Genomic DNA, 241,926 nt, shown 5'->3' with positions numbered 1-241,926 from the left:
CGCCGGCCGCCGCCGCCGGGCCCGGCCCCGCGCACCGGGGCAGCGCGGCCCGGCCGGGCCCCCGCCGCCTCCCTCCCCGCAGCCGTCCCCCACAGGCACCGTCGCGTCTCCCCCGTCCCCAGAGCTACCGGCCCCCTCACCCCCTGGGCAGAGGGGCTGTGTCCCCGCCAGCCCGGCCCAGCCTTACCTCGGCCGTGGCGCGGCTCTCCCGCCCCGCACCGCTCATTTTCTCTCCTGTTTTACAACAGAAAATTCCCTGCGCCGGGACAGCCGCGAGGGAGAGGTGAGGGGTAAATCACAGAGCCGCCGTACATGCTCTGCGTGCTGCAGACGAGGAGCTGATTTCCTGGGAGACGTCTTCAGGATGCTGCGGGTCAGACCCCTCCGGAGCGGCCCTGAAGGATATCGCTGTCTGACTGCAGGCAACCCCGGCAATTTCTGGCTGTAGCGTCCAATTCCCACCAATACTTACATTTTAATTATGGATTTTGTTAGGGCGAGCTGAAAACAACCAGCAACCATTGGATCACATAAGAAAACTGAGTCAATCACCTTTTTTTAAAATCAGCATTTTACGGGGTTCAGCGACATACACATTTCCTCAAGCTCAACCAGAAGCTGAAAGAGGCAGACGAGGATTGCTCATCGCACGCCGAGCGGCCCTCCCCGAAAACAGCAAGGACTGTAATAAAACCGCCGGTGCTGGCGGTCTGAGCAGCACGCGCGGAGCCCTGCTTTCTGCACCCTGTTCTGACAACGACTTCCTCTGCGGCCAGGAGCAGATCGCTTCTCTCAGTTACCACCATGCCGACTCATAGTTGGAATCCATTAGTTAATGTTTGCAAAGTCAGTTGAAGATGAAAAAGCATTACATGCTGCTAATAAAACGGTAATGATCCCACTGTTAAACATTAAACGCACAATGATGTGTAAAAAAATTGCATTTATGCCTCTTGCTGCAAGGACAAAGGATTAGCTCCTAAAAGAGGAAGGACGGTCTCAGGTTTGCATCACAGGACTGTGCCTCTGGGGTCTGGCTTCTGTTTATGTCTGCTGCCGGTTATCTGGGTGGCTGCGGGCAAATCAATGGGGCCAGCTTTTTCTGAAGCAGCCAGTGGGGTGACCCACCTGAGAGGAAACAGCAGGTTACTCCATAGCGAGCCCCCCAAATCACCAGATGCTTTTGGAAAATGCCCATCCTGAGCATTTTTGTGCCTTAGTTTCCCCGTCTGACAAACAGGATGAAAATTGGCATGGCCTGCTCAGCCCAGAGCCGGGCCATGCTCAAGTCCAGGATGCAGGGACAACCCCGTGGGCAGCCAGTGCCACCCCCCCGGACCCCACTCACACAGCAACTGCCCCGACCTCTGTGCCCAGAGGAGCATGGTAGCACCAGCAGCTACACTTTTATTCACCTCAACACCATCCAAGCAGTAGTAAAAAAAATCCCTGCCAGATTTTTACCAGCAAGAGACTACTACAGTGGGGAGCAAGCCCTGGCAGCACGGTCATTAAAAGCAGGGAGAGCTGAGCTGCTCACGGGACACATCACCCAGCAGTGTGAGGAATAAAAGCGGGCACGCAGGACTTCTAAGAGATTTTTCTTGGCAATGAGTCTTGCCTTAGATGTAAAACCAGTAGCTGTGCTGCCGGTAGGGCTCCAGGTTGCAGTCTGTAGAGCAACGAATGTCTGATGTTCTGACCTACAGGCAAGAAGGAGGTGAGGAAAACCGGGAAAACCAAGCTTGCCCGTACCTTTGGGCCCGCACAGGGCCGCATTCACATTGATGAGGCACCGGTGTTTCTGGCTGGGCAGAAGGATGGGTGGGGATTTGCACAACAGAAGCTCCAGGCAGTTTTAGATTTGGCACAGGGATCTCAGAGAGGAGAACTCCTCTCCAAAAAGAGCAGCCTTTGACAAGGTATCCCTCATTTCCTTAATTGAACTGCCCTTTCGCAAGGTGCATCCCTGAGCTGCACCATCCTATTGCATCTTCCTCCCGAAATCTGATGCTACCCTGCTCTGATGGTGATCGGTTGTTGACTGCAGAAAAGCTGAATCATGAAACAGAGGTTATAAACAAGGTTATTTTTAACAAAGCAAATGAAGCTGGCATGCAGAAGTCGGAGCAAGGGACTGCCAGCTAGGGCTCGCAGGTTGCAGTCCTGCCCCAATACTCCCCATATCCTGAAGCAAATTACAGTCCCTCTAACCTTTAATTTACCTGCTTATAACAGGGACAAAGCAGCAGACTCCGGTTGCGCTTTCTTTGTACAGCAAAGCTCCTGGTGTGACAGTGCAGCAGTGCTGGGAGCCATGCAATGCCAGGGGCTGGCTTTCGCTATCGCCCAGCACCTTGCAGAGCAATTTCCAGAAATGCAAAACAATCACGCGGTCACATGGTGTTTCAGCAATGGCCACAGACGTCTTGAATGCAGAGAGAGACTGCTCAGTCTGTTTCCCCCCTCCCATATTTCACAGGCTCTTCTGTTTCATTTCCCACATGGAGCCCAGTGATTTGTGCTTCGGTTTACCCCCTGAAAACTCAAAATATACAAGTTTTGTAGCCCGGAGTCTCATGTTACATCCTTCAGGCACCCGACTGCTGTAGGGTGTTTGTTGTAGATACCCAGGGGGAGGGAAGTCTGGTACACCTGCGGCTGACTGTGAGATTTCCCGATGATGCCACTTCTTATCACCCTCTCAAGAACTTACATTCTTCACAGAAAAACATTTCATTTTCACTGGGAAAGATGTATCAGCTCAGGGAAGTGGGGGACTGTGGCTGGGGCTGCGTTCAGCCCTCCACACACTGCCCGAAGAATGTGAACAGCCCCACTACGGGTTTTTGGGAACCTTCTGTACTCCATGCATGCCCTGGATAACAAGCACTTCGGGTGTCTCTCCACCTTTATATAGATAGCTAGTAAGGTCAAGGAACTCTAGCACTTTTGAGAATATTTTGTAAATAAATAAATAAATATGTATATATTTATAGGTATACATTACGTATGTATACATAGACACACATACGTTTATGAAAACTTCAGGTTTGAAACTGTTCTGCCACACTTTATTACGACCCTGCCGCGGCTCCTTGTTTCTGGAGGGACTTACCTTTCCCTCTCAAATTTTCTTCCAGCTAAATATTGATCGCCACATAGAAAAACGAAACCAAGGCATTGGCGGATTGGATCCTGAGTGAGTTCTGTTCCCGTTGTCCACTCCCTGGTGCATTCACCTGGCTCGCCTTCACCTGCCTGCTGTGCAAGCAGATGCTAAGCCCCCTCCGCACGCCGGGGACACACGCCTGCACCTTGGCGCAGGTTGGTGACGCCCATGCCGGGCACCTCCGGCGTGGCTGTGAGAGGTGGAACAGGACCAGCCCTGCAAGCCAGTTCCCTCTTGCAGGTGCCTGCAAGGACATGTGGCTGCATGCCAGTGGATAGAATAACCATCGCCCCGCGCTAGTTATGGGGCAGGGATGCTGCAAGGCGGCTTTAATGAGTGCTTGAGACGCCTCTGTGATCTGTAGATGAAAGGTGATTTACAGCTGCAAATTATTGTTCTTCTTCATGTGAAGTCTATTATTTTCTGGTGTCCCTCATTTTGACTCACGCTGGAGCCCGTATTTGGAGTGGAGCAGGCTGAGAGGCAGGCTCCTCTCTGTGGGTGGCTGTGTAGTTGCTTTACATCCCAGCTTCTTGCATGCCTTGGAAATGTGTGATCTGCTCCGAGCATCCGTTTGAGGCAGCCTGGCAGTGCCCGTTCTTGGGTAACTCGGTCTGGGTTTGCACAAAACTGCAGCACTCCAGCAGGTTGCTTAGCTGGTGGTTGTAGAGAGCCCGTGTTGGAGACTGGACACGCAGCTGGGCTGCGTATCCTGGGGACAAGCAGAGGGTGCACCTTAAATCCTGCTGCAGGGAGAAGAGAAAGGAATATAATGGGCCTCCATGCTTCTGGCTGCCCCAGGGAAGGGGAGGGGAGCAGAGAGGACCAGACAGCACCCACCCAGTCTACAGCTTCTCATTCGTGTCCCCAAACCTCCTGGGCAGCAATTACACAGCAGGAGAGGTTCGTGTCTTTGGCACAAGTCTGGAGAGAAGGGATATCAATGTATTTTTGTGAGGAAGCAGGTAGGTTTGTTGTCCTTCCTATTAAACTCACTGTGCACCACAGCACGCTCATCCCATCAGGCTCTGGACAGTAAGAGTACTTTTGCTCTTTACTACTAAAGAAAATGGTAGAAAATATCACATGGAGCAAGGTGGTTGTAAGATGGAGGAAGAAATACCTCTGCTACCCCACACTGCACAGGGCTGCCAAACATAAGCGTGTAGGAGGGCAGGACTGGTGGCTCCAGGGGGACGTATCTGTCCCACCACAGGAGAAAAGGGCATCTGCAAACACTGTGACCAGGAGCAACTCCGGCACAGAGCATAAGTTCACACTGCTGCACTTGCTGTGCAGCCCTCCAGCTGGGAAGTAAATGGCCGCTCACAGAGGCCAGCACAAGGAAATCAGAGATTTTCTCAATCAGAAGAGATCTTTCAGCCCCTTTAAATCCTGCCTCCTGTCCAGACCAATTTCCCCTTTCTTTCCCAGGGTCCATCTAAACAGCAGCAGGTTTTACACTCCTTTAAGTGATGAGTTTCCCAGGTAGCCTCCAGTCCCACCACAGCCCCTTCTTTACCGCCAGCAGCACCGACTCCACCAAACCTTCCCCAACAGCTGTTTGCCTGAACAGTTAGCTGGTCCAGGGCTGTCATTACCCTCGCCATTGACACAACAGTCACGCTCTAATTTCAACATTGGCTCGCTCCCAGCAAATCCATTTGGGTCCCATTTTGGGAGCGCCGCGAGCCTGTGCCCACAGCACAGCTGCCACCGGCAGCGGCTGCGCAGAAGGGCACCCGCAACGTCACCCGTTCAGCGGCTGGGCTCCCCGAAATGCAGGCTGCTGCTGGCTCCCGCTGGTCCCTAACATCCCCTCGGGGACCAGCCATGGCAACAGCCCTGCCTGCCTTCTGCAGAAGCACTGCCAGCGTGCACGCGACTGCCCACAGCTCTGTAGCAGGAGCAAATCTGTGTGCTGAGCAGGAACGAGGCTGCAGAGCTGTGCCCCGGTGACAATAGATACATGCACAGAAGGAGACTGTATTTCAAAAGCATTTGGGTCTCTAGTGCCAGGACAGAGAGGGATAATTAACTCTGCAGCCATTCTCTAGGCCAGTCTCACCTTCGCACCACTTGCAGACCCAGGGTTTCTCTGCATCCCCTGCGGAGGGACCTGGGGCTTTGGGATGATGCTGCAACCCCTCCCCTGACACTATCTCACGGCACAGGGAATCCTCTGAGGTGCTGGAGAGCTGCAGCCAATTCTTGTTCTTGCTGTTAAAGGCTGCAAGACCAACAGCAGTGCGAGTCAAACACGGTTATGGGAAGCATCTGGGAGGAAATTCATTGCAGCTCCCATCACTGCTGTGAGCCCTAAGGAAGACAGGGAAAGAAAGTGTGTGTAGAAGATTCACCCTTACATCACCATAAAGTCCTGCTCGGTCTCCTTCCCTATCTCCTGGGTTTTAACATGCTCTCTTGTTGCATTTTCTTGCTGCAAAATTTTCTTCAGAAGGTTTTGTCCAGGGCAGAGGGGCTCCAGGTCCACCATTACCCTGCCCAGCACTCATGGGTGATGAAATCCAGCTTTCTGGTGAGAGGGTCCTGCACCGAATTCCTGTATTGCTCTGTGACAATACTGACAGAGAGAAATATTGCAAAACTCTGCAAAACCTAATTCCACTCGAGCAGATGTTGTTTTAAATGGTCACTGCCAAACGTTGCCGGTCTTACGAGTGGTAAGGCCAGTTTTCTGAGCAGCTCAGAAAATGACATTTTACATAAAAGCTCTGCACATCAGGATGAGCTTGACACCTCGTTAAGATACATATTGTTAAAGTATTAGAAATATTTTATTTTTAGCAGCTGCATTTTGGCAATTAACAGTTTTTAACAACCACAAGTGATGTCAAAGTGCCACACCCTGAACCGACATCGCTTCTGGCAGGTGGGGCCAGACTTCTCAGCTTCCTCCTCCTTTTAAACAACTGCTGCAGCAAAGAGACACTAAAAGGTGGAAAAAACACACAATCTTGCATTGTGGTGACATTGACAGATGTGATGGTGCGGGCTGTACATGACGTTGTGATTTTTTATTAATAACTCTGCACTGCAGAGCTCAGGAAGAGAAGAAATGCCGGAGTGCGTAGGGAGGACAGCTTTGTTCTCTGGACTTGCAAGACAAGGAACATAACGGCGAAGGCAGAAACACTGGAGGGGAACGAGGGCTCACAGGAGAGGCAATGGTTTTCTGGGGGCACCAGGCACATGCAGCAGACAGGACCCCCGACATCACATATTTCGACTTTCAAACAGGCCGCCTTGAACCTACCCAGCCCTGGAGGAGCTGCTCTGCAGGGAGGACAGGGGCTGTGAAAGCAGCCGAGCGAGAGTGCCAGCACGTGAGGAACATGCTGTCCCCAGTCACATCGCCACGCTGCCGAGGGGAAGGACACCAGGCTCTGGAGGGAGGGAGGCAGGAGGGGCAGCTGGGGGCGGCTGCTCTGCTCTGCTCCTTGTCGTCTGAAGGACGAGTGAAAGTTTTTGCTCTTTGGATAATTACTACAGACATTTGGGTTTTGCTTTCACATGCCCTCTTTTTTTTTTTTTTTAACTGTCTTTCTTTAATTAACTGTGAACCCCATCATGGCTGTGAAACATGGATCTGCAGAACTGAAGCTCTTATAAATGCAGTGATTTATGAGCCTCTGGAAGTGAACTGGCATTTCTAAAGAACCCCACCCAGGCCTGGCAAATACCAAGGGAGCCAGATGACTCACGGCCCGCTGGCACTCGCTGCTCACCCCCGATGGCCGCAGTCTGCAGCCAGTTTGGGTGCACACAAGGCAGTTGTGGTGACTGAATCCCTGCTCCCGAAGTGACGCTAATTTCCACCTGAGAAGCACCTGCTGTGACCTCCCGGTCCCAGGGGAGGCTCAGATGGGAACAGCAGCAGTGTTGCAAGGCTGGATTGAGCTGTAATCACCAGAGCTATGTGCTGAATGAACCAGCATGTTGACACAGCCTCTGCCTCCAGCAAGGACTAATAACCTGCCTGGAATTCACAAGCACTCAAGTCACCAGAAAGCAGAGGAGAGCCCTGGAGAGCAGCCTACCTGGCAAGCTGTGGCAGAAGCCCCTTTGCTTTGCTATGCCATGAGATCAGATGAGAGGATAGATGAGCTTGAGAAAGCTCTTAAAAAATCCTCTGTTTACTGCAGGAGGATCAGCCGAAGAAGCAATTGCCCTCTAAGCACCTGATACAGAGGACAAGAAATCAGTTCAGCCATTTGCAGGTGTGGTATTGGCTTAAAAAAAAAAAAAAAAAAAAAAAAAAAAAGGTGTTACCATTTTGTTAAAATGGCCCCTGCCTACTCAGCTGTCTGCTCCCTCGCATTAATGCAGTCATATCTGACAACTGCAAAAAAGTCCCTTTCGATTGCTGTGTTCCCATCAAGCCCCACCGAGCTGGTCTTCAGCCTGGCTCGGGGGGCACCTCTGGGCTCCCCAGGGACCGCCGGCCCAGGCAGCCACCCGCAGGCATGCCCTGTCCCCAGGCTGGCTCTGCCACCAGCCCGGCCATGCGCAGCCCCCTTCCCACGCACCCGCAGAGTGGCGCTGGCCGCGGGTGCACCCTGGGGGGGTTTGCCTACCAGAGCATGTGCTGAGTGCCGACGGTGCCCGGATTCCTCGCAGTGAACCAGCTGGGCTGGTTTTTCCCTGCCCTTTTTTTTTTTTTTTTTTTTTTTTTTTCAATAGCTACCCATCCAATATCTGCTGCAATAAAAAAGGCAAATCAGAAAACAATGTGGTCTGTTTGTGTGTTGTAAACTGGGAGAACAGCTGCTACTCCTAGGCTGAACAGGAAACGTTGGTACGAGAGCCATAAAAAGCAGAGTTTCTACTTTCAGTTGCTGCGTCTTCCTGCAAAAAGCAGCTTCTGCCAGCCCTGCTGCCTTTTTTCCTAACTAAACTCACTGTAGTAGTGGGCAACAAAACACAGGAAACAACTCTGGCTGTCAGCACAGAGCTGGGGCTTTGGAGAGCCTGAATTACATCCAAGAAGGAGAAAAATTGTTTCCCAACGGTGCCCAGCATGCAGGGAATCTCTAACAAACACCAGCCCTGGTGTGTCCCTCCAAACCACAGCATTGCCTCTGAACACAACTGGCTCTGTCTGCCCTGGAAACCTCTCCCTGCAGATCAGCACACCGGGAGGCGTTGTGGTTGGTGTGCATATCCATCCCTGTTGGGGTAAGGTCTCCATCCCTGAGTTAAATATACCTCCCTGGCTCTCTGGTGGACATTTTTCCAAATGGGTCTCTGTTCCTTCCTCCAGCATCACCTGTCCAAGCACTTCATCAGAAGCTAAAGGTTGCTCTAAATTTGCTCCTGAGCCCGGCTGGTCAGTCCAGCCTGTATAGTCCCCACCGTATCAGAATACAGAGATGCTTTGTTTAGGTATTAGTCAGCTATTTTTTTTTTCTGATTTACAAAAGGTGTGCAAATGACTGTGGGAGAACAGGAGAGGTGGGGAGGACTGAAATGCCACACATTGCAGCAGGGCCACTGCTCGCACCATCGGGGCTCCAGACATCTGTCCCCACAATGTAGCCCCGTGCTTTCCCAGCTAGGTGAGGCCTGCATGAGCTGCTGTGTCTCCATGCAGCTGGAAACCCTTCCCCACTATTTCACTAATAAAACACTGGGTCTCAGCTTTGCTCTCCCAGACTGTCGCTGGAGCTCTTTATCCCCAGCGTCTTTTTGGGGGGTTGCATTGTCAGACCTGGAGCCCCTCTGAAAATTTACATAGCTGGGGGCACACAGAAAAAAAAAAAAAAAAAAAAGCACGGAGGCAAGTGGAAATAAATAAATGGGAGATGTCTACTCTTTTCTGAAAATAATCATGTTTGACAGGAGAAAACTTTTGTCCTATTTTTTGTTTTATCAGTGGAACAGCACTTGACAAGACCACTGCTCGGCTTTTCTTTTCTTGTCGCGCAGAGGGAAATATTTCTGCCTTAACAGAAGTGATGCTTCCTTACAGACAAAAAAGCAGCCCTTAACAGCGCTGCAGTACAGACAGCTCATCAAAGCTGCAACAAAGATGCCGTTGTACTGTAACACGGCTAAGCAAACAGCCTGCTAACATTATCATTCAGGCCCCACATATGCGGCACTGTAACGACCATTAATAACAGAATGGGCTAAATTCTCATACCTCTACACAGATTTCAGCCTTGCTCTAGTAGCAGCCCCACTCTTTTCCCACAAAGCCATTGGTGAAAGCAGTCATTAGAGAAATAGGGCCCTAGGAGCAGCCATGTGGCATGGCACGGCGCACGAAGGCACCTCCCCAGGGCTCCATCAGTGCACGGAGATTTTATCACCACTTCCTCACATTCGCCCTGCGAGCAGGGAAAGGAAACTGCATTTCTGCCATCATACCTCGGCCTTTACACACAAGCACCGTCCAGCCACGGAAACTCGGGGCCTGGGAGGTGGTTGGACGGCTGAAAATATCAGTCTCAGCATCTTAACATCAGACTCGATCATTTAGTAGGGCTCCGGGTGCCTTCAGATTGTCTTGCAGAGGGTGGCGTGGTATATCAAAGCATTTCCCATGTGCACACAGCATGCTGGTGTGGAGCAGGAGCACAGGTAACACCAAAAAGGAGCAGGGAGCTTGGACACGCTCAAAACGCGACGCTTTGATGCTGAGGAAGGCTTTTTCCCAGCTAAAACTGTGACAACCGACAGCGTAGTCAAATGGCACGCTTCGCTTCCAACAGAAGTGCTCCTGCAGCAGCCCCAAGCAGCCACGCTGGGGCTTTGCTGCTGAAAGACCCCCATTTTTCCAAGGGGCAGCGCGGGAGAGGCCGGGGAGCAGGGCAGCGCAGCATTGGCTTTTCCGTGGCTCCCTCTAGCGTGTGCAGCCCGCGCCGCGGAGAGGCTCTCGCGTGGAACTGAAGGACTGGATGCAATCTGAAACAGATTTAAAACAACAGGCAGGTAACGTGTATTTTCAGAGAAAATGTTTGCTCTGGTAGAAACTCCATCATTTCGCACTGAAAAACAGCTACTGGGTCAGCACGGCTGACTGGCTGCATTTTGCATGCTCACAGAGTCTGATTTCCCATGGTTTTGAACCAAAAATTAAAAGGTCAGAAAGACTCTTCTGTAATAGCAGCTCTGGCCTATTTTTCACCTATCACTTTTTCATTTATTCATATCTTCCTCAGGGACTAATCTACCCATTAGAATAATAAGGTTATTTTCTGAGTCTAATCTAAGAAAATAAATTAAAAAGCCTAAACCTTCCATTAGATCTCAGAGAGACAGCATTTCTCGGTCAAGGAGAGCTGAGACACTCAGGAATATACGTCCAGCAAATAACATTTATTAATTATGCATATTCATACACACAGCCCTGGACGGCAGGCAGCCTCCGAGAAGGGTGCCTGCAAACTAACGTGTTAAGTAAATAGCTCCTTTATTGGTCTAAGTAGTCACGTAGAAAAGGAGCTCCCATTTCCAAGTATCCGTGGAGCAAAATAATAAGAAAGCTATTAAAATCCAGAGAAAGATAGATTGCATTATATTGCGTAAATTAAAGCCTAAATTGCTACGAATGTAAACATTAAGGTTCCTGCTTTCCTCCAGTTCTGAATACCAAGCAGATCTTGGCCAGCACATAGAGTATATCCCTTCAATATTATTTTTTTCCCCCTCTATTTTTTTTAATCTTTGCATTTATTCTAAGGCCAAAGGCATGACTATACTGGAAAGATCACAACCACCAGAGCAAGGAACAGCTCACCCTCTGCGCTCCATGCCAGCAATTGGCTGGAGGACCCCGCGCCCGATGCTCTGCACGTCCCAGCCCAGCCCTCTTCCATGGGGACCAGATGGGGCAGGGGAGATTTCATCCCCCGAGGGCAGTGAGCGAGCTGGGATAGGATGAGCTGTCTGTGTGTCCCTGCTGCTTGGCATGTGAGGGGAGAATCTCAACACCTATATTTAATGTCACGATATCAAACCCACTGGGACGTGATCTGGAAATGCATCCAGAAGCATTTTGTTCTGAAAAAAACACCTTGTTCATCACCCCTCTCAAAGGCAGGACTGCCACGAGCCCTCTGCAGCGAGGACTGCTCCATCCTGCTCCAACCTTCCTCCTCCCACCCAGAGGGAGCCACTCAGCACCGCACTGCGGGTGTCCGAGCTGAGAAAGGGCCACCCCACCGGCGTGATCCATGTCTCCAGCTGCCGCACCCCTGAGCGTTTCGTAGCTGGCTGCCGACTGATGAGCGAGGCCCCTGCTGAGCAAATCAAAACCTCACAGAAATGGGAAAAAAAAAAAAAAGGCTTGCAACCAAATCCTTTTGTTGAGCAAATCTGAGGTACATCCTGCTTAATTAGCAGTCCTGAGAATTAATCAATTAATCAGAGACATTTCCCAGGCTTTGCGCTCTGGAGCAGCATGCAAGCACAGGGGATGGCCAAGCCCCCCTGTGAGGTCTGCGCGGAAGACGAGCGTCCCAGGGAGAGAGATGGAGATGAAAGGCCGCCAGGGCTATCTGCCCTCTGGGAGCAGCTGGCTCTCTAAAATAAAGGTGGCCACACTGAAGGGAGCGTGAAACACACTGCTACTGTGGCAATGGGAGCCGCAGGAGGTGCAGAGCATCTGCCTGCCTAATTTTAAAGAACTGGGTATTCCTTTTTGTGTAATGCTGTGATGGAGATGGAGAAGATTCAAATGCAATCCCCTGCCCTGGCTAGGAACTGCTGGTAGCCAAGCACCTACAGGGATAGTTCAGGGAGAAAACCCTTGCTTTTCTCCCCAGGACAGTGAAAACCATTGCCCAAGGGCTGACTCCCAGGGAGAGACAATAACACAGGGTGATGCAAAAATCTCTCATCTCATTAGAAAACCAGCTTGAATGGAAAAGGCCCAGTGCAAGAACCCACCCCACTTGCTATAAGCAACGTACTGGTGTAACTGGTGGGTGCTTGGGCCCTTTGATCACCCCATTGAGCCCTCCCTGACACCACTGAAGCGAGTCCCAGAGCACAACATGGCACAACGTCATGTGAAATGGCTCACCACGGCATCACACAGCACACAAAGCCCTCCAGAGAGATGGGAAAGGTGCTAACACTGCTCCTTCTCTGTTGCTTGCAGGAATCGGCAGTGCTGGGCATGCAAATAGCAGTGCCAGCGTGTCCTCCACCCACTGCTGCAGGGTGAAAGCTCATTTTAACAGCTGACCCTAATGAAAAGGAGACTCACCTTGCTGCCCCCCTCCCACCTTTCAGGCACCAAGGAAAGGTGCTGCACCCCGCTGCACCCACGTTTGCAGGAACAGAATCACCATCATTCAGCTGGTGCCAGCTGAAAGGTGTTTCTTTACAGGGAACTGCATGAACTGACCCATGCATATTCAGAATGTGCATTAACGCCCAGACCTTTTTTAAGAGCCTGTGACAAACCTTCTGGGTGGATGAGACGATTAGGTTGTCTCTGCTGGCCTCTTGCATGTCGTGGGCTCCTGCTATGGTTCTTCCAGTCGCACTGAGTCCAACAGCTCTGTCTGGCAGAAGCAGCTCTTGCAGAAAGGCAGCCAAGCTTCATTTGGAGACAATAAGAAAGTGAGAAGCCCCCGCTCTCCTCGGGGGCTTGATCCAGTAGTTAATCACCCCCACTTAGAATCTGTGCATGAACCAGTAACGTGAAATTAACGATTTCTTTCATCTTCCTCCTTGGCAGCCTGCTTGAGCTGCTTGTTCTACTGACAGTAATGATTCAATAATCTGAAAAACATTGTACTTCATTTACAGTATTAACAGCTGAGTGTACAGATACAGAAATTTTATTTATCCTTAAGGAAAGGCTGTTCTGCAGTCTGCAGAAGGTGACAGAATGAGTCACCTTTAGATCTTAATTTCAAATGTTGCCTCTGCAGTTTTGGGTTTGCGTTTCAGCTTTGTACAGAAGTGACAGAAAAGCAGCCAGGTCAAACAGGCTCATTGGGGGGGTCAGGACTCAGGGCACGGTTTGCCAGGTTTAGCAAAGAACGAGAAGGCAGTGATGTGGGGCCCCGATCCCCCTTCTTTACAGCTCGGGGGTTGCACAGTACCAAGAGTGTAGCAACATCTCCTCCACCTCTCAGGTGGCTTGGGAAGGAAAACACTGCCCTGAGAGCGTGCTTAGCAAGCGACATTCTGCTCCAGAGCTGAGTGTTTCTGGGGGAAATGTGAGAGTCAGCTGCTTCGTTTCAGATTTTCCTCTCCCCATCCAAAATATGACCCCCTGTTTACAGAAAATCAATGCAGCAAAAGCAGATAATGCTGCCCCTCTGCCCCGCGATGGGGAAAAGGGAGAGATCATCTTTGACAAATGCAGAGGGCCACAAAAAGTGCACTGCCTTAAAGAGCCATCAAAGTAATTTTAAAATCAAAGTGATGCTTGATAAAGAGCCAGCACGACTCCCTCCAGATGGGCAGTGACATCCTGAAAGGCCTTGGGAGGGAGTTAAAATTCTGCAGGCAGCACTTTGCACGCACGGCAGCCGATGCAGCATTCTGTCATCCACACCAAAAAAAAAAAAAAGGAAGAAAAAAAAATGCATTGCAATGGCGTGACCGGGCGGTGCGGGGAAGCGTGCACCACGGTGCGTGAGTCAGCAGCGGCCGCGGGCCCGGCGAGATGCAGGCTCTGCACGGAGCCAGCGCGTGCCTCCAGCACGGCCGCTGCCCTCTGAAGGGCACCGAGGAAGCCAGCCAGCGTTAATTTTAATTTGCGCTCTCTCCGTGACCGAGCTCTAGGGCACGGTGGGAGGGAGCAGCCCTGTTCTTGCTGCTGCAAAAATCTGTGACCGTGTGGGGAACTGCTTTGGCAAACCGTGCTTCTCCTGCCTGGTTTGGCAATGGGAGGCCAGGTGCGTGCCGAATCGGGCCTGGCAGCCGGCTTATTATTTTGGCAGAGCCCAGCGCGGTGTGGCCGCCCCGGGTAGGATCTCAGCACGGCTGTGCCCCAGCTCTCCACGGTTTGTCTCAGCACTGAGCAGCCACATGCGGTGTCCCAGTTTAGACACCCACCGAGGACAGAACAAACACCGTACCTGGACGCAGGGACAGGGACGCCTGGCAGCATGCGGCACCGCCGGGGTCACCTCCGCCTGCGGGGCCTCCACGTGGAAATCCGGAGTGGGGCAAGCAGGGCCTGAGGGAAATGGCTCTGTGATATCCTTGCCGTCATTCTCAGACATTTTTACAGTTATAATACATTTCCCTGTATTTTAAAAATTCAGCGTATGGCTGCTTTTATTCACAATTCATTACTCCCAATAAGCACACGTAATTTTTTTATATGTAAATAAAAAATGCACCCCATTAATTTTGCACAGCATCACATTCAGCTCTACGATTTTTAATTACAGGTGAAATACCAGCCCGTGCAGCCTCCCCATCTCCTCACTCCACTTCCTGGAGAGGACGAACTGTGTTCAGCCCCACTCCGGGCCCCCTCTTCCCTCCACCCCCATCAGCTCCCCAACAAGAAAAGATCCCAGGGCCAACGCCATCAGCCTGAGCTGCAGAGCAGCAGCGTGACAAGTGATTTAAAGCATTGCTGCTTGTTTCTGACCAGACCATAGCTGCGTATATGCCACGAGCCCATCCTGCTCCTCATCTCCAGGGAGGACGGGGGATTTTGCTGAGCAAGTAGTGCCCTGGCACTGCCGCCCGCTGGGCAGATGGGAGCTCTGGCTGCAGCCCTGGCCCCCACAGAGCCCAAGTCCAGCCGCACTCCCTCTCCCTCCCTCCTCCCGTGCAGCTCTCTGTGCGGTGCACCGGGTGGTTTCCATCACGGGGAGGTCACCGTTGCTTGTGAATCCCCCGCGTGAACAATTTTGATATAAAACACCTTTTCTACCGCTGATCTCTCCGACAGAAAATAGATGCTTGTAAAGAGAGATCAGAGAAATTTGTTTGTCGGCTCTCTCTCTTTCATCTGTACGTATTCAGAAACCAAAGGAGCTGCCATTGGAGAGAGGGAGGTGGTGGGGAGACGGAGCCACGTTGGAGGGACCTGCTCACTGCATTCACCAATCCAGGAATTAGCCCACCTTGATCTGGGGGGGAGGATTTGTTTTAAACACAAATATGGAGGACTTATTTTTCTACTGAATCAAAATAAACACATGCCCATAAAACACCTCTAAGGATGACAACAAATGGGGCAATGCCAGCAGCAAATGCACTGCCCAAAAGCAGTCGCAGCACAACTTATCCTCGCAGAGTGACTACATCCACAGCGCTGGGAACAGGGAAAAGGGCAGCTCCTGACATTGGCTTTCAACCAAAAACAGCAGAAATTATTACAAGCGTGGCAGGTCTCAGGAAAACACAAAAATGCCAGCAATGACTGCAAATCTGTGAGTGATCTCTGCAAACAGCTCCAGGGGACATGGCCTTGGTGTGTACTGGCCACAGCTAGTGTCATGCGGGGACAACTGGCACAAGGTGGCTTCATCCACCAGTGCCACAGGCTTCCCAACCTCGACACGGGTCTGGCATTATCCAGCTGTGCCAGCACACTCCCAGGATGGCCAGGGCTCAGCCAGGACATGCATTGCAACACCTTCCCCGCAGAGAGGATTTTGGTTCTTTGTATATTGACAGCTGCAAGGCTCCTGAAAGCAGCACCCTGCAGCCAGGCTTTGCCCTGCTGCTGCCCGGGATGTGACCTGGTGACACGTGCAGGGACAGTGCATGGTCCTGTGTGACAGCAATTGCAAGGGTTGTTGCCTCCTGCTGCAGCAGAAAGGCCGTAGCAATCCCTGCTGCCACGACCAGCATTGGCACAACCCTGCAGCAACAAAAGTCACATTGATTTGTTTTTGTGCAGGAGGACAGCTCTTGAGGAGCTTTGGGCTCCACAGGGCTCCAGACTCATCCCAGGGTTGCTGATTTCATTTTCAAAAATGAAAGGAGTCAAAAGGTGACGTATGAAAGCCGAGTCTGCAAAACAGTTACCAGAGAGACACCGGGTCTGCTCCAAGCATGGGGACAGCTCAGCTCCCCGGTCCGTACCCGGGGTCCTGCTGCTCAGAGGTGCTGGGGTCCCTCCCAGCCGTGGTTCCTCTCCCGGCCATGTAACCGCTTTCTGCACCGTTTTGCTGATGCTGCTGAGGGTGCTGCAGCCATTCAGATAGCTCCGTTCATTAGCAATTAGGCAGGCGTTGTCTGGCATCTAGATTAATCCCACTTTTAATTATTTTGAAACTGTGCGAGATTTCCCAGGCATTAAAGATTACGTCCGCGCTTGCCGATTCCGCAGCAATTATTCTCGTGTAATGATGTCTATTAATACTCTTCCCAGCTCGCCGTGCCCGGAGGGGCAATTCCCGATTTCTCCCGGCGGAGCACCCCCCTCGGGGCCGGCGGGAGCCCCCCGCCCGGCGGCAGCGCAGCAAACCCCGCTGTCCGCGGAGCCGTGGCTGTGTCACAGCGAGGGACCAGCCCCCGGGGAGACGCGGAGCCCGAGCGGCACCGGGAGGAGAGCGCCGGGGCTCCGTGGCTCGGCCCCCGCCAGCCCGCCCGGTACCGCCCGGCCCCGGCTCCGGCTCCTCCCGGCTCCCTCTGGCGGCCGCCGAGCCGCAGCTTCGGCTGGGTGGCTTTTTAGGAGGCTTAAGGTCACGAAAATGGCCATCCTGGGGCAGGCGGAATTCTTTGGCGTGAAAGACGGCTCCTGGGTCAAGCTCGTTCCGGACTTCCTTCAAATTTTAAGGGTGAGGTTTAAAAGAAAAATGTCATTTCAAGGATAATAACAGAAATGTGACGTGAGAACCTCAAAATAGCTGTTCTGAAATCTCACCTTTTGTTTGTCTTAAACACCCCTTGAACTCATCCTTCCTTACTCTAGCTCTCACCACTCTCATACTTCCTTTACAAGAAAATTCACTGTTCCCTGACAAAAGGAACATTGTGCCACCAGACAGCGAATTTCTGCTGTGGGGCTCCTCATCAAGGTCAGCTAGCCGAGAACTCTTCAGCAGAACACAGGCTCAAATGAACACATCCTTCGAGGAGTCATTCACAGCCCTTTGTGCATGAAAGTCCAGTAGAAAATACAGTTTGTGCAGTTTATAGTTTATGCCGAGGTTTATGTCAACAACTTCTTGCAAACATCCTTGCAAGTGAAAACCTTATATGCAGTCATACAAAGGCAAATACACATTCAGAGAGCTGAGAATACCAAGAAGCTGTTTTCATATTCTGAAAATGAACAGAGCCCTCGCTCTAAATGTTTTGATTGCTTTGCATATATATTGTTTCAGCATTTCATTGCTCCCAACACAAACAGTGATATAACCTCACCTGGCTGGCCTAATGCGTCCCTTCAGAGCTGAACTGCATGACAAAGCTTCTGGGTAGAGACCACAGGTAATTTTGCTGATAGATCCTCTTGAAGCTTTGAGCCAAATTTGATTTTGGGCCTAAACTCGTCACTCAAGTCTCTGGGGACAGCAGAACAGTGATATTAGCATTATGGCAACACAGTTGACTCTGAACTCAAGAAACGGATTAAATGAAATTACACTCTTCCCTGATGAGGCTGGTGGAACGGGGAGATTGCTTCAGGAAATCCAGAATTGAATTTCGTAGGTAAGAGTTCAGATGCTTTGCTGTTTGCTCACGAGGGTGCTGTGCACGCTGCTCCTCCTGGCCACGCTGGAGCCGTGGGTAGCGGCGGGCTGGGAGGCCCAGCGTGGCTCGGGAGGGCCGGATCCAGCCACAGGGACAAATGTCCCCTGGTCCCCTTGAGGGCTGCACTCACAGGCTGTGGGTCCCAGCTCGCAGGCTGTTGGGGAACATGTCCCTTAGCGCCTCGGCATAGCAAAGGCATGCAAGGAACCATGGAGCATGTCCTGTCTCTCATTACTGCAATTTTAACATCATGTTGAGCCATTTCTGGATATTAACTCTGGGCAAGCCTTACCTGACACCTGGGACAGCCAGTGGCTCGAAGGGGCACTAAAAGCAGAGGGGACCACACCGCCAAAGGGCCTCCCTCCCCCCAGGGTCTGGCAACAACCAAAGCTTCCCCAGCTCCAAACATTTTGGAGACAGGGACTTTTTTTTTTTTTTTTTTAGTCAAAGATTTAAATCCATCACCTGCTTGGAAAGTATTTTGCAGCAGTCAGGGTCTGCACCTGAAGGTGTGTGTTGGTTTGACAGGTTCACTCAATTACCTGATGTTTCTGGCTGAAATTTGAGAGGGGATGTATCGGTTTTTCTTCTCATCTCCTCGGTGATTTTCATGAGCTGAAACATCAATTGCACTGCATCCATTAGGTCTCATTCATGTCTCTGATCATTTTTGGTATTGTGAAATTTTTATAAGTTACATGAAACAGAAATCCAGTTAGCTCACTTTTACTCAAAGATGACATAGTGCAATCAAATGTATATTACGCTATACTAAAACATATACTTACGTTATACAAATAGGTTGCAAAGTTCATTGACAAAAATCAGCTGAGCGATTCGCTTCCACCAACCCCTGTGTACTAGACACCATCCAGGTAAGTTTCAGTAAATACAAAATATTTGCCCCAAAGACAGCACTTTGCAAGACCGCTGTAGTTATCAGCTTCCCAGTCTGTTGGAGGGCAAACTGAACAATCCAGCGAAACTGCAGATCAACTCTGCTGCAGAAGCCAGGATGGCTTTTAACCTCAGATTCCTTTTAACATTGCAGGTCAGCGTTACCCATCTCCATCTCCCAAGCAGTCCCCCAGTTTCGCGCCAGCTGCCCCTGCTGATGCTGGCAGCACTAGTTCTGCTTCATCCCTGTCTGGTGGAAACTCAGAGACATCTCATTGCTGAGAGAGTCTTAACATGTGTCCAGGCTATACAAAACGTACCAGAGGGCCTGAGTGCTACCTGGTTCATGGATGTAGCTGCTCAGCTTCTAAGTCTGTCCAAACACATCCTCCACCCTCTCCGTCCTGCAGAAGTTTTCCCAACTGACAAAGTACTCCTCTCAGAAGGCAACCCCCAGACCATTTGCTTTTATGCCAGACTTCACCGTTTGGTGCTTTCTTCATTGCAGGGAAGCACCTTTTGTCACCTCCATGCCATTAGCAGCCCCGCTGGCAGCACTTCCAGCGTACAAACATAGAAAGCCATGTCAGTGCATGTGTGCTGGCAGATCCCTCCATATCCCCATCTCAGGCTTCAAAAAGCCTTGCAGAAAAAAACGCCCCACAGGTACTCACAAAAGGAAGGGCACCTCCATCCTTATGGGGAATTGGATTAAGCCAAGGCAAAGGCTTCTACGGACACCTTTGGGCCTACCAGCCCCAGCGTGAGTCCTGCTGACCTGAGGGCACATTTTGTAACCACATAGAAAAGCCTCCATCCAAATCATTAAAAAAGCATATTTTCTAGCTGGTTTTGGTCATTCTGCTCCTCTTCATCTCATCTGCTCTTGCATCTAATTCTGCTTTATTTATTTATTTATTTTTGTGCTTGAAAATATCTCAAAGCAATAACACAGGGTGCACTGGAAGCTGCAAGGCAGCATCTCCTGGCACCAGCTCTGGTGCAAAAATGGTGGGTATCATACAAAATAAAAGAATAATCACATGTATACAAACACACACGCATGTACACACAAGGAACAATCCCTTAATGATGCAGACCATTGACAATAATATTTAAAATCAGCAGAAACCACCACTGAGAAAAGCTCAGAAAAGCAGTTAAAACCTGTGCAGTAACTACTGAACAAGAGAAAGTCCAAAGTGGCTTTGCTCTTGAAGGCTGTAGCTTAAATACACTTCAGAAAAGCCATGATTCTAAATTCCTACATTTGCCTGTCGACAGCTATTTCATCTGAGTCAAAATTACCATTCTGAACTGCACAACTCCCAGCGCATCTTCAGACAAAGAAATAATCACATGAAAATCAGAAGACTGTAGTTAAATTTTATTTATCAGTTCTATTGTTAAATTACACAATCAAAGTCAGTGGATCGGCTTGTAAATCTACACAATAAGACAGCATCTACAGTGGAAATCAGTGGAATTTGATATGATTATGACAAAACGGTATCCTTATATTCGTACATCCCCTATATACAATAAACAGTATACACAAAGAAAATGCAACTAGTCTCTGTAAACCATGCACACCACAGCATAAAAACAAAATGCACCTTCTGCAACAGGCCCTCCGGCTCGCTCAAGGTTAAGTCCTGTTTCCAGCAGTGCCTTTCAGTTTTAAGAGCGCATTATTTTCCCCCATAAAAAAAAAAAAAAAAAAATACAACCGAGACATCATATTGGCAACTGCAGATCTCATTTAAAAAAAAATGCTGTACATGGCATTATTCTCTTTTCTGAGTTGCTAATGCAGGGTATTGGTTTGCAGCCGTGCTTTTCCTTTGCCCCAGGCAGGATTGCTGCCCACCCAGGTCGCAACACAACGCCAGCTGTAACGCAGCCTCCGGCTAACTTAGGCACGGAGCCTTGAGATGTTTTTAAAGCCTCCTTCTGCATTTCATGCCCCCTGCCCTCTTTGTGTATATAGTATTACAGGCAAAAGGAAGTAGTGCAAGTGAGCCTTGTAAGCATCGTGTATATCAGGACAAAGAATGCCGTTTTCAGGTGCCTCCGTCACCCAGCACCGGGCGGGAGAGCCAAGCAGACACACGCGCACCAAACGCGACCGAGCACATGGACAGAGATCACCCAGTGCAAAGCTCAAGAGCGCCGCAGGCTACGTACAAAATTTCTGAACTTGCTGAATTTATAACCAAAGCCTTACAGAGCTTTTTTTTTTTTCCTTTTTTTTTTTTTTTTTTTTTTTTTTGCATAGAGATTATAGGAGCCCCTCGCCTACAGCCCCATCTCCTCTCCCTGTTGGTCTTGGTGAGCCTGGTCCTGCTGGGGCCGATGGGGCAACAGCTCCAGCTCCAGCAGTGCCTGCATCCTGTTTCACCATGCAACTTTCTCATACTGTGTAACTATGGCTATGGTAATACTTGTTTCCATCGTTTTTTAGTCATTGCTAGTCTGTCGTCACTAAGAAGGGCTCAAGAGTGTAAAAAAACAGCCCTATTTTTATATTGTGTAGCAAAGATTTACTGGAAGTAAATCCTAATTCAAGTGTAAATCTACTTCTTCAATTGAGCAATTCTCTTTATAATATTGCTGGGATTAGAGATTTTTATGACTTTTTAAAGATACTACACAAATATCCGCAACACAATTTCATCTAGTTTATATCACCAATTATTAAGGAATAATAAGTTCAGCATTATGTATTCTAATAGGTAAGAAAGACCTAAAATTAGATACTGTCACAAGATTATAATTGGTAAAAGGCTTTATGAAACATGAAGATGTGCTGTGACTTCTCCAGAACGGTTAAAATCATATTGACCTGAAAATTTCTGGAAATAATGTCTTTAACATTGGCATTGAGTTCAGAAATGCATTTTTTTTTTTTTTAATATGAGTTAGACCAAGCTTAAAACTCTAAACAGCAGTAGGTAGAAAAAGTTTAAAATTTTAAATATTTATATAACTAGAGAAATTACTTCTATTCCTTTTAAAAGCCAATATTATACATAAAACTAGTCAATATTCTTTCTAGACCTTTACTGTTCCCTTCATTGTCCATTCATTAACTTGTTAAATATCATAAGCAGTTGGTGCCCTTTGAAAAGACATAATTAAATAAAATTAAGATAAAATCAAAAGGAAAAGGTTTTGCTCATATACTGTATTGTGAGAGTATGTTAAATGCTCATTATTAGGAAATGAGTTTGCTTCCCAGATAGGTTTCAGCAGAGCATCAAAAACATTTTCCAGCATCCCATTTTGTATTCATAACTAATTTAAGGATTTTTTTTTTAAATAAACGTCCAAGCAACCATTTCCGATGAGCTTACTTGGCTCCTGTATTTCATAAATAATCCAACAAACCTAAAAAGGACAATTTAATTACGCACTAGGATTAAGTGTTCCACGTACAGTACATTTACTGCAAAGGCAACTGCAAAGGCAACATTTTAACCTCTTTTTGCTTCAAATATTTAAGAAGCTTAATTTGTCTGGACTACTCTGTCGGCTCCGATTTGGGTGTTGGGTTGGGTTCTGCTTTGCTTTCGGTCTCCAGCGAGTCTCCTGAGAAGCTCCCCCCACTACCGCCGCCACCGCTCCACGTTCCCTATGTAGTCAGTGCTGGAGCTGTTTTCGCCCTGCTCTTTCAGGTGCGCCTGCTTTGCCCTCAGGATCTTGCGCTGCTCCTGGCGTTTCCGCCGTGCTTCCTGGTGCTCCTTCTGCCGCATGTACTGGTACCGCTGCAAAAAAAGGTCTTTTGCATAATCGTACAATTCCATGTCTAAAAAATTGAGGGCCTCGATGCGCTGCTGAGTCTGCTCGTCTATCTCCACGCTGGAGGCCCTTGTGCTATTGTACTGCGTGAACGGCGAGATGAAGTTCATGTTAAAAGTTTTCTCAAAGAGATACTGAGTCTTCCTTTGAAATTCAGTAAGGCCGAAGAAGGCCATGCGTTTCAGGTTCTCCTTGGCACTGTCTAGCAGAACCTTGTTTCTCTGCTCCTCTGGCATGACCGACAGGTTGTAGCATCCCACCAGGCTGAGATCGGACAGCATGCGGACCTGGCGGTTATTGGCGAGGTTGTAGGGGCAATCCATGAACTCCTGGAGGGAGCAGCCCGACCAGTCGTCCCCCGTGTAGCAGCTGGGCAGCTCCTCAGTGGTCGGGGATCGCCCATCGCAGACATGCAGGGACGCTTTCCACGTGGCTCCTCGCTGGACGTGGCGCCATTCGCTCAAGTATCGGGAGACAGGGTCACGCAGGATGGTGATATAGTAGAAATTCCTGCAAAGGGGAGAGAGAGAGGCAGAGCATTTAGTCTCCTGCGTCTTGAGCACACGGCATATTAACAATCAAAATCAATAGAACTTGGAAATGCACTTAAGATGCTTTCAGAAACCCTGCTGCAGAGCGCTCCTCTGTGTGCTCACCTCTCCGAGGTGAAGGATAACTGAACAAAGTCCCTGTGGGGGAACAGAAACGGTGATACCTGCACATGCGTTGCTCTGCTGAGCGGGTTTGCCTCTGCACAGGCTGCAGGGAACCCAAAGCTTCCATCTGTGGTGGGCTGCCCACGTAGTGACATGCTCACGCTGGGCATTAAGAGATGCCCTCCCATGACCCACGCTGTCATTATCAAAACACCTCCTGCGGTGGAAGCCCGAGCCCAAGCAGGCAGCGGTAGCTCTGGCTTTTCCATGGCCACACCACTCACACCCCCCTCCAGAGGAGCAGCGCAGGCCACTCCCCGGTCTTGTGGGAGCTTCATTTGAGAGGAAAGCGTTGTTTTGTGCACAACTGAGCTGGGGTGACAACTTTCTGTTGCCTGCAAAGTGCTGCTTGTATGACTTGCCACGGTGAGCAGCTGTGGGTCTGAGCTGCGCAGGCCCTACAGCAGTGCTCTGCCTGCAAGGAGAACGTTTCCTGTAAGACATTCCCTTTCGCAGGCCAGATAAATGGGGTTTCCCCAGAAGACCCAACCTCCTTGAACTGAAACGAAGATCCCAGAAAAGCCCAGGCAAACAGCATTTTATCCTCCTGCTTTCACCTGGTACAAAGATGAGAGAGGATAGAGAAGTGAATAACAGGAAATTAAACGGTGCATTACTGTGCCTTCTAACAAAAAAATACTCCAAGGGAAGGGGAGGCTTTTGTTTGCAGCAGGGAGGTTGCATGCACGACTGCGACATGACAGCACGTGCCAGGGCAGCACCAGAAGTGCTACGGGCTGGACGTGGGGAATGTCCCTGCCCAGTGCGCAGAGATAGCAGGATGCCCTGCCACACGGTACTGTCAGGGTAAGAGTGATCTGCTTAAGTAAAATGAATTGAAGCAGCTCAATAAGCAAATTGCCCCACCAGGGAAGCTCACTCCTCCAGGATGAGGACACAGAGCAGCGTGTGCCCAGCAGCCCCCAGCCCCAGGCTGGGACTGCCATGTCCTGGGTGCTGCGTGAGGAGGAGACGGGGTATTGCTTTGCTCTCCAGGAGACATCGTGGCTGGCCACCCGCAACCAAGCCTTTGTTCCCCATTGTTCCCTTCAGCAGAAAAGCCACTAGATGTCAATGTTTAACAGAAAATTGTCTCTGGGTGAACTCAAAAGTGAATGGGGGACAGGAAACAGGGAGAGTCACCATTCCCCTTCTCTTTTAGAGCATCCAAGCTAATAAATGATTAAATAAATGGAAAGTACAATAAACTTGCAAAACCAAATACAGCCAAGGAGCCTGATAAAGCATCAGTGGCCGACACAACGGCACCTCATGTCTGGAGAGCCAGGACGCCACGACCAGCACTGCCATGTGTTTGCAGGCTCACCCTGGCGCTGCTGCAGCCACGCTGGGCTCCGAGGGCTTTGAACGCAGAAGCAACCACGTTCTGTGAGCCAAGGCCCCTGCCATGGTCCAGAGGAAGGTAATTTTTCCCAAAGCATCATTGCAAAGTGTGGGCACAAAGAACATCTCCAAGGCAAACCCAAGCCTCTTCTTTAACAGCTGCCAGAACTCCTCGCAGCTGGATCCAGGTTACTACCACGCTGCGCTAAAATAATGACCTGATCCCTCAAGCAATAACAAGTTAGTACCATAGCTGTGGCATGCCTATCTATAACATATAGTAGGAAACCTTGAATGACCAGAGGCTGAAGCAAAGCCCTGCTCACCCCTCTTGTACCAACCAGCCCACTTTCGCACCATCAGCGGTTTGAGGAGGCTGGGAGCAGAGCGGGATGCAAGAGGGATACGGCCAGCAAACCCACATGCTCTAAGGTCATCACAGCAATCGATGGGGAGTTAATGCAAGAAGGAAAACAAACCCCGAGCCAAGATCGATGCAGTGAGCATTTTATCATAGCTCAAATTCTTCAGCCTCTCTCCTTTTGTGCTCTTTGGTCACAGGCAGTGACAAAGTGCCTCTCTTTGCTGCTATTGTAAAAACACAAGAATGAATAAAATGTGTATGTCGGTGGAAGAAACTGTGTTGTAATGGATCCCCATCACCCCAGGTGGCCGATCGCCTCATCCAGGCAAGTGTCTCCATCGGTACCTGTCACAGGAAGCTGAAGGAGACCAGGTGGAGGAGGCTAAACAAAGCCGCTGGCTCGGCTCCGTGGTGAGGATGGACGTGGCCGGGCTCCCCGCAGCACCACACGGACCCTGTACCTCTCCTGCTCTGAAGCACAGTATCCTACGAACAGGCCCAGCACTACACTTCTTTGTTGTGCCATGTCATACTTTGCTTTGTCAGCTGCTGGGCCAATCTCAGCTGTCTTGTGCATTTCTCCCCTTCTTCAGTCTCCCTGTTAAAATTCTACTGGACAAGGCACCATTCCTTTTGGGAACACCAGCTTTTGGGTTAGCCCCAAGCCATACTGATCAAAGTTCGAAATCATGGCAGCTCCAAAAAAAGCAGCCACGCTGCTGTGCGTTGATCTGAACTGAGCTTCAAAAAGTCACAACCGCTTTAATGCGCCATCGAGTAAGAGCTGTGCCAGAGACGGGTTCGGCCATCAGTGCTTAGAACATCCTTCTGCCGCAACTGGGAGGCAGATTCAAAGCTTTGCAATTATTTTTAGCTCTGTACGTAACAGCTTGTTCCCTCTGCTATCTTAACAAGGGGGTGTTGAGCTCCTGCCCATTCCTTGAAGCTTGTGCTTCAGAGCCCGAGACAACATGTTTGCAGGTAGAGCTCAGACTTCCCTGTGAATCATCCCTCCAACTTAAAGAACTGCCCTCTTCCGAAATACAGGTTTCCTAACAAAGTTTAGTTGGATGCCTATGAAGCAGAGAACAAAAGTTGCTCGCAGGCAACTCAGAAAGCAGGTTGACCCTGGGGCCACCAGGAATCTGTGATGGTATGACAGGCACTTGCTCCTGGTAGCTCCCTGCACACAGCTATTTCCTGAGGACCCGAGCAGCCCCACCACGCTGAGTTTGCTCCCTATGCTAGGTCGACTGCTCTGCTCATCACATTGCTGCAAGGTTAAAGTGAGAGCATTCTGGGGAGCAGTGATCTATTTGCACAGGATCCATTTCTGTAGAGGAGCTCAGAAAAGGTCAGAGGTTCTCTTCAGATAAATGCCCAGCTAATGGCTCACACACCCTCCACCAGGGTGAGAAAGCTGAGCCGGGGAGGCTGTGATCCAGCGGGTCCCACACCACACCACTCCTCTGCCTGGGCTCTGATTCAGCTTGATGTGCAGCCCTGGCTTCTGTACCTGCCCTAAAAGAGCAAAAAGCAAACCAGCTCCCAAACCAGCCCTGGTGCTGCCTAGAAATAGGAAATTCTTGGTGCTTTCGTGCTTCTACCATGTGTGGGAAGATTTTTGCTAAAAGTGACCAAGCAGAGCATGCAGCCTGTGCACAAACCTGCTTTCAGCTGTCCAGTTCCTCAGCCCACAGCAGCCCCCTCTCTTTCCTGCACAGCCCTCGGAGAAAATAAGAAGCAAACTGAAACCTCAAAGAGCTCCGGTGATTCTCTCTGAGGGGTTTATTGCGATGGAGCCATCTGCTCTCTTTGAAAGATAATTCTGTGGTCATGTAGTGCATCTGTGCCATGCCATTCCCCACCTTCCCCACCTCTGCCTAGCGCAGGGGCTGAATGAGAATCTTTTTTTATTTATTTTTTCAATCTAATGATTTTTTTAAAAGCATCCTTGTAGCAAGCTTCTAAAAGCAACATTAAAGGAAAAAAAAAAGCAAATTGAAGTCAAATTGAGGAGGTGTGAACCCCCAGGGGATGACAGCACTGAGTAAAGTCAGAGACTTCAAAGCACGCAGGGAGCTCACAGCTCTCTCTCTCCTGCTTTGCCACCCCACCATGAGTGGCCTGGCGAAACTACTGAGAGCCAAGCAACCGGGGGTCTGAATACAGCACCCGTCTAGGGGCTTCACCTATTGCAGCTGCTCCCAGGGAAGGACACCTTAACCCCAATGGAAAGGCTTCAGACCACTCTGGAGTCCAATAGAACACTGATTCCACAAGGACTACAACCCGGGGGGGGGGGGAGTTTGGCTCCACCCATATGAGCCCCTTTAGGTCCTGCTGGTGCCAAGGCAGAGGAGTATCGATCTCCGTCAGAGGCTGTTTAATTGCTCTTTGAGGCAGAGGAAGACTGGAGGTCAGGTGCTGGCAGCTGCCATGCCCTCAGCCTGGAAACCTGAGCCTGGCTTGATGGAGCCGTGAGCTAAGAAGCACGGGATGGAAGCTGAAAGCTAACCACCTCCTCGTTACATCCATTAGTGTACGGATAAGCAGGGGAGGGACCGAGTGACCTTCTCCCATTTCCCCTAAGAGATGAGGCTGTAGCAAGAGGGGCTCCCAAAGGCTACAGAGGGGGAGAAACCGACAGCCCTTGCACAGGGACCACTGTAGCCCTGTCACCCCGCTCAGGCTGTGCCTGGGGAAAAGGTAAAGCAACAAAGCTTTGGTGCACGGCTGAGGAAGCAGAGCTGTGATTAGCAGGGGGAAATACCGGGGCAGGCCCAGTCTCCCAGCAAAACTAAGGGTACCCTTTAAACTTGCTCAAGCACATCAGTTTGCATCTAGGTCAAGCTCATCCAGGTGGCAAGCCTGGCTAAGGCGGTTTGGACGTGCAGATGGGCTTGTGCAATGAATGGGAGGCAGTTTTGCTTTGGTTGAAGACGGGGGAGAAGGGGAGATCTGGGAATGTTTCCTATTCTAGGAGATTTTGTTTCACAGCAGGCCAGCTTACAGACTTTGTGGTATATTAACAGGGCAGTGCGAAACCCCGCTACACCGCAGGTGAGGACAGACCTTTTGAAAGGAAAGTTTCCTTTGAAAGGACAGGGCAGGGGCACAGGGATAGGTGAGATTTGTATCATGTCCAACAGAACAGCAAATAAAATTAAATAAAACCCTGCAGCAGGGATTCTGCATATGAAACTAAGGATTAAGAACTGAGCTACTGAAAAAAGAAAAATAACCACAACTCGGCACCGTGCAATGTGCAATTAACTGGAATTGACTTAATGGCACAAGGACGACCAACGTCCTCACCACCCTCCCCATAAACTGATCGTGCATCAGAATTAAATAATAAATAAATAAAATTTATAGGAGTATTCTTTTCATCTTTAAAAGCTGAGCTGTTGTTTTGTTTTTGTTTTTTTGAGACAGCAACTTTTCCCCTTCTGTAGTTCATCTGATGAGAGGAAGATGGTCCTACACATGGGTCCACATCTTTTCTTTGCTCCACCACCACACCAAAACCCTGCTGCAGCAGGCTCCACGCTCTTCCCTCATCCTGCACCCTGCACAAAAGTTTTGTGCATCGCATAACTTCACAGCGTAGCTATGGAGGGTCAGAAACACCAGCGGTGCAAGTCTCGCAGCACCACAGGTTAGAAATCCTCCACGTTCAACTCCAAAGCTGCCAAAACTGATGTATTTTAACTTTCAGTAGATGGGGCACGAGGCTGGCGTGGCGTGGGTCTCCCTTGCCCATCCATCATCCCTAGCACGTCTCCAGGAGAAGTCAAACTCAATTGTATCAGGCTGGGTGCCCAGAAAGCCTGGCTCCCAGCAGGTGAGGTTAATTCCCATAAAGAGTGGCCCACTGGGAATTTGATCTGCTAATACTGCAGATTGTTCCTCAAAGAGAAATACCCCTGCTGCCTCGTTTGTCAGAGGCAGGCATCTGCTTGGAGATCGCTCAGAGAGAAGCAAAATGTTCATTTAACACCGTGACTCACTCTAATCCTTAACAAGCTGTATCACCTACAGACACAATTGAAGGGATGGGGTGAACATCCTGGTGACAGCCCTTCCTGCTCTGACCAAGCACGCTTGGGAAAACCCCTCAATTCGTAAACCCCCCAGACAAGAGTACCGCTTGCCGGCTGAGAGGTGCCCACGCAGGACAGTTTGCAGAGGCTAGGCCAAAATATTTGGCAAGCTCTCACACACATCGCTGGGAATCAAATGCTTGCATCTACTCCAGATTGGTCCCAGATGCTTCACATCAGTGATTTGGATGACAACAGAAGCAGAAGCTGAAAAGCATCACCCACCCACTTCCCACAGTGCTTCCCTGTGCTCCCAGCCCAGCAGCTGAGGGAAGGGCCCCGCTGCCGACTGGCAGCACGGAGCAGGGCTGCTGTGCTCCCCAGGAGCTTCGGGAGGAAGCATGCATGGAGCAGGATCGTTGGAGCCGGTCTGCTGCCCTCACCTTCTCTCTCCCCTCTCCCCTCCCTGCCCCGAGTGCACTGGGTGCCTGCTCAGGGACCCAGCCCTGTCTTCTCCCCAGCAGCCTCGGTGCAGTGCATGCAGGAGGCCGGGAGCAGGGCTGCTCCTATTGCTTTAGCTACGAAGTGAGACATCTCTTCGTTCCGTCATTTCAAACCCAATGCCCAGATCCACCTCATCCGAAATTCGAAGTACAGCAAAATCTAGCTGTATAAATGATGCCCTATTAACATCCTGAAAGTGCAATGCAAACTTTTTTTTTCCTCCACGAGCAGTCCCTACAGCAGCGGCTAACGCCACCGCCTGTTGCCATACTTGGCAGAGGTGCTGCCAGAACAACAGCATTCCCTTTGACAGCCATTTATAAGGTTAAATATAAAAATTACGGGAAAGGGGAGAAGGAGGAGGAGAAAAAAAAAAAAAAAAAAGCTCTTCTCTGCAGCAGTCTGCAAAAGTACACACACATGGACTTATATTCCTTTACTCTGGTCTCAGTATGGCACAGGAGAATCATAACATGCATTAGCTCAGAACAAGGGCCTGGGAGGAAAGGAGATAAGTATTTCAGTGCTGTGAATTAAAGCCTTTAGCAAATGTAAATTTACATTTCCTCTAAGTAATCATTATGTTTTCACTTCTATCAGCACCCAATGAATCACAGAGATGTTTTGTCTAGAAACACTAATGGTGGGGGTAGGAAGCCAGCAGCCTACCCACAGTAACTGCAGCAGGAGAAAAATGCCAGAGGAACCCATAAAAAGGAGCTGGATTTTGCAAGAGCAGCAATTACACCAGCCCATCATTGCCCATGAAATTATCAAATGGGAAAGATTTGCAAAAAAGCAGCACTTTAGGCACAGAGGAAGGCAGCATTTGAAGATTTTTTTCAGCTCAAGGTATCTGTTCATATATGTGCAGAGCTGGTACCTGGAACACAAGTATATTGGAAATAAGGTTTTAAAGGAGTAAAAGATATGCAGCCTCTCACACACACACGCTCCCAGCTACCCTCACGCACAAACTAATTGTCCACAGCATTGCCTGCGCAGGGGAGAGCTGCCCTGCAGATTTGCCAGAGTGGTATTAATTTCATAATTGCCTGTATTATTAAGATCTCTGCAGGATACCCTTGCACACAACCAATTCAGCAAGAACTGTAGCCTTGTTCACTTTCTTTTTTTTTTTTTTTTTTTTTTTTAGTGGTGGATAAAAAGAGAAGCAAGCTTCCATTTTTAGACTCAGCAAAGAGAGGAGTGACTCAGCGGCTGGATCCATCCCTGAAGTCGCCGCCTCCACCCAGGAGCCTCGCACGGGAAAGGTGGCAGCGCCCAGTCCCAACCCGGCCGATGGGCTGCAGGGAAAGGGGCTGAAGCACCTGTTGGTAACCCCCATCGCCCACCACCACCTACCCCGAGCAGCACAGCTTCCCACCTCATTAACTTCATTACACGATAGAGGCGTCTGGATGGAAGGCGGCGGTGGTGCCGAGGCAGCCCGCTCTCGCTCTGTTCTAGGACCCTGGAGCTGCACGTGGGAGGTGAAACCCAGGGGAAAGAGAGGAGCTGGCAGAGGAGCCCCAGCTAAGAGCACGTCGCGCTTCCCCTCTTGCTAGGTGCTGAGCTGTAGTGATGCTGAATTTGTGGGGTTTGCCCCCTGCGGCATGCAAGGTCTTGGCTTTTTGAAGTGCCTTTCTTGCCAGTCAGTTATTCCTTAAAAAAGAGGTTGCAGAGCACAATCCTGCCCTTAATACACACTAGGAAAAACGCAGGTGTAGGTGATGTCTTTTGAAAATTGTCTGAAATCCACACAGTACCAGGAACACCTTCCCACTCCCCGTGCAAGGAAGCACGCAGAGGCTGGCAGCCCCATCCCGTCCCCAGGAGCTGTGTCACACAGCACCTCCCCGGCGTGGGGCCGGCACCTCCCCGTTCTCTCTTACGGATTCATTAAAAAGCACGGCAGACCTCCCAAAAGGCAGGCTAGGCTACGGCAAAAGAGCTGGTGAATAACCACAGGATGTTGCTATAAATCACATATTTACTACAGTATTTACCCTATCTAAATGCTGTTGCAGGAATTGGCTTCAACTTGTAACTGATATTTCTGTGGCCTGGAAGATAGAGGTTTGCAGAGCCGACACTCCATAAGCAGCGGTTTACAGAGATGGAATAGTGGCAGTTTTTCATTTTCCAGAGTCCGCTCACCCTTCCAAAAATCTTAATGCCTCATTGATTCATAATACAGTACATAAAGATTTCATTTTTCCCTGCCCACAGTGATATATTATGGAGGCAATCTATTTTGCCACTGAAAAGTTTGCTTAGTAGAAAAATTTGGAGTTTTGACATTCAGGAAATTACAGTCATCTGTAAAGCACGATTGATATGCCAAGGCTAACATTTTCATTGCACTTATGGAGCCAGGATAACTATGCTAAGATATTTATCATATTCTAAAAAAATCCAGATTCTTGTTTATAAGAAGTGTATATTTAGTATTAAAGAAAAAGGCTTCATCCTTACATTCACACACATTTTAGACATGCCTTAAACGCGCTAAGCCACATATCCTCTGGCCAGATGAAAACACTTGAAGAATTTAACAGAAACCAATACTTCAGAAAGTTTCTGCTTCGCGGGGACTTTTCAAGCAGCTGGCACGCAGCCGCACACGCTGCCACGAGGAGAGGCACAGAAGCAGCGTGCGGGATGGGGACTGCTGCTCGGAACCCGCCAGCAGCAGCCACACAAGCAGGACACGTGAAAGTAAAGATGAGTGAACCCTGCGCACTTTACCTCTAAGCTCTGCTGTTAATATTGTCTAGGAACAAGATGGTATAGAGGGTCCCAGGCTCAACATGACACATGCATTTGTCTTTTTTGTGAACGTGTGAATGCGTATTTAGAAGCTGTATCTATCCTATTTGCTCAGCACTCACTGCAATTTCCTGATCACTGCTTGAACCACAGTAACATGCCTCCCAGCTGCTTCCTATACAAAAACACGTACTGTTCAATAGCCCTGCCCCAACACTTGAGAAATCTTGGAGCTTTCAAGATCGTACACTTTATCTTCGAGAACGTCATGTATCCCACAATGGGGAATTAACTCCAGAGCGGTGCTTATAAAATCATTTGTTACTATATCAGATCTAAATCAATTCTCCTCAATAATACATAAAAGATCAAGGTTTGGCTCATGTGAGAAAACGTAAGGCTGATGTTCATTCCTGCACAAGCCATTTGCAGATAATCTCCCATATGCCAGTTAACGTAGCTCATGATAGGTTACACAAGGATGCTTTTAAAATCAAAATCGAACGTATATACTGTGTAATAAAAGCACATTAATGCCACTTACATTTTGCTTGTCATAATTATTGGACATCCAGAAATGCACAGAAGAATCTTTCATAGTCTTTCTAAAATTTTGTCAAAGGAAAGCATCTATTGAAAATGTATTTGAAACGTAATTAATGAACTGATACTAATATATTCTCATTCCTATTGCTGAAAGGGGCTGAGGAATGGACAACGTATTTATAGCTGCAGCTTGCTACAATTTTAATTTCAGCTTTCATTGATTTCATTTAGCACCACGAGACTGTATAATGAAGAAATCTGTATCAATTGAAAATACCAAGTGTGCTCCTGCCCCACTAGGGCACTTCAGTAATATCACGTAATGAAAGGGGATTCTCATTTAATTGAATTGGAAATGAAACACGTATTAGCTAAGAAAACTTAATCAGCGCAATAATATTAAAATGGGCCACTCAGACAAACTATTCTGATTAAGTCACTTGCAAACATTTCTGTAATCATCACTGAGACTTGTGGCGTTAATGATTTAAACTCACTTTTCTACTCCAGGGAACAAAACTGTAATTTCATGGTAGACAATTAGAATATTTTAAACCTTCTCCCACACACTACAATAGTGTCTCCTGGCAAAAGCACAGGACCCAATCCTGCAAGGAAATGTCCAGAGCCTCACCATAGAAGAAGCCTGCATGAACGTCAGCGTGTCGTCAGACTCTTTGATTTAAGCCAGGAGACAGCCCAGAAAGCACCTCTTGTGCTCACTTGGTGGTGCGCCCTCCTGAAGTACTCACGGCAGCTCCTTTGCTGACTTCATCTTTAATCTTGACTAGTTGCTGATAGCACACACCAATGCACCGTAAAGCTGTGAGCTTTAAATATCTCCCAGCAGACCAGGATTTTAAAAAATCTCACTCACCCATAGTTCACATAAAAGGATTTAAAATGTTCACGGAATAGCAGAATGCATTTCTAATAAAACTTTGCCGATGTATTTGTTGTGCCAAAGCTCAGCTGGGAGACGTTTTTATTTCAGCTAAGCAATCAAGAATTTCCAGATATCACAAGAGGAGCAGCACATCCTGTTTCCAACGTCTGCTCGTTCCACCGCATCCATTTAGTAAAAGCATGTTTTACTTAGTCTGAATTAGTTACAACAATGCCCTTGGAGAGGCACTTTTGTGGAAAATGACACTTTTGCCTCTTACACAACGCTGACCCATCGCAGGGATATGTCCATCACGTTGTGTCGACAGCAGGACCGTGTACACAGTCCAAGCGTGTGACATGCCTGGGAAGCAGAGACTGAGCTGGCAATACCTAATCAAATGCTTTCCTGGTGGTCAGCGAAAGCATATTCAGTGCAGATATCAGCTACGACACATTGCATTTTTACGGATTTCAGATGCCTCCTACATTGTTCATTAATCTCTAGCATTAAGATGTTCAAAATCCAATTTTAGGACAGCCAGAACCAAATTCTGTTTTCACATCTTTTCAGTGCCATGGAGCAAACTGCAGCCGAATTGGCAGCTGCACTGAGGTCACTGCAAAGCGGAGACAGCAACCTGGGCCCGCCGAGGAGAGGCGCCCAGCTCCCTCCTGCACGAGCTGAAAGGGTGACGACCGGCATTGCTGCGCAAAAACCACTCGAACGCACAGCCCACAGACAACACTGTTTGCTCTGCCTCTCTCACAGTGAGAACACCACAAAGATGGACCAAAACCTGGCCTTTTCCTGAGCATCCTCCTGCTGTGATTCTTAAGCCCTGAGCCTGCTGCGCTCACCATCCTCAGCATCCCAGGCAGAGAGCTAACCAAACAGACGGTGCCCTGAGCCCTTGGCCAGACCAGCTGGAGAAGTCTTGCTTAAGATAGTCGGCATATCCTTAGAAACACCTTAAAAACAAACCGATTGCAACTGAAGCCAAAGCAAACCTACCAGCCAGAACACAAGCAGGAGAGGCACCACCAGCCCAGCCCCAGCACGACCAGCCTAACACAAAATAAACATCTGGTCAAGAAGCATCCCTGAGTGAAAAAGGCTGCAAGTCACCACTTTGGCATCTCTGTCCAGGCTGCTCACATTCCTACTGATGCTAAAGGGAAGCAGACAGATCTAGCTAATGTTCTCCTCTTTGAGGACTTTCTAAACATCAAATGAGCCCAAGCACTGAGTGAGTGCATTGAATCAGCAGATGCTGTACTTCATCCAATAAACCACTAAAATCCAGTGTTATTCAGAGAGGTTCGCAGGTCCTTCCAAAAGAAGCTGCAATTGTTCCCATCCCTCCACCCTACTCCTCAAAATATGAAAAAATGGCAAAACACTCCTCCATAAGCAGCAGGAGATGGTTCAAAATGGCATCATTCTTATCCCTGAGCATCTTCTGAATGATTTTCAGAAGACACAGTTCTACTCCTGCATGGATTATATGCTGGCTAAAGATGTGTGTGACATTTTAATTATCAAGTACAAATGTTACTGCAAGCAAGCAATGAAACAGATGGTGTCCTGAATTTTACAGTACGGCCACATTTTCCAGCTCAAATTTACAGTTCACCAATCAGGGAGCTTCAAGCCCTGACTTCACCGCGCTTCCCCTCACCATCTGAACCACTGCAACCAGAGATGCTGGGAGTGCAGCTCTGGGAACAGGACCACAACACAAGTCAACTTCCCCCAAGTAAGCACATGATCTGTTTCCAACGAGGAACCAAACCAGAGCACAAATCTATACACCTCAAAAACACGGCATGCGTGAAGTGGGAGAGTACCATTGTCTTGGAGAATGAATAAAGAGATGAAAGAACAATTGTCCTGCTCAAGGGAGCAAAGGAGACCTTGCTACTTCCACCTCAGTGAAGGACTTCGTGTGTTTAACTCCGTGCTTCCTTCAGTGAATCCTGCCTGTATCAGCTACCAGCCCCCAGATCTCCTCCTCTTCCCCTCCAGTGTGTTCCCCAGTCCTCTTGAAGGGAAGGGACACGAGTGGACGTGTGTCCCTTCAGGACCTGTCAAGGCAGAGTCCCACAACACCACGGGATCAGAGAGCAGCATGCATTTCTGTCATGCATTTCTTTTCCTCCTTTGTTACCAAAACCTATCTGTTTATATAAATGGAGAAACAGGAGCTGCAGGAGAACGTAAGTACAAGTGTCACGCAACATGGAGAGGGGGAAGGAGGACTTGGGGTCCCCTTCAGCTGACCACAGCTCCCCAGGCATGTTCAGCTGTTTCTGCACGTTATCCGTGATGGATAGCCACAGACTATAGAGGACCCTTGTTGGGCTGGATCTGTCCTGTGGCTTTCCGTAACCTCTTACTGAATACAATGAAGAGGGTGAGTGCTCCTGGGCTTACAGCGCCGTGGCAAACAGCAGGAGCTCATAACCCAGCTCAAGCAATGCAGGAGGAGACAGTGTGTGTCCAGTGACAGTGGGGAGGGAGCTGCAGCAGCTTCCTCAGAGTTCCAGTAAGAAATAGGATGAGTTTTTGGCTATCACTGTCCTCCTTGCAGCCAGGCTATTTCCCCTGTCAGGCTGAGGAACATGCACTGCCCTTGCTGAAGGGGCTCCTGATATAACAGGCTGTGGCAAAACTTCATCTCTGAGAGCTTTCCTAATAGTCTGCTCCATTCGTCTTCACTACTGCAAGCCTAAAACACAAAGGGGAGCCACTGCCTGGGCTTACGGCATCACAGCTGTAATTACCACGAGGAAACATTTTCTGGGAAGGTGTCCCAGAATATAATATGCTGAACATTTCCTCTCGCCACTCACAGCACTGAGTAATAACCCCTTCTCTCAACATCAGCGCTCGGCTGCCTTCCAGCCACCTCTGGGAGGACAGGCACGCGCTCCTCGCAGTGTCTCCAGGGATGGGCACGGGGCAAAGCTGTTCCCACTGGCTGCTCACAGATGCGATAGCACAGCCATCCCTCACCTGACGGCTCACTTCTTAACCAGAGGGTGAACAATACTCTTTCTTCTCTCCCATTTCACCTTGCAGACATTCCCTGTGACATGCAAGTACTTGTGCAAAGACAAGTGGCAAGGTGAGATACTGTACGGCCAAGGCACAGCCCCTTCGGGACGCCAAGCTCTTCCCATTTTGCTTAGCAATGCATTCAGGAACGGAGTTTTGGATGTGTGGGGGCTGACACCAGCTCCGCAGCCAGGCAGTGATGCTTAGTTCACCCTGCTAGCTGGAAAAGCATTGTCCTACGAGGGCTTTGCCTTTTGCACACAGACATGCTTAATCCAACAACGTGCTGGCACCCAGAGCTGCAGGTGGTGAGGTCCGTGGTGCTCTTCCAAGCCCACCTTGGGGACTTCTTCCTTAGAGGGAGGCAAACAGGGAAGCTTGCAGAGCTGGAGGGAGCCATGGGCAGAGTTTGCCTCGGAGCACAGGTGCTCTCGTGAATGCTTCTCCCCTGAGTAGTAGGGAAGCCCACATGGGTCTTTGTTACCAGGGAGAGAAGCCAAAGCGCCGGCTGGCACCACCGACCCCGGGGTGCAGTCTGCTTTGCAGCAGATCGATGCTGTCTTGCTTGAGCTCAGCAGACGGGTGCTCCAGAGGATGAAGAAGTGCATCAAACAGTGCAGGTTCTGCTCAGTCACGCCGGCAGCTGGATTGCTCCGATAAATAAACCTGAAAATCAACTGCTTCTGAGTGACAATGGCCTCTTCCTAGGTGTCCATTCCTAGAGGGGTTAATCTAAACCAATCTAATTTCTTCCTCAAATTGCACAAAATCCAATAAGCGCCAGGCAGCAGTGTCTTTTCCCATTTAGCAGATTAAGAAACTGTGTTCTACTGACTTTATCGGAACAATTCATTCCCACGAAATTACACTGGGTTTTGAACCTGAGGTTGATACACTCCATTATATCCGCAGGCTGAGCCATCCGCTGAGAGGCCAGATTAATGCACTGCCAAATGCCACCTGAGCAAGGTTTTCTGGTGAAGCGTCCAAGCAGGGACGCGGACACGAGCAGCGGGGTGCAAAAGGTCTCCCCCCTGCTCGCGGCAGCTGCGATTTGTGCCAGGGCTCAGCAGCATCTTTAACTACATCTCAGCCCCACTGTCATTAAAACCGCAGCACCTGCATAACTCATTTCAACGTACTGAGACTGGGCTTCTCTTCACATTATTTTAAACAAAATGACACTTTCTCTAGACACTTAAAGGCATCCCAGTCTCATCGCATCAACAGAGGAAGCATATTTTTTCTGTTTATGTGAAAGGTGATATTGGATGCATCATACATTGAAATCATTTGCTGGCTTCCTCTCTCAACATAAATAAGAGGAAAGAAAGTCAGAGAAGATTGATTTTAAAGATGTATACATATGCATGCCCATTCTCTAACCTAGAACATTATTAAATTCTTTCATATATTCATGTGAGAACTGCAAAAGATTGTGAAAGTAGAGATGCTATCATTCATACTTTCCCCAAGTAAGGATTAGGGAGCTTTTCTTCTAATAACAGCTACACATTTGAATAATACACCCCCATCCAAGCTCTACTTAATACCAGCCAACACACGTGGGGCACACAGCTCACATCCCAGTGTTGTGGCACAGACCTGCCTGCAGCCCAGGAGTTGGACCTGGCTGCCCAGAAGAGCAGGAGCAGGATGGAGCGGCTTTGCTGGAGCAGCTTTGCTGGCGCAGGGCAGGCGTGGAGCACATGCTGAACGTCCACCTGCTGTACAAGGTGCTACGGCAGCAGCCCAAAGAGTGCAAGACTGAGCAAGAGATCTCTTATGCTTGTCAAAGCTTTGACCTTTTCACAGCTATTAAATGCTTTTTAACTTGTGCAGCTTCCACAGGTCTGAGCACCCTCTACCAAAAACGCAACCCGTGTGCCCCATCCAACCGCTTCCCAGCCCCAGCAGAGCTGAGCCACAGCCAGGCCCCACCTAAGCTACGCTACCCAAAGGCGTTGCAGAGATCTGCTGGATTGCAAGTGATGCTAAATTCATCTAAACAGCTTTATTTATGAGTGGTGTTACATCCCGCTTCCTGGGCGGACAGATCCGCCACTAGAATTGCCTTTTTCTGCCTGCAGAAACTGTAAGTCTGCATCAACATTACACGGTTATTTTAAAGATGTTATTTAGATAGCTCCATGGTAATGTGTGTGTACACCAACCCCGGCCTTGCACAATTTGCATAGCAGAATTTTTATCACGCTTCTTAAAGATTAATAATTTAAAGCAAGTTGTAACTGTGCTAAGATGTAGTCTTACGTTTTCATCACTGCTTTATATTCTCATAAATATCCAGCATTCCCAAGTATATAGGAACCTGAAATGGTATTCAAGAGGAAAAACTGCAACCGATATATCTTCCACTTATGGAATTGAATATAAGATCATATTCAAAGTGCTGCGTTTACTGTCTGATTTTGAATACATAAAATATATAGCCATTACAAATTCACCTTTCATTGCAAAGCTTTGTTCTTGTAGTGACATAACTTATTGCCAGATTAGAGCCCTAAGTACAGCTAGACCGTTTTTCATCTTCTCCGTTCCCACAAACACGACTCGGAGAGACAGGTCATGCTCTCTATCAAAGTTGTGCTTACCACACAGCAATATTGCAACACGTCCCATTACAGTTATGTCTGCAGAGACTGTGAGCACAGACTTGGCTGCAGGCACCTCCTAATGGAATTACATAATTGGAGGCATGTCATCTAAATCTGAACAAATTGGATTCCCTTGTCATGCACTATTGAATCAAAACGGAAAGAACACTCCACGCTGTTATCTACGGTAAACCAAAGACGGCAAATCCGGCGTCACTAATATTTTGATAATGTGATGTTTATTAAAAACGGGGCGGGAAGAGGAAAAGAGAAAGGGTTCATGTAAGGCATGCCAACATCGTGTCGCATGCAAAAATGAGCTCATCTAAGGTTGGTTTCAGACTGGGAATTACATTAATGGCTTATGACGCCTGAGATGTTAGAAGAAGCAACGACAGAACTACGCAAGGCCAGCTGCCTGTAAGAGCCATGGGAATGGAGATGAGGACTTCAGGCCCTTCCACCACCCGTTTTGGAAAAAGCAACAACTGCCAAGCTGTTTTCTCAGCCCCTGCTCTGCTGCTGTTCCTTCCCATACCAGGCAAGAAGTGGTTTGGTGGCATTAACATTCACATCTCACAACCAAATTCTCCAGCTCCTGTAATTCATAAGCATGCCCTGTTTTAGGTTTACAAGTATATCAACTTTAATTTGGAATTACTGAAGGAATCATAACTAGGGAGCGATAACTGAGCTTACTGAACTGTGCATTCAGGGTAAATTTTCACTGAGTGCTCGGCTCAACCTCCAGCTCTGCACGTATGAAAGAACAGAGGCATTAATTACATTACCAGAATCACTAATCAGCTCACTGCATCTTTACATTTCATCAGCTAACTGCTGGTGCAAAATCAAAGGTTCTTTTCCTTTAATTTGGCTCTCCAATCCTCACCACAATACTTCCATGCACACGCATCATGCATTCATTTAAAAAAAAACAACAACACAACAACGAATTAGGATGCCTTGCAGAATTCACAGTTCTCCCAGTTAATTGCTGGAGGACTTGGGCTCCCCAGCCTGCACTGAGCAACCCGAGGACGGAGACGGGGCACCCGAGGCAGCAGCGTGTGATGAGAAGGGGAAGGCAGCATCCCAACTCAGGCCCAAGGCACACAGGCGTTTGGGTGACCGGCCCGCAGTTTGGAGGTTTCTGACAGCAGGAGGGGTTATCTGCAGTACAACTCAAACACGGCTAGCGCACTGCAGAAATTCAATTTTTAGGATTACGTCAGCACATTGCACTTTAACTACAAAGGTATCGGCTGCTTCTGCCCCCCACCTCCAGCAATGCTGCATTTATGCAGTAGGTGTGCCAACGCCTATTTATATTCGGTGCGAGGGAGAAACGCTGTCAAATCACCAAATTACCTCGAGTTGCAAAAGCACACGGCACACAGCAGGGGGAGAAGTGTTAACTACCTACCTACCCTTTGCCTGCAGATCAACACTGAGAGGAGTCAGCTAAATATTTACTTTGCACTACCAGGGGCTGAAAATCTTCCCAGGAGCTGAAGGGCTCAGCGGCAACACCGTGCAGCCCAGCTCCTGCCAAGCATCCTTCTGGCAACAACGTGGGCAGAAGTCTGCCGAGTCCTGGCCCTACAGTCCATTGCAGAAGTGACCCCCAAAGCTGTAGCCCCCAAATTCTCTAACTGGGTGTAACTGCCAGGTGCTGTAAAGAGCCATTAATCCATACAGATGAAGGAAGCACGAGAAGAACAAGTGCTCCTCCAGGTTCCCCAGCACTGCACCGTTCAGCCACCAGGTTGCTCCAGCCCCGTCAGCGTTGCTGTCTCACCCTGACACCTCGGCTGCTTCGGCACCGAGCTCCTGGGATCACTCACAGCATGCATCAGCACGTCACGGAAAGCAGTAAGAGTCACAGGTCTCCCACAACGGGCAGAGCAGCTGTAGTAGGAGAGCTCATGCTGCCACTGGGACCGTCCCACCGCTGCTGAAAAATGGTCACGTCATCCTGCTTTGACGGCTCACAGTCCAAAATACTGTGCTAGTATTTAGTGACATTTCTAGATCTAAAGAGAGGGAGAGGGGAAAGGAAACATCACCAACCAGCCCGGTATTTTTCTAGAGTTGGCAATAAGTGGCACATCTTAAATCTAAAGATTACTAAATTACATGGATGCTACCCGACCCCTAAGCATCCTCGGGATTAACGCCAAGGAGTTTCAATATTTCCTACAGGAGCGTTTGCTGTGCAGATTTGCCCACCCCAGTACTGGCCTGCAGGAGCTACACCAAAATTCCCTGATCCCACGGCTCTGCACTCCCCTCACCCCTTGGAAGCTGTTGCTAAATAAATTGCCGAGCCTGTTTACCTGCCAGGCTAACAGTATCACAGCGGAGTCAACCGACCACAGCGTAAACGCAGCCAAACCGGATTACTGCCTGCAGCATCCCCAACTCTTTTATCAAGCCATCTTTCGTTAGTCTCCAGCTCCAGCCTCCTCGGCCACAAAGCTGCGACCTTCCTCCCTCTCCATCTCCATGGAGACCAGCTCTCCAGCCCGATGGCACTGCTTTGCTTCCATTGACCAAAGAGATCCCCTGCTGTGACTGTGGCACATGCAAAAGATCTGAAGGACAGCCTAAACTCCACAACACGTCCTCCTTTCTCCATGTCAAGCGCCAGCCTGTCGCAAAGCCTCAGCACATCTGGTTGCACAAACGGCCTCGACCACGTTGCAAAGGCTGAGTCGTGCTGGGGCTGGATGCTGCCGGGCTCATGTCCTTGAGCCACACGACTTACGCCACCAGGCAACGCGTGCTCGACCCCGTCATGGCACGCACAGGCCGCTGCTCTAGTTCACAGGCCAGGGACTGAACCGGGGAACCTCCAGGATGGGGAACAGCAGGTCTGCGTCTGGCACTGGAGCGGGGAACCGGGGCTGTTCCGGGCTTGTGATCTGATCCGGCCGAGGCGGAGCCAGGGCAAACAGGTTATGAAGCTCATTCTTGCACTCAGCCTCCTTTATGTTAGCAATATCAGTTCATAATTAATATATTACAACTAATTAATATCACTAATTAATGAATCAAAGCAAGGGCAGGGAGATAGGAGAACATTATTTTTGATAGCTGTGAAATGCACTAACAGGAGCCGGTTGGGAAATGACTCCTCTCTATGGGGAGTTCTTGCTAGTTTGATTTTCAATCAGAAAAGCTCTAGTGAATATTTAAAGAATGAATTATTATAAGAATAGAATGAAGAAAAGCTATCAAGCACTTTGCATTTCCACTCTAAGAATAATTTAGAATACTGGGGGGGAGGGGGAACATTTCCAAGCAATTATCTGCCAGAAGTGTTTTAAACTGATTTATTTTTTTTTTTGAACAACGGTTTTTAACATTAAGCAGGTCTAACAGACCAGGCCAGCTCATAAGAGCCAGTAAACCTTCCTAAAAAACAGCCCTGCTGGAATTACCTGCCAAGAATGCAGAATTGATCCCAGGAAGTATAAATAGGGCTTTTATACCCCAGCCTTGGAACGGCAAGCCTGAGACCTCCCACTAGTCACAATGTCCATTGGCCTCATCACGGGTCACAGTGGGGCTGCCACCATGTTGCAGACCCTCAGCAAAGAGCCACGAACTGGTCCCGTTCCCCTCTTGTCATCCGTCCTCCCCGGCCATCCACCACCACGGGAGCCCAGGCTCTGTTCAGCGCCATGGTCCATGTGGCAGAGGGATGGGGAATGCTTCAATTAGCGCCCACACCTCATTAAAATCTCTGCTTGGGAAGAGCCGTGCTGGAGTGGGGTCTGCACGCTGGCACTTGGCTAGGGTGGGGAGAGAAACCCTGGGGCATTGCCCCAAGAGTCCTCGCCCTTGGGGAGAGCTGCACCAGCGCTCTCAGGCTGCCCACTCCGTCAGGGCCAGGCTGGGGGAAGCGGCTCACCCCAGCGCTGGGGTGAACACTGGGGATGGGTAGGGCGGTGTTGGGGTTACGCAGTAATAACAGCTGGTTAGGACAATAAATTAGCACCTAATTAACAGGAGCGTTGGCTGCCAAACACCGAGTTAATGGAATAGGGAAAAAAAGATGGCAAAAGGTTGCTGCTATGAAACGGAGATTGCTTTAGAAACTACTTTGTCGGAGACACATCTTGGAAGTTGCGGGTTTAAAAGCAGAAGGAAGAGAAGTGCTTTTGTGGAGGGAGACTTCCCCAGTCGTTGCCCAAGGTCAGGATTTGTTTCCCAGGCAGGCAGCAGCCTGCAGCATCGCTGTGTGATTAAGCACAGACTCCCCATATCAGGCAGAAGGGGCTGTAGCATCTTGGAAGCTGCATGTGAAAGGCTAAGGTAAGCATTTGGGATGCAGAAAATATATTCAGGACAAATATTTATTGGGTCAGTAGTTACTAGTGAGGAACAGAAGCTATAAAGTGCAGATAACAAGGAATAATGCTGCCACAATGGGGAACGGCACTAATGACTTAACAGCTCTTTGCACCTCTCTCTAAAAACCTCCTAAGGGAAATCTCTTATTCAGTGCTGAAGCAGCAGCGGTGTAAATCTGCTCGTCATTACATCTGACCCCCCTGCACTCCCTGCAGCTGCTCAACCTGCTCCCTCACAGCCCCTGTGCTCACCAGACCCATGGCTGGCCGCTGCCTCCGTCACGCCAGGCCCCAGCAGGGAGGGACAGGAGTCCCCCGGGCTCGGGGACCGGCCGGGCAGGGATACAGGGCTGGCACGGGCACAGCAAGGGTGACCTGCACCCTACCCAAAGCCCATCACTTGCCACGGGACCATGCACAGAAGGCAAACGCAGAGTAAGCAATTCTACCAGGCAGGAGAGACCAAAAACGCAATTAAAAAAAAAAAAAAGGGCAGTTTAACTGTCTTTAATTAATATTCCAAACTACACGTAAGCCTTTAACACACAGCAGGATTGCAGTGAAAGATTTATGAGATTGGTTCACCTTTCTCGAGTGCTGCCTTGGGTCATCAGCACAAACTTATCAACCCATGTACCAGCGGAGAGCTAGAGCGAGAAGGGAAGGGTAACATCTGCAGGAATGTGACGTGACCTACTTTTACAGTAATTTGAATGCATATCTGAAAAAAACTAAAATTTTAAGGGAGAATTATAAATCAAGGCATGACAGTAAACAAGTAATTTGTGAAGTTGTACTGTCTACTCAGTACAAACAAGAGATTCATCAAATAATAAAATACTACTTTAGAAGAAAACAAGCACAATTATTTTATAATTACGGCTGCTCTAGTCTTCTGAGGGCAAGAAACCTTCCTACCTCCATAGAATCATAATCAAGACTCATCAAAGTCCTGTAAAAGCAAATCAATATCTGCTCTTGGCAGGACGAGTTAATTAATACTGGAGTGTTCTCCTGAATGCCTCCCTGGCTGTCAGTCTGAACGTGGCAAGTACAGCTCTTTCTGAACGCTCTACACAAAAGCACACAGCACCACTGCAGCTGGGGGTGGCAAAGGTTGCCACGTCCCTGCATGTCCAGACACATGGGTACCCTGGCCCTGCATGGGCTGTGATCCTCTCCGTCAAGGGCACAGGTGTCCAAGCATTCAACATCAGTACAAAGCAATCGACCCCATGCTCATCTGGATCCTTATCTCCACCAAAAGCAAGGCTTGGGGGGAGATGACTCAGGCGGCACTAGGCAGCTGACTTTATGGTTTATCTACCACCACACATGCAGGAAAATCAAAGCCTTGTCCTTTTCACCATTACTGCACTAGCAGAGCCGGTCGCTGGTTACCTCTGGTTATCTAACGTGCTGCCGCATCACACATCAGACACAAAAGCTCATTGTTATCAGATAAATGACTCGCACTCTGCACTCTGCCCCTCGCCGGCAGCGATGGCTCACTGGGTTAATTCTCTGCGAGGGACTTTGGAGATGCCACTTCAAATATTGGCAATCAGAGCACAAGCTTTCATCATTCCAAGGTGGATCCACTGCAGCGCCGTGCCATTTACTGGATGCCTGTTCAATTTTATTTTATTTTTTTTCCTTCTTATGAGACCTTTAAAGCCGAGGTCTTGCCTGCCCTCTGTGATTAGCAAAAAATTTCACAGCCTTCCTGAAAGAGCAGGGGCTCATACAGCAGGAAAATTACAGCCAAGAACATGACAGCAGTTACATGCCCAGAGCAGGAAAGAGTGAGACACACTCAGCAGATTGCTTTGAAGCAAAAGCTCAGTAAAACATTATTAAACTTATTTTTAGCCTCATTTCCTGAAGATATCAGCCTCTCATGAGCACACTGTCCATCTCCCTTCTCCCTCCCCCCACCCCCCGCCAGCCTCCTAATAATTTTTTTAATCATTTGCCTTATCTGAGAATCCCTCGTTAAATTTGGATGGAGGATAAATAAGAGCCCAGAGGAGACACAGGGGAAGCACCCAGCTGGCAGTGGGGAGCCGGCACCACCGGGGAGCAGCCAGCCCGCCCAGCTGCCTCCCAGTTCACCTGCCGGCCCTTCCCCGCCTGCTAGAGGCAGGAGAGGGAGCTGGGAATGCTGCAGCAGAGAGGGAGATGAAACGCAGAAATTCACAGGAAAACAGGGTTTTTCTCATTGCTCTGAAATTAAACACATGTACCCCATGGAGAGCCATCTCCAGCCCTATCTTCCATCCTTCCCCTCATATATTGCATTTCCCACTCCCTACCCGATCTGCTATTCCTGGAAAACTCCGAGGTCTGAATCGGAGCTGTTCAGCAAAACACGACAGACCTGTAGAAGTTACAGCTACCACCGAGATGCCAGCACCCATTGTCACCGGCAGAGCTGCAGGAAAGGGAGCACTGACCCGCACGAGCAGCACGCACTTTCTCAGTCTAAGGCAATTCCTTCTTGCCCCACACTATCTGCCCTTTGGCTGTAAACTTTAATGGAGCTGTGCAGTAATTTCTAGCATACAAAACTGGCAGATGCAGCTACTGCTCAACGGCGTTGCTGAACAACAGCATTTACTATGTCCCAAGAGCACCAGCGATGCTTTACAGAGATCCCACAAGGACTGTGCCCTTGCCAACGGGAGCTGATGCATCACCTCAAATCAGGCATAAAAACGGGACAAAGTTGCAAAAAGGCACATGACTAGGAAAAGCCAGCTCTGCAGAGTAACACTGTTTATTTACTTGCATTGTTGCTTAATAGATTCTTTGGACCAAGCCAGAGGGAATGCAGCTACACTCCACCCTGGAAGCTTCTTCAGTGCTGTACCTTTTCTTTAAAATGTGAATATAAATTTAATTTCTAAGAAACCTCCAGCTATTATTCCAGACTCAGAGCATGCAGAGCCTGTGCAGGAATGGTAAGGGAGCAGCCGAGGCCAGGCACTGGGATTTGTTGTAATTCCCGCTGCCCGCTCCCAGGAAAGGAGATGGAGGTGCTAGCAGTTGGCAGGAGACCCTTTTTCTTTGCACAGTTACCACAGAGTGCCTTACTATGAGGATGGGGAGAGACTTCGGGCAGCAGAGGGCTAAGTGGTAGTAATACCTGCTGCTGGAGCCCGGGTAAGCAGCTGGGCAAACGTGCTGCTGCCCAGCCTGTCGCCAAAGGGTTCTGCCCTCACAGGAAGGCAACGTGCGCTGCTCTCTGCAGCAGCAAACACAGGGCAGGCTCTCCCTTCAGCGCAGCTGGCTGTTCCAGGAGGCTTCACCAACGCACTGCTTAGTGCTAAACCTCCCGGCTGGCGAGCGCCTGCCTGTCCAAGCTGGATATTCAAGGGAAGGCTCCTGGGGAAGCGGCTTTGCTTTTTATCCCACGCCCATCCCTGACTGGCAGGCGAAGCGCGGCAGCCAGCCACCACACGCACACAGCCGCAGCCCCTGTCCTTCGCAGCGGGTTCACAACAGACCCCCTGCTACCTGTGGCTGAGGGATGCCATGGACGTCACCCCGCCATTTAGCATCTGTCAGGGACAGTGCTTTGAGCATTTCTTTGGCAGGTCTGGCTGAGAGGCTCTCATTATTCAAGAGAGAAAGCTAAGTGGCACGGCGACTAGCTTGGGGCAGTCTGGCCACAAGCAGCCGAGCCCCTTGGCGCAGAGCTGGCCGCCCCGGACCAGTCCCTGTCACGTGCTGGTTTCTGTGCTGAATTACCCTCCTGTGCTCCCCCACCCAAAAAGCCTATGATCACACTGGTAGAAACGCTCTGCTGTTTTAATTAAGATGCAAGCGCCTGGTATACCGAGCTGCCTTGTTGTACACAAAGAACAGACTTTGCGTTCTTGCCACTTCAGGCAAAATATTTCTCTTCCCAGCAGTCAAGATGTTCCTCCAAGCACCTCATTTTCCCCCATACCCAGTGCTCCTACCACGCTGCCAAAGGCAGGCTCTGAGAATGGGAAGTGCTGCAGACATTCATCTCCTGCAAGTCTCATCTTTCCTGTGGATTTGGCAATTATTGCAAACAACACAGGACGAGCTCAATAGTAGGTGAGTGAAAAATTGGATCTGACAGTACTAATTGAGCCTGAAGTCCCATTTACTGAAAATGATCTGGCATAATTAAAAATTCACAACTGGAGACCAGTTGTGGTGAACACTATACATTATGGTTTCTCTGAATTACTCCAGGAAACACACACTCTCCAGGCTTTGGACTTGCTGCCAAAACAGCTCGTGCCACAATGATGGAGTCATCTGAGAGCAGCAGCTCCAGATTTCGGGGGTGGGAGGAGACGGCCCCTGGCACCCAGCGCCCACCCCTGTCACAGCAGGATGGTGGCTACGCCTGATTCACACCAAGCACCGGTTTCCAAAGATTCCCTTATTTCTAAGATTTCTCCAGACACAGTTTGTTGCCAGCTCTACCTTGGGGATACTCTCTTCACTACCAGTTAAGGCAACAACAAGACAGCTGCTGTTTTTCTATTTTATTTCAAGCCTGGGTATAAAGCAAAGGGGCAAACTCTCTTGCAAGCACTGAAGGGAGCAGCTTTGCACACAGAAGCGCTCTCATACCTTTGCCATGTGCCATGCCCACTGCTGACAAGCAACATCCCCAGTGCCCCGGCGCAGATGCACACGCACCTTTGCGATTGCTTTCTCCTTATTAACGTAATTGGGATTTAATTCCAGCACATAATTTGCAAGCTTCCCTTAGCTTGTGACAACTTAGAGGGAATGCAATTGGAAACATCTTTGTTTCTGCTTTTAACAAGCCACCAAGATACCTCTGGTAAACAGAATATTTGAATAAACACATGCCAGTCTTCAGCAGGGCAGGATGTGGGAAGCGGTGTGTTAGTTGCGGCGTGTTCGGAGGGAAATAAAAGCCTCAATAAACAAAGCACATTCTGTTCAGCACACAAACATACCAATCACAGCTAAATAACAGGCCTTGGATCATTTATAATAACCCATAACTTTCCATTTATAAGGGTTTTTAAGAACAGCCCTCAACCAGGAGATTTAACTGAGCGGAGCACTGAAGGTACTAATCAAATGCTCCATCGCTACGTCTCACTCGATAGGTAGGATGCTCGCGGGAGAAAAGGAATAATTACTTAATCATTAGCATTTTTAAAAGCCAACATATCCACAGTGGTAATATCATTATATTTTTATCTAGACAAGTACACTGATCCTCCCATTCTATACCTAAGGCTGAAATGGAGATAGTATGCCACTCAGTCCTCCTTCCCAGCAGGGTTTTGTTGTGTGGTCCCTCCCCCCCTAGCTCCCCTTCTCCCTGTCAGTTGCTCAGAACCAGCACGACAACCCAAACTTCCCAATAAATCATACAGGCAGCGACTCATTTAAACCCTTCACTTCAGAGAAACAGCAAGGTGTCATCTTCTCAGCGCGCCACAGCACTCGTTAGCAATGCAACGCTGCTTTTCCAAGGCACGTCACCTGCGCCACACTCCTAAAATAGGCCATCCCAAAATAGGCCCTCAAGGCAGGAGAGGGAACTGAGTTGCACACGCAGGCATTTCCAACAGGTAACACAAAGCCTTCCGCATGCCCAGGCTGGCAAAAAGACAGCGCTCTGGCCCTGGCTAATGCTGCAGGGCATCTGGACCTTCTCCATCCCTGCTGTGATGCTAATTTGAGCATCTAGGTGTGAGACGAGCGTTTATGCACCGATGTGCTCATCTGATGATGGCTGGAGCTTATCTAGGCTGGACCTGGGCAGCTTTCCATGTGCTGTGGTGGCAGAGAGGGGCGCTGAAGGGACTCCGCACTGTCACTGTGCTGGGGGACAGCAGGGCACCCCTGGGGCTGAAGGGGAACAACTGTGAGCCTTGCTGTCAAACAAACGCCCTTTAACATTTCCTCCAGGTTGTTCAGACATCACCATCTAAGGGCACCCTGAGGCACAGAGGCAAGTCAAGGTGAAGGGAGTGGGGCTCACACCCTCCAGGAGTCAGGGAAGGGATTTAGGAAGTAGCAAACTGTTAAAAACACTGATCTTACAGGACTTCCACCCATTCCCTGGGCTCTGCAAAGTCAGATGAGCCAGAAGCAGTTTTGCCTTCCAAGTTTGCAAGAGCTTGACCTTAGCCCATCCTGAAACCACCTATGAGCAAGGCACGTGGAAGTCCAGAAGACTCAAAACACAGAAATCTGGGGAAAAACAAAAAAGATACACCCAGCACACAGTGCTCTCCCTCTGTGCCTTGAGACTATAGCTTTTCATTACAATTGCTGCTGTCCTGCCATTTTTCTGGCACAACGTTCAGGACACTGGAAGAGCCTTTTGCATGGTTTCTGCCATTATCACGAGACTGCTATCTGTAAACTTGTGCAGTTTCTTGCCTATATTTCTTCCCCTGGACAAACACCCCCTCCCTCCCTCACATTTTATACAGAAAGCATTCGTAGCAAGCCTGCTTTCATGCTGTCTCTACAGATTGTAACTATAAAGCGATCTCTAACCCTATTCACAAACAGTAGCACTGTGAATGCTTATATATTTTCCTAATTTGATTTTAAAAAAAGAGGGAGTCACAAAGTAGAAAAATGAGAAAATCTCCTCCTGACCTAGGTTACTACTGCCCTTAGCCAAGCTTTCACATTGTCCTTTAAGGTGTCAGCAGATGCTGACAGCAGAACACTCTCCCAGGATCATGCCCAGCCCGTTCTCACAAATTGCTGGCAAGGATGCTTCTGAGTTTGCCCAGGAAGCATCTTGCCTCAAAGAAATCCATATTTATAGGCTCCAGATATATTTTTCAGTTTGAGTTTATTTATTACAACCAAGGCCAATAAAACAAGAAAATTTAGGTCTACATGCACATTGGGTTCAATGAAGAAAGCAAGATTTGCATAACTTTGAACCATAATCTCCCACGGTAACAACTAATCTGCCAGTGATTATCTTTCTATGTGCTTATCACTGTCTGTATCGACAGGGAGATGAAAGAGGACAGCACTGCATTAGCAGAGGGAAAGCCATGCCAGAGTTCAAATAATCTGAAGCAAAGGCAGGTACCCAGGTGTTTGTTTTCAGTTAGGCTAGAAGTTGTGCTATCTCATAAATACCTGGCCTTTCCCAAGCTACTGGATCCCAGCGTGTTTTACAGCCTTGGAAGAATCTCCAGGGTGTCGGTTCAGCTGCCAAGTGATCAACTTTCTACCTATTAAACATCTGAAACGAGCTCAAATCTGGCGAGCTGCCACTTCACAAGCCCACAGAATAACAAGCTCATTGTAAGTCCTTTTAGCATGGATTAATTGGTGAACAGAGCCGGCAATGTGAAGAGGGCAAAAAAACAACCAAGCAGCTCCCCCTCAGAAAAGGCACAAAGCTCATCAAATTTCATTTGCTCCGGATACAAGACGAGTAAAGACTTCCGTACTACACAAGCGAGCACAATCTGTCGGTGAGTCTGGCATCAGATTTGCATCACCCTGCTTCTCTGCTGCTATTTTAACATTTCCTGCCATTCCAGTGGTTGTTTGGGAGGGGAAATAAATTTAAAAGCATCTGGAAACACTGCAGCTATCATCGAGGTAATTAAATGAAAGGAAAACAGCCCAAAGTGCATCCGTGAAGACAGGAAACCAGAAACCCCAAGTTTTGCTCCCAGGGGTGCTGGCCAAGCCATTGGGCTCTGAGTTCTCCATCTCACTCACACAGTGAAAAAGTGTTAGTGCCTTAATGCACCACAGAGATGCAGGGAAGACTGTTATTTAGGTATTTGCATAGGGTTCTGGCTGTCAGTAGCCTGTTAAGAATACCACCTGTGCCAAGTCAAACCCAGGAGCGAACAGCTTTTCTGCAAATCACTGAATCCACCCTCCTTTTTCCTTTTTGCCTCAGATTATGAAATTGAGTGGACAAATCCTCTCAATGCCACCCACCAGGATCAGGTTGCCCAGGGCCCATTCCCATCCAACCTGGCTTTGAACACCTCTGGGGATGGGGCATCCACAGCTTCTCTGGGCAGCCTGTGCCACTGCCTCGTCACTCTGAGTGAAGAAATAAACTGTGTACAGACACGTTGTAGATAATAGCTCAGCTGCTCTCAGCAAAGCTCAAACTTAAATCACATATAAGATGATTCTTAAACAAAGACCTTCAATTTGCACGCCTTCAGAACAGCAACGATACTAAGGGCATTCAAACCTCAATATAACAACATACACCATGCATGGCTTTGCCCCAGAGATTTCTTTTAACGTCACCCAAAACCTAGCAGCCTCCATAAGCGTGCCTTCTGCCCACCTCCCTCGCTGCATTTTCCTTCAGAGCACACCAGACAGACTTCCTCCAGCAAGAGCCACGGGCACCAGTCACCACTGCTGAGGTGCCTGAGCCTTTCTGCATGCCATCCACAAAGCTTTCTTCACAAGGGGACCAGTGACGGTCCTGGGCTCACAAACCAACCCACAGGTGCAACTGATTTCACTACAACACGTCCCTTATTTGCCTGTAATGGCACGAGAAGGACCATCATTCATTTTTGGTTAAACCCGCAATAAAACCTGAATGTCTCTTATTTACACCCAGCCTGACTTGAATGCACACGCTACACCCTCGCCCTCTCCCCACACCCTCTAAGATGCACTTGCTATTTTTTGGGCTGGATTTGGTCCTGTGAGGAGACCACATCTGTTCAGACAGGCAGATCAGTGCTGCACCAGCCTGAGGCAGGGGGTCGGATCCCCCAGAGCAGGACCCACACTTCTCAGATGGGCAAAAGCCCCCGGTGAGCAAGTATGAGCGCCGTACGACACGTGTGATCCCAGAGAGCATCGGAGAGGAGAAAAGCATGATGAGGAACAGGATGAACGTTCTGACATCCTGAGATGCATTTTTCCTGACAGTTCACTGGGCAAAGGACAGTCAAAGGATTGTGTTGTCTAATGAATCAATACTTTTTGGAGAGAATTTCATTAGCTGTGACACCTCTTCCCGATACAGGGGTAACTGGAAGTCATTCAAGTCACCAGACCCCATGATAGTATCTGCATACTGATGGAGTGCTAATTGTATTTGGAACATTAAAAGGTCATAAATCAACCTGGCTTCCCCCTGGGAACACAATAACTTGATTCATACACGAAGGACTTTTCAAATTTAAAGTCATGATCAAACAGGGAACTACATTTATTAACACTTCTTCCACTGTGCTTCAGCCCCTCAGTCAAGCAGCTGAATTGTCCAAACGGGCTTAAAACTACAGTTAATCAATACCGAATGTGTTATTAAGCAGCATGCGGCCAAAAAACTGCCTGCTGTTTTGTGTCAGCCCATTCTTTTCCTGGAGAACAAATGATATGGTCAGTCCCTTTATTCCACATAGATGCCTGTGAAAACAGCACTAAACCTCAGCTGATTTCACACCTCTGCCTGTCTTACAGTTTCCATCCTGGTAACGCCTGAAAGCTGCAGCAGAGGTTGGCCTTGCTGTAAACCTGATAGGCCAAAGCAGCTTGTGCAGCTTCTACACCTTGCTGAGGGAACAGAAGGAACTTCTGCTCTTCAGAGTTTTTAAGACTTTTCTCAGCATGCCAAGGATGGTGAAGGGAGAGGAGAGCCTGCCTTGGAAAGGGGGATAGGACAGCAACAAACTCAGGTCTCCAGTGAGGCAGGTGAAGTTTTTAAAACAAAGAACAACCTGGGCATAAGGCAGCCTTTTAGCTTGCAAATGTCCTTACCCATGTGCTTTGCAAAGACCCTCCTGCTGAAAAGCCAGTCCTGATAATTGGCTTCTGCACAGCACCAGCTCTGCAGCTGCCTCCCTCCGCGGTAGGGTGTCTGCACCGTCAGCAAGCAGCACTTACCCAGGAATATTTGTAACAGCGATCAGAAAAAGATATACAAGCCTATTGCGCTCTGCATGCTCGGCTGCCCGATTAGGGCTGAATCAGCTGTCATACACTGTCTGTATCACAGATGAGTGCCCTTCCTCATCTCTTACAGCAATCTCTTTTTCACTATGCTGAGCAGCAAATACCGCCCTAAATACAGCCCCATAAAGGTCCCCTGGTCCTCTTCTTGGCTCACAGATCCAAAGGAAAATTCCCACACTCTAACGACAGCTCGTGCAATTCACCCTCCTGCAGGCAGCAGGAGCAAATTAACTCTTCTGGGGTTACAGGGAACACGGCTTTGCAAGCACAGCATGTCCAAGCCGGTTCGACCATTGTCCTGCTTCAGCACAGAGCATGGGAGCAGCCCTGGAGGCCAGGACTGCTCCAAACAGTCCTGCAGAGCCGGAGCTTCCAGGACCTTCTGCCCTGGACCTCAGGGCAGGATCCTTCCCTCCCATCCTACCACTATCACTGCTAGCAGCTCAGGTGTCATCATTTTGAGTTATTCCTGGAAGATGAGGGGGAAGGAGAAACAAATTAGCCTTTAGAAATGTCCTCTCATCCCTGCTTTTCCACACGGGAAAACTAGTCCACACAGGCTTTAAATTCTAAGCAACTTCTAGACATCTAACAGGTTGTGGAGATGAGTTCCCTCCTGCTGACCTGAGAATGCCTCAGGAGGGATCACGTTTTACAACTGCTGCAGAGCGAACCTGCACGCAGACACCTGTGAAAACCAGCAGGCACGGAAGCGAAGATATCCCTGTTCCTTCAGCTCAGCCTCATTCTGCAGGCAAGGGGAGGGCAAAGCAATCGATGCAGTCTCTGCTGGCACTGCCAGCAAGCCAAGAAGAGGAGCTGCGACTGGAAAGGCAAATGCCCAGAGCTGCTGAGCCTAGCGAGTCCCTGAGCCTTTGAAAGCTCTTCCTTTGCACACCTGGAGCATCATTTTCAAAGAAGAAATGTTGCAGCCATGACACAAGCAACAGAGTGTATAGAAAACCAACACTTCTGCCCTCCTCCAGAGAGGCCCCTGGTTGTCCACCACGGACCTCATCCCCTGGGGCAGGTGGCAGTGCACGGGGCACGCCGTGGGGCACGGCACAGCCCACGAGCTGGTTTTACTTCCCCATGCCCTCAGATACACGTTCCAATCACAATGACAATTATAGGAGGGGTTCTGATAAATAGTTTCTGTCAACTGTTTTATTGCAAATTCTGGGCAATTTCTCTTTCCTCTCTTTGCATGATTAATTAAATAAAACTCACACAATTGAAATGGCAGCGTAACAAACATTTTTTTTATAAACGGCTGCTTCTTGATGTCAGTCTATGCCATGACAAACCCCCTACAAGGATATTGTTTGGGTAGTCCCAGGCTATCCGTCCACATTTTAAACAGCCAGGGTAGTCAGTGGAGCATGAAATTATTATTTTAACGATTTCTAAATGTGCAGGTGTTAATTTGAAAAGCACGATCAGACAGAGGGTGGAGAAGCTGCAGGTGCATTTACTCCGATTGCTCATTTCCAGCTTCCCACTGTTTTGGGAACTTCATCCTGCTGCAAAGGGCAGGAAGGAGCAGCCAGGATCTCTGGGCTGGAATACTGCTCCAAGCGTCCTGCACATGCTCTGGGTGCCTTTGCTGCTGCATGTCAGCTAAAGCCAGGTGGGCTTGCATGAGCACTGCTTCCTGCCAGGACAAATTATCACACTGCTATTATCACACAGCACTAAAGAAATTGCTTTCAGCGTGGTCACTCCAATGCTACGTATTGCATTTACTACTTGAAACACTGCCCACTTATTCCACTGCCTTATTCCTCCCTTTACCCCCAAGTTCTATAAGATCAAAGCATCATCTGACATCGATAAGCCACAGGACTCTAAGCTCACATGATGCCTTCAGCATCTGTAGACTGATAACGTTAAAAAATAAATGGTCGGGTTTTTTTGGGCAATCCATGGAGAGCCCTGCTGAGATGAGACAGTGGCTTATGAGGCTCATTACGATCATACTGCAGCAGTGACCTTCAGCATGCAGCAAAGGAAAGCAGGATTTAGTGTTCATGTCAACAGCATAATGAAACAACTCAGGGGAAGGCCAGAGTCAGCCACAACTTTCATCCTGCTAAAGAACTTGCAAAGCCGTGGCAGCAAGAGGGAGTTTGCAGACAAAAATAAGAGGAAGCCTTCAGCCTTTTCATCCCAGGCTCCCGCATTAAAGAAGAAGTCATAAATAAGGCAACAAAACATTTTGCTGGATAAAAAGCCACGAGAGGAAGCAATTCACAGCTTTTCATCTGGAGCTTTCCAGCCCCCTGTGGTGGGACACACGTGCCGGCCAGCCTGGGCTGGCCTCTGGAGCTCAGTGGGAATCTGAGCGCAGCCAGTGTCCAGGCTCTGCACGCCCGGTGAGCTGCCACAAATAGACACCCCAAGACACAGCCCCTGCAGCTGCCCCACAGTCGCTCTCCCAAGACACCAGCAGTTCATCTTGTTTCTTCTCCGCTTTCTTCCATCCAACGCTGTACACGGCACACAGCTGTCTAAAAACGCAGCGAGCCTTTTAGCTCCCTCTCATTAAACCGAATAGATCATCGGTCCCCAGAAACGCGACGGCGAGCCATCCGCAGCCGTGCTCCCCTCCAGACGAGGGACAGATCACAGCTCCAGTCGTGTTCCAAGCTCAGCAAACCTCAGCTCCCACGCCCTGACGACTTCTCATCTCGCTGCAGAGTAAACACTGGGTGACAAGCCAAGAGGTATCTGACAGCCCTTCCCAGCCCTCCTGTGCCACGTGTATGCAACTAGCTGTGCAGCACTGCCTGAAGTGTCAGACAATGTGTTTTCCATGTGATTTAGCCAGCTTGCAATTATAGATTTGATTGACTTGCTATAAATCCCAAAAGACGACCAGAACCACACAGTCACCCTCTTAGGCTTTGAATTAGTACCCAAATTAATCAATCCTAACAGCAATTTCACTAATTCGATGAATTACAATCAACACTGCATTGTTGATTTACCCTGGCTTTGATACTTATTTGATAAGCACACTGCTTTGTTGTTATTTTAACACTGTAAACAGCACTGGGTGAGCGGGAACGCCTTTCTCAGAAATGTGCTAAAACATTTTGCAGAGACAGCAATGCAATTTCTGTTGATAATATACACAATCTGTGAGGGAGCAGAGGAATGACTGCTCAAGAGAGAGGGATGTGGGGTCACCTCTCCTTATGTACCCCAAATACGGACACTTGGAAGCACCCCTCAAGCAGACCTGGACCAGAGTTTTGGGTGTTGGGAGTGATGTTCCCATCATCCTACAGCTTCTCTGGACAGGACAGGACACAGTAGGACAATACGGAGCAGAACGAGGACAGTCAAGGAACAGTCTGCTGAGAAATTATGGTACTTTCTTCATTTACTTACTCAGGGAGGTCCACTAATGACCAGATCATTCAGAGAAAGAGAAAAGCACAACAAGAAGAGATAGAAGATGACACCTTTTGCTCTTCTGCCAGTTTATGAATGAAAATAAGATGCAAGAAGATAGAAATTGCTAGTTCATCTTGAAGGATAGGATGACCAGGTATCACTTTCCCAGTCAATCCTGAACATAAAAGAGGCACATTTCAAAAAAATGCTAGTTTTCCTATATAGCCTCCACCTTTGAAATACTTTATTATCAATAAGTCAATTAACACCAAATTCTAAAAAAGTGACTTTCTAGCACGGCAATTTCAAACCAGATGTGACTTAAGACAGATTGGAAATAAAAAATAAAAACTAACAATTAGCTGTAAAGGCAACATCGGGGGCCCAGGTTAGCAAAAGGCACCAAAAAGACCAAACCTCCCATTGGGGAGATAACCAGCACGTATAACAACAAAAAAAAAGATGAAACATTGATTATTTAAACCCTAGGTCCTGCTTGGCAATGCAAGTCACAACTGCTATCAGGAATTTAACAACCATGTTCAATTTAAGAGCAGTTCATTGAGGTGGATGATTAATGCTTGTTTACTTGGGGGATGGCTGCACTGGGGAAATCAAGCTGCAGCCCATCCCTCTGCTGCAGCTCTGAGGGAAGCGCTCCATGTGCTGGGGAGCAGGAGGTCCCTTTGCACATCAAGACCTGATCCCTGCAACAGATTTAGTGGTCAGGAATGATCTTTCACCATCTGCCAAAGCAACAGCGGCAAGGCTACAACAGAACAATGACCTAAACAGCGCTTTTTAATTATACGGATGACACAGTTCAAGTTCTTAAGTAGTTTTAAACACTTGCCTTGGCTGTCTCCCCTTTTGTGTAATGAAAATCTGCCACTGAAATGGCAAATCATTTACTGGGGGAGGCTGGGGGGGCTGCAGTGTTTAAGCAGCTGGTGACAGCTATGTAGTCAACAGGCTTCACAGAGAACAGAGAGATGTACAAAAGATGCCTAGTAGGCAAAGAAATATCTTCATTATCTCATCTATGGTCCTTTATATATTACAAGAAACATTGGATTGTTAACATCTCTATCTCTACATATGTGGACATAAAAACCTACCAGTGTTGTTTCATAAATCTGCATGCCCACATGCTTGCCTTTGCTGGTTTTGCCTGGTGAACTTTTCTGGGAAGAGAGAAGTCATCCATGCCAGGAAAGGCTCAGGAGAAACAGCTTTCAAAACCAGGAAAGCTGATGGAGAGGCTCCAGTTCTTCCTCTACACAAAAATTTTGTTGCACCTCATGTGTTAAGGAGCCCAAGCAACTGCTGGGTAGGTTTGAACGTAGGTGTCTGGAGCCTGCAGTTCCAACAAGCTGGATCATGGGGCCTGATCCTGCATTTCACCAATCACAAAGACACATGGGCACCCTGCAGCTCCTCACAAGCAAACACTGGTTTGATCCTTGTGTCCCCAAACACCACCCTCATCTTTGCAGGAGGATGTTTTTTTCTGTGGCAGACACGACAATCCAGTTTATGCTCCCTTTTGGTTTGATTAACGTGCTTTAATGCAATCCAATTAACAAAGTATTATGGTTTCCAACACTACAGCTTTTACATCCTTTTCTAACCAGGAAAAACCTATGAAACATGATATAACCATTACAAAGACGCAGATAGCTTGCACTCAAAATGCTCTCTAGCACCTGATCCAGAACCAGATGGGGTCAGTGGAAAGACATTTGCTGACTCCAATGGGTCACGGATCAGGCACTAGAGAGTGAAATCTGTAACTGCCCTTCCTCTGGGAAGTCACTGCACATTACTGCTCAATGAATTGTGGAGGGGAAAAAAAAAAATCACAGATAAGAACTGCAGTATTTACATGTGTAAATAAACAACGCTTGCTACAGTGCTGTCTCAGCTATAAAAACCTTTCCTGGGAATTGGAGGTGGGGAGCAGGGACTGCAAATGACTTTGTGAGAATTACAATATGATGGATTAGCTGAGCACGAATCGGCCAAAGCTGTACAGAAACATTAGACACAGTACTTGAAAGCTAGCACAAAGTCTTTCCTGGATTAAGTCCTTCCACTGTTCTTCCTTTCAAAGTAAGTAAAAACAAGGTAAGATGAATTCCTTGTCAAGCCTGTGAAGAACAGACTCCAGCACAGAAATAAACACAAATTGAATTTACTTTGGTGGCTTTAAATAGGTCACATGCAGCCCAAACTAATGCTGTATTGACCCAGTCTTACTTTAGACTACATAACAAAGCAGCAAACAGCATTGCAGGCGCTGCGAATTCATTTCACTTAGTATTGTCTGGGCAGCAAAGTTAGTCTGTTACAGGCTGTATTCAACAGACACCTATCTATCTATCAGCAGGAGGCAGGACGAATACTAAACGTTGGCCGCTTAGCGCTATCTGACAGACGAATGCCTGCCCTACTCACCGCAGCCCGCTTGGAAGAGCGCACACCCAGCCAGCGGCCGCAGGACAGCCACACAATCTTGTGTTCTGACACAGTCCTTAAGACTTGACTAGCAGGCAGAAGTGAAAAGGCAGCGTCCTGCCTTGTAGAAAGCCCCTGCTGCGTTACTCAGTTCGCATTCTGAAGCCACATGAAGCTGCCAGACTCAAGTAGTGCAGCCACCAAGAGAAAACCACATCCAGGCAGCCCCAGGTTTCACAGTGCAGGATAAAAGCCTCCTGCACTGCATTTCCTGCAGACACCGGACAGGTTGTCAAGCTTTCGGACATCTCTGCAAACCTCAGTGGGAACCAACAGCAGCTGCAAGAGCTTTGCTGGGAACCCTTCCTCTCCTTCATGCCCTGGGAAGCTGTGGGATTCAGATCTTGATGTTTCATTTATTGATTTTTATACAAGGCAAAGAACATGCACAGAAAGATCTGTGAAAACAGAGCATTAAGTGGTGTCGAGATGGCATTGTAAGGAAGTTTTGAACAGCCTCTCATCCTCCCTGCCCTTGTACCAAAGGTGACATTACACAGATCACACAAAGAATCTCAGATATTTTTTTTTTCCTCCACTCATACAGCACCATAAAATATTCATCACGTTCCACATCTCCTTTAATGCAACCATGATCTGTTAATGTAAGTACCACAAAAACATCAGAGCTGTCCTTTGATACCCGACGCAAAGTGGACATGCACCTTCTCTGCTCTTCAACCGGACCAGGGTGTTAGCCTTTCCTCTCCGCAGTTAACAGCCACAAAATGGAATGGAAACCACAGTGAAAACCATAATGAACCAAGTTACCCCTAGACCCATAACGTGCCCACGTTCTTGTGCATTTCAGATTGACAGTTAAAATTACTTTCTGCCAGCTGTAATTCCATCAGCCAGTCCCTCGGACCGTGGGTCACCCCACTCATTAATGCAATTTTGGGTACCATCAAAGAGTCGCTCCCACGACTTATTCACAACTCCAGTTGCTTTCAGTGGGAGCTGCAAGATACATCAAAGGGCAAAATAAATCAAGCCTGCTTGTGCAAATAAGGGAGAAGTAAGACCAAGGATTTGTGTTACTAAGAAGTTTCCATCAGAATGCTTTTGAATGAAAATTGTGTTTTTGACAAAACTATTTATCACAAAGGGTTCCTTTTCCTCAGGGAACTTCAGAGTATCGGTAAGGTAAACATTTGAGACAAAACAATCAGAAAGCTTCCAGCCAAGAGGAGCAGTTATGCTGCACCATCTCACCAGGCAGCCCTAGAGCTGCCTTTTCCCTGCATTTTCCCCTTTCTGGACAAATCTACCCAGTTTAAGCTACATCTCTCACAACCCACAGTAGCAGATGAGCAACTGGGGACCCCAAGCACACTACGGGACAGCTGTTCTGGACCTGAACGCTGTCCGAACACAAAGGTGCAGTACCAACCATGCCCCTGATGCAATGCAACGAGAATGCCAAGCCTCTCTGCAATTCTGTTATTTTCTCCTTGATAAAACGTAGATTTCCAGCAGGAAAACCACAATCATTTCTTACCTGCCCTAGTTATTGCTATCCTGAGATGGTAGAGGTGCTTATTACTCCACTTTGCTGAGCTGAAAACTCCCAGCTGAGAACAGGGAACACTCCAATAAGCAACTTCCATTTTGTTCTTATTCAATCTGCAACCCCCGCCACCCCTCCAGAAAGGGCGTTTGTTTGGGGACCCAACCTTGCAGGAGAAAATGGCTCCTTGACAGGATAGAAAAAAAGAAAAAGGATTAAAACATTCAGCCTTGTGAAAGAGCCCTGGGAATGCCTTCCCATTTCCCTCCAATCACTTCTGCCCAACCCCTTCCCCTCCTTGCGAAAGCACGTTACTTGTATTACCCATTCCAAGCAGTTTTGTTGCAGCTCCAGTGACTTCTAAGTTCCCACTGAACAGAGGAACACTTGATTATGGCCCCGTAATACCTGTTTCAACCCACGTGCTGAGAGCAAGGTCTGGTTTCAAAGGAAATGTGGTGCGAAGGTGCCAGAAAAGCACCTCACAGCCACACAGAAAACCTGCCTGGTGAATTAACTAAATGCCTTGCTGAGCTGGTTGCTGATCAGCATTGCAAATCAGTGCTGCCTTGCACAGCCTTGGCTCCAGGAATGGATGGCAGCCCCACTTGCACAGCTTTACACTTCATGCCTCTAAGCAAGCATTATTTATAGTCTCACACTCAACCTGCAATAAATGAGAATCAGATTAAAAACACGTTAATAGTTCATATTTATTAGCAGCGCATGGAAGATACTCATAAAAATAAGTAAATTATGTTGGTGCAAGCCTGCACATTCACTTCCTCAAATGAGATTTTGGGCTGATTGCATATTAAATCATTTGGCTCTTAGATTACACAGTATCATCTTGTTCCAAGCAAGTTGTCTAACAGATTCTGCTCTGCCCTTTTAACGAGCACACATTAGGGCCCCCATTTAGGAGCACCCTCAACCGTGCACCTAAGGTGCCGTGATTTACATGGCGTGCATTTCAGAGCTTTCCTTAACAGCAACACTACTTTTGGTCTACAGCCTGGTGCAGGAAAGGGCCTTTTGAGGATCTGTTTCAGGATTGCCACCAAAGACTTCGAAGAACCTTCTCACCCAAGCACTGCTCAATAGCTATACGTCACGCACACCTTCCTCTACCTCTTCACTGCAGGAGCTTGACCGCAGGCTTTGGGGTCCTAACTGCTAAGAAGCAAAGCCAGCTAGGCTGCACACAATGCTCTGAAAGAGAAGTCAAGTCAGCAGACATTCAGAACTTGGAAAATTCCCAGCACTGGCTAAGGAAAGGCTTGCACAGACCCCAGTGTCTTACTGACAAGCAACATCGGCAAACTCAGGCTGTGTCCCCACAAAATAAGAGTCACCTGAGAATGACATTTAAACAGCTTTCAGGATAACTGCAACCTAACAAGCACAATCCCTCTGACTGCTCAGAGAGGTGCCTTCCCCGGATCCCATCATTCCCAAGCCACACAAGCTTAAATACAGAACTCATTTTGTACAGCACCAGTCTACTCCTTCCCACGGGTGAATTTTCCAAAAGCAGGACCACATATGCAAAGTTTCTCCCAGGGTACATTTAATCTCCCGAAACTTGTGAGCAGATGAACATGCAAAGCCAGAAGGCGAAGGCAGGTCCCACCTCTCGGAAGGAACACCGCGGCAACGGGCAGCGACCCAAGGCACTACCTGTTCCCTCGGCTGAGCCTTCACTTCATGTGACAACAAGAGATACAACAATCCATTGTTTGGGAGCTGAAATGTAGCCCTGAGTACATACATTTACATACATTTCACAGCTTAGACAGAAGCTTGGGAAAAGACAAGACTATCACAAACGATACACTGCAAACACAACAAATATAATCTGGTTACAACCAACTGCAGACCTTATGATACTGCTGGCTGTGGGGAAGGAGAAAGAGAGGCACTCTGAGAATTAATGTTCTTCCAGCCTACAGAGAAACAAATGAGTTTCTGGTGCTGAACAATTAGTACTCCTGTTAATTATGCGTGTGGGTTAGAAATAACACCAAGCTTTTGGGACTGCTTCCATTTCGATTGTTTTCTTTCTGCACTGGATAACAAAAATATATTCAGACAGCTAAATAAATCCTTCATAACACTGATGGGACTTCTTGTTCACAGCAAGCAGTTATGCAAATTGCTAATTATGAGGCAGAGATAATCATAATCTAGCACATTTATGCAACCGCATGTACAAGAGGGAAAGCTAAAGCAATAGTTGCCTTCTTGTCCTCGCTGCATTTTTTTGAAGCCATGCTGATGGGCTGGCTCACTGCAAGGCATCACAGCCCGATGCAGTGGGTACTGCTGCAGCCCAGGAGCAGCCATGTGCTGGCATGCAAAAGGGTCACAAGATATCAGAAGCTTTAGCATAAAGATCACAGTCACAGGAACACAAAGGTCTACCTTGGGTATGGAGCCCTAGGAAACAAACATGACTGCGTGTCAAAGCGTCCCCACAGTTTTCAAATTGTCCTTGGAGAAGATGCAGATGCACTCCAGTTGCATGCAGGTGCTCAACCAGGCTCTCAGGACATGACATGGCCACCAGTTCAAGTCCCACCTGCCCCAAAACCTCCCTGAAATCCCAACCATGAGCTTTTGGGACAACCGTGCAAGAGATGGTAGGCAGTCCCAGAGGGTCCATTTTCTGGGATTAACTCCCTTGGGTGAAGGGATAAAAGGCTCAGAGGTTCCCCAGAACACAATTCTCCTAACACTGATGAAGCAGACAAACACAACCTGTGCTGCAATGCTTATCCCAAACTTCATTTAACAGAAAGTTTCAGTTTCCGAGATCTGTTGCTTCAGACTGAGGAAAGGAGACTGGTGAAAACAAGAGGCAAAAGACAAAAAAAAAAAAGAAAACAAAATGAAAAACACCACAAAACCATGACACTGCAACACAAACACAAAACTTCCCAATCTAGAGCAGTTTCTATCCACTTGCTCTAAGCCAGCAGACACTTGCCTTGCTCCTTCTGTCCTGTTTCCCAGACCAGTTATTCCAGCTCAGAAAAAAACATTGTGTTATCATTTTCACTTCAGGCTCCAAATTCAGAATCTTCCACCACTTACTGCAAAGAAATAGAAACGCGTACACAACCTGCTGCACCACTGCGAAAGTGCATGGGTTGATAGCCTCAAAAAAAAACCTGCAAGGCAACAGCCCAGAGGATGGTCAGCTCCTGCCCCAATCAGCTATTGCTTTGGCAAAGGCAAGGGAGATGCAGTGAGAACAACCCTGTGACTTCATGTAACCAAAACTCAGAGAGAAGCTCCTGATGGGCTCTGAACTGGAAATGATGGATGTGGCTTACTTGTGCTGTAATTAAATCTCCTTCCACAAAATAAGAACAGCAATCTGTGTCCTGATGAAAAACCTGCTGCATCACGGAAACAGAAAAGAACGATCAGGTGGACCTGGGAGGAATTGCCAAGGAATTCTCTGGCCTGTCAGTGATATATTAAGTGCAGAGAAAGAAAGAAAGAAAAAAAAAGCAACTTCCCAAGGCTGGCTCTCTCTGCTAGATGAGCAACTAGTGCCATGAGATGGGGTCTGGGGTGCTCAGCAGCAACCTGCCCACACCCACGCACCTGGGTGACAGAAGCTGTGGGACGCACGGGCAGCTGGGCGCTGCATCCAGCACCTCAAAATGTCCCCTCCTACAGTTACCCATGCAGCAGTTGGGTAGATCAATACTTTTCTGTCCTTTCCTGATCAAAACGCACTTCAGGGCTTTGGCTAGCCCTCAGGAAGTAAAAAAAAATAAAAATAAAAATAAAATCTTGGCTAACCATCTTGGACCAGATCCTCGATACTGGTGGCAGGGTACGAGGACCGGCCTCCCCTCCCAGGCAGCTCTCCCTGTGACACAGAGAGCTGGCAGCTTCGGCGCATCTTCACTACTTGGGGCAATACTCGAAGCACCTAGCCAAATAATGTATTTCGCAGCAAGTTATACATTAATTTCTTAGATGCCATGTGGATGCAGCTAATCCACTAAGTTGGGACTTAAGCCTCGAGTAGATAGGCCATGCAGGACAACTTGGAGGTCTCCAGGCAGAAGGCAACCAGGTAAGGAGAAATTTGTGCAGGGCTGTGTTCCCGTGAATACTGTGCCAGCAAGCCTGGCATTGCACATCATCTGGTGGTGCTCACAAACACTCCCTCGTGCCTGCACGCACCAGACCCAGTGCATCAGAGCCAGCCTTGGCTCGTTGCCTCCTGTCACCCATCTGAGGTCATCCTGGTGCCCAACTGACCATCTTGGTACCCAGGGGACGATCTCACAGACTTGCTGAGGGCACATGGCAACAGCAGGTAAGAGCTGCACCTAAGCACAGACCCTGGCTAACAACAGCATCTTTGCAAAAGTGAATGCTGTGTAAGAGAGCAACTAAAGAATGGTATCCAAAGGCAACCCAGGATCAAGCCTTCAAAAACTGAGAAAAGCCCCAAGAATCCTAAAACTCTAGAAAATCATCCATGCTCAGTTATTTGTATTTGACTTCTGCTCTTAGAGCACTTAAGGGTCTTGTCTTCAAGCTGTCCTCAGGAGCTACAGGATTAGAAACCTAGTTTGTTCCTGGCAGAAGAATGATGCAAGTAAGACCTTAATTCCTAGAGAGGAACCATCAAAAAATACCCGCAACAATTTCAAGACATGATGAAATCCCAAGTGCTAGAAATGTTTGGCAGGTTCCTGAATGCATTATGCTGTGTTTCTTTCTTTAACATGGCATGCTAAATTGAATTGTAGTCTGTCCGGTAAGCATTTTACAGCATTGATATCTAATCCTTAGTGACAAAATGGAGTACACAACAGGCTGATCAGTTGCAATTGCTGGCAATTTCCTCCCAGAATTGTAACGTAAAACCTAGGCTAGACAAAATATACAGATCCAAGTAGTTTTAATAAAAATGGGCTTACCTGGGAGTAGGAATTTCCATAAGAAGAGTTGAGATTAAAAAATGCAAAATGCCAAATATCCAGCAATTTCAAGCATTTCCGATCATCGCAGGTGAAACGCATTAGGAGAGAAACAAAAAGATACAGATTAGCATAACAACTACACTGTCTGCAGCACATATTTTTATCACTCTTAATTGCAGTCCTAATTCCACTAAGAATCGAGAGTTCTCATTTCTTTTACAGGACTTGTTTACACTTAAGATCGGTTTATATACTTTTCAGAAGGCTGGGCTCCATCTTGCAGTTCTTACTCAGACAGAGCTCCCACAACAGCCACAGAAAGGCAGACAAGACAAGGCGAGCTTTGCCTAAAGGCCTGGGTACTCCAGCCAAGAAAAAATTTCCCCCCAAAATATCCAGTAAGGGGGCAGCTGTAATTTATGCCCTGTGGCAAGCAGAACTTCCAATTCAGAGTTTGCTCTGCTTCTAATAAGATTGCTATCTGCAGCTGGAAGGTACATTTCAAATTCATTTTTTTTCCTTGTGGAAATCAAAACAAAGCCATAAGAACCTCATTTCAGCACCAGTCTGTTTGCTGCCCATATAACTTTATGCGATCAAGCCTCACATAACTGTAATAAAAAGAACTCTGTAAACCATAGCTTTATAATACTAGAGCACACATTTAAACAGCCGAGGAGTTCCTCCAACCAGACGGAGCGCACTGCTTCCCATTACTCCCAGAGACAGCAAGCCTGGGATGGCTTTCACAGCTCCTCAGTGACCAGCACTTGTCCTCAGCGGCCGGATGGAACTGGCAGGGCAGTTCCTCTAACTGACCTGCCTCACAACGGGAGCAGTTCCCACCGAGCAGCGAGAGCCACCCGCCTCTGCAGTGCTGCACTGCGAAGGAGCGGGCTGGGGGCTGTTTTCTCTGGTACACAGAAGTTCTACTGGGAATTTGTTGGGATTTTGTTCGGTTTTGGGGTCCCCCCACCAAAAAAAAAAAAAAAAAGATAGAAAAGAAAAATTAAGGAGAAAATATGAACTGACATTTCAAGAGATAAAATATAGGACAAACAGGTAGCTCCTTAGAGTTGCTAACTCTACATCGTACTACGTGCCAGACAGCCTCAGCTCCTGGAATCATGTGAAATCAGAATCTGAACTGCCATTAAAAAAATAACAATTTCTACTCCCTAATAACTAGAAAAGGCTTGAAAACCTAAACACTTGCTTGATCCCTAAACACTTGCTATAAGCAACTAAAGAAAACCCAAGTTTGGCTGTGATCCTGCAAAGCACTTAAGCACATGCTTCGCTTTGTGAAATCAATGGGACTTTGTAAGCTACTAGAGGATTCCAAGCACGAGAGATTTGCGGGATCAAATAAGAAAAAAAAATAATGATGGCCTTAAACCTTAACTTAATGGTACTTCAGATACTCTGATGCCTGGCTCATGTTTTTTATTTTAAATGCTGAGGACTGAGCTTAATATGTTTGCATAAAAACAAATATTTACTGGACAACCTTTAAAAGGTGACAGGTCTTTGTAGACATTCGGAAGGTGACAGGATCTTAACAGATAAAAGAAATCCTACAGGATTGTTACTATACTTCACCCCAAACCATTACAGCCTTAGTTATGACCTTGAAAAAAAATATCAAAATAACAGAAGCTCTCTACATTTTGAACTTCTAGAAAAAAGCAATATGAAGATTTCAGTCAAATGTCTACCAGGCACTGAATGGCCCAGTAAGTCTTCAATCAAGGTGTGCATTCTTACCAGCTAACAGGAAGGAGCAACTATTAAGATCTCTGAATTAACTTAAACAGCTTCCCCCCCACCAAATCCTACATTCATCACAGTTGACATGCTTCTGATGGGAATTCACTATTTCACCACCTCCCCAAGGGTCATATCAAGCAGATACTGACAACAGAAAATTCAATGACACAACACTTTCTTCTTCCATTACTCCTTGCTTTTAATGAGTCTGAACTAGTCAGTCAGGGCCAATTGTCTGATGACAGCCAACTGCTTTTAAAGTCACCGTGATCACGGGAGGACAGCAAAGGGGAAAATTAACACTTCTCCCACCCAAAATGCCCATCACACCGTAATGCACTCTTCTTCCAAAGAGCTCAGAGACAAATGGAAGCTGATTCAGTTTAAGGGAAAAAAAAAAATATAATAATAATAATAATTGCACAGAAGCAAAGGAGAGAGGAAAAACAAGCAAGCAAAAAATGCTATATTGTAAAGGGAGCTAAAGTACTTTTGAGCTGGTAATGAGGTAGACTAAACCTCTGCTATGCCCTTTTTGTAAACCTGGCTATTTGCAGTCAAAAGCAGGATCGAGAAGACAGTTAAAAGCCATTAACAAACTACATTTTGAATTATTGCTTTATCATAAGCTATTAAACCATGAACATGCATTCTACTAATGCTCGTTTCTCATGTTTCCCCCCAAATGTTATTTTTACTGCTGGATTGCAATGATAAACACCAGCGACTCCGATATTCCTTCCACTTACTTTGAGAACGAAGATGCATTCCCCCAGCAATGTATTTACCAAGGCACCAATCACATTTTTTAAAATAAGTGGATTTGATGATGAGAACTGCTGAACAAATCTTCAGCAAATGGTGTTTATTGCCTATGCGAATGTTAACCATGCCACGCCAGCTGATGTACAGGTCCTTAAAGCACTTGCTCCCTGTATTTATAGGTATAGCTCTCTGGCTCTGGACTGTGAATTAGCAGCTGAGCGAAGCCCTGCCATTTCCGTGCTATGCCTGCACCTCCCGCGCTGTCGCAGCTCGGGGCCAGCACAATTTGCACTGCAGACTTGCATACGCTCATCCAAGTGTGCTTTTGCTGTAAAATTCATTCCTGCCTGAAGCTTTGCAAAGATTACAAAGTCTTATGCACTGAAGTTGGTTTTCCTAACGTGCTTCCAGGCTACTTCAGAAAAGGACCTTTCTAAGCAGAAGAGTTTAGATGATTTCTTTTCTGATGGCAAGTTAAGCAGTCAGTGCATGATTTGTCCAAGTGTGGCATGCTCGTGTCCCAGCACATAGCCTTTCCCCAAGAACCAGAAACTACCTTGCATTTTCTTCAGGCCATCTGACTCACCTTTGAAGTTGGCCCTGCAAAGAGTTGGAAAGCAATGATCAGAGACCCCTTCCAACCTAACCCAGCCCAACTCCATGCTGACCCAGATCCACCAGCAGGCAGCCCATGCCAGCATACAGAACCCACAGCCTGGGAAGGCAGATGTGTAATCCAGTGCCTAGGAGCAGGACTGCATCATCCACAAGTCCTACCCAAAAGGCAGGCAGCCTTAAAAGTGCTCTGGTATTGCAGGAAGCACGCCGTTCCCATTTTGGAGGCAGACAGTTTATTTTACCCAACAAGGAAACAGCTGAAATGGCTCTGAGCTCCTGCTGCCACTTTTGCTGCGGGCATTGGACAGAGCTTCCACCTTCCTCATTTCCTTTGAAAAATCAGTTTCTGCAGAAGCATAAACTTCGCACGCTGCAAGGTAGGAGGAAAAAATATTAAAAGAAAATCTATTAAAAATTTTAAAGAGTTATTCACTGAATACTGTTGTCTAAATTATTTTTAAAAAGCCTGAATCCTTTTCAAACTGACCGTTTTTCTCTGACGTGAGCCTGTGCTTGCAGCAATCAAAAAAAATGAAGAAATCTCACACACAGTAAATATAAAACAAGTCAAGGACAAAGCTACAAATCTCGTCTTTGATGTGGATTTTGCAAGAATCCAGGAGATTTTTTTTTCAGTCAAGCTGATTAATGCTATTTTAATGTACAATATCTTGTGTTCAATAACCCTGGCCTTCCCTCTGAAAGGAGGAAAGCGTTTCACAGTTCAGTTTTTTAAAATCAGTTTTGCAAAGGGCTACCACTAGATTGCATCCATAATTTTTTATGCTGACACTTCAGACAGCAGATGGCAAACTGCCAAGACTGAATTCAATGGCTTGCCTGAAATTGTAATGTTTTTGGGCAGGAGGACACAAAATGTGGCCACAAAAAGAAGAAATGCATAAAAAGCAAAGAAACTCCATTTAGCCAGGGCTGCTAATGAGAGTTACCCAAGTACATACTCATACTTATTCCAGCAGTTTCCATCCCCTTTAAAGTCCTCCAACAGGACCAAAAAAAAATAAAAAATAACAGGAAGCCCTTCATTCCTCCCTCGGTCATTGCTGATCCCAGCCTGAAATTATTTGCACTAATAAAAGCAGGATGGAAAGAATATTAAACACCTGGTGGCCAGCATTCACGGCACATCTCCTGTGCCATTTCTCTGCAGCAGGAGCTGAACGTGGAGGAGGTGAGACCTGTCCCAGGAGAACTGCTGCAGAACGTGGCATGGGGCGGGCGGCTTTCAGGGGAGCACTGCTTTTGCACCCCAAGAAGAGTTTGCAGGTGGTCACAGTGAATTCAAGCACTGCAGCATCCAGCTGCAGGGATGCTCTCTGGCAAAGAGGAAGGAAGAGGCTCCAGGTGAAAAAAAATGGGTTGGATGGGGAAGGGGGGGGGGGGGGGGAAGGAGAAGCCGCCTCAGTCAGCTGTAGGTTTTGCAACTCATCCATTTCCCTGTTGCTTCAGGAAAACCTTTCCTTCCCACAAGGTGCTCACAGGGTAGGTCTCAGCCCCTGGGAAGCCCCAAGTGTTTGGGTTTAAAGCACTAAGCCTGCAGGGACCATCCCTTTCAGCCACGTTCCCAGCAGGCGATGCTGGCTGCAGGCAGCCCAACCTGCTTTGCTCCACCAGCAAAAACCCTGTCTTTTGGGGAGGATGGAGAAAGAGAAACTCCTCAGCAGCTTTCTTTGCTTCTGCTTCATTGGAAGTGGCTCACAACACATCAGAAATGAAAATCAAGCTCAAAGCAGATAAGCTGAAGCTTCAAATCAATCTGAAAATTTTTGGCTTTATCTAACACATCTTTGCTTTTGCAAAGAGCAAAACAAAAAGCGAGGGTTTTATTAGGATAAATTCCTTCCATAGGAAGGGCTTCAATTTTAATTATACCATTTTAAGGTTACAAATTGTTTTCTGGCCCTTATTCATAATTAAATATAGATGTTCTCTGAGCTTAATGTCAGTTTAAATTCAAGGCCAGAGAAAGTAATTTGTTTGCATGTTCAATGAACAAACCCTTTCTTGCAGGTTTCAAAGAACTATGCTCATGCATCATGTATAAAGGTTGCCTTTCTCCAAGCTAAAAGGTCAAGCAAAGCAGACCTGAAATTGCACTTGGTCCTCTGAGGAGGAAGTGAGAGCCACTGAAAAACATAAATTAAATCTTCCTACTTAAAACACAGCAGTTGCAAGTTTTCCAGGCCAGCTACCTCCCCACTTGCTACCATGATCTCAAATACCCCTACCCTGGCACGTGTCAACGCAGGCTGCAGCCAACAGCAGGATAACAGAGCTCACGTGGTAGAGGCACATCTACCGGGGCGACTGTGCAAGGCCTTGGAATTACACTCCCCAGGGTCATTTAAAAATCGATGATGATGGTAATCCACAGTACAGCAGAGATTGTCAGACCAGATATAAAAATGCCTGTAAAATAAAAATCCATGCTTCTCAACCTCTTCGCACCATAAATATTTGCTAAATTACAGCGGATTGAAATCTGGAGCAGGGAAGTTGTGACAAACAGATGAGGACAACTCTCAGCAGGGATTAGGGGCTTCCCACCGAGCTCTGCTTAGGGCAGACAGCATCAGGACTTCTTAAATATATATTTTTAAAGTTGCTCCTGCTAGACCTGATGGAGTTACAGTCAAGACAGTTTGCCTCAAAACTTCAGAGGGAACCCTCTTGCTCCCTAGGGAACCTCCCTTCTGCCATCATCCACCGTCAGCCTTTCAAGTGGCAGGCTGGGCCCTCCCTCTCATCATGCCAAAAGGCACAAGAAATGCTTCCCCCATGAGAAACACTGAGTTACCAGCCCCAGGTTTCACACATCCATTGTGCACACATCCTCTTCTAAAAGTGTTGTTCAATCCCCTGAAAAGAGCACTGGAAGGACACCAAAATCGTTTGCTTCTCAGTAATTGCTACTGCTTTTGCTTAACTTACAAAGTAAAGGGATTTTACCCTTTTTAGTTCATTACATTCATTCATTTATTTTTTTATTCAGTTCGGCAGCATTTGAAAGCCTGGCTCATTTCTTGATTTATTTTGCATCACTCTTCAAAACAGGTTGTACCTATCAAATCCTCCACTGAGACAACAGAGGTACCTTGTCTGCACTGATAGGTTTCCTGCACCTGTGTTACACTGCTCTCACTAGAAACAGCAGGGAAGGCACTGGGGTGAAAGCACACCTTCCCAGCCGCTGCAGTTTTGAGGCTTCCACAGGACCGATACAAAAAGCAGCAAAACTTTGTTGTTCCGTTAGAAATGAAGAGCACCGTACATTCACCTAGAGAAGCAGATGGGCTGTGCAAGCAGGCAGTTTTATTCCTATGTCACTGTCCCTCAAGATCAGCCCTCTTTGCTACCAACCCCTAACAAGCCTGGTCTGAAAAACAGCCTGAGTTGCAGCAAACCCCGACTTGCCTTTCACTCGCAGGGCTGCGATGCTCCTGCCATTACCTGCTGCACCCAGGCAGCTTCCTACACACGCCAGCCTGACAATGAGCATGCTATTTTTGCCCTTTACATAACATGGGATTCATAACTCTTTCTCCCTGTGCTCACAAGTTCACCCTTCCTTGCTACCCAGAAGATTTTGTGCCACCTCTGAGCATCTGCTGAATCACACTCTGCAAACACCACCCGCCCCAGCTCCCTCCTCGTGCTGCCCTGTTTGCAGGAAGGTGCCAGTGCACCGATCACACAACGCTCGTCCCCTTTGTGGTAATTTGAAGACAAGCTTGAAGCCTGCTGCAGGATGCCGGCATCCCACAGCACTGTACTAGGGGTGATAGGATGGCGTGGTGCCCCACAGCCTCCCTGCTCCTTGAGCTGAGCAGGAGGGGAGCTCCTTGAGCTCCTCTGCGTGCTCAGGGCGAGAGGGGACACTTGCCCTGTGCAAAAACACTTGGTTTCTCCTCAACCTATTCACCTTTATTTATTTTAAGTATTTCCCAATTGGTTGCACAATAAATTATTTGCCATGTCATTAATTATGCATTATTGACTTAATAGATGGCAATTTATGTTGACGATGGCAATATCCCTGTACTGAAGGTGCTAGGTGCTGACTAGTCACCACGAGAGATGCTGTCATCTAGTCCAAACAAACACTTCACACACATTAAACACTTCGGTAGGTCAGATGCTAACTTGAGGACTTCACAAACAGCAAGTGCCTAAAACATCCCAGCAAAACTCCTCGTCACTGAGACATTTCATAACCCCTTTCCTTATAAAAGCAAAAGGGTTTGCCACTACTGGATCATCTGGGGTTAAAAAGCAGAGGATGGAGGAAGGGAAGTGACAGTTGTACAGGAAGCACCACATTTTGCTATCAATAGTTAATCTACTGTGTCACATTTCTTAGAGAACTAAATGAAATGCAGCAAGTGCTGTGTAAAATTGGAGCTGGGGAGCAAAATGATTTTGTAGAGCAAATAACTATCTCATACTGGCTGTTTTATGCCCTATTGAACAACCAGCAGTTTATGAAAACAAAGTTTCATAAATACTGAAGCAGGCTCCTCAGCGGAGGTTTCCATCCCGTGCAGCCACAACTCCACAGGTTCACAGTGCCAGACTCCCTCAGCCCAAGGCCCTTCATCTTCAGAAGGACTGCAGTGAAACAAAACCTGTGTGAAGCACAAGCTTGCCCACGCCGTTGCCACTGCCCTGCAGCACAGCAGCGCTAACGAGATCAGAAGAGCAACCTCATCACAACAGGAACACCAGGAGAACTTCCCACCTCCATGACAGGACACACTAAGGCCTTAAAACCCAAGCAGGAACGGCGTGACGACTGCACAACCTGACGGTGCTGCTAACACGTGGCTCTGTACATTATCAAGCACTGGTTTCCACACTCGACTCTCACGCTGTTACCCAGAGCTCCGAATGCTGACCCCTTCCTCGTACAAGACGATGTTACCTGTGGCCTCAGCATGGGGGACTTGACAGAGACACGGAGAGGTAGCACATTCGGCTCCGATAGAAACCTGCCACCTCCACGACTCACCTCAGCTATGGCAGCAGAGCCAGTCTGCCTTTACTTACAGACTGAGCACTTTTTGCCAGATGCTATCAAAATTAGGCATTTTGTTTTTAACACCTCAAGCAGAGCCAATTTCTTTTTTGAAGTGAAATCATGGTGAATCTGAATTAACGTCTACTAAAGTAGTCGGAACAAATGCTTAATTAAGCACTCCAACATTTCCTCCGTTCCCCTCTCACTCCTCCCCTCCGAAAACAAGCAGCAGCACCAGCACAGCACACAGACACCAGCTTTGTTACAAAACAACTTTCCATGTGGATTTCCCAATGATAAGCATAGCTTAAGAAAAACAAACAGTTACTGTGAACCACTTTGGAAATGCTTCAGATAACCTATTGCCAAGCCAGGGACTGAAGAATTATTCACTCTGAAAGCCATTTCACTGGAGGAAAACCACAACCTAAACATCAGTGGGTCTGAGTAGTGCTAACTAGTAAAGCATCAAGGGCCCTAAAAGCAACCCAATAAAATGCAGCTTTTATGAAGCTTCCTTGCAAGAAGTCTTCATCAGTTACGGGCCCTGCGAGAAGCGGCAGATGGCCAACGGGAAGGGCCAGGTTTTTGCCATCATGTGCTAACGCCAGCTATATATTAGACTTCTCTGGACCACACTGCAAAATCCCAGCCCGCTGCTCTGCAGGATGTAAGGCTGACATTAAGCATACTGTCATTTTCAAGTCTCTCCTTGTCTAATAGAGCAAAGGAATGAACCTCCTTGCATTTCTCTCCATCAGCATTATCAGAAAATCCCTGAGCCACCTGCTGCAGCCCAGCCTCAGCACAGGGCTGGCTGTTTGGGTCCCATCCCCACACCCGAGGATGCAACAAGCCCTGGCACAGCTTGTTCTGCTGTGAAGCACCAGAAACACCCGGACAAGAGACAGGCTACACTCCGGGCCTGCAAAAAAGGCTTCAATACCTGTCCAAGGCTTTTGCAAGCCACCTGCACTGGCGATCAGCACTGCTCTATTTCAGAGCGTGCCCTGCGAGGGTCTCTGCAAACGGCCTTTGCACTGCAGCGATAGGCAGCAAGCCCAGCACAGCCTCGTGTGCCAAAATCCAGCCCATCTCCCAGAAGGCACGGCCAGCCAAACAACCCACATCCCCCAGAGCAAACCTTCACAAGAAAGGGACTTTTACTTAGTCCTTGGTTAAGAGCAGGGCTCCTGACGGCAGGCAGAAGCCCTGTGCACTCCCCAAGGAAGGGGTCAGCCTGGCCAGGCTTCGCCCCCAGCTCTGCTGGGCCCTAGGAGATCCTGGGAGCCCGTGCTGCCTGCGGGATGCACATTGCTTGCATGTCTGGTGTGGAAGAGGGTGAGTGAAGGAGAAGGTTGCTGTCAGCAGCTGGGTCTCCTGGGCTGACCCTTTGATAGCTTTTTGTTTTGTTTTGCTTAAATGATGTGATAAAAATCAGCAGTGAATTATGCGGCATCACTTGATAAGCCCAGCCCCAACTGTTCTTGAGAATCCCATTTTAAAGTTAAATTGGAGTTTGATCCTTTATCTCAAAGCTTTAATAAGCTAAGCCAGCCATCTGCTACATAGGCACCACTCTCCTTGCCACAATTCACCTTCCAAGGGGCCGGGATGCTCTGTCCCTCCCCTTCCCAAGCATAGGGGAGACCCAGGAAGCTCTCGTGACCACAATCCTGCCCTCCCGCACAAGCGCAGCACCAGCAAAACACGTCCCAGGGCCTCTCAGTCTCGCCCTTCCCTGTGCTGCAGGCAGGTAAATCAGCAGCTGTTTTTGTCACACTTAGCAGGTAAGCAGCAGCCTTGCTGACGGCTCAACCTCACTGGCACCACGAAAAGGGGAAAAACACCCCTCAGCAGCGCTGTTGTAGAGCACCTCCGCAAGCTGCTCAGCAGAGAAGAGTAACAGTTTTCCTCGGCCTTCACTCAGCTTCACTGGCTTTTCCAAGACATCTTTGCTGCGCTGAAGTCAGCAAACCTTGCATCTGATTCTTAGCTTAGCACAGTTCAGGTTACTGGCCCTGGCTGTCTCCTCCTGACCCACTGCTGCTCTCCCAACCTGGGAGGGAGATGGCTGCCTAATTGATCCCAGGGCAACTGGCCATCCTCTCCTGTGTGGCATCATCAGCAAGAAAACAGCTGTAGCTATTAACAGGACAAGGATTTTGATGGATGAACTGTCATGACATTGCTTGCTGTAACATTTCATACTGCAACCCGCTCGTTTCTAGCCAAATGATGGAAGACCAAATCAGCAAAAGGTTTTTTTGTTTTGTTTGTCCATCTGTTTTCATGACTACAGGCAGCAATTTAAAAATCTCCAGCCATGAATACTTGAACAGATAGGCCGAACTGATGCTTTTCTAAAGTGTTAAGCACAGTTCAGGTTCCCAGAACTCTGGGGCCTACACTGGGAGCACTTTTTGGACATGATACCAAACATCCAGTGATTCAGGCAGGGTAGCTGGGCCAGGAGGTAAGGTGAGCAATGCCAACACGACAACAGAGCTACCTCCTGGTGCCCTCAGCGGGGCGCAGCAGTGGGACAGGGTGCACAGGATAAGCACAGGATCGGTGTGACTGCAAGACTCAGCAATGCAGCTCAGGGGACACTGAGCTCAAATGTCATATTCTGAAAGCTGAGCGGACCACCGCTGCAGGATCGCTTTCCATTTGAGAGTCTGGAAAAAAGGACACCACATAGCACGAACCCCAACGTGCGCATTCGTGTGCAGAATGGGAACACTTGACCCTCCCTCGCCACAGAGCGACAGACTTAATGGAGCCACTACAGAGGGGAAAAACAGCAATCCATACCTCTAACAAAAGCCTTTCTGAAACACTAAAAGGCTGCGTGCTGCGAGCCGTGCCAGCCCGCTCGGCTGCAGGTCCTGACTTCCTGTGCCTTGCTGGTGACGCAATCAAAATGGACAATTTAATTAATTAAATTAAAATGCATTAAGCAATCCAGCAGGAAGGCAGGGCTGTCTATTTCGGTTCTTCTGAAGTACCAATTATTACAGCAGGGGGAAAGAAAACAGCCATCATCATAGCCCCAGTGGCATTAAAAATAAAATCCAGGGGAAAAACAAGCGAGAGCAGCAGTGAGGCGCGGTGCGCAGCAGCAGCCTGGCATGAGCCTGGACAAAGAATGGCCCCTGCAGAGAAAGCAGCGTGGGGACCGGAGCAAGGCGAGCCAGGTTGCTCTGGGACAGCACCGATGCAGTGGTGAGAGGAGCCTTACACATACCCGAGGACCAAAAACAAGTCAATTTCTCCTCAATTTGAAGCCAACAGATTGCTTTGACATAACTGGGAATACAACCTGGCCTGGGGAAGGGATCAGTCTCCTCGCTAAGAACATCCATTTCTATGCCAAAAGCATTTTTAGGGAGGAAAATGTCCTTGGAAATGCCAATGTATGAGATCCCCCGCATCCCAGTTGGAGTGCTTGAGCACCACCAGAGCCAACCCTTCTGTCTGGCCTGGTGACAGAAGTGAAAATAAAACACATCCTCGTCAACTGATGCTGCACGTAGGAGGAGATTCACTGTCCCCAAAGTAAACAGACTTCAAATTAAAGCCAATGCCTTGCACTAACTCTTTTTTCCTTTATCTAAGCAGGCTTAGGTGCAGGTGCTGGGACAGACCAGCAGCCAGCCCAGAGATGGATGAAACCCAACAGAAACCTGGAAGATTGTCTCTGAAGGAGAAATCCCTTCCTGAGCACATTGTGCAATTCAGTGGAGCTCACTGACCTGCTCACAACAACCTTATATCCAAATAAGCAACCCCCAAAGGAGGCTGGATTGGAAGCTGGCCCCTAGCTTAGGCCACAGCATGTTGTGCAACTGGGCCACGTGCCACACGTTGCCTCTTTCCCTTGCCCAAACCTCCCTTTCCCAAGGCAGAGGGCTGACCAAAGGCCACCTCAGTGGCACGTGCCCACGCAGGGTTTGAGCCAGTCGTCAGAGCCTGGCTGCAGTGGGCAGATCCAAGGAAGGCCCGACGCTGCAGTGAGGTTTGGCTATAGCCATCTTCAAATGAGACCTGGAAGAATCACCAGGGTATAGCAGAAAAGATCTCCCAGCAAAAGTGTCTTCCAGTGGCATGCCTTCTGCAGCAGTCCTCCACAGTCAATGCAATCCTTCGCTCTCCTTCCAGACCTCTCACGTTTCTTCCCCTGTGCTCTGAAAGGGCTCAGCAGGGCCATGTTCAGGCAGAAGACTGCACTGCTTTTATTAAACTAACGCACAGCATCCATTATTAGAACATTTATCTTCTGGTACAAGGTGTCTCATACGTATCTCCTCAAGAGCCACAGGCAAGAGATGCGGTCACAGGGACAGAACATCTTGCTGATATTTTACTTTTGCAAATAAAACAAGAGAAGGGACTGCAGATGCAGGATGCCAAGCAGGTAACTGAAAGGACTGATATGGATCTGCAGCTATGAGTTCCTGCAGACGCAGGAGAGAGGTTAAGACAGAAAAATGTTTCCATAAAACAACAGTTTATAATAGCCACCTACACTGGTTCTGCCCCATCCCCCATCTTTTTGCAAGAATAAATGGTTTCTCCATTATTTTCCTATTCCCAATCCTGCACAGAGCAAGTACCACCACCAAGATCAAAAAGTTATTGCAACAGATCTCAGAAATGATTCTTCCCCCATGTCCTGCAGACTTCTGAAGGAACCTGCAGAGCCATTATCAGTGCCGGCTCCCATCAATGAGCCTTTCATGTGCTAAAGCCTTGTATTGACACTCGCTTATTTATAGCAACTGCACTGCACCATTCATTTAAACACATCAGCATTTGTGAATAAAAGATAAAGTGGACTTTGAAGCATCAGACTCAGAACACACCAGCCAAAAACGGGATACAAAGCTCTCTAAATGTAAAGCTGTAACGAGTTATTGGCCCCCAGCTCCCCGTGACCTGACCTATATCTGCAGAGGACGGATCTCCGTTCTCCAAGCTTCCCTGTACAGCAGCGAAGGGCTGCAAGGACTCCAGTATTTCTTGGCTTCAGCTAGTTCACCTTTAAATGACAACTGCTCTTAATTATTTCTTTCGATTTAGTGTATTCCAGGTGTAAAACACCTGCCACAGAACTCCTCCAGCATCATGTTCAGTGTTGCCTGTCAACCTTTCCCTTATAATAATAATAGTTTTTTTTTAATTATCACCTTTCACAGAGGCTTACTAGCAGGAAAAAAATATATATATTCACTCAATGGGGAAAACAACTCTACTCCAGAGAGCAAACCAACCAAAGAGAGAAGGAAGAGTTCTTTTCAGTTGCGGCAATCATAGATAAGTTACAAGAGTGCAAGAATAAACCAAAAACACTGAGAAAATCCAGAGACAATCTGAAAGTAAGATTTAGAGACCCCAGCCTGAAGTGCCTATACTTTTCGTTGCAGTTCATGCATTGGTGAGGTCCATTTTTAACAAAGCAGGAAAAAGTGATGGAACTCTACAGCTGGATGTCTGAGTGGCAGAAGGGCAAGACTGATGCCAAAGAAACCAGGACGCAGAGGCTGAACAACACTCAGATGAGAGCATCCAAGAGCATGGCCTTTCCAAGACCCCTCTGCAAACATGAGAACCTGCTCAGTGCTGAAATAGCCCAAGTTGGGGCTGGTCTCGTGCCAGCTTGGAGCAGCTGAACTGGGGTTAATTTGGATTTAAGCGAGTGTAAAGGAAAAGAAAATCAAGCCTCCAGGGAATCAGCACTGACGTTCATATGACTATATGAAACACCTCACAACATTTTATATTCCTACAGCTTCAGCTTCGGGCATCTGAGTTTTCACTTAAAAAACATTTAGGTCTTAGTCATTCTGGAAGTGAATAATAAGAAAATAGCCAAAACTTCATGTGACCCAAATGCAACCACAAAGTTCACAACCCAAGAAAAAAGGTCCAGAAGTTGTTGATGTCTCAGTCCTGGGATTTTAATGTTTCAGTCAAACATAGTTCATGGGCAGAAGCTGCTACGTGAGCTTGAGTCATGGTTGCTGCATCATGGAGCATCACACACATCGTTAATCGTGCAAACTGTGATGCAACTTGAGCTTAAATGCTTGCCAAACGCAAATCTCTTTGAGAAGTGTCCAAAAACTTAATTAAGAGGCTGAATATCAATTTGGCCAAGCCCATTAACAGATGATCATCAGGCACCTCTGACATGCCCCTGAAGTCCCAGCACGGGATAGATCTCAACTCTGAACAGGAGGAAAACTCCCAAGCAGCCGTCTACATTGTGGCAAACACTCCAGATTCAGATGTGCACAAGGGAGTATACTTTATTTTGGTCGTATTTTCCTGGTCAACTTCAGGGTCATAACCAAAGGGTGGAGAAGCATACTGTATAGCAAAGAAACTCCTTTTTTTAAAAAAAATATTTTTTTTCTTGTTATTTTGCTTCTGAAAAAATAAATCAGAAGAGCAATCGGGGGAAAAATAGAGGCAATGTGCATGATACACGGGAGACATCTCTCATCTCCAGGGCACACAGACCCCAGCCTCACACGCTGTCTGGCTCTATCTCCAAATCTGGGACAGTATCACTGATGCACCATACAAGGAGCAGTTGATTAGGATAAATCTTTACACATAAATCAGCATAATGGCAATGTTTATAGCCACTGCTCAGCACCGCCAGCTGCTGCCTGAATAACGTCAAGGGCCAGCATGGGTCAGGGAAGTGCTTCCTTCCACTGTCTCCTCTAACCCCTTTAAAATCTTCGTATTCTTCTCTGTCACTGGCACCTTCATATAGGTGGATACCTGACGCATTTTTACGAACAACACATTCCTTCAATTAGTTAATTAGGAGGAAAGTATTGTATTTTTTTGTTTATTTTGTTTTTTCCTGCAGCACCAAAATATGTTTTATTTCCTGCAGCATCACAAAATGCTATGCTTTACAAAGAAGGACGTATTTGAAGCAGCTCATTACCTAGAGCACCATTTTCAGCACAGATACCACTGGTAGACACTGGCTCTCACTGGAGAGGGCTTTCCACAGGAGCAGAGTAGGTCTGAGTTAAGCTGCTTTGCTCTGAGCTGAGCAGCACTCTGGCAGCTAGCGCGAGGGGCAGCAACATTGAGAGCTGCTCGGATGGTCTCACCTTGCACACAGGAATACGATTTGTATCACCTTTACGATTTGTGTCACCTTTAAATATTTTCTGAAAGCAAATTAACAGTCTGCCTGCCACAAACTCGTTTGCTCAACAGCAAGCGCACTATTCTGTGCTAATGTACAACTCTGGGTCTAAAGGAGTACCACAATCCTGCGGCCAAGCACAGCAGGCAACCACTGCTGAAATCAATATTGCTTATCAATGAAGGGGAAAATACATCCAAGCCCTTGAAGACATCTAAGCCTATTGTAATGAAGCTTCCTTCTCTAATCTAGCTTGTGCACACAACACAAACAGTCAGGCTTCTGTTTGCAACTCCTGCATTTTAAATAATTCACAAAGAAATCAAGAGAGCTTATCGCAGCGCACTGGGAATCGCAGCAGACACGGTTTCGCTGCAGCGTTCCTCCCTGGGATGCCTGTTGCTCTTGGTTCTTAGGTCCCGCTTAGCTGCCCCACACAGATCGCAGCCTCTGGGGCTGACAGCTCACCTGCAGGCTCAGCAGTCCTGCAGCACAGTGCCTCCTCAGCAACCCAGGACATGCTGGAAGGTCCCCACGTGCGGGTACATGTGCAGCAATGGGAGGGAAAGTGAACCCCCCCCCCCCCCCCCCGTTAGACACAGCCTAACTCCACAGCGGAAACACATCTTCAGTGCAACATTTTCCCTTGTTCTCTTGCGCTTTAGCATTTCCACTCAACCATGTCCAGCCAAGCTGTTGTTATTGGCCACAGCACGGCTGCCCTGAGGGCTGAATTAGTGCTTCTTCTACAGCCAGCTCGCTCTTGCCTGAAGGGCTGCCAGAGAGGGGGTGGGAGAAGGCTCCTTCCAGCAGCCACCCTCCTGGCGTGGACGCACAATACTCGTATAACTCACTTTGAAGTTCCCAGCCTCCGGGTAGGAAGAAGTAACCAACATACAGTTGCTCTTGCTCTGTAAACACCCAGTCAACAGACAGTGTTTCTCAGCACTGGCATCTTCCCTGCTAGGTTTGCACACATCAGAATTGCTTTGCCCTCCTCAGGGAGAGGCTTCTGGGGAGGCGAGGAGGCCACAACCCCTTCCCTGGTTAGGTGCCTGCAGAGCCAGTGGCCCAGCGTGTCACAGGGGGCTGCCTGAAGCTCCAGGAGGCCTGGCCCACATCTGCTGCAGCTTCTTCTTTGCACCTTTACTTTTTGCTTTCCCATCACATGCACTCGCTGCCAACAGCTATTTTTATTCCCCTTCCAGTTTTACTTTAAAAGTAAAATAAAATAAAATAAAATGAAAAAGTGGGCTTGCCTTCCTGGTAAAAATTGGGAAGTCTGAGAAGTAACTTAGCATAAAGGATCCATTATTTTCAAATGATGAAGAACCAAGTGAAGCTGTTCCCATCAGAGCATTTCACCTGGCTTAGGAGCAAATCTGGTTCCTTCTTCTCCAGAACCCCCTGAGGATGTCCATCCTTTAGACCCCACCGGCTGGGACAGGCCAGTGTCACAGGCACGCAGCGCCAGCCCCATGGCCTCTCCTCCCAAGCCCCCGCTGGAGGGACAGCAAACCTCCGGAGCAAGCAGCTCACACTCTGCAGCCCATTTGCATTAGTCTCGTATGCTTTCCCCTCTCCTGAGAGCCGCAACACTTCTCGGCCCCAGCCTTTTAATCTGCCGTTCGCATTTAAGCGTTCTGCTAATTAAACAATCTATTATAAAGTTGCTGCTGCAATGCCTTCCCCTCGTGTCCCCCTTGCCGAAGCAGGGCAGCACTACTAAGTGACGCGAGCAGCCTGGCAGCGCTGACAGCTTTGGGAATACGATGGCGTTGGTCCCTGACAGAGCCAGACCCCCACAGCTCGGGGATTATGCTACGCTTCAACTTGTCCATCAAAACCCAGAAAGTGATCTCACCCAGTAGAAGAAAAATCAATAGCTTTCTCTTCCAGCACCCGGGGATGCATTTCATCTCTTCTCCCAAGGGCTTAATCAAGGGGCACGATCAAAGACAATGCATCAGGGATGGTTCTGCAGCAGCTATGGATATCTGGCACATCACAGTGGGCTTTATCCATGGGCCACTTCTCTGGGTCAAAATTCACTCCTGGTAAGAGGCTGAGGTTTGACCATCAGAGCATTGGTAGTACCAGCACAGGTAAAGCCATGTGGGGCGCTGCCAGAAGGACAACAGAGCTGAGCTGCAGGCAGCACCAGCACCAACTTTGGTTCTCACTGAGCTGCACCCAGCAGCATTCCTCTCCTGGCAGGACAAGCCTTGCACAAACATAGCCACAGGCCTGTCATGTCTGCAAGACCAAGTGCCAGGAGTGCTGCAGCACCCAGGAGCACAGAGAGGGGAGGCTGGAGATGCAGAGTACTTCTTGGCAGGAAGAAAGCACTCGTAACCTATCACTGAACACCCTGCCGAGGCTAATTGCTGCATTAGACATCTGAACAAACAACACTAATCACCACATTAAACAACTACAATTAATGCTGTGCTGACAAGCTAAGTGCCACGCTGCACACAACGCCTCCATCCCCAGTGCCCCGCGCAACAACCCCTGCTGCAGGTCAGCCGCGGGGTCCGGGCCAGCATGGGGGTCGCTTCCCCTCTTACTGTCCGTCAGCCACAGCACTTCTGGCCCGCTGCTGGTCCTGATGCCGCCTGCAGGGCTAGATCCTGCTCGGCACCGTGCAGGGCTGGAGGCAGCCCACCACAGCTCCCTAACTCCGCCGGGAGCGGCGCAGCACAGCCGAGCCTCCCACTGACGGGGAGACGCCAGGGAGAGCTGGGCTGGCTTCAGAGCCTGGGGCTTGGCAAGGAATTTCATTTCATTTATTAAAAACAACAACAACGAAAAGCCACAGCATTTTTACAGTGAGGCCTGATTAAAAGCATAAATAAAACATTTTATGTCACATTGGATTTTCACACAAGGAATCAATAGAGTTTTGATTTAGTAATAATGAAGCGGAGAGCCCTGTTTATTACCTGTCAGGAGGGCAACAAAGAAGCACCGAAGGGTCTCACTCACTCTCAGCTCTTTTAAGCGGCCATTTCACACCGGTGGTATGCCTGCTACACCCTCACATAGCTGGGAGAACACCCCAAACCAGGCAAGCAGACATGTAACAAACTTTTATCTCCTTTAACATTCATGCCCTAGCTGGTTGGAGGTCCCTAGCCCTTTTATGTCATGGTTTCCACATGCACAGAAGGGAACAAAGATGCTCCACACGCAGGACCTGCAGCCAGGGTGCCTGAATCCCACAGCTACAGCCTGGGCACGCTGCCCTCTCCTGCACCTCCCCATCACCTGCAGAACCCCTGTCTGGGGCTGGCACCGTGCTGCCAGCTAGAAGGGGCCAGGGACACGCGTCAGCCAGGCCAGGGACATGTTAACTTTTCCCCCCTTTTTTCAGTCTCCCCACAAAATGTCCAAGTTATCCAATGAACCCAATGGAGAGACGAGGCAATAGCTTTCCAGGAACAGTTTATGGGGAGCCCAGGGTGCTGTAAGACCAGAGGACAAGGCGTCACTGGCCTCCGTGTCTCTGAGCATCCACATTCACCGTCATGCTGCTACTGCTGGATCGAGGCAGGAACACAGGAAAAGTGAAAGAAATCCATGATGTGACCGCGGAGCAGGGCTGTGCAGAGAGGGGCCCAGGAGCTGGCCAGGGCGGCCGCCTGAGCAGCGCACAGGGCCTGCGGCCACCACCACGGGAGGCCTCACTGCTAATTACACACTAACACAGCTCTGCTGGGTCTGCCCTGCTGCTCCGGCAGACGTCACCGGGTGAGGGCCTGGCACAGGGGAGCATGCACAGAGGCAGGCACCACTGCATTAGTGAGGAACAAGTCCGAGCTCCATGCATCCATCTCTCAGGTTTTGTTTTCAGTTCCCACAGGATTCTCGTCACTGGGAAGGGAAAACGTGGAAATACTCATTGCTGATTTGTTTATCTGCATGTTTCCAAGTGAGGCTGACGAGGGTCGAACCTGAAGATGCAGGAATGACACCGAGACCCTGCTTGGGGCTGTTCCCACATCAGCCAAGGAAGAGGTGCCCAAAAGAGAAGAAAACACCCCAGAACTCTCCACAACTTCCAGAGTGATTTGCACATCAAGTCTGCTCACGTAGTCAGCATCAGGTACACGGGACTTCCAGTTAATTAGTTTCTAATGTTATTAATTACCTGTCTTGCAAGCATTCTACATCAGACGTACAACGTTTAATTTCATACATAAGAACCCAGAGCACTCAACTTCCAATATTAATCGGGAGGACTTTTTTTAATGCCTGTCTCATTTTCACGGCACAATACTGGTACTTACATAAGAAAAGCTCTGCTACACCCTATCATCTGGCACTCCGTTATCATCAAGAAGCACAAGAACCACATGCTGTTGCTTAATTAAGTCCCTGTAGCACAGGGGTATGTGGGGAGGTTGTTTTGTTTTTCGTTAAGAGAGAGACCCCGGGGGGTTCGGCTCACTGCAGCACCGCTCCTGCAGTGCCCCTCCACAGGGCACAGACCTCAGCACTCAACAGGCAGCTTCATCACCACCACCATCCCTTATTTTTCTTGGATGTTTGGAGTCAGGGTTGTACTCCCTGCCTACCCTGATCAGGCTGCTCCACGGTTTATTTTGGGAGTCAGGATATTGCACATGGAGTGCAGTTCACAAAATGCTTTCATTCCCTTTTGTCAAGGGTCTGCATGCTGCTTCCTTCATCGATCGCTCACCCAGAGCCTGAAGGGAAGCAAGAAACATAGCAAGGGTGTGGGGAAAACAACACCTTTCAGCACACTTTGTAGGTAAAACAAAAGGGCGCATATGGACACGGAAAATGTCCAGATTTATTTGCACAGGCGATAATGCCCACAGCCTGAGTAGCAGACAGGATTGAACCTGAAGATGCAGGAATGACACCAAGACAGACTGCGCTGGGCTGGTCAGCAGCCCGTGCTGATGCTGAAGACAGAGGAGCTGTGCTCCTTGCCCAGAGCAGTCCTGTGGACACCTTGGGGGCTCAGCACCAACACTGCAGAGCACAAGCATGCAGCACTTCCCTGTGCTGGATGCTAACTTCAGGCCAGCTGGGTTTCCTCATCACTAACTTCAATGGAAAATCCCCGTGATACTCCAAGCCAAGGGCTCTCAGCTGTTTACAACAGCTCTACAACCGGGAGAAGTATGATAGAGTATTTAGCACAACTCTGATTACAAGGTGCTGTAGAAACTATGTTTCTATGGCAACACCATATTACAAAGCTATTTGGATGCTCATTAGGGTTTTTTAATTCTTCTAAATCTGCTTGGTCCATAATTCTCATTTTTCCCAAGATCATCTATGTGATCTGGGCTACCTGTCCAGCAGACCCTTGCTTTGCAAGACAGCTCCACTTGCCTGCCCCATCAGGGAGGGAACCTTCCCTCCAGGTGTGGCAGGGGCTGCGGTCCAAGATTTTGCTCTTTATCTCAGCTAAGGCAGTCGTGAAAATAATGGCATTCTGCAATACTCTGAGAAATTCCAGCCGTGGCACATAGAACAATTTAGCCTTAAAATAGATGGAGAACAAAAGGCTAAGATCATTAACAAAAATAAAAATAAAAAGACAGTAGAAAGGTTCACAAGCATAAAATCAAGAGAACAGAAGAAAAATGCTTGCCAAATCACTACCACCACCTTGCCAGAAGACAGAGCACTCCCATCTGCTAGAGCAGGGGTCCCACGAAGCAACAGGGCAAACACAGCACTGCTTATGGAAGGTAAGCCTTAGTTTCAAGAAAAAAATGCATACGCTGTTACCAAAGTCCTGCCCCTTACACCACATCACCCCAGAGACAGAGCTGCCTGAAGAGGGGCTCCTCATGGCCCCCAGATCCCCCAGAAGTCCCACCACATACACAATGCCTTTCAGAAGCATAGGAGCTACTGAAAGTTACAAAATTAAACCCAACACAGGTTTTAAGAGACAAAGAAGTCTTTGCAAAGGCACCCTAGGTAGCCAACAGCTTTGGATTTTAATGCAAGCAAACGCAAATTAGTTAATTTGCACAATTCAATACAAATAGGAACTGGGCACCCAAAGGTTTTTGTTTGAGCTGCAACATGAGCGCATGAAGTCGGCTGAATGTATGGTTTTAAGTAATGCTTTTTAATGCCTTCCGCACTTAAAAATTGGTGTTCCAAGCCCTGGACCAGCTTGCCTGAGCCTGCAGGGCATCTTCCTTCTGCCATCAGCAGTGAGTGCAGACAAAGCGCCTACGCCAGCCTCCCTCCCTCCCTCCACTCGAGGGGTATGCCAACTGGGAGCACACTGAACCGGAACAGACGCATCCTTCCCCAGCACAGCTGGGAAAGGGGCTGCACAGCACTGAGTTCACCAGAAGAGCAACTAAGAATGAACTTGCTGCTCTCTGAGCCTCAAAGTCCCTTCTCCAGTTCCTCTTCTCTCACCTCTCCCTTGCAAAAAGGCCTGACAAGCAGCACCCTGGGGGTACTTTCACAGGCATCCCGCTCCATCCTCAGCAGCCTTGGGTGATGGCAGCAATGAGGTTAGCTGGGAGCAGCTGCAGCCCTGAAACAGCAACACTGCTTCTGCTCACGCAGGCAAACCTCAACGGACTTGAGAAGGCAAAAGGTACTGGATGCAAGCACTTCCTGACAGGTTTGGAGAGAGGAAATGTGAAAGCAAATCTGACATGTCGGTGAGCCTGAGAGATCATCACCTGCCGCTCGTATACCTGATTCGGAATGGTCCTGGGAGCCCTTCTGTTTTTGGATTACAGAAGAAAACAAAACACAGGTAGCAGAGAGGGGAAGGAGTTTTTGGAACGGGACCTGGGACTTCACCATCTTGTATCACCTTCCTGTCTTGGGGCTGTCACTGAAAATCCATGCTGCAATCTAACACCCACCTTATTTCACAGTCAGAAGTAATGCTGGGCACACGTGGGTGTAAAGAGTCAAGTCCGCAGAGGCAGGAAGGGCTGGAAGTGTGAGTGGTGGGGTTGGCAGGGCATGGCCAGAGTGCTCCTTGCCATGAGACAGCCACACTGCAGCAGAGCTCTGAGCAGCCTTCACCCGTGGGAGCAGTGTGGAGCACAGGGCGGAGGAGAAGCCAGCCCTGTTCCCAAGAAGCTTTCTCGCTCCCACATCAGGACCCTGGGAACAGCCTCACAGATGAGTTTTGGAGCACACCGGAGATGCTGAGCGCCAGGCCTCTGCAGGGCCAAGCTCCTCCAGAACAGCTTGCATTGACGTGCAGCCGTATCAACAAGAGAAAACACAATCTGACTGCTCAAAAACAACAAATATTAACAGGGAAATCAAATCTGCAGGTTTTTTTTTTATTATTTTTCCAGTCTCCATACACAAGGATACCAGATACCCGCTTTTAAAATGGCAAGCCAAAAAATAAAAAAACTTTTCCCCTTGCAACATATAATGCAACTATGGAACACAATGCCGCAGGGCACAGGGGAGGAGGTCTGCCATCTGTGGGCATCATCAAGATCCCTGAACCTGCCACAAAATCCAGTATTCTTAGGAACAAAGAACAGTTTTAGACCTTGTGTATAACTTACCCTCCTTGGTTTAGGTTATGGTCTACCTGCGCTTTTCCCCTGAAAAGCCTGGAGCTGAAAGACTGTGGGTCTGATCCCATTTAGCAATTTTTCTGTTTTCTGCTGGGTGAGCATGGGGACTGTCCCCTTTACACCTTGGAAACATGTTATAAAACCACAGAAAGATTCAGATTAAACTGTACAGTACTTTAGAAAAAAACACGATGTTATGCCAGAAGCCCCACGGACCAGAATTAAGAGCACTTTGCTGGTTTATCTAGGATATAAAAGACTTCATCCACAGTGCTTTCTGGTTGCAGTAAGACCCATGGCCATATCAGCAGCACCATCTGCGACTCCATCTGAGCTTATAAGCTAGGCAATGCTGGGCATGGTACTTTCGGCTAGAGAAGCTATTCTCCGCTTCCCCTGGTGTGCGGTGCCAATGACAACAAATTGTGCCTGTATATTCCGTCCCAGAAATGGCTCCACTGCCATAGCAGAGGTTACTTAAAGTTAAATCTAATGTTACATACACTTAAATATGCACGCACTTAAAAATAAAAATCAATATAGCACTTTAAGCCCAAGTATTACTGAATCTAGAGGTCCATTACCTGCTCAAAGTATTGGTTTAAGAACAGCTATAAAAATGACCTCTGCAGACAAACTGTCCATTGCTAATAATCCTGCCAAAACCAGAAAAAATTACAGCATACCATAGTTTGATTTCCATAGTTAGAGGAATCACCGTGTGATGGGAGAGCTCACTAGATACCAGAGAAACGTGTCACCACAGGAAAACATTTCTGCAGGAACGGAGAATGATGGAAAGATGTTTGCTTATTTTTAGCCTCTAGAGGTCACAGCCTCACAGTTAAACCCCTGAAGTCAGACAGGCAGTCTCTAGCTTTGCTCCAATGCATCATTTATAAGACATTGCAATCTTTTAAACAACCCAATTTAAAGTCTCAATTTTGGGGACATCAAAAGAAACTTTGTTTGGCCTTTACAGCTCTGTATCACCCACTGAGCTGAGCGCAGGAAGGGCCCGCTGTAATGCTTCAGCTTCAGCGAGTTGCATGGGTCCTATTCGCGACCCGCGGTGCTGAGGCGACAGAAGTGGGTAGAACTGCCGAAGCATGAAATTGGTTTAAAATGATGAAGTGAAGATCTGTTTTCCTTTGAGATCAAATCACATCTGAGAACACCGACAGCAGTCTATTTAGTTCCCCTGAAACCCGATCCACACCATTGTTTTTCCATCCTCCTATTCCCTGTTCGGAAGCCACCATGGACCTACGATACTATTACCTGCGAAGTTTTTCACTTGACCAAATGTCACCAGGAAGTTTGGCAATAGGTTCTTGAAATGGCAAGGAAGAAACACCTCCACTCCGAGCTCCTCTAGATGGCAAGAGATGAAGCACAGTGACCTACGCTGCGTCGCTTTGGCGATGTAACACAGGGCCACCCAACAGCAGCAGGACTGGGTAGAGCAACGTTTCTGGCAGTGCTGACCCACAACTAAAGACAACCTAATCCAACCACATCCGACAGCTTGTTCTGCCCAAGCCCAGAAACTGCTTGGAGACATCTTAACACAGAATTTGAACGCAGCGGAAAATAGCCAAAAGCTGCCTGTGCTCCTGGGGAGGGAGGAGGATGCTCAGGAGATGAGGGATGCTGGCCTCCGCTGGTGCTGGTACTTCATTCAGACTCTCGGGTACCAGGCCCATGGTGCCATCCCAGGTAGACTTTGAACACATAGCATAAGAACGTACTCCAAGGCCTTAAAAGGGCCTTCCTCCAGAGACAAACAAGCCCTCTCTTTCACACTGCTCCTTGTTTATAAATAGTTCAAACTCATTAATTACTAAAGAGCAGGTGATGCTTGGTGCAGTTCAATTACAGCTGCAGCATTTAGTGTATTACCACTCTTTAGCATGCCTCAGCCATGTATTATCTTGTAACTGGATAAAAGGCATTCCCGTGGGGACTAAAACCTCAACTTCCAAGCAGGCAAACTGTTTTTTGTGTAAAACATAGGTTTTAACATGAAAGCAGTGTTGCAGGTCTGCTTTCTGGACACAGAAAAAGCAGAAGCCCAACCCAGACGTAAGCCAAATGCACAAAACGAGGTCCCCATTTTGCAAATAACGCTGGTTGGGCAGCCAACCACAACCCCCTAGCATTCCCTTCTGCCTCAGCAGCTCTCTGCACTAACCAAAAGCCACTGATACAGAAGCCAGCCTTCAAATAGCATGTTAAATGACCACTCTAAGCACTAGCACGCACGTCCTGCTACATTCCAACTTCTCTGGGACCTCAAACAAACTTTGGAAACTCAGGTCATAAAAAAAAAACAAACAGCAGCAGCTGCATAAATTTATTTCTGCAGGCCTAGCTGGATATAAATGATCTTCATTTAAAGGGTACCTTTCCTGAAATCCTTCTGCCTGTCCTCATTCCTACAGCAGATAGAGCTCATTTGGGCAAGACAGTCCTGACAAACCCAGACAACCCCAGTTCTTGTGAGCAACAGCCAAAAAAACACCCTGAAGGAATAAAATAATATAAAAAAAAATCAGCCTCCTCCTTCCCGCCTCCTCCAAACATTACGTTTTATTGTTTGGCTGTTAAAAAACGAACACCAAGCACACAAGCATCTGCCAAGCACTTCTGTTTCACTTGTTAATGCACCACTGGCGAGGAGTGGTGTGCTCCCCTCTTCGGCAGAGAGCAGTGCGGGGTCCCCAGGCTGCCAGACACCATGTCCTCACTGACACCAGGGCTGCATGCTTGGCTCTCACAGGAGGCATGACCACAAACACCCACAGACACACATCGTTAATAAATCCTGGCCTAGCACCAGCAATTCTCCTCCTGTAACAAACTTCACCTGGAGCAAGAAGAGGTATCAGTTGCAATTAGCTGAAAACCATGTCCTTGCCACAATGAGACCACAGGCGAAAAAGGAAAAAAATAAAAAATAAAAAATCACAGCTTAACTCTGCCTATGTCACCCCACAGGAACCACGGAGGCCATGGCTTGAACTGGGGAAACTTAATGCCGGAGGACAGATTCTGGATCCTTTAATGCTGCTTAAGCAGGTAAAAGCCAAGTGGCATCATTTATAACAATACACCTGCACTTCAGGCTGCTTTAATGACAGGTGGATAAATTCAGGCACAACTGACAGGTTCATCTCCAGTTGACAGCCTAGATTTCCAGGATTTAGCTCAGCGTACCTAAATGCAGTCAGAGGAGTGTTTCCTACTGAAATTGATTGCAGTTCAATATATGATTTGATTAGGTGCTCACTGCAACTGCTCCAGAAGTCCATGCATCTTCCCACGTTAGAAGGGGAACCTGCTCCTCCTGGCTCTCAGTCTGGGGTCACGTCTTCTGCTGCTCGTTTTCATTACTCCAAGGCTTTCAGAAGGGGCTGGAGGAATAGGTATCACCAGTACCAATTCCCTCTTCTTTTCCAGCTTCCAGTCAATTTTTCAACCTCAAACAGAAATCCAAGCTAGAAAATATTCCCTCTGTACCTGTTAGCTAAACTGACAAAGGTAATTAAAGCAATTGGCTTCCCTGTACAAAAGGAACAGAGCATACCCTGCCTCCACCATCTCCATAACCATGGAGATGCAAAACATTTCCATCATATTAGTATGGAGATACTAAGCAGGGCTGGGTCTGTATCTACCTAGAAGAAATGCTGTTGGTACCCAACTACCAATTCAAAATACAACCTTTAACAACTATCATTTGCACCTGATGGTCCAGCCACTTTCTCATCCAGCTTACAGCCCACCCACCCAGTCCATATCTCCCCAGTTTCACTGCATGGACACCACAGAAAACTACAGTCCTGCAGTTATCAGGGTGGTTAAAATCCCCACCAAGAGCCCACATTGCAACCAGAAGTCTTCCTTGTACTGGAATAGGCTTTGTCATCCTCCTCCTCTTCATCCTCTGCCTACTGAGACATGCTCCTTGCTGGCCCAGATTCTGATCCTGCCCCATCAGCTCTCAGCAAGCATTTATGCTGGCATTTATGCTTCTAGAAACCATAGTGGAAACCAAAAATAACAGATGCATCTGCACATGACATTCACATTTATATGGTTTGAGTTGGTCTATAAATACATATACATCTATTTTCTCCCTGAATCGGTGTTTAACTGAAAAGTAGTACCCCGTATCTCAATGCCATGAAAAGGGTACAACAAAGTTGTGCACTGTTGGTTTACATCATTTTGAAGGATTACCTTCAGCTCAAGCCTGGCAATTTCAAACTGAGCTGGGCCACGGTGGTGTTCTGGGGGAAGGCTGTTTGTGTGTTTTGGTTGTTGGTTTTTCTAAAATATACATACACACGTACACGTTAAAACCCCTATTAATATCCACAAACAGAAATTAATAATACCTATTATAGGTTTTCTTTTAAAGAAAATAAATTATATACCCGACTGAAATAACCTTTAAAAACATGAATCATCTGTCTGCTGTCATTTTAAGCCAGATTGATGTTATTTTTAAACGTGCAGGTGAATCAGTGTTCATACATTTACTTAAGAAAGTGGGATCTGGAAGAACTGCATCAGGACAGACTTCTGGGAAGATTGTAACTGCAGATTCATCAAATTGTGCCTCAAAACCAAAACATCGTTCTGCTAAAAATTCCTCAGTTGTACTCTTCTGTTCACTTGGAAAGACGATGCTATTGTTAGGAAAATGCACTAATTAGAATTCCTGAGCTAGTTTCAGGCTGAGTTTCTCTTCAAAAACTGCCTCTAGCAAACGCTGAATCCATTGCTTTTGTTTAACTAGAACAAGGCTTATCATTTTTCCCCTTCGGTATATTTTACGGCTCAGATTTTAGTAAGAATTCCAGTTTAGAAACGGAAGAGTTCTTGCCAAGAATACATTCCTGTAACATTGCAATTTGATGGTATATTTTACTATTTTTCCCCACTTGGAAGTTTATTTGCAAGTGATTAACCATGCTGTATACGCGCACAATGCAAGTTATCAGTTTTCACCTACTCTTTGTCTGCAAGGGCTTAGCTACTATGAGCCAACCTGCATATTTAATGTATTTTAAACCAGTTGTATTTGCTGCATTACTGCTGCGGAGTTTTGGATGACATCCAAGCGTACTAAGTTTAGCTCCAAAATTGGCTCTTTTAAAACAATTCCCTTGTTAAAGAGCTGACTGCAGAGCCTCCGGCCTCTGCTTGGCACCACAAGCACTCCGGCCCCAGCAGCGCTTGTGGCTGCCTGGAGGGGAGCTGGAGAGGTTTGGGGATACTGCAGCAGCACAGAGGGACCAGCCGTGGCCCCACAGCATGCCTGCTGCCTGCATTCCAGCCAATTCGGAGGAGAAAAGCCCCGCTCCCTGCTCCCAGCCCTGCTGTTCTGATGAAGCAGCCAGCTCGGCAGTCTCAGCCACACTGACACAGTGATTTACTGTTGGGCAAAATCAAGTGAACCCAAATCCTCCTCCCTCACAGCTGGAAAGACGTTTTAGTCACGTAACGAACGATAAAGGTGAAGAAGAGCTCTCTGAAAATACTCTCTTGTCCCTCCCCACGCACCGGTACAGGTACTGGAACAAGCGTGCACGGCATACTGGCATCTGCCAGTTCAAGTGAACAACATCCAAGGAGCCCATCTGGGCTGGGATGCTGGACGCCATCCCTCCAGAGCATCCCCGGGGCTCAATGCAAACAAAGAAAAAGCAGGTCAGCAGGCAGCCACCTGACAGCTCCAGTGGACCCTCGTTTTCTGGAAAGCTGTAAGCCAGTCCTATCAAAAGGGCAAGTGTGACCAAACCTGACACTTCCCTTTGGTAGGCCTCTTTGATAGACCTCCATACATCACAGAGATGCTTCAGGAAACATGCCCACGCCATACAGACACCCTAGGACGCTCCCTAAGATTTAACTGGATTCAGAGGAACCAATAACGTATAAGACAGTATGCAACTGCATTAACAAAAATACAGATTTTTCTGTATGAACTATACAGTAAATATTACCTTTATTCAATACATCTTTTAAAGCTTCTGATTTAAATCAGCGATGTTTGAAATATGCCCCTTCTACCCTTCTTCAAATGCAACTCTGGCAAAAATGGTAGAGCTTGACTGACAAAGGATTATGCTTAGGGTCTTCTGCAAAGATCCTAGCACCTTGGTACCACCCCAAAGCTGCAACATGACGCCAGATTAGATGGCCTCCAGGCCTTAGGACATGAGATTCAGTTCTTTGCACTCAGCACGGCACACCACACCGTTGCTTCCCTGGCTTCTGTATAAAAGCAGGTTTCTGTTGCTGACTGACTAAAACCAGCTTTTTCAAACACATTTATAACTCCATTTAACTTTTATACAGATCATCTTCTACAAGAAAAACTGAACATTATACTAATCCCAATTAGATTTGAGACCCAGAAGAGTCTATCTATCTCTTTATAATTATTATGAGAATGTATTCAATTTGCTACTTTCATCTAACAGCAATTACAACTGTTTACCAGTTCTAAAGCACATCCTTTAGGAAACCATGAGTCATATTTCATGCTAATCACTGTTTATTTGGTATTCTCTTCTGAAAATAAAGGGATCAGATCACAGACCCTTAAACAGAAATGATAAGAAAGAGAAAAATCAAATGAAGTGGTGCATTAGAAAGAGATAAAAATTAAGATCTTCCACACACTGAATAGTTTTACAAAGCACCCATTGTAAAAATCTATCCCTAGGACAAACGCTGACTGTAAATAAGAATGTTCAAGGCAGTTCTTTGAAGCCACTTAGAAAAAATTAGCAGCTGAGCATTACTACAAAAACCTCCCTTCAAGGAGATTTAAGCTAAGTTTTACAAGAGGAAAGACTTTAGCAAAAAGAGATGAGATACCCACTAGCAGACCACTATGGAGCCTCCTGTATCTTTCTTGGGCTACAAGAACAGGCCTGCCTGCTTCTGCGTGGCACCCAAGTGGCAAAGTCTGGGGGCAATGACTACTCAAACGCAGAACAGAAATCCCCTCCTGCTTCCCGTGCCTTGGGCACGGCAGGCTGATGCCACTGCTACTCATCCAGCATTTATCCTGTTCTCCTTGCAGCCCCTCCGTTAGCAGAGTTTCTGACAGCATGCTAAATGCCGTAAACATACACAGCACTTCACCCTCCCTCCTAAAGAGTTTGCAGTTTAAATTAGCAGGCATGAAAATATCACAGAACCGAAGTCTAAAATAAACATATGTTATCACCAACGAGTGACATGGAGAGAGAGCCCCTAGAGGCTCGAAGTCTCAAGGAACAGTATGGTAGTCATCTCTAGCCCCCTACAGTTCATATCTGCAAATGAGAAAACGGGTGGTTTATCTTACTTTCTTGCCGTGCTGTTTCCCTGAGCAGCAGGGTATGGCAGCCCCTGAAACACAGGTCCATGCAGCACCCTGCACACGTAGCACAGGACAGAGTCGAGCTGTGCCTATGTCCATCGGCCGATCTAAAACTAACAGGAAAGCAAATTCCAGCTTAATCCAATTATTTGTGCTGAATTAAAAACTCTCACTAATCCTTTATCAATGCCTGGTTATTTTACCGAGGAGAGAAGCCTGGGGCTTCTGCGACCGATGAGAAGCTGCGGGAGGTAAGGTGAGCAGGTGAGGAGGAAGGTGAGCCCTATCAGCCCACCGCACAGACCCAGAAGCCTGCAAACCCGTGAGAAACATCAGGCTTGATCCCAGCCCTGGTGTCCAAGCCAGGCGCAGGGCTGGCCACACCTCGGAGCCAGTATCTGAACAGACATGTGGAACTGGGAGCCTGTGGGGCGGCGCGGCTTCCCACCCGCAGCAGGGGGAGGCAGATGGCACACAGGAATCAACGCAGAGCCTGCATCGTGAGCGAGACAATGGTACCTCAGCGCACCGCAGGCAGCAATAAAAGTTCTGGCCTTGTACCTCCTACAGGAGCAGGGAAGACTGCTCCCACGAGAGCTCACAACAGACCCGAGGCAAGCGGCTCCAGCAGGAAACGTGTGTCCAGACTGGAATCCGAGGCTGCATCCTCACAGTCACAGCAGGCCACTCGCCCCGCTCTTCCCTTAGGCCACTGTCACCAACTCCTGGCCAGCCGGCACACCCAGCCTGTGGCGGCCTGGTAAAGAAGCACTCCGGCAGCCGCAGCACACTTGCTGTCTGAGCACAGACGTGTAGTTTCCGTGCTGCCATCTCGACAGGCTTCACAAGACTCCCATTCACACCAGCACACCCCCCTGCAACAGCCACCACCCACATCTTTCCAAAGCACAAAAATAAACTCATTCATTAGAACATTTAGCAGCGTGTTCCCCACAGAGGAGGAAGACGCGTGGAGACTTCTGAAAGCAGCATTATTCAATGCTCAAGTTGCTATTTACTTGTTAAATGATGAAAAAGAGGAGACATCATGTACAACAACCCTCTTGAGCAAAGCATGAGTTTAGTCTGAATGCTCACAACTGCAGGGTAAAGCCAAGAGGTACGTCTCAAGCACCGCCATGCAGAAAGCCTTCCTGTTCTCCAGCACCCAGCAACTTTCCAAGACACCGTCAGGAGATTCTTGCTTGGTAGCAGCAGTCCATAAGCACTTCCCTCACCTACTGACACCACTGAACAACCAAGCCCAGCAAGACGACGCAAACCACCAGAGCGACCCAAGGGCACTCTTGCTGGAATAAAGCAAAGATCAAACTTTGCTAAAACTGAACCCTTCTGAAAGGGAAAAAAAAAAAAAAAAAAAAGTGTGTGCACGCTCTTCTGGTTTAGGAGACATCACCAAGAACATGACCTTTCATGCTGTGGGCCAGAACAGGGGTGGATTCAGTGTCAAAAGGTTTATCTGTGGTGGAAGGAAGCAGCTACAACAGAAAGCCACCTCATGGGGATTTTTAACCATGAAAAAGTTTCAAAAAATAAACCAGCGGGTGCTGCTGATGACTATGAGCCCTATAAAACATGCAGAGATTTTGTTCTGATCACCATAGGTGTGTTAAGAATTAAGAAATAGTCTTATAGTTATTAAAAAACAACTGCCAAAAAACAGCCTGCAGTAAAAGCAGTTCATTAAACAGTTTTTAATCAAGCCAGGGAGACAAAAAAAATACTTATTTCCTAGTTGTAAATAAAGGGAGGTTGTGAAAAGTCATGGGGTAAAACCTGAAAGTTAAAATTAGATTTAAAAAAAAAAAAAACAAAAAAAAAAACAAGGAAAAACATTACAAGAAGTCTCTGCATTCATCCCTCTCTGAAAATATGTTTTAGCAGACTTCTGAAGTCAAAGCATTGGCTCCAACAGCTCATCTCTCCCTTCCATATATCTCAGGGCAGAAATCAAATATTTGGGACATTCATAATTCAAGCTCCTTAAAATTCAAAATTAAATCAAGTTTTCTTAATAAGCTACACACCATGCACTTCTTCTAAAGGGCGCTTTTTTTTTTTGAAAGGTTTAATAAACCCTAAATAAATAAATAAAACATTGCACATCAAGAAGTCATAAAGTTCAAATAAGATAACCTTGAATTTAGTTTCCTGCACATGGTAATGAAGCTCCAGAGTATTGGAAATTCCTGCTGCTGTGGAGAAAAATAAATTGGGCAGACGCAGTGAGTGCTATCCCTTAGTACAAATGAACATAAACAAGATGCAAGAATGCAAAGCCAGCATGTGCGGCCAGCTATAATTTTCTGTGATTAGAGACTAAAACGAAATGTAAAACAACCTCCCAGAGTGTCAAATTAGCGAAAAAAGTCATGAACAACATAAAAAGAGGATTCTTTAAAGTCTTACAACTCCCTGTAAAAATGATGAAAATCAAAAGCAGATTCATCTGGGTATTCAAGTGAGTCTTCTGCTTAGCTTCCCCTTGCACCCAGGCCCGCAGCCAAACAGTGTTCGCTCCCGTGCGAGGAGGCTGGGTGCTCAGCGGGGGCTGCAGGCAGACGGGTGCCCCCAGCAGCCCCCCTGCCCACCCTCGGCCACGGCTGACCCCGAGCCAGCCCTGGGCAGCAGCCAAAACCAAGCCTTGTTACACAGCCAAAGGCTTTCAAGACAGGAAGTGCTGCGAGATGAGCACTCATCCAAGAGGAAAAAAAAAGCTACAAAATATTATGATATTAAATCCCCAGAATTAAGTTTCTTTGTCCAAGCTCAGATGTTCTAACAGGCGTTATTGCTGCGCTCTGGCTAAGGTCACCAGGAGCCACACCATACTTGTAACACAGCATCTGGCCAGCACATGTAAACTGCATGTTTTCTGTCGAGGACGTGCCATGTCCAAGGACATAAGGACTTGATGAATTCAGAAAAGGAGCCTGGCTCTCCTATGGGAAGTCCAAAAGTAATTGTCCTCTAAAATACAGCCATCAAGAAATCCTCAGGCTGTGTACAGAGTTGTACTGATGTGCACATACTACACATGCAAAACACACAAACACAGGGTAAGAGGAGAGATGTCAGACACTGGCTTTACATCTGTACCATGACATAATGAAAAGTCACCTAGAAGACAATTCTACCTCACTTGAAGAGCAGCCTGACTTGAAGGAAGAGCGTTCCTCCACTGGGATGAATAATTTCTACCCTATCCTTTAAGAACCATTGGGACACCGGCCTGGAAACATCTCCACATCCTGAGCTCTGTCCCAGGCAGCGGCATTGTTTCATCCCCATTCCTAAGACTAGGCAAGCCCTGTCCTGGAAATAATCAGGATTTGTTCTCCCGAAGAGGCTGCAGATAACTTCTGTTTCTAATGAACATTTCAATCTCCTCAATTTCCAGACAAAATGTATTTCTGGCCAGCTCATTGCCACAGAAATACATTGCCCATAAGCATTCAACTTCAGGTTTGGAGCTTTACTAGTGCATGAAGATGCATCTGCTTCCCCGCAGATAAACAACTCTGCTGAGGAGGCTCCAGACAACACATTAATCCTTCTAAAGTCAGTCATAATTTAAGGTCATTAAACAAGCTTAAATTTAAAAAACTCCAAGCAGAAAGCTGGGGGATGGGGGGTGGTCCTATGAACTGTCACATCTATCAGCACATCTGTGCACAGGACTGCTTCCCAGTCTGGTTCTTCACTACTCCAGCACCAAGAGAAAGAAGCCATCCGGCTCTGGAGTCGGAGTCAAGGGGAGATGGTACAAAGAGACGTGCTCTCCCTCTTCCCTTCCATCCCGCTCACCCGTTTTTGTAGGGAGACCAGTAGGGTACCCACACAGTAGGACCTTACACTGCTGATTCCCAATGCTTCAGCAAACTATTTACCCGTAAGACACTGGGCAGGAGTCTAAACGCAAGCTACAAGCACAAAGCTGAAAGCTCTCTGTCACAGTAACCAAAGCTACTTTTTCCATTTAATGCAGAGAGAGGAAGGGTTAGACTACAGCTGGACAGCAGATGGCTGGGGCAATGGGTCCCACTGCTGAGGAGAGGCATCCCTCTGCCTCAGCTCAGACGGCTCAAGACTCAAGAGCTCAAAGGGAAGCAGCACAGAGCACACGACTCCGTCAACAAGGGAAGCTAGGAAGAAGGAAACAGTATAATACCAGGGGACAAATCCAGCTTTCTACAGAAAAAAAAAAAAAGAAAAAAGAAAAAGAAAACAACAAAAAAGGATTTTGATACTTTGTCTCATTTCAAAAAGAGGTTCCATGACCAGCAATGCACATACCCATTTCCGTATCTGCACCTGTCCTTACAGCGGTGTCCTCCCATGCCTATCCCCCTAATGACACCAAAGAGCTACAGACTTTTCCACGCTCCCATCTACAACCAGCCCCAGTGACAGCATAGCTACATTTATAGTCCATAGTACACATCAAGAATGTACTCAAGTGAACGTGAAGCAGCTCCTTATTTGCACTGGCTGACCTGGTATCAGAGTGGAGATCTAAGAGCACAGGGAGCTTGAAAAAGAATGTCTGAAGCCTCCTAGGACCCCATCCCTCTTCATTCCTTTCGTCTTTAGTTCTGGCTGCCAAGGGTCTTGACAGGTGACTTTTGCAGGTTTATCACCTTTGGAGGGCAACAGCACACAGCATAAAGATGAATCTAGAACTGAGATGACTCCTTACCCCGGGAGCAAAGCCTGGCATTACAGGCAGAAACAACCTCCAGTAGAAAATCAGAGAAGACAGGGCTGTAGCATCTCATGAGGACGTTTGACTTGCCGACCTGTTGATGCTTAAGCCTAGGGCAATTCTTAGCCTTTCCTACCCAAGAGTACCTCTGAATTCCTAACACTTTCACTTTCAGCCAACAGTCTCTCCTTATTTCTTAACCTCTCACCCAGCAGCAATATCAGTAATTATAGATTTTTTGTAAGACATTTAGCTCCAGTACACGCAAGGGGGAATCAAAGTGGGATGGTATGAAAGTCTGGTTCTGTCATCAAACCCAGTTCAGGCCACAGCAGGACTCTGAACTTCCTGCAGACACAAGGCTTTGATCTGAGATTTTCTAGAAAAGGATTACTGAAACCCCAAACACAAAGCACTGCACTGTGCTCTCAAGTCTGGCATGAGCATACTCACTGAATTCTTTGGGATGGCATTGCAGGGACATACCAAGCTTTGAGGAGACCTCAGCACGACTGCAGAGCATCATGAACACCGCGAGTACACGGTCACCTGTTGGCATCCCTGGGTTTGCCTATGGAGCCCTGTGTCACTGAAGTCACAGCTTGCTTGTACTGACACAGGATTCAGAAGAACAGGACTGGTGTCAGCAGTGACACAGTAAGGCCTCTTTAAGACATGAGCACTGTGATGCCTCCTTAGGACAAAGATCTTTCTAGCTTCGTGTCCTAAGGTGAATCACTCCAGTCTTTGAACTCGCACAAACTTTGTGTACCCACAGTGACGAGAAGTCATCACAAACCACCTCCTACAGGCTGTTTGAAGTCAATGTCTGCTGGCCCTTGCGATGTGAGAAACAGCAAGCAGTCATCTCCCGTTCAGTCCTCACAGCCACATGTGGTTTTACAGGTTTTGATCACAGTCTTGCCCCCCATCATTTGTTTTCCAGGCAGCATGAGCTCTCCTCTGTGCGCACACCTAGCGCTCACCCTGCCGCTGGCAGCACAGCCCTCGCACATCTCACTGACGGGGCGAGCACCCTGCCCTGCCGCTGTCCTGGGAGGGATGGGAGACCAGGGTGTCAAGGGAAGCCTCGTTAACTCAATGAGGGTTAACAGATGCAAAAAATATATATATATATATATTTGAGCAAATCTATTTTTGAACAAATCTATTCATCTTTTTTATATTTTAGCTGTACAACAGAAGCTCACAGACAAGGCTTTACGAGATGCTCAGCAACATTATCTGGGAAGGGTGGAAGCAGCACATTTGTTATCCTGTCCTTTGGTTTATTTACCGCAAACTTCCTCTCCCCTCAGACATGAAATCCACAGATCATAATCTGAAAAAAAGGAGGAAGTTAGGTCTGAGTTGGAGACACAAAAGCCCACCAGGATGTGGGCAGATAATGGATGGTCTGACTCTTTGTCAGGAGAGAAAGTATTTTGCACACTGATGCTCCGGCATCAAACCTCAGTCTATATAAAAGCAAGAAAGGCAGGACAGACTAACATCAGACTCTCTGATAATGCCAGGCAGCAAAGCTGTACTCAGAAAAGTTGCTCACTCACAGTTCAGTTTTTTCATAAATTGGAAAGGCTAGTTTTTGCTCTGATAGGAGGTCATGAGTAAATACAGTTGTGGGAACAAACGTTTTAAATAGGATATTCCATTAATGACTTGATCTTTCCCATTCCCATTTTCCATCTGTACGGGAACAACATCCCAAAGCCAGAGGAAGCAAGGGGCAGCCCGCCAAGGTACTTCTTCCAAGAAGTACCCTGCGATGGTGTTCACACAGTGCCTGCCAGAGTAAAAAGTCAGATTCCAATTGAGCTCTCAGCACATTAGTCTTTAACAAACTTAGTTTGGTACTATAAATAGCCCTAATTTACAATGGTTGTTTTTTTAAAATCTTGAAAGACTTTCACCAGACTTTCACTTTATTTTTTTCCAGCAATTTGAATGTCTTCAAAGTTGCTTATTCTTTCTATCCTCCTCACAACAGAAAGTTTTCCTCAGCCCCAGGAAATCCCTCTACATAGAATGGCAAGAATAAAGGAAAATGCTTCATGTGCAAAAAGGCAGAACTCTACACAAGCGATTTTATCTTTTCTTAATCAAGAAGAATTTAAGTATTAACAAACTACAAATGTTTGAGAACTAATTTCATACACTTCTCTTTCTCCCAAATTAGGCTCCATTAATCTTTGAAAAAGAAAAAATAGCATTTTGCATTGTAAATTACTTCCACTGCTGTGCCTTGAAGCCTCAATGAGCTACACTCAAATCTCCAAGCCAGCCAGACTGCAGAAACATCCTTAACACAAAAATCTGTACTTTGCTGTGAGCCTGACCGTACCGTTCTTCTTTCAAGCCCAAGTTACATCCCTAGTAATTTGGTAGGACTCCTCAAATGACATTTTCAGCATAAAAAAAAAATCCAGCAGCTTATTCCTAGTGGAAGGGCAACAAAGAAAAAAAAGGAAAAGATGTGCGTGCACCAACTTTCTGAATTAATTGGGGCCCGATGCCACATGGAGCTATCGTGGCAAATGCAACACGCGAGAGGAGCTGCGTGCGTGACCAATTAGCACTTCCCCTTGTCCCCCAACCAGGGAAATGTTACCGTGCTTCCCTGCCAGCAAGGGAGGCAGGCAGCGAGCGCGTTGCGGAGCCATCCACACCACACGCTCCACTGATGGGCTGCTTAATTAAGCATAACACCCAGCAGCGGCAGGAATTTCATGGAGGTATTTTGACAGGCAAAAGAGATAGGAACCCAGAGTACTGCCCTATTTCGGGTTTAATTTCACTGCAGCCTATATGAAACGTGTCCCTAGTGTCACTAGTTGTTTTCTAAAAGCAGATATAAGGAAACTCTACATGGAGCACTTGTAGTAGATGAAAATAGATCTAAACTCAGATACAATCCCCTCCCAAGACAACTAGATGAAAACGGGCATCAGTCTCTTCTTTTGCAAGTAATGCCTCTGGATTTACGAGGTGAGGTGCTTAAAGCAGGCCAAAACTGAGGATTTAGAGCATTTAAGGAAGAAAATACATTCTTGCATCTTATATGAAAGCCTTGCATATTCAGCAAAATGCCCATTTCGTTTACCACAAAACACCCTACGATCAGCTGATTTAGCACAGTGGATATGAAATGCACATCCCAGGAACAATTCCAGTTCAGAAACTATTTTCTTCAATGTTAAAGATGCACCTTTACCACAGACACCTCTAACAGCAGCACTGTACAATGGCAATGAAAATCAGTGTTGACATCTGTACTGTAAGTTTAAAAGAAAATGCAATTTACAACTAATGTACTTCCAGATGAAAGAAATCTAGTTATCTTTTATGAAAGCAATTATTTAAGCTATCAGAAATAAAGCAAAGCAACAACATGTTTGACAAGTGACATGCCCCCAAACCTGACAAAACAGAAAGCAGATAATACCTTTTCCACCAGCCTACGTTAAACAGGAGCAAGAGGAAGGGAGGGAGAAAAGCACCCATCTATTTAGGTATAAATTAAATTGACAATGTTCAATATCATCTGCATTAGGAGTACGACACTTCCACTGACAAACAGTTCAAGCTACTGAACAGTCCTTCCCACTGTCTCGGAGCTCAGAGAGGAGAGTTAACACTGGGACTGCAACAAGGAGATGTGGTGTTCCCTATCCTGTAGCTTAGCAACTGTTTTTATTCCTTAAGGCTTGCCTGAGAAAGAGGAGAGAAATAAACAGCATGGAGGAAGCAAATGTCATGTCTGGTTTCTTTTGGACTGGATGACAAGAGGGGCTGATGGCACGCGGTCGCTGCAGCCAGGGAGGGCCGGGTGCGCGGTCGTCCCCCCATCCCACCCAGCTCCAGCTGCTCCGCCACCTCCCGTCCTTGGAGGCAGAGAGAATTCTCGCCACGTCTCGAGCACAGCCAAAGTAGAGTGAATGCATTATTTATCACCAGAAGCCTGGAGGAAAAAAGAAAAAAGAAAAAAAAGGAAAAAAAAAAAAAAAAAGAAGCTCAGAGACTCCTTCCTCCCTGTAGGTCTCTGATTCTTTGGCCACATCAAAATTCTTCCTGCTTAATCTCTGCTGCCTGCTTGAGAGCAGAAGAAAAGCCTTCCTCACAAAAGGGAGAGCTTGCCCAAGCCCAGCAAGGCTTTGCTTCCTCGGAGCAGAGGAAAGCAAGCTTACAGCCAGCACAGCAGCCTGTGACCACCCCGTGTCACTTCCAAAGATATACATATTATTACCAGAATACTTCACCTGAACAGCTTTAATAAAATACGAGGGGATATTAACTAAGCTGTAAAAATCTATAAAAAATCTGCTTTACAAGAGATATTTACCTATGAATCAGCAGTTGGGTTAATTCATTATTCAGTAGGCTTATATTTACAGTGTATTACAGCTTTGTAAATTATTTATATGTGCTTGTCTCTGTCTGTGCATGATTTTCCCTTAAGAGAAGGGAAATGTTTATAATCTCCCACACAGGGAGGTTGTTTCAGTCAGAGGTAGGATATTAAAGCATCTAACTCTGGTTTTCTTCTTATCTAGATCCTGTTTCATGTTTGTGTACAGAAACAAGCACACGAAGCTCTGCCCCGACGCAGGGATCCCAGGGAAATCCACCCCAGCATCTGCGGGCCTTCAACTTGAAGAACATTGCTTTTTGCATGATTTAGGTGATCATCAGCTTAGACAACAGCTACCCTGGGGCCACTGCCAGTCACAGTTCCAGGAGAAAAAGAAAGTCTACATTTTGCTTAATGTGGGTTATGAAAACCCACCATCAAACCAGATTCCTAATGGGAAGCTTTTTATCTGCTAAAAGTTAAATCAGGTTATAAAATCTGCTGTCTGATCAGCAAGCACATCCACTTCATTTAGCAGATCCCAAGAAAACCATCAGAGGGACCTGGTATTGGGTCTTCAGGTGGAGACCCCAAGTAGTGTGAAGCTACCAAACCACGAGCTCAGCAGCACCTCCACCCAGGTCCAGCCAACATGAGCCACGGACACAGAAAAGTTAGATGATGTCTTAGACCCAAACAGCGTCAACAGGAATTCACTGGACTTTTATATGGATCCTAAAATCTGTCAGCCACCCTGTTCTCAATGGTGACAACTACAGATGAGTACTTCACAGTACTCACATAAGCGCAATAAATAAGGGCTGGCACCCACGTCGCTTGACAAGTGACTCAGGTAGCTGATCTGATCCAAGCCTTCCTTTGCTTAAGTAAATCAGCAAATAATGTTAAACATGTTTTTTTAATGCATCAATCCCACTTAAGACTTTTCATCAATAAAAAACAAAACTCAGACCATGCTTCTGTACTAAACTTCAACCCTATGCAAATGCAACTTGGTGCAAGTCCAAGATAAGCAGTTTGTAGTAAACATGAGCCACGGCATTCGCCGTGCCTAACATAAAAACACGTGCAGATGGACATGTGCTAAGCCACATCACTAGCTCAGAGCGTGCCTGCCTGTTTAGCAAGGAGTAACAACAAGTTCAGAGCAGGAATACTAGCAACTGTAAACAGCACGTGTTAATACTCCTATCCACTGACAAAAGCAAATCACTTAAAAAAATTACCTTTAAAATTTTAAGAACATTGATTCAAAACATCTCATTTGTTGATTTGAGCGATGACAACAGACCTCAAAAATGGAGTAAAAATGGGCAGAAAAGAGGACAGATAAGCTTTAGTGAAGCCAGAGGCACCGGAAAGGTGCCAGTGCCACGGAGGTAGGAAGCATCCAGGGAAGAGGAGTTAAAAGGACTGACGGGATGGAGCTGAGACTCAAAAAGGGCAGACCACTACTGAGATCGTAAGGGGCAACCCTAGTGTTGGTAATCGAAGATCAAATTTGTTTAACCAAGGTGTAGTAGGACTGGACTTGACAGCTCTGCATAGCTGGGGGTACCCTTTCAGATTTGGGGACGGTGTGTGGTGGTGTGCTGGGAGCAGCAGTACTGCCCTGCCAAGTGCTGAACTGGCTTTGCAAGGTCGCATAACCCCTGCCCACAAAGTGCCCACATAAGGAGGGAAAATTAAGTCATGAAAGAAAATGACTGAAGTTGTGTTTAACTCGATTAAATATTAAGAACATTTCTATGTAAAGCCAGCATTAAATCACTCTAATCGCATTACCAATTTTTTTAATACTACTGGCAACGTCAGGCTTAATTTATGTCAATCCATGCCAACAAAGAACTCCAGTCTTTTATACCCACAAAAAATACAAAATTTCTGACCTCGAAGAAGTCTGCCACACAGTTATTGTTTCTTTTTCACAATCTACTGATCATGAAAAGTTAATGAAATTGCTTATAGGTAGGATGAAAAAAAAAATCATTTCTCCTTTTTGAATAAAGTTAATGCATTTTCCTGCTCTATCAGAAACCATGGTGGACCAGAAATATCCAATCCTTCACTCTTATGATCAGAGCTCCTATCTTTAGGTCTTAAAGAACATTAGCTTGTTTTCTTGTAATATTTTCCTTACTAAATGCTCAGAATGGGGTATTTATATATTAATTCTTGTTTATTTATTTTTACACATTTTGATGATGGTACAGTTTCTCGATTCATAATTGACTTTCCTAGATAATGATTCTTAATAACAGAAGCTTATTTTCTCCTGAGCTGACAGAAAAGTGAATTTATTTGAAATACTTGCGCTGAACTGGACTAAGAACAAAGGGTTGACCCTGCCGTGCTGCTGACCTGCCTTCAGAGCACAGAAGGCACCACTCCAGCTCCAGGCTTCTCCAAAGAGCTTCCTTCTCTCAGACTTGGAAGACTCTCTAGAACTAGATAAAGCGGGGACCTTATGTGGCTCTTCCTGCTTAACGAAGGAACAATGCACCCTACTAATCCTTACATTTTCAGTACCATGGTAAGAACTGGCAATCAGTCCAAACTTTGCACATTCTGAACTTCCTTGTTAGAAAAGCAGTCCTAACGCAAAGGGCACTGCGTGTGTGTGTGTGTGTGTGTGTTCGATATGCTTTAGATAATTAGAATTCAGTAGAGCTTGCAAGTGCTATTTTGGTGCACAGTAATTGAATCCCAGTTTTTTTCCAAAGAGAGCCTGATACAAAGTCACAAATAAAACAACAGTAATTAATACATCAAGAATGATACAGATCCTAACACAGCAAATCCATACAACTTACTAAAAATGTAGGCATGGACACTGGAGTTCTTTCCCTGGCTAAGGAGGAACACCAAATCCAATACAACACAGCCACTCTCAGCATACTTTATGGCTACAAGCCCGTGAGAGTCACTTTAATAAACAGAAATAGAAAAAACAAGACTCAAGTCAATTATGTAAATGAAGATAGTTTACATCAGCAAGTACCAATGTCTAAAGCTGGTGGTTTAAATCAATCATGTCTTAACACGTTTAAGAGGTCTGATGCAAGCGTGCCCATCACTAGCCCATCCCTGCTGTGCTTTCCTCCCCTTATTGTTTGCAAGGGAAAGGGGTGAAACCCTGACTCTGGAAAAATCAGCGGGATTTTTGTGCACCTGGGCTTTGCCCATTGCTGGGGGAGCACTTGGGAACATCAAGGACAGTAATTGAGCCCTCGTGGCCAGGAGAGGGCTTAGCTGAACACGCCACATGGTCAGCACCTTGTGCTGGTAAAGGGAACCAGAGCCTCACCAAAACCATGACCACAGTAGATAAGGGGAAGGTGCCCACAGCTCCCCAAGGGCACGAACGCAATGACTTCTCCAAATGCAAAACAAGCCACAGGGGACTGAGCACAGACCTCCTGCCAAGCAAGGCAGAAGCACCATGAAGTGCCCAAAAGGAAGCAGGCTCCCCTCAAACACTGCTGTGCGACTGCTCACGATCTGTGAATTCAAGGCCCAAAGATGGGCACCCCAGTAGAAGGCCTTTGAGGCCACTGCTTTGGCACTAGTAAAAGGCAGGCACTGAACTCATGTTTTCTTCCTCTCTGCCCTCCTTCCCCCTACCCACCCCCAGGTGTAACACCCTTGTCCCTGTCGCTCCTTTACTGGGACCAGTTTGGGCATTTCAGCCCTGGGTCGACTTTGGTTCATCCCTGGTAAAAGGAATCGTTCAAATGTTCTCGGAGAAAACCTGGCTTCCCAGCTGTGTGTATCAAAGGCGTATCTGCAGTGCAGAAGACTGTAAGCAAACGGAGAACGATGCCAACTCTTCCCCCTACAATCTGGTGCCTATTAATTTAAAATTATTTGAAAACTCCAATGAAATATTGAATTAAAATGTAATTGCAGGGGTTGGGAGAGGTTGTGGCACTAAAGCTCTTATGAAGCTGCTTCATCTGCATGACATTTTGGCAGCATTTACTGCCAGCTATGCAATTTAAGCATGGAAGCTCATAGACAAAAAGATTCCAAACCTGCACATTTTGGAGCATCACTCCAGGCTCTAATACAGCCATGCAGAGCACCATGCTGAGCCAGGACACCTCAACAGACCAGTCTTAAGCCTCCCATCAGCCTAAGACACTTCACATAAAAGGAAGAAGCATTCTGATACCACCGAAAAGCAGCATAAAGCCAGAAAAAACTGCTCTTGATTCATTTCTCTCTCTTCCCCAACAGCATGCCATCTAAGATTCAAAGCATGCGATGTTCTTGCCCACCCCTGTGGGCACATTTTGGCAAGTGCTTCCTTCAGAGGCATGGCATGCTGTAGTCATGCTCTCTCGTTCAGCTCGGTTATTTTTACCCCGTACGGACTCCCCAGCCCAGTTTACCACAGAGGCAGCTTCAGCTGATGGAAAGAAACGCTATGTAAGCCATGGTCTGAAGCAGCGTGGGCAGACACTGAGTTAGATTCATGTTCTTCTGCTCCTATTTCATATTCATCACGATCCAGCAGCAGCCACCAACACTCTCCATCAGCACGCATAGTATCCCCCTTGCACAACTCCCCCCCAAAGTCCCGGGGCAAGCACAATGGCAGCAACAGCCGCACCCTGCACCATGCATCCCCCTCTGCACCACCCTAGCAGAGTGCTAGCCTGTCCCCAAAACATCCCTCATCCTGCTGGTGGGTGCAGCCCTGCCTCACGGGTCGGTATCGTGGCATTAAAGAGGGGTGCTCTGCCTCCTGAACCTGGGTTAGAAACAGAATAGCAGAAATCTCAAATAGGGGTCCCTCCTCCTCAGCTTGCCGTGTCCGCAGCCCCAGGCTGAGAATGCTGCACGTTTCTTTGACCTCCCGCCATCCATCTGGCTGTTTCAACACCAACAATAGCTCATGCTCGAGCACGAGAGTTTTCGCACACCCACCATCGGCTGTGCATATAAATAGAGATTTGCCTGCTCAACAGACACTGAATCCTACAGCAGCCCAACGAAACTCAATATCCTCCTACCACACCACCAGCCTCTCCCTCGGATACCCATATAAAGATGCCTTTGCAGCACTAACCCCTTCAGGAGCAAAAAAATAAAAAAAATCCTACAACTCCAGCAGAGCAGGAGCAAGTTCGTAAATCAGCAAATCCCACGCACCAGCCTCACGTTTTAGCCAGGACGTTCTGCCCACAGCTCCCTCCCAGCATCTCGGCTGCTAAACTGGGACGCAGGGAACCAGCCAGACTCCTGTGCCACTTACCCAACATCTCGAAATAACCCTCACCACTAACCAGCACCTCCTGCCAGGCAGCAGGGTGCTGCCGTGACATGTGGTCACATCAAGGAGACGATGAGTTGCTGGCAGTTGTCTGCTCCCAAACCCATCCCTGTGCACAGGGGCACGTTGTGCAGACGCTGTTGCTCCACCACATGAGATGGGTTGGCCACAACATGTCTTCCCAGCATGGTTGCCAGAAACACTGTGTCTTTTACTTCATTCAGCTTCAGGGAATGCAAAGACATTTATGCTGCAGGGACATGGCAAACACACCCCTAGTCTAGCTAAATATATTAAGTCTTGTCTCTTTTCAGGAAAAATCAGACCCAGAATCCAAATTAATCAAAGTCCACCAAGCCCCTAAACAACAAGCGCTCCCCCTCTCAGTCCCCAGCTCTCCGCCAGCCCAGGAAGGATGTGGCAGTCTCAGCTGGGATGGATTTTTATTTATAGGTGCAGATTAGCATAGAGGACTCACTGTACAATAAGTCCCCGTGAGACAGAGCCCGAGCCGACACCAGCCACAGACAGTTATTGATTACTAGTCAGAATGAAGAACGGTATGTTTTGAAACTGAACAATTTTATTACGGTCTTTGCTACCAAGACACAGTGGCTCCTGAAGACAGGCTTCAGTAAGCAAATCGCCAGGCTATCTGTCAAAGGCAATGCCAACATATTATCCGATGGGGTTATTCAAGTGACCTTTAAGCAACTGTACGGACCTCTGATATTTGTGCAGGTCAAAGACTGTCTTCATACATTCTGAAGACATATAGTAGATATACAGCATTGTGTCAAAAGATGATTTTTTTTCTTTCTCTAACTAAAGTCTTTTAGATCATTAGCCATCAAGAACATTGGAAACTTCTAGCCATGAAGTACCGAGACCCCAGGAACCTCATGTAAATCGTACTTTCTACAGCCCCAAAGTCACCCAGCTTCACAGCGAGTACCTTCCAGAGCTCCAAATCCTCTCAGGTTCCAGAGAGGATTATTTCACCAGGCTGGGCACTAATACCAGTTTCATCAGACGCTATAGTATCATCTTGCAACGTTAAAAACTTCATTGCCGACATGACATGGGAAGAAATACAATGAAGCGACTGCCACACATCAGCACTGCTGCTAGTACCTAACTACAGGTTTAATAACATGCTCCTGTGCGGCATTAGCATGACAATAGCTCAGCTCCAGCTCTTCATTCTCCTGTCTAGAGCACTTACTTAATGACTTTCTTGTCTGCTTGGCTCGGTCCATATCCACCTTTTCTAACAGATCTCCGCATAACACAAAGTAGTGGTTTTCTGCTAACTTGTCAGCCTTCCAAGCAGCAGTTATACCCAGGTAAGCAATAAAGCAGTGAGTCTGCTCACCAAGAACTCTTCCCACCTGTTAACTGATTCTTAGAGCAACATGACGAATATCAAACAACGAACTTGCGCACCAACATTCAGCTAAACAGCTGCAGCTTGCCTTTCCCATGAAAAAGCCAACAAAAAAGCAGTTTACGCCTTTCTGGATCTGCAGGCAAATAACAGAGTACTCCAAATACACAGCTCTCTACATAATACACCCACTCTTGTTGTCGAAATACTTCAGCAGAATCGCATTCATTGAAAGTTTTGCAAGTCAGGCCTAATCCCAAGCAGTTGTCCCATGCAGGTGAGGGAAATGCACACATATGCAAAGGTCAAGATCTGTGTCACAGCCGAGACTGAAGCAAGCACAGCCTCACTCATGGGATAAACAACATTCCGGTAGCATTTCCTATAGCAGAGACACAGGTGAGCAGCCTTCAGCCTCTCAAGGAACAGAAAAGGAAAGGTTCAAAGAAATTTGTGCAACTAACCGTTTTTGCAAAAGCACACAAATAACCACCTAATAATCTGGCAATTCAGTATTGATAAGAAACCATCACTGCAATTAGAGCTCATAGCTCTGCAGGGCTCTGAATGAATTCTGCATAAATGATGTAGAAGGATGCACAGCTCTCGTTTAACCAGCACATTCGCTTTTTCAGTTCGTTTTTCACTTGTGAACCTTAGACAAACTAATTTGATAATTCAATTTTTCTTGTTTATTTCACCCTAACATTGATTTTTTTTGCTTTCACACATGACTGAACATGTTAAAAAAAAAACAAAAAACATCAGCAATAAGAAATATACTACTGCTTTGTTTCAGCAGTTCCCAACTGGTATATTCTCCTCCTCCAAGTACCTGCCATATTCAGAAAAGCAGATGGCATCACTCAAACAAAATTGAAATGGATGAGTGTGTGCTAACTTTTTTATGCCTTATGACGACCATCTTTATGATTTTGATTTGAAAGTGCAAAAACCACACCAGGATCCAAGGCACTATAAAGTGTGTCATGGGAAATGGATTAACAAATGTCCTTCCACTCCTACAGTAAATACAGATCCCACTGAGGTTTCACAGGCCTACAGTGTTAATATTAATGGCACTGAGGTTGGCCACTGCTTGGGAAAAGAGAATTTTCTTTTGCAACAAGAGCCATGCACATTTATATATATGATTATGCACACACCACAGGGAAAAGCATGCAACAAAAACGCACACCAGTCTGCATCACAAAATCCTAGAGCCAAGGTGCCTTGGAAAAATTCACAGGCACTTGGGGGTGAGGCAGTGTTGAATGCATACAGAAGAAAAATATTTAGCTAGAACTGTTTTGTTGTGGTTTTCTTTTGCTTTTATACCAACACAGCAGTCAACATTGCACACAACAAATGGACAGACTGTGGCACTTCACAATATAAAAAAAAAAAAAAAAAAGAAGCAAACATGGGGTATCAAGAGATGAATTTCTCCAGTTCAGATGAGAAATTCATCCCTTTCTGAAGTCTCCTCATCTCTAATAAAAATGTCACCAAAAGCATATTTGCATGGTTGGGTATGCCCAGTCCTCAGACTGCAAGTGTCCGTCCCACACCAGCAGCCACCATAAGGGGTGCTCATGGCCCCAAGGTCTTGCTCCCAGCCTGTCTACAACTCACCTAACAGGCAATTACTGTTTTTCCAGTAACTTTGCAAAGTCATTGCAAAGACATCTGAGAATGCAGCTTGCTCACAGATGTTACTATATGTGGAGAGCAGCCGAACTGATCTTTTGTATTGAAGTATTTTTCCTTCTTCTAACAGCTCTGGTGCCTTTCTGGCAAAGTGTATCCTTGTCAGTCCATGGCTAACCTTGTCAAGGGGAAGAAAAGGCTAGGAAGTGACAGGTTTGACAACCTGTCGGATGCCTGGTGCTCTGCTCTCCTCCTCATCTGATCACTATCAAACATTAAACCACTGTTCTTCCACACAGGAGTGCAACTTGATGCTTGCAAGCGTCAGCCAAGAAAGATAGTGAGGCTGGTTAGCTGCCAATATCCTTGCTTTGTCCCTTCCTTGCATGTTCTAGACTCCCCTTTTATCAGCTGATATTTGAATATGTTACACGGGGAATGGTCCCTTTGGAGTCCCAGACAGGTCACCAAAATTACGATTGGTTTTCAGGAAAATGAGAACTAGAGATGGGTGGAGGAGCTGTAAAGATCTGAAAGGAGATACAAGGGTGACAACTGCCTGATTTCCAGGCTGCAGAACCGAACTTGCAAACTGATCTCCAAACTCAGAGAAATCCCAGATGGACCAAGATCTTCTCATCCCCTCAGAAAAGCAGCAAGCAGTCCCTTTCCATGCCACTTGTACTAAAAAACTCAGCGTACTGCACATCATTCACTCAGTCTTTACACACCCACTGGATGAGATCATCTAAACATAAGGACTCTTTCTGTGTGTTCAGGAGGGGATGGAATATTTTAATTCATCTCTTCCCTCCACACACAAAACCTCTGCCTTTCCAGAGCAGCTTTCTCTCAGGATTCATGAGCTAAAGCAGCAGCACTGGCTGTAAAACCCTGCTCTTTATGCTCTTGAATTCCACTGACACTGCAAGTCAATGGCTGAATAGTCAGGAGGAAAAAGCATCTTGCAATCAGGAGCTGAGCTGCGACTAAGTGAAGCTGGAGCGGTAGTGGATGTTTGAAGAGGCCATTTAGCCAACAGATGCCAAGGCAGACTACAAGTAGCAATTACATTGTTCTTTCACAGTGTTCATATTAAACTTACGGCAAGATGTCTTGCTGTCTTCCCAGTTCCCAGTGGGCTTAAGTCAAAACTTGCATTTGTTTAACATCAATTTGTTTTGTGAAGACCTTCTCAGTGGCGGAAGATGCCTGCTGCAAAGCCCAGCTGCTTCAACTTGGCATCTAACAAGCAAGTTGGCTCAAGCAAAAGGCATCCTGGGGGGCTTCTTCAAGTCTGAGGAGATGTGAACTCCTCAAAACATTTTCTGTTAAAGTGCAATAACAGATGCAAAGCGGAGAGGTGAACAACATACACACACAAACACAAAGTCCTCAACGCACCACACGAGCAAAATGAAGCCTGACTCGACTTCTACAGTGCTTTGAAAGCATGGTCTTACCCAACCCACTTTAAAAGATCTGTCATCCTTTAGATGAGACCAACTCATCTAAACTCAAAACACCAGACAAGCTGCCAAGAACGTGTAAAACCTTCCTCCTCAGGTTTTCATAGCTTGTTTGCCTGAGAGCTTCTCTGTTTTGTTTTATTTATTTATTTATTTTTGTTCAGTCCAGGGGGGGGAAGTAGGTTTCCAAGCCCATTCACCGCCAAGTGCAGTTTTACCACTTCAGGTCCTTCAGCCCAGGAGGTCGTCGCCACAGAGGGAGGGGAGAAGCCCCCCAGCAGCCCAGCTGTGCCTTCCCTGTGCTCCCCGACTGCTCACCTCTGCTTCCCACAGCCAACGCTGGATGCAGATGCGTGGACCCCACACCACAACACCTGCCCACCCACCAGCCATGCCTCGCTATTCCGAATAGACAAAAACAAGCTGGTGCTAAGCTTGAAATTCGGCTAAAGATCTGGGGGAGAAAATAAAACAGTGAGAATATCCTCTTTAAAAAGCCAGATTTTACATCTCACATTGCTTGTGGACTTCCAGGCGCACTCCCTTGCAACAGACACAGCTCAATGCTCACTTTGCTTTAAAGATCCTCCCTCTCTTTTCACACTCCAAGAAAAGGTTTCCTTTTAAACAAATAAAAACTAGGCTTTTTAAGACTGATTTCCCTTTTCAAAGCAGTAAGGAAATAGATTCCTTTTAGCATGCTTCATGCTTGAAAAGGTTACAGTGGCCTTTCAAAATACCACATGCTGTACATTCTGTATAGCATTAATGACTTGGAGGATGCACTGATACTTCCTAGTACATCTTAACCTTTTAAAATTGGGCCTTCATTGTCTTACCTTAATAAGCAGTTTGTTCACCTTATGTCATTTGTGTCTCACAAAGGCCACCCTGGCTGAAAATATACATTAGATGTAAAACCACTTGTCTTGCGTTCGTAGTTCAGCACATGTAACAGCAAAGCGACTGCATCAAGTAAGACTTGTTTGTCCTCTCCTTCCATTATTTCTCTCTGCTGTGGCTAAAGCTTCAGTTTCCAGGTGAGCAGGTCCCTGGCTCTTCACTGCATTCCTTCAAACCACAGGGCAAGAGGGCACTGACAAAGGTGCAAGATTTTATTCACTGCACAGCAGTTCAGTGGCCAGTGCAAGTACACTGGCTCTCTGGGAGAAGGGGAGGGTAGAAATCAATGAGAAATCAACAGTGATTAATGCTGTTTGACAATCTTCTACATTAATCATGCTTCCATGCTCTTGAGAATGTGAAGTGGAAAAATCTATAGTCATAAAAGTATAATTGGGAACACTCTTCCTACTTGCACTAATATAAGGGAGGGAAAATCTTAAAAAAAATAAAATGTTTAATTATTTAATGTCTAATTTAAGTGATACACACAATAGCACCTGCTTATTTAAAGAAAACCTGAAGAGCAGAGAACCAAGTAATCTCCCTGCCTGCTACAAGCAAGTCCTGCTCGTTTTGACAACGATCTCTTCGTCTGATCCTTCCACTCCACCATTAACAACCTGATAAAAAATTCATAAACGCACACACCTAGCACAAGTTAAAATACAGCCACAACAAGGATTCAATCACTCTTTCTGGAAAACAAGCTATGAGATGCCATGGAAAGCAATGATGTCTTCATTAGCTTTTACAGTAAACATCCCTCTTGGAAAGCAGTCTTTATGATCCACCAAAGGCAATAAAGATGTCTTTGCAAATTGATGAAACAAATACTTCAGAGGCATAGTTTTCTCCATAGCTGGTGAGAAACAGAGAATAACACCATTCATTAAAGTCATATAGAAGAAAAAAAAAATCTTTATTGTTACTCTGACAACTTCACACCTGTACAAAATTAGGGTCATGCACTAAAATGCCTTTCAGCATATTAGCAAAGAACGAGGAAAGCTGCTGCCCACAGAACTAACATCAGAGATGCTGAGGCATCCGGCAGGGATCAGCCCAGCTAGCACAGTATGAGCTGGATACCCCCACTGCAGCTGTGCTCTCAAGTTTCACATGTAACAGTGAGGACCATTCTCTGTGACAGCTTTTCACCATTAATTTTAAGAAGTTCCTGGGCTATACAACAAGTAAGAGGAAAGGAAAACAGAAGGAAAACAAGAAGCATCTGATATACAGCAGAGCTGATCTGAAATTCTTCTTGCACTAATAAGACATGATGCTGACCAACCACATTATACAGAAAAGCCATTTTTCAGCAAGGACTGAGTTACCAGAAGCTAAAGAAATTTAATTTCCAGGCCTAAACCTGCAGTCTTAAAATTGAGTTTTATCCAAGGCAAGAGACCTCTGCTAGCATCGAAATACAAAATGTCTCTAAAGGAAAAGTACAGAGGCATAAGGAGCACAAGAAGGATACTTCTTATGTGAAAAACACTGCTTCTGACAACAACCACCACCAGTGGAAGCAACTGGAAACCAGCAGCACAGGTACAACTAGGGACAGACATGCAAAACAAAATTCAAATTCCTTCCTTTCTCCAACGACTGCTGTTAGAAATGCACTCACATAGCATTTTGGTGCAGATGGACTGAGCCCCAGGGCCTGACAACCCTGGCAGCAGCACTGCCTACTGCAAAGCCAGCACACAGCAGCCCTGCTCTGACAGCATTTGTTGAGCAGTGAGCCCAAGCAAAAGGACTAGCTGAAGAAGTTGTCACTGTTTCTATCACAGCTTTGCTGCCAATGCAAGTATGCTGCACCCTAAACCGTAACATTTCTCATAAAATCAACTCCTGTGAGTATAAGCTTCATAGAGAGGAACGGTTCACCTTAGCAGCTCTCTCGCTGAGATCCAGAAGGCTCATATGCTCTCACATACCCTTCCTCTACACACTCTACAAGCACTGGATGAGCCAATCCAGTTTTACAAGATTTATTGCTTAATTAATAACTTTGATGTTGGCAATTAAGGTGTGTTTGAAAGAAGATAATGAATATTTTTTCACATGAAAGCACCACCTTTTTAGTCTAGCAAACCTCTATGCAAACTATAATTGATAGTTTGGTTTAACGTGGAATATTCCTGCAGCAATTATGGGTTTTATTGCTCTGTGTTACTGCACTTTGCACAGAAAAATATTTTTGTTATCATGAATTCCTTTGCTAGCAGCCTGCTTAGGCTGGGAGCAAGAATGAGCATCAGCTTCTCCAGCATCAGAAATCTTGTCTTATTCCTTTCAGTACAGCAGTAGAGGAGCTCTCATTCGAGACCACTTGTGCCTGGATCACTACAAACCTGTGAAGAACCTGGGACACCTGCAAGGGCAGCACACAACTCCCTGCTGTGAGGCATTGCGAGTAGACATACCTGTAGCTTACATATGGAAGACAAACAGGAGGACATAAATTGTCACCCCCATTTCTAGGGGGAAGAGGAGGAAACTGAGGCAGGGAGCATGTACACGATCTGCCAGGAGTCACGAGAGCTTCGCTGAGGAGCTGAGGTTCAAATCCTCCCAAAAGTGCTTTCAAACCACCCTTTGCCCCCGGAACCCTCAAGGAGAAAGTTCAGCACATGGGTGCTGACATCCTGAACACGGAGCCGGAACAAGGAGAACAAAAAGGCATCAGGCAAGAGACAGTCAACTGAGGAGGTGGCCAGAGCAGAAGCATGGGATACCAGGGCTGGCAGTGCTTGCTCCTGAGCTGCCCATCAGCTGGAGGCCACCTGGAGGGAAGACTGCTGCCCCAGGATGTCCCTGCACTTCCTGGCATTGTGAAGGTGAGCACAGGCAGTGCCCACTGGGATGCAGCTCAGCCCGTCTCGACACTATGCCACAGGCAAAACAAGATTTCAGCTCCAGGGTATCAACGGCTGTTCTTCGGCCTGGAAACACTAACTGAAGCAGGCAACTCTGCTCACTGCCAGCAGTCCCTGCTTGAGGGACTAGCCTGAAAGGAGTCTTGCAGTCCGGAGTTCCTCACCCTACTCCCTAGGCCAGCTTCCAAGGGACAGTCCTACAATGGCAGGCCACACGTTCCCACTGAGTCACTGGACGGGGATGCTGGGATCCACTCACAGCAACACGGCCACTCAGCAACACCGCTTCCACGGCCCCTAGCAAATCCCTCTGTGTCCTCTGCCAAGATCAAACCACTGCTAACTGGAAAACGTCTTGCCCAGATCCAGTAAAAGCTATACATCTGCTCCCCAGAGAGGAAGACACGTATTTAATCTAAAGAAAAGACACAAGACAGTTCAGAGAGTCTCAAGCCTTAGAGGTGGCACCAAACGTTCTTCCAGAGCTCATTCTGTGCCACCTGCAAGCCCAATTCTTGATCTGAAGCTCTTAAATGCGCCCCATGTGTGCCCACGTGTTTTACATTCACCACCTCGCAGGCTTAGAAAGAGGATTTACTGAGTGAGAGCTGCAGCCTGCACTCTAATCCAGAAAGCAAAACCACAGGAACCAGAGTTTGTCAGCATAAGATTTACACCAAATTACTTCACCACCAGAGATGGCTCCCTAGGGAAGAAGAGCTCTGCGCTCCAGCCGTGCTTTGCCACCCAGCCCAGCCCAGGACCGAATGCTGGCAGGGACCGTCCCCAGCCACTCAGCCCAACGCTGATCGATCCCCCCGTTGCTTGCCCAACCCAAGTCACGTGAAAGCGTGTGAACACAAGGCTCACAAAGCTGCTGAACAATTCAGATAGACTTACTCTAAAATAAGTCTTGGAGGAAATGCCAGATTTCACTTTATTAGCACTTAAATGAATTTAATGCTATCTATAGTTGCAGCTCTAACTATAGCTACAGCTGAAGAAGCCAGCAGAGTTGTATTTTAAGACGTTCCTTAACTAGAAACAATTTGCATCAAGCTGTGTAAGGTGCTGCTTCTTACCACGAACGGAAAGGTAATTTGTGCTCGTCCCCTCCTCGTACCGTTTAATTTCCTAGGAGGTTAGCAGGCTCACCTGGCCATTAATATAACAATATTACTAGGCTCACAGAATTGCTGTAGACCACGATCATTAGAGCAGCTGTGGCAGAAGTACAAGTTTCTATGGTTCTGTCCCAAGCCTCTGCTGTTGCTCTGCACACCTAGAAAAGGTGTGTACACTTCATTTCATAGTGTACCTGAGCAAATAATAAGCCAGAGCAAACCATACCATGCCTATAACCCAAAATTTTGTAACCTGCCCTGAAGACAGATTACATTACGGAGGAGCAATGGTCCACACGTGCACATCTTGGGAAGGATGTCTTTTTCCCCCAAATGCTCCTTTCCACATTACACTTGCTGCAGCAGCCCAACCACAAATTTTCCACAGTGAATTGGGCCCTAATTACTGAACAGTTTGCGAACAACTGCCCTTAAAATGTTAACAGCTGAAATGATGATAACAATAATTCTGTTTGCAGTTATAATGGCCTCTCATTAGAGCCGCTTAATTAAATATTTTCCAAAACTACCCCAGAAAAAAAAAAAAAAAAATCTGCTCTCTCAACTGTAAAAGCAGAATCCAAAGCAGCCGCAAGGAAATGGTGGCTTTTTCCAGTTGAAATATTTCCTATAGCCAACCACGAGGAGTGACCTCACACATGTCCCTAACACAGCAGAATTTGCCATCATTAATCCGTTCATTCAATAGGAAAAGATGTTGCAGGTCTTGGTGAGCACATTTGCCTGTGAGCACTGTGCCATAAATTAGAAATGCTTAAATCTTTTATACTTATTTAGCCTTTGTGCTATCTCTCCACCCTGTTCACCCAGTGCCTTTGCTGGATGAAGAAATAATTTAACATTCAAAAAGAACAAACGTGATGCCTTCAACATAAGCATGGCAGGACAAAGTTGTCTCTTATAATAATGCTTCCAGCAGACGTGATGCCATGGCATGGCACGCACTGTCCCACCTCCCCGCACCTTTGCCTAGGCACATCCAGTCCTCTTAGCCACACAACAACAACAAAGAGTTTCTCGTGCTCCCGATCCAGCAGCTATCTTCCACGCCATGCAAATGAGACTAAACAGATATCATGTAAATACATTACCATTTGTTACCTAATTAAGATTTAATGGCAAGCCCTGATCGGTTTACTGCAACAAACAGCTGTTTACAAACAACTGCAGAGAGCTGGTCTAGGAGAACACACACAAACTCAGTCTTACCATTCATTGCCAAAATATCTGGAGTCCCATTGGTGAAAATCAGACAATTCTTGTCATTAAAAACATATGAAAAAAGACACTAGCATGCCTTACAGCTTACATGGGGTTGTCGACTTCAATAAAGCATACAAGAGAATAGATTTGGATTATTTTTCGTAATTATCTCCAAGCATCTGCTGCTGTAGACAGACTATGGGATGGACAGGTCTTTGGTCTGACCTGGCAGATGTAAAGACATTACATGGATTTGACATTGCTGTATCAATGCACTTGGCAATCACTGGGGCCACAACTGAACAGCTGTGCCTCCCAGCCCACAGCATCCCTGGGACGTGCTCCCAGCACACGGCAAAAGGGCAGGCACTTCACCTCAGCGCTCCTCTAGCAAAAACTGTGTGCAAGCAGTTGGCAGATTAAAAGAACACACACACACACACCTTTTTCTTCCCCTCAGACCCCCCTTTTTTGGAGGGGGGGTGTGGGGAGGGCTGAGATTCATGCCAGCAAGCTGGGGAGATGACTTAGCGGAAGGATGCAGCAGGAGCCTGTGGAGAACAAGTACTGCTTGGGCTCCCAGGAGAGGGTTGTACAGTTTGGGGGGGGCAGGGTAAAGAAATATGCATTACCTCACTCATTTGTAGGATGAAAACCTTAGATATTTTTATTCTAAACCCTACTCTCAAGTCTTTAGAATATAAGGTGGCAAACAAGTGAAAACTGCGTGACATGGCACCAGTAGCAGTATATCTTCAGTGGCCTCAGTTCATGGATTAATTTGTACTGCTCTTACTTTTTGGGGTGAACCCAGCCTCAAGTGAGTCAGAGTACTCCTGACACATAAGGTAGGCATCTGTCTTCATCACTGCACTTTCCAGAACCATGATGTCTTTCTGGGCAATCAGTGATGTTCCTAGTTCTTCCAGGCGCCTTTGCTTCCCTTCCTGCCTTTGCAAAGATGTTAAAATCCATTTTTATGAATGAATGTTTTCCAAAGTGCTACAGATACCAGCAGGGTTAAAACATCCATTGAATCTTCAGATAGGCACTTGGAGGCAATATGCAAAATGCACTATAATCCCTGAAGGAGATTATACCTTTGCAGTGTGACTCAAAACATCATTTTCCAACTTGATTATGCATCACGAAAAGGTAGGTACATCACGAAAAGGTCCATCCTGTTCTACTAATCTGAGAAAAAAAATGGGCTTGCTTGGACAGATCTGAATTCAGTTTTATTTCTCCTCCAGATAAAACTTCAAAATATTTAGGGCCTTTCTGCCACCTACATAGGAAGAAGAAATGATCAACTGTGACTTTTCAAAACCCATAGTTGTATTAACTTGAATTCAGACTTCAAATTAAAACTATTTTAATACTCAAAAATTGTCAAAGCCCCAACAAATTGCCTCTAAAGCAGAAAAATAGCTGGTTGGTTATTTAAATGGAAGGACATACAGGTTGGCCAAAACTGGTCAAAAATCAAAAAAGCTTTGATTTTACCTTGTTAAGATCTACATTAAAAGCCTTTGCTAAAAGCAGTAATAACTTCCTGTAATACATACAAGAAACACAAATACACAGCCAAGAGCCAGAAAGCCCAAATCAAAGATGCTAAGAACAAAAAAGGAAGTATCTAGAAAAGGAAGAGGGGAGAAGAGAGAAAGCTGTGGGAAAAGATTCTGCAGGTAACCCAGCAGGCAGACCAGAAGCCCATGCACACCGCACTCAGGGTGCTGTAAACACACACCGCGATGTCCACAGAAATGGGAAGGGGCCCTAGGAACCTGCATTAGTTAGCTGTCAGCACCTCCCACCGAGTTTGGGAAACAAGCACACACACACGAGCACCAACCAGATCCAAACAGCACTTCTCTTCCCGCGAACTTTGTCAGGCAAACATCTGTCAGAATGTCTCAGTTGTTTAATCACATAAAATGCTGGGTTTTTTTTGGTTTGTTTTTTGTTGTTGTTGTTGTTGTTGTTTTTGGCACCTTATATTGAAATAGTCTATTGCAAGATGTCTCTATCACGCTCTATCAGTGTAATGCAAAAGAAAAGCTGTTTATAAATAAAGAAGGCACATTTTGAGCCTATTAGATTTTCATGTGCTTGCTAGCAGCCAAACATACATAACAACAGAGTAATTGCAAATAAAGCACGAACATATGCATGGTCCAGGGAAAGAACCCCGAGCAGTTCTGCACTGCACTTTAATTTCCTCAAACATTATCTTTCTAATGAACTGGGAGAGTGATGAATGATCACCTTCCTCTGCTCGGCCGTATTACAACCATTTCAACTGCTGTCTGCTGTTTACTGTTCCTGGCCACCTGAATGTTAATTTTCTTTTCAAAACAGCACTTACTTAATATTGATCTTAACACCAGCAAAAAAAGATTCAGCAAAAGGGGGAAATGCATCCTCCCCCCCAAAATTACGACAGCATACAGCAGCTCTTCACCTGCAATTAAAGAGTTGTTCTGTGGTTATTTTGTTTGTTTTTGTTTTGTTTTATAAAAGACTATATACTGAAGATCCTGCCAAGTACCATTTCATGGGTATGTTACAGGTAAACTAACAGGAAAGCAGTGAAACTCCACCACTCCTACAATTCCTAGGCAGAGTCTGAGATGGGAAACCACAGAAAAGCTCCATCTCAATAGCAATGGTAAAAGAAACATCAGAAACACCCAACATTAAGTGATTTCACTAATACAAACAAGTTCTAGAAGCCACCTCGTCTTTAAAATGAACAAAGCTTAATCAGAGCTTGAAAGCAGGACAGCAGGAGGAAGAGCTGTATTAATTTGGGGAAGTTCATTTGGTACCTGCATCCTCAATGGGGAAGATTTTTATTTTTTTTTATTCCTTTAGGCCCCACAGCATGTTAATTCTGTGCACTGAAAAGCAGCACAGTGCAGATGAGCCCATGCATGTACTGTCCCCAGCTCCCCTCTCTCCTGCAGCCCCCAGGCTCGATGCCCCCACAGCACACACAGGCTCTTCTCTCCTGGGCTCAGATGCACTTGTCTCTCCAGCTGTCTGTCTCCCCATCCTCCCTTCATCTTTACACTCATCGAACATGCTTTTAACAAACCACTTGAGATCCTCGCAGGCAGGCTGTATCGAGGGTTTGCTGATTCTTTCTGCATACCATTTAAAGAACAACCTTTCCTACCCAGCCACATGCAGCAGCTCCCTCCCAGGGACCGCTCATCTCACACCTCAATTACAGCAAATTCCTTTCTCCAACCCTGCCAAAAGCATCTTTCGCTGCTGATATCCATTCAGAAAACTGAGGAGAAAGGTGTTTCTCCTAGCCACCAACCCCATGCCTCCATCCACATATTTCTCCATTCCTGCTTCTCTACCAAACCAGCAACTTGGCTGCAGGTTCAGGGCCCTTCCCACCCTGACCACCACCTCCCAGTCCTGCAAGGAAGATCTGACTCCCACCTCCGAGCAGCCCATGCCATCCATAAGCCAAGCAAAGCAACCAGCCTCTGGGCTTTCTCCCATGGCAAGCCCCTCAGCAAAGCTGAAGCGAAACATCAGGAAAGCAGCTGCCCTCCTCAGACGGAAACAAATAAATAAATAAAATGCTTTGCGGTGTCTGTAAGATCCTTCAGTTCCTTCAGGTCTCTGCCCAGAGAGGCAACCAGACATGGTTCTCCTGGGCTCTCCTGTGCTGACTGCAGTCTCTTTGGAACTGGGACTGTCCTGCACCTTAGAGCACAACAGGGTGGCACGTACTTCCAAACACCAGAACAAGAACAGATGGATCCCAGGACTGCACTAACTTTAACAGTATATATATTTAAAAAAAAAAAAAAGGCAGCAAAAACCACTTCAGAGAATGCAGAAGGTAGAGGGACCCTGCCATACAAATTGTAGAGATGAGCACTACTTTTGCACATCACACTTCTTTTTTTAAAACACAAAGCTGGACTGATATGCATTTTCCGCAGCAGAGCGTTGCTGGAAAAGGTTGGAGGACACCTTGTGCTGCCCAAGAACAACCCAAACCAAAGTTTTGCTGTTTCTTTAGGCCTCCAGAAGTACATTTGAGTAACTCATAGCCATCGAGCCTTTTTCATCCATGGATCCTAGAGTAATTTGCAAACTTAAAACCCTGCATTTGTATGTGCAATACCTGCACATATTACTAGACATGAACCCACCTAAGTCAATGACACTACAAGAGGGCTTGTAAGCGCTCCTTCTCTCCAAGTACTTCCCTCCTAAAGCCAACCTATTTCTTCCTCTCTCCCAAGTCCACCTGCCACATCCATGCACTGCTAGAAATCTGGGAGCCCCTGCCCTGGTAGCTTACTTAGGATGCGACCAGCCAATCCCATTCAATAGCTGTGATTAAACACAACAAGTTGTAGACTGAACAGTAGTGTCTGAATCAGCCCACAGTCTGTTTAATCAGTCTGCATAATTACAGCAGAAAGGTTCATTTATTATTCCCTTTTCAGATTCAAGTTTTCCACTTTTGTAGTTTTTTTTTTTTCTTTAAACACTTAAAATATTAGTATAACTGGGTTAACATCCATGAAGAATAGGCAGTTAGTTTTATGGATGAGATTAGCTAACAAGCTTGAACAGGTTTTATGTTTGACTTTCAGCTGATCTGGACTTGTTCAGTCATTTACCTGGTCTCTGCTGCAAGATGTTCATTAACTCACTGTTCACCGTATTTTTTCTTAAAGTCATACTTAAAGCATCCCCTTAATTATTTGTGGTCTGGCAGAAGCTGTAATACTAACCTATTAACGTTAATGAGAGAAATATAGCACGTACAATAATTATATCTGCCACTTCGTGCACAATGAAATGAAAGTGAGCAGGTTAACTTAAGCCTGAAAGACTGTTTTAACTCTAAATTTGAAAATAGAATTTGATGGTGCATGATTAAACCTCAAATTCTGTAATTGGGTAGGTATTATTGGAGCAAGATGTTAACTTTTTAACAGTACGAAGTTTTATGAAATCTTCCCTGAAAAGAAGAAAAAAATCCAAGCTTAAAAAAAGCTTCCACTGTAAAACACTGTTTTGCTCTCCTTCTACAAATCTTTGATTTACTTTTGACTCAATAACTCACTAAAATTAACAAGATGAAATTATGTTTTGACAAGTTCCAGTGCTGATGAACAGATTTTCAAATCACGAATCCAGCTTCACCTCACTTCTCCACCGCAGCTGACAGTTGAGAAGTGAATCATTCATTCCTTCTGGCCTTTGTGTATTTTATCAAATGCTAGCAGGAACAACTAACTTCAGTTCCCTCAAGTAATTTCATAAAGCGCCAAGCTTACCAATTTTTCACAGTTCAATAAAATTTAGATCCATAGAAAAGAAAACATCCATCTAGCCAAGCTCAACCATTCTGGCCATATGTTGCCATCAGAGGAACCTAACCAAAACTGAGCAAAAGAGATAACTGTAGGCAATCCTGTCACTCAGAACACATACAAAATATACCACTGGTAAGCTTTCCACCACTCCTTGGCAGCACACAAGGTTGTCTTCTGCACGCGGTTTGGGTTACACCTCACTGAACAGATGGGTACGACGGTTACACTTCACTGAGGATAAATAAAGAAGATTATTTGTCCCTAGAGCCGAAGAGCTGAACTCACAGCGTCTTCTACACAGAGGACAGGCACACGCAAGCAGCATGTGTCCAAAACTGAGTTGAATACATATAGAGGAGCTTCACAGCTTTGCACAGCTTCTGAAAGAGGCCGAAGAACCAGAAGAGCAGCAAGAGCAGCCCCAGAAGCTGAAGACTTGCGACACTGAGGGGAGAAAGTCAAGGATCATTCCTAGGTTGAACACCAGTTATTAAAAGCGAAGCAAGGAAACTGCTCCCCCATTTGATTCTCTCTTATGTTGAGAGAAACAGGACCCAAATGCCCCCCATTTTTTTCAGAAGGACACACACATATCTTGCTTCACTGTCAATCTTTTCTCCTCAACCAAAGGACGCTGGATTTTGTGTAAGTGGCCAAATAGGAAGCCGCCCCACTTGGACAGAAGTCAGATGCACAAGCTTCTGGTTTCTCCCAGTCTATCAGAGCTGCTGGGATGCAGGTAAGGTCCTTCAGCATAACAAACTACCACAGAAAGCACAACACCAAATTTTCATCATAGCCACGGACAGAGGCAAATCCTAAGTAACTCTACCAAGGTCCATAGGCCTGTAGTAAACAGAGAACGTGATCCCTGTGGCAATATACTCAATCCATAAAACCTCAGGTTTTGTGTACAGATGGGATGTTTTTAAAGTGTTTAAACGCAGCACCTGGGGTAGCATCCTAAGCTCTGCTGCAGTCAGCAATAACAGCAGTCTCTACCGGCTCCTCGCCCCCAAAGGACATCACTCAAGGTCAGGCCGTGTGCTAGCTTGAAGGACACCTCCTCCTCGTCCTCCTCCCTGAGAGCACAGAAACTGAGCTTCTCCTCCCCTTGCAGCTCTCCCAGGAGCAGCACCTACTGGAGACAGCGGAGTCACAGAAGCTGCATCTAAATGCAGCTGCAAATGTTTTATGAATTCTGAAGATTCAAACAACACAGCTGTGTGATCTGAAATATGACTCAGTGGAGTTGGTGTCTTACTGCAGGCAATCACATTTATTATAATAAATAACTATAAATAAATAATGAGGTTGCTTAACCGGCACACGGGTAACCTGTCTAGACAATCATGGAGGTGACGTACTCTGTGCTGGAATGTCCTCCAGATTTCAACAATAAGTCCTGATTAAAATTAGCATTTTTTGTTGTTATTGTCATGTTTAAAAAGAAAAAAAAAAAGCTGGGCAACAATTGCTCGTGTAAAAATACTAGCACCTGCTTCTCAGCAGGTGCCTAGCAAGTTTAGCTAGCAACACCACACTCCCCAGTGTGCCTTCACCACAGCAGACCCTTCAGAATATCAGGAAAACATTATAGCATGCAGATTTTCTCACCATATACTGCCACTTGGAATACATTCTTATATCTGTAGCAGCAAACAATACTGCTGCATCAACAGGCTGGCCTACCTGTGGCTCAACAGCAGCCCACAACCATCACCCAGGTCTTTTGGTGGTGCTCTGCTGTGGGGAGAATGCTCCTGCTCCTGCCCTGTCATTGCACTGCCTGCCTAATGGAGAAAAGCAATGGCCAAATAGCTAGAACATGTGACCTTAATTAATTAGCAGACCTAGTGGAAAATGCCAGCTCTGCATTGTCACTGCCTGCTTTCAAGGACCCTCTGCCTGTGTCAGCAGCACAGAGACACTGGCTCTATTAGCATTGCTCTGGGGTAAGGACAGGAGATGCAAGACTACCTTTAGCAACCTACTATGAGAGACAGACAGTCTGATATAAAAGAGCAAGCACCTGTGAATCAGTTCATGGAGGATTTCTTCCCTCTCCAACAGCTCTAACAGGCTCTAGGAGAAAGCCATGGAGAACAAATCTAAAGTCAACCAGAAAGGGCCATGTAGTGAGCAGATGGCCACCTGCCACCTCACCACTCAGCAATATCATTCGCTTCAGCTGCATCCTGAAATGTTTCCTCACTTCTTCCTCTCTCCCTCTAGCCACTTTCCTTCATCCATTGCTGTGTTCCCTTAGGTTACAGGACCCACTTAGCATGTAGTGGGGAACAGCTGGGAAAGCAAACAAAAAGAAATCAAGCCAGTACCTTCCACAATTACTCTGAAATCCTACTGGCAGCTGCAACAAGCAATGCTCTTCCAGTAGTAACACAGGAGAAAAACACATTTCTTCTCTAAAAACGTCCTTGACTTCGAGCAGGCCTGCAGTCACAATCAATTTCAATAACAAATTTTATCAATACTGGGCACCAGCCTTCAGGAAAAGAGCTCCCTTTCTCCCCTAAGCCCATGCATCTTCCTTTGGATGAAAAAAAAAACAGTACTCAGAACTTTTAGAAGCAAACACTGCAAACAGCAACTCCGCTAATGTTTGCAGAATAGCCACTGGGAGCTCGATCAAGGCTGAGATGAAGAATTAACTTCCAGGACAGATGCATGTTCACACGGGTACTGTTTCAGCAGTCAGGTCCTAATGTTTGATGAAGATCTTGTGCATCACAGATGAAAAATTGCAATCATGGCTACTCAGGGGGATTTTCATCATTATTTCCACAGGTCGTATCAGGGAATGAAATACCTTGTAGTTCCACAACTAAATTTATGTGGGTTTTGTGTGCACGTTTTTTTTTTTTTTTTAAAGTACTGTTATTGCTACCACCTCTAAACCGTTAAGATGTGCAGATGCTGTCAAGAATGTTTTGATTACCAGTATAAATAGCAAAATAAGTCCCAAATGGGCAAATAGGCTAGGTTCATCTCCCCCCACCTCCCCAGGGGAAATGACCTTACAAAACTTCATACCATCCCAGACCACAGCCAGTCTTGCAATTTAGACCAGAACTCTCTCTCAAATTCCCCAGTGTTTTCTGTTTTTGGTATGTTGTCTTTTTGTTTTGTTTCATTCTGATAAAGTTTCTTCAACATCCACTGCACGTTGGACTTATAATGCTAATCAAACTTCTCTGGGTAGAGACAGAGTTTATAAATTAATCCTAGTAAAATAAATACACCAGCCAATCTTGGTATAAACATTCCTGCTTCTGATTAAGTTGAATTCCAGGACTGTGTGGCATGCATTTCAAAAGGGTGAAGGAAAGATGCATGCATACAGTGCAGCACATTTCCAGCAATGTGACCTTAAAGTGACAATGCCTGAGCAGGTGTCAGGACGAGACGGAGTTATTATGCAGAAGTGCAACTTGCTTTGCTTTCCTTCATGTCTTACCCATGCAGGGAGCTCTCAGGGCTGGGGCAGTGCCTGCGCTCACCTGCTGCTTGCAAGGCTCCTGCTTTTGGCTGTGGGACAACCTGAGGATGCAGCCCCATGCTGAGGGTCCCCGACTGTGCCCTCCCAGGTTCCTCAGAAACTCAGAGATATTTATAAGTGCCCACAATACAAGTTGTACTTTCCTGTTGTACGTTCACTACAGGCACCTATAAGGAGCAATCAATAGTAGTCTGTGCCATACCCTAAGAACCCTAAAATACTAAGTGCAGGAACCATCACAGACATTACAGCATTTATACAGGCTGGACTCCTATATCAACTGCTATTTATAAACTGTAACTCAGCAGAGCTTTAGTGTTCATCTATTAACAAAAACAGGTTTTAAACAGGACCCAGGACAAGATCTTGGCAAGAGCATGAGCAACAATTCTGTCCAGTTTCATGAGTTTCCCAGTATAACCAGTACAAAGAAAACTTCAACATCACTAGGGAAGCTGTATGTAACCTTTCGTGTGTGGGGAGTAAAGGCAGGAAGTGCATCCCTATCCACTGCAGAGAAGGAATTTCTAACCTTGAAATCAATCTTGCTTATATCCACGTTACCGCAGTGCTAGTGCCAGGTTAACTTGCCATGCAAAGCCCAGGGGCACAGAAGAGGGCACCAGCCCCCATCCAGCCAAGGCAATCCCTTCTCAACCACTTTCCTCGTGAAATAAAAGCCTCAATGGCCCAAATCTCTGCTTCCAAACCCACAGTGAAATCCCCTCTCTTCCACCATGGACATGATACAATTGCCTGTTAAAAAGTGAAAGCAGAATGCAATGCAATACTACAAAGCAATTAAACCAGAAAAATGTCATGAGAGCAGAATGAACACAGTCTACTGGAAGAAAATAAATAAATAAATAAATAAATAAAATTGGTCCTTTAAAAGCAACAATAAAAGAAGTACCAGATTTGATTTTAAGAAAATGTTAGCAATGATACATATGTTCATCAGTTGCATTGCCAAAAGGAATTAGTTTAACAGAAAAGTTTTAAAAACACATTTAGAAAGCATTTATGTACTACCACTCCACTGCTGCATTTCCTAATGCTTCGCAGATCACAGAACGGTCTCCCATCACCGAAATGAAACCTGGAAAATTGCTAATGATAACATTTAAAGCAAGACATGGGAATCCAGTTCTAAAAATGAAGAATGTGAAAAGCTGTGTGCTTGTTTAACTGACCCAAGCCAGGTACTGTTTGGAGGCTTGCTGTCCCAGCACAGCACTCTGCAGAGCCAGCACAAAGCAGGAATTACTAATTATGAGTGTTTAAGGAGGATGCAGCAACACTTCTTCCTAAAGCTGGAGCACTCTGTAATGTATCACTCTGGCTTTTAACCTCTCATCCCATCACACTGCTCTCATGAGTTGTGTGGTCCCAGCATTAACTGCATGGAAAAGAGCTGACGTTGCAAAAACTCAGCTCTTATCGTTAAAGCTCGCTGGATCCTGCTCTTCAAGATGAAGCCGGCGTGGGGCACAAATGACCTGCTTCCCTGGGAGGCCGCCTCTCCAGGGAGCTGGACTTCTCGCTCCCACCCTGCAGGACGAGCACCTTTGTCTCTGGGAGGCATGAGCTGTCCATGAAAGCATCACGTATGTGACGGGGAGAGTAAATTTCTGCTGTGCTGCCACCGGAGAACAGTGCCAGAGGCCAGCCAGGATGAAACCCTACAGTTCCCCAGAGCACAGAGAACAGGCAGCCTGTTGCTTCCCCTCCTGCCCCTACCCCTGCCAGCACCAGGTTCACAAACATCAGCAAAGCAAACAGACAGGTGAAGACCTGCTCTGCTCAGGCTGGAGGCAATGAGGCTTTTCAGATCAGTGCCAGATCCACAGCAGAGCTGCAGGATTCGTTTCCAGCGTGGGCAAGTCATAGCATCCCCTTAGACCTCGTCAGTGTACTTAGACATCTCCAGGAGCAAGCTAAGGATGCGCTGCTGAATGCACAAACTCCTTCCCCAGGTAGTTCAGATTCCTGGCAACCTTGTTGCCATGCTACAGCTCCCAGAAAACTTAAATTTCAACTCAAAAGCAAGGGCCTATAATGTTACCTCCTTCTAAGAACTTACCTTGTGCTCACAAATGAAAAGAGCTATCAAAGTAACTTTCTAAACCAAAGAAAATAAAAGAGTTGGACAATGTCTGTTACACAGTTTTGTTTTTCAACTCTTCAGATTTCTAGGCAGCTGTCAGAAGAAGGGGGATCTGATCTCAATTAGCTAAGAAATCCCAGATGTTTTACAAAGCTTTACCAGTAAATTCAGCTATTGATCAGGGCACTGACCCTTTCAAGTCTGTGCAAACCCAGAACTTCAATACCTCCTCCAGATATCAAGGAGGAATTCCAGACCAAGGCCAAGCCTTAACAATCCCAACTGAAGTTCTTTGTAAAGCACATTAAATCATTGCCATTAAAATATTTACGGCAAAACACGTTCAAGTATCCCGCAGGCATCTCTAGCACCCATTGCTGCAGAAGCACATGTGCCCTGAAAATGAAGCTGACTGATGAGCTCTGGGATGCCTAACTGGGTGAGCTTGTCCGTTAATCCAACTTTTGTGTGGGGACTCTAAGACACACAAGTTTGATGGGATTCATTTGCTCATCCCCTAATCTCAGGTTTAGGTATTTCATTTTGACAGCCTTTCACCCTGGGTTTAAATCACGCGATGCCATAAAAGTCTGCAGATCAACTCACTTTTAACTCGCAGACTGAGAGCAAGGGAACACACTCCCCTGCAGGTCACAAAGCCTGGGCTCCAGCAAGGAGCAGGTCACTCCATTCAGAGGAAATTTCCACGCCAGGACAAGGACAGAGAAGACTCAGCTCAAGCTTCCGCACATTTCTGCTCACAGTTCTTGTTGGTCCAACACAGGCCTAGGAAGCCAACTGCAACAAGCAGGCAGCAATCTGGGGGGAAACGTGGCATTTTGAAAGCTAAACTGAGGCAACAACTTCCACTTGCAGGCTGTGGTTAAAGCAGGTACGTATAGTTATGGTGAATGAAAATGTCTGATGTTACTTCTCTTACACAAAAGTTGCTCCTTACTCTGCTTCATTTTTTTTAAGCCAAATATAGGTCTTCCCGATTGCAGACCATCACCTAGAAATCTTCTGGATTTTAATTAAGCAGAAAGAAAAAGCTAAACCGGAAAAACTGCCTGCTGGTTTGTTTTTGACAGGATCATTTCTCCAGCATCCCCCTGTCCCCTCCAAATTGCTCTTGTATCGTGCTGTACAAAATGCTGAGCAGCAAAAGGTCTTTATCTCCGCTGGGACGCTGCAGGAGCATCTCGCAGGAAGGATGACCAGCTTTCACAGTACGTGGCTTTGAAGGTTGGTGTTACATTTGACACTGTAGCTCCCAAGCAATTGTGACTAACCACTAAATCACCATGTGTAATAGATTCCTCTGAACATTTATAGCTAACAGTTCCATTATGCTCTAATCTGGAAAACATCTAAACGACTCTCCACAAAAATTAGAGGGGAACATAAACGTCTTGATAAAAATAAGATTCCAGAGGTACTCCACTTAACCACAGTGACTCCTGTAATATAATGTCTAGTGCAATAACAGCCATTTAGTCATTTGCTATTTGATTTTCCAACTCGTGCTTCAAGGCATCAATCCAGAGACCATCAAGTCCACATGAAAGGTGAAACGATCAAGAACAAACCTCTAGGACAGTGCTGGGAACCATGCAGGGGAGTGACTGGTAGTCTCTTGATGCTGCTTGGCTCACTCGCTATCTGACTGCTGTGGATGAACGCTGCCTGTCACCAAATGGGAAACAGGAAGATGCCACTGGATTTTTATCCCTGCCCTTCCTCTTAGCCAAATGCCCTTGCCCCTTGTTATGACACTGCACTCACTGTACAGAGTTTGTTGCCTTTTCTGGCAACAGAAGGGAGGGATGTCCCTCCCAGCACGGCCAGGCACTGAGGGGAAGCCCTAAGCTCTGAGAAATGCAGAAAGCCTCAACCCCAGGTACCATCAGTCGCAGCAAGCCCACGGCTCCGATCGCCCTCGTACATTCGGCAGGACACTGGAAGAGGTGCGGGCAGATCGGGGCAGATGCACACCACAAGTGCTGCAGCACGGCCAGACCTGCACCCATCTGGAGATCCACCTACCCTCAGCCATGCTCCCAGGATGGGAAAGAGTAATCCCCCAGCACCCAGAGCTCTTGTTCAGCTTCGTCCTCCTCCTAACTCTGTGATTTCCCAGCTCTAAAGTTTTAGGGGAATGTAGCCATGGAGGGAGAGGCACGGCCCGTGGAAGGTTTGGAGAAGGTGCCGTGCCATCTGTGAGCAATCCTGGCTATCCTTTCTTGTCAAGAGAACAATGCCACTTTGGCAGGGACAGAAGAAGGGCTTTATGCAACCAGAACCCACAGACAATTCCATCAGTTAAGCACATAAGAAGCAAAGGAGGGAAGTGTTACTGATTCATTCAGTTTTCCAGGAAAAGCCTGAACTGTGGTTAAGTGGAGGACAAGCTGAAATTTTCCATTAGGGAAAAAAACTTTGTTTACAGAGAGAAGGGGAAAAATCCCTCAGGTTAGCATTCAAGTACAGCAGCAACAAAATTTACCACAAAGTCTCTATGAGGCAGATACTCACCCTGCTCCCAGCCCAAAAAGCAGTGGAGCTTGCAAACAGGCTGCACTTGTTTAACAGAAAATCTGTGCTGAAAATAAACACCAGTAAGAGAATCCCAACCTTCAAAAAAATAAAACAATAAATTAGAAAAAATGTAAAGGAATAGACAGCCTTTTAACATTCATTCCAGCAATTTTTCCTTCCATCTCCCTGCCTGTGGGGCATGCGGTGGGAAGGATGTGCTGAACAGGGGATGTGGCTGCTGTAGGTGACCCAAGGGCTCAGTGGCTGCTTGCAGCCTGGAATGATCTCTGCTTACTCTGGGCCAGGGGCACAGGCATCAGTCTAGGTTGAGCACTTGAAACCACCACCACACCTTGCTGAGCTGTGTTGTGCACTCCTACACCGCAGCCAAGGATCAAAGCCAAGAGATGCAATAAGTGGCTGCAGCACAGCCCAGCCCTGGTACCTGCATCAAGCAAAGGCTTTTGCTTTTGTTCTTAACGGAAAGGAATGTTTCATCTCAGCTACTCAAAGATGAAAAACAACTCGTAAAGTGAAAGGATGTTGTCCATGTGAGCTACACAGCCTTTGTTCTGTTCCCCCTTCTACAAACACCACAAACTCACTCCCACCAGCTAGCGCACAGCACCGTTCAGGACCACTTGCTCTAGCACAGGTCATGCCCTTGGACCGCGACAGCATCTACAACCCTACCAGGATCTGCTTCCAAAAGAAAGTGCATCTCTCAAGTCCCGCAACACAGACCAAAGCAAACTCCCACAAACACCAAAAGGCAATGACTTCCAGCAGCCCGGAACTGCAATTGCCGCCTTTATATCACATCCCAGATGCCCACTTTCCTTTTCCACAGTAAATTAAGTCAGTCCCCTGCCAAAACTGAAACAATTAGCTGCATTGTAAAAGATGTGGTCCTAGTTAGGCAAGCCAGCTGCAAGTGCTCATGTGAGCAATGACTTCTACCTGCCCTGTGTTTGGAGGGACACCACTTACTTGGTGCCTAATGCCACAAAGCTTGCTAGGAACAAGGAACAACCAAAAAAAGCACCTGATGAAATACAAAGTCTGTTTTTAACAACCTGCCGCACAAGGTGTCATGCACAAAGATACAAATGGACCACCCCATGCACTGGTGAAAGCCCGGAGACATGTTGGCCCAAAGCCTGGGCTCCTAGCACCAGGGAACGTCTCTGCTCTGCTCGCTATCCAGTGTGCCCTCTCTGTCCCTACAGACATGCCTCAGCAAGGCCTGCAGTGAGATGAGGTGCCCACCCCATAGCTGCCCTCGACAAGAACACAGGATCTAAGTAATCTGAACCTATAGGGGTAAAACTTTCAGGAAAGCAGCTTTGTAATGTTTGCTGCTCGCGGAGCTCCTTCTTCCAGACTGCTTTAGTTTCTTTTGATGATCAGATTTCAGCTGGAGTATCAATCATCACAAGATGTCAGATCCCAGGTTTAATCAACCTGACTTCCATTATAAGCAATGAGTACAAGTACTGGAATTCTAACATGTATCAAAAGACATATAAACATCCTTAAAAAGATCTTTTAATCACAGGAGTAAAGAGATCTGAATTTCACTTATCTCGATGTAACTTTATATAGGACCTTAAATATTTTTACTGTAAGGGAAAAAGTGAAGGATGATACTGTACTTCACACCCATAACTCTTTCCTGAATACACAGGTTTATTGCAGGAATCAATTCACCCTAAGGAAACCATGACTTCAGGTGACAGATGGGAAGAGCAGAAGCAAAACTGTCCTGCTATTCCCAGGAAAATGACATGACACGACAGAAAAAGCAAATATAAACCTTCAGACCAGAAACAAGAGAACCTGAGATTCCTTAAAAAAGAACACAGTGGCAGTGTCCAAAGTGCAGTTAATGTGCAGCATTTAATGCAGAAACTGTTGGCAGCCTGAAACCTTGATGCCCAGACTGCAGCCCTGCCTGGGGCAGCAGCGGCAGGAAGGGCCGAGCAGGCGGCAGGCGCTGCCTTCAAATCCTCCAGAACCGCTGCTGAGCCGCTGTGGCCGAGGCACAGAATCTGCTTATATATTTTACAAATAACCGGATCGTTCCATAATCCAGGCTCTGAGAAATTTTTATCTCTCCATGAGCTCAGCTATTCTCAATTCCTTTCTATCTTTTTACCTCTGCGCTGCCTGATACACCGCCTGATTTTATAGAAGGGATTGGCTGGCACGAGGTCTGGATTCAGCTCAGATGGAGCTGGCCTTTTGGATCTGCTCTCCCACATGCTGGTGGAAAATTACAGAATGGATGAATCATAGAAGTCGAAAGTCATCTAAAACTCACATCCTCCTGAAAATCCCAATCAAGCCCACCCAGGAAAGGCATCTGTTACAGCAGCCTCTGCCTGCAGAGGTTTGGATGTTACGCAGAGCCTGGAACAGCTGCTGCTGCTTCTGGATTTCCAGGTCCCCAGCCCAAACCTGACATGCTGGTCAGGACAGACATCATCACATGGATGCATCAGCTTACCCAAGCCACTCTCTACATCTTTGAGCCTTGTAATAGGGAGCCTCAGTCTTCACTTGTCTCAACAAGTCTCCAGACCCTACACACACTGCTCCTCTTGGTAAGCATGCAGCTGAAGTTATAGGAAAAGGAGAATTACAGCAGGGAAAGCTAGCGTCTCAAAGGAGAACCAGAACAAAGACATCCACAACACAGGGAAATCCTAACTCTGCAGAGCAGGAAACTTCAGCGCCCCATGGCAGCAAGAGGTGCTCGTGCCATTATACTGACCCCTATTCTGCAGAGCCTTTAGCAATACATTTAAGCTAAGTACATGCTTAAGCAATATATTTAAGCACTTTTGTTCACACCACAGTGTTCAGGCTTGACAATATATGGTTTGTAGGCATCTTAAACCTGCTGATGCGCAACCTCCTTCCAAGATCCTTCTCCAGAAATATCAGCACTATTCTCGGTTATGTGCATGAGTTAAACATCCCAATAAACAAATAAATAAAAAAGATTAAGGGTGAATTTTCCCAAAAGCTGTACTGTACCAAACCTCAGGTCCAACAAACATGGTAAGCCAAGCTCACAGACAAGGGCAGTTATTCACACACTTTTGTCCTTGCAAGTTACAATCCAAACAGAAGAGCGCTCAAGCATTTGCTGCACAACATTTTCTGATGACTGTACTTCCAGAAAAACTGCTATTCCTTCTTGCACGTGGTAGCATGCTGAATTTCTTGGAAACCACTGGGCAGTAAGACAGCCTGCAGAACTATTCCCCAGTTTAAATTCATCCCTAGTCATAGCCCTGTTCTTCAGCTGTCCTACGTCACTGCTAACAAGCTGCAGCCTCCAAAATCCAGCGGTATTACTAGCTGAATCTCAGCACCACCCCATAAATCTCAAGCAGGAAGGAAGTTGCCTCTATCCATAAAATTCTGAGAGTGATCATATTCCAGCCCACAGCGCTGCTGACATCCAAAATGCAACTAGCAGAATGGAAAGCAAGCCAACTTCTCAGGAGAAGCAGCTGCAGGTGCAGCTACTCTTTTCATTTGTTCTCTCTGCCTTCCCTCTCCTCTAGAAATGAGGATAGGGAAAAAAGGCATTTATAACTACACTCTGCAAAATGCGTGTTATACTCAGGAATATGGACTCACCTAGGGTCTGTCATCTGTTCCAGAAGGAGGACTGGTTTAAATGGCTCTATAGGATATATTTGCAAATGACCACTGTTCAAGAGATGAGAAAATGAGATACCTGGCTGCGGCCGTAACAGCAACACATTGTGAGCAGACAATACAAGCTTAAAGCAGCGCACCAATGCTGCAGTCCTGATGGCTTTGGTCAGGACATCTGGTGTTACATACCCAGTGTCTCCTATTTAGGAACAGGTCCCTGGCTCTTCTCACCATGCTCTTCTACGAGCCAGAGCACCGGCCTCAGACACACCTTTAGGACATGCTTAGGGCCATGCTTCAGGGCAAGTCTACTGGGCTTCTGATTTTTCCAAGTTGTTCTTTCCAAAGAGCAAAGTCTGAAACTGCTTCATCCATGAACATGGATGAAAAATTACGGAAGATGCAAGAGTTCTGGTGTGACCACATGCCAGCAGCTATGTGGTCAGCAAGCTTAGCTGTGCAGTCTTGGCTTCTTCCATCCCACTCACTTGTTTATCCTCCACTTTTCTCCCAAGCAGACCAGAGCCAAGTAGACAGACCCCAGCAGTACCTTCCTCCAAGAAGCCAAACAACTGCCCTTTAAGCCAGTTTTATTTGAAATCCAAACTATACTCCACATTTTATCCACCTAAAGTTATTTGAAGTCACCAAAATTCAAAAAACTACTGAAGTTTCAGCTAAAGATGTGTGACTAGGAAAACAGAAAACGTAATGGGTAGGCCCTGCAAACAAATACTTCTTGTTGTACCGGCAACTGACTTGCAGCATACTAGAACTGACAGAGTTAAAGCCTAATTTATGCCATTTATGTTTTTGCAAGTCACTCAGCTACCATCAGGCAGACGCATCCTGTTGCGTCTGACATTTCCTTGAGCACTTTTGTCTTACTTCTCTGTGCTACCACTACGCTGATTAGATCCAACACCCCCACAGAAAAACAAACAGCTCTGTGAAGCGCAGAAGCCACGCAGCCATCTTCCTCCCTACCCGTGGCTGGCGACACCGGCTGAAGGAGGAACGATGCCTGCTGCCTTTTGGGGCGCTGCACAGATGCCTCCACCCACAGCCAGCCCCACTGCAGTCCTCAGCAGCAGCCCCGCAGCATCTTCCATGTCAGAATGAGGTAGCTGCTTGCCGAAGGAAGTTAGAGACGTATTACCTGGTAATTTTTGCTCAAGTGGGACACAAGCACATTCCCAATAACTTTCTCTGAACCCAGAAGAAATAAAAAACCAGCCCCAGATTAGCTGAGGATTGATCCAGGGAGTAGCTTTCCCACGGGTTAACAGAGCGCGTGAGGAAGCAAACAGAAGGCAATGTTTTAAGCACTTCCACCTAAGTCTTAGTTCCTTAAGCAGAGGAGTTTTAAGGTATCACACAGATTAGATTAACCTCACCTAGACCTGCTTAAGGATTCTCTTCCCTCAGTTAACCTGAAAAAGGAACTCTCAGAAGCAACTTCTCTGCATTTAACCAGAGAAACTTTGCTTTCCTTAGCAGAGGGTTAAAACAGCTGCTTTACTCTGAAGACAAGGAAGCTTGGAGAAAATAGTCCCAAAGAGTGCTTTACTGACTTGATTTGGGCATTTGCTGAAGGATCCCACTGTTCAAATTGCAGTTTCAAAGCGCAGATTCCCACTGCTAGGAGCAGCAGTGTTTTAATTTATCCAGCACAAAATGGAATAAAGGAAGAATTGATCTTCCAGCTACTTGGACCTCTAAGAACATCAAAACTTCACAGCCCTTTTGATTATGGAAAATTAGGAGCATTTGCTACAAGGATCTCATGAAAGGCATTGCTATCTTCATGCTTTTATGGAAATGCGCAAAATCGTTTAATGCTGCAAGATTATCTCTCTCATAGCTGCATATGCTTAGCTACATGACATCAAAGTTTGGCTCCTCCGCAGTTGCACAAACAGCTGAGAACCAAGAAGCAATGTGATGAGTCTCACGCCTAATGGATCTTACGACTTATAGGTCCTCTAAATACTAATGATTTATTTAGTCTTAACAAAAAATAATGGAAATTTCACTCAAAGCTGTACACAAGCAGTATCTTAAATGGATTCTGTCTTTAAAAGCATGAATGGCTGAGGAAGTAGGCTGGAGTCAGGGAATAAGACAAAGCTAATCCTAATCATCACTCATTCAAAAACATCATCTTGTTACGCGCTCATATACACCACCCACCCCAAGACATGCAAGTGTATGGAAACAGCAAGAGAGTTAAGTGTTTACCAACAGACTTTTTATTTTGAAACAAACAAAAAACATACACTGGATGTTAAACACAGGTCCTACCCAGTGCAAATATATTGAAAAAAAATATATACTTTTACTGTTACATCTGCATTGTGAGCTTAAATGCAAAAATACATATATACTGCTTTGGCTTCTTAGTCTCACATTAGCAAATGCAATTATCTTTCATTAATTTTACAGAGTGTTCACAGTAGAAATTAAATCATTTCTTCACGGCTGTTTAAGAAAAACTTTACTGTGTTAATTATTCATAAATACAAAAGTCTGCTACTTATTACTCATCTCAACCATGATTCATTTCAATAATGCCTGAATAATTCGGCGCTACCCTATTAATCCCAGAACACACTGTACAATGGCCAGCATCAGCAAATCAATCACGAACAGCAAACCACGCTCGCTCGCAGGTCGAGGAGGAGGAGGAAGAGGGCAGGAGTGGCAAGGACTGGCTGGTGACCCTCCTCCTTCCACTCCAAAGCCCACCCGTCCCAGCGCCATCCCGCACCTCTGTCCTCGCCACCTTCTCAGACGCAGCCAGGGAGCGAAGAAGGGAGGGAGCAGGCAGCAGCCCCGCGATGAGAAGCGGGAGGAAATTAATCCTCTCCAGTACGTAGGAGCGTGCACGGGCAGTTCCAAAAAAGGCTGAGCCGGGAGGGCTCCTCAGCCCCAGCGGTCCCCGCAGCGCAGACAAAGCGGCCGCCATTTCTGCGGCTAAGCGTGGAAATGAGGAGCTGCCCAGAGGTCTGCATCCAGGCCCCGGGCTGCTCAGGGAGGACAGAGCCAGCCCAAGGCTGTCGCCGCACAGATCCGATGCTGCAGGGAGGGGGAAGGGGACAGAAGAGTGACGACAGCAAGAAAATGCACTCAGACCTGGTGGAGTCACAGCTTTTTGTACCACTTCCACGGCTATTTAAAACAAAACCAAAAGAAAAAGAACAACAAACCCACAGACCTGGCCACACATACACACACACACACAAAACTGCACCAAATTACTGCTAGTTTTTTTCCCCTATAAGAAGGTTAGAAAATCATCAGTGCCCTGGAAACACCGCTCTCATCACCACACTCGATCAGCGCTAGCAGGGGGCACACGCAGCCGGCCACCCCAGTGCTGGGACAGCACTGCTGAATACCCACGCGATCTCAGAAAGAGCCTTTCCTGCAGTCAGTATTCAGCTACACATTATTATTTTGCTTTCTAGCAAGTTATGCAAGCTAATTTGGGCTGATACTGTACAGAAACGCTACCTTTATTATTATGGTTGTGGAGAAAGTAAATTAATGCAAAGGATTGCACACAGAGGCCTAATCCATTTGAGGTAAATCAATGCATTGCACATTTAAATTGCTCTGCTTTCCTTCAGAAAAGTACATTGAAGTGATTCATTAGGCACTGAACTGTTCACAAGAAACAGACCAATTCTCTTAGGCATGCCAGTGCATCTCTGCTAGTTAAATTTAAAAAGCAATCAAGTCTACTAATAAGTCCTTTTTGCCGACACTTACATCAGTAGAGAACATGATTCCTGACAATTCAGATTAAATAAATGAGGGACAAATTAATTTCAGTTAATATACCTTGGAACCAATGTTCAACTTGTTAAACTTAAAAATCTCTCTTTTAATAAAAATAAATAACCTATTGGTGATGCTCGACTTCAAAGTGCCTTTGATAACCTTTATTAAAGGTTATCAAGTTATGAAGAGGAATCACATGGCACAACCTGTGTCTATTTTAATACAGTTGAAGCACGTATTTATCGTTTCCTTTTAATATTTATAAATTCCCAGAAAAATTAGCAGAAAGGCACCTTTTCAATGGGAAGTGATCATGTGTCTTAGTACAACAGCACCGCGCCATGGTGTTCACACTCCCACTCTGCTCTTTAGGGAGGACTGACCTGGATAACAAACGGAACAAACAATGCAGGGAAGAGCATCTCTGCCTCGCCTCTTGCTCTGCTGCAATCACTGGCATTTATTTGTGCATTAAATAACATTGACTCTCCACCCGCACACACGTTTTCCAAAGTTAAAATAAAAGACAGTAGGAAACGTACTTGCAAATAACAAAGTCAATTTGCACTTTAATAAAGATCTGCAGCAGAAATGAAGAGACCTAATAGGAAAAATGATATTTTTAGTCCTTTTAAGATGGTCTTTAAGAAGTCCAACACTATCTGAGCAAAACCAGCAGTATCAATTTAGAGAGCTAGGTCCTACCATCCGAACTTTTAAAATGTGAGTTTAAGTTCAGAGTCAGGACCTTCGAGACGGCCCTGAAACGGGATCAGGCTAAGGAATGACTTACTTATGGAAGCAATCTCCTGCCCTTCCCTCCCGGCCCCTTGTCGGCCAGGCTGCTGATCCCAACACCACGAAACCAGACCCAGCTTGTCTCTGCCCAGGTGACAGAAGGGAAACCAGCGCGTTAGCAGGTCACCAGGCGGTGCCCACAGTGCCATCAGCAGCTCATCTCGTGGCTCCAAACCAAACCAAGCCAGGTCATTCAGGATCCCCGCTGCTAAACCAAGCGGCATGGCATCACCCAGGCCTCACAGCACTGCCGTGACGGCGTGGTTATTTCTGTGGTGTTACAGCTGCTGCAGAGGTTTCCTGGGAGTCTCACCCAGGAGCATTTCAAGGGCAGGCGTGCTCCCCTGCACGCTGTTTTCTGCAGGACCCTCACACCTCGCTTCCAGCCCTTCTTTTCTTTATTTCCAGCCTTTCAACCGCCAATTCTGCGGATAAGCGATAACCACCAAATCGTCTAATTCACAATTAACCAGACGGAGGAGTGCCACCGGGCAGGAGGAAAGCTCAGCTGGCCCCACAAGAAAAGCAGCGGTAAGAAGCCAGCCCTGGCACACACCAAGCACCAGCAAGCAGGGGTTTTACTGCTCTCTGGCTGGAAGGCGCATCCTTGGAAAGAGTTTCTGCTCCATCAGCACCCAGAGGTTTTAAATTGTCTACCTCCTGCCAAAGTTGGAAGGAAGCTGGTCGTTATCATCGGCCCCATGTCTCAGAGCACCTTGGGACTTTACTAAACCCCTTGTAGAATGAGGAGATATCACGCCAATTTGCAAAGCTTAACTATTTCCCAAATCCCACTTGGGTTAGCACCAGCGCAGGTGAGCTCGTGGAGCTCACCGTGGAGCCCAATCCCTCGTGCAGCTGGCCAGCAGCCGCTGTTGAACAAGCCTCTCCCTGAGTTGCAAAACCCCCAAAACAATTACTGCTACATGACTTCCCCGCTCCGGGCAGAAGCAGCCTGCTGGGAAAACCCAAGCACAGGGCCCACGCTGCTCCAGGAAGACCTGAGATGCCACCAGCACTGCCACTGCTGATGGTAACGCGTGCTGCTGCCAAGCCACCTTCTTCCAGGGGCCCTGCCAGCGGGCCGGCTTGCGAGGAGCCACACACATGGCAAAGGACCACAGATGTGCAAATGCAAATCCCATCACATTCCCAAGAACACAGGGATTAATCTGCTCAGCCAAAGGAGCCAAACACAGTAAATGCTTCCAGTGTGCTGGAAAATGTTTTAATACATCTTTTCCTTAGATTTTCCTAAGATATAATTTGGAAGAGTTTAGCTTCCCAAAAACCAGTAACTCACATCCCTGCTCCTGGTCCAACAGGCTTTAGGTTCTTCCAGTCGCAGACTTCCTGGCTCCAGGCTTCTGCAAGCTTGCTCTCCTCCCAACAGAATCTCTTTCCTTCGGCACCAGCCAGGAGGGACACTGAGTTAGCCTGACCTTCGCCCACAGCCACAGCTCTCACCCGATGAGGGTATGAAGCCACGACACCACTTAGGAGTGCAGATACCAGTATTAGCTCCTATGTCTCATTACATTTGCCAGCCTAACCCCAAGCCCTTTTGTTTCTTACAACAGTGCCATTGGATTTATTGCTATAGACAAGTTTGGTAGATACCTCCCATAATAATTAGCCAGAGCTGAGTGAAATCTGTTGTGTGATGCTCTCACGCACAGTTACTTTGGATGCTGCTTCAGTTTGGCGTGCCAAAAGCTTTGAGGCTTCCACAATCAATCAAGTGACCCAAGTCAGTCACTCCTGACTAGCAAAAGGCACATTTCTCCTTTCTCACCACTGATGCCAAGCGGCTGAGACAACCCACTCCTTTCTGCCACCACCATCAGCCCACTCCACCAACCTCCCAAGCAGCAAATCCAGAGAGCCCAAAGCATCAGCCCCGCCTGTACCTTCCCCCTTCCTTCTCCCAAGATTTCCGGAGGCTGCAGTGCTGCTGCTCCGTTCCCATCCCCATCAGCTGAAGGCAAAGCCAGCTGCAGGGAGAGGCAGCCAGGGCGACGAGGAAGAGGTGAACAGCCTTCAGCACTGATGGAACAGGTGACAAGCAGGAAGGAGGCTGACAGAATATGCACCCTGATGGGATAGGGGAAGGAAAAAAAATCCCTCTCCCCACACACACAGACTTATGTTCCTCTATGGCAAGGAAGGCCTGAAGGAAAAAAAAGGGGAGCTCTGTTTATCTACTTACTTCATATTAAGCAGCGCAGGCACCACTGAAAAGAAAAGCAAATTTAGGGAATCTACGTGCTTAGAGACAGGGAAGTACCACTGTGTTAAATCCAAAATAAAAAAATATCCCAAACAGCCATCCTGAGAACTTCTGCCCCAGAGCAGCAACATGCCCTTCAACCCTGCAGTTCCTAAAGAAAACACAAGCAGACTACTGATGAGATTAAGAGCAGAGGCTGAAGAAGGAACGCTCCAGGCAACTAGATTCCTCACAGGCACAGCCCCAAGGCTGATCCCATCACATCATATCACAGTGATGCTGGGTACCTGGTGCTGAGCCTCAGAGATCCCGGACTGGGCATCTTCTAGACTTCCTAAACAAAGGCTCAACTTTTAAACAAATGCAGAGGCTCCTAGGGAATGGTCCAGCTAATCACCAATCTAGCCAGCCTCGAAACGAGTAGACTCCCCATGCTCCTCAACACAAACCTCCACGCAAAGTAATCACACAGATGCAAGCTAAGAAGTTTGCTGGAACAACCACCTCTCACTTGGCTATTCCCAAACAAGGCGAGGCAGCCCTGTTTGGGAATAACTACAGACTGCATTATAAGGCTACCAAGTCATTCAAACCACCCTTAGAGCAGGTACCAATTTTTTAAATCACCTTGACTGTAAACACAGGAAGCTGTGGTCCTCTGCTCCTGACTGAACCCTGTTCCTGTGGTCCTCTGCTCCTGACTGAACCCTGACAGTGGACCCCAGCCAGGCCTTGCACCCCTCCTTCCTCCTCTTCCTTCACTCAGGATTCAAGCAGAGAGGGATTTTTTTCCCTTCTCTCCCTGACAGCACCGTTCAGGCTTCCCCCGACGACCACAGCACAGGAACAGCCAGGCTGGCCCTGCTCAGAGCCCCGGCCAGCCAGCACGGCTCCTCTGCCCAGACACCCTCATCCCACACCTACCACTACTCTGAAAGAAGTCATTATCTGCCCAGAACGCGCTGAGATGACTGCCTGTTATTGGCACTAGGAATAGGTGCTACTTAACTAGTTGTCAACTGAATGTTGCTAAATCGAGAATGCAAAATAAAATTAAGCACGAGACGTTACAATGTGTAGGAAGACTTGAAGGGACTATTGTTCGTTTCAGAACGTCTCCTGCTGTATTTTTAAACATTTAGAAGTTGCAGTCCAAATAATCGCTTGTCAAGGCATTATTTGGGAGAACAACTGTAGCTACTAAGCAACCTGTGTAATTAGGTTATTAAAAATGCAACATGATTTCAAAGCAGGCTTTTATAGAGAAGACCTTTACCTAACACAAAACCATCACAGCTTCATTTTCATCCTTTTCAGCTTCCATCCCAAGTCACGAAGCCTCATGACCTCTCTAAGTCGGTTGTGAGGACACACACGGCATTGCCGGACGAGGAACCGTCGCTGCGAGCTCTTGGGCAGGTACATGCAACAGTTCTGTTTTGACTCAGAAAAAAGCATGTTTGGTAATCCAAAAGGGGGAGGGGGAAAATCAGTCAAATACAAAAGCCACAGACAAAAACTCAGCTCTCCAAGCCTGGCATTTCCTTCTGTCTAAGGTGGCTGGCCCAGACAAGGACTCTCCCGTTTTTCTGGAGAGCAGGGCTAACCCTGAGCACAGAGGGGACCCTGTGCCTCCGGGGAGCGAAAGGAATCCGTGCCCCACAGCTACAACTCTGCAGACCAGGCCCATCTCTAGGGGGAGAGAAAGAAAGATCACTCGAAGATGTTTAGCAAAAGAGACGTCACGTTACGCATTTCCATTTCTGCTGGCAAACAATGCATTTACAAGACAGGTAAAATAAACGACACAGCCTGGGAAACTGGGAAGATAATGTGCCCAGAGGGCAAAGAATTAGTTCCTGATGTTTGCAAATGGAGTGCCGCAAAAACGAGACAATTAAATTTTAAAGCAGTAGGGAAAACAAAAGAGCAAGAATCACAATAGCTAAGCCTCATGAAGAGCTTCATCTAGGCTACAGGAAGATAATGACGCTAACCATTTTTCTACTAGATGGCAGTGTGGTGTCACGCTATATAAAAGGAATTCTGTAAAGAAATCACACTCTATTTCAACTGAATCTGTGCTTAGACTTGCCTTCAGACAGCATGATATATAACAGTACCCTCATTGTAAGGGGACCTGCCATTAATCTCGTGGCACAAGAGGAGTGATACCCTAGTTTCTAATTTCCCAGCAAAGCAATGTGAAAAGACACCGAAACCCCGAGCTGCTCTGCTGCACGGTGCAGCTGCACGCACAGCCGTGGACAAGCTCCGAGGCGTGTTACAGCCGAAGGTGTGCTGTCACCACACCGCTCCCAGAGCACGGGAAGGAGGTCCTCTGCTCGGAGAGCCAGCTGGCTAGGCTCTGGGAACGCAGGGGCAGCCTTTAGGCAACCAGACAGCTATGGCCAGGTTAGGTCAGCAACTTCTACGGGAAGCGCAGGGATGAAGACAAGCAGTGCCACTACAATCCAAAAAGGCAAGCCCAAAATAAACGAGGTTAGGGCTGGAGGACAATGGCAACATTTGCGGGTAATGTACAGTCCTAAGAATACCCTTTAATTCACAAGGCTGACATTTGCACAACCTAAACTTCAGCCCTAACAGCTCCCAGCTCCCAGCTCCTCCTAACACCAGCATGTCTCTGTGCACCATGCTCAGCACACTGAGGCTGAAAAGCACCCCATGGCCCCTGGCTGCTGCCCGAGGCGTGCAGAGGGGCTGCTCAAGGGACCCCGGGAGCCCCGGGGCAGCCGGGCCGGGGCCGGACAGCGCCGTGCGAGGGGCTCGCAGCTTCGGCCGGCCGCCTGCAGCCCGCAGAGACCTTCAGGACGGCGGCAGCCCGCGGGATATCCCCTATCACCGGCCGGCTCGCAGCACGGCGGGGCGGCAGGCTTTGTTCCGCGGCCCCGGGGGTGCGGGCTCGGCTCACCTGGAGGGCCGGAGCCGCACCTCCTTCTTGCTGTCCACCACGGAGGGCACGCAGTTGGTGAGCTCGGTCCAGTCGGCGTGCAGCCCGCAGCTCCAGCCGGTGGAGAAGCGGGAGAAGAGCCAGGTCTCCCGCTTACCGGGCCGGTGGCAGGTGCACTTCTTCTGCCCGGCGCGGCACTCGCAGGGCTGCTCCAGCTGGATGTTGCGGACCAGGTGGCGGCCGAAGGTGGTGCCGCCGGTCTTCTGGATGTGCAGGAAGACGATCAGGTCGTCCCCCTTGATGTTGAAGTCCACCCTCCGCAGCAGGTCGCCGGCGGAGAAATTGAAGCGAGGCACGAAGCGAGCCGGCGTCTCGTCCTCCGCCCGGTACGGGTCGGCGGCGGCGGCGGGGCTGAGGGCGCGGAGCCGCAGGAGCTGGCACTCGGTGCCGGGGCAGACGTACTGCAGCACGATCACCGCGAACAGGAAGAGCATCACCAGCGCCAGCAGCACCTTGTGCGACCGGTCCTCCATCGTCGCCGGACCCGCCGCACATCGCCGCCGCTCCGCTCACAGCCGCCGCCGCCGCGGGGGGCAGCCCCGGCCGCGCTCCGCCGCCATCGCCCCTCCGCCGCCACCACCGGCCCTTCCCGGCAGCCCCCGCGCCGCCTCCGATTCCCCCCCCCCCCCTCCGCTCCCGGCACGGCTCCGCCCCGGGCTCGGCTCCGCCCCGGGCCCGGGCACGCGCGGCCGCCGCCGCACCGGGGTCTGGCAGCGGCGCCTGGCAGCGGGGTCTGGCAGCGGGGTCTGGCAGCGCGGTGCCCCGGCGGGCGAGGAGCGGCCCCAGCACCGCTGCCCCGGGCCCCGCCGCCCTGCCCCGCGGCCCGCCCGCCGGTTCGGGTGCCGGGGCACCGGTTGCTCGATGCCCCGGGTGGCTGCGGGCGATGCGGTGGCACCTGCGCGTTCTGAAAATAAACCCGAGGACCCCGCGGGCTTGTGGCTGGTTAACAGCCCGTGTATGTTCATGTGCAGCCGATGCCCAGCGCTCCTGCACCCGCCGGGTCGCCGCTCAGGCCTGGCGGCCCGGTTTGCACCCCGACGCCTTGTGCCCAGCTCTCCTGTTGCTTCTCCCTCTGCCCGTCCTGCCAGCCAAGAGCTGAGCTTTCTAATACACGCAGCAGCCAGCACAGCAAATAATCTGATACCACTCTCCCAGACTTTCATCCATCATAAAAATAAAAATAATAATAATAATAAAAGAAATGGCCTGCCTCCTTTCCCCTCCTCTCAAAGGGCTCCTGCAGTCCACTTTAAGTAATTTCACTGGCTACGTGTGGCGTTCGGAGGGGATGTCTTTATGGTTTTTATCCTTGAGCAACCTATCCCGTCTTTCCTATTTTTTTTCCAGTTGTCTCAACTCTTTTTGAAAACATTTACACTCACAATAATAGGCAATTTTATCACAAAGATTCTAGGCATGAGAACTACTGAGTTAATTTGCTTCTGTTTATATCTGTCTCTCCAAAATGAATGGATTGCACCATTTAATGAAAATGCTGTGTTCTGAAATTCGAGCTTTAAAATTATAAAGATGTTTCTGTGCTTTATATCCATCAGTCTCTCCCAGTCATTTATTTAAAAAAAATACATTTGCCTCCAGCTTTATTTATTTTACACTACAAAATAACAAAGATGTGTGCTGGGTTAAAACTGCTCCTGAATGCTAATACATGAGAATTAAAAGGAGGGAATAATGATGGCCTAATGCCTACACTAAATTAATATATACTATAAAAGATATGATGCATACTGGGTTGGTGTTCCCAGCAGAGCCATTATTCCGGAATGGGCTAAACAAACAATGATCATCCTTTCACTGATGAGTGATGGTCTCCAGTCTGCTGCCTCCTCACCCACGGTTTGCAAATGATGCTCCCTAGCTTTGATCCAAAGACACAAAACATTAGCTTACGCCCTACAGAAGTGAAATTCACCCCGGATGAGATAAAAGTCTGCGGTCCCCCGTGGGTAATGCACTCCCTGGTCAGGCAGGGGCATGCTTCTGCTGGTACAAAGCAAGGAGCTGCTTTAAAAAATGAGCTAAAGGGACAAAGATGATATGAAAGCAGGGTTGAGCCAAGCTGGAGCAGGATCTCATCTTGAGCTGACCCCTGTTTACCTGCGGAAACTTTCTGAAAGGCAGTGGCTTGTATGTAGAGGCACCAGGTATTTGCCCAGATAGATGAGCACAAAGCCTTGTGCCTCAAGCCCTAGACTGATGTTTGCAGCTTTTGGAAGCTCTTGTTAGCTTTTCATGTGGGACAGATTATCACATTCCTGTCGCTTTTTTAAAGACCTTCACAGCATCTGAATTTCACTTCCACTTTTGTTTGACAAATGGTGACTGCTTAGCCCTAGCAAAGAGAAAAGACCCATCAGCTCTGCGGTAAGCAGGCTGCCAGCATGCAAACCAGAGCTTTATTAGGCATTAACACCTCTAGGTCATAGGAAGGAGCATGGTTTCCAGTCCCCCAGCATCAGCCTCACTGCAGCAGCCCGGGCAGGGCCTGCAGGCAGCTGTGAGCCCAGCGGGCAGAGGGGCAGGACTGCGCTGGGGACACCCCGACTGCTGGGGAACCCGCAGCTGCCTCCCGTGTTATGAAAATAGCAAATGTATTCCAGCCACAAACCCACCCGTCACCAGCCCAATGGCTACTGCTTTCTCTCGTGGAATGGTCTCTCTCAGCTGGAGCAGCTGATGGCTAAATGGGTTTGTGGTGAGCACGTTCAAAACCTCTCTTTCCAAAGTGGGTCCTCAAAGCGACAGAGCACATGCTCCAGCCTTGTCGTCCACTAACCCAGAAGGAGCTGTCCCCGTCCTGCTTCCACAAGATTTGTAGAAACAGGTAGATTTTCTTGTCTGTCGAGGCTGGGTGAAATTGGATACCAGGGTCAAAGGATGTCAGTGGGGTCAGCTAGGCAGCCTGAACACACCACCCTGTTTCCTGAGGAAACAAGGTTTAGAAAGAGTAGAAAAGCACAGAGCAATGAGATCTTCTGCAGGCAGGGCACTGGCATCACATGGGAGGAGAAGCAGAGCTGAGAGCAAGGAAATGCCCAGGAAAGAACCAAAGAAATGCAATCATGGGAGCTGGATAGAAGCTTCACCAGTGCCTCACAGAATAAGGCCCTTATCTAGAAAAAAGCTATGCAAATGAGTAAAGGCAAGGAGCAGCAGGGTGATGAGTAAAACTAATTAGAAAATGAGGCTTGATTATTCATGGACTTGACATATCAGAGAGCAGCTAATCAAAGGAATAATACAAGTTTGCATATTCTTTGTAACGTGGGCATCAAAGCCCTCAAAGCCTCTCTTCTTGTCACTATGGCATCACCACTGCTCATTCCTAAAACCAAGCACACGCGATGAGAGCGTAACATCTCACTCTGGATCACGCATGCATCTAGGAGAGCTTGGAGTGTCCAAAAGCATGTCTTTTTTTTTTTTTTTTTTCCAGCTATTGAACTCATCTAGCAGTTACCTCTCCCTATAGATCTTACCTTCACAAATACAAACATTGCTCTAAGCTCTTTGGATATACCGGAAACTGGACAGCCTTTAAAGGCTGGAGCCAAAGGCCTAGAAACAAGAGACCTAAGTGAAATTGGAAGATAATCCTTTACAGTTTCATTTTGCTGCTGATTATTAAATAAACTTTGTAGAAATCACACTCGGGACAATGGGCTTGGTAGGAGGTATGTACATAGTATTTGCTGCGTGCATGAAGCTTTTAGAGGTATCTCTTTCTCAACACATGGCCTCAGAAACCATCCTTCCAGGCTGCTCATTTCCATGAACCATCAATTGGAGCCGGCCAAAAGGCAGGCTACCTTTCAAGTTCTGAGGTATAAGCAGATTTTCCATTTTACACACAGGACTTAGTCCTGTGAAAGATTTCGTAGGAGGACCTGATGAGGGGCTGGACATGTACCAAGCTTCCGGGCAGCAGTCAGACACTGAATGAATGATACCATCTCATCACCACTGATTCTTATCCCAGCATGAAATTGGCTGAGAAACTGCTGAAACATCTAGTTCCCTTTTGACGAGGACAGCCTGGGACAACTCCAGGGAACGGGATCCAGGGGGATGAAAGGATTCTTTCAAGTATGCCTCTGAATCAGTGGGAAAAGTGAGAAGTTGGGATGGCTGCACTACCACTCCTGCCACTGTTTGCTTGTCTGAATAATTACAGTGATGGCTATATTAATTCCATCTGGCATCAGAGCCAAAGAGCAACCAGGCATTGAAAGAGATTACTGGTGGAGGTGTGTGAAGCACCCTCTTCAGAGGTGCTTATGAGCAGATTAGCAGGCATTAGAAAGGGTGTGAGCCAGCAAAGCACAGGGCTGCAGACCATATGGCCCATGCAACATTTTGTGCCCTCTCCCAGGAACATACTGGGGCTGCTTTGCAATAGCAGCTTTGCGAAACACTCCTCCTTTCAAATATTCCCCCCCATCCCCCACCCTTCATTCATTCTCAGCATGGACTCGTGTGCCGGCACAGGGCTGTGAAGGGATGGACTGAAAATTGTGCACACAAACCGTGAGGTCCCCACCATCTAGTGGGTAATACAAACCTGGTGGCTCTGACCTACTTCAGATCAAAACCTGCAGCATTTGCCCAGTAAGGTATCTAAGAGTCTAACTCAGATAACGTAGAGTGGTCTTCAGCAGCAGTTTCACACTGGAGAGAAAAGCTATAAAGCACTCACAATATTTGTTGCATCTTTCTAAAACCAAGAGGGAAATCATTTTGTGTGGCTCTGAAAGGAGCAGTGGGGAAAGGGACAATATTACCGAATGTTATTTCAATAGACACTCCTGTGTGGAGTAAATACAGTGGGATTTAGTCCAAAGGCATTCAAGAAATCTGAACAGTGTATGAAATCTGTCCCTCACAGTGAAAAATATACCAATTAATTACATTGGCTTTGAAAACGATTTAGTTAAAGCAGTACCACCCTTTTGCCTGGACACTCTTCAATCTAAGAGTAGTTAATATCGATTTTACTTAATTTGGAGTCATTTTGTGTACAGATTGCACCTAGGATGCAGGATAAATATTTGCTTCTTGAAACTGATGCTGAATTCAGGCACCACAGTCTTGGGGGATTAACCTGCCTGAGAGGGGATCACATGCAGAAGCAAAAAATCACAGGAAGGTCTCAAATTTCCACAGATGGGTTCTTGCAGTTACCTAATTTGCAAAATGAATGAAAAAAATAAATGAAGACAAAGTAAAAAGAGTCCCAAGCATATTTAAAAAAAAAAAAAAAAAAAAAAAAAAAAAAAAAGAAGCTTCAGGGCCAGCTTCCTACATGGAGCCTCCCAAGCAGCAGCACAGGAGCACTGAAGGATCTTCAGGGAGTGATCTCATAGTCCAGTGAAACAAAGAAATGCTCATTTCACAGTGTGGGTTTGCAAAAGCAGATTTACCAGGGATAGCAAATAAATAATTCACAATTTATGAAGATGTGAAGATAATTTTTCCTTCTTTTATTTCAAGGCTAGTCCTGCAAGTTGCAAGAGTGCGTACAGCAAACATTCCCCTCCAAATAGAAATGAAAAATGAGGGACAAGGCAAGACTTCCACTTTCCAGATATGTAAAAGTATTCCTAAAAGAAAAAAAAGAAAAAAAAAAAAAAGGTAAAGAAGGGAAAAGAAGAAAAAGGTCACCTTTCTCTCTGTCTTCCTCCTCTGCCATCACAAATCCACAAGGAAACAGAATATTCATGCCATATTACACTGAAACTTCTGGAATAAAATAAAAATCAGTATTTAAAATCTGGATGTTACCACACACATTTCAGCAAACAAACCTTGGCTGAGTTGTATGTAAATACAGAATATTGAGCACAACACTGTCTTGTTGCTTCCTGAGAATGTTTAGGGTTTTCAGTATTACAACACTTTGCAATAACTAAAAGGAAAAAAACAAATAAAAAAAAAACAGGAAGCTTGAATTTCTTCCTCCTGATCCCAAATTCTAGCCAGTTGGGTCAGATGGTCCCAGGGCCATGTTTTACCAGGGCTGGTCTGCTGGCTACACCCTGTGGTTGCATTATCATAGACACAGAACACTCTTTGAATCCCGACTTTGTGGGAGACAAGCTTGCTGCCAGTCCTGCATGTGCAGTAGCTGCCACTTCTCCAGATTAAAATAGTAGCAGCTATTTTAATCTGCTGTTGGAATACAGCTGAAGAAATTCCTTGCAATGACTTTCTTCTCTTCCTAGCTGACTGAGCAGCATGGCAGGGAGGGCACGTGCAGTTAGCAACCCCTGGTCAGGTCCAACCTCGCCCTGGACAAGAGAGTTGTATTTTGAGGAGCTGCTAGAGATGGTACCCACTCTGTGCTGCAGTCACCCCTCTGGCTGGTGAGCAGTGCAGACTGCCCCTTCTCTGTCCGAGCCTCCTGCTCAGCAGTTTGAGGTAGGTTTGGGATGCTGCAGGGCCCCAGGAGGGGTGGCTGGGGACCAGCAGCAGCCCCACCACAGCCCTAGCTTCCCCTCTTCCCCCTGGTGCCAACTGGAGCAATTTGTCCTCCAGGCTGGGGAGTTGCACAATCGAGCATTTGCCTTCTGTTTTGTAAAATCTCACCAAAGAATGCTTAAATAAGAGGAGCTAACAGATGACCTCTTCCTTGTCTTGGACCTTTGTTAACTGCTAATTGATCTAATCGGGAAATAAGTGGACAGAGGAGAGAGGGTTAATGCTTTTGTTCCTGCTCAGCCGAGGGTGGCAGGGTCTGCTGATGTTGCGTATGCACCATGCTGTACCGATGCTGCATTACAGTACATTACAGCAACATGAATTACCTGTGCAAGGAAATGGTGAAGACAGCAATTATTTTATTGCATAGGACTGATTCCATTCCTTCTCCTGCCTATCTTCCCCTGTTAAGGATAAGTGACATGTAACAGTATGATGCTGTGCTCTAAGGAGTGTACAACAGCACCTCTCAGCATCAAAATTCAGCACATCTCCTACAAGGAAATGCATCCTCCAGCTTCACAGAACTTTTATGAACCTGACTAGGTCCCAGACTATATTTTTATATAGCAGTGGTAAATCCTTGTAGTTGTTTGTGTCTGAAAATACTTGGGAACAAATTGAAACACTTCTGTATACTCTTCCAGACTACCTGATTGATGACTGTTCATACTCTTAGCAGACTGATCTTGGACAGCTTCAGACTTGGGGTCTCAGTCCCTATCTAGCAAAAATCTCTTGGCTGGAGAGACTTGCCACTGACTGTTGGACCAGCTCCACATGCTTATGTGAGCTGAGGAGTTCCAGGAGCTCCCTCAAACTCTGAATTTTCAAAAACTGAGGATATGACCCCAGATAAATTAATCTGCCAAAGAGCTGGGACTGCCAATTGGAGGCTGTGACACTAAACAGAACACTGTAACAAACAGAAGAAAAATAAGTTATTGAAAATGTTTTCTTTCATGCAAAGAATCAAACTTTAAATGATCCCATCTGTCACTTTCATCTGCACCCTGTTCCATTGGCTGGATTTTGCTCATTAAGATAAATTTCAAGCCAGCGGATCATTTTTACCTTCAGGGCTTTGTTGAAATGTAGTGTTTGGGACTTCCTCCCCTCCTCCATTTTTGACAGACATGACAGAGGAATAAGTGTATTTCTTTTATGCTGCTTTGCAGTTGCATGGAATAGCTTTGACCTTCCAAAAGCAAAAACACCACATTCAAATTCCTCCTCCTTTCCCCCATGGGATGAGGAGCTGGCCAAGCCCCTCCAATAAAAGTTTCCCATTCGACCTTTCATCATAAAACCCTCTTTTCTTTATTACTCCCTCTCCTCAAAGCTTCCCCAGCAAGCCTCCAGCCCTTTAAAAACTTGCGCTGGAGAGCTTCTATGTTGTGCAAATGGTTCAAATGCCTTTGTTTCTTCCCTGAAAAGACATAAAAGAGATTTGTTGGATTCCTTACCTCATAACCAAACACAACTATATACCGTGCACTTTGCATGTTACAGCTCCCCATGCTTTCCGCCCGAATGACTTATTTTACTGTAAGTGTAATTAAGCATTGGAATGGTTTCATGAGGGATGGAATAAATCATCTGCCACTTAAAGTCTTTAAATCAAGACTGGGTGTTTTCGGTGGGGTCCTGCTCCATGTCTGGAGCACACAGAGGCTCTCGCAGTGCATTTTCCTAACTGTATTTAATCACACGGTCATGGTCAGCCTGGGTATTGAGGAATTAGGGGATGGGCGGGATGGCCTTTGTCATGCAGGATGTAGGATTAGTTTAACTTAATGGTCTGTTTTGGCCTTTAAATCTATGAATAGAAAAGAGGAAAAAGAAAAACAAAACAAAACAAAAGAACAAAAGTCTCTATTATAGCCAGCATGTTTCTCCCTTCCGAACGCAGAGCCAGAGGGACTGCAGGCCGCTGGGGTTACAAATAAGTGCTGGAGAAAACCAAGCCACCCCCGTGCCCAGGCGTCTGCACCCAACCCCCTAAAGCCCAGGCAGCCTCATGCAGCCATACCCAGCAGCCCAAACCTGCTGGGATTTGCTGAGGTCTTACAGAAAACAAGAGGCATGAGGCGTGCACAAAGCTCAACTGACTTTCACTTCTTTCCCCTCCCCCTTGATATCATTTATGTGTTTCAGAACTGTAAGCTTAATGCTTTTTCTATTCCTAAATTAAGCTAATTAAAATTTTAATCTGGTAGACATTATCTTATAGCATAATTAGAAGAGAGCTTATAGTGCAGTAGTTTGGTTGGTACCAATCCTTTTTACTTCAAATTGTGTTTCATTAATTGAACGGAGCTTAGATAGGTGCTTGTAAGGCAATAAGCTAACTATCTGTTTTTAACAAAATACTTCATTTTCCCAAGCAACTGTACCTGCTCTGATGCCACGTGCTTTACACCAGAACAGTTTTCCCTCAGCAAAGCACAGGTGATTACACCCATTACAACCTGGGCACTCTGGGGACTGCGGGCACCCCTCGTATGCACCACTGCAGACTGCCTCTGTAGCAAACACTAGCGATCCTCTTTGGTAAATGACAAACACAAACTCTGCCCACTGACTGGATGATGGTATCTTCTTAACCATGTGTTATTGTATAATTAATTACTCCCAGAGCTTTATTAAGTCCCAAAGAATCTTTCTATAGACTAGACTGGTATTACTCTGCCATACATTTTAAAGAGATTACTGTTAATTAATTAAACTCGTCTGCATACCTAAAACTCAGCTAAACCCTCTATTGTGCCATCTGCTGTTATTTCAGACATGTAGGACTTTCAAACTCCCATAGAAATATAAACAGATTAATGATCTCTACTCAGATATAAAACAATTTAAAAAATAAAATGCCTTCCTACACTTGCAGCAGTGCCCTGCATGGAGAGGGTGTTGGGAGCTGCCCAGGGCATGTGGAGAGCCCTTCCCATGGGCTGTCATCCCACTGGGAGAGAATTTCCCTCTGGGGCTATCGAGCTGGTGCTTTCCAAAGACACTAAATTCCCTGAAAGTGTAAATAAAACATTCAACCACAATTTATCTACTCCTGGGACTAAGGCACCCAAAACGGTTAGCATAAATCACTTGGAACATTTATGATCTACTGACAGATTTCCCTCCTAAAATTGGAGCCCGACACACGTAAATCTTCACAAAAGCTCCTCAAGAGTGGAGCCACGCAGCAGCAGAGACGCCACGGAGGGCTGGGCTGACATCCTTCCCAAAGCCCACACTGTGCACGTGGGGCACAAGCAATGCTTCTTGAAAGCAGAGTGCCACCCCCAGCCTTTTCACCCTGCATGGTGTCACCATCCCTGGACACAGCCACCAAATCTGCACAGGAACCTGCACAGTGTCTGAGACCAACAGGGCCAACAGATGATCTACGGGCTCTTGTGGCTCCCGGAACAGAAACAGTGAATAGCAATGCTAGTAATGAGCCTGGCCTTCCAGTTGGCCAAGACACACTAGCTGGAGAACTTCTTGTCAGCTTCTTGTCAGTAAAAAATTTACAGGAAAAAAAAAAAAAAAAAGCTATTTGTCAAAAACAGTTCCACAGTTCTTATCCTTTGGATAAGAATTGCCATTCTACCCCCCTCCCCGCAATGAAAACAAACTAATTCAACCATAAGAAATCTTGGTTTTCTACAAAAGCATACATGAAAACTTACAAGAGTATTTGGAAGTGCTATTTGTTCATTTCTCAGGTAGCAGCTGCTTCTGAAAATATGAATATTTTTAGCAGAAGGTTGCAATGAATGTTTAAAAAAAGAAAAAGAGCAGTTTCCACCCAGCTCCCCTTCAGGAGCTTGTTTGGGAAGAACAGTACAACACTAGCTGGTTCACACCCTGCACATTTCCAGCAGGGTCTCCTGTGCAGCAGCCACCTGTGCAGGGATGCCCAGCTGCATTTGAGATTGCAGGGACACGCTCACACCACGGAAGCAAGCTGTAAGGCACAGCATGCCCAGGGAAAGCTTGCAGCATTGTTGGAAGCTGGGCAAGACCCAAGGAGCTCCCATCTCACTAAGCTGAGCTTGGGTGCTCACCTGCTCATTCAGATCTTGTTTGGAAATAGGCACAATGTTGCTCCACAGCTCCAAACAGATAGTGCTGAAGCAGGATCACTTTTCTAACCAATAACTCATTTCCAGAGTAGTCAGTAACTGCACAAGGTGAGTCCCAGCAGCCTCCCTGTTTGATTTGCACACTGGTTTTGTTCAGGACGTGGTCCCTGCACTGCCACCTCTCCAACACTGGCATTTTCCAGGCTGGCAGCCAAAGGGATGCTTAGGCAGATATTCATGCAGACAGAAAGCTAAATCTGGTTTGCATTACACTTGCTCCAAGAGAGGCTGGATGGAGAGCAGTGGCTTGCATGTAGGCAAGGGGACTGAGCCAATACATCTTCCAGACACTGAGAGTTTGTTTGCACTTTCTGGCAAATGCCATTTGTTTGCAATGAGTGTACCACCATGCTTGTGGAAGGGAATGGTCTTGGCTGACACCAAACCCACCACCTTCCTGCCAGCATTGCCTCTATAGGTGGGCCTCTCAGTAAGGTGCTGACAGATCTGTCTGTATATTCTTGACAGTCAGTACACAACATGCATCTGTTATGAAGCAAAAGGTTCACACCCCATTGTATCACCCTTCTTGAATACCCTTTCAGGGGCACTGAAGCATGGGATCACAGCACTGTTGTTGAGGAGGGAACTCCAGAGCCTCTAATCCACCCCTCCACACCCCGAGCAGGGCTACAGCCAGCACTAAGTGAGCTCGGCCACAGCTTTTTCTTGCCAGGGTGTGAAAACCTCCCAAGACGCAGATGCCACCACCTCAGCAGATAACCAAGGACGCACCCCTATCAAAGGGAAAAAAGCCTTTCCTAACACCCAGACTGAGCCTCCGGAGCTGCTGTTGCCCCTTATAACATCATTTACCATTACCAAGAAGAGTCCAGCTCCATTTTTTCTGCATCTTCCCTGTAGGCAGCTGTAGGCTGCTACTAACTCACCCCTTCACCAGTCTAACCGAGCCCAGCCCATCAGCCAGACCCTTGCAGGTCAGGCATTTCAGCCCCTGAACATGTCCACAGCCTTCCTCTCCAGTTTCTCCAGTTAAACTGGGATCAGACAGATATGACAGTACAGGTCTAGATCTTGCCCTGTGCTTCGCAACACAAAAACCACTCCCTTACAGGCAGCCAAGCAAGAACTATCCAAGGCCACCACCAAGGGTGGCACAGGGACCTCCCACATCTTCTCTGACAGCAGCACTGAGGCATCCAAGTGAGGCAGGCATAAAATAGAGACCACTCAGTTATGATTTTCCCATTCACTGAGCTGTCTGAAAGCTGCAGCTTGGGTAGACATTAAAGCAGCTACAGTGTCCGGGGCCCAGCAGATGCTCGCTGTGTGGTGGCATCCCACCACATCCTAAAGCATTTGCAGCCTCCAGCCTGAGTGAAGTCCTCCCTACTCATTTAACCGCTTAGTTTACACAGCAAAACAGCTCTGCCAAATGTCTTCGCATCACACCAAACAAGCTTGCCTCAGATTTCAGTGTGATTTGTAATCAGTGCATCAGCCATCAGAAGTGGGTTATTAAAATATCTGTCATGATGAACAATGCAAAATAAATGCAGATAAATTGTATTACTCTGGGTCATTTAGCTTTAAGTGCAACAGTCTCTGTATTTTTTTTTTTTTTTTGCCACTTAAGCGATATGCAGCATGAAACAGCACAAATAAATACAGATGTAGAGAACATTAGATACACTTTGTGAGAGCAAATTATGCACGTTCACATTTCATTCTAGTTAGATCAAAATTAGATGGTTTTCCTCCATTATCTCAGTGGATACACTAAAAGCCAGTGATTTATGAAAGAAACCGGTGTGAATGCCATTATAATTGATTAACCTAAGAGACTGGTGACCTACTTATAGGTATACAAATATGATTATAATTGTGCAGTAAGTAATTGAATGTTCTGCAGGACTTCTTTATAATGTGACTGTAATGCATAAAAACAAGAGGGAGACAAAGGGCTTCAACCCTGTGCAGTGAGCTGCGATCCTCGGAGACGTGCTGAGAGCTTTCTGCTCCTGTCGAGGTGGATAGATGTCGAGGCCTTGCAGAATCAACCCCCTTCCGAACAGCAGTGTTTTCCCATCAATAGACTATCACTCGGACAAGAGTCTCCAGCACACTTCACAGCTGGGATAGCTTTTGACACATTAGGCAGATCTCATCATCTGGGAGATGCTGTGCACAGGCTCCTCCCCATTCACCGGTGCTGGAGCACTTCATCAAGCATTTCCTTTGGGTCAAGAAAGGGGGAGAGACAGCTCCAGAAACCACACAGCTACTAAATGAAGCTGTGGGTCTGTATTTCTATACCATCCCTTTGCAATGAAAGTCAGCACTGCTGCAGAGGGTTTGGGAATCTGCCAAATTTCGGGTCCCTACCAGCTGTGACTGAGAGCCCACCACAGCTGCTGCGTCTACTAACGGGTACGAGCATCCGTGCTGACTGTTTTACAGTCACAGGCAGAGCACAGAAAAGCACAAGAGCACCTCTCTGCCCCCCATGGTTTGCAATCCACAAACAAGACAAGGGGCAACAGATGGGGACAGTCCCCATATGCCGGCAGCTCATGGGCTGAAGCCCAAAGACCTCACCTAAACCGTGCTTATGGTCTCCCAGTGCCTCAGCAACACACATACCACTAGACCATGTACCAGTATCACCCATTGCACTGCTGCTAAAGCTCTCACAGCAATGCGTGTCACACATTTTCCTGCATCTTCTACTGCCAGTCGCTTCCTCTGACTTAGTTTCTCTGAACTCTTCTGCATGGAGGCAGCCGAGCTAACCTCTGACAATGACACACACACACTAGCTCTCTGCAGAGCAAATTTCCTGATTCCTAATTTGAGTGACTAAATATACTGAAGCCCAGTGATGAATTATTTAAAATCTATGCAATTTTTGATGCTACACACAGAATTAGACTCGAACACACCCCTGCAATCCTGAGTCTCTCTGCCTAAAGCTCCACCATGGAAAAGCATCCATTTAAGCCCCCTGGGATAAATGATCTGTTACAGTTCCCTGGACTAGAAACCCTGGAGATGATGTGGAAGCCAGGACTTGGTAGGATGGGATTGAGTTAATTAGCACTGTGTCTGATGAGAGCCATAACAGCATAATGAAACAAACGAATATAAGCAGTCTAAAATGACTCCAGTGGATTGATGGGTGCTTGCTGCTGTCTGTGGTATGGGTCAGGACCATGACAGTGCATGCAGGGCAATGCTTCGCTCACTCTGAAGGAGACAGGTGGGGAAGAGGGTGCTAGTAGGGTCACGGGGGGCCTGCAAGACCTTTGTGTGACAAGCTGGGGACAGACAGGTGAGAAGCATTGCTAGCAGCCCCTTGCCACCAGGGCATACCCTGCTCAGCATCAGCCCTGCTTGTGGAAAGTCAGAGCCACCAAGCCCTAAGTCACTGTGTAGGGGCCAGGTCAGGTCCAGCATGCAGCTCCTGCAAAAGCAACAGCCAGGGATGCACTGTAGCACCAGGAACACCTGGCTCCCCACGGATAACCACTGCATTGGCTGAAGGTGCCCCACTGCTGCCGAGGAGCCCTGGTAGGGTTCACAGGACCCCCAGCTCCCATGCATCCTGCCCCAGCCTCTTGTTGAGCTAACACTGGCTATGGTCATGCCCTGCCCTGCAGAAGAGTGGTACCTTGACTCCACTGCAAAGCACAGATTTAAGACGTGTCCCAGAGAAGAGCATGTACCCCACCTCCTGAGGAGTTACCTGTAAATTGTGCACACGAGAGACTGGATGAAGATGGCTGCGCTTGAATTCTGCATCCATCCTTTCAGATGTCAACAGCCGCTGTGGGGTGACTGACAGGTTCTGCTTTTTCTGGGTGTTTTGCATTCCTTTCCATATTCAGGTGTCTGGAAGATGAATACATCGACCACAGCAATGCTGTGCTTGGGAGAGGTGCCGGCTTCTCAAGAGTAAATAGTTCAGGAGATTTTTGTCGTCAGCATGAAAATACTGACACTGCCCGTATGGATAGCTCTGTTATCGTGCCTCAGGCAGGTAAAGAAAGCATAAGGAAACAGGGAAAGCCACAAGTCAAACCTGTGCTTTACAGCAATCAGGCTCATCTTTTTAATTTTCAACCTTCTCAAAGCCTAACTTTGACCCAAATGAATTAGTAAAGGACAAATAGAGCCGCCAAGTTGCAGTATTTTGAAGCAGAGAGATGTCTCCTAGCTTAACCAACTACTTCAGCAACCAAATGTAACATGCATTAAAGTGACAAAGGATTACAATGCAGAAGAGCATGCCCTATTTTTAGCCCATATACAGGCCTATATCTATGTCCGCCACAGGGAACTGGAGTTGTGTGCAGCTGATGTATCTAGTCCTGAGCACAGCCTATCTACCAAAAACTAGAGAGAACTGCTGGGGACAGATAGTGACTATCAGCTGAGCTGGTAAAATGATACCTGCAATTTTGCTTAAAGAAGAGAAGTAGCTATAAAAAAAGAACACCCTGGCTCTCTATCCTCCCTGTTTCAGACCTCTGCTCCTTCCAACTGCAGCTCTGCAAATGTAAGTGTAGTGACCAGCCTGCTAATATGGACTGTGGGGCCAAATGAGTCTCTACAGGGAGCACCTGTGCCCCTCTCATTTCCTCCACAGACAGCAGCTGCTCCTCCTTCCTCAGTGCTGCTTTGAGCAACAGTCCTGCAGTGAAATAATTCCAGCTTCAAGTCTGTTGCAGAAATTAAAAATGACTTGCTTTTAGTTGGATGCAAGGCTTACTAATTACCCAGCAGTATTCGGGTGGCAAGTTTGCCACATGAATAATTGCATGTCCACAAAAGTGTTCCACTGGTAGGATTATTAGCAGGAAAACAGGAATTCGGTTGGAAAGCATTAATAAACCCTGAAGACAACAGCAATTATGGTGATTGATCCACTATCCAAGTGTACACAACTCCTGCAGGATGGAGGAGCAGAGGATGTTGCACAGGAAGCGTGTTCTGAGAGCTGGGAAGGAAGGCAGGGTCGTTGTAGAGGTCAGGGATAAAAATTGGAACTGTCACATTCAAAGTTTTTTTTTTTTTTTTTTTTTTAAATGCTTCTTTTCCAAAGTGGACTCAAAATTAGATCATTTTACTAGTTTGCAGCATTTGCTACTTAGGCTGTTTTTTTGCTTTCCTATATTTAACATGGGCAATGGAAGCAGACAAGCTTTGTGTGCATCACAGGGCAATTGCTGTGTCTGGTTTCCCAGGACCAGCAGAAGCTGCAATGCAGAGACTGCAGATGCCCCAAGGAATAGCTTCAGATATGCCCAGTGCACTGCTGCTTCTGTCCCAGGAGAGTGCTAACATCACCAAATTGCTTCAAGGGCTGAAGGAAGAAATGCCAAGAATTTCTGCCCCAGAGATAGCAGTGAGAAGCAGCCCTGCAGCCCCCAAGGTGAGTGCAGCAGGAGGTGCTCCAGGCATGCAGCAGCAGTTCCCCTGCGGCCTGTGGAGAGGCCGTGGTGGAGCAGGCTGTCCCCCTGCAGCCTGTGGGTCCCATATGGAGCAGATCTCCATGCTGCAGCCCATGGGTACCACAGCAGAACAGATCTCCACACCGCAGCCCCTCCTTTGAGGAGCAGGATAAGGGAGCGCTTGTGGTGGAGTTTAGCCACCCATCAGGGTGAAAGCACCACATCACGTCCCACTCCCAGATCTTGGGTTTCCTCCAGTACCACACAACGTGGAGGTCTCTCTCTGCTGCAGGTGGGGGGGCTCATGGTGCTCATCTGCCCATGCTGATGCCTCTGCCACACTCCTCCACCCAGGCCCACCACTGTGGCTGGGTGCAGCCTGTGAAACGCCCCAAACCAATCTCATCACGGCATTACAGTTCATGCCAAGCTACACTATAGGGCATTGAGCTCATTGCAGTATTTTTCCTTCTGAAAGGAAACAAAAACAAACTCTCACCAGTTTATTATTTCAGCTAATTATATGAACCAACAGTATTTCATCTAAACCATTTTAGGAAAATAATTGGAGAACGTTCGCAAAACCCAAGCAACCATTTTTCTCCTGCCAGCATGGCAGATGCAAACATAAAGAGTAACATGTCCATACATCTCCAATCTCAACTTCTTATGAAACAAAATAAAAGCAATCTGGTTGTGAACTGATCCAAAGCAAATACAATATTTCAGAACACTCCACATTTAGTTGGTAGGGTTGATTTATATAATGCAATCTAAGGACCAGTGTGCAAATATGAGGGGAAGACTATTTCCCCTTCACACTTTCTTACCTCACAGACATTGTTTTTGTTCTGCATGCAAGTGAGGAGCCCTTGGCCTGCACAGCAGAATCCTTTAAAGGATGAACACGTGACAGGTTTGTATGGTACTCCCAAAAAGGGTTGTTTTACGAGCCAGAGGCTCTCTTTGCCATATATAACACTTCGACATTTATTGTGGGATCCATGAGATAATCACACAGGGGTCTTCAAAATGAGTGTTGCTGAAAGCAATCCCTGCCTGACTTCAATTAGCAGGTGCTATCTCTAGTCCCATTTTGCAGGTGGAGAGAGAAGGAAAGAAAGGGCAGCATCTTCCTCAGCGCAGCTCGACGTGCAGGCTGAACCACGGGCCGCCACTGAGCCCAGGACACTGAGACCCCATGCAGTGGCCTTGACTTCATCACCCACTCTCTTCTGTGCAAAGAGCTCATTTGTGTCTGAGGTTTCTGCCTCCCCTGTTTCGAGGAAGTGTTGCTCCAGCCATCGTTCCTGTCCCGTTACTAGCTTTCATGGTTAGTTTCCAAGATTTAGTGGCTTTTCAGCAGGCAGAACTCCTTGGGTTCATGGCACTGCAGTCCTACTTAAAGATAATTGCCAAAGTAAATCAGAAACAAGGGGGAACCTAATAAAAACTGGAAATCATATGCTTTAAAAGTGAAAAAAAAACCGGGGGGGGGGGATACTAAAAGGATAATTGCATTTTTCAGTAAGGAGGCCATTGAAGGATTTCCAAAAACAGTTCAGTCCCAGTCCTCAATTTGCTCTGTTAAACCTTGATCCATCATTTTGGAATGAGTCTAAGCATCCATTCCTTGGGGACCCGCAAGCTTTCTGAATGAACTCCTCCAGCCCTCCATCACGGACTGCAGGCAGGAGGGATGCCAACACCTGCTCCGGACGGAGGCTGCTGCCGCTGCTGCCTGGGGCAGGAGCCACTCCTGGCCCTTTCCCAGCTTAACCCCACTCACACCCCCTTCCCTGGGAGAACCAAAGCTTCATGTTGCTCTGAGGCCACGCACGGCCACGTTGCTGCATTATATCCAGCCTCTCTCAATGTCTGGGCTGCAGCAACCTCACAGCACCAATGGCAAGTGCGAGACATCACCAAGCTGGGTTTGCTCTAACTTACGCCTCCCAGGAGTGAGGGAGGTCAACAAGAATAAACATAAATGTAATGTTTTCTTTGCTGCTTTCACCTTGTTCCCAACAGTTACATCTGGCTGTGTCTGCACACAAAGGTTGTGGGGAGTGCACTCGGGGGGGCTGTGTCCCAGGGTACCTGCATTTCATGAGTAAGTCAAAACAGCCACGACGTGAATTAATGGCAGATCTTATGGCAATGCCAATAAACAGAGACACTAATTAATACCCGCTCATAATTCAATTCATTTAGGACTCAGATTGCTAACCAAAGCTCTTCTTCCCCCGCATCCGGCTGTTGCAGACCTTTGAGCAGGGCTGGATGTTTTCTGGCTGCTCCCTGGGCAGCGAGCTGCAATGTGAGCTGATTTACTGTCGCTCTGCCGGCGGCTGGGCTGGGATTCACGCAACGTTCAAGGCCTTTTCTGCAATGAAATACGCCCGACGTGGAGGTCAAGCAAACTGCGCTGTGTTGCATTCATAAGCATTCTTCAATTAGCGCTGAAGACTGTCTGTGGTCTCACAATTCAAATATTGAAAGTCTGAGGGTTGTTCGAGGTCGAGCATGGCTTCAGCTAGGGCCTAGCCCTCCATTTATTTTTTAAACACTGACTTGTCTGCCATCTTTATTTACCATAATTAATACTCCCGTAATGCGGACTCTCCCTGGACCTGTTCTGGGCTTTGCTGTACTCCTTGCTCTTGTGCTGAGTAGTGTTTGCCCACCAAAACACAGACGTGTCTTGATGACTTGGATTTGCAAAGGCCCTTTTTTTTTTTTTTTTTTTTTTTTTCTTATAGAATTCATATTATCAGCGCAGAAATTCCCCTTCTTGTTCATGGCAAAGTGGCCCACTCCACTCCAAATGAAAATGTGGATGATTCCATAATTACGCACTGGTCTGTGTTGAATAAGCCTGCTCAAATGCTGTTTTAGTTCTGTGTGGCCAGACGTTATCAGATTTATTCTATCTAGAGAAAGTCGCATCACAAATAAATAATTTCAGTGGTACATGGGAGTGCTTTAAAAGCAAATTATTTGGCGAGCATTCCCTTTTCTTCTCCCCCTTATTCAGCCATTTTATAAGGCCATTAACAAATGCAGCGTGAGCTAAAAGAGTAGATCTAGGAAAGAATAGACAACCTTACCGCTCTTCCACTTCATGAAGTTTTATTTTGAGTCCCTTCCTCCTCGTGCCCTCTAGAGACCTCATGTGCTGCAACGTCTTGCGAGTCACTGCTGCCGGCCCAGGCGGGCGGACAGACAATGAGGTCCCCACAAGACGGGCCTTTCCTGGTGCCTGCTCCTTGCTGTAAGCACAGTGCTGCCAGCCTCCTTGTGCACCACTTACACCTCACTTCCTCACACACACCTGTCAATGCCCCAGTGCTCTCCCGTGGTGAGGCCAGCCAACACTAGATCTGTCCAGCACTAGGACCATGCCACACTCTCAGGCAGATCAGCAAAGACGCATTTCCTTCCCCATTGACACCACTTGTGCAGACCACAGGCACTGGTTCTCCCTGCAAGGCTGCTTTTTTCAATGCCCGCGGTCCCTTCCTGATGCAAGTATGACAAATGCCAGAACTCTTCAGCTATTTTCTTCTAGGAGAATTAAAGTTTTAATGATTAACCTTTATAAATTATAACAGCAATGCTCTAAATAATAAATAGGTTCTGGCCAGGTCTAGCCCTCTGAGCTATTATTCTCCAGCATGATATGCTGAGCCCCCATCTGCATTTATTTTCCATACTGTATTCAAGTCCTCTTATGTCATTGAGATAAGCAGTCAGGAGATATGTGTTTTCCAAAATGATGTCCTCATTCATCATTTCTTCCTCGCTGCTCAGCCTGATTACATTTAATTCAAGAAGAAAGAAGCCTCGCCTGGGCCCACTGAGCATATAAGGTTAAAAAAGCAATGCAAATGAAGCAATGGCTTCCTGGAGAAATGGCTACAGAAAACAAAATAACAGCATCCCTTATCAGCACCGGGGCTGTGTACTCTCTTCCTCATTTCAGAGAAAACTCAGAGCACAAATGACCCATTCATCAAGATCGGCAGGTACAATTCTGCTTTAAACACGTATGCACAGCAGCAACCACCCTCTCGATTAATAGGGAAAGAGCTTTGAGCTTTAATTTCATCTGATATTAATGCAAAGCTTAATTACAAATACAGATAGGGGAGTAAAAGCTTACTGCAGCCTGAAACCTTTCCAGAGACAGTTGGCTTAGGGAGAAATATCTTTTGTTTCTACAAGTTCTTTGTCGCACTATTTGGCCGCTCCAGGATACATCAAGGAAAAATAATGCCAAAACATGCCTAGGCACAATGTGGCACTGAGCAGTGGATTTTTACAGTTTGAGGAAGGATTCCTGGTCACATTTCACACACACACACCTTTGCTGGGAATGCCCAGGCTGCAGCCTCTGGCACAGCCACCACTTGTCCCCACGCTGCTCAATGGCAAAGACAATACTGCTGGGAAGCGTGCATGGCACAGAGAGGGACTCAGCTCAGCATGGGGCATCCAAGTATGATGCCGATGGAAATAGGTGTGGTGGATGCTGGCGGGTGTACAGCTCTGTGGGGCAGCAGCAATGGCCCCCTCAGGTCCTCTCAATGATCTGGGCTGACTTTTGCAGAGCCAGGCTGGCACCCACATGGTTACAGAAGGAATTTCCCACTAGGCATGGCAGCTAGCATATTTTCTCTCATCAGACTTCAAAGAAATGCCAAAGGAGCCAGGGAAATGAAACACATACTGAGCCAGCCAAATGGGCAAATAAACACAGGCAAAAAAGCTAGAGCCTCTGATCAAATGAACTCAGACCAAAACTCTGGATTTAAAATGGGATTTAAAAGGGTCTTAAAGAGCTGGGCAGCTTCCCAGAATGTCCAGAGGGCAGCAAATCTGCAGTTCCAAGAAGGTCAGACAGCAAGCCCAGGACCCTGTGTCCCTGGCATGTCCACGACCTGGGATTGAGCTCATGGACACATTAAAAGTGCATTTTCTTCAGTAAGAAGAAAGAAGTTTTCTGTGTTTCACAGAAAACACCTATTTTAGGATAAAGGCCACAGGGGTTATTAATAGAACAACTGCATAACTCAGCCAGCATTAAATGCAAATGATCAGAGACAGTTTTTAGCACTGGGACCATTTTTCCGCATGTGCATCTGAAATAGCTCTCCAAGATGTCCTGAGTTTCCTAAAGCTCCCCGAAGACTGTGACATAGCCAGCAAACAGGGTGTCCGCTGCATTACCCATTTTCCTAATGTTTTGCTCACAGTGCCCCATGAATGCTTTTGAAACACAGCCTCAAAGAGACTGAGAAGACTAGTTTCCATTGAAGAAGCTTTGAAGAATAATTCATCCCAATTTGTTTCCTCTCCTTCAGCATGGTTCAAGCTCACGCTGTTATTTGTAGGCTTAGAGTTTTGCCCAAAAGCTATGGCAATGGAATTCTGTCCATCACCTTCAGTGGATGTTGGGTCCTGACCCATAATTTGCATTTAAAAGTACACCTCTCTGTTCTCCTGGGACATCTCCTAAAGGTTTCTGTGACCAGACAGGCAATGGATAGATACAGGTCCAAGAGAAAAACATGCAAATGACTGGGAAAAATTCATGCTTCTGCACCTGGAGCAGATGGGCATCTTATTTAGGTTGATTGCATGTCTGTAAAAGCTCAAAACACAACAAAAATAAATGTGTGATAATAGGAAGACACCTATTATTCAATCCCACATAATACAAGTAGTCACAAGCTGAATGGAAACCAAGCAGAAGATTTTTATATTGGAGACATATCTGGGAGCAAGAAACCACCGTGAGATGCCACCGCATCATCCAAGGGATCTTTTCAAACAAGCAGCAGAGTTTCTGGGGACATATGCCATGCACACGTGGGGGTCTTCTGCTGTGGAGACACGAGGCTCTTCTAGGGACCCAAAAAAGAAAATGGAGCTGGGAGAGAAGCAACCCATGACCTGTCACAGCTGGAACCTGCCTGGGTGAATCAACACTGGATTCAACCTGCCCTCTCAGAGGCACCAGTGATACGTACACCTAGGGGAGCAGGGCAGCTGACCACGCTGCCCTGTACAACAAGCTCAGACAGCAAGGGAGGGAGGTCATGTTATCTGTCTGAAGCTACAAAAGCAGACAAAATGTAATTATAATCACCCAAGCTGGAGTTCTGCCAGGACATCAGGGCTAATGGTCTTGCTCTTGCAAAAGTGCCATGGGATTTTTCAAATGATCACAAGTGGCCAGGACCTCAGTTTCACATCTCATTTGGAAGATAATGAAGAGGTCTCCCATTTATTTTTTGGTCCTAAGGGAGGTAAGGACAAATTGACTATGTCAAAGGGTGTGAGGATTTAGAAATGCAGATTCTTTCGCTGGAGAGGTGACTGGTAGCTCTGACAGCCAGGAGGGATGGCAGAGGGAAAACAAGGAGCAAGGAGGAAGCACATGTGATTTCCTATGACTCCTGCTAGTGCCTCCACTTTTTCTGAACGTGCCATGACTCCAGTGACATTGCTGAAAGGAAGGTGAATCTTTTTTCATATGAGTTATTCCTGCTGTAAAATATATTTGGAGGGAATGAGTTTTATAAAGCTATCTCTGAGATAATTGGCAAGGATACTCTACTCTCCCGTGAAGGTTATGAGTGGGTTACAAGAGGGTCTTCACTTTAAACTTGGAGCAATGAGAAATTAATAGATCTTACAGTGTCAGTCCCAAGGCAGAGGATCATGATAAACTGGAAACAGGCAAAGAGGCCCTCTAAGTTACAGAGGGGGGGGGGAAGAGAGACATATCAGACCCCTGGGAGCTACACAAATTCAAACGGACACCTCTGCTGAACACAAACGTAGTGATTGCCAATAAAAGGTCAGTGTGATTGGAGAGGCAACAGATATTGCCTTACCCTCTGAGGAGAAGCAAGCGCAGCATCTCTAGAGGCTCTGCGTGTTGCTGGGCTGGAGTAGGGAGCTCTGCTCCGTCAGCAGCATTGGCAAGCGCTGTCTTTTAAAATGAAAGCTGCTGTGCACATGGAGGATGATTTCATTCTTTCCAGAGATAATTATTTTCATATCTAAATCCTTTGCAAGGCATACATTGCATACATTGCCTTTTTTTTTTTTTTTTTTTTTTTCTTCCTGCCAGGAGCATAAGAAAAAGTGATCACACACTGTAAAACTGTAGAGAAGGGTTTGGACAAGAGGAAGAATTGGCAAGGGCTGTTCTGGAAGGTCATTACGTGGATATTGGCTGTTGTATAGATGGAGCTGCCTAAGCAGAGAAAGAACTGGCTGCATTATCGATGAGAGCGAGTAGTTAAATGAAAGCAGTTTGGGTTGCAAAGCATAGACTGCCATTGAGATCAATATTGGAATCAGTTTAATTAATTTGTATGATCAATAACCTGGAAAGAGGAAGGCACAGACCAGCAATGCAATTTGTTCACAATACAAAACAATCATGGCAGAGCTGTCAACATGCAGGGCGATGCCTCCGGCTCAGACCAGGAGAAGCGACGTGCATGCAAAGAGCACGCGAAACGTCAGTAGGGACAGACAGCAAAGACAGGATTCATCTCAGTGATCTCACGCAGCAAAACAGGGACTAAAAAGGAGCAAAGCTTAGCCCTCAAGTGCAGCACTCGACCACAAGAGCAAGAGAGACATGTCACACGGGTGTGCCACGAGGGCCTAGGCCAGGAGTAGGGAGGGTACATTGGCGTCAGCAGGGAACTGGACAAATCCAGCAGGGCTGGGGGCTTTGGTTTCTTTGTATGGGGAAGAGCATAAATTACACGCTGAAGGTGCAGAGAGCTCATGAATGTACAGACATCTTCACAGAGCAGAAACCAAGCAGAGGGCTTTAGCTGCCCCAGGACCAGCACAGCAGCAAGCAGACCCCGTAAGGCAGCAGGTCTCTGACAAGGGAAGGAGCTGTCAGAGGGGAGGCGAGCAGAACCGGGCTTCATGCTCCTCCTTCAGCTCCAAGGGCATCCTGCATTTCAGCCTGCAGGTGAGTGGGGACACGATACAAGCTGAAAGCACTGACTGTGTATTGGCTGTGACTGCACTACTCTGTACAGGAGCTGTAGGAGAGCTCTTTCAGAGAAGGGCTGATGCTGGTTAAATCAATTTCAGAGAAGAGTTTGGGCAAGATTCTGATTTTTTTTTTTTTTCCCTTTTCTTGCTTACATTGAGGCAAAGCATGGCTACCCCTGAGCCCTGGGGAGCCACGTACACCTCCCTGCTGCCAGCACCTGCACATGGGTGATGCTGTCAGGGTGCCAGCTGAGCCTGTGGTGATGGAGAAGGGGCCCTCACAAACGCTGTCCCTGTTGATGCCAGAACCAGCAGCGATGGGGAATGTGCCTCGGCTGTGAGCAGGGAACACCGGTGCCACTCCTATATCTGGAGCAAAGAAAGGGGGAGAGTATATGGGAAGGTGAGGACATAAATATCAGTCCTTGGGGAGAGAAGCTGATAATTCCCTTGTGTCTTCTGATCTGCAAACTCTGTCAGAGGCTTTTGATTCTCTCAGAGCAGAGAAAGGAAGAGACAGATGCTGAGATAATTACTATCCTGGCAAAGAACTTTTTCTTGTATCCAGAAGGAGAGTTACGGCCTCACAGCTGTCTTCAGGATAGAGTGAAAGCATTTTTTTCCATGGTACATTGCAATGGCAATTAATTCTCTCCATGAGCTTAAACTAACCTTTATTTTAAAGAGGAAGATAACTAGTTGTATGAAGCATCTTCTAACCTGACATTTACCAAGGACAATGGGATAATAATTTGAAAAGCAATTAAAGGTACTTTTTGTTGGTGGTGGTATTTTATTTTTTAATTTTTTAAAGTTTCCCAGTGCCTCTTTAAGATTCTGTAGACACTATGGACCCCTTGCTCTGGATGACTCAGTGTGTTCTTCCATAGCACATTTACAAATGCTCAGGGCTTCTCAGAGCCCAGTGCTTGGGGCCAAACCTTGGCGCAGGTTCTCTAAAAGAGGAAATTCTTCTTCCTGGAGGTCTGATCATAGGATTGGACCATTCTCCCTCATACAAGCCATATGAAACTGGTTTGGTTCTTCTCTACTACACAGAATGAGTTTGGTGAGCTTCAGCCCTCAGCAGAAAATGCTGAAATGTTTTAAATTCTGAGAGCTGTCCCCTTGACCTCAGTGCACTCTTCCAGTTTTTATAAAGACTTTTTTCACCTAGGCAAACATTGTTAAAGTGCTTTGAAGAGGAAAAACGCCATATAAGTGCTCAACACCACTCTATTATACTAAATAATCCCTTTATCTTAATGGAAACAATATTTGGACTGTTTTAAATAATGCATTCTACTTTTTTAATCAACAAAACCTTTATAATAATGCATGTGTAATTACTGCCAAGAACACGACAATATCTCATTCTAAATTACAATAGAGGAGGCAGCAATGAGCCAAAAGGCGCAGTTCATGGAAAAACTAACAACTTGGTCTAGCTGGTACTTTTCTTACAGAGCATTTAGTCAGGAGTTAGCATAAAGTGTGGCTAGCTCCAAGACGAAAGAAGACATGCCTGCAAGGGCACTGAGGTGGAACCTGCACGGAGCAGTTAAGATGCTGCAAGGCAGCTCTCCCTGGAACCACCCTATTGGAAAGGACCTTACCCAGGGACATCGCTCTTTTTCTCTATTCCTGCTAGTAGAAATGAGCTTGTGCCAGAAAGAAACCTGATGCAGGGGACATAGAGGAGGTATGCCTCACCTGCAGGCATTTATCGGGTTTGCAGCTGGGTGATGAAGGCCCTGGAAATGCTCAGGTTGCAGCCCTCTGCACTTGCACACTTGCAGTGTGCAGCCAGAAGAAGGTGCAGGGGGAAGCACACCTGAGGGATCAACAGCTGGCATCAGGCAGAGCTGCTCTGGACTGGGAGGGCTCAGCACACCTGTGGCAGTGCAACAAGTGCCAATGTGACACTGCTAATTCCAGGGGTGACGTGATGTGGCCTTTCACCAAGGGTTGAACCACAGCTAGTTACAGCAGAGGAGAGCCCAGCTCATACCTGTCTTTGCCTGAGCTGCCTTTGGTCAGAAGCAAGTGTACTGGTTGCTGGGGGCTCCAGGCGGCAGGGAATGGCTCTCCTCCCGTCACTCCAGAGATGTATGGTGGTGAGCACAATTAGCTACTACTTCTGTGTGAAACTCCTTTCCTCTCTTGACTCACACTGCCTGCTTTGTCCAGCAGCCCCCTTGAACGAAACATTGCTATGAAGGTGGAAATGCAACATTTTACTTACATTGCAAGTGAGCACAGGGTGTGCTAGCAGGGAGAGAACCAGTACCACTTTAGTGAGGCTTGAGCACAGCAACGTACCAAAGGAAGACATCAAGGCAAATTCAATCAAATATTTCAGAAAAGTCATTTGCTGCTTTTAGCAGCCCCACATACCAGATGCACTTGGTTCAAATCCTCCTCTCATTAAAATGAATTTCCTAAAAAATTTGCCATAGTGAAAAGCAGGCAGATAAAGTTAAGAGCCACAACCTCAGCTGGTGCCAGTCAGCCTCCATCCAGGGAGTGGGATGAGGAATGGAAGGGAACTGGACAGGCTACCAAGCAGCAACCACTAGCTCTGAAAGCACTGTTTATTTTAAAGTTTTCCTACCTTCATGTCTTTGACGTGTAGCATATGCAGCAGCAAGATAAAATACCTCCAGTCCCATCTAATTGTTTTGTAGGATGATCTGTCAAAGCATAATTAGATCATTCCATGCATTGTTGTTGTGGGGATGCTTTGTGATCCTTGAATGTCAAGCTGTCAAGGAGATAACCCAACCTTTGAAATAACAGTATGTTAAATCCAGGGGTTATTTATTATTGGCAATGCTGCTTACACAGCTTTAGTGCAGAAGCACTGTGAGGGAATGGCAAACTAAAAATCCAAGACACAATAATGACAGTAAAAATGAACAAAACAAACATGCAGCAAATGGGATCTGATTTAAAAAAAAAAAAAAAAAAGTCACTGAAGAAGTCACCAGAAGAGCTTCAGAAGTCCTCATGGAGCACTGTACCTTACCCTGACCCGTCTGCTTTAATATTTGATCTCCTGTGCTGGCTTCAGCTGCTCCAGCATGATATCTTGGGGCCTCAGATCTCTAAAAAACTATGCTGCTAGATTCTAGATGAACACAGAAAGTCAGGATAAGATTGTTTACCAGAGGGAACTAGGTTACAATATTATTTTAGGCAGAGAGACCTATGGGAAAATGACGTGCTTTATATAAATAACTCTTGCAAAAGTGTAATGGGGGCCTGGGACAAGTTGATAAGAGAAAACAAATTGCATACAAACAGATGTTTTAACAGACAATACCCAGCCACCAAACCAGCTAGTGAAGCAACCAAAGAGGTTTCAAACACTGCAAGACACAAAGTAGGGTGGGCAAACGTGCACTTACAGGAGCGCGTGGCAAGCACTGCTGCTGGCTGCAGCACCCCCTGCACAGACAAGCAGCTTGTGCCCCCCTGCCTGCCTCCACAGCCCCGCTCTGTCCTGTGTGGGTGCACAGCACCCCACCTTTGTTGCAGATGTTAGGAGTAGGTCTGGGAGGGCAATTTATTTGCCTTGATGTCTTCCTTTGGTACGTTGCTGTGCTCAAGCCTCACTAAAGTGGTACTGGTTCTCTCTAAATACATGCCTTGAAGAAGATCAATTTGGTTGTATAGATCTCCAGTGCTGGAGAACCTGCAGCTACTGGAGCAGGTCTTTGCCCTGGCTGTGAATTGTTTTGCAATACAGTTTCCATCTGAATTTAGCTTAGAGATGGAAGAGCTTGGCTGCACCACCCAGCTGCCTTTCCCTCAACATATTCGCCACTCAAAGTACTACTTAACCTCCACTTTGACAAATGAAAAGAGGCAACTCTCACAAACTGCGAGGCAGTTTCTCAACACTTGGATCATTCTTGTGTCTCTCCTCCGACATTTTGCAATTTTTCTCCATGCTTTCAGAAACGTGGACACCAGAAACAAGCACAGTAACCAGCAGCTGTGCACCAGTGCCAAAGCCGGAGATAATACAACTCCCTACTCCTACTGCCTACTATACTTAGCCATACGCCCGGGAAACTTACTGGTCTTTCAGCTGCAACCACAAGTGGGAAGTCACATGCATTTAGCTTTCCACCATTCCCTTACTGAGCTACTGCTTCCTGAGCCTCCTCCTCCTCAGCCTGACCTACATTCTTTCTTTCTAAATGCTTGACCTTGCATTTGCATGTCTTGAAATGCATATTAGTCTGCTTGCACTTGGCTTAGCTAGCTGCCCAGGTTGCACATCAGTGAACATTTCCTTGTGCACAATATTTCCAATCTTGAAATCACTTGGAAAGTTTATCAGTACTTTCAAAATATTTTCTTCCATTCTCTAGATAAAAATGTAACAAAAAGCATACAGACAAGAACTGATTCTTAGGAGCAACAACAAAAAGATTTCATTCTGAACACAGGTTGGCCACTGTTTAAACTATTTAGTGATTAAATATCATTTTTGATCAATAGCAAGAATTTACAAAATCATAAATGCTTACAGACATCTACATATATTAGGTCAATACTATTAAGCAAGAGTATTGACCGTAGGTGTAATCTAATGACAAAACATCATGTTAATGTGACAAGGTCTAGTTCTTGTAGCCTTGCATTCACTGACATCAATTATCTCACTTTCCTTAAGCACTTTATTCACTAAAACCTGCCTTTTTATTACTTGGCCCAGCATCAGCACCCAGCCCCTGTCCCTCACTTTCCCTGACGTCTTTTCTCCAGGATCTCTGAACTGTCCGTGCTTTCTCATATCAAACATTTCTATCTGGTCTAATGAATCAGGACAGTCTTTGAACAAGTTGATTGAACTTGGTTGCAAAACACAGTTCATTTTAGGTTTTCTTGGGTGTGTCAGAGGGGGACATAGCTTCCACACATCCCAGCTATTTGGCCCATGCTCACTCTGCAGTATTGAGGAGTGCCATACTGGAACCTGGTACTGTGAAAGCTTCTCTGGTTTGGAACCACACAGTCACACCACAACAACCTCTGGTGGCCTTTCCTTTACTGCAAAATTCATCACAGACAGTTGTGTAATGCTTTCATGAAACTTGTCTTTGTAGAGAGCCTGCAGCACCTTGCCTGTTTCTCACAGAACACCCTTTACCCAATTCCTAGCAGAAAATTCCTTTAACACTTTATCAGTGATGGTTATTTGCTAGGAAATTGGCTCAACGTAACTGGATGAATGTCACATATAGGATTGTTTAATGATTCTGCTAATGGACAGCAAATTTATGACAAAGTTGTGTTTCCCCTCCTACCACATGATTCCCCAGAAGTTATCCAAACCAAGGAGGAGAGGTTATTGTCATACCTTCCCAAACCTTCCCTTTTTTTATGAAAGAAAGTCTAATTTATAGAAGGGAAATTAAATAGCCTTTGCTGTGGTGAATTCTCTAATGCTTAGAGCTTCTACTTCAAAAGATGTCAAGTGAAAGGTGTGTCCTCCATCATGCACAAGAAATTTGGCTTAATGCAAGACCCAGCAGAAGAACCCACTCCCTCCATGATTTCTAAGTCAGATCAAACTGCCAGAGCAGTCCCATCAAATGCAAAACCCAGGCTTTGCTCAGCCTTACCCACCATCTGAACATGGTTTCCAGATAGTTCACATCAAGTCTCACTATCCTTACATCTTTTATTCACTACATTCCTTTGCAACTTCTCTTTTCACAATGTAGGTGGTTTTGTTTACCTTTTTATGACAGCAGCAGTGGGAAAAAAAAAAAAAGAAAAAGAAAAAAAGAAAAAAAAAACATACAAACAAACAAAAACCTGTGGGACCCATGTTCACCGGGCAGGCATAGCTGCCTGGAACATCTTCCTGCCCCACATCTGCGCTGGGTTCGTTGTACCTACAGAAGGAGCACCAGCGTCTTCCAACTGCAACCTTTCCAGCAAGACCATTGACACACATTGTGTTATCTGTCACACCAGCCCTTGGGCAATCCTATGTGGAAAGAAAGGGGCAAGCAACTTCCTCAGACCCTCACGGAGATGAAAAGCACAAGAGCACAAGCCTGGCATCAAGGAGAGAAGGCTTCTGAGATGATCTGCAGCTGGTGTTTCTCTTGCCTTTTGCACACGCTGCAAAAAGGTGACGACTGTGCCAGGTTTTTCAGCCAGGAGGTTATTGATATTTATAGCAGTGATATAGCAGATCATTTGGACACGGAAAAGAGACAGGAAATCAATTATCATCAACACGTCTCCATATTGCTAACTTACTCATACAAATCCAAATAACCTTCCCTCTCCACACTCTGTGGTGCTCAGGACAGGCACAGGACCTGACCATTCTTCAAAGAGCCTCTGAAAACAGGAGGAAACGCAAACAGGAACTTCTAGAAGCAAAAGCAATTGCTTTGTTTTGCATGCAATAAGGACTGCAATGGACTGCAATAAGCACTAAATGGAACTAGCAAAGCGCTAGCAGAATAACAACAGAGCAAAAGACATTAACACCGAGCTGTAAAAGAGGCATTACTGACTCACGTGGCAAGTACAGCTTTTTTGCCATCCTTTCTCTGCTCTGCCAGGGATGCATGCAGCTGGCAGAATGCAGCACCCTGCCTGGCTCTCCCAAGCCCACTACAAAGAGACATTCTGTAACCTCATGCTCTGGCCCAGGGAAGGCCAAAATTCCTGTCAGCAGAACCACAAGTAAAGTTCTTGTATGATCAAGGGGAGAAGGGGTACAACAGGAAGAAAGGGGTAGGATGTCTGCTGCACAGGCATGGGAGATGCTGAAGTTCCCTAGATGCCCACTGCCATCGCACTGCACATCACTGCATCCACGCAGTAGCATGGCAGTACTTGGTGCCCAGATACCACAACAGAATTTTTGTTAGAAAATATCCCAATCTGAGGGAGTAGGAGGGCGAGATATACTGGCCGCCTTCTTGCAGATAAATCTGAGCTTTCTAGAAGATGTAGCACTCTGCAGCTAAGCTCAGGGAGCTGCAAAAAGCAAACCACCAAGGAGCTGTGCAATAAGATACGAAACCAAATCCTTCTGAATATCATCTAAGGGTGAGAGCATTCCCACTGGAACTACACACAGATGAAGGAACTGGTCTATATGGGACGGAGAAAAACAGTGCAGCCCAGGGCAAGCAAACATGTCCGTGTCATAACACCTGCAGACATCACTGGGAGGGGCCAGCACCCAAGCCTCCTGCTGGGCGCTGCAGCACCCAGAGCTGGAAGGAGGATGGACAGCCCGAGCATCACATGGCCAAAGGCTGTCACCTCCATGGGGGACACAGCACGTATTGAGAGTAACCCACACCGATGGCAATGTGGGTGTTACCTTGCAGCCCAGACTTTTTGCATTAGTGAGTCCATTCCTGCTTCCCAAATACTCTTTCCTGTGTGTACACAATCCCTCTCATTAGGAGAGGTAGCTCACAGCCCTCACAGGAAAGCCCGTGTTTGCACATCCAGACTAAATCTCACTTTGTTTGGGATCCAAGGAGAAGCTCAGCAGAAGCCTGTCTCTCGGCAAGGCTCTGGCACGTGTTGCTGTGCTCTGGGCTTCCCCCGGGGAGAGATGCATCCCACAGAGCCTGAGTCACACCGGAGACTTGTTCATGTCTGCCAGCTCTTGCCCTCCGAAGCTAAAACAAGAGCACACACATACCCCGAGACATCACTAGAGGTGCAGAGCCAAGCCCTTTGGTAGGAGCTAGTACAGAAGGGCAGAGTCACAGCAGAATATAGCTGGGAAGTGATATAGCTGTGCAGCGATAGGCAGCTGCTGGGTACACAGGGGCACTGGTGGCTCTGCCCAAGGAGCTCAGGGAGGGATGGGATATCCCCTTCATGCAAACTTCTTCATTGCTCCTGGTGTCCCCCACCAAGCACTGGAGTCCGCACCCACCACCCTCCCTCTCCCTTCCCTGTGGGCATTGTGCACCTGGCATGGGCTGTCCTCCAAAGTCCTTTAAAAATGCAGATCACTGTGTCTCAAGCTGGCTATCCCCAAACAAATAACAATAAAAAAAAAAGTTAAAAAGATCTTCCTGTAAGCATCTGAAGAACACTGTGGTCCATGACGAAGATACTCCTCCTCCAGCTACCTTCCTACACCAAATCCCTTCAGGGCTGTGCAGCCTTGGTTCAAACCAAGCATCTCATCATCCCGAGCATTCAGTGATTCACCAGCCTAAGCGCACACTAGGCAATTCTGCATATGTCTGCTGTTCCTGTCAATCTGTCGCCCTGTGTACAGACAGAGAGAGAGAGCAGAGATCTCTGACAGTGGACAGATTAATAATACATTTATTTTCTCCATGCATCATGAGGAAGAGGAAGAGCCATAATTCAAAAGCCTCCCTGAGAGTTTTGCAAGTTTTTCAGAATAGGAGATGAGCAGGAAGGGAGCTTTTGTGCTTCAGCTCTTTAAAGCTGGTGCCACTCTGTATTTTAACGTAACATTTATAGGTGCACAAAGAACTGTGAGCACCACAAATACAAAGTGTGGTTATTGAACCAGTTGATACAACCAGGACATAATTTTCTCAAGCTCTCAGGATCAAGAGACAGCAGCTCTACGTAGTTCTTTGTGGCACTGATGGCTCTTCAATATGTTTTAAGGAAAAGCTTTTGGGGCACCCATAAAGACTTCAAAGTGGAGTTCTCCATGGGGAAAGCAGCATGGTGCTGCAGAGTGGGGCTGGTCCAAGGCACCAGGAAAGGTTCCCCTCTGCTGCTCACTCTCACTGAATACTTTTTTTTTTTTTTTTTTCCAGAGCCCCTAGAAAGTTGGTTATGAGCGTGACCTCCCTGCGGATACAGATTTTGTTCATGAAATGGCTGTGGTTATATAAGCAACATATCAAACTCCTCCAAACTGCCCAGCTGTACAGGCCCAGATGCGCTGGTGCTGTGCTGAGCACTGCTCTCAGGGCACCCCTGGGCTCTCAGCCACCCAGAGCCAAAACAGGCGGCTCTGCTGGGGCCCATTTAAAAGCTGGTGCCCTCAAGTCAGACAGGCAATTGGAGCAACATCTGCTTGACAAGTGAAACATTTAAGAACAAATGCACTTTAAGAAGAAATGCAAAGCCTAAATAGTTGGGGCAGAAATCTGACCTGGCTGGTGGTCCTGCAGGGCTGGGATGCAGCAGTTCCAGCCCCGCTGCCCGTGCCCTCCTCTGCCTCCCCTGCTGGCCAGGAGCTCTGTCCCCACGTGCTCTTTTCTGCTCATCCTCGTGAAGTTTCCCCAATGCCTTGATGAAAAGGATGATACAGAGAGAGCACACACTGCATTTCTTGTCCACTTAAACATTTGCATTCCAGTTTAGGGAAGGAAATTGTTATTTAAAAAGCCAAGGCTATTTCTCACAGTCTCTATTATTTTTTTCCCTCCTAGCTCATTTGCACATTCACCTACTTTCAAACAAAGGGAAGCAGAAGATGAGATTTTCTGATATCAGCGTTGCTTTACATATCTGACGGGTAGGTACAAAACAGGGCGATAATGAAGGCATGTTGGCGTGTATTAATCAGAAATGCACACAGAAAGGCACAGGCTGAGACTAGTAATTTATATGTCTTGCTTTCTTCACAGTTTTTTTTTTTTTTTTTTTTTTTTTTGAAACCTTAAGAAGAGGAAAACACAGAGAAATCTGAATAAAAATTACCATCAGATGTCTGCATTTCAGAGAGCAGATCTGAGCAGGTCTCCCCGAGCTTGCCAGCCCTGCGAGGTCATGGTATCCTTAGGGCTGCGCAAACTAGAGCAAAAACAGCAAACTAGAGCAAAAACCAAAAATAAGATATGCAGACCAGGATGTGCTGGGAAAAGCTAAGCTTCTGGCTTGGCCAAGAGACCCGTAAGCTAACCTGGCCAAGAAACCGTCTTTCAAATGCACAGTTTGCCTGAGAGTTTGAGGGTAAGGAACAGTATACAGAAGACCCTTTTCTTAACGGCCAGCTACTGTTCTGAGACCACAGACCCTGTCAGTACAAGCATACTAATCACTTTTGTTTTTTAAAACTCCTGATAAAAATGACAGCACAGGGAAATACTATTTTACCCATAGGTAGTGCAACCCATACCAATAACCCGCCAAAGACAGCCAGCATGCACCAATAACCTACCAAAGAAAAGCAGTAAATGTGACCTTGCGGGACAGTCTGAGTCCCTACAACATCACGCAGACACTAGGTGTCATAAGGATGAGGAAAAAACAACTTCAAAGGAACTAAATTCAGCTGAGAGCGTAAGTCACATATTTCAATATGCCTGCATTATTGGTAACTCTTATGATCATGACATAGCATTATGCAGCCTCATATATACCTATGCTAGATACTGTTAGGCCATCATTTGAGCCAGTAGAGCTGCTGTTCCACAGGCATTTCAATTATAAAACTCCTTTGCAGAGATTAATAACATAGCTCATGCTTTAAGCCAAGAAGCAATTTTTTCCCCCTTCAAAATTTCATTAAAGTCTGCTGATAGAGCAAAAAGCACAGTGACTTTTTCTTTTGTACTTTCAGATGCTACTTCCATACTCTCACTATAGAGAAATTATGCTCCAGGCAATTAGTTCTTAGCTGGGACTAGTTGTTCCTGACCTCTAACGGTTCAAAGGAAAACCCAGTTCCTGCGCAACTCAGATACCACTGCAAGAAGCCTGTACAACAGCAGTGATTCCCCTGCTATAACAATAGCTATAACCTACATAGCAGAACTTACACTAGAACAGAAGTATCAGTCTCAATATGTTGACCATGTCTTACGCTGGATACAGCCAATTCCCAGTGTTATAACAGATTTAGACTTAACTCTGCAAATGACAACACACATATTATAGACCTGGGCTGCACTGTGGAGCTTGATGGGTCTAAGATACTACCCCTGAGCACATTGGACCGCTGCATTCCCTACCTGTTTTCCATCATACTAATGGCTACAGACTATGAGCAAAACACATTGCTACACCACTTCACATCAGTCCATGATTCCTAACGAGTGTCATTGTGATTTACTACCCACAGTGTGTTCAAGACAGTGGAAAGAAAACATCATTTGTGAGAAAGATCCTTCTAGCAAGTCACTGAGCAGTGACTGAAGCTGTGTCTAGGAATCACCTCCCAACTTCTGTCCCCACTGCCCCTTCTTCCCAAAGCCTCCTCCTACGTGGGCCCTGCTGGGATAGGGAGAGCTCCATGCAGCATGACCTTTGTACTGAAAATGGGCAGCAGCAAGTAGGTTGTTAGCAGCCCAGTCCCATCTAACACATTCCCAGCACCAGTTTAAGTCTTCACACTAAACAGTTTTTTGTCTTACAAGATGCCCTTTACAAAAGCCACCAACCTCATGGAGCCATCACCAGCATTATTTCTGATCTCCATTGTCCTGCACTAAAGGGCTGCTGTCGCTTAAAGACATACCTATGCCTTTTCTACACTCAGTTAATCTGGAGGTTTTGGAATATTCTCCCAATTTTCTTTATTTTTTTCCCCAGATCTCTGCCTTCCCTCTGAGGTTTTTTCCCTGGGTTTCAGTGAGCCAAACAGCTAGATTGCAGAAACAATCATCTTTAGCTGAAGTGAAATTGAATCATAACATTACAGGATTCCTATCCATAAACATTCAATTCTCAATTTCAGCCTGTTTTGTCTTGCTTTGCCTTAATGGTCAATAGAAAGATTCTCTAAGACCTTGACAGGATAAGAGAAAACTTGTTAACATAATAACATCATCTCAGGGAATTCATTGCAAAGCTGCTGAGGGCTTTCAGCTCCTTACAAGCTGCCTCAGCGGCTTGCTCCTGAGTGGTGCTGGCAAAGATCTCATCTCCTTCTCCCAGTAGAATTTTGTAGGACGGGTCCAGAGCCATCTGTAAATTGGAGAGTCACATTATTAAGTGTAAAGATGGCTGAATGCACACAAAAATACACCTGCTTCTGTTACTAACAAAAATGTGCACAACACAGCACAGAGTCAGAGAGATAAAATGCCCCATCTTTTATAATACACATCAGGGCTGGGGACATCTGTGTGCCTCACATATATAGTGTGATCTTTTAGACAACACCTCATGCTGACATATCTTGAATTAGCGTTCCAGAAAGCAGCAAAATTATGATTCTTTCTTTTTTTCCCTCTCATTTCCCATCTCCAGGGTGAGAACTCTGCAAGAAGTGAAATATTTTGCTTCAGGAAGATTAGGAGTGAAAGAAGCCTTTGTGCCAGGAGGGGAGAGCTGAGGTTTGTGAAGTTCTTTGGATGCCAGGAAGCTCCTGCCCTTACTTTGGAGACATTCTCCAGAAAGCCAGGCTGCCAGGACAGACAGCCATTAGGGCAACTGCACCAGGAACTGTGCAGTGGCTGCCAGTGCTCCCCAGTGTGCAGGTCCCAAGGTTCTCTCTGGTGAAGATGTAAATTCCAGGAAAGGGAAATTAAACCTGGCTTTGCCTGGACTGCTGGCAATAAACCATAGACCTCCAGAAAGTGGTCTGAACCACAGCTTAAACATCTTTTCATCCACTGCCCTTGCTACTGATATCTGCATTATCTTTTAAACTATACAGCCACAAGCAAAGGATGCTAGAGGTGAAGGCTATGGATTTTTGTTTGTTTGTTTGTTTTTATAAGAAACTTACAGTGGGGAACAAGCAGACCTGTTATCTTTTAACAGTCCAGCATGGCTCAGCATTGTGTGAGGCTGATGGGGTACAGCCAGCTGGGAAGTTCCACTCGCAGCTGGACCAGCTCCGCAGCCCACATAACACAATCCAGCCCAGCAAAGGCAAAAACACAGCTGTCCCCATGTTATTAAATCACAACCTGAATATACTTTCACAAGTACAGTAGCTAGTTGTTTGGCTAATTAAACCATTAAATTATGCTGGAAAATAAACATTTGGAAGTTCCAAGAAAGACAAAGCCATGAATACTAAGAACTCCCCAACTTAGCGTGATTGATTATACAAACAAACCCTATGTATTGAAGAAGTGTTACAAAAAAACATCGCTTTCATCAAGTTTTAAGTGAACAGTTGGGGGGGGTGGGATTAATTAATTACACCCTGAAACATTTTACTGATTGAATCCATGACCCCAGCTCTTGTAAGGTCATCTAATGATAGATTAGTGCTGCACAGAGTATCACAAATGGCATTTGCGCTGGGAAGCTCATTGTATGAAACGTCAGGTCATGTAAATCATAGGAAACAAATACAAACATCCATCAGAAAAATGCAGAAAGTCATTACAGGCAGCAGAGAGGAGTTGAATTATTATGCAAAATTTATTTTGACTATTAAAATACAAAGAGGTGACACAAAATTGTCCTTTAAACAAACATAAACTACAGCAGTCTGACAGGAGGTTTTGTTTATAAATGTTTCATTTTTTCAGTGTACCGTGGCTGTAAACAGTACCTGAAAAAACAAAGGAGGAAAAAAAAAAAAAAAAACAACACACCATCAACAAAACAATGTTTCGATATTTGGGTCTCCAGATCTTTTATTTTACTCAAGATAGAGCCAGTCTTCCTACATCTGAATAATCAATGCAGGATAGGAAGGAATAGAGTGTAATTACTACACGTGAGTCATTTGTTACTGATCCTGTCTGCTCAGAGAGAGCAAAGGCAAGCACTGCTTCTACAGAAGCAATTATTTTTTTTTTAGGGAGATGCACTAAACAGTTTGACAGAAATATGTGGATGCTCAAGAACAGAAAACCACGAAGCAAGAGACACTAAAACACAAAGGTTACTACCACCCTCCGAATGTCCACACAGGAATCCACTCACTGGTTCTCAGTATCATGAATGAATCCAAACAGTGGAACAACTTCTTCTGGAGTTCATTTCCTTGCTCAATAAAATAACCCCTCAGGTGTTCTTCCTATTTCTTTTTCATTTGCTCAAAGAAGCCAGGCTCATGCCTGTTAACAGAACAGATTAATGTATTTTTGGTTTGTCAACCAGCGAAGCAAGTTCTTTAAGTCCCATGTACAAGAAGAGCTAGACTTTCTAGCCATAATTAATACTGATAATTTTGAAGCACTATAATTTACAACCAAAGTATAATTCCCCCATATTGAATTCAAATAAAAGTATTGTTTTTTTTTTTTATTTTATTTTTAACATCTCACACAACATTTACAAGATAACCTTTTTAGAGCAATATCATAAAGTAGACTTAGATGGTCAGGAAAGAGTTTGGGGAGCCTTTGCTCTGAATTGCTTGGCTGATTTCACAAAAGATAAAATCAGGGATGGTAGGTCAAGTTTTCAGGTGGAACACAGATGCTTTGGTACTGAAACACCTCGAGGGTAGGTCTAAATCCCCCAGACTGCCCTGGAAAATCACAGCATACCTTCCTGAGTGATGCAGGTTCCTTCCAACAGTCACAGGATGATGTCTAATGAGTCACATCTCCTCTTAGTCTTGTTCCATCTTTCACTATTGTAAATCACTCTAATCTCATTTTACGAACACCGCACAAGAAGGCAAGCACTGAAAATTACAAATAATAGGTCAAACTGTGATTTGTGAATAGGGAATGCAATATCCCTTCCATTACCTGGAAGTTGTTTGTATGATCGAAAGGAGGAACTGGACCTTACAATGAAACAGAATAAAATAGATTTATTGGATCTTTTACCATCTGAAAAAATGTTTACAGTGTTACTAATGTAAGACTGATTGATATCAATTGTACATTTCTTCTACTGCTGCTCCGTGGTGGGATAAATTAGTATGCTCTGAACTTTCCTTGGGTAACAAGCCGTAAGTGCCCGACCACTGCCAGTCTCAGTACATTCAGTACTGCCAATATAAATTGCCTAGTCCCTTTGCAACCAGATAAATGGAGTACAATTCCAGTAAAATAAACACAATTCCAGCACTGAAATAAATTGCATCTGCTGGTGATCCCTTTTCTATCAAAGCACAGAAGGGGGTTGTGACAAGAAGCTAAAACGTTGTTGGAGGTGCAGTGAGCAGTTGAGTTTACCCAAAGACAGAAAATAAAAATACTGTGAGATCCAGTTCCTCCTGGCCATGTTTTTGGAAAGCAATGAGAGTACAGCATTTGAAGGAATCTGGTCAGTACCTGGGAAAGCCCCTGGCCTGGCGAGCAGTGAGCCCGGCAAACCTGCACTGACAGGTATAAGCACTGGGATGCTCCTGTGGAAATGCAAAAACAGTGCAATAGGAATAGGAAGGTTGGGGTGGGGTAGTGGGAGTTCACAAAAAAAAAGTTTAAAAAGTCAATGCAATCAGCTGCTGTGCCATTTTGTATCAGGAAAGGTTCCTGACAATATTAGAAAAAGTGACCTTGAACAACCATGTACTTGGCAGGCATGGCTGAGTGGGGCAAAATGTTCCCAAGCTGAGAACAGAGGCAGGTTTGCAGAGGTCTGGTTACAGCCCCTGGGTGTTGTGACTGCCAGAGCTCCACCTGAACCACCCGGTGCAGGGGCACCCCAGGGAGAGCTTGTACCCCAGGGCAGTATGTAGGGGTAAACCTCTACAGAGGCTCTTGGGAAAGGGTGCATGGTGTGATCCTTATTTCCTGCTACAGCCCTTCCTGGGAAGCTGCCACAGCCCTGGCTCACCCCAGTGCCCCAGACACTGCAGGTGCTGGCACAGACATCCCCACACACCTGCAATGCTCAGCTTAATAGACGGCACCACACCATGGGGGGCTATATATGTCGTGGTGCTACATCGTGGCTTGGCTTAATATATAATCCAAGAGGAGCTCACCTGGTGACATCTTTATCTTGAAAGCAGCAACAATCGGGGTGTGCTATTTTCAGCTTCACATGCTTGTTTTGAGCATCTCCCCTGCTGTTTCTTGAGTCGAAGCCCCAGATGACTTCATCCCAGAGGATAAACCAGCAATACTGGAGGTGAACACACAGAAAAGTGTCTGGAGTGGAGAAGGAGTTTGCTGGTCTGCCCCAACCTCTCCCAACACCAACTCTGCACCCCATTCAGCAACTCTCACCCCTTTGTCCCTGTTTGAAATGGGGACAATGCCAGGCACACGCTTGCTACCAGAGCACCCAGCCCCACCACTGCTCTTCCAGCTTCGGACAACACTACAATAAACTATTGCCATATTATTTTAAATGGGAGAGGCTTATTAGAGTCTCCTGTAAATCAGGCCTGAAATTGCCACTGTGGTTTCACGATAAGCCTGAGTCCTGCTGAACAGCTCATGCAGCTTCTGTTTGAAATTCCTATTTTAAAACCACTTTTGTGGCTCCCCCATGAAAGCAGTTCAATTTGCAGCCTTACAGCATGGCACGGTGTGGCCCGCCAAGCTGGGAGAGGCTCTTTCTCTTTAATGACAGCCATCTGCAGGTTCGTATAACTTAGCAATGTTCCCAGCTATGATTTATGGAGGGTGCTTAGCTTTACGGTATAATCTTTACTATTTTACAGGGTTCCCTTTTTCTCAGTTAAATGTTGTTTTCTGAATAATTCCAAGCTGCCAGTAGGTTTACAGAGAAGAAAACCAGAATGAATCTCTCCTTGCTTTTATTTACTTCTATTTGAGTACTGTGTTTCTGCATCCATTTTGGAGATTTACAATGGTATTAAGTTTGCTTCCCTCGTCCTCATTTTATAGATTTCTGCTGCAATCATTTTGAAAGCCAGAAAGCTGACAGGAAAATTAGGAAATTAGATAGCATGTTCCTATTCCCTCCAGTGCCCTGATGAAGAAGTGAGGAAGAAAAAGAAAATGAAAGTGTAATAAATAACAATATATACCCTGGAGTCCCCTTGCTGGTGCACCTCCTCTGGGCATCCCCACTGCATCCCAGCCTGCCAGCACTGCTCTGACCCCAGGAATGGCGGGCAGCTGAGCCCCACAGTGGCTTCAGGAGGCTCCGGTGGTGGCTGTTGAGGCAGCAGTGATCTGAGTGCCAGGTTCACAGGCTAATTGTTTATCTAATTTTAATTAATAATGGTGGCCTGTGGTGCAGCAGCTCCCTGCGCTGAAGTTATCTCAGCCGAGTTTTCAAGATTATTGAAAATAATCACCCCAGAAAGAGAGAAGTGATGGCAGTAACCACAGGATTTAGGGGTGATGATAGGGAGTGATTCCTGTGTGACTTACCATGCATGACTCGGAACACCAGCTCCATCACTGGCTCTACATCAACACCCTGAGAGCACAGAGGAGCCTCGTAGATATTATGTGCTGGATTCATCCTGCATCACTCCAAGCATCAGGGGGATTGCAGAAACTGCTGGAGGAAACATTTTTTCTTTCACTTGAGCTTTACTTTTTGTCTGAGGTGGCCACGGTGGCAAAGTGATGCCCTGTAGAGACCCTCCCGCAGCTCATCATGCACAGGGAATTGCACTAATTTGCTCCTGCACCACCACTTGCTAGGAAAACAACCTTCAAATCAGCCCTCCAAATCATCCACATGACTGCATGGACCCGACTTTAAAACCTTTCAAATCAAAATAGGCATGCTGTGAATTGCAAAGTGTTGCTTATCTAGTGACGAGCAAGGGCTGGTTATCTCACAGGAACTGGTACCACCTGCAGCCAGTGACAACCTCATCCATAGCATGAGCAATATTCATCTAGTTGTAAGTTTCTGTTCTGTTTTAGGTGCTAGTTGTTGCAGGCAAAACAAAAATACTAGAAATCATCCCAGCAGGTCACAAAGCTATCTATTTTTTCTGATTACATTACATTGGATTACAAAGATGAGTTTTTAACATAGTTTGGTGCTGTTTCCAGTGCTGTGTCAACTACAGAAGTGGTTTGCTTGCTCATTTTACCCCCAGTACTGTTGATTTTCCACCTGCCTTTAAAATCTGACTCATCCATGTTGCACGATACATTGGCCTTGCTTCAGGTTAAGAATAGGTTTTTCATTTAAACAGAGAGAACATCCAATCCAACCTTTCTGCTCTTTATAGAAACATCTGCAAAATGAAGCAACAGAACACATCAAAACACTGAAATTGCCCATCGAGTGAAATTCTGAAATTGCATTCTGCCATTGTCATTTAGCCCAATAAGTTAGAGAAAGATTCAAATATAGTTTTTATTTTGTCTTCTCAGACTTAATCTTTATACAATATAAAATATAACTTTATATTAATGGTTGATATGATATGCAAACAAAAATGTACCTACTTCTTACTGCACTTAATTTTTACATTTTTTTTATATCTTCAAATGCAGGTTTAAAAAATCATTTAAATTATAATATAAATTATACTCATTGGGTGACTTGTATACTCATGGGGTGACTTGTACTTTGATTTGACACTTGATGTTGTGATAGGTAATGGAGCATTTTCTAGTGCTGCAAGTATATTGGATATAAAATATAAAAGGTTAAAATGAAGGGAAAATGTAATACAAATAGACTAACAACAAACTAAAGAAAAATCAAACATGCTGCTGGCTGCAGCATGGTAGCCCAGCTGTCCCAGCGAGACAGCCAGCTGGGCAGCAGGCAAGGAGGCTGGGCAGATGTCTGGCTTCTGCTGAGGGCTTTGATGGCATTGATGTGCACACAGAGCGTCTTGATATCATCGAATCAGCATTTTCCAACAGAAAGGGGCTCAGAAGACCATTCTGCTGGAAAATTGTTGACCTGCTCTATTGGCGGCTGATCATTCAGAAATACAGCTGAACATTGTGCTTTAAAATAAATAAATCAAGCAACAAAGACTATTCTTCCCAAATTAGGAGTTTGGTGCTCTTCCTCTTACATTACAAGCAATACTTGTCCCTATCCACCTTCACATCACTCATAATGATGCAGACCTCTACCCTTTTCCCCTTCAATCTTGTCCTTTGCAGGCAAGAGCCCTAAACATTGTAAGCTTTCCTTCCACAGAGGCCAGTCCTTGCATCTAACAATCTCTCTTACCTTCTCCATACCTTCTGTTGTTCTCCTACAGTATTTCTGCAAGGGGCAATCAGACCTGCAGGCAGGATTTGAGGTGTGGGGATTTAGACACAGCATAACAATGCTTCTTGTTCTCAGAGCCTTCCTTCACCCTCCCTGTGGCTGTGAGAATGGAGCCAGCACTTGGAGCAGCTACAAAGGTGCCAGAACATCTTCCTGCTACGGGTAAGTGCTAATTTAAAGCCCATCGTTCTGTATATGTAGGTAGACCTGTTTTAACAGGGGCATTAATTTGCACTTATCAGTGCTGAATTTCACCTGCCAGTTTATATCTCACAGCCACTTATTTCTGTAAATCATTCTGCAAACCGCTGCTGTAGGTCTGGCTACCCTGCACAGATCTGTGTCACCTGCAAACTTTGCCACCTCACCACTCACCCCTTTTTCTGGTTCCTTTCTTTTTTGGGCAGTGTCCAGCCCAGATACATGCAAGATTTCTACTGAAATTTATATGCATTGTAAAAACAGGCCTAGGACTTGATTCCTAGTCCTTGTTTCATACCTTTTACCACTTCAGGAGAAGATCAATTTGCGAGAGCCTAGTCCTGTTAAGTCCACTTGGCAATTCTCTATTTTTGAAGCTCTTTGGACACATAAAATAGGTCTCTAGTTCTAATATACATCATCCACTGACATCCTGCTGGCCTGCTTTCTGGTGCATTTACATGATTTTGGTAAGCATGAAATGAGCAATAGCTGTTTGCAGATAGCATTGAGGTAATATGTATGTATTTTAATTTAATGTTTCTTCCAATTTCTTCTTACCCTCTTTCCTCATTTTTCCATATCATTTCATTCTTTTAAAGTGAAATACAGCTTTTCCAGGATGTTTTTCCATAAGGATGCTGAATTTGATAAAAATAGTCACTACTAGGGAGTAGCTCGTTTCTGGTTACATCTTCAGTGAGGTCCTCAGGTATAAATCAAGAGTAGCTTCTCCTCACCTGGGCTTTCTAATTGTTTCAAATAGAAAAGGTATCTTAAGGTATTTTCAAACCTGGCCTGTGTCTCGTGATCCTTCATGCCGTGGACAACTCTTTATGGGGAATACTGCAGCCCCCCATCATTACCAAAGGAGGTGCTACCTTCTTTGCACAGTTTCTGAAGGTTTATAGGGTTTTAGAGATACTCAGAACAGCCTACGCCTAACAGAGCTGGGAAGGAGACTTCAAAGCTACGTTGTGGTTGTCTCAGCTTCAGCAAACCAACACCTGCAGCACGCTGGGGAGGGCGGGCAGCACAGTCCCGTGGGCAAGCATGCAACATTCATCTCCCATCTGGTGAAGCGGGGCCGCTCTGTATTGACCGGGTTAGAATTAGAATTGATTTTCATAGAACGATGTTGTTGATCCTCTTGGATCGCGTTACTTCCTTCTCTGGTTTCTTGTTTACTTTTCAACAAAGCTGGAGCTTTCTCCACCACACATGCAGCTGTGTCCAGAGCTCCTGCTAAGGGTGGGAGAGATGGGGAAGGGGCTGCTGGCGCTGGGAAGCAGGTGATGAAATACTGTACAAATCCTTTCTAGTAAATCATATTTAATACTTTTATGCTATTACAAGCTCCATTGAAAACAGTGCAAAAACTCTTTGTAAATCTGTCCCCTAGGTGCCTTATGTCTGTATTTATTCTGTCTTTTGAAATTCATTCATTTACCCAGTTCAGTTTTAGCTTCTGGGTGTTAGTTTTTATCCAACATGATTTAATTTTATACTCAGGATTGGGTTTAAAGCTTGCACCATGAACTAAATAAGTTCATTAAATGCTCTAAGTTTCTCTGGTTACAAGTATAAATTCATCAGCATGGAAATAATGACATCTTAAACCTATTAAATTTAAAATATCTTTATGCTCAACCCCAGAGCTCAGATATGCCAACCAATGATAATCAAATGCCACCCGACCACTCAGAAATTCCAGGGAAGAGAAAATGAGCTGGCTTGAGTATGCCTGCGAGGCAAATCAGACTGTCAAAATCCTATCATTCTTGGGAGAAATTTACATAGCTCATATTAAACACACCAGAGAGACTGGGAACCCAGAGTAATTAAATGCTGGGAGGAGGCATGATGCTGGACGTGACACAGCCAGGAGGCCTGGCCCCAGGGGTGGCAATGTGGGAGGGATGCCCAGGGGGACCTGGGTGGCACAGGGAAAGGGGAAGCACTGGGTTGTGTACCCACAAACTCCTTTCTCTGTAGCAGGTACCTCTGGTTGCCCACTGCACAGGATGGGGTGAAGCCAGGGTGCTGCGGATTAGGAGCAGCCACCAGTTTGCACCAGCATTCTTGGCTGTAATACATTAAAACATTAGTAGCTGCCTTGCACTGAATCCCTGGTCCCCAGTCCCAGAGCACAACTGCACTGCAGTTTTCTTTTTTGTTTGTTTGCTTGTTTGTTTTGTCTCTTTTTTTTTCAAAAGGTAATTGCTTTTGTTTAACATTGGTTTACAGCAGATAGACCCTGTCACTGTACAAAACGTAAGGGACCTTAATCCTCCTCTTATTGACATGACATACCGTAATGGCTTCTTTGGTTACCTATCAAGTTACTGTGTACTTAGAAAGCTTTAATCTGTAGATTATTTACTCAATAGACTGTAACGGCTTCGCATAATAGCCCATAACGGCTTCCAGCAGTTATGGTCTATTGTGTCACAGGGAGTTTGTGTTGATTTTTTCCCCCTAAATCTAACACAAAGCATCTAAGGTAATGTATGGTATTGTGCTGGCCTAATAAGAAGTGCCTACACTCTCATTTTGTTCAATTCTTTTGCTTTTAAAAAGTCAATATCAAAAATAGCATTTGTGTTCTGAAAAGAGCAAGAAAAATAGAAAGCCCCTGCCTGGAGGCTGGGAAGGCACCCTCTCCTCCACCGACCAGAGAACAGAATTGCAGTCATCACCTCCATCCCTGATCTTGTCTTGTGCCATCTCCTTCAGCACAGGCAATCATCTGGGCTGGTCTCCCTTCCCTCTCCAGCTGTGGACTTTCACAATACCTCTAAGAATTTTATAACTCTTGAAGCTTCTGTCTCATGGCCAAAAGTGGACAGAAAACTCAGAGACAGTGGAGGCTGAACATAAGTTACATCCCCTTGTGCTCAGAAATTACATTAATGACGTGCAAGCTAACCTATTTCCACAACTTTCCTATTTACTTGTTAGTGCAAACAGTGACAACAAGGGCAATAATGCCCCATAAGAAGTTGTAATAAAAAGGGAAAAACGTATATTCAAGACTCCATTATCCAGGCTTGACATGAGTCTGGGTGCTGCACATCTAGAAGATGTCACGTAAATGCTGACTGCCTTGTACACAGACTAAAAGGCTTAATTTCAATGTACTGTCATTATGACAATTACAGTAGCATTAGATCATCAGACTACTGGCCATTCTCTGCACAAATAGGAAAAGGAAAGGAAAATATATGGATGAAATTACTTAAAGCCATTTTTAATTCTCATTGTCTGTAAGATGTTCAGAATTTGAAGGACATTTCCCACCAGGTGAAAACAACTTTAATTTTGAGCCTAACTGCTCCAAATTGATTTGATTTCATTTAAAGCCTAGCTAATTAATTAAAACCACTTGACAATGCCCCTTTAATGTTTAACCAAAGAGCACACTGTATTCCAGCTGAGCTGCTAAATGTTTATGTCTTATTAGCAGGGATCCCAAAGCTTAGAGAAAAGGATTTCCATGCAAGTTCTCACCCTATCTTTTAATTACACCTAAACAACTCATCTCATTATAGTTCTACTATGAGCTTTGCTCATGAGAACACCCTGCAACATGCATTTACCAGGTACAAACAATGTACACACACTTATGCTCACACATCTCTCTGTTTTTAAGTGGAAATTCCCCAGCTGAAGACCTCAGAAAGTCACTCTGCTCCTTTTTTGGCACAGTGAACAACAGCACTTGTTTCTACATTAATTGCAAATATGAAATAAATGCATCATTAAGACTTGCGTTAAAACCAAGTTAGTATCAAGCAATATGTAGATTTGCTCCCGGTAATCAATAAACTCAGGGAAATTGCAAGTAGTGGGGGCCGTGGGCGGTGTGGGGAAGGGTGCGAATGGCTTTCCCTGCAGGATCTTTCACTGTATGCTTCTCCCCATTTCCCCCCAGAAGAGATGTGCACACACTGGAGAGCTGCACGGGCTGGGTGCTTCGGGTACCCTGCTGAGCTCACCCCTTCCAGCCACCCTCCCTGAGCTCAGGTCTCCATCCCCACTCCGGCACTCTCCCTATCCCACTCCAGCATCACCCTGTGCTCGTACTCCCCTGCAGCTCCTGCCCAGGGATTTCAAAAGGAAGAGCCAGGCCCTCCAAGCCAAATTTTTGTGTCTCCCCAGCTGCAGGGGTGAGGTGCCAGTGCTGGTCTGTTAGACAGGGGTGAGATGGACTTTCAGCAGCTTTGGTGGTGTTTTTCCACAGTGACGGACTGATTCCTCCCCGCCTGCAGGTGGTTAGTCACACAGAGCAGAAACACCTCCAAATGCAGTCTTCAGGTGCCATCGGATTGGGACTCCCTTCTTACCTCAGCCTGGGGGCTGAGATGATAATTTGCTTGCACTTGAGCAGTTTTTGGAAATATAAACAACCTCTTGCCACATGCTGGCCTTTTTCTGTTTACTGGGTTTGATTTCACTTCTGAAGAAAGCCCATTGAGACAACAGAGGGATTCTGCAAGAAAGTATCGGCTGAACGAGTGAAATCATTAATGCCAGCTCAGGAGTCCTAATTGCCCCAAATGAGTTACAAGCTAAAATAGCCTGGCCCAGTTATTAGCAGCCAGCACACCCTTAAGAGCTGGGCATTGCAGCACAGAGAGGAGGCTGCATGTGAGGCACCATTCTCAGCCCTTTCCCTCTCTCCCGTTGCTTTTCTAAACAACTCCGTTAGGATTTATACTGTCAATATGGGATTATTCCCTATACTTCTACTTCTTGTTCAAATGTATAGAAATTAATTTTCTGGTCATAATTTCAGTACCTCTGGGACATTAGCAGGATGGAAGTAAAAATAGAACATCATTACAGTGTCAGGTAATGCGGATGAGTGTGACTAATAACCTGAGTGTCATTGATTTAATAATCTAATAATGTCTCTGCACACTCAGCGCTCAGACTCACCGATTGCAGATCAAGATTTAAACCCAGCTGCAGCTGCAGATTAGAATCAGCACCTCAGCTTTAGGGATCAGGACCGATGATAAGCAACCCATGGCCGGTATCCAAAAATGAAGGCAAGGGAAGGAGCCGGATGGCATCTGCAGCTCGTGCCGCAAGGGAGGCAGGTTTTCCATTCCCCTGGGTGACAGCACCAGCAGGTCACAGCTCCCCAGCAGAGACATTTTCCTGTCTCAAAGAGACATGGTCAACAAGGAAAGGTCTGGTAGCTTTCAAACAGCCACTGGCCAACAATAACCTGGTCTACGGTGATCTAAAATGCAAAGGAAAAGTGCATTAAGGTTAATTACGACACCAACTGGGAAAGGTCTGATCCATAGGCTCGAAATAGAGGGAAGGGGTTTGTATCTGTACACAAACCTTCTAACTTAGGATAGCCTGGACTATTCATTTGGAGAAACTGTACCATGACAGCCCTCAAGCTCTATACAAGGGAGGATTTCCTGGACCTTAGAGCATCCCTGCCATTCAGCCAGGCACATCCCGTGCCATCCTTCCACACCCTGCAGGGTGTACCAGGGGCAAGGTACATCTACGCAGGCCGTGTGGCTGCAGGCAGCCCGGGGGATGAGGCTTTGCCCTTCCAGCACAGACCCACATGTTGGGGAGCACAGCCCCTGCCGAGCACCAGCATTGGGTCTGGCGCCCCTGGGCAGATGGTAAGAGTGTCTCTTCCCCATCATTCCCAAGGAGGAGATGACAAATGGCTGTCACCCGCACTGTCCCCCCCTTGCCACAGTGCATGAAACTGTGCAGAGGTGCCAGCTAATGAGACATGACATCAGGTTTATTATAATTTGGTTTGAACAGGGACTATTGATCTTCTCAAACTGAGTGTGAAAATCCCATTCCCTGGCTAAGAATCTCCAGGCTTAGTGTGTTTGGGCTCTTTGTTTTTATTTTTTTTTTTATTTTTTTTTTTATTAGTGTAGCAAAATCTGACTCTACCTGGGACTGCTCTGGCACCATGGAGAGCAAAAGTGATTTAGGCAAAACCTTTGAACACAGTACCTTCAAGCCCCACCCAAGTGATTCTTTTTTTTTTTTTTTTTTTTTTTTTCCTCAGACCACATCAGTCTTCTCCAACACCACTTCATCTCAAATACATTTATTTGTTTCCAGTTAACTTCACTGAGATAACAGGAAAACTCCCCAGAGAGTTGCCATAGAAACACCCGATGGAGACCAGGCGAGATTATGGCAGTGGGGCCCAAAAATACTGTTAAGATTAAGAGAGATTTAGCCACAACTTTCCAAGTATCTTTCTACTGGAAGAGGAACAAAAACAAGACTTAAAATGGAAAATGTCCTGCATGGTTAGAGATGGAGCAGCAGCTGACAGCTCCTCTCTCTGGGGATACTCAGCACCACAAGGCAGCAGAAAAGCTGGTGCTGCCTCACTAGGGGTCAAGCAGGTCCAGTGCATACTTTGCAAAAGCACTTGGGAAGTTCCTGTTTTGTCTCTTCCAGGTGCCTCATTGCAGGCAAACCCTGCAGCAGCAGTACTTTGCCCCCACTCTGGGAAGCCCTGTTCCACAACTAGGGTCCATTTCTAATTCAGAAATTAATATCTGTGGTAATTAGCTCTTCAGTTGTGCAGCAAATGACTCTTACACAGAGTCCATATCGCTGGGATTTTCCCAGATGTCAGCCTTTGGAAAGGCTCTCTGACAGCTTTCCAGCCTTGGAAAAGCTCTGCTGAATCTCAATAGTACGTGCGACTCCCATCTGCAAAAGTGTTAAAAATGTACCCAGATATTTTTCTGTGCCTGGTGACATTAATAACCCTTTAAGCAAAGTAGTGTCCTTCTGCATAACGGACTGAGAAGGATGGGATTAAATCCAAGAAAGAAATATAACAAGAAGTCAAGGAGCTGCCTACCATTAGCAGCGATTTGAATGTTAGGCAGTCTTGTTTCAGGCAATTTATCAGTGCTTTTGTCCAAGCTGTTCACTCAACAAAACACTATTATGAAAATAGATGTCATTAGAAGCACTTTTTAATATAGAAAATACTCTTTTTTATTTTTGCTATTCAAAAGTACACTTAATCCCATTTTTCTATTAAACTCTGTTAATTTTCTTAGAGTTCAAACAGAAGGCCCTGACTGTAAGAAGTTAGGGTCATGGTTTTCCTTATAAGGAAAATTTGGGGCACAGTTCCTTTGCTTCCTGCTATTTGATGCTCATACACACAAATACTGAGAACCATTAGAAATTAAATATCCTTAACTGCAAAATAGAAGGGAGTTCATCAACAATATTGATATTTTTTTTTCATGCACGGGTAGCTCCTTTGGCAATTAGCTGTGGAACTGCTGTTTCTTTTCTGTGAACCAAATTTTAGTTGCAGTGTTTTCTGTATTCTAATAATAAGCTTTTGTTCACATTATTTTTTCTCATGCAAATTGTCAGCCTGGATTTGCAGGCATATTTCTCCCATAGCCAATGAGGTGGTTAATTAAAATATACTCAATGAGTCAAAGGTGGAGCGGATGAGGGAGCCTAAATAAAACAGGATCTTCATCAGGCAATGGAAGCAGACATGCTTGGGAGCTCAGGGACAGACAGCCCTAGGAAACAGATAAAAACATGCAAAAACAGAGAACTCCCAAACCAATGAAAAAAAAAAAAAAAAAAAAAAATTGGTTAGGACCAAATACCTAAAGGACTTTGTCTGGGGGGGAGGAAAATAATAATAATAATAAAAGAAATGGATAATAATTTTAAAGGAAAAGAAACAGCAATTTTATAGGAAAAGCATATACTATAGGCAAGTGTGTGCCTCTCACTAATTGTAAGCTGGGAGGTTGGCAGGGCTAGGTGGAATCTGTGTGCATGAGTGTGTGTGAACATTTATCTTAATTGCATTCACGTGGTTGTGGGGTGATTTGATTTGATCTTGAGATAACTAATGTCTGATTTTTATGTTTGTTTCTGACAGGTGTGAAGGATGCACAGAGCAGGGAACGTATTGAATGTATGTACAAAGTTGTGGAAAAGGTTCATGTGCCATAAGGTTCGATGCCATAACTGTCAAGTATTAAATCTCAAAAGGAAACAAGCAAATTCTGCTTCTAACTAATTTTCATGTAAACTTTTAGTGTTAGTAGATGATACTCATTTCTTGGTTTATGAGCACCAGGGAGGCATGTCATAAAAGGGAGAATAATATGATTAAAATTAATGCAAAATACCACAGGAAGCATAACTTTCAAGTTTCTTTTGTCCAATACTGGGACTTCTAGAACCAGCCAGAATAACAATCTCAGAGCATATTGCTTTCCACTGTAACGACACACAGAAATTAATGTTCCTGGACTTTTCAAGAAAACCAGACTTTTCTTGAACAACAGAACTGTAATTGATCACTAACTGGCTTCAGCATCAGAACAAACACTTAGCTGAATCACTCAGCTGCTCCAGGGTCATTTCTTGGTGTGCTAACATCTTATGCAATAAACACAACAAATGAAATATGGAATTACTCTAATAACAAAATCATTCCTAATTGTTAATCCCTGGCATAGCAAGTTTCAGGAAAGAAATCACACTTCAAATAGCTTCCTGCAAAGTTACCCTCAGACAGCCTTCTGCAGTGAGCCCTGACTGCCACGAAGGAGCAGGAGCCCAGCATTGCCAGGGAAGCTCATTTCCTCCTATGTAACACTTGCTCACTGAGGTCACTTGGGTTGCCACAGACTACTCTTCCAGTTCATCACATCTCATAATTTCAGAGTTTTATTATTTCATATTAAATTTATTAGTTTTTTTTTTTTTTCAAAACTCTATTTAGATTCTATTCCCTCATAGAATATTTATCCTTAAGTTCCACGCTGATCCTGTCTAAAACAGTATCTTTTCAAATTTTCAACTCTACATTGGCCAAACCATATAGATTCTTATGGAAAGCATAGCTGCAAAAATCCTTAAGCTACTGTAATTAACCTATTTACACCTTAATTTTCATATAAGATGCTAAGGAGCTTGAAAAATTAATAAGATAGTCTGTGCTGTTTCCAGCTTTGTGTTGGAGTTCAGACCGTGCCACCTCTCCTATGCACAACTCCTGCCATATACTGTTTAATCATTTTGAAGATGAGTCGATTGCATTTGTGACCCATGAGGGCTCGTCAAGCAGCTCATCACATTTGCAAACCCCTGTAGCTTATATAGACTCCCCAGACATTCTCTTCCATATTCTGAAAAGAACTACTGCTGTTTGTGCCTCCCATCAGAGACGCTATTTAATTTCCAACTGGATTTAAATTAACACATTTTATTAATCAGACAACATTGGAGTCTGAACAAGAAATCTGAGCCATGGCAGAGCCTCCTCTCAAATTCATAGCATGGCCTGTGTGAAACTCCCCTGGCTTTGCTCATGACCAGGAGCAGATCTTTCTCCTGTCAGAGACATGCTTAGAGGCTAATGAAGACAAAGCCCAACAGGAGCACATGCAAAAGGACAAAAAAAATCTTTTATATACTAGCTATAAAAATGCAGCTTACACAGTGCATTGTTCTAGGCACCAATGAAGTCAAATTACCAGTAGAGTTAATCTTGATGTAAAGCATCTTGAAGTTAACAATATAAAAAGACAAATTAGCCATGTATTTGAGTTAGACAGGATATAGAAGCCTGGCTCTGTAGGGCAGTATATAATTCTCCCATTCTCACTGAAATGTAAAAAGCTCATTTGGGCTCATTCAGAAATTTCTGACAAAACTTCCTCTCTCCTTCCTGCTCTCCTTATTCCTCACATAAGGGAAAAAAAAAAAAAAAAAAAAAAGTGGAAGGTTGGAACTTTTTACAGCAATGTGTGAGACCTGGGTGACTTCCAGCACGGAGGGAACTGGCTCTGCAGGCTGCAATGCTGCCAGAACAACCCAGGGAAGGAGCACAGGATATCTGCTCTGGACCCAGTCAAATTCCTGAGCTCAACACCTATGGCTTCCTCTCTCCTTTTAAAAATACATCTCCTTATGGTTTTGGTTGGTTGGTTGGTTTGCTGTTATCCATTTGACTGTGTTCCTCATATGAACACTGATTATCACGCCCTTTAGTTTTTAGATTTTAGATTTAAGAGGCTGCAGGCTCAGCACTGGAAATTCAGCATCACAATATTGTTCGTAAGGAAACATCAACACTCCAGGTAAGAAATAACCCTTAGAAATGCACAGCCTTTGATAAAGCTTTTCCTTGGCAGACCGCAGGCAGGACCCCTGCCAGCCTTGCAGCTGCACTCCAGCGCTCTTAGGCCTAGGGCATAAACGTGGCCCAGCATGTCTGAGCTGGAGGGCTCAGCACAAGTCTGTTCTCCCCATCCCAAAGAAACTGATATCCCAAGAGCTGAGACATCTTGTGGGAAGTGATATCACCTTTTAATTTACCAAAGCAGCTGGTCCTTCAGCATGTGATGACTTGCTTCCTCAGGGATCTGCCAGACTCAGGATCCACAGATGCAGTGCTGGCTCAGAAGCCACCACGCTGGCTGATGAACTTTTGCCCATCACGGCTTTCACGTGGTGAAGTGACAAGGGTTGCACACACCTCTATTCCCACTGCCAGCACCACTTATTGCTGGCTTTGGAAACAAAGTGAAAATCCATGGTTAATGCACTTTGCCAGGAGATCACTCCTCCACACCTTCTGAATTACAATAATATCAAATTGTAAAGTGTTTGGGTTTTGCATGCACCTAGATTTCCAAATGCCCATCAACCCTAACCCCAGGCACAAGACCTCATGTCTGACTGATTTTAGCTGTAGTCTGATTGAAGTGTTTTGGAGGGTCATCAGAATCCCAAGATGTTTATCCTCATAAGCTTTCTGGATTTAACAGTGACAGCTTCTACTGGGCAAATTAGGCAAGTCAATTTTAAAGCCAAGGCAAGACATATATGGTATGATTAATTCAAATTTACACACCCACAAGCTTCTGAAGCTTATCATCTGTCAGGTGGGGATGCCTGCAGAAATGTCCAAATAGAAGTAATTAGCAAGAACCTTAAGACTAAACATTTCAGAGGATAATAGAAATAAGCCATTCAAAAGCAGTCTGGATTGTAGAAAAACAAATTTTATCTTGCTACAGAACTTTGTTATTAACAGTGGCCAACAAAGCAAAACACATCCTGTAAATCTGATTCTTTAACGTTACATATAACTGTTCAGTATTCAGCCTCTATGGAGAATTACTGGAGTGTATCCCATGCTACATATGGTCTATGATAGGAAACGATACCTCTGAAACACCGAATAGCACAATGCCATTCAGGAAATTGGAGAATATTGTGCTTTGCAGTTACAGCCTTAAAATGTCACCTGCTGATTTTTTTTTGTTGTTGTTGTTTATGAAAGCAAAGCATCCACTACAGATATTTAATGTAATCAGGTGATAGGAGGGAAAATATCAAGGCCAAAAAAAGCTTATCCTGAGACAACAAAGTTATTATTTGGGTGCAGAAGAAATCCATTTTGATGTATTCTAACACGTGGTCTCATAACTTTAGCTTTCTATTTCACGCATTGGACAAGGCTGTTAGAAATGGAGGCCAGGAAGTAATTTCGGACCATTAGGTTGTGGGTGGCTCATAGGCCATCTCTGGAGCACAGTCAAGCTTTTCCAAGCTGTCAAATGTTAAATAGTTAATTGTACAAAGAGGAACAATAGCCAGAGAGATGTTGCTAAGCGCAAAGGGCGGCACTGCTGGTGTACTGACAGCCTAAATACCGTGCACGCTGCCCTGATGCAAACAGGGACCAAACTGGGGTAGGTTTTGCCAGCAGTGCAGAGGCACAGCACCAAGTCACTGTTAGGAGAATATTGCTTTGGCTCTGATGTTTGTGTGAGAAATTCACCTCCAATACAACAAGAATGTCCACATTTGCTTCTATCCAAAAAAAAAGCTTTCCTTGGTGACAAAGTCCTACCTCCAGACCATGGAGGCACAAAACAGAAATGGATCTGGACGCTGAGCTCCCAGAGGACGCAGGGCTCCACAGCCCCCAGCAGCTTGCAAGAAACACCAAAACTTTGCCAGCAGAAAAAGCACAGCAGCCTCACAACACCATTACCGGTACCCTTACCTTTAGTTCTCCAAAAGAAAGAGAGGCTATCTGAGCAGAGATTCACATGAGAAGAAATATGCTGGGGGGGACGGGGAGGAGAGGGAGAGAAGGGCTGGACATGCAGTTCCACCCTGTGCCAATCCCTGCAGCCACTGCTTCTCCATCCCATCCCCGGGGCAGGAGCCAGTGGGTCACAAAAAGCCCCGTAATCCTTTCTTTGCCAACAACCCAGACAGCAGAGGAGGCAGGTCTCCCTGTGCCAGCTGCACCCATGCTGCGTTAGATGACTCTGCAAGCACAGAAACCCACCCGGCACCCCAGGAGCGAGCAGGTGGAAACTTGTGGCAGAGGAAGCAGGCTCAGCCAAGAGGGGCAAATTTTTTCCTGGCTCTTCTCAGATGTAAACGGCGCTTCCCTAAGCGATTCTGAATGACACCACCCTCCTCCACCCAGTGCTCCCAGTTGCCTACTTACATTAGCATTTGCCAGCTGTCAAGTTCTTGCTCAGTTCCAGTGAAATCTCCTGGATTTTCTCTGCTTTCAGTGATTACATTGAACTGCTGGGATCAGCTCCTGCTGACACTGAAATTGTCAAATCACCTTCTGCTTTTTTATTTACTTATTTATTTATTTATTTTTTCTCCCCTCTTCCTTACTAACCTGAACAATGCAAACCCCAGCACATGTTCTTCAGCAGGATGCACAATGACAGCCACCCTCCTGGAGACTCTGTCCTCAAGGTGAGCAGAGGCTCTTTGTAACAGAAACAACTCTCAGAGACACCGAGAGCACACATCACTACATCACTTAACAATGAGATCATACAAACTTAATGTCTTTCAGTGCTGCCTAAAACAGAGATGAAAACAAGTCACCTCCTGTCTCATGTGAATAGCCAGGTTGGCTCAGAGCAGAAGTCCCCCTAACCCAGTGTCCTGTCCCTGGCACCAAGGAGTTGTGGATGTCCACAGAAGAGGTTAAGAACAGGACAAACACACAATGATAATTGCCTGGGGGTGCTCTGACAGTCTCCAGTGAGCTGGGCTTAGCGACTTTCTGAGCTGGAGGCAGTCTCTGGGTGTGTAATAGCCCTTGCTGTATCATTCTTCCATGAACTCACCTAATTGTTTTTTTGCACCATTAAAGCTTTTGGCAACCACAGTCTCCTGTGGCAATGAGTGCCACAGCTGAACAGCAGGTTGTGATAGGAAACAGTGTTGTTTGCACTGACAAAGTCCCAAGGGACATCTAGGTTTGTTTTTTCACCCTGAATGACACACTTGGTGTTCACACACCCATGTTCAAAGCCCCCACAGCCAGCCAAGGCACCACCTGCCTGCTAGCCTTCAAGCCTCCAGGCTACAAAGCAAGCCCAGCCCTGGGGTCTCACCTGTGTCTTCCAGCTCCAGGGCCGCTTTCTAATTGGCAGAAATAATCATTAGAGGCAGAATGAGACCTGGACCCTAGGGTGACCAGCAAATATAAAGGACTAAAAATCTCAACACAGTCAAAGTTTTACTTTCTCACAGACCCCACAGCTCAGCAGCTGCATTTGGAGAAGCCTTTAAACATCTGGTTTACCTGAACATCTTAGATCCACTCTGGGCTGTAGACCAGAAAATTTTGCCAAAAGGCAGGCATGGAGATGCAAGATGTATGCAAGCATGTAAAGATCCCTCCGTTCCACCCCCTTTTTTAATCATTTTTTCCTAAAGCCCAATTTAGCAATCACAGTAGGGACTTAGTGTTTTTATGCAAATTCTTAAATTTACAGAAGCGCTGAGCTGAGCTGGGATTTGAAGTGAAGGCTTACTTGCTATTCCTCCTGCCATTTAAACACCATGCAGGGGTACACTGGTAGAGGCAGCCAGAAATAGCTTTGAGACTTCAAAAGTGTCAGAATTGAATTCTGAGAAACTAGGGATGAGAGAGAACCAGCACAGTAGAGCCCGGGTCTGAGCACTCACACAGAGCTTCCAAAAACATGGTTTAGATAACAAAGTCGTCACTGGTGAGTGCCATAATCCCTGTGCTTTGCTATAACTAGTATTTTCTGCCAGGCCGTATAAACTAATATTTTCTGATGAGAAATTGTTTTGCTCAAAGTTTTTGACTGGCTCTCTGAATCACGCAGCACCCTGCTGTGGGTTCACGGCTTTGCCAGATAACACATTTCTGCCCTGTGACACCGAGCGGCTTTGCCTCCATCCTAGTACAGGCCAGGCTACGAGAGTTAATTTACTGTAAGTTGCTGATAGTGTCACTGACAGTTTATCATTCCTGGGCTGGTATGTCTTTAGCCTGATTTAAACTGGTAGCAGCTTGGATCTCATTTTTAATTACTGTTTGAGTATAGCTGTCTGGTTATTAGTATAGGCAAAGTATTGGCACACCAATCAGGTCATAAACCATCAGCCGGATTGCATAGAGGAACAGCTAAAATGCCATGTATGCTACTGTCACAATAATCATTCCTAATAATGATGCACTCCATGACATGTAATTTTTAACAAGTTGTGTTTAAAAAACAGATTGCTTTTCTGATATACCCTGCCAACAAGGTATTTAACAGAGCTGCGCTGGCTCTAATGTCCCCCTTTTGCATCCTTTCAGAGACAAGAATAGATACATCACCATCATGACGTTAGCAAACTTGGAGACTGCAGACACTTCATGAAATAAATTGGGAATGGCAGGCTAAGTACTTGAACTGACGATGCAGGAACCACTGGGCCTGTCTTCATCTGACACACTATTGCTGGGAGAATCAACAATGAACCCTGCTGCCTTCAGCATTAATGACTGCAGCTTTGCAGGCTGGGAGTACAGCTGCAACGTCACCTCCACAAGACCCAGGTGAGTCAAAATTAAGAAGTGACAGCCATGCCTTGGTAGGTGACTTGCTGCTATCCTGCTACTCAACCTGCCATGTGCTTCACTTGCTACTTTAAATGTGTTTTTTGTTTTGTTCTGTTTTTTTTTTTTGTTTGTTTGTTTGTTTTCCTCTCTAAATGCCTCAAACACACTGCGGCATCAACTTGTCAGAGTGCTTTCTTGAACAAAATGACCTGCCAGCCATAAAGCTCTTGACCTGATCCTAGACTTGATAAAAGTATGGTGAAAAACCAACCAAACAACCAACAAAATAAAATAAAATAAAAAAATAAAAATAAAAATAAAAAATCTTACATTAAGGATCAAAAATAAAATAAGTAGAAAGAATGACTTAATTTATATGATGAACTGAATAGGTAATCAGTCTATCGATGTATTTCTAATGATTCAGGAAAAGAATGACATTTCCAGATATTGTATGAAAGTTGTGAAATGGAGCGAATCTGAAGGAAGCACAACCCCCACATCCGGCAGACAAAGAGCGTCCAGCACATAGTCCTGCATGAGTGGCTGCCCCCAGTTCTGACCCACTAGCATGGTGTACTGTTGCCATACCTACCTTTTCTGCAGGCTCTGAATTTAACCCAGAAGCACCAGCTCTCCTCTGGAGATCCACAGAGGATGGTGTCTCATGGCTGTGTAGGAGGCACCTCAGGAGGTACAGACCCACTGGACAAACTATCTCCTGTGAAAATGATAGAGAAAACAACTGAGTACTATACATGTATTCCAACAGTAAGAAGGTGGAAAATGACCAATGGATTTCACAAGAAAATCACATCAAACCAATCTGGCTTCCTCCTTTGACAGGATAATTAGTGTGGAGGCAAAGGGGAGCAGTGGATATGATGTATCTTGGCTCAGGAAGGCTACTGACACCATCCCATATAACTTTCACATAAGCAAAGTGAGGAAATGGGAACTAAATGAAAATTCACTGCAAATCTACACTTTCAAAGCGTCTATCTGCAGCTCTCCATCACACATAGCCTTGTCCTACAAAACTGTAAGCACATGGCTGCTAGGGGGTACATCATGCTGGACAACAGGATCATGGTTCAAGATGACCTCTCCAAATGGGAGATACAGCCCAACATCACCATGGTGGAAATTCATTGAGGTTATTTGTGGAATACAACACCACAACAGGTAGTCTGAGACTCTCTAAAGCTGTTCCATTTCCTTTTGGAGGAACAGGCAGCCCCATTCATTGTGAAACTTTCTGCTGAGTCTGCATTGAGAGCTTCACCTTGCACTTAAGACTGAGACCATTTCCAGTAACATCTGGGTTTCATTTGTTCTTCATTTTCAGGCAGGTGACAGTGTGCCTCATTTCTGATCTGTGCTGGTGGTTTCTGAGGGACCTGGGTGCTTGCCTTCCTCCCTGAGCTTGGGCCAAAAGCTTTTAAGTGACTTCTGCAAGTAAGACCAACTCCTAAAAAAATATGTTCTTTCCCAAATCTTAACCATACCTTTATATTTTTCCATTTTCGGGGATGTATTTTTACTCTTTAGCGTGATCTTGCCTTTAAAATACCAGAAACAACATTTGAGGTATAGATAAATAATTTAAAGAAAAGAAAATGGATGCTCTATCAGAGTACCCAGCTGTTCAGCCATCCAGTGAGGCATGCTAGACTGGGATAGTCAAGGGCTGCATGTAAACCTGATTGCCCATTAAAGAGACACACATTTCACAATGATGCAATCAAGGCTCTCTGGAGAATTAAGCATTGTGCCCACGTGTAATATGTCAGTTATTTGCCAGCAGGGGAAACAATGCAAGAAGTGAATGAGTTTTACTCTGTTCAGTGACATTACTAATGACTCATGCAGGATTATGGGTAACAAACCTTTGAAATGAGAGGTTGAGTTGTACACTACATTATACATCTGAATTTCATGGTATATTAGTGACAGTGATTGGTAATACAATATGATGGGAAATTGCTAACATCAGAGAGAAGTTAATATGATGCGCTGCAATTTCTCAAGGAGTTCCATACTTTTTCTAGCACCACCCATAATCTGCTCATTACTGCTTGGCAAAGAGCAATCCCTCTCGTGGAGTGAGGGGCACCAGTGCTCTGACAGCTGGTCATAAATTTGAATAGAAGATATGCAATCTGAAACATTCATGTTTCCATGGATCGTTACCCAATTGTATCTCCTCTAAGAAGCAGGTGATTTTTTAACATCCTGTGATGCTTTGTTTCTGCCGATATTTTCTCTCTCCAGATGAATCTGATGCCAGCTCATGTCTTATAGCTTTTCTTACCATTCTCATTCTATTAAAATGGCTGATACAGTCTATACACACGTTAACTAAACACCAGTTAATGGAGTGTAACTAAGAAGAATGAATATATTTACAAAAAGAGTATTTCTAGGCCATTAAAATAAGTGTAAAACGTCTCAAATAATGCATTAAATTTACAAATGTAACCACAAATTTATATTTATAGACTCTGGCAAACCCCACGACCACATGTGCCCCCTCAGTTATTCCTGTTTCAGTCTAAGAAAATTTTTAAATTCTTTACTTGATATAACCTGGAATGTTTTGTGAGTGATTTACAAGGCCAGTAAATATCCACCTGGCCTTCTCCATTTCTAGATTTAGTGTTTTCTGAGGGAAGAGCCCATGAATAGGGGAGTGCCCTAGAGTGATCACCCTGAAGGCCAAACCCAACATACCTGTATAGAAGATGCACCAAGAGCATCACCCTCACAAAAGATTCATTGGGAATGGTGAGTCATTCCCAGGACAAAGTAGGAACAGCAGTCTCTGTGTCTTGTCCATACTCACCCCAAACCCACTGTTGCTTACTTTCATTTCTTCACTTGTGTCTACATTGGTGGAGGTGACCATTTGAAATTTTTCTAGCTATTTCAAGGTTATCTCTGTGTCCAGCCATGAGTGTATGGAAACACTCCAGGTTTAACAGTGGGAACAGCTCGTTTTTATGGGTCATTCATCACTGACACCTAGCACTGACCTGCTGACCTGTAGCAAAAATAATCTCTGCTGTTACGTTGCCCTGGGGAGCTGAAGGGATCAACAAAGGGTCATTAATAAGCTTCAATACCATGAAGCGTCTCAGTGCTTGAAAGCATCAGACCTGCCTAGGAGCACGGGGTTGATCCAGTAAGATCATAAAATCATAGAACGGTTTGGGTTGGAAGGGACCTTAAAGAACATCAAATTCCAACTCCCCTGCCATAGTCAAGGAAACCTGTCACCAGACCAGGTTGCACAAAGCTCCATGCAGCCTGGATTTGAACACTTCCAGGAATGGGGCATCCACAGCTTCGCTGGGCAAGATCTTGAAGGCAATGACTCTGAGGCCGAAGCGAAGTCACCCTTTCATAATCGCCCACTCCTCTGTGTATCTGCTTCTCTTCTTCCACTGGTCTGTTCTGTGCATCGACACCTCAATCAACCAAGCACCCCCCAGAGCTGTCCACGTAGAACATCCCACACAAAGGAGTCCTCATACATCCTGGAGACTCCTGGTGTTATCTTGAGATAGGTAGAAAACAGAATTACACATTCTGCCACTGACACAGCTCAGCTCCCATAACAAAGCAATGGATTTAAAGACTATTATTTGATTTAATCCTGCTCTTGCTGGAGAAGATTTTGGATGGATGCCCAAAACACTTTGTTGGCAAGTCCATTGAAAGCCATAGCTGTGATCCCATCAGCAGGTAGGGACAGGAACTGGATGGTAATTATGACGAGTGAATGGAAGACAATATCTCCCTCCAACATTAAATTCAAGCCCTGACCTTTTCCAACATAATGACTAACTCAACCTTTACATAATAATGTGTGTGATATTTGGAGAGTATAACATATGTGTCATTTTAATTAATTGAACAGAAATAGATTTAAAGAAGTAAAATGAATTAACCAATCAGCAATCACCTTTCTATCTATTTGATGTCAGAATAATTAGTTTATTCTCCTAATCTCTTGACTCCTCTAGAAATCATAACCTCACTGACCTCTATGAGAATAGGAGCTCATTTGAATAGTGTCATAATTGTGCTCTGGGTGCATTATCATCTAGTTTCATTTTTATTAAGGTAATCTTATCCCTTCTTATTATGTCTCTCTCTGAACGGCTGACCCAAACCCTGGGAAAGACTTCAGTTCTTTGCTCAGTAACATCAGTATACTCTGGATCAAGACCATGGCCAGCTCAGAATCCTTCCCCCAAAAAGGCAGGTCTTGTTGGATGGTGGATCAGCAATATCTTTACTGTCATTCTGTCTGTCTATTCAGACATGTGTCCTGACATTGGCAGTTGCAGACTGTTGCCAACTAGCAAATGCTTAAACAAGACCACAATTTGTTCCAGAATGATAAAATGACCCTACCAAGTGAATTACACTGTGAAAAATAAATGTAAAATACTGTGTAGATGCACAAATGATTATTTCATTATCTGGCCAATGTATGAGCGACAGATACAAATTGTTCCAATCATAGTGTGATGAAAGAGTAATGAACAATGGGTTCTTGAATGAGCACAGGAAGAAAATAATGAATTGCAGTTTAAATGAAATCAGGAGTCAATGGACTGGATCACAGACTGTCCTTCAGACACAGGAATTCTGCATTAGTTAAACATTGTCATTTGGAGAAACGTCCTTTAAGAGGAAGAAATCTAAATGGGTTGGGAAAAGAGACAAATAAGATAACCCTGGCCACTGACTTGCCTTTACAGCCTGGATTGGAGCATTTCTATTCCCGCTGCTTTGCTAATTCAGAAAGTGATCTACTGCAAATTAGAATCTTGCCCTCTGCAAAGTTAATAGACCCAATAGTACTAATGTCTTTTCCCTATTTTAACCTTACTGAACCTCTGGTACTTGATTCATTTTTAGGTGACATCTGGTGAGATCCGTTGCTCATCACATAACTTCCACACAGAATGAGAACCAAGAAACCAAAAACTTCTGGGGAAGAAAGGGTTAGTGGTGCTGAAATTACACGTGACAAAGGATCCTTTTTTTTATGTTTGTTGGAAATCTTTCTGCAATAACCAATTTTCTCTTCTTCAGTTTTGTTTCATACCAATAAACTAAGAATTAGGATTTTTAACATTATTTTCACAGATACATGTCACATTTCATGTATCACATCTATCCATCACATTGCACAACATCTTGTTAGATCTACACGGAAGCTGCATTTCACTTGCAAGTGTGGGACATTTGACCATTTTAGCTCACTGTACAGAATTTCTTTACTCTCTAATAAGACATCTTCCTCTGGAAATAGCCCGCAGAAACAAGCTGGTTTCACAGACAGGGCTGAAGGAGCGACATAAACCAGCTCTGTCAGTTTGCCTACTGATGCTCCACTCCTGCCACATCCAGAGCCCACGCTGCTCCCCAGCACCTGCCCTCCTGTTCCTCACACAAAAGCAAGCACAGGAACAAGAGAGACAGTGCTCCAAGTCTCACACGGCTCTGTAAAGGACACAGCACTCAGGGCTGGGCATCCCCAAGTGAAAGGTCATCTTTTGTTGCCTGCTGCTCAATAACCTCAAGGTATTTGAAAACAAGAAAGTCCCAAATCAAACAGCCCTGAGGCCTGTCAGAAGCCAGACAGCAATGGCAAGAAAAATAAAAAATAAAATAAAAAATATAAATAAATAACATAGGAGAAAACAGGTATTTTAGTACCTTGCACACAGAAAAAAAGTACTTGTTTGGAGGATAAACTGCAGGAGAAGGGTGGCATCTCTGTTGTGTAAGTGACTGAAAGGCCACCTGCTTCTGCCTGATTCAATGGCATCCTCTGCAAATAGTCTCTCCCCTGAAAGGTCCAGGTAAACTTCATGTGCCTTCTTTGTACATATGTGATAACATTGTTCAAGCACTATATACATCCCTATTGTAGGCAAACTGTCCGTGCAGAATCAGGCAAAAGCCAACCACACCACTTAAAGCATTTTGAGACCTTCAGTTAAAACAGACCCTACCTTACAAGTGCCTCGTTCTTCAGCTTAACAGATCTGCATTTCATCAGCCCCTGATGTTAAGCACATGAACCCCTCCATGGACTTTCCTGCAACTCCATAAGTATCTCCAGGGATGATGAAACACCACTGGCAGTATATAGACCTATAGGGCATTATTAATGCATAGAGAGCAGGGGTAAAACAACTTCCTGGGGCAATGCCAAAAACCCAAGAAAAAGCTTTCCTCATAGACAAAAGGAGACATAATTCTCTGGCTTGCTGATGGATCTCCTAGTTTATTTTGGGTCTCAGATCATCTGTGGCATAGCATGATGTGATCCTTTGTGGTCTCCTCCAAACTTATGTGGTGCCAGATGTTCACTCAGTCAAGTGAAATGGAAGTTCAAACACTGTGAAGAGCCACTCATCCACCACCTTGGATTTGAAATCCAACTGAAAATATTCTCTGGGGCATACTGTGGAGAGCTCTGCTCCTGTCCAACTGTCAGATCACTTGCAGAGCAAAAATATATGGCACTCTTCCCCAGTGGTTGGATAGGCCTAGGAAAAACACTGGCACATGGGAGGACAGGAGGGTGCTCCCCACGGCTGTAGCCAAAGCTCCAGTCCTTTCTGTCCTGATTGATCATGAACAACAGCACTGTGGTCTCAAAGAGGTGTTGGCTTTGAAAGGCATCAGTCAGCAGGAGCACTTCTCCAGAATGAATAGTTGAGCAACAGTGACAGCACTGGGTTTTAGAAGGTGAAAAAAATGCATTAGGTTATGTTGGGTAGTTAGTGCAGAGATATGATCTGGCATGTGCTCAAGGACAACCAGGATTGTCCGGGAACTTGGCATTACAGTTCAAAGCCCTGAGATGAGGCAAGGCTCCAGCTCCCTTGCTTGCAGCTTGCACGCTGCTGCCTGCAGCGGTGCCTGCAGGGAGCCCTGTGCTGCAGTGCAGAGGAGCCAGCTCTGCCTTGCTGTCATTCCCACACAGCAGTGACCCTGCCCTGCAGAGCATGACAGCCCTGAGGTGCTGCAGAGGCTCTCTGCAAAGAGAACAAAGCGCAGATGACAGAGAAGATGCACCCTGTGCTGAGCACTCCAACTTGGGTTGCAGAGCCCTGCCTGCCCCAGGAACTGTGTCACCCGCAGATGACAGCACACTTTGGTCAGCACCAACAAAAACAGCAGCAAATGCTTAACATGGGCTAGCTGCTAGCACCCACGTTACTCACAGTCCTGACTCATATCAAGGCCTGTGCTCTCTTTGCTTCAACACTTTTGTTATCCCACTACTCAGACTACACTGGCACCATCACCTGTGTGGCAGAACTGCAAGCTGCACAGGTGCTGTGTGAGAAGGAAGGCCCTGCCCCGCTGTGCCCAGCTGCATCCATCACACCTCCCTGACTCACGGTTCAGCCATCACCACAGTTCTGTCAGGACAGTCACAGCCAACTGGACAGACAGACAAGTCCTGGAGCTGAGCAGTGCCATCCTGCTGTAGTGCTGGACTCTGCTGGCTGCACAAACTCACAGAGGCACAGACAACATCACGTATTGGCTCAGCTCTGGCCAGCAGCAGGGACATGGGACAGCTTCTAGATTCTTCTCACAGAAGCCACCCCTATGGCCCTGTTACCAAAACCTTGCCGTGCAAACCCAGTACACCCACTGAGCCCAGAGCTCATCTCTTTTGCTGTTCACACCTGGAAGCTGAGAGAAAACTCCACTCCATCTCTGCCACCAGCCCACCTGGCTGGCCATGTCCCCTGCATACAGCACCTGCCAGCCTGAGAAACACCTCAACAAGCAGGAGCTGCCTGCCAAAGGGTTGGCCAGAGCTCCTCAACCCTGTTGTTTGCAGATTTTGGAAATAACCACAAATGCCTCCTTGCTTTCCTTGCAGAAAGCTGAGGCCAGGCTATGCAGGAGGGAGGGGGTAAACACCAGGAGACAGCCTCTTCATTAAGCAGTCCACAGCAGGAAAATACCTGGAAAACAGTGCACTGTGCATCACCCAGAAGAAAGCCAGAAAAGCTGGCATGGGGAGCGGTAAGCATTTACGATGGGAGAGGTGGGGGTTTTGCAGGCTGCATGTTATGAATGCTCCCGGGTACGTTACTCACCTTCCATGCGAGCATGCGTCAATGCAGGGCTTTCTGTGGGTGTGCATTTGTTTGGTTGGATTTACTCTGTCCTTGTTTCTGTGTGCATAGCTGCACAAGTAATGAATGCGCCTATTAAAATCCAGCCTGAACATTTGTCTCTGTAGCTGGTAGAGAAGATTCCTCACTCCAGCGATATGCTGCATTTCTTTTTATTTGTTCTGAATGCTCCACACACTTGGTTCAGTGTTTTTAGACTCCAAGACAGGTGCACTGTATTGATTTCTAATGTAACTCATAATTACATATATCTGGTAACGGTCTCACTGCAAACGCATGAAGCAGACTTGAAGACAGATTTTGCTGCTTTAGACCGTGGCTTCCCACGTCCTTTATGTGGTTACAGAGCACAAGGACTCATTCTGGATTAATATTCAATAAATAGGAGCTTAAGTTACCCAAATGTACATCGAAGGATAAATGCGTTGTCAGCAAATGAGCACAGTTTCACCAAAATCATTACTGGTTACACAGCAATTGCCTGGTTTTCAGTGTTACAGTTGATTGCTTATGTCAGTCAGACTTGGTTGGTTACACAAAACATGCATGAGATTTTGAAGGCTCATCATAAAATAGTAAATAATAATAAAAGTTCGTTGCTCACAGCACTCAGTGAGGAGCCCAGCGTTGCCTTTATCACCTGCAGAGCTGTTAATGCAGAAGTTGGAGAAGTTCAGAATGGGCGTTCAGCACTGGGCATGTCTTGACTCCCGGACCTTTGGTTTTCTTTCCTTATTGTTACATTAACACTTGTGTTATGGAATATTTATGATGCACACCACATGCTTAATGGATTTCCTCCTTTATTTGCAGTGAGGCTGCATTAATACAATACTCACAGTATTAAATCTGAAATCCATCAAGGATTCATGGGCTTAATATCACCATCATTTTTAATGAGAAAGGAAATCTGTAAATCAAATGAGCAAAAGCAAAAGCAAAGGCTGAGTGGGAGCAGCAAAAGCAGTTCAACAGCATCCCTCGTATTAAAAGCACCTGGAAGTGAACTCTGATAATTGAGTCAGTTCTAAAGCTGTGAATTACAATGCAACTCTCTGCCCCAAATCATGGCCATAGTTCCCAGAACAGGTGTCAGCACACTATCACACATTCCTCTCCCTATTTGCCCGTACTGCAACATACAGGTACATGAGCACGGTGATAGGTAAGAAATATTAGAGCTGGCCTTGGGACTCCAGTGGTATCACCAACCACTCCTATATATATTTTTTCATGGGAGGAAGAAAACAGCTGAAAAACAGGCATGTATTGTGGTATATTTAAGATCTCATTTGCTGGATATAAGCTACTTGGCCTTGTGCTGTTGGCACAATTAGATACAGATGAATACTCACCTTTTGTCAACCTTGCCATCTCTTAGTGCAACAGCAAACTTCCTCCTAGCACATGTACCACTAAGTGGTCATGTCACTGGGGGCAATGTGGACCATCTGCAATGAGGGAATATTTTGCCCAATGTGACTGATCAGCTATTGTTGCTGACTGATGTGATTTCCTAGAATTTTCTGATATGTTTTTCATAATAGCATGAAAATGTTGATAGGGAAGGATGACTTATCTTCTACATTCACACACACACACAAGTTAACCCTGACTACTAACAGAAGCAACAGATCTCACTCCTAGTGAGACCACTATAACACCATATAAATCAGTCCAATTGCTTGAAGTAACAGTACAACATTGAGTGCCATTTAGCCACAAGAGGTGCACAGAAAATAAATATGAAAGTGCAAAGACAAGCTGATGCTTTGCAGGTACAAAAACAAAGTCTCAGTGTATGATACTTTCATGAAAGGGCTCTAGAAGCCTTTAAGGCTGGACCTTCTTGGATACACATTAGTGCTCTCTCTCCCTCTGAGGACAGCAGGGCAATCACACATTTAAAGTTAGATGTCTTTTCCTCTGTTGGTAAAAGACGCCCTTAATATCACCAGCTTCAAAGGAAGATCTTGCAATGTTTCTATTCATCATCGTGCAAAGGGCAGAAGTTACAGATTTAAGAGTGGAAGGTAATTTCCCCTTCTGCACTCAGTAACAAGGAATAGTGCCATAGGCTTTCAAACAGCCAATCCATTTTGTTACTTCACTGACAAGGTTAAAACAGTCAGAAATATATGGTGAACATATTGGAATGGAGCCTTTTTTTTTTTTTTTTTTTTTTTTTTTGCTCATATGTATCTAATTTCCACCGAGAAGTTGGGTAAGGAAAAAAAGTAATTGATAATGTGAGTTCACAACCAGCATAAGAGTCACCAGATAGGAAGCAGAAGGCAAGAGCTAATTTACTATTTGCAGAATATTTGATTTCCAATGAAATGAACGCATTCAATGAAACAAAGCAAACCTGACGGTGCAGGAACCGAGCTGGGGGATGGCACATCACTCCCTGGGTGCATTCAGGAGAGAAACAGGGACTGTGGAGATGTCACAGGCTGGAGAGAAAATCCCCTAAAACAGTCCTACTTGCTTCTGTAAAACCCTGGGTGCACACCTGGTCAGAAATAGGATGCAGACATCTCCAGGAGCACATCCCAGACAAGACTTGCACTGGAGCATCTCATCAGACCATCAGACCATCTCTCTGCCCCACCATGGTTTTGTCAGGGTACTTCTTAGGTGCCTGCAAGCAACCTCTGCTGAGCTAACCCTGTTTGAAGCTCACCCCTGTTCTGCAGCACGACACTGAAGGCAACGGTACCCAGCCTCTGACTGAACGCAGACAGGAGGCTGAGATAAACTACAAAGAAAAAACAGTGTCTAAATCAGCACATGAAAAGAAGCAATCAGAAACAAGCAGATTAGTCTGCATTACAGTGTTTCTACTCAAAAATGGGTAAGGCTGCTGCAAATTCAGACGCATTGCAATAAAAAAGCCCTTAGGAAAGCAGAGGGGCTCAAAAGCATCTCCTGGAATAGGTTCTGCAGCTCCATAAAGAGCTTGTTGAGCAGCTTGCACATCTGGGCCCATTGTGCCCAACTGTTTTCACTGCATTACTTAATCTTTCAAAAAATGTAACATTTTGAGGCAAGGTAAATTATTTTTTTCTCTCCCTCCAGAGATTAAAAAATGGTGTCAGTGGAAACATGATCTCAAAGCTGAAAACACAGTCACTTGGTGCAACTTTTTTCCAAAACTAAAAGCACATTGTAAGAAATAGCAACCTGGGTAGAGTTTTAACCGCCTGTCCCCTTTTTGGCTGCTTGTAATAATTAGTTCATACAGGGAGTGTGCCCTTGCAAAGCGCTAGCCCCACATGTAATAAGCAAAATAAGCCATGGCGCAGAGAAGGTAAGGAAGGTGTGATGGAGCATAATGCATGAATATTGATCCTGCAAACTGTGTTTAAACTCCACCAGTCAGCCCAGAGCAGGCGGTTACCCCTTGCTCTGAGCATACCACATGTGTACTGACATCCAGAGGTGCTGAAATATCCAAGGGAGTGAGCTCAGTCCCTGCAGAGGCAAAAAGAGGGAAATGCAGCTTCAGAAAGGCTTTAGACAAGAACAGATCCTGAGGCAGAGTGGAGAGGGCTGGTGCTACCACTTCCCCATGCAAAGTGGTTCTGGGGAGGGAAGAATCACATCAGATAGGGACATACTGCTGAATGAGCCATTAAATTCCCCCCGGGGGACGGGGCGGGGGGGGGGGGGGGGGGGGCAGAGTGGCAAGACCACAACCCACCCCACACCATCCATTTGGGCTAGCTGCTCTGGCTCACCATAGCCCAGGCAGTGGTGCTGTATCCCACATAGCTTCCATCCACGCTGCTGGTAGCTCTGCTGTAGAATCTCCAGTGTGCTGTGCTGAGACACACGGCTGGGATGCTGGGCACTGCCTCCTCGGCTCCAAGACTGGTGTTGCATCTGGAGGCATAAGTTACGTGTGGGTCAGAAAACAACATGTAGAAGCAGCAATTGCAGCATTGGCTGATCTTGGTTGAAATCCAGCAGGTTCACACCATCAGACTTTCCTGGCAACTGAAGACAGACCTCCCCCCTGGCATTTTTAGATGACTTTGTGATACTTATCTTCCCTTTGTACTATTGCCTTACACTTGAAAAAATGTTATCTCGGGAGTCCTTTGAACATTAAAATTTATGCCATTCACGCTACTTTCTGCAAATATCTTAAAATATTCCAAATGTAAGGACCTTGGCACAGTGCCTGGGATCCTGTCTTTTCGGATAAAAGTTTCAGATAACCGACACTTCCAATTACCATTTCTCCCTGAAGAGGTCATCTCCGATTTGGCTCCATAGCAGAGCAGGGAAGGTACTGGGGCTCCCTGAATTTCACAAAAGGTTAAAAAAAAACCTGCACAGTTGCTAATTAAAGCCAACGCACACTGTGTCTGACCTACTTCTGCCTTGCGTTCAGGAGGTTTTTACCTGAGTATCTTCAAACCACTTAAAAATTAAAATGGTTAATAATGCATCAGAGCCAAATGTTACCCAGGGGCTTGCTACATGGGGAATCTCAGTTTTGCATGTGGATGGCATATTTCTTACGTACTGTGGGAAGGGAAAACTACAAGTCTAACTTCTTGCCTTTATTCAACAGTGCACATGCTTAAGTCAATTGATTGATGCCCCAAACCTATTTAGGCTGATTTTTAAAAAGTGATAAACAACACACCAGGCAAATCAGGGGGCAGGAGTAGGCCAAGCTGTTCATCCAGTTCCCAGCACACCCATATGCACACTCCATGATTACCAAGAAAACCATTTGTGCATTTCCACAGATCCCTGTTATTGCCAACTCCTCCTTAGGTTTAATTTCCAGGGGTAAAGAGTAGGTCATCTCCGAGCTCAGCAACCAGGGCTTAGAAATTTTGTTTATGCTGCTGTGCCTTGTGCTGACATTAGATGAAATATTTATTCAGGAAAGTTTTATTTTACTATAATTTTTACTTGACTGCCACTTAGTGGCAATTTAAAGTAATAGCTCGGGGAGGTTTGCTGGCAAGCCCTACAAATCCATCTAGTATTTCAGTGACTCTTCCCCAACCTGTGTGGCAGGTTGCTCTTTCAAGGATTTGGTTTTCCCTCCACACATTTTCCATGGGTTATGAACAAGGTTACAGAATCCTATTTTCTGAAAAAAAAAAAAAAAAAAAAAAAAAAAAGCAGTAAAACTATCAAGGCCATTACAAAGGCAACCTCCATCTCTGCGGTGCTCTTCTTTCTTAAAACGGCTGCTATTTTCCACCAGCATACACCTGGAAAGGACTTTCAGAGGTCAGGATCAGAAGTATTAAAGGTCCACCAGCCCACTGGTAAGGCACCACCACATGGCAGGTGGGTTGTTGCTGCCTCACCCCACAAGAAGGGTCTGTCCCCTGAAGGGAAAAAAAAAAATAATACACATTTCTGGCCAAAAAAAGCAGACTTCTGGTAACCCATGTGCACCATTTCTGACATCCCAACACAACATCTCATGGGAATTCATAGCACAAGGGGAGGACACCTCCCAGCTCCCACCTGCCTACAGTGTTGGGTCTACATTTCTGAAGCAAAGTAAATTTTTCTGCTGAAACATCAATATTTTCTATGAAAACAGTGAAAATAAATCACGTCATTGTGATTTTAGAGGGGGTAATTACAGCAACAGGAATTATCACAACAGAGTGGAATTAAAAAAGTGAAATTTTCAAGAGAGGGAGCTTACACACTCCCAGCAGAAGTTCTGTGCTCAGAGTCTGGTATCGTATCCACGTGAAGCAACAGCTTTTATTTCCATAAGTTTAACTTCTATCTCCATAATTGCACTGGTGATGTCAAAAAAGATTTTATTTTTTGGCATTCTACATGCAGGTGGGAGAGAAGGTGCTGAAATTACTGCTTGATGGAGCCTTCGTATTGCAAAGGCTCTGAGTTTTTTTTTCTTTCCTTTTTTTTTTTTTTTTTTTAAAAAAAAAGCATTGATTAATTTATTGGCATGAAATAGAGGTAATTCCTTGTAACCAAACCCTGAACTCAAACTGCCATTCACATTGTATTTAAAAAACAAGAACAAAAAAGCTAATATTCAAACCTTAGAGAAGCCCTCAATTTCACCTCCTGCTCTTATCTCAGCTCTTGCAGAGGTGCAGCCTTGCAAAGTCATCTGAAGGGCTCTCTGGCACCTCTTCTTGTCCCCATCCCTCACACACACTGCAGCACACCCAGCACTGCATGAGGTGGCTTTTGCTGGGGGGGGGGTGGCAATGCATCGCTTATAAGGGATACCCTAACTCCATTTCTTTGCTGTTCCCAAACTCGCTTGGAGAAATCACACGAGGCTGCTGTGTTTTGCCCTGCATGGCTTAAAATGCCACCCTGGGGAGCAGAGAAGTGCCCCAGGCCATGCGCACAGGTGCTCAGGACCTCCAGGTCCATTTCTCGACCTGCATGGGGACCCCTCACCTTGCCTGTGGAGACCACAGCAGCACCCCGAGACAGCAAATTCAGAAATAGGTCAAAAGAAGCCATTTCTTGCACCATGGATTTCTTTGTTATGAATTTTAATGGTACTGCAGATTAGTTCAGCTGCTGAGAGTGGTTTGCATCCCATTTGAACATCTCTACCTGCTCCAGCATTAAGATGAAATGTTTACTTTTCATATGGCTGCACTTTAAGCTGTGCTGCGGGAATCCAGCTTTTCAGAGCTTGAGCCTGACTAGGAATTTAGATCCCTTTTCATCCGCTTTATCAATTGTTTCCTCGTGGAAACATTTTGCCAACGCTGAGGATGATTAAAGGCTGAGGGGCACGTGCCAGGAGGCAGCCCCTGTGTTCTGCCATGGGGATGTCCCCCAATAAACACGACAGGACCTCAAGCAGGGTGACTTTGTGCTGCTGCCATTTCTGTCTAGTGGCAAATGGCACTGCAGGCACAGGGAGAGCCTCGCATTTACCCACAGCAGCAACAGAGGCCGGGTCAGCTCTGCTGCTGCCACCATCATGGTTGGAAGCTGATGTCCCTCCTCAGGAGGCAATGTTTTACTCAGTGCACCTCAGAAAGCTCTCATCTCATCTGGCACTCCTCTGTGGTCAGCCCATAACCATGCCACCAAACCCAGTCCAGTGCCAGGTCTGGAGCTGCTTGCAGCATGAGGAAGCTGGAAATGGAGCTGGACACCAGGCTGGGCATTGCATCCCTGAATTAGCACAGAGCAATGCCTAGCAGAGTGATCTGCTGAAGAAGAATGCCAAAAAATAAAAATCTTCACAGTTTCCATGACTCTGACTTTGCTTGCCTAATTTCCATTGCAATTTAATCCCTTAGAGCCATAAGAAGCATTCAGATGGAGATGCCTTGGCTGGTGCAGATGCACACCCAGCTCTACCTGAGGGTAACTTGAAGGGTTTTAGCTGACAATTACAGGCAGTTTCTCAGGTCTAGAAAGAGCCATCCATATCAGGCAGCTGCAGGAGCAGGTAACATTTAGTTTGCTTCTTGATAGGAAAGAGATGATGGTAATAACATGGAATTAAGATATATAAATCTACACAATAGAAATAAATCACACAAGTGGGATAAAACACAATAAAGCTGTCTGTGGTAGAGATAAAACTCAATAAATTTGTTTAAGGCACAACTGGTTATTGGGGGCTCTCTTGATATGAAGATACTTCAAAGCAGCACTTTGGGCTTTTTGCTTGCCCATACACAGAGAGAGACAGAGGCAATGGAAGCTTCTAGGAACACATTTGCAATGCATGTTTCATGCTCCCAATGTAAAGTTCAAGTCACTTTGTAGGTGGGAGAGATTCCCCTCACCAGCATCCCAGAGCAATGGGCTCGGCAGGATAGCATTTTTTCCCTTTGAGCTAATATTTTAGGGGAAATGGGAAAACTGCATTTTTTTAAAAAGGACAGAGTTAAAATTCTAGCCTTGCCTTGCCCAGGGCAAGTAATTTTTTTTGACAGGTGAATAAAATATCATTAGCTTCTCCACTGCCATCAGTCATCAAAGTGAAGGCTGGGCGAGTAACCTCTCCAGACAGTCCCAGGGGACTGCATTAGCCCCCAGTTTCTAAAGAAGCAGAGAGGGGCCGAGCTGGGAGGCTCCCATTTTATCTCAATGCATGGGAGGCAGACAGCTAAAACCTCTCCACAACTCTGACTTTTTCCCCCTGAGTGTTAAAAGCTGACAACAGCATAGAAATGTAGATTTCACGTTGTCACTCCAGCCTTGACCAGCTATTTGTGCCCAGGTAGCCCGAGAGCTCACAAGCGGCGCTGTATATTGTATCGCGGCATTTCTGAGACTGGCGGCATAAGTTAAGGAGAGAGAATGACAAATCTGAAGCTTTTGTCCAAAGGTCACACACTTGATGCTTCTTTCGCATTTGTGTGAGTTAATTTACTTTAAAAAAATCTTCACAACAAAGAAAAATGAACAGAAATCTGTCCCTGAGACTGCCGTGGCCATGAACTTCCAAAGCTATTGTGTTTTCTATAGAAGAATAGGAGACACTGCCATCGAAAATGCCATTGATATTGTAACAGATCATTGCCTAAATAGACCATAACAGCCCTCATTTCAATGGTTACTGAGAAACGCTTTAACCCCTTCACTTCTGAGCGCCTGCACAATCTCTGCGTGACACATCAAAGGAGACATACCAGATAGTATGAATTTCACACCCTTTTTCTGCCTCTGTCAGCATTTCTGAGCTTCCCTGTCCCTTTCCTTTTCTACACTGAATCAGAGCTATCTGCAAGTGCAAATCCTTTTAAGCACAGGCAGAAAACCTGGGGTTACGGCATTGTTTCCCCCCCCCCCCCCCCCAAGCAGCATTCCCTGAACCACCCAAGAGAAGGCAAAAAATTCCAGCATCACCTCTTGCTCGGCAGCAGTTAAAATGCCAAGACTTTACTGCAAGTATATATTTATCTATAGATAGATGTACACACACTCACACCCCTTATATATGCACACATACCTGGTTTTAGTTATCAGTGGACCAAACCCCAAACCCTTCCAACTCCAAAAAGTTTTTTAACGAAAATTTTAAAAAGAAGGAGAAAAAAAAAAAAAAAAAAGTGGCTCTTATCTTCCAGTCCCAAGGAGGCTGTTGCAGCAGACCCCCATTAAGCTCCTCTTTGAAGTTAGTCATTTACCTTGCTCTTGAAACTTTGGCACGTCCCACCGCTGCTGCACCTTGCCTTCATCAGGACCTCCTGGAACATTGAGCTAAACTTCTTTTAAAATGTGCCACACTTCCTTGTCACCTTGATTTACAGAACCTGGGGAGGAAAGGATGAAGGCAGGTTTCTTCCCATAATGTTGCACTTTAATTGAATCTCAATCCTTTAATTCTTAACTAATTGAGCCTGAAGCCACATTTACCATTATTTAGTGTGGGATAGGTGCCAGGCTAACCAGAGTTGACTGCGCAGGGCATCCTGCCTTTCCTGCACCAAGATCCAAACACACACCTCCCTGGATTTGTGCCATGCTTTCATTTCTTCTCATGCTTACACATGTTACCCATGCATGTGTATGAATAAATATAAATAAAGCATGAAAAAAACACACTAGTTTCCCTTCTTATTTGGATGTTCATCTCAAGTTTCTCTAGGCTGATTTTTTTTCTAAATATCACCCTGCAATACAATAATTTACTGTTTTGTGAGTTTTAAAAGCTCCTTGCTGTAGTCTTGCAGTCTCTTCTCCAGAGGGATACAAGCAAGAAACACACAAGAAGTACCCCAACTTTCCATGGGGCTCAGGGCCTGGTGTTTTCTCCATGCCGAGAGCCCACTCAGCAATTTGCTACCTGAAAGCAGCATGGGGCCACCAGCCACACAGGCACAGGGACCTTTCAGGAGGTTTCTAACTGTTACCAGTCAGTTTTGAATTAAGAAATAATTGCAGAAAGTAAATACACTTTTTGGTGAATCCCACAGACAATGGGTGTCCTGGGGAGGACACCTCTGGGGCTGAGGGTTTGTTAATCCTAATGGACTTGCACGGCTCAGACCCAGCCCTTCTTGAGTGCTCTTCAGCTCCTTCAGGCACCCCAGGGAGAAACCCATCCTGTGTGGAGCCTCCTGTGGGACACACAGGGCACACACACATCCTCCAAAGGAGCTGCTATGGGACTGAAGTGCTTTGCAACCATACACAGATGGACCAGCAGCAGCTCTGGGGGGTGCCACAGTGGCAGTGAGGATGCTCTTGGTGCTGGCATGGACAATGCAGCACCCATGTTTCAGCCTACCTCTCTGCTAATAACTGTGCAACCTGTGCCTTGACAAGACACCAACCAGAACATTATTCCTTCATCTACCAGCTCTGGGGAGGAGAGGGTGACTATTATTTTTCATTTCAATCCCATTACCTATGAGTCTTAATTACTTCCACATCCCCAGAAGATTCAGCAATAAATAACCACAAAAGCAACCCCCGTCTGCAAACTAAAAGGCAACTGATTCACACAGCTGCCACAAAATGACTCTGATAACCCCGTCCTGTTTCATGTAGACCTTTGGGAGAGTCCAGTACAATGAGAAATAAAGCTACACTTTGCAGGGCTTCAGTGGCAATTTCCTCCCCATATGTTTCTCAAGACACTCTCTTAATTTAGTTTGCCTATAATGAATTCTGTCATTATTCCAAACATCCATTCTCATGACCTAGTCTTATAGCATATCACCACCAAGTATCTTTTTTTGGCTATACAATCTCCCTGGGGAGCTGAAAATTGTCTCCGTCTGCAGCACAACTATGCTGGGGAGCAGCCTGGAAAACAGATCCGAGATTATTCCTTTCTGTGTCAGTCATTTAAGCTTCTTTGTGCTAAAGTTGACATTTGTCTCAATGCTGTCACAATAGGCCCCGCTGGCTGGGTTTCATTCAGTGCTTTGAGCTGGGGGAGAACTTGCCTCTTGTTTTACTTTCAGGCCATTATTGTGCCAAAGCGTGAAGGGAGGGAGCTGAATAACCACAAACAGGTGAGGCGGGGAGAGGCTTTCTGTCTCTGCTCTCAGCTTGCGAGAGCTGAGCTCTTTGGATGCTTTTCAAAGCCAGGAGAAGCCAAAGGCAATAATCCCCACCATGGGAGCAGGCAGGAAGGAAGGGTATCTGGTGTTGGCCAGAGATGTCCCAGTGCAGGGGAAGCGCATTCCCGCGCAGTGAAATCGCGCTGCACCAGGGCAGCCTCAGTGAGGCCAGAAACATAGGATTTGAAAACCATCCAAGCTCCACACCCACCTTGACTGGAGCTGCAGACAAGCAGGGCAGTGAGGGATGCTTTTTTTTTTTTTTTTTCTTTTTTTTTCTTTTCAAGTCTAATTCATAAGAAACAGCTGTTTTGAGTGAGGGGTCTTTGCATTAGCCACTGCTGCGTTCCTCTACTTCTGTCTCTGCCTGTCTCCATTAGCAATGTGGAGGTGTCAGAAAAGGGCTTTTCAGTAAATCAGAACCATTTATCTTCCCCATACCTTCATTTAATCAGCCTTGTAAAAGAGCGCTTTTTGCCTGACCTTCGCACAGCTCCAAGGGCTGGTTGGCAGTGGATGAGTGCCAGCAGGAAGCACAGGGAGCAACCTCCATGGGACACAGCACTCCTGGACTCCAGTCACACTGTCCAGTGCTCCGCAAGGAAGCACACAATAATAATCTACAAAGCAGGGTTCTACCCCAGCTTGCACATGGCAAAGCATCTCCCCCGCCCCCTTTGGAGAAGCATGATTATCCACCTGTAGTGCCACTCCAGTAAGTTCTGCACTCCTGCCCTGGATGGTGTTCTGGCTGCATCCCAGCCCACGCTCACTCACTTCAGGCTCCACATCTTTAAGAAGAATAGGATGTTACGCCATGCACTTTTTAAAGTGAGACAAGGAACAGCAAGCTGTTGGGTAGCATCAGGCTTGAGCCTCGGCAATTGTGTGAGCTAGACAGTGATATTACATGCATATCTCTCATATGACTTCAGACATCTCACACCAAAAACTCCTGTACCAAGGGATTAGGGAAGAGGCTGGGAGTGTTAAAACTCTCTACTGGAAACTTGTTTTGAAATGTTTACAGCCAACTTGTCCTTCACTTTGTGAGCCCAAGGGCTGGATGTGCATGGGGCATCCTGCCCAGCAGCAAACACCACTGCCCCACTGCTGCCCACAAGCTTACCCAACAGCACAGCAAAGACAAAGACAACCAGCAGGAACGTGGTTCCCCAGGCTGAGCCTGTGCCACATCAAGAACAAGCATCTGTACGCATCTCAGTTTCCCACGGTGCAAGTCCTGGTTTAATTCCCAGTTGAACAGGAATGCAGAATGCCCCAGTTGGGCAATTCACCTCCCCAAAAAAACTTCGTGCAATGGAAACAAGCTCTATCCCCTCATAATATGCAAGAGTCACATTCACTCATCAGCAGTATTGAAGGGGATATCCCTGACTATGCTTGAAGGCATACAGTCACCCACCCCAGCCCAAAATCTAAGGCTTGCATGAAGCAGAATGAATATCCAGGACTTCAGTGAAAAGATGGATAACATTTTCAAGAAGAGAAGGAAAGCAGCAGAGGACATTCACATCATGGTGATGCAATACAGCTTCTCTGTATGAACAATACAGGAAAATAACACTCCTAGGTTTGGTTCAAGCAGGTAACACAAACAGCCCAGGGCCAAAGCTGGCCCTTTCAGGTCTTCAGAGGTAACCCAGAGTTTTCTTTTGGCATTACACTGAGTTACACCACAGACTCAAGCTCTTAGATGTCCTTATTCAGCTTTTTCTCAGCCCCTCCTGTCACATCTTTGTGGAATTTGAACAAGGAGAGTCTCTCACAGGGTGTTTCTGCGACACCCCAACACCGGCAGCCGCTGCACAGTGCAGGCACCATCACACCCACAAGCCCAGAAGAACACAAGCCCTCCCAGCTGGAAAATGCACGTCATGACCACAATAGGGTTGGAAAGGTTTGTGGTAGAAAACAATTTCTCTTCTCAAAGCCTAGTTTGGACTGACGTATGAAAGAAAACGTTTCCCAGCCAACATTAGCTGGCAGAGCTGGTTCGTAATCAGCCAGGACAGATGGGAACACACAATGCCTTGAACCCAATCAAGAAAACATCCCAGGAATGCCTGTTAATGCGAACCTCTAGTGGGGTAAAACGGTCATTCAAATCAGAGCAGGATGATTGATTCCAACCTAAGAGAAAAGCACAAATCAAACTGATTCCTATCCAGGGGACAGAAAGGTTTGATCTGAAGCAAGCCTTGACAGCACATGAATTCAAATATTTTCAGTTTCCAAGATAAACTAATACAATGGAAATCTGGATGCACAGGCATTGAGAAAAGCTGGATAGAGAAAGTCCCATTTGTATATTTTGTAAAACCCAGTGAAGGGTTACACACCAACTCCCGCGGGCCTATAGGCATTACTTTCCTCCTAGGTAGTGGCAAACCTGGTTCAACAGTAAATGGCGTTTACCACCTCAATGTAGCACTGCGGAAGCAAGCAAGCACTGGCCCTTTGGAAGGGCTCAGGTTTGTGAGTACAGCCACCTCCCCTTCTTAAAATTTCCCTCCATGCAGAATTATAATCTTACGTGTCAGTATGCATTTTGGTTTATAAAACAGGCATGCAACACATTTAGAAGAAAAATTGCACCTGTCAAATGTCCTACCCCATGAAATAAACCTGTGTAATTTCACTTTTCACCTAGTAAATACCCTATCGTTTTCCAGAACAGCCCCTTCCCGTATTCAAAACCATTTCCATTAATATTAGAAGTTAGGAGGGTTTGGGAGAAAAGGAAGGAATTGATTAAAAGCAGATGGTATTCATTATCTTGCTAATCACAATCCTGCAGGGTTTTTACAAAGGAAAAAAAAAAAAAGAGAGAGAGAGAGAGAGAACGAAAAAGCAACATCAAGAAAAGGTCATACTAGGACTTTTCAAATAAAACATTAGAAAAATAACACTTCCAAGGATTTACTCCACTCTCATGAGAAAATCAGCTTGTTTCATATCAAAGCTCAGCCATGCTGGGAAAATGCCTTTGTGATACAGACATCATTCTCACATTTTGTGCTGGGACTGCAAACCTTTGCAGAACATCTGAGAAAAAAAATGTGGCAAGGAAGATTACCGTCTGCACGTCCCACTGCCTCTGAGAGCACTGGTGTACCTCCGAGTGTCTTGTTTCCTAAAGGGAAGTCACAAATAAGCAAGCAAAACAAACAAAACCAAATAGAAATAAAACAAACATGCAGCTTATTGGCCAGAAACAGCGTAGTGGGAAAACACAGGGATTGATTATGTTCAAATTGAATGGATGGAGTTCAGTCAAAACAATTTTCTTGGGAGGATTTTTGCTGTTGGTATCTGATCCTGCTCCCATTAATGTCAATGAAAATACCGTTAGTAACCATCCATAGCACTGGGACAGGGAGAGATGCTAGTAACAAAGGCACTGGCACTTTTTCACATTATGAAGTCACCAGAATCAAAAGGGTCGTGTTCAGCTTTGCTTCAAGACAGCAAAACAGGATGCCACTCACAAGGAGGAGGTTTGCAAAAGAAAATCCCAGTGGTGTTTTGCAACTGCAGGAGCACAAGCATTTGCTTGTTCATGACCATACTCTCCTCTGCCTTTTCAAAATGCACCACTCCTTCACAAAAACTACCCAGAAACCTGTAGGTGCTCCAGCACATCTCCAATCAGCTAGCACATTAGGACTGGTGTCCCAAAGGTGGTCAGTAGGCTCAGGGTCAGGGCCACAGAGGCAGAACTGTCTGAAGACAGGATGCAAAAACTGGTTAGGACACGCTCAGCCTCTTGGGCTTTTAGGCACTAGAAAACCACCAGCAGTTGTCACTGACAAGAGACTTTATTCTTCTCCTGTGATTTCTTTTTTTTTTTTTTTTTTTTTTTTTTTAATAGGAAGCTGTTTTATGACATGCAGCCAAAATGTTCCACAAGTAGACATGGTGCTACGTAAGCCAAAGAAACTATGCACTGGTGAGATTTTGTGGTCTTCAGGCTGAGATTCCTAAGCAGCTATTTATATGATAATTTATTTTTTAAACCACAATGACTCAAGACTGCCTTGAATGGCAGCAGATTCATTGTTAACAGTCTTTCTGTGCCATCTCACAAGATATTAAATAGCTGAGAGGACAACCAACACCACTGCTGCTCCCCATCTGGGTACTTTTAGTATATCTGTGCTGGTATTTAGACTTGACCTAAGCTTTTCCATCAACTGTCTCCAAATTCTTCTGCTGTCATTTTCTTATTTCCAGGTCAGTCCTTTTGCTAGGCAAGGGTCTCGTCTGCAATGAATTCCATTTTCAAGATGGTGTGAAAACGTGTGAAATGGAAAGGGAGAGAAAGATAGATTTAGGTTTTGTTTGCAGGCACAAGTACAAGAAAAATAAGCAGACCTGTGAACAGTTATAAGCAGAAAACCTAGTTTTCTGCAGCTTTTGCCTATGGGTTTTCTGAAGACAACTAACCACCATTGAGACTCAACTATGATTTTCTCCCCAAAGGGACCAACTTGAGTCCCCCTCAACCACCCTGATATTTATTTTCATGAAACCTAGAAAGGTTAATCTCTTTGGCATATCAACCCACCAGGAGTGGAATCAGGCAGTTGGATCAAAACCTATTCAGGGGGGGGAAACACAGCCAGACAGGATGACTGTAATTCTCACCTAAACACTATTTCTTGTGAAACCAAATGAAAACCCTAAGGCCCCTTGGGTATGTGAGGGGGCAGCACGTTGTACCTTGATGGGATTATGTCTAGTCTCTGCATCCCAGTTACATAAGGACATTCACATGCATCCATTTAACTACACAAAAGCAGAACCAAAAAGTCACCAGCATTCACCAGACCTGCTGCAGCATCTCCTCAAGGAGCTCAGTGATATTAAGAGTAGTCATCTCCAACAGCCCCATTCAAAGTTCTCCTCTTCCCCAGCTCAGAGTGTTGAAGCCTGAGCGTATGCACGCTCAGGCATTGCAGGTTGCATTCCTCAGACCATTTTTTTTTTTTGCCTCTTGTCGTGTCTGGAAGGCCAAGTCCCTGTGGTATTTGTGAAAAGAATGCCGGAAAGCATATATTTCTGGTTAGTTAGCACTTACTAAGTAAAAAAAGATCCCAGATAAAAGTAAGGGATACTATATGAATGCTGACACTGCAGAAAGCTAAGTGCTAGCCCAGAGCCCTGTGGGGCACTCAGTTCTCCTGTTCAATGGAAAAACCCCACCCTGCATGCCGAGAACAAAGTAGGGTACGCAGTCACGGTGGGCTTGGTGGTGACCGCCCAGCAGTGAGCTCAGCCCGACACCCAGCCAAGAGAAACCACCACACTCAGGAGAAGCAAAGCCCTCCAGGAAACGAGATTCTCCTCCATCAGTTTTTGTTTTAATAATTTTGTTTTACTTTCATTCAATTTCCTCGACCTGCAAGCAATTCTGCTGGGTCAATCTTCTCTTTCCACAAAGCTGACACCCAACAGCTCCCTCTTCTCTTTCTGTCTTTCTCCATCTACAGGCATAGATGGAGATATCATTAAAGAAGAAAAAAACAACACCATAATAAACAAACCAACCACACATTTTAAATTTTAAGTTCATAGTCAGCATCATGCATAGCTATTTTGGAAAAGTGCAAGGAAATAGCCTGTTCTTCATACCTCTTCTGCAAGTAAATAGCACCAGACCCCACGTCCATTACTCCTTAGCTGAACACCACAAGCTGCCAGTCACACAACATGCCATGATCCTATTCTGGAGCCAAAGCCTGAGTCACCTGGTAGAACCAGAAGAAAGGGAAAACATCCCAGTAATGCCCCTTGTCCAGCCAGGGCTTTGTGCTGGGGGTGTGCACTCAAGCTCAGCAGGTCCCTGGTGGCCCAGCTGCAAACCTTTCCAGTGGAGCAAGAGCATTATTCTTCTTCTCTCACCCAAGTGACCTGGCCAGACCCAGACTAGATCTTTAAACAATAATCCTTTGGGTTAGGACCATATGCGGCAAGACTTCAGCCAAAAAGGCCAGCTTTTCAAAGGAAAGTCTGCTTGTCAGGATAGGTGTGGGGAGACATGGAGGGAAGAGGGATATTTATCCATCACCCATAGCTGGGCCATCGAAATTTAGCCAGAGGGGGCTTCCTCAGCTGGAAAGACATCACCAGTCAAAACAAAAGCAATACAGACAAATGCTAAACACATGCCTTGCAATATTTTTTTTTCCTTATAAATATTGTCACTTGGGGATCATGAGGGAGGTTTGCTGTCTGACTTCCTAGGGGGATTCAGCCCTGGGAATCCATCAGTACTCCTCCTGCATGCACAGCACAACATAACCACTTTTTCCATGCCCGGGGAACATCACCAAGCCGTCAGCACACAGAGCAAAGGAGCAGCCATGGGAACTTCCAGCAGCTCCCTGGTCTCAGGAGAGCAGCTTTGCAGGAAAGGTTTCCAGCTGAGCAGAAGAGATTTTCCCCAAGACAAAATGCCTTTCCTATTTCCCCACCACTCTCCTGAGTTGATGGAAAATTGTTTGCAAAACTAGAAGTATCCCCCATGGAAAAGTCTGAAAGAATTCAAAGAATGAAACAGCTGCATTCTTTAAGAGTCACTGGAGTGGAGTTTGATGGAAGGTAAGATCTTCTCCATAGCGTTTTTTAATGCCTTTAAGAATTCAGTGGCAGAGATCTAATTTTCTGTTAAGTTCCACAAGGAGGTTACGAACAAAATCCATCGAGATAAAACCTGCTGTTCAACCATACGCTTGGGTTTTTTTCATTCTTTCTTCCTAGATAATCAAACCTTCACCTAGATACTAAGCAGCAGAGGTTTAGCTGTAATTTTAAGATAGAGCTCACACTGAAAGACAGATCATGTCTTGAGCATATTCTGAAACATACTTTTAGGTATTAATTCTGTTATGAAAGCTCAAACATCAGCTACCAACTATAGACAGAGATGGCTCTGCAGTTACAGAGATAATCATGCTGGTACATGTGAAAACCAAGCGCACCTTCTCCAGCACACTGCACAGGGAACCTCTGGCTAAAATACTGCTGCATCAGGGGGGCTGGGGCCAGGCCGTGCTGACTTGCAAGCTGAACTCACAGGTTTGCAGGTCACTGGGATAATTCTGGAGTTATTGTCTCATTTTTGGAGATTGTCTTCGGAAACTGATGTTTTGTTATCAGACATTTTTTACCCCAATTTATTTTAGTTCCAGATCCTCCTCCATCCAGAAACCCTAGATATAGGCTGCTCTAGAAGAAAGGGTGGGAGGATGTTGTTTAGCAGTGAACGGACACCATCCCCTCCTCCAAAATCAGTTCCACAACAGCGACAATAAATGTTTGTTATAAACTGAGAACATTCCAGTTTTGCACCCTTTCAGAATAACAGGAATCCAGTACATAGCTAAATAAATAAATAAATAAATAAACAAGTCTAACCCACTGCACTAATATTCCTGAACTGTGGTGCAATGAAGCATAAATTTAGGATCCTATAAGTTTCCAAGTCTTGAATTTCTTTTAACTTCTAATAACTACTTGTGCCTGCAAATATGGCCCGTGTTACTCATCTGTGGACTAAGCACCAACCTAAGGTAGTCACAGCTAGGGGAAAGGGCTCAGCTTGAGCAGCTGCAGTCATCCCTGGTTGGCCACCACAGGCAGCGCAGCAATTACGTTGCATTTCACCAACAGCACATCCCACAGAGCCAAAGGAATTGATGCTTGGGTTAAATGAGAAGGCTCTGGGTGTACCTCTATGAAGAGTTCCTCTAACTTCCTAAGTCACCACAAGGTCATCCAGCTGTAGAGGCAACTCATTGAAAGACTTTGAGATTTCAACTGCAGCAATGAGAAATTAGACAAGCCTGGCAGAGCGAGGGCCAGCTAAACACTCAGTCAATTTAAGACATAAATATGAGCATCATATTTATTTACCTAGCAGATGAACACCGCTCAGTGTGACCAGTGCAACGATAATATTTGGACACTGGTACACTATGTTCATGCATACAAATAACTGGCCCCTTTAATAAAACTGAAGAATTCTGACGTTATTTTACCATCCTTCTACAACCACTTTTGCCTACTGTAGTCTCTAGAATTATGTCCACACATATGCTTCCTAATTCATCCCATTAAGAAGGACATTAGAGATGATGATGCTTTATTTTCATTGCTTTAGAGATACATGCTGCACTGCTTGAGGCCTGTTTTTTTGGACAGGGAATATAATTGGTTTGAGATCTCATGAATCTAATGAGATATCTTTTCTGAGCATGCAGTAAAAATATGTATTTCCTGTCCACATCACAGTCCTAGATACAGATGTTCTGGTTCTCTGAACATGCCACATTACCCAGGTCTAAAGGAACACCTAGGATTTAACTGCATTTTTGGTGTGCTTTGAAATCCCATTTGAACAAGCACAGTGAAGTGGGGAGGGGGAAAAGTGAATTTTTATGCTTTATGATGGCAGAGGTTTTGGTTCCTAAGACAACTGGCATGCTCACTTCAATTAGAGAAAAAGAGTCAAAAATAACAACATAGCTCAACATCAAAATATGAACAACAAATTTTGGGAAGGTTTGCTCTGCAACCTGGGGATGAGATCCAGCAAATCCAGCCAGCTGATGCTAACCATGAAAACTGCTGTAAAAAGTCATCAGAAATGGCAAAACATCATGCTGGTGGGGCCATTGGCAGCATGGAAGAAGGGCAGAAAGTAGGGGAGTAATGGGTCAGAGAGCCTTGGAACAGTGCTTTTAGCTCAAAGCTGTCTTAGTTCTTTCTTGCAGATAAGGTTTTACGTCTCCAAGGGGGTAATAGAGGCATAGAAGTGACTTGCCGAAGATCATATAAAATATCTCAGGCAAAACAAGGCATGAAACCAAGAATCACTGATTGATAGCACCACAATGGCCCGAACAAAACATGCAGGCCAAGTCCTTCCTAGAAGCTCAGCTGTTCACAATGCTTTACTTTTCCTAGAGCAGCTCTGCTCAAAGCCTTGCAGTGGAAGGAAAGCAGACAGCTCCCCCTTCCATTCAAACTCAAATGCTCCACATGGTGTTAGAGCAGCTCTCCATACACCCAGATGCAGAGAAAAGACTTTTTGCAAGTCTGCAGAGCAGTATTGCATCACCAAGTCTGTGCATTACTTGTTCTTTTGGTGTTTTCAAAAGGAACCCCACAGTGAGCACAGACCCATCTGCCCAGGGGGAGATTCAGCCTGTACATTTTCCACGAACATTTCAGCAATGCCAACGCTGATCATGTAGGAGAGCAATTTGGAAAGTCTGAGGACACTAATACATTGAAATGCTAGTACAACTCAAATAATACTTCTGATGATCATTAGATCCACCAGCAGCCACATGCTCGTGCCCTGTATGGATGCCTCCAAGCAACAAAAGGGAACTCTGAATGAAAACCAAGCTGTTGCCAAGCCCAACTACTCCAGGCAGGACTCAGTGCTCAGGAGGACACAAGCAGGAGGCTGCAGACGTTTCTAGAGGAGCATATCCCTCACTGACCACCATCTGGGAAAGCAGGACCTCAGTTTTACTTGAATGCTATCCAGGATTTTCAAGAGAAACTGCAAGCAAGGGCAGAAACAAAGACACATTTGAACCTCTGAAGCTCAGGGTTTGCTCTGGCAAGACAGCAGATGCTCAGGGCACAAATACACAAGTGTGCACTGCGCAGTCCCAGCTGCTCTGGTAGAGGACTGCACAGCCTGGCGTGCAGATACAAACACCAAGACAGAAGAGTGCAGAAATAGCAGCAATGTACCTTTGGTTCTTAAAACAAGCTCAGAGTCTAAGGAGCAGGCAACAGTTTAGGAAGACTCACGGGCTTACAATTCCTCTGTTCTTAAGAGGCGTTAGACATTCAGAATCAGCTGCCATATTCAAGGAACCAGGTAAAACCCGCTTGGAAGCATCCTCTGCCCACACCTTCTTGTTGTGCCTGTCACTGACCCCAGCCCAGTAAAACCCTGAAACAGAGAACTGATGCAAAGCCGCCACTGAAGACGGCAAAAGGGAACGGCCTGACACAAAAAGGCTGCTGCTGGTGAGGGCAGTGGTACCAATGTACCCAGCAAGCACAGGGGCAGCTGGCACAGTATGGGGCCTTGCAGCCCCTCGTCCAAAGCCCTGCCAGAGCCCATGTCCCTTAGCTAAGTTGGCAATGCCATCTAGTGCATAGAGGCAGAAATAGCACAGTGTCTGCAGGCAGACAGGCATGCACGGCACCAGATGTGCAATCCAGATGTGCTCTCAGCTTGGGCCATGATGGCACCAGACTCCAGCCTGCTGCTTTGGTACCAGTGCCCTGGCCATGCTCACAGCCCTCACAATGCACATTTATGCAGCTTCAAACATCACCTGCCCTGGATTTTTCCCACCAAAAAAAAAAAGCCCAGCCTTATCCAGAAAGCTCCACTTGCCTTGAGAGGAAAGGGAAATCCTTCCCTTTCCCCGAAGGGTTTCAATTTAATTGTTCCAGCTTCATCAGCTTGTGGTCTTTAGGGCCAATATAGCTCAACATTTTGGCTCTCTGGCGTCACTTGAATGTAAAACATCTCCTGAAGAAACATGTTTTTCACGCAAGACAAACACTCTCTCAGTAACAAGAAACATTTTTCTTAGACATGAACAAAGGGTGAGGTTTCTACAGACAAAGGAACTGAAGGTTTCATTTTATGGAGCACATTCTCTGACGCAGACCAAAATCTTTTTGCGTTTTGGGGTTGTTGTTTTCCTGAGTGCCTACTTTTTCCAAAAATATATCTCATCTGATTATAATTTTCACTAGTGATTTAAAACTTTAATGGAAATAATTTGGGTTTTAGAGTACTTTAACCAAAAAATGCATCTTTCACTACAAACACACGACCTTTATAAGCAAAGTATGTTGATGGCTATTGAAAGCAGATATTCTGTGAAGAATATAAGTTGTGAACTTTTCACTTTGTTGAAAAACGGATCTATTTCTAGCTCTGTAAGATACATCTTTCTCCTAGTGTTCTCCTAAGCTGTTCCTCAACCTGATTTAAAGGAGACAAGTTTAAGGATTTCAACTTCTTCCACGTCATTAACACAAAGCATTCATAAAGACTCTGCGTTGCTCACTACAAACTCCTTGCCTTACATATACAAATGCATTTTGTACATTTAATAAGCACAAAAAGATAGTGGCAGGAAAAAAAATAAATGTCTTTCTAGGATTGATTTAGGAGTAGTTTAATATAGAGACCAGGTCCACCCCACTCGCAACCACTGAAGCCAGGATGTCTACCCACACCTGTACACTGCATCAGTAGGATGATTTGCACATAGAGCAGAGAAGATATTTCTCTGTGGCTACTGGTGTGGTCAGAGGGTCACATTCACCTGGGCCATGCAGGGACTGGGCACAAGGCTCCCTGCACACAGGTCCTGAGGTGGGACAGGCTCAGCCCCAGCGCTGCTGGAGGCAGCGGGAGCTCCTCCACAGACTTGGAGCAAAGTCAGGGCTTAAGTAGCAACTGGAAGGATAAAAGCTTGTGGGATCAGGCCTTAAACCAACAGCTCCTGACTCATGACAGCCTTGGAGAATGTCTGAAATAACCAATATTGTTACAGGCCTGCATGTTAAAATAAATGAAAATCCATAATGTTAATAGACATTAATTCATGCTAATGGAATCACTGCTCCAAAAGCTGTGTTAATAAGCCCAGCTAGACCACTACCACCGTCTACACATTAAAAAGATCCAAAACATTTAAATATTGACCACATTCCTTTGAAATTAATAGTATTTCCTTTGGATTACGCATTGATCTCAGCTGAGCTGTGCTTGACATCTGGAGCAGTTAAAACAGCAACCTGAACAGCCATAGTCTGTCACTAATTTTGAAAGGAGAAAACCAATTTTAACTTATGTGCTCTCATTAAAACCACTCGGCTGTCTCAGCGCTGGGCCCAGCAGAGCTGCAAAACCACTGCCTGCAATCGGCTGAGCCAGAGTGGCTGCCATTGCTTTAGCCCCAGGGCTGCTTGCATGGGTCCCCAGAATCCCTGTCTTCCTGGGAAAAGGCCCCTTGAGCACAGCTCTGATGGTGGAGAAACCATTTCATTGCTCTTTGCATTGCCTGACCAGCATGCACGTGGTGAGGAGGTTGGAGAACTTTTAGGATTGCACAGGTTTAGGAACTGCTCACAGTGGGAACTCCTCCTTCTGAAATGATCCTGGTGTGAGCAGCAAGGGCATGAAGCTGAGGAAGAAGCAAACCACCCTTTGCAATGCACCAGGAGCACATCCTGCTGGGGAAGGTTTCCCCTTCCAGAATCCTCCAGCTCATTGCCGCTTCTCGGCACTCCTTGGATGGTACAGCACTAAACTCGTGTGAAAATCTGACTCCCACCACCCCACCAGCTACCCAGGGACCTTGCCCCCATCCACCCCGTCCCCATAAGGCTCCCCAGCAGCTTCTCCTGCCTGATACTGTCCATGCAAAGCACAGCCCTTACTTTTTCCCATAGGTGCTGCCTCCAGCAGCACAGCAGCAGCAAGCAGGGGTGGTGTGGGGGCACCTTGACGAGACCAGCACAGCTATCTGCTGTCTATACATTACCCCTTCAGCTAGGAAGCTAAATGTCAGAATTGTTTAGCATAAAACAGAGGCAATATAAAACACCTAATTTATTTGGCTAATTATTTTCAGACAACGAGGCTCCGGAAGACCTCAAAGACTACGGCTTCTTTGTAATCTGTCCTCTTGGCCTCTGGCTGGCTGCAAGCACTCCCTCACCCACACAAACACTGGTCCCCAACTGTCCCTTCTGGTGGGAGCACTGCTCAAACCCCACAATCCCACCAAATGCTCATTTGATATTCAAGCCTAATGTTTTTGGAGGCATATACATCCTAAATACTTCATAATGAATAAATAGTGATTATGTATTCTAAACTTCTCCAAATGTGGACATTTTTACCCCCTCTGGGAATAGCAGAAGAAACAATGCCACGACACCAGCCAAATTTCCACACTTGCCCCCAGCCATGGAGGCACCAGAGCCTGATATAAGTCATTGCCTCATCTTCATTTCCTGACACATTTTACCTGGAACATCCTCAAAAAGCCAACACGGACCATGCTAGTGCATGGAAAATTCAGAGCAAACAACAAACTCGTTTAGGTCTGTTAGAGTGGGACACACTTTTCCTGTTATTCCACACACCTATCCATGCATCAGAGCACCCAGCTCCTCACCTGCAAACAGGACAGGCTGACCACCCCAAAGCCAGAGGGATGGTTTGAAGAAAAATGCGTTGAATCATGCCTCTAGAACCCAGTCACACGGGCACAGATTTCTTTAGGATTTCCTATAGCAGCTCTGATACATATTCACTCCATCATGGAGATTCAAATGAAGGCAGCCATTAAAAAGGAAAGAAAATGAACTCAAACAAGCCTCTTCGTTAAATCAGAATAGCTTTTCTACAGCAGCAACCTAGTTGATACAAACCTGTGACCTTGTCTGGATAAAAGTCCCTGGAAATGCAGATGCACCTCCTGTTAACATCAGTGAAAAGCCTCCTGTGGACTTAACAGTCTTCAGATCTGCTTCTTGCACAAGACAACAAGCGCGTGTGTGGTATTGGCATGGGGGAAACAGCTGAACATGTACAACAATTAGCTTTATAAATGTAAGATTTCAGCTATTGTTTTAGTTGCCTGTCCCTAGGGATCCTCAGCATTGCTGTATTATTGATGATGCTAAATTGGGTTTTCAACAAAGCTGTTTTGAAGGCTCATGAATGCCAAAACAGCATTTCAAGCCATTAAACTTAACAGACGAAACAATTTCTTCTAAAAATAATCATAATTTCTCTCCACCAGAAAAAAATAAAAGCCTGGCCAATTCCTAATGTGCCAAGTTTCAAGCAGGCCTGAATTTTACAGCTAGACTTGCAAAGTTCTGAAAAAAAACAATTTACATTGGAAGCAGCAACAGACCTAGACTGTAGGTAAAGAGCAGCTACTCTATGGGGCTGTGAGCAACTAAGGGTTTACACATTCCACCTTGCTAATCCTGAATTTTCCTGTTCCAAGGGAAAAATGCAATCTCTTAACTCCTGCTAACATCCTCACCATTATGTTGATGCAAATACAGTCACGAGGCAATTACCAGCCCAGCCAAGGGCCAGGCATTGTGGGGCTAACAATAAGTTGTCGAGCCATTTAGAGGAGAAACAAATAGCCTTAACCTCCTCCAAGATTTTAAGTCTCATTAGTATAAATCAGTAACCCAATTAATGAGGGTTTTAGCATATTGATTTGCATCAGATTACATGAATTAATGACACACATAGCAGGAGACAACGTGGCAGGAAGCACTGGGAATACAAACAGCTATGTAGAGGAAGGCTCTGGGAAGATGAACAGCTATGTAAAGGAAGGCGATGCAGAGCACCAAGTTTGACTGAGCATGGCAGAAGCCTCCTTCCAGACACGAACGCAGTTCCTCCATCATCTCGCTCATCCTCTGGTAGACACATGGGACAGCTACAAGGACACGGCCCCAGCTTTCTCCCCCTTCTCCCCAACCATACTGCAGCACACCCAGCAGCCCAGCAGATACCCACATTGGCATTACTGGGGCAAAAACCCAAGTAGGTCTGTAGCCTATTTGCCGCCCTTCCCCATCTCTTGGCCCATTCCTGGGCTTCCAAGAGAAACCGGCTTCTGAAACATGTAACAAGGTTAGCTGGGTTTGCCAGCATAAATTTTAAGAGCTGCTTTGGGAAGAACATGGAAACTCCTGTTTTAACAGTTGTGGTGATCTGTGGCTGGGGGTTAAAAAGACATAGCCTCAGGAGGAGACCATACAAGCAAGAAGATGCACAACAGTGCAAGAATTATGGGAAGAACCAGCCAAGTCAGCAAGGAACAAGGAGCAAAGGCAGTGAGAGCAGGCTGGAAGGAGCCCAAACAAGCTGCCAACAAGGCAGAGTAGGCTCAGGAGGAAAAGCAGCTCCACTAATTGCCCCAGCATCAAGCCCACCACACCTGGGAGAGAAACACAACACTGGGACATGCCACCAGTGTCCCCCAGAAGGAATCATGCCCAGGGACAAAACGTTCATTCATCATCCGGTAACCCTGCAAGACCTGTGGGGTTCAGCAAACGCCTCCTGCCCAGGGCCCCCTCAGCAGGCTGCACAGCCCCACAGACTGCCGAAGAGGACGGCCCTTTCAGAGAAGAGGGACAAAGGGGACGCCTTCCCCTCCTCCCGAGGCGGGCAGCCCCTCCTTGATCCAGCAGTTATAAAAGGGCTCTCAATCCATGTAATCCATTAGATACAAATTACAGCAATTTAAGCACACTTGACCCAGAATTACAGCAAGCCCATAAAGAGCTGCATCTTCCCAGGCAATTTACACTGTTACATGCCCGCAAACAAGCCAAAGCAGAGGATTTAAAACAGAAACAAAAACAAACCTTAAAATAACATCAAACAACCCCCCCAAAAACATGATGCCTGCAACAGCAGTATTGAGCAGAACTGAAATCCAGTACTAAAGGTTGGTTTACATTCAGGTTGTCCTTAAAAAAAAAAAAAAAAGCCACAGTTACACAATCTCTAATCAACATGTGTCTTGCAGATATGGATCACCTTAAGCCATTAAATCACAGTCACATGAAAGATGCTGTGAAGAAGTGTGGCATGACACCACACAACTGTTTGGGACAAGGAAAATAACCACACCAAGCACAGGGGACACTGGCGCAAGGACAGCATGGGACAGTGCTGATCAAGGCGCCTGCTCCACCCTCCCAGGGCAGCTCCTTGCTGCAAATCTTCACCCTTGGGCTGTAACCCTCACCAGCCAGGTTGGGGATTGCAATACTCCTACATCAGTTTTACCACTCTGCTTTCATTTCTATGTTTTCAAATTATGACTATCCTTATAGATAGCATCCAAAAGAGAAGCAGCAGAGGAAGGCCATCTCAGCCCATCCTAAATTAGAAAATAAAACCAACAGCATTAAG

General features: G+C 46.1%; 1 protein-coding gene and 4 long non-coding RNA genes across 6 annotated transcripts; 2 read left to right on the top strand and 3 right to left on the bottom strand.

The window, feature by feature from the left end:
• Positions 1 to 20,104: 20,104 nt before the first annotated feature.
• On the bottom strand, positions 20,105 to 149,043 carry HS6ST2 (heparan sulfate 6-O-sulfotransferase 2). The gene is made up of 2 exons (XM_035324787.1): positions 148,410 to 149,043; positions 20,105 to 23,041 (listed from the first exon to the last, which is right to left on the bottom strand). The coding sequence occupies exons 1-2, from the start codon at positions 148,919 to 148,921 to the stop codon at positions 22,339 to 22,341; spliced, it is 1,215 nt and encodes a 404-aa protein (XP_035180678.1). The 5' UTR covers positions 148,922 to 149,043; the 3' UTR covers positions 20,105 to 22,338.
• A 4,400-nt stretch (positions 149,044 to 153,443) lies between these two features.
• LOC118166142 lies at positions 153,444 to 163,087 on the bottom strand. 2 transcript variants are annotated; one of them, XR_004750366.1, is made up of 4 exons: positions 162,801 to 163,087; positions 158,639 to 158,687; positions 154,131 to 156,375; positions 153,444 to 153,650 (listed from the first exon to the last, which is right to left on the bottom strand). It is a non-coding gene; the product is annotated as an uncharacterized LOC118166142 (long non-coding RNA). The 2 variants fall into 2 exon arrangements; XR_004750365.1 differs by lacking the exon at positions 158,639 to 158,687.
• A 22,811-nt stretch (positions 163,088 to 185,898) lies between these two features.
• Positions 185,899 to 190,755, bottom strand: LOC118166851. The gene is made up of 3 exons (XR_004750763.1): positions 188,345 to 190,755; positions 186,951 to 187,090; positions 185,899 to 186,515 (listed from the first exon to the last, which is right to left on the bottom strand). It is a non-coding gene; the product is annotated as an uncharacterized LOC118166851 (long non-coding RNA).
• Positions 190,756 to 190,859: 104 nt separating this feature from the next.
• LOC118166852 lies at positions 190,860 to 193,028 on the top strand. The gene is made up of 3 exons (XR_004750764.1): positions 190,860 to 191,697; positions 192,349 to 192,448; positions 192,937 to 193,028. It is a non-coding gene; the product is annotated as an uncharacterized LOC118166852 (long non-coding RNA).
• A 4,829-nt stretch (positions 193,029 to 197,857) lies between these two features.
• LOC118166850 lies at positions 197,858 to 209,924 on the top strand. The gene is made up of 3 exons (XR_004750762.1): positions 197,858 to 198,050; positions 206,423 to 206,665; positions 207,096 to 209,924. It is a non-coding gene; the product is annotated as an uncharacterized LOC118166850 (long non-coding RNA).
• Positions 209,925 to 241,926: the final 32,002 nt, after the last annotated feature.

The sequence above is a fragment of the Oxyura jamaicensis genome, chromosome 4, assembly GCF_011077185.1.
Source record: "Oxyura jamaicensis isolate SHBP4307 breed ruddy duck chromosome 4, BPBGC_Ojam_1.0, whole genome shotgun sequence".
Lineage (NCBI taxonomy): Eukaryota > Metazoa > Chordata > Aves > Anseriformes > Anatidae > Oxyura > Oxyura jamaicensis.
Note: the sequence above shows the minus strand (reverse complement) of the source record. Positions and strands in the feature narration are given on the sequence as shown.

Coding starts and splice junctions, on each gene's coding strand:
- HS6ST2 (XM_035324787.1), bottom strand. CDS start 148,921: ATGGAGGACCGGTCGCACAAGGTGCTGCTGGCGCTGGTGATGCTCTTC. Junction 23,042..148,409: donor GTGCGGCTCCGGCCCTCCAG/GTGAGCCGAGCC, acceptor TCCCCTTTGCAG/GAATTTCTACTATATCACCA.